The sequence below is a fragment of the Mirounga angustirostris genome, unplaced genomic scaffold, assembly GCF_029215605.1.
Source record: "Mirounga angustirostris isolate CCGP_5_RB_7025 unplaced genomic scaffold, mMirAng1.0.hap1 SCAF_4, whole genome shotgun sequence".
Lineage (NCBI taxonomy): Eukaryota > Metazoa > Chordata > Mammalia > Carnivora > Phocidae > Mirounga > Mirounga angustirostris.
Window position 1 is genome coordinate 90692643 of NW_026991712.1, and position 284356 is coordinate 90976998.

A 284356-nucleotide genomic window follows, 5' to 3' on the forward strand; every position below is an offset into this window, starting at 1 on the left:
TACCATTTATAGGCCTCAGCACAATCTTTTCATCGAGATGAAGAATCGGAGAGACATCTAACTTGTGGCCCACCTCAAAAGGTGATTTTAATTGTCATTTCCCATATGTTTTGTAGAGAGTTAAAATGATGAAAGACATTTCACATGGCAGTAACAATGGGCAGGTAACTTGGTATTCTGACAAACCCCATTTCAAACCCAATTTGACAGACTGTCACTTGGAACACATGGGGGTATTTTGTCCTATGTAGGTACCTCATAAATGTTTCTCAAAATAGTGTCCGAAAATGGACTAGAGGTTTCTATTAAAGTGTGGGTTGCTTGCTTTTTTCAGAAACCTTAGAGATGCTGATCCTCAAACACTAAATAACGCTATTGAGTTGTCACATGTATCGGGCACCCTACCGAATGTCTTAGAACCATATTTCCCACATGTGGTTCCCTGCCCTGCGGCATGAACACGACTGGGCAACTTCCCTGGCTCTACCCCAGACCTACTGAATCAGAAATGTGGGGGATGAACCCAGCAATCTGTGTTTTAACAACCTTCCAGGTGATTCGGATCATAATTAACTTCGAGAACCACTGCTTTATATGTATTCTCTCATTTAATTCTCAAAACCCAATCCTAGTATCAGTCTTGTATTACTAAGAACGAGACCGAGGCACGGGAGTGCTCAATACATGCTCACTAGCCTCAGGGACTAATGGCTAGCATGTTGGACAGCGTGGCTAGAGAATATTTCCATCATCACAGAAACGTCCATTGGACACTGCCGGGTGAAAACATTCAGCTTGCTGATTTTGCTTGTAGTAGCTCAAACACATATAGGTCAGATCCTACTCAGCACTTGCTCTCTGTGGGGCACTTTGTGTGTTTATATGTGCTATCTCATTTCATATTTCTGTCAGGCTATAACATAGGAACGATTAGTGCTGCTCTTTCAAGTAAATAAACAAGATTCGGCCACTTGCGTAAAGTCACACATTGATTATTCCTGTCTAGTATCTCCGAGTTAGGAACCCACTGATACCCCTTAACTGGTGTGCCCAAGGGAATGGTCTGCCCCTTCTTGACCAGTCTAGATTCTTCTCTCAGCACTTGTGAGCCTCTCCTGTGTGTCCCGTGACCTTAGCCTGTGGTGGCTCTTAGTCTCTTTCTCTTTAACATGACAATTCTGGGGCGCCTGGGTGGCTCAGTCGGTTAATCGTCTGCCTCCGGCTCAGGTCATGATCCCAGGATCCTGGGATGGAGCCCCGCATCCTGCTCCCTGCTCAGCGGGAAGCCTGCTTCTCCCTCTGCCTGCAGCTCCCCCCTACTTATGCTCTCTCTCTCTCTCTCTCTGACAAATAAATAAAATCTTTTTAAAAAAATGACAACTCTGTTCTCATTGACTCTGTGTTCTCCCTGTGTGATCAACATTCCCTTTTCACTGTCAACCTGAGGGGGTCTTTTGAAATTTCTTTGGCTGGGAAGAGACCATTCCTCCCTGAAATTGAGCTTGAAAACAGAATGCCCCTGACTCTCATGTCATTTTTCCAAGTACCTCCATTGGCCGAATGACCTGGAGGCTTTACTGTTAATCATTTTAAGTTCTCAGATGTTCATTTCCAGTAATTCTGTTCCATTGGCTAGGCAGGGATTCTGTTCTTTCTCCAGGAAGGAAACTGGTTCAGCGGGCTGGTGACTTATCCTCAGATACGTAATTCAGCATTGTGACAAATGTCTATATAGGGCCTCCTTTGTGGAAGGTACAGGGGAAAGACGATATGCCAGTAGGTTAGAGGAGGACACACAGAGGTACTAGGTGGCACATGCTGAGTGAGCATGGCAACAAAAGATCATCCAAGATGTTTAGGGAAGGAATAAAATAGATACATGATGGGAGAAAGGACTTGCCAGTAAGAAACTAGGACACAGGGGCATGAAAGCATTTAGGGAAGAGCCAATCCACACAGTGTGTGGCAAAATGAGAATGGAAATACTAGGTTGAAATTGTCAATACTTGATTGTTATTTTTTTGGAAAAAAAATAACTTCCTGGTAGTTCAGTGTGGATTAACCTGATCTATCCAACGAACAAGCGTTTTGTCAAGCTCTTGTCTTACAGGTACCATCAAAACACCAAGAATTAGAAATGAGACACAGTCTCAAGAGATGTCTGTTGGAGATGCACATGGAAAGCCAGTGAGAGGTAGAATAGGAACTAGAAGCAAAGTCTTCTGGGTCTTGTACCTCTCTCGGATACATGCCATTGACTATGGCATTAGCTCTTGTTTATTTGAAATATGGCTTCTGAATGTCCCACTTGCTTAGTGGCTCTGAAAGGAACAGAATAATTAGTATTTGATATAGCCATGTTGGCTCTATGGAATGCAAATTCTTTTTTTTTTTTTTTATGCCCCCTCCCCATCCCTACCCACACAGACACATGGTAAACCAGGCTGATAGTCATCATTTCCTAAAGTTTCTGAAAAGCACATGATGTGACTTTAAATGACTCTATTTAGAATAAACTGATGTGATTTTACATAGTCACTGTCTTATCATAGTCACCTTAATCCCTTTTTCATTTTTTTATTATGTTATGTTAATCACCATACATTACATCATTAGTTTTTGATGTAGTGTTCCATGATTCATTGTTTGCGTATAACACCCAGTGCTCCATGCAGAGTGTGCCCTCCTCAATACCCATCACCGGGCTAACCCATCCCCCCACCCCCTTCCCTCTAGAACCCTCAGTTTGTTTTTCAGAGTCCATTGTCTCTCATGGTTCGTCTCCCCCTCCGATTTCCCCCCTTCATTCTTCCCCTCCTGCTATGTTCTTCTTCTTCTTCTTCTTCTTTTTTTAACATATAATGTATTATTTGTTTCAGAGGTACAGGTCTGTGATTCAACAGTCTTGCACATTTCACAGCGCTCACCAGCCACCCCATCCCTCCTACTCCACACCACTCCAGCAACTCTCACTTTGTTTCCTGAGATTAAGAATTCTTCATATCAGTGAGGTCATATGATACCTGTCTTTCTCTGATTGACTTATTTCGCTCAGCATAACACCCTCCAGTTCCATCCACTTAATCCCTTTTTCAAATAAGATTTTACAATACAGGCTTCCTGAGAAGGAAGCCACATCCCCTCTTTTATCTGTGAATGCAGGATGAAGAAGTATGTGTGCCTGGCATTTACCACCAGATCACCCCATGCTAGCCTGTCCACAGAGAATCCCACTGCGAGCAACTGTCAGTTCAAATAAATAGATTATCCGGAGAGTTCCCTCAGTTTGTAGCAGCCTTCCCACCTCCCCCCCCAAAAAAGAACTCCTATAATAATTCTTTTAAAGATTTTATTTATTCATTTGAGAGAGAAAGTGAGCGAGAGAGAGAGCACAAGCCAGGGGTGGGGGGGCAGAAGGAGAAGCAGACTCCCCACTGAGCGGGAAGCCAGATGTGGGACTGGATCCCAGGACCCCAGGATCATGACCAGAGCCAAAGGCAGACACTTAACCAACTGAGCCACCCAGGCACCCCTCCTATAATAATTTTTTAAAAAACCAAACATTGTGTGGCTAGTTCAGACACGACCACAGAAACCAGACCTGGGGAGAGGTGTTCCCACCTAGAGCCAGAGAGCCAGTGAGCAAGAAGGGTGTTATTCCTTAGCAGGAGTCCAGAAGAAAGTTCTTATACTAGAAGGAGAGATGAGACCTCATGGGAATTCAGAGCCACAGAATTGTTTTATGATGGATTCTCCTCCTGGGAATTAACAAATAATGGACTTCCTGAAGTTCTGGTTCTTACATTGTCCTCTGGTTCTTGCAAGTTGCTGGTTCTTGCATTGTCCTTCCTACATCAGCCACATCACTTCCATGCCATTCTCACGCCCTCTATGGCTTCATGTTCTTTTGAGGAGAGCACATTCTGATGCCCCTTTGATGTCCTGGCATGTGAACATGTCAAGGTATACAGAAGAGTTTTTGCCTCTTGATCCATCTAAATCCCAAAGTAACAACCTCTGTATTAAGCATAAATGCTTCCCCACCTCCCATCCCCACCCCCAGAAAACAATATGTATAGATACACAAAGAACCCTTACTGTACTTGTGGTTCAGATTTTACATCACTTGCCATCAAGCTGCTGTGGCAGAGACTCCTCACCATGCCCCAGTATGGTGTCTCTCCTTCCTTTTTAGTGATGGAATCCTCTTCCTTAGTTTTAGCAGAGAACATAGTGCCAGGTAGGGACCACATTTGCAAGCCTACCCTTCAGCAACGGATGGTTCTGTGAATTTGTTCTAGCCAATGGGATATGGGCAAAAGTGATATGTGATTTCCAAGACACATCCTTTTAAAGGAAGTTGCTTACACACACACACACACACACACACACACACACACACACCCTTACTGGAACAGCCTGTTGGGCCCATTGATGGAAGCCACAAGAGAAAGATGGGGGCACTCAACCCCTCAGCCTGGGTCCCCTGGGCTCAGTAAGCAATGCTATCTTTTTGCCCTGGATTGCCCTACTTAACTCCAGACTGTTCTGTGAAAAATAAACTTTTATTATATTTAAGCCACTTTATCTTGAGATCTCTTTGTTACAGTACCTTAGCTATTATCCCAACCAATACACAAATCTTACTAGACTCTTTGTCTGATGTCTTCCTTCCAGTTGGGTTATTTCAGTTCAATCCAACCAACATTTTGTGAGAACCTTCTATGTGGTGAGGCATTGTTTTTCAAATTATGGGTCCCAGACCAGGGGCATCATCCTCACCTGGGGACTTGTTAGGTATGAAAATCCACAAACTGTCTACCCCAGACTTACTGAATGAGAAACTCTGGGGTAGAGCTCAGCAGTTGGGTTTAACAAGCCCTTCAGGTGATCTGGATGAATGTTAATGCTTTAGAGCCACTGTACTGGGGGATAAAAAAAGGAATAAAAACGGGCCTCTATCAAGGAATTTACATTTGAGGGAAAAGGGTGCAAATAGGTAATCAGTCATAAAAACATAATTATTGCCTTGACTGTCTATTTTCCTGTCTGCTTCTCTTTTTTCGTCAGATTAACTCAAAAGAATATAGCTTAGATTGTTTTTGTTTACAAATGTGATTGTTTAAAGACAACCTAAAAATTTAGGTCATGTGGGTCTATGCAAATCCTAAAGGGGGAAATAACTAAAGCTACATTTGTAATAGGATAAACAGATTTGATCATCAATATTAGAATTGATGAGCATCTCCTGAAGCCAAAAAAGACAAATAAGCAGAGGGAGTTATTTTATACCGTGGGTAGTAAAAGTACAGTACTTATTACCCTATAAAGGATTATATGGTCTAGAAATAAAAACAGTTGAGCATGGATTAAAGTCATGGGTGAGAAAGTCATAAAATTACATTAAACACAAGTTAGGAATGTTCAAGTTATTCTGAAAGTATCTGACATCAGTATCATAAAAGGTAAGTATCGTCCTTGCTGTCACCACCCTTATTATCATAATCTTCAGTGTTCAGAATTCTAGGCTAGACTGGGCTAGACCAATGTGGTATCGGTGATGGGCTAGAAAGGAGAATGCCCGAGAATAAAGACTCTTGGACTTAGTGTGTTTTGTATAAAACCTGTATACCCTTCAGATTTAATGGGCTTAAGTAAAGGTAGAGGAAATAAAGGAGACAATGGATGCAATTTGTAAAAGAATTTGTTATTTCAGATTAAAATCAGTTTGCCATTCTTCTTCTTAATAAGAGAAGAGATGATTCAGATCATTGAAATCTGTAGAAAATCTAAAAGCTACATAAAATATTATTACTAAACATAGCAAACTGTTCTTATGCCTTTGGCATCAGAGCTAAACACTTTAGATAGTGCTAACATATAAAATAAGTGTTAGGGGTGCCTGGCTGGCTCAGTCAGTTAAGCGTCTGCCTTCGGCTCAGGTCACGATCCCAGGGTCCTGGGACTGAGCCCCACATCGAGCCCCACATCAGGCTCCCTGATCATCTTGGAGTCTGCTTCTCCCTCTCCCTCTGCCTCTTGCTTGCTTGCTCTCTCTACCTCAAATAAATAAATACAGTCTTTTTTAAAAAATTTAAAATAAGTGTTAGTACACTTAGCCAAACTTAGGAATGCTAGACTCTTTGTGATGATGAAGAGGTAGCAGTCAGTGTTGCTCAAAGCTCTGAGCATCTTTAGAAGAAAGGGTTTAATTTCCCCACCCCACTGTTAGGAACAAAGTCATTTGCTGCTAGAAATCACTTCAGCCCTGGCTTACATGTTTTTAAAATCTTGCAGGGTCTTGAAACTATCGTCCAGCTTGGTAAGATACAACCAATTTCTTTCCTTCTTTCCCTCATTTTCCCTTTAAGGATATTTCATCCATCGTCTTCCCCAAAATACTCTCAGTCAGCATTTCTATTCCAAATAATTTGGAATCAAAAGCATTCAACAGTCTGGAGGCAAGTGAGCTTTTTATTGCATTTTTATTGGGAGCAAATTGAACTGTGTGGGCAGGCTAGAGAGGGACCCCTCTGTGAGGCTCCAGCATGCCCCACCATTGCACCCCAGCAAGGATTCATGTTACAAGGATTACATCATTGTGATCTGCTTATGTTGGCTGACCAGGCCTAACAGGCCCCTGGGTGTTCCAGGCAGGTTAACTCCTGTCAATCTTCAAGAACCTTCCATGAGAGAGCTTATCTGGCCCCCAGAAGTCTCTGTCTTTCTTCTTGTGACTTTCTAATCTTTTCCTAATTTAACACACGGAGAAATATTTGGCAAACAATAACCATGTTACATCTTCACAAACCCGTATAGAGCATAGGAATTGTTATCCCCATTTTACAGTTAAGTATTCCATGTGTACTTTGGCACTCATTAACCTATTTACTGCCCTTGAAATTTGCACCATAAATTACTATTCATTTATTGTGTGTGTACGTGTTTGTAAGTGCCTTTGAGGGCATTGCAAATTCAAATGGCTTCACAAGACAGGTAACTATGTGAATTCATTAAATAACTTCACAGATATTTATTCAGCACATATTATGTGCCAGGCACTGCTCTAGACACCAGGGATACTGTGGTGAACAAAACAGACAAGGGCACCTGGGTGGCTTGGTCGTTGAGCATCTGCCTTCGGCTCAGGTCATGATCCCAGGGTCCTGGGATCAAGCCCCGCATCGGGCTTCCTGCTCAGCGGGAAGCCTGCTTCTCCCTCTCCCACTCCCCCTGCTTGTGTTCCCTCTCTCGCTGTGTCTCTCTCTGTCAAATAAATAAATAAAATCTTAAAAAAAAAAAAAGACAAAAATCCCCGCCCTCTTTGAATTGATATTGTAGTGGAGAGAGACAGACAATAAATGAACTAGGAAAGTAAATGGTTAGGCATAAGGTGATGAGTGATGTAGAAATACAAAGAAAATGGGATAGAGTGTGCTGTGAACTGAATTGTGGTTCCTCCCACCCCCGAAAATTCATATGTTGAGCCCCCAACCCCCAGCACCCTGGGAATGTGCCTTTATTGGGAGACAGGGCCTTTAAAAGGGTAATTAACTTAAAATGAGCAGCTAGAGTGGGCCCTAGTGCAATCTGACTGGTATCTTTATAAGAAGAGATTAGGACATCCAGAAAGACATCAGAGGTGCTCTTGCCAGAGAAAGGACCGTGTGAAGACATAACAAGAAGGTGGCCATCTGCAGGCCAAGGAGAGAGGCCTCAGAAGAAACCAAAGAGGCTGACATCTTGATCTAGGACTTCCAACCTCCACACATTTTCCTGTTTAATAGTTGGCAGCATCTTGTTATGGAAGCCCTACCCAACTCATACAGAGTGCTTGTTTTAAATAGGCTTATAAAGGATGGTTTTGCTGAGGTTAAATTTAAGCAGAAAACTGAATGAGGTGAGGAAGACAGCAAGGTAACATCTGGGGTGAGACCAGTCCAGAGAAGACATCAAATGCAAAAGCAGGAGTGTACATGACTTGTTGAAAGAGCAGCAAGAAAACCTTTGGGGGTAGAGTTGGGTGAATGAGAAGGGAAGTGTAAGATGAGGATGGAAATCTAGTGCAGCCAGGGCCTGACAGGTCATTGTAGGATACTGGCTTTTACTTTAGGGCAATGGAACTGGAAGGCCATTGTAGGCTTAAGTTAGACAAGGTTCATGCTGGCTATTATGTTGGGAAATAGATTATAGAGGTCAGACATGGACGTGGGAAAACTAGTTAGGGGATTATTTTAATCATCCATAGAAGAGGGAAGCCTTGGAGTAGGATCACAGTGATGGAAGTGGTAAGACGTGGTCAAATTTGGGATACATTTGTGAAAGGAGAGCTAATGGGGTTTGCTGATAGATTGGTTGTGATATTTGAGAGAAAAAAAGTAGTCAAGGTTCTATCTTCAAGGTTTTTGACCTGAGAAATTAGAAGCATGGAGTAGCTGTTTACTGAAATGGGAAAGACTGTAGGGGAAGTAAATCTGGAAAGTGCGCGAGTTTGGTTTTGACATGTGGAGATGTTTAGCGGGCAGTTGGATATTTAAAATTAGAGGTCAGGGAGAGGTCCAGGCTAGAGATATTAATTTGGGAGTCATCAAGATAGAGACAGCACTTACAGCCAGGAGTCTTGAAGAAATCTCTGCATGTATGAGTGTGGACAGAGAAAAGAGGAGGTCCAAGGACTGATCCTATTTCAAGGTAGAAGGAAATGAGAAAATATGCAGCAAGGAGCCTGAGAAAGAAAGGCCAATATGACAGAAGAAAAACCAGAAGAGAGTGTTACCCTGGAAGACATGAAAAAGCTGTTTCCCAGAAAAGGACAAATCTGTGTCAAGTAAAGTGAAGGCTGAAAAGGACCATTGGATTTAGCGACGTGGGGGTCATTGGTGACCTTGATCAAAGCAGTTCGGGTGGATGGAAGGGTCAAAAGTTGAATACGTTTAAGAGGAAATGGGAAAAGGGAAATGAAAGACAGTGACCTTGACAACCCTTGCAGGAGTAATGCTGTAAAGAGAAGCAGAGAAATGGGACAGGAGTATAGTGATATGGAATCAAGAGGGGGGGGATGGATAATTGCATGTTTGTATGCTGATGAGAATAATCCTGTAGAGAATGAAAATGTGGTGATGCAGGAGAGAGAGAGAGGACAATTGCTGAAGGAACGTTCTTGAGTAAGAAGGGATAGGATCCAGAGCACCTGCGAACAGGGTGGCGTTAGATGGGAGAGCACAGAAGAGGAGGAAGAGTCGATGGACGCAGATGCAGATGGATTTTTACATGTGGTAGAAAAGCAAGTGGTAGAAAGTCTCTTCGTTGCCTTAATTTTCCTAGTGAAATAGGAATCAAAGTCCACGGCAGAGAATTAAGACAAGGAAGGACATGGAGGTTTGAGGAGGAGGGGACAGTCGTGGGGAAAAGGAAAGGGAATGTACCAGGGAAATGAAATGGTACTGACAGGCAGCATTTACGGGCTCTCTTGAGGCTACAGAACATGAATTTATGAGGGCAATCAAGGCAGTTGATTATTTTGCCCAGCCACATTGCACTGTGTTGAGTGTAGGCACAAGTACAGGAAAAGTTGGATTTTCTTTTTAAAATTTTTTATTTAAATTCAATTTAATTAATATACTGTATTATTAGTTTTAGAGGGAGAATTCAGTGATTCATCAGTTGCATACAACGCCCAGTGCTCATTATATCAAGTGCCCTCCTTCATGCCCATCCCTCTATCCCCTCACCTCCCTCCCCTCCAGCAACCCTCAGTTTGTTCCTGTAGTTAAGAGTTGGATTTAACCTAGAGCTGGCTTTACTGGGTAATTGCAACAAAAGGTCAAAGTGGGCAAAGGATCTAAGTGGGTTTAACAATGGGCCATGGCATCCAAACCAGGCGAGGGGGGAAGTGAGGCTCTGAGGGGTGGGGAAACAGTGAAGGATGGCAAGATCAGTTGATTGAAGGTCCCAGGGGTGTCCAAGAATTGAAGGAGATGTCAATCTGAGAATTCAAGCTTATGGGCAGGTAATGCTCGGTACTGATAATCAAGTGTGAGGGATGGCCTGAGGAATGATTGGATATATGGGTTGGAAAGGATGATCTCAGGAGAAGAGAAAGTCGAAGGAGCTAGGGTATTGTAAAGATCATTGACTTCAATGTGCAACCACAAAGACTTTGCCCAGAGAGGCGCTGGAGACAATGAGAGAGGGCCAGGAAGAAAATCTTCAAGAAATGAAGGGGAGTGGTCTTGGGAGGCTGTAGGCTGATGGCCCAAGTTCCCAAGCCAGGGGTTTTAGGGAGGAATGAGGGATAATGATCTGGAAATAACAATGAGGAGCAAAGGGGACACATCCTCCACCTCCAGCTGCCAGTATTATGTATAGGCTGGAGCATGAGATCCCCCACATTTCCAGCATCCCCTGGTAGCAGGCTTAGGCTGGGTAGTGACCATGGGTAGTGAGCAAGGTAGTTTTTCTTTGGTCTGCACTTTGGAAGATTACAGGGTGGGGAGGGCATGAGAAACATGAGGTTGGCCATTGGGTTGTTATTTCTTAACCTATAGATGATCCATCATCAGTTAAGCCATTGGCAAACTTTTATAATTTCACTGTTTGGCCCTGCTAGTCTGACTCTTAGTCTAAAGCACTTGTTTTTATTGTTTTGTTTATTTTGTTTAGAGGGGTTAGGAAGATGAGGGGCCTGGCAGCTAAATTATCCAATTCCTCTGAGACCTTTCTTTTCTTTTCCTTCTCTCTCTCTCTTTTTTTTTTTTTAAATGGGGAGAGAAAGGCAAGTGTGGGATGGGGGGAGACAGAGATGGAGAGAGAGAATCTTAAGCAGGCTCCACGCCCAGTGCAGAGCCCTACACGGCACTCGATCTCACAACAGTGAGATCATGACTTGAGCTGCTTCACCAACTGAGCCACCCAGGCACCCCTCCTCTGAGACTGTTTTACAATATCTCAGACACTTCCACATAGGGAGACTTTCCTGGAACAAGCCCTCTCTCGAATAAAGAGACTCAGAATACCCGGGGCTCTCCAGGCAGGCACACCCTCTCTAGAAATCTGCTCTGATTACCTGGGGCTGCTTTGTTCTGGAGCTCTGGAGCCCCTGGATGAAGGTGGGACTGACGCACGGTTGTTCTAGGGCACTGCATTGGTTGCTAAGTGTTCCGTCACAGGGACACCATTGAGGTGACATACTTTCTCTGGGCAAAGATGTTGCTTTGCACCTGACACTCCTAGTTTTTAGAGTTACTGCCTCAGTATGAACAGCTTTGATTTCTAGACGTGTACCCATATTAGCTGGCTAAGAGGAAAAGAATGCTGGAGTCAGTGATGATGCAGTCTTTCATGTGGCTGGTAAGCTATTCTTAAAGACATTTCCAAAAGAAGCATTCCAAAAATGTTTTGAACAAGCATTTGAACAAGATAGAGAATCCCAGGGTATCTTCTTTGAAGGACAACTCCAATTTGAATAAATAAATTCTGGTGTTTAAAAATATCTATCAGCTCCATTGCTTTCTAGTCAGCTTTCCATCCTTTAATCCTTTTTAAAAAATTTAACTGATCAAAGGAAAGAGTCCTTAGTGACAGTTGCTCTTCACCATCATAACAGGCAGGATGTGTGGCTGAGATAGAAAATACTTCTGATTTGGTGGAGTTAGGATCAAACTCAACACTGTTCACTTTCTAATTTAGCCAACATCCAATTCAAATATTTGAGACTTTTGAACATGCTAAGGCAGAAACATAGTGAGGAATCAAAGAAGGAGCTATTCATTATTAGGAAGGCCCTCTGTGCCTTATGCTTTACATCTAGGTACAGGGTATTAATGAGATGACTCCTTAAGAAAGCAGAAAGTCTTTCTATTTGGAAAGCCACAAGGAATGACCAACAATTTGACCTTGAGTGCCTATGTTTGCCATAGGGAAATTTTAAATGAAAAATACAAAAAGAGGTGGAAAACAGAAAGCTCCTTGAAAGTGGGTTTTACATCTTTTTTTATTACATAGTCTGACACAGCACATAAGCCTATGTGATAAGTTGGCTCCCTTGGTAAATCCAATTGATTGGTATACCTTTTCCAAAAATATAACCTCCCTTGAGGATATATTAAGCGTGGCTCTTTCCCAGTTCCCTTTAGCCAGACAGCACACATTTACAGAAAAGGCTATCAAGGACATACTTGGGGGGCACCTGGGTGGCTCAGATGGTTAAGCGTCTGCCTTTGGCTCAGGTCGTGATCCCAGGGTCCTGGATCGAGCCCCACATAGGGCTCTTTTTTTTTTTTAAAGATTTTATTTATTTATTTGGCAGAGAGAGACACAGCAAGAGAGGGAACACAAGCAGGGGGAGTGGGAGAGGGAGAAGCAGGCTCCCCGCGGAGCAGGGAGCCCGATGCGGGGCTCGATCCCAGGACCCTGGGACCATGACCTGAGCCAAAGGCAGACGCTTAACGACTGAGCCACCCAGGCGCCCCCCACGTGCCCCCCACATAGGGCTCTTGGCTCAGCGGGAAACCTGCTTCTCCCTCTCCCTCTGTCTCTCCCCCTGCTCATGCTCTCTCTCGATCTTTGTGCCTCAAATGAATAAATAAAATCTTAAAAAAAAAAAAAGGACATACTTGGAATAGGACCAAATCAACTAATGCCCAAGTGGATGGAACCTTTGGGATGACCTCATTAGTACCCACACAACCACTAACCAGTCATCACAGCGTACAATGGTGGAACCAAAAAAAAGTTATGGCTGGGCGATTGGAGGAAATAACACAGAAGAGTCATCTTCAGCTTAACTCATCCCCTTCTCTGTGTTTTATAGCCTAATGTGGGAAGATAAGGGAGGAGAGGATGTTGGTTCTGGAGAGAACTGGGGCAGGAAGAGATCTGACCCAATTAAAGGAGAAATCTGAATAGAAACTTCAATACCCCTGGACTACTGTATATTGGTATATTGTCCCTCAGGATACCTGGCACTGCCTAAAGGGATGTCTGAACATTAAATGTCTCTTAACATTTTCCATCTTAAATAACTGAGTCTTCCTCCTTCACCTTACTCTAAGATAATTAACCAGTATACCCAGCAAGATATAAGACATTGTATTTAATCAAAGTATTAACTTTGAGTCTCTCATCTCAGTATGTTACAGTCTGGCAGACCAAAAAAAAAGTAAACCCATTAAACATGGTCAGTCCCTGACAATCTAGCAAAATTGGTTTTGCTTTGTATGACACAAGTAATGTGTCTTGGAGGAGTTTTTAACCGAATGTAGTTAAATATCTAATCCTTTTTGTTTTATACTTCTCAGTTTGTCCATTCATTCAACAAATACTTATTGAATGCCTCCTGTTATGAGCAAGGCACTATGCTGGGCACAGAGAAAACCTTGATAACGTATCAAGGATATTAACACTGATCAATAAAACCCCCTAAAAATGATTCACTGTGAAGCACTCTAAACAAATGATTTTTTAAAATGTGGTTCTTATCAGGGCACCTGGTGGCTCAGTCAGTTAAGCGCCTTCGGCTCAGGTTGTGATCCCAGGGTCCTGGGATCCAGCCCCCGCTTCCTGGCCCCCTGTGCAACGGGGAGCCTGCTTCTCCCTCTCCCTCTGCAGCTCCCCCTACTTGTGCTCTCTCTAGCGTGTGTTCTTCCTCTCTCTCTCATAAATAAATAAAAAATCTTTAAAAAAAATAAATACAATTTGGTTATTATCTTCCCTTGCCCCTCCCGATGTACCCTTTCAATCCTACTATAAAAGTACTGAAAATATTTTGGTGCAGTGAAGTACGAAAAAAAACAAGTTTGCGGTGTAAAAGAATAAATGAAACTGGCACTCCCTTTTGCTCTTAGAAACATGAGGACTTTGCCTGCTCTGGGGGTTCCTGTTCTTTTGGAAGCCCTCAGCTGGTCTTTAGCAGCAATGATGACATAAAGGAAAATTACATTCTGATGCAGAATTCAGCCCCTTCATCTTTCTCCTTTCTCTACAGCATGAAGCTAGGGGCCCATAGAGGATCTAATATCAAAAGGAAGAGGGTAATACCACTACATGGAGAAAAAAAATAATTACCAAATTTCCTGAATAGTAAACAGCTTAAAAAAAGAAGAAGCTGAACCCTTTGATAGCTTGGCCCTTGGTCTGCCCGTGAATGCCTTAAGGATTATATCATCAGACTGACTCCAGCAGCCTGGAGGACTATTGTTTCAGAAAGAGAAAACAAGGAGGAAGGGGAGGGAGAAAAGGGGATGGGTGGGAGCAGGTCTGCCCCTCCAGGAGGGGAGAGTTTGATTTTGAAGGTGCCCTCATCAAATGTTAATGTAGTGAGGCTAGAAAGACAAATTGAACAATTTCTCAGCGTCTGTGGAAAGGAGGTTTCTCAAGGCCATTTCTCCTTTTCTTGGGGGATTAACGTAAACGTTTGGATTCAGTAACTTTTCTACCACAGATGACATTAGTTCAAAAGAGAGATAAAGCGACCTGAAGTTACCCAGAAAAGTTATTGCTGTAAACCATCACCGGGGGGCAGTCTTGTGACTGTTAAGTTTCCTCGGCCTCGTTCTCGCACGGATTTCACTACATTTTTCTCGATGGGCTCAGCTTCTTTATCTGAGGTTGAGGAGTGAGGAAAAAAAAAGGGGGGGCAAAGGGGAAGGACGCTCAGGAACTAAGCCTCACGCCCTTCTCAGTCCGGCGGGAGGCGATAGCACGGGACTGTGCCAGAGGTTGTGAACAGCCACAAAGGTTTTCCTTTGGGTCTTTGAAATGGAAAGCCTCAGAAGCCGAGGAGGCGGCGGGGTGGGGGCCCGCAGACAGCGGGTCCTGGGATACTAACGACCTCGGCGCGGATGGCAAGAGCCAGAGGCCCGGGATTCCCGAGATTCCGGGAATTTACGGAGACCCCCAACCCCGACCCGGACACACACACACACACACACACACACGCACACACACACACACACGTCCCCGCCTCCCTACCCCACCGCGCCGGGCCTGCCCCGCGGGTTCGGAGACGCCCTGGCTCCAGCCCACGACCGCGCGGGGACTAGTTAGCAAAGGGAGGAGGGGGCGTGGACCCCGCGGGGTGCTCACTGGCCAACGTGGACACTCTGGCGGCGGCAGCCAGGCCTGCCCCTATCTGGCGGCCGCCGCAAGCGTTACAATCCCTCTCTCACAAGCTAGTGCGCTCCTCGGTCCGCTCCGCAGGAGCTTCCCGGCCCGCGCCCGGGCACCCACAGCCCACCCCCAGGGCGCAGAGCTGCCCAGGCCGCCCGCCTCCCCCCACGGCCGGCCGGGGAGACGCGTTGCAGCGAGGCGCGATTGGGGCTTACTGGCCGCACCCTTGGCAGTCAGGGCGCGAGACTGTCCGAGCCCTGCGTGCTGTTTCCGACGGGGATCACGTCTTGGCATTAATTAAGAGCTCCTAAGGCCTTCCTGTGCTAGAAGCTAAAGTCGGTGCAAGGGAAGCGGACCGCAGCCTCAGCCAGCCGGCCGGCGGGAGCCCGGGGCCTAGACGGTTCTGTCCCTCGGCGTGCATGTGTTGGTGCGGCCCGGGAGGCGGCTGAGCGCCCGTGCAGTCGGGCGTGCGAGCCGTGAGAGTGTAGAGCAAAACCTAAGAGCCCCGAGCCCGAAACAAAGCCAGATCCTCGCTCCACAAAACAGCGGCGGGGAGCCTGGGTTTATGAGGGAGGACTTCCTCAAGGCTTTACCTCTCCCCACGGGCCCACCGTGCAGGCAGAAGAAGGGGGCACCCGCTAAAGTCAGGAAGAGGGGAAGCTTCCTGGAGGACTTGGCCTCCGCTTTAACCTGGGGCCAGCTCCGGAGGCCTCCTCGGGCCCAGGACCACACGCCGGTTTGCGCGGCGCGAGGGGGCGATCCGAGCCCCAGGGCACAGCCCGCAGGCTCCACGGAGCTCGCGGCGCGGACCCATTTCTCCGGAAGTTGTGCCCAGAGGGGTAGGCCCTTAGTGGCAAGGAAGGCGAGGCCGTAGCTTTTCAAAATCTAAAAAAAAAAAAAAAAAAGTGAAAACTCAAGACGGCTCCCCCCCCCCAAAAGACATGGAAGAGGTATCTCTGGGTTAGGGTGAACAAGGCGCCTCAGTCCTTCTTCATCTCGAGCCCTTAGAAATAAGGCGAGGGCGCCTTTTTGCCCCCTCGCCGCTGCCGTAGCCGCCCGCGCGGCCCACCCACGTGGGGCATTAGCGCTGTGGGTTGCGTGGGAAAGAGCCTCTGCTCGGAAACCTCGCGAGGGAGCACGGGGCGCCGGGGAGCCGGGGTCGAAGGCTCTTGGGTGTCCCTGTGGGTGTGAAATCCGCGTATTTGGACGCAGAGCTGGCTTCCTAGAGGGCCCTGGCCAGGCGCTCGGCCGCGCCGCTCCCGGCTCCCCCACCCTTTTCCTTTTTTGCCTCTTGCAGCCCCACCCGAGCTCCGCACGGCGCTTCCCGCCTGGGACAAAGGCAGGCGTAGCGGCCAGGTCTCCGTCTGAATATCGCGGACGTGCCCGAGTCGCACAAGGAGCTCCTGCGCTGCGCAGGTTGGGGACCGAGCCTGACCTAGAAGCCTCTGCTCTCCTCCCCGATGAGTGGAAAGCGCGGAGGTGCGAAGGGTGCGTTTGGCACCGTCCGCTTCCTGCGCTGGAGCGGCCGGCGGCCGGACTCCCTTTTGCAGCCAAGCTGCAGCGCCGGTGGGCGGCTGGGGTCCTCAAGCAGCCTCGCTGCCTCTCCCACCGGCCCGCACCAGTATGGGCCCTGCCGAAGAACCCGGGCCGGGGAGGGAAGTTCGCGGCCACCCCTGGGTGGTAGCCGCCTGGCTTTGTAATTTAGCGATCCAACGCCGCAGGGGTGTGAGCGTCTCTGACCTGTGCAGGTGCAGTGAAAATGACTGCGCGCGTTTAAGTCCGAGGCTACATTTCCAAAAACTAGTTGCAGAAATAAGAGCGATGTTCAGAAAAGGAAAAGCCGTTTGCTTCACTTGTTTAAGGTGAAAGTGAAAATGTTTGCAGCTTGATACAGCTGGATGATTTTCTCTGTTGTCTGCTTCACTAGATATAGCTAAGGCGAATGGGCAATTAGGGAGGTCGCGTGAAATTTACACTTCCTCTGAATCCGTACAAGGAAAGGCTCCCCGTTCGCAGTGCCCTCTCGTCACTGCCTTCGCGTTGAGAGAATTGTACCCGCCTCGGCCGTTGGCGCAGGGTGTGCTTGAGCACAGCCACATCTGGACGAGTTTGGCTGACGTTCAACCCCCACCCCTGCCTTTGCCCCCCGTCACTCCAGCGGCATTATTTTCTGTGACATTTTGTGGTCGCTTTTCTGTCTTTTGGGACGTTTTACCTTCCTCCCTACTCCTTTGTCACACCCTACCCTAGTTGACCAAAAACAAAGGAGGGGGCACTTCCAGACCGAATGCCCATATTAGTACCTCTTTGCTTGGCCTAAATTGTAGAATTCGAAGTCACTACCCAGGAATATGCTTGTACATGCAAATGCCTACCCCAAGCCTGCTGAGCCTTGTTCAGGCTCTCATACGTCTCAGAGGGTCTGAGCATTCAACACCAGGGAGTGCAGATTGGATTTTAACCGAAGCCACGGGCCATTGGTTCATTTGCTGCTTCAGGTCCAGGATAGGTCACGCACTGATAAAGCAGATAAGTTAGTAAAGATGCAAGAAAATGATTGCAAAAAAACCCAAAACAACAACAACAAAAAACAACTAAGTGGTATTTTGAGCTTACTTGCAGAGCTTCTGAATTTGGAAAGTAGGAAAAACTCTTCTCCCATTCTGCTTTTGTTGTAGGTGTGATTACACTGTGTGCCAATGACACTGTATAGTAATGTTACAATGTATGTATTTGTGTGCACATATGTTTGTGTGTGAGAGGGTGATATTGAAGTGTGCACCTATGGAAATTGCCCTAAACCTGTCTCTCCTTCTCTCTGGCATATACATTGAAAAGAAATTCTTTGGTTGCAGGCTTTATGGTTCCCAACCTCCTTAGACTGCTCCTGGAAGGGGAACAGGCTTTAGGAATGGAAAGCATTATTTAAAAGGGATTTAGCACACTCTGCTTCTCAGCATTTCCCCCCACTTCTCAGAAGTGGAAGTTGGAGCTCAAGGCTTTCCCTCCCCCACTTCCACAATGGCACAGGAGGAAAAGTGTGAACTCCTAGGGCTCCAGCAGACTCGTTACCACCTCTGGCAATGACCCAAAGTGTGTGTGTATCTGAGCCCCATCGCTCTGATGGTTCAGAGCTGCAAGTCTCACAAACCTGCCATGAAGCCAAATCAGAGCTTGCTGGATGAATTTGTACTCAGACACGCACACACACATTTTTACAAAGGAGAGCTTAGTAAAATGCCCTACACGTGGTAGACATTCAATAAATGATTATTTGTTGAGTGAATGAATGAACTCATGTATATTTATTCTTTCCAAGGCAATTTTTAAACTAAATAAGCTTGCATATGCATATGTAACATCTATGTAACAAAGAATTGTGTGCCCAGAATATAGGGGAATTTTTGTATCTGTCCCTTTTTGCTTTCCAGCCCCCACCCCCCAGCAATCCCCTCCCCTAAATCCCTGCCAGAGGCACAGGTCTCTGCAACTAGTTGGTAAACTTATCCGTCCCCCACCAAAGGCTGTCAGTCAGCCAGTAAAAGCAAATGCATTGCTTTGGTCACGTCCTTACTTCCCTCACAGATCACACTCATGTTTCTATAAAGGTTCTTCGGCTAATTTCATCCTGCACACCCCCACATTCCTTCATACTCTCTATAGGTGGTATAGTGCTTGGGTTTCACAGGCCTGGGAACAGGCAGGTCGCCTCTGTTAACAGACCCAGCCTCAGTCAGCATTTTCATAGAGTGGCCAAAGTTCCCAGGAAGCTTTGGGTCTTAATATGGGAAAGGATTGCCAGTTCCGGGAAGGATAGAAGCCATGGTTCCCAATCTGGCTGAGACTAGTCTCATGCTTTAGGTTGTATTACAAACCTAGATTTGTATTACAAAAATGTGCATTTAATCACAATTCTGTGTGTAGAAATTACAAACCTGGTGCTTCAGAGAGTGCAGTGCCAGGACCTTTGAGCCCAGTGGGTCTCACTACTACTATCCGGTAGACCCCAAGTCATCATTCCTCTGAGGGAGTGGGAAGATCCTCTTCTGTGCCCCAGCCATCCTGCTGCCACCTAGAGGATGAGGTACCTTCTTCCTCCTGTTGCCTCCATACCCTTTCCGAAGAGGAGCAAGCTGGGAAGGAGCAGCCAAACCAGTGTCCTAGTCACCAGAGGGCAGGAGCCCGGCTAATTTCTGTTCTCTCTGAACAGAGTCTGCCTGAGTTTGAGAGACCCAGGAAAACAAGGGCAAAGACTCTTCCCTTTCGAAACCCTCTGCTCTCCCCTTCCTCACCTCTCATCTCTTCCCTCATAGGCCCCCTAGCATTTGGAAGTCCAGGAGGTCCAGGAGGGGAGCTGTCTCCAAAGGCTCTGCCCCCAGGGTTGCTGCCTCCTTCATCAGGGAGGAGAGTGGGGGCAGGGGCAAGAAGGGAGCATGTGAAAACTCCACTAAAGCCAAATGGAAAAAAATAACAAAACACACAAACAAACAAACAAAAAACCAGTGGCAGCTCTTTGGAGGACAACCTAGAATGTTTCAGACGGCACCGCCAGCCCCACAGGAAGGATAATATCTCCTCTTTAAATGAGATGAGCAGCGATCAGGACTCAGGGGTTGGGGAAAAGGGGTCTCGCCGGCAAACAGGTGGAGGGGAGTGCAACTTGTTTCTAACTGGAACAGCTAGAAAAATGTCAAGCCGTGGTTGCCTCTGGAGCTGCCCGGTGGTGAGCAGGTTCCAGAAACAGGCCTGACCCAGAGCATAGTTCTCCCAGAGAGGCTTTGGATTTGGGTCAGGACACTTGTGATCCTCTGTTTCCTCACCTGTCTGCCCCACCCACGTCAGAGGCTAAGGCCCAGAGGGGCTTTGCGATTTGCTAGCGCTTTACAGTTTATAAAGAATGAGAGTGGTGACAACCCAAAAGGCTAGTCTAGCTCAAGGACCTGGGCAGCTTGCCGCCTGCTGCCTTCTTGAAGTTCTCCGGGGGCCGCTTTCTGAGTCGCCTTTAAAAAACGAAATCAAATCCAACTCAACAGTGTTGAATCAGCTGCTCGCTCTACCTGACCCGCCCCCGATGGGATCTACAGCCGCGATCGCTAATGGTCACCAAGGGACAAATTAAAGAATTTGAAAATGCTGAGCTTGAGAAGCCGAATTCCTTACACTATCTGGGGTCGTTAATCACCCAGCAGAAACCAGCCCAGCAAGCAGGAAAAGTGGCTAGAGGGACAGAAAGACAGTGCAGGTCTGTGCACTGGTGTTTGAGGGTCTCAGGTGGAGGGATTCCAATGTAGTTGTGCACACGTGTCCGATGTGCTTGGAATCCGTGCCACAGTTGACGGTCCCCAGGAACCGAAAAGCCCGTTTCGGCTGCTTTAATCGCCCTGATTTGACAAATAAATGTGAGCTTGGTGATCAAGAGACTTGTGCAAGGTTAGTTCGCGACTCGGTGGCCCAGGGAGTCGGGTCCACGCCCACACGCATCTACTTCCCAAGAAAGGGCAGCCGATCTCTTTTACCCCATGCAGTGAGAAGAACTGGGGATTGACGTTCAGAGAGTCCCTGGGCCTCCTGGGAATCCACCTCTGAGGGCGGGGTGGGGTTGAGGGTAGTGCACGTAGCAGGAAGGCGCGTGCATTGCAGAGACAGGAAGGCAATGTCTGGGGGTGGAGGGGTGTAACTTCTGTGCAGACAAGGAAGCGGGAGCTTCACCACCCGCCACCATCTAGGGTGGGGATCTCTACAAATTCAATATCCGGGAAACCTGGCCCTTGGGCTCGGTATTATGGCACCAGGTCTTCCAAGGAACAAGCACTCTCCCAGGAGCCAGCCCCTTGCCCATCCGGAACCCAGGAGTCCAGGCCTGGACACCCCTTCCTCCTGGGGCCTAGACGCCCGCAGCGCAGCTCCCAGACTGAGGCGCCGGGAAGCACAGGCGCTGTGCTCTTCCCTCCTCGCGGTGCCCGGGCGGTTGAGGGCTTCCGGTGGTCACACTCCCCGGCGGGCAGGCTGCGGGCACGGGGCTCCTCCCTGGCCTGCCCGGGCCGGCTCTTCAACTCGATCCCCCAATTAGCCGCTCGCCTAAGTACCTCCAGAGCTACAGAGACAATTTGTTCAGTGAAGCTCCTAAGACAATGGAAAGTTACGAGGTTTCCTGGATGTTCTGTTCGGGAGGCGGGGCCGGGACCCGCTGACGGCGGTTTCCCCAGCCCCGTTCCCCCCCGCCCCCCCCACCTCCCGCCCTGCCCCCTCAGCCACCGGGCAGCAGAAGGAGGCGGCCAGCCTTCTCCTGCCCTTCGGCCGGACGACCCACGGCTGCCGCGCCCGCCACCTCTGCACCTGCCTGGCTGAGGTGAGATGCCCGGCGCGCGCGTTGAGGGCGGTGCGCACAGGCCCGCGCCCAGCTGCCCGAGCGGCCGCGGCGACGTCCTCGAGTGATGGGCGGGAGAAGGGAGTGCGAAGCGGGGGGAATCACCCCTCAGGGAGTGGGAAGAATAAGAGTTTTTAGGCGACTTGGGTGAAAGGTCCTACGTAATTTTGCCTCACAATAATTTCGGAGCAGTCAACGAAGTTTTAGGGACCTTATCTAGAATCTCTTATCTAGAGATTCTAGTTCTCTTATCTAGAATCGAGAATAACAGCATGCTGTCCCCACGCCCCAGGGGAGTGACAGCTCTCTGGTCCGAGATGCAGTCCCCAAGGCGGCTGGGGAGAAGCGGAACCCAGGGCAGGAAAAAAAGCAGCCGCGCTCTCCATGGTTTTAACCCATTCTGCTCTGGCAGGAAAATCTGAAATTTAAAACATCAGAAACGGCCACGCAGGGATAACGCAGATCAAGTACAATCGAGGTGCTATTGCGCACTTGGTCTTTCGAGGAAAGGAAAGACCGCCGCGGTTTGGGAACAGCCGAGTCTTCCGGCTTGCCCCCGGGCCGGCCCCGAAGGGCTTGGGGAGCCCAGTGGGGACATGGTGGTCCTCCTCCGCGCCTTGCTCGGGAGGTGGGTTCAGCAGACGCGCGAGAAAAAGCCCTCATCTCTGCCGCCTGGCTCCGCGATAACCTGGCGGCGAACGCCAAGAGGCGGCCGGCCCCTCCCCGGGATTCAACCCAACCTGGATTCAGCCTCTTTGGCCGCAAAAATTCCCAAGCCCTGCGAACTCGCCGCGCACCTCTCGCGGCTTCCGCCGCTGGCACCCCGACCACCCTTGCGAGATTTTGGCGTGGCAGATGCCAAGCCCTGCGCTTGGAAAGCGGGAGGGGGCTCAGGGGAGCTCTGGTCTAATTGACCAGGCCTGAATAGTCGCCCTGTCTGAATAGTTGACCTGTCATGTAGAAACAAGTCCACAATTAAGATCTTCGCTACCTTCTGCCTGGAAAGCCTGGGACTGGCCCGAGTCCCCCCGAATAATTCGAATCCTAACCTAGTTCTCCCCAGTTCTTCCGGCAGAGCAAAAGTGACTTGCCTGCCGGAGCGCAGAGGAGGCTGACAAGGATCCCCTGGCAGTTACCTGGTAGGAACTTGGCGATTTGGTGGCGTCTCCGCGGTTTATTTGGGTATTTGGTGACCCCATGGTCCGCGATTAGCCACCCTCGCCCTCCAGCTCACCACGCCCCTGCGCAGTCCCGGAGTCAGTGTTTTGGGCTGGAGCCTCAGGGCTCTGAATCTAGTGCGAGTGGAGTTGGTGCAGGCAGTTTCTCCACGCGCCCAGAACCAGCGCAGTTACGCGCTTCCCCGCTGCGCACCCGGCGAAGTTGGAGGAGAAAGAAAATTTAAAATACACTAGCCAAAATTAATTCTTGAGAACACTTTGAAGCTGGGTAACTAGGACTGCGCCACTCTGCCCCACTCCCTCCCCCATCTCCCCCATCTCCCCGCTCAGCCAGATGCACCAGAAAGCGGCACTTTGATCTTGCAAAACAGTAATTTCTATTTCTTAAAAAAAATTTTTTTCTGTAAAAAGATGATTGGGCCGGGGAGAACATAATGCAATTCCATGGGCGCGGGTCTGAGGAGCGGCTTTCTGGGCCGGACCAGGACTGGGCCCGGGATGCCAGGCACATCTGTTCGGCCCCGGTTTGCAGCGCATTCCTCTTCGCCAGGGTTTTTTCTTCTTCCTTCCCAGCGGACCGGACCGCGTGATTCACCCCAGGCAGGAAGCTGTGCTTTATTTGTCTTTGACTTAGAGATGCTAGGAGAGTTGTGGAGAGGTTGGCCAGGGCGGGACCCGGGGGGTGGGGCGGAGGGGAAGGTGCGGTAGGAAGAGCTCCGACTCTGGCTTCATGTTTTGTGAATTGAATTGGAAGAGAGGGGTGGAGGAGCTCAGAGAGTAAAAGACCCTCCCGCCTTCCTGCGACAAACTCGGTACCCGCCACCGTATTCCTCGCCGGGAATGGGGCAGCTGCAGATTCGGTGGGTGGAGGTCCAGTATCAACCTGTTCTATCGGTCTTTCCCGCCAAAGGGATTTACTGAAATAAAACCCACGTGCAACCTTTTCTGGCACTTTGCCTAATAGCCTCAAATTGGATTAGGTTCTCGAGAATATTAAACTCCGTACAGCTCCAAACACCGATGTCTCCCACCCGCACACCCAGCGGAGAGGCCCTCCCTTTTCTGAGGAGGCCGACCCCGCGGAACTCCCACTGTTCCAGAGCCCGCTTGGAGTCTTGGATTCCCTGGGGTCTTCAGCCCGCCAGCCCTTTCGCCCCATTAACTTTCTATTGTCTAATTCAAATCTCCTCTCTCTGAGACCTGGGGACTGTGTATCCAGCAAGTCACAGCTTGAGGAAGCCATGCTGGAGCCTCGCCCATCTTCAGTCTGCAGGCGGGTCTTAACTAGGCCACTGGGGTCTCTGTAGGAGTCTGGTTTGTACTAAGAACCCTAGGCTAGGCGGTTGGCTACAGGGGCTCTCTCTGCTCTGCCTGACGAAGACCCATTCCAGGCCCGGTCCCCAATCCTCTGTCCTGACTCACCCTAAATCCTACTTTGGGAAGATGGATCAGAGTGGGGGACCCTGATTTTATGCCCAGGCCAGGGTTAAGGTTTTAGGAGGTGAAGCAGTCCTGTCTTCTTTCCTTCGATTTTTCTTTTTCTTTTTTCCTCTTCTTTCCTTTCCTTTTCTTTCTTTCTTCCTTAAGTTTTGTCTTATCCTTGGATCCTTCCTTTCCCTCTTAGGTTTCTCTGGCTTTTATTTTCTGTAGCCTCAGCCCTAAAAGTCCCAATCATGTTTCTCAGGCTCTGAGGAGGCCACTGTCACTGCCCATCGGCACTACTAGATCTGAGATAGAACCTATGGGAAGCCTGGGGAACTGGCAGCAAAACAGAAGCTGACCGTCTTAGAGTGGTCAAGGGCCTCTCAGGGCCTGAGGTGAAGGCCCAGGACAGGGACTGGCTCCCCCTGCACATTCTTTTCCTCTCCTTAGCCCTAACACCCTCACTCACCTCGCTCTCCACCCCACAGGACACGTGTGAGCTCCGCTTCCAGTTTCAATGTAAAAATTCAGGAAAAATAGATGGAAAGGAGACAAGTGGGAGTCCCGGGCAGGTAGAAAAGTGGACTGGGTCAGCTGGTTGGGTGGAAAAATGCATCTGTGGCACTGAGGGAAGCTCCCTGGCCCGAGAGACAGGGGCAGATATTACCAGTGAGAGCACAAGGGAGGCTGGAGAGCAGCATGGAGCTCCTGCCTGGGGAAACAGCCACCCCAAGGACTCTGGCACATCACTACATGGCCTCGACAGGAGTTTTCACGCAGTGTTTGCTCAGAGCAAGTCAGCCAGGGAGACTGGATTTGCCATCAGGCAGAGAGAAAAAATAGCCCAAGAAGAGAGGCTGCCAACATTCCACCAAGAAACCAAAGTCGGGAAAAGGGAAAAAAGAGAAGGGATGGTCTGCTTGAGTTTCACCCTCTTCCCTCTTTCTGGATCCTGCAGGAAGTGGCTGGCTGGGGCCAGTGCCCGGGGCCATCCCAGGGACTGTTCTCCATCTGAAAAGCTCCCTTCACACCCACAGCCCCAACTCCCCACGCCTGCCCACCTTCACTGGGTGTAGGAGGAAAGAACTAGGTCTGTGACTTGGGTGAAGGGAGGAGGCTGCAGTCCCCTGGGCATGCAACATGACTGGACTCTGTTTGAGTCCCACAGAGCCTGAAGGTTTCCTGGGACTTCGGGGCATCCCTGCTGAAGTGCACCTTTGAGGGATGAGGACTCCGATGATGAGTCTGTCTCTTGCCCAAGCCTGGCAGGTCTGTGGCTCCACAGTGAGACCTCCTTGGGCACCAGGGACCACTGCTTTTCTCTCCTTTCCCACCAAATTAAACCAAAAAGCTATTCCTCCCAAGACAAGGTATTTCTTCCAAACTCCAAAGTTCTCCCTTATGCTGGGCCCCAAAGCCCTAGGAGTTTTCCCTCTTTGTTCCTTTTTATGCGACAAATCTGGTATCTGGGGCCTCAGCTATTTTGAGGAATAAACCGCTGATACCAATCAGTGCTGGGGCCACAAGACCTGTTCCTTATTTGCATTTCAAACAGATCTGAGCTGGAGGAATGAGGACTAAAATATACTATGGACCTCAAAGTTGAGCCCTGTGAATATGTGTACAGTTGGGAGGGGGAAGGAGGTGGGAGGAAAAAGGAGGCAGGAGGAGAACTCACTTTAAAAACATTTGAGGGTCCACCATAGGGAGCAGCATCTCCCTAGTGACCTTGGAGTTATGGCTCCAATGCTAGATCAACAGGCTCTGTTCTCAGGAAACTCCCAATCTGAGGGCAGAGGTGGTGGTCTGCCTCCCACTGGCTACCATCCACCACGGGGTGGACAAATGCCACTGGGGCTGGACAGGTGCTTTGAACTGAGTTGGGGTGGGGTGGGGCTCAGCTGCCTCCTAATTGCTCAGTTACCAGCCTGGAAGTGTTTTGGGGAAGATCTGTGCCTGGGGGAGGGGATGGGTGATGTAGTACAGACAAGAAGCCTCAGGGAATAGGTGGTTTTGGGGTTGACTCAATAAAGATCTGAGCCATGTAAAGCCCATGCTTCTGATGCAGAGCAGCCCTGGCCCCCTGGACCGCTGGGCCAGGAAGAAAGATCCTGGGCTGGCAAGTCTGCGGGTAGAGGCCAGCTTGAGGCCAGTACCGGGGAAGAGCCATGGGAAACAACCAGAGCTTAGCAGCTTGATCTCAGTTGACTGAGCCCCGCCAGAGATGGCAGTCCCCCCTCCACCCTCGGTTCCCTTCCCCTGTGGCTGGTGGTGGTCTATCTTTTCTGTTCAGCACCTGTGGGGCTCCACCCTGAGGAAAGATGGGAAGGAGCTCCTGCCCTTTTATCTCCTCCCTCACTCAGGGAAGACCTTCGGGGTGTATTTCAGATGGGGTGGGCTTTTTTCAGCCTGTGTGAGACAATTCCATCAGTTCCTCCCCAGCCCGCCCGCTTTGCTGGAATCACTTAAAGGCAGAGACAACCTAGGTGTGTAAATTACATGTTAGTGCATTTGCACGCAGAGAGGCTGCGGGTATGGGGAATAAGAATTCTGGTTGTAGAGCTATAATGCCTGCACTAAAAGCTTTGAGACCCATGCCAAGTTACATAACCCCTTGGTACTTCAGTTATCTCCTCTGTAAAATGGGGCTGGTAGCACTGGTTCTTGGTTCACAGACCTTGAAGTGGGTGGATGAGTCAGTTTACACAAAGCACTTAGTACAGGGCCTGGCACAAAGTAAAAGGCTGAATGAATATGAGCTCTTCATTAGTGGTGCAGACTAGAAAGAGAGGAGATCTGGAATGAGATTTGGCCGCATGAGAGACAGGCTGTGGAAAAACATGCTTCTTAACTTTCCTCTCTGATTTTCCTTGAAGCGGGGCCTCTGGGTGGTAATGCCTCTGCTCTTTTTCCGAGCTGGGTCAGAAATCCTCATTTCCCATGAAAGCAGTCAAGGAGAGCAATACTGGGGGCAGGAGTTGGTGGTGAAGTGGCCCACCCTGGTGCCATTGCTCTTGGCCCACAGAATTCTCAAGCATCCTGGGCCTCTGGGGCTTCAGACGCCATTGAGGATTGGGAGACTATGGACGCATTGATTGTTCTGCCCTGGGAATGCCTTCATTTGCCTGGATTTGTTGACTGGCCTATGAAGTCTCTGGAAAGTATGTAAAGTTAAGTGAATACTTCTCTTGCTTAGGGACAGATAGCTTTCTTTGCCCCTGGCTTCCTGGGGTACTTGGGGTACGTGCAATGCCCCCCTCCCCACTGCTGTTTGAGCCCCACCAGCGTGGGACTGCCACCCCCATTCCCAGCGGCAGGCCCTGTAACTCTGGCAACGTCAGCCTCTTCACCAACACCCACCGTGTTGGAAAACAACTACAGATATGCATATATATGTAATTGGTTTTATATTATAGGTGTATGTTTTATGTGTATAATAATGTTTTATATATATAAACATTTCGAGGGCTCATTTGCCAGGACGGCAAGGGTCCCTCTGTGGTAATATCCCTATGCCCGTTAATTTCCTTGTCACCGGGGATGTGATGCCTATCACCGGAGAGTTCTGGATATTTTCCCACCCCTACTGATTTGATTTCGCTCAAGAAGGGTGGAAGAAGTGGCTTATGAATTATGGACCAAAGTTGACGAAAAGCCTTCTGTGACCTAGCTCGCACGCCTCTTCCCAGCTCCTCCTTCCCCAGGTGGAGGGCAGAAGCAAGCACAGGTCTGCCCCCTCTAGCTATCTCTCCCCTCCGAACACCCGAACCCCCGAGGATTTAATTCCCCAGCCCCTACTTGGAGCTGTGCAGTCAGAGAGCTGTTTTTCCACTCTCTTTGTATAATGGACAATTCGTTCTTCACTCCTGAAGAGGGAGAGATTGATCCATAAGGAGACTGTAAAATTCTACTTGGTCGGCTTTTGCCAGTGGCCGGCTCAGGCCCAGCCAGCTTTCCTAGTTCTACCGAGGACATTTTGCTCTTGGGTGGCCGATTTTTATTAGTGACAAGTGAAATCCAAATATTCTGGCAAAAAAGCCATCACATCAAGGCCCTAATGCGCCAAATCATTTGCTTTTAGCTGCTGGTCTTTGCGGGCGGCCCCATTTCGGTGCCCCAGGTACCCTCTTCCCCTGCCTCACTGCTGCCAGCCTCAGTCTCCCATCCAAGCCCCAGGAACCCCTGAGTATCCTCTTTAGGTCCCAGGACTTTGGCCCATTGTGTTAGACTGTGGAGCCTGGGACTTCTCCCCTTCTTCACCCCCATTAGCTTTAGATAATCCTTCCTCTCAGTGGAAAAACCAAAGGGAACTCTTAACCTCGCTTAACCAAGCACCTGCAAAAACCAGCAGGAAAAGAGATGGAGTCACATTTAGGGGCAAACCTGGAAGAGCTGTGTGAGTCCGCGGGGCAGAAAGAACTCAAAAGAATGCTCTGCTCTGTCTGGCTCCTGGAGTTTGGCATTCTGGCCCAAGGCAGGCTGGCCAGAGGGTGGAAGGGGCTGCATGCGATTAAAAACTGAACAGGACAAAACCCTGCTGCTCCCGCTTGGTGTCATTTCTTACTGCCCAGTCTTTCAGTCCCTGCTGGGTCTCCAGGGCTTTGGAGAATGCCCTGGTCTCACCCAGGCACGGTAGCTCTCCCAAGGGACAAAGCCTCGAGGGTTGGTGCTCTTCATTTTCCCCTTCTTTTGTCACCTAAGAGACCTTGCCCACGGATGAAGCTCCACGCAGATGAAGGAGGAGGTCGTGGGACAGCCACATGGATTAAGCTTCTGGAGGCCAGGGAGAGCCCAAGAGAACTGTGGAGTTGGGGGAGAGATGCAACATGCGGAATTCCGGTAGATTTCTGCAGACTTTGGGGCTATCTGAGTGTGCCACGGGAATGCTTCCCCCATATGGCTGTGCTTGATGCTTTGTACCCAACCCTGGGTTGTTTCTACACGCATGTTTGATTCTAGAAAGGCATGTGCATACACGCATGTAGCTGCACTTGGTGTGTGCATGCATCTGTATACTGCCAGACAGATACAACCATGGCTTTGTATAGTCATGCAAAATAGGTGCATGAACCTTTTACTTACAAGCTGCCTATACAAGTACATAGTAGTTACTGATGTAGCCACGTTTATTTGGGGGTGCACGCTGGTGTCCTCAGAATCTGCTGACTTTGGGTTGGGTTGCCTAGGGTTGCCCAGCAACCCTGAGCTCAGGAAGGTGCCGGAATTTTACCTTCCAGCGCAGGCCAAGCAAGGCGAAGGAAAGGGGCTGGAGGGCCTTGCAGAAAGCCCCCTAGCCCGACGCCCTCGTGCCCGCCTTTCCTAGCTCCTGGGTATGCAGAGGCAGGCTCCTCCCTCCCCCTCCCTCCGTGGGCTCCGCGCAGGCTCGAGGTTTCGCTTCCTGCGAAAGCTGGCAGGGTAGGAACTGGCGGCGTGCACGGCGGGCGCAAACTGAAGGCCAAGGTCCGGCTGCCGGCTTGCACGATACGCTCAGGGAAAAGAGGCGCTGGGCCTGGGGGGACAGGATTTCCTCGTCTCCTGGGCGCGGCCGCTCCGGGCATGGCCGCACAAGGCCCCCTTTGTGGAGGGGCCCAGCTCCCGCGCAGAACGAGGGCAGCGAACAATAGCGCAATGTTGCCGCCCGCCGGGCCAGGCTCTCCGGGTTACACCCGGCCGCCGAAGGCGAAGCAACCGGGTGGCGCTTTTTTATAGTCACAAATATAAAATCAGGGCTTTCTCCCCTTTCGCTCGCCCCCTACCCCAACGCCGATAGAAAGCAGATAAATTTATGAAGGGCGAGCTAAGAGAATAATTACAGGGTGAAGGCCGTTAAATTTTATTTCCAGTCCCAAAGGCAAAACCTGCGATTTTATTGCAAACATCTGGAAGGACCAAGAGGTGGGCACGCTGCTGGTTTAAAATAAAAACAAAAGATTTTATTTCGCGAAAACAAAAAAACATCATTAAAGACCCTTTTGCCCCCACGGACATTTATTTTAAAAAGTGTGAGGGGGTGGTTGAACAGTCAACGACGCACGCCATCGCGAAGCGCCCGGCAACCTGAACCAACCCGGAGACTCGAGATGCGGGCTGCCAGAGTGGGCCTGCGCAGTCTCCGCGGGGCTGGCATCGGGCGGGCGTTTCCAGAAATCGGCTCCCTCCCACGCCCACCCGAGGGCTCCAGGCCAGTTTTGCCACCCCATAACTGGGCGCCAATGTGGAAGAAGAAGTGAAAAGTGGGTACCCTGGCCTCATATTCCCAGAAGATTCGATCACAGCAACAATAAAGCCTAAGGTCTGTTCCGCCTCCGACCCATTATCTTGCCTGCTTTGCTTAGTTGTAAAGTATTTAGGGCTCCTTCGCTCTGCCGGAGGAGACTGAGGCACAGGCCACGCACTGACTTGCCTAAGGTCACACAGTTAAATGCTGAAGGGGACCTGTTCGCTAGGCTTCACCTGCCTTGGAGTCCAGAGGGTTACCTCCCACCCCATAGTCGCCTCATAATGTTTTATATCTAATGCCTAGACAGGCTGAATTCGTTGTAATTGCCTCACCCCCACCTGGTGTCCTGCCCACGTGTTTAAGGGCAGACTAACGTGTCCTGCTGGCAACGATTTTTAACTTTGTTTTCAATTACTCAAAACTGCAAAGTCCCAGCATCTGGTAGATCACCTTGTATTGAGGCATTAGCAGTGGTGGTGGTATTTAGTGTGGAGAAACAGAAGGAAGACTGGTATGTGGGGGATGTAGGGGCTTGTGTTTCCAGGACTTTCGTCCTTACGCTGCAGAACTCTGTTGTTCCTTTGAAAAATCAAAATATTTGGACATGGCCAGTTTTAGGTGAGTAGTCATTATGCTGCTCTTTGCTTCTGGGCGTTCCTCCTGTCAAGGTTAGGACTGGTCATCCATTTTCCATAGGTCCCTACAGGTAGTCAGTGGGGTCCTCTCTTCCACTTTCCCCTGATCCCTTCTGACTTCTCAGGTGCTTAATAACCTTCTCTTCCTTTCTGGGACCCTGCAGGGGGGCATGGCAGGATGTGGGGGGAGGTCTGGCTCCAGCTTGTTCCTTTCCCATCAGTGTCAGGCCTGAGGTGGAGTCAGGCCTTAGACTCCACCCAAGACCTAAGGTTGGTGGCTGGGAGATCTGGGGATTGCCTCAGGAATTAGCTTCATGCATTGGGCATCCCACTTTTATTCCTAAAGGTGAAAGGAAAGAGAAACTGGGTCATGAGATTTTGAAAACTCTTTGATATGAGTGGAGGAAAATGCATAGCACACTCCCAGATTTCTACATTGAATCCCCCAGTCCCATTTTTCTTCTTCTCCCAATCACATAGAATTATACACTTAAGTCACAGCCATTAAACCATCCTGCTTAATCTTTCTCCAGACCTCCCTTCCCATCAGTATAGGGTCACAAACCAAGGAATGCAGGCCCCTGGGGGTGGGGGAAATTTAGATTGACCCCTACAGTCACAAAAAGAAAATATCCCTGGCCCTCCCATTTACCTAGAGGAAAACTCCTATTTTCATGACTGATCCAAAGCAACCTGGCTTCATGACCCTCTGATTTGTTTAATGGCCTAATCCACAATTCTAAGATATATGTGTATATGGGATGGAGGTGGGGGCAACTTATGTGTGAACTGAAGGAAGGGTGTAGGAGCTCCTCTGAGAACTCTATGCAGTGTGTATGTTTGGGGGTGAGGTGAAGATGCATGCTGTTGAAGGCAGGGCTATCTTTTCTATGCATGTCTCTCCAACCTGTGTGTATGGTCACCTACATTGTGCGGGCTTTCTGGACCTGCATCTTGGTATGTGGGTAAACCAAAAGTTCTCTTTTTGAGAAACTTTTGCAGCCCTAGGGAGGGTGTATGTCCTATGATGCATCTACTTGCAATCCCAACTAGGTCTGTGAAGGAAGGCCAAGGCAAGAGGCTGCCAGAGGGAGATGGGAGATACAGGCAATGGGGAGGAGGAAAATGTTGGTAAGGAAGGGAGGCTGGCCCCATCACTGTTATCCCACTTGGTCTGGTCCCAACAGGCCCCAGTTCTGGGCAGTGACACCAGAATCAGGAGCCAAAAGAGATCTAAGCCGCAGGAGAAGGTGACTGGGTGCTCCTGGCCTGCCCTTGTCTCCAACTCTTTTGCTGAGGCCCCATTGTGGTGATTGCGCTGTCACTTTCTGCCGTGGCTCCTGGCAGCCACGCCAAGCGGTGACTGAGGTGGGAAACCGTGCGCCTTGCCACCCAGGCTCCTGGAGTTTGCCCTGCAGCCAGGCGGGAGACACAGAGGGGCTTTGTTGCCGACTTCTAGGTCCCAGGGTGCTTGGAGTGCTGTTCCAGGATTTCCAAGCCTGAGAGAGGCCTGGCTGCCTCGCACTCAACCGGTGGCTTCCATCACTCTTTCTGCATTTGCTGCGCCACTAGCTTCCTCCTGTCTGGCTGATGCCCAATGTGAGGGGGCTCCAGAAGTGTTCTTTTTTGCTTGCTTCCGAAGAGGCCCTAGGTGCATTCATGACACTTAGCCGCTGCCTCCAGCACCGGACAACTTCCAACTATAATATCAAGGACTAGATTTACCCTGCGGTTGGGAGGCGAATGTGGCCTTTCAGAGGCCGGATAGGGTGGAAGGGCAGATGGGCGCTTGTTCTTGGGGGGCCTGTGACTGGCCGTGGGCCCCTCTGCCCTAGGCTTACTGACCCTGTTCAGGGCCTGGCTGTCGGCGAGACGTGTCTGCCGAGCTTCTCTGTCTGTCCGTGGCACCCGGGGAGCTGGCTCTTTCCTGCCTCTTCGCGCGGGGATGGAAGAGTGTCGACCAGGGCTTTGGGATGGGAAGATCAGGTTGTGGTTAGGCCGTCGTCCGCGAAATCCGGGACCTTTTTTTTCCTGCTTCGCAGGATCAACTTCTCGGCCCCTCTGAACTGGCTCTCTGCGTTGGGCTGCGGTCGCGGTCTCCTGCAGCCCATGACCAGTAGCGTGACCCAGGAGGGGGTGTGGGAAATGAGCATGTCCAGAGTGCGGGATTGTAAGTTCCAGAGAAATCCCTGACGACCGCTCTGTCCTAAAAGATTTTTTTTTTTTTTTTTTTTTTTTTTAAGAGTGGAAGGAGGATCAGTGAGTGGGGAGAGCCGGGTTCCCGAGGTGATCAGATTTGAAGGGCATTCTGAAAAAGTTCTTCCGCTGTCAGAGTTACTGGCTGCCCTTGCCCACCCCTTCTCTGTGGGTTCTCCAGAACAGGCGCCCCGAGCAGGCAACGCTCAGATCAGCATCCACGCGGAAGGGAAGGCGAGCGTTTGCTGCGTGCGGGCGCAGACGGAACAAGTTTGCCGAGCGCGCGGTAAGCCGCGCGCCCCACCGCCGGCCTCTTGCTTTGAGGGAGCCGAGCCTGCGTCTCCTCCACCAGGTAGAACTGGAAGGAGGAAGCGATCATTAGATTTACAATTACAAGACCCTGGATAGTAACCGGGCGTCTTTGTTTATTTCTTTCGTTTAGCCTTAGCCAGAGTTGCTTAGACATCGTACCACAGGAAAGTAACCTGTGTGGCGAAATCCCGGCGGAACCAGAAGAGCGAATAGCGTCTGGGGGCAGGCGCGAGATTATCGGAGTCGTTTTCGGGCGTTTTTGGAGAGGTTGGGAGCCCCCAGACTCCAGATCGGTAATTAAAATGACTGGGCTTGCTGCGTCTATGAGACTTAGCAGATTTGGAAGGGAAAGGTACGGATTTGGGACCGGCAGGAGTTTGGAACGGCGAAGATCAGACCTCGACTTTCGGCCCTCCTCCCTCCCCTATGAAGAACCCGTGGGGAACCGGGAAGCCAGGGGTTAAAGTCGGCCCAGGAGCATCTCCCGGACTACCCGCGCGGAGCCTTGGCCCGAGCCTCGGTCTCTCCCCTCCTCTCATTGGCCCGCGCTCTCAGGGTTTCTCCTGTTCCCTCCTCGCCATTGGTCGGGGGCTGGCTTTTTTCCCCCTCAGTCTTTCTCTTCCTCCCCCTCCCTCTCCCTCACCCCACGGACAGGAGCGCACCGCCTGCCCCCAGCTCCTCGGGAAGGGAGGAATTTAGAAAAAAAGTTTCCCAGAAGTTTGGATCAGAGGAAGGACGGGAAGACCAAGAGAGGAAGAGGGAGAGGGAGGAGAGAAAGGGAGAGGGAGGAGAGAGAATAAAAAAAAGATGAAGTCCAGTCTGCACAGCCTGTGAGCGCCTGCCCCGGTGGGTGGGAAGCAGGACTCGGGCGCTCATGCAGCGAGCGGGCGGCGCTCCGGGCGCTCGTTCCTAGCGGCTGGGGCAGCTAGGGGCGCCGGTCGGAGCCGGCTGCGGAGGGCGGGGGAGGACGCAGGGGGAGGGTGCAGAGGACCCGCAGCGCCGCCGCCTCTCCCGGGCCCGGCCCGGAGGGCGCTCCGAGCGTGAGGGCGCGGGCTGCTCCCTCAGTAGCGGGGGCGAGCGGAGGCCGGGGTGCGGGCGGCTAAGATGAGTGAAAGGAGAAGATCTGCAGTCGCCCTGAGCTCGCGAGCACATGCCTTCTCCGTTGAAGCCTTGATCGGCTCAAATAAAAAGCGGAAACTGCGAGACTGGGAGGAGAAGGGGTTGGACCTGTCCATGGAGGCGCTGAGCCCCGCGGGCCCACTCGGAGACACGGAGGACGCGGCCGCACAGGGCCTGGAGCCTCACCCGGGTGAGTGCGCAGGATCAGACCGAGGGAGGCGGGCGGAGAGGGGACACCGGGCGGCCAGCCCGCGGGCGGAGTGGTGTGGAAGGAGGCCCTGCTCGCTGACTCCCTGCCTTGCTCCAACGCGGGTTTCCTTTTCTTGGCGCAAATATCTTGAGCCTTCCCCAAATTCGCGGCAAACAATTTGAGGGGAACTGAGCCTTGCATTTTCGTCGCCAACCTCAGGCAAGGAGGCCTCGCTTGCATCCCTTTTTCTTCTGGGAGCGGAGCGCACTGTTCTGGTGTCCACAGCTGTGCGGCCGCAGGCCCCTGGGGTGAAGGAGGGGCGCAGATCGAAGGCGACCGCAGGAGCGGAGAGGGGCTGGGATTCGCTTCTGAGAGCTCCAGAGGACTGGCGCTGAATTCTCGGGCTCGACACCCAGTCTCGGGAAATGCCCAGTTTGTCCCATTTAGCCTTCGACCTCGGTCCTCGCCCTTCCCCCACCAACTTTTCTGGGACTCAAGTTCTTGTGTTTCCCCTACTCCGGGGACGACGGAGCATAATTATATTTCTACTTCGTTGGCGTTTATGGAAAAAAGTTGTATGTTAGACCCCTTACCCTGCGCCCTGGGTCACTCTTCAGGGCCCACATCTCTGTGTACTGGAGGGGAGCGGAGCGATTAATTTGTGTCTCAGATCTATGCACATTATATGCACACAACACGTAAAACACAGAGCGGATGTTGGTGTCTGTATTTTAGCAGAAACCTGGGAGGGTAGTTGAAGGGGGGGGGGACAACTTAACGTTTTATATTAAGTGCCAAGATTTCAACTGTGCAAAACAGCCCGGGGGAACAGCTGTTGTCGGAAGAATCTTGCGCGCGCGCGGGCGCGCGCGTACACACACACACACACACGCACGCACGCACGGTCGCGGCTTGGTTTAGAGGTTTCAGAAACTTTCCAGCCAGGACTTCTGCTGCCATTCTGGAGGTGCTCCTGCTGACCAGCTAGGGTTAGGGAGTAAACCTGGGTCAGCGCGCCAGGAGCGGAAAGCCAGGGTGGTGGCGGCGGCCCGCAAAGGGATGGGGGCGGCCACGGGCCGAAGAACTTGGGGACTGAGCTTGGGGCCCAGGGGCTTGGGGGCTGGAGAACTGGCCGACCCAGGGAGGGACAGCTGTCGCTTACATTTTCTCTTTCGGCAGTGACAGTTCAATTTCCATGCTCCTGAGGCTAATAATAACGCGATTAGCGGGTGACTTGCAGAGACAGAGTTTTATGAATTCTCCGTGTTCTTGTGGCCCGTTACGGTATTTGAGTTTAGTGCTGGGGAATTATTTTTATTAGTCGATGAAAAGAAAATTAAAAGGAGATTTATTTCGTCCGCTCAAATCTTTCCCTGTATTTGGATGCGGGTGCCTGTCCACGCGGACCCCTGTGTGGGCAATCCAGAAAGGAACGCGTGGCTAATGTGTGTTTCCCATCTCTGGCCAGATCCTGTTTCCTCACCGCATTTATATGTTGTGGAAATCTCACTTGTGCCTTCACACGGTTTAGTGGGAGTTCTTTCAGGCCTCATGACAACTCATGGTTTGGGAGGTTATTTTACTTTCCCGACAGTGGAAAAGACAGAAGTTGCTTAACTGCGCGTGGCAGACATCCTGTCCGCGGGTACTTTTCTCTAGGGAGGGGTCCAGGTCCGCCGGAGCTGGTCTAGGGTCGCTTGTTCAAAAGGACCAATACGTGGGGTCATGATCATGAGACTCAGCTTGCAGTTTTCTATTTCCGGCGTTTACATCAGCCATAGTGAGGAGAGAAATGGTTGGGGCAAGAAGAGACCATTCCAGAGACAGAAACGCGAGGACCTGTTGTCCAAAATGCTGTTCTCTTGCTCCCACAGTATGGGGGTAGGAGGTGAGGACCTAACATAGGACTTTATGTCACACAGAGTTCAGTTGACCCCTTCCTATTTCATCATTTTTAATTTTTTTTTTTTTTAAGAAAAAGATGGGCGTTTGGATTGGAGAAAACGAAGTATGTTTGTGGGGTTGAGGCCGGGAGGAGGAAGAAGCTGAAAGCCGAGAGTACTTGCGGGCCATCTGCGGGGCCGGACTAGCAGCCCGGCCTGGCTGCGTCGTGCACCGAGGGGATCTCCAAGTTGGAGCCCCCGCAGTGGCCAAAGCTTTCTTACGAACCGGACATAGAAAGAGAAAAGAGCTTTCAGAAAAACTGCTTGGTGGCGTGGAGCCTCCGCAGTCCCCAGAGTGGAGGAGGCGGAGCTGCCGGCTCTGCGGTAGGCGAGTCCAGGGATTGGGGTTCCCTGTAGGCCTTTCTTTTTCCTCTAATTCGGCGCCCTAATGAACACACATCTTTAAAGGTGTGTATATGGTGGTGGAGGTCGGGGAGGGGCACGGGCGACTCCATTGTGCCCGGGGCCAGGTCTCTGCCGTCCTTGGCCTCAAATTGTTTAAACTCTCTTCCCGGATTAGGATCGAGAGCAGGCTGGACCCGTCGCGTGGCTCGCCTGCTCTAGGCCGATGATAAGAAGTCAGGAATGGGGGGGGGGGGGGAGGGACGACAACAGAAACAAAATTGCCACGGAGCTTGGGGAAGGATTAAACAAACACGCAAACAGACACAGGACACCCGCGTAAAGCAACTGTGTTTATCATTTTCACCATTCCCTCCCTGACTGGTACCTCCGTTTCCAGCCCTCCCTGTCCGTGCCTTAAAATCCCAGGATTCTGAGACAACCCAGGGGTTAGATTTTAATGTTTAACTTTTATTCAAAGACGTGGCCTTTTGCTTTTTCACAGTCCGTTTTTCTTTCCGCGTCCGGACAGAGCTGGCTTTAGTTGGCGCCGGGCGCCCGCAGCCTGGGGCGTCAACCTGCAGCAGCGGGGGACCAGCCCAGCCTGCGCGCTGTAGGAACTCACACATCAGAGGACACACAGTATGTATTTCAAAATTTTCCACCGAGCCTGCTGGTCCCGAAAAACCCCGAGGCCCAAAGGGCCTTGGAGAAGGGCCTGTGAGGTGCCCTCATTATTGCCAGAACTCCGCGTCTTTTGGAGAAGCCGCCAGGACGCAGCCGCCGCGGGCTTGAGAGGGTCTCCGAGGAGCCTGACTCTCGGGCCTGCTTGCCCCCGCCTCTCACCAAGCAGCAACAGGAACACTTTTGAGCCAAGATCGCCCGGAACAGTTGCTCCGGCTGCGGCCTTGGAAGTGTATTTCAGGCACGCGGCGGCGCCATCTGCGCTCGGACCCCAGCCCCGGCTCCACCCGGCTTCCCCAGCTCGGGTTTGGAGTTTGGGCCTTTCCCGCCCAAATCCACAGCCGAGTGCGGCCGAGGTCCGGTCTCCCGCGGAGCGAAATAATTCAAACCTTCTGCGAAAGGATTTCCCCCTCCAGGGCCTGCGGCCCTGAGGCTTGCAGCCGCGGCGCTCAGAGGCCTAAGAAGGTGGCGGCGTACGCGGGTGGGCACACAAAGCAGGCACACTCACGAACATGCGGGCAGATCTGTACTCCGCGCACACGTGCACATATGTCAGGCTCGCGCGTCCCGTGCACCTATCTGCGCAATCCCTAGTTAAATGAGACAGGCAAAGCCCGTGCAGTGCCCCCAGGGCACTTTCTTCTCCCGAATTACCGAGATCAACTGTTCACGCGAATTAATCTGCCAGTTTATGGCTTGTGTGCTCAGGATAAGACTCCCAAAATTTTAATCCTGACATCACCCCTCCACCCACCTCCAATCCCCAATAGGGAAACACAGGGTCAAAACGGAGGAAGTGACTCTTCACTGACAAACGTTTAAGTAATGGAGAAAAAGCGATGAGTTTGAAGCCAGTGGGGAGACTGTGCTTGCGCGGGGCAAGAACCAGCCAGGGCGCAGGCCGGAGCTTGGACTGCCCGGCAAGGGTGTGGGGAGCGCTGGGCGAGAAGCCAAAGTGTATGCCTGAGGTAGAGTCCGGGGCGAGGAACACCGTTCCTCAGTGGTACGTGCGCCCCTTCGCCAGCGCAGGCCTCGAAGGTGCCAGGCCGGGACCCCGAGGATGAGCCAAGTGTGGTGCCTGCTGGACATGCGCAACGCTCTCGCCTGCCAAGTCAAAACGACTTTCCGCGGTGGCCGCGTCTTTGGTGAGTGACCTTGTGTGAAGGGGAGTGAGGGGGTAGGCTAGATCTGAATTCGTCATAGGCTGGCGAGGATGGTTGTCCTGGCTGCCAAAAGCCCTTTTGTCGCTCAGGTCGGACGGTGGCTAAATCGGACGCCCTGCGGATGCGCGGGGCTGGGAGAGCGCGTGGCAGTGGCTCCCGGGAGGTGGGCAGGGTTATGAAGATGTTCTGTGTTTTACGCTGGCCCTGGCGCGGTGGCACAATAGAAGCCCCCAGGAAAAAGGAAACAATTCTAACCCCCTCCATCCCGTAGATGGAGCGAACTGCTGAAGGCAGTGAGGAGGACAGGGAATTGGGAAAACCCTAATGCCCAGCGTTTGGAATGTGATGGAAGGGAGGCGGAGTGTGCTGTGTTTTGCACCGTCATCCACCGTCCCCCGAGCGCTTCACAGGCCCTTGTGAGGCGTGGAGAAGGCGCTGGAGTAACAGGCGAGCGTGCGGGTTCTCTCCCTTCGCGGCTGGGCGGTGCAAGGCCCCTCGCCCGGCTCCGCCGCTCGCCTCTGCCCCTCCGAGACTGGTCCGCCGCGCCGGGAGAAGCCTTTCCTGGACAGATCAGCTCACAGCCTAGGCGCGCAGCGCTTCTGAATTCGCGTCTTCCACGCCCCACCCAACACCATTTCTTATTGAACACTTTATTTATTTGGGTTCAGAGCTAGCCACCTTAGGCTTCCTGATTTTATAGGTTAAACTCCCAGGAAGAAAAGTTCGCGGGGTGACGTTCATGCAGGGGGAAGGGGGAATTAAATTTTTAATAGTGGATTTCGTACTGAAATTATATTGACCTATACCCGCTGCCGGTTTCCTTCCCCCCCATTACTTCAAATGGTATCATGAGCATCTTTTAAATATTAAAGAAAATTAGTTTAAAATCTGATTAATACACCCAGCACGCGAGGAGCGACTGCAGAATGGTGTGAAACGCCTAACCTGGGGGCCAAACCTAAGATGATCGGGTATTGGTGGTTTGCGTTCCCCCATTTATTTGTATAATTTCCTTTGTGTGTGCAGACAGGAGTTTAATGGAAGCAAGTCCCTCACCATGAATCCTTCATGTTGGGCCACAAGGGGAGAGGGACAAATACGTTTTGGCTCAGAAGACCCGAAACATTTTGTTCATCCAAGCTTCTCGAGGGCACTGCTAGTACCAGAGTGAAATATTCCGGGTCTGTCACAATGGTTCTCTGTATTGCCAAAAATATATTAATAAGATGAGGGGATGTTTTTGAGATCCCTATTATGGACTGGGTTAGAAGTTTATTTCTCACATCCAGGAGTAAAATGATTACTTCTTAAATCTGTCCGTTCCTTCTCTAGGTGACTGTAGAGTTAAAAACAAAAACAAGACAGAAGTGAGCAGATTCCACAGGGATAAAGAGCAGAGAGCAGATTGGCATTTCACTTTCCTTTCTGGAAATGCAGAAATCCATCTAATGATTATTATGGGGGGGTGTAGCTGGTTATTGCTTTCTTACTCCCAAAAGATAAAGACAAAGTATTGCAGCAGGAGAGAATATCTAAGTGGTTTTCTAGTTTTGACCTTTTGGGATATTTTTCCACAGGGAAAAGTAGGGAACTGGTGGAATGTGGACTCTTTCCCCCTTCTTTCTCTCCTCCATGTGGTTTATTTTTGCCTTGCCTTTTCTGGTTTCCAGTGAGCCCTGCACTTTATATGTGTATGACTGAGATACAGGGGCCTGCACTGGGAACAGCAATTAGCCAATTTGTAAATTAGGGTCCGTTCACATGTCTTTGGGTGAGGATAATCATTACTTAATTTAAGTGAGGCCCTTGTTCCAAGTGTCAGGATGGAAAATGAGACTCAGTAGGGAGGACAGGAGGTGAAATGGGAAGAGGTAGGGAATTAAGCCTCTGGTGAGGACAAATCAACATTTATGCAGTTCCACTTTGAGGCAGGACATTCTGCTGACTACAAACTGATGATGAGCTTTTGATACCAGAAGTGAAAATAGGCCTTGCATTTGATACTCGATTCTGTACTCTTTTTACCAGCCAGTGTTCAGCTATGCCCTTTAGATATAAGTGTGTAAAATGTATTAAAGAGTATATAAACAACTGTGTTTACACACAAATTTATGTGTGAACTCTACCGCTCTGAATGAGACATAGATAATATCTCAGGAAATATCAGAAAAATATTAGAGAAAATAAACTGCCCCCCTTATTTGTGGAGCCAGTTAACACACGGGGAACACCTACAATATGCGGGCGGGGCAGAAATTTTGTCATCTCTAGGTATCACTTGACAATTCAAGGGAATCCCAAATTGAAACTTCTAGGTATTGGCATTTTCAGTTAAGTGTCAAATTAATTGAAGATTTTGACCAAAGCCTAAGAGAAAACACCAGAAAACGAGACTGTACAGATGCAATTTAAAAGAGCAGGAAGAGTGGAATTTTTTTCTAACTAAATTTGGCATTTGATTTTGTGAATAATGCCACCTTCATTTCGGATGGGCAGAATGCTGGCTTGTATTGAAGAAGAATTTCATATTCTTCCATGCAGAGAGTTAACGGGATCACTAAGGGAAATCTGTTAATAGGAATAACGAGAGAAACTGTGATTTGGGGATAATAATTTAACAACATAGAAATCTGTGCAAAAATCTTCTCCCTATTTGTCTTCTTGTATTTTCTTCAGTATAGTTGCGGAGGCTAAATGAGCTGTTTCCAAATTGCCACACACTTTAGAAGATTAACAGCAACAACCCCCCCCCCAAGTCTGGATTGCAAGCGTAATATCCTAATACAGCCTTATTTTAAAAACCGGAATACTAGAGATATCAGTAGATCCCTTGAAAGGGATCATTAGGGGTCATTATTATGTACCTAGTCGGGAGCCTTGGAGTTTTAGCGCCTAGTTCTCAGCGGGGTGAACCGAAATTCTTACTCCCAACACCCGTTGCCTTCTCTGCTCTCCCACGGCCCCGAAAGTCTCGTCGAACCCCCAGACGCGGGCTCGGAAAGCAGTAAGCCCACCTTACGCTCCCTCCCCTCCTTCACCTCCCCCCACATCCTGTTCCCCTCCCCCCACTTCCTATACGCACGGTGAAACGCCCATATTTTTCCTCTCTCTCTCAAAAAAAAAAGAAAAAATCAGATGAAGTTTCACCGGGGAAGGGTTTGGGATTGCATCTCTTCCCGTGAAACAGGACGGCTCGAGTGACCTTCCCAAGTTAGAGACTTGGGCCGCAGCCGCGTCTGCCCTCCTCCGGCCGCTCGCCCGGGCCTCGGCGGCGCCTTGGGGCCGGAGCGGCAGCCGGGTCAGGAGCGCCCGGGCCGGGTCGCGGGTGCGCCACGGCCCGGGCTCCTGCTCTGGCGCTCGGGGCTCGGTCGCCGCCGGCGGGTCCGCGCCGCTGCGGGAAACCAGGGAGTGAGCAATCCCGAAGGATGGTCGGTGCCCTTCTCAGCTCCCGTTACAGCCTGGAGAAATGCGGGCAGTCAGCGGTAATCGGGAAGGCCTTGGTAAAAGACCGCCCCCTTCTCCCCGCAAAAAGTCAAGGAAAAAAATCCAAACAAACAAAAAACCCAAAACAACAACAACAAAACCCCAAACCCAAACAAAAACAAGCAACCCTCCCCCAAAACCCCCCAAACGGAACCCGAGGATCTTACACCTCGCGCCCTGAGGGGAGTTTGAGCTTTTGCTTTCATCAGGCTGAACAAATATCCAAGGAGTCAAACTGACTTCAAACATTAGCAATTAGAAACCAAGAATCCTTTGCCCTAAGAACTTTTAATCCCTAACCATTTCCAAATGGGTAATTCTAGGGTCAGTAAATATCCTAGCCAGTCTGTTAAAAAGGAAAGTCGTTCTGTGGTTCTTCGAGAAGCAGAGGATTCCGGGTGCCTCAGAGGGTTCATGACGGTAGAGCTGCCCCCTGCCTTCTTAGAATCCCGGCATTGCTCAACCGAGACAAAGGGACAGCAAGCAATTGGCCTTCACGCTGTTCTTGGAGATTAAAAGCAGTGAAATAATTCTTCTCCTAAAAAAAAAAAAAAGAAACCACCCATAGCATAGAATTGACTACTAGTGATTGACTACTACATTTTGTAACAGGCAGGAATGGGTTCCCTGCTAAGCTCCACATTAGCTCAGAGGGGACTCTTCACACCAGGCCTCAGGGCCCAGAATTGTAACCTAGGGCTTAGGGAACTTAGGTGGTGCCGGGCTTGTGTTCTTGCTCCTGAAAAATATATACTTGATTTTCACCGTAGGGAGGGGCAGGTGTTAGTGCCAGTAAGTGATTGTGAGCACAGCAGTGCTTTCCCTGGGTTTGAGAAAGCTTCCTGCATTTAGTAGCCTTATACATTGATTGATTGATTGATTTGCAGCAGAGCTGGGGGAGGGGTTATATACCTATGCACTATTTAGGCAAAAAGAGGGTTTATGAGAAAATTAATCCTATGAGCAAGCTTGCAGAAGAATACTGAATTGTAAAAACACTTCAGGAAACTTAATTGCTTATGTGGACGTTTTTGAGTCTTCATTATACTACAAAGCTTTCAACACAGGTCCTCATATTCTAGATTATATCCAGGTATTATAGAGGGCTCAAGGAAGAGGGCTTGACTAGCTTAAACTAGATTTAGAGTCTAGCGCTAGATTTATCATTAATTTTGGAACCAGGGATATTTGTTCTAAAGGCAGATATATAAACGTTGAAAAAAATGTTTTAAAGTTGTTTCATAGCCTCAGTTGCTGGTTTGTGAAATGAGGGAGAGAGATTCAAATGACACCTGAGGCCTCTCTAGCTATAGGATTCTGTGATCTTGTTAACTTTTTAAAAAATATTACATTTTCTCCTAAGGTACCTTGGCCATCACTTGACTCATCCCTTTGTTGGAACAAGGGGAGTTTTAACTGCAATTGTAGATAGTAACAGTAATAGCAATTCAAGGTAAAAAAAACCCAAAAAAGAAAAAAAAGATTTTTTACTGCTAGAATTAAGAGCTTCCATAAAGCTCTTGAAAAGTTTTTAGATTAATATCACATGTTCAGAAATTCTGGATCTAGTCCTTTCTGTTTGATGTAACCTATTGTTGCTTGTGTGACTGCCCAGGACCCTCCTGCTGGGAGAATTCTATGGCATTAGTGAATTTAAAGGAAATACAAGTTATCTATGCTTTGGACATTTTCTGTGCCATTCTCAGACATATCTGGAAAAACTATGCATTTGAAAAATGAAGACTGAGAAAAACAACTTCCATCATTAGTAAATTGAATTGATGGGACCTCCCTTCCCCCCAAGAAAATCAGTTGCCCCTCATTACTCTCTGAGCCTGATGGAAAGCACTAGTAACTATTTTCCATGTCTAGTCTGCTAAGCCGAGGTCTTGATCTGGCAGAGATGTGAGAATGCTAAAAGGATGACTTAGTAACAGGCAAAACGCTTGTCAACAAGATAGATCAGAAGACAGCTTAGCATTCAAGACCTCTATTCATAGCTGCTGAACTTGAGGGCAGGGTCAGACAAAAAACTGGGCCCAGCACACACCTAGGAAGGGTTCTCATGTTTCTATCTCTCCTTACAGACTTATACAGCTGGGCCAGTGACAACTCCCCACTTGTATTGGATGCCCCCATTCTCTACAGCCCCAGCCCCTGTGTAGATTTGTGTCTTCAAGGAGCTTATGGATTTACTGTCATCCTCTTTCACTACCACCCTATAAACTGGTATAGGGCAGGGACCTTGTATTCACTGCTTTTGTATTTCCAGGGCCTAGCACAAGTGGCTGGCACAGATTAACACTTAATATATAATGATAATAAATAGCAACATTTGTTGAACACTATGTACCAGCCACTGTGCTAAGTTGTGTATTATGTATCACAGTGACATAATATAATATAATATGTAGTTGTATATAATACATATTAAAGTATATAGTATAATTATGTTATGTTATTATATAATATATAATATAATATATGTATTCCAAATCACAGTATGATAATCATGTATATTACAAATAATATACAACTGTATATATGGAACATATATGTGTGTGTATGTGTGTGCATATAAAATATACATAGTATACACACACACACATTCCAAAGCATTGGTATGAAATAGTAATACTCTTACTATTATCTTATCATTTGTATTTGGTGCAATGAATGAATGAGTGATACAATATAGTGGTTAAAAGCTCAGGTTTTGAGCTTAGACTGCTTGTTTCTGAGCCCTGGTTCCAACACTTGCTAGTTGTATGACCTTGGGCAAGTTCCTTAATCTCTCCCAACCCCAGTTTCTGCACCTAGGAAATTGTAATTATAAACATATTCATCAAAAGGTGGTTGTGAGGATTAAATTAGTGCCCATAGAGGAACAAAGGATTTAGCCGTGTCTGTGATTCCTGTCAATTGAATTGATAGTGATTATTCACTTCGGTGACCAGCTTGATAAGAAATTGTTGCGAATTGTAAATCTGGCAGGCACCACTGCTGCCCGCTCCCCCCCCCCCCCCCGTCTTTTGTGTTAAATGGGATGTTTGGGACTTGGAGGGCTATCAGTCGGTACTTGGTATATAGCCTATGGTTAGAAACAGAGTAGAGAATCTGAGTACGGATGGCTGGCTAAGGACGTCAAATAGGACTTGGCGGGCTGTTGCTATTCAGGGTTCCGCTGAGGCAGAAAGCCGGCCTCCGAGTAAGCATCTGAGGGAGGGAGAGAGGCTTCAGTGGTGAGGACCAGCTGTCTGGCATGCAGTATGAAGAGAGGGTGGGTGGAGGGTGGGGCAGGGAGCCTCAGCTTTACCAGCTCCCCAGGAACTAGGCTCTGGCGGAGGACAGAGGCCCTTTCCAGATGTGGGAAAGTGGAAGAACACAAGCATGTTTCTCTGGTTCGTTTCTGATATTTCGACCTGGAGCCCAGAAATCCCCACATGGTCAGGTTTTATCCTGTGGGCAATAAGGAAGATTCATTTTCATAAGGTCTTTGTTTGTAAACCTGTGCTTTGACGGCCCCCAAGGTTGGGCAAAATGAACCAGTTGCATCCATTTATTGAAGCCTCAGTAAAGGATTTGTAGGTGTTGCTTAGTTGAGTTAAAAAAAAAAAAGAGTAAAGGGACTAAGTTTAAGGAAAATCGATAACTAAGTTGACTGTCAGGAAGAAGAGACTGGGAAGTCTTTTTTTAGGGAAAGCAGCAGAGGCCCCGGCCGTTGCGTTAGAACTTACATCTGGCTGCACAATTTTGCAGTTTTCTTCCTTCCAGCAAACAGAAGCCTGAATTTGATCATTTACTATTTTGTTTTTTTTCAAAACTAGTTACACCCCAAACTTTGTTTATATTGTTTCCTGGTAGCAGAGGGGGAAAATGCATTCCCAGGGGAAGAGGAACAGAGACGATCCCTCCCAAGACCTCCTTCATGGAGCCCAGCACCCTTCAGCAGCCGTACGCAGGCCCTGCCTGACCATCCGGAGGAGGGAGCTGCCCTTCCCTGGCTGGAATTCAGGGTTTGGTCTTCCAAACAGATCCGTGCACCACATTTTATCTCCAAGACAGCTGCTTCTTTACTTCCCCAATCTTACAAACATCCTCTTCTCTCAAAGTGCCCACGGTGCTGACCACTAAGACCTCTTCTGGATTGAGGGCACACTCTGTACCAGGCACTCTGCTCATGGTTTCATTCTCATTGTCTCATTGCATTCACCCAATAGTCTTTAGTGCTCTAGAGAGAACTTTGAATTTTGTAGATGGAAATCTGTGCTTGCTGCCTGTGCTGTTCTCCCAAATAGAAATTATTAAATCATAAATGAGAGAGAGCTCATTTACAGTTTCGGGGTCTCTGTCTTAAGGTGCCTTCTCCCTACAGGCTGGAGGAAGTCTCTGTGTGACAGTGATACAGGGCGGAGTTTCTGAGCCTCGGTCTTTGGAAGAGGGCATGTACAGTAGTGCCAGCCTGACTTGCTTTTCTTTGACTTTCGTGCACAGAAATCTCAGTGTCTGAAACGTGGGGGCTACATATTGAATTTGATCAAAAACCTCCTCAAGCTAAATCCCCTCATGCACTGAAATTCAGGGGAAACTTTAACTGCCCTGTTTTACCCATTCCCTTCTCCATTCACAACGGGATGGATGGAATCATATTGGTAATTGATTCAAAATGGAACAGCTTAGAAACGTATCAGTTGCAGTGAGGAGCAATTTGTGCATTTCTAAGTACTGTTGATTTTTTCAAACTCAGCAATCGCAGCTGAAATCCCTTTGCCATGGATTGAATTTACAAAGGAAAAGATTCTGATTTCCACAGTGGCTTCTTTTTAATGCCCGAGGATTAGGTAACCGCCTTGAGGACCCACAGCAAGTACACCCGCTCTCAGAGTCGCGGCTTTAACTTTAACCTCTGAGTGACTGCTCTGATTCATTTATTTTGTAACAGCTCTATTTAGAGCAGCCTCGTTTGGTATGGGATCAGTTATTTGCAGAGATCTCTCATCCCTAGACTCACTTACACCCTGTGCTCCTTCATTCTTCTAGCATGTTCTACGTGGATGTGCCCCCAGCAGTGAGTTTCAGGGAGCTTAGTAATGGGCTTCAGGGTTTCTGGTCCACCTGTTCGCTGTCTTTCCACCACTTTTCTCCCCCTCCAAGTAACCTTCCTCTCTTAGGAAGTCTGATGTCTCTAACAGGGATTTGGAGAAAAACTACACCCCCTGATTTCAGTGTGTGGACTGTACATTAATGTGTTTCTTGGCCGTGTAACTGTAAGGTCTATCAAATTCCTGTTTGTGGTGCCCAGTGTTAGAAAAGTGGCTTTTAGAAACTAAAGAGAGGAAGATGTAAAGTCTGTCTGTTTTAAAGCTTTGCTTTTTCCGACAGCCCACCCCACTCCGTGCAGGCAACGATTGATGGGATTCAATATGCTCTTGCATCAACAGAAGCATATGAATCTCTGGGCCCATTTCCTTTCCCAAGGAACCAATGTGGAGCCAGACTCTTGAAATATAGAGTGTGGTAGAGGAGGGGATGAATGCTGCAATCTTGGATGGTGTGCTGGAGCTCACTCAAGAGATCTGTTCAATTAGAAAGGTAGATACCGCAAGATCTGAAACCAGCCAGGCCTTGGCCATTTCGTTTTTCCTCCAGCATCCAGAGCCCCGGTTGCATGGCCAGTGTTAATCCTGGGAACGTTAGATCCCATTTGGTGCATTACCCAGATTAGACTGTGACATCACAGAGATTTAAGGCATCTCTGTGATATTCTGACTGGGTGGTAGGTACTGCAGGAGGCGCTCCCTACAGACACAGGACAATTTGACAGCTGTAGGAATGAGCAAACAGTGAACGAAGCCCTGGCGAGAGTGTGCATGCGTGCGTGTGTGTGTGTGTGTGTGTAGGGGAGGGTTGGCAGGGGTGCCGAGGGGTGTTATGGAGAGCTGGGAGGAACGGTTCCCCCAGCCTGTGTGGGTGAATTGGTTCCGGATGTTAACATTTTTTTCCTTGGGGCTTGCCTACATTTTTCTTTTTCTTTGCCTGTCTGTTTTCCTGCCCAAGCTGTTAGGCCTCCGCAGCTGTGTGGCTCATTGCTGGTGATTGTTTAGAAGGACAGATCTGACTTTATTGCAAGGGCAATTTGGGGGCATGTGTATAGGTAAACTTGTCCAGCATCTTTCATAAATTTTGAGGGACTTTTTGGGGGGGGCATCATCTTGTCAGCTTAGTACCAATCCTGTATTGCATTGGATGACCTCTCTTGGAGATCAGTTATGAAATGTTTTGGAAAGCAGATGGTCCTTCATATCCCAGAAGCAGAAGGAACTGGCTGGTGTGGGAGACAGTAGATGGAGGCCAAGGAGGCAGCAGAACACAGCCGAGAGCTTGGGGTGTGGGTCCGTCAGGGCGCATGGTTCTGGCCGTGTGGCTTTGGGCAAGTGACTTCACTCTGCCTCAGTTGAGTACATGGACACCGAGGGTACCATTACCTGCTGCAGGGCTGCTGTGGGAAATCAGTGAGACAGCAAATGCCAGGCACTTGGCACAGTGCCAGGCGCATAGAAAGTACCCAGTATTAGCATCTTTCTCCCTTGATCATACTTATCCTTTTAGTAAATTGAGAAAACGCAGAAGCTCTTCAGTATTCTTATGAGAAACTTTTTGGTGAGTGTCAGACACAGGATTGTCCCAAACTACTCTTCTTAGCTGATTTCCACTGCTGCTCCATTCAGAGCACAACCCTTCATATAGGCTGACTAATATTTTCAGTGGACACATAATTGACATATACATTGTATATACATTATATACATATACATTGCAATATGATTACCACCCTTTGTGGTGCAGAAATTTAAGATGTAGTCTCTTAGCAACTTTCAAGTATATAATACAGTGTTGTCAATCACAGGGCTTTGCATTAGATCTTTAGTATTTATCTTCTCACTGCAAGTTTTGTTTTCTTTGACTGATATCTCCTTGATTCCCCCTCCCCCTCCCCCCTCCCAGCCCCTGGTAACCACCATTCTACTCTGTTTCTATGAATGCAGCTTTTTTAGATTCCACATAGAAGTGAGATCATACAGGATTTGTCTTTGTCTGACTTACTTCATTCAGCATAATGCGCTCGACGTCCATTCATACTGTGGCAAATGGGAGGATTTCCTTCTTTCTCTGAGTAATACTCCACTCTATCTGTCTGTCTGTCTAACATCTTCTTTATTCACCCATTGGATGGACGCCTGTTTTCATATTTAGCTATTGTGAATAATGCTACAGCGAACATAGAAGTGCACATATCTTTTTTTGAGATCCTGCTTTCATTTCCTTTGTACACAGCCTTTTTCATTATCCTCCATGAGTTTCTCCTGCTCCTCCTTCTGTTTGGAACACTGTCTTCCTTCTCCTCTCCTAAAATTCCTTCTGAAGAGAGCTTATCCTGCTTTCAAGATCCATCTTAAGCACTTAGTATGACGGAAATATTCCCAGATGAAAAAGGGCAATTTGATACAAATGTGAATTGACATGATGCACAGATTCAAACATGCAGAGCTCACATACGATTTGGGTATTGTGCTAATGGAAGAAAGTTCTGGAATGCCACTAGCTTTATTTCCACTTGGAGTCTGCTCTAGAGAGCTCCCCTTTCAGGGGTCTCTTTATGGTTTCCTCTCAAAATGGCGCCAGTGCCTTTCTTTCATTTTATAGTCACAAAGGAGTCTCAGTTAGATGATATTTGGCTCTCAAAGGAGTAGCCAAGATGGTAAACATACAGGGGTCCCTTGTTGGCTGCCATAGTCAGCAAGCTCCTCTTGAGAGGAGGTCTTCACCAAGTAATCTGATTAGACCATTTCTGAGCAAGGCTTCTGTCCTGCTTTTGGCTTCGTAGAATGGAAGGCTGCAGGCTTACCAACAGGCCAGTAGTTTGAATTTAGTCTTTCTTTCCTTGGCAGGATATATGCCTGTTATCTTCTTATTGTCCTTGTAGATTGGTACGTACTTTTCGATTCTTTTTTTTTTTTTTTTAAGATTTTATTCATTTATTTGAGAGAGAGAGACACAGAGAGAGAGGGAACACAAGCAGGGGGAGTGGGAGAGGGAGAAGCAGGCTCCCCGCAGAGCAGGGAGCCCGATGCGGGACTACTTTTCGATTCTTGAGCAACTGATACCCATAGCCAAGGAGACAGTGCCTAACCATCTCTCTTTGTTCTGTGGCTATCTTTGCATATATGTGCGTGCACGCACACACTCACATAGTGCTTTCGCTTGTGCTTTTCTACATTTTAAAACTGGTCACTGAAGAAGGGGTAAAGTAGAAGCCTATAAAACTTAATGCTTTGTACTTTTCTTATGACACTTAACACATTTTGCCTTGAATGATAACTTTTTGGAGAGCATATTTGTTTTATAAATGGACTAGAGTGGAAAACCCTGGGACCACTGTGTCTTACTCATCTCTGAATCCCTGTTAGCTCTCTGTGAACATTTGTAAAATGGAATCGGTAGTTGTCAGACTTTAGTGATGGATTTTGTAACTGTTATAGCCACTTTGCAGATGACTTGGCTTCATGATGGTCCTAGACGCCCAGCATGAGGTGTCTGCCAGTCGCCTGTAGGTGTGATCTTGGACGTGTCAATTGATGTCTCTATATTCTGGAGTCTCTCTATCTCTAATGGAGATAAGGCCACTGGATTTTAGTAAGAAGGAGAGGATATCTCATTGTACTATTAACAAGGCATTTTTGTAGCTGATTGCTGAATGCTTTCTGCATGGAGCCTATTTTGGAAGCTCTGTCCTGGTGAGGCATTAGCATTTCGAAGCACAATTAGTTTGTGGGAGTACCTCTGCCCCATCCTACCCTGTTTTTTTCAGGCCTTATGTCCATGGCGGCCTCTGTTTTCTGCCCAGCACGGGAGAAAAAGAAATGGAATAAAAGGCAATCTGAAAATCCCCAGTGCTAAACTGAAGTGCAAAAATATCTCCAAATGAAAGACAGATTGCATGAGGTTGCCCAACAAAGCAGCATAGAGTTACATTGAGCTGAAGCAGAATGACAGAAATTCTTTTGGTGGTTCCTTCCCACGAGCAGTAGGAAGATGTGAGTGAACTGACAGGAGGTCCCAGCTCAGGGCTTGGACCCAGGATGTGGGAAAAGGCAAATTGTCAGGAGGAGAAAGGAGAAAATCCTCTGAACCTTAAGGTAAGTTTTGAGCAGGGCAGGGGCCTAAGGGGTGTAAGGGAGATCTGTGAGAATGCATTTTGGAACCAGCACGCTCATAAAGAATAGTCAGGGACCGAGACGTACAAAGTGCCAAGTACTTTTGGGGACCTGTCAATTACATAGAAGATCCTTAGTACTGTCCTGGGTCTGACTCAGATCATCATGGGGAAAAACAACCTCAGTTTGCTATTTCCCTTCCACCTGTATGCCTCAGCTGGAACCTGCTTTAGAGGAAAAGGCTCTCCAGACTTGTCTTTCTTTGGGCTCTCAGCTATCGTGCCCGCAGTGGCGGCCGATCATTGGGACCAACCTGGTGTCATTATGGGTTTCCCAGGGCTCATGGCTTTCAAGCCATTATTACATTCTGAATACAGCAAAGTGGAGGCAAACTTCCATGGAAGTCAACAGACCTGGAGCTCCAAGTTGTGGGTAAAGAGAGCTTCTCTGCACTTTATATGTAAGCAAATGGGATCATTCTGAGTCTGTCTTTCTCTGTTTGAATATCTTTGATCCTGAATCATGAGGATACTTCTTCAAGATGAGCCTGTGGGCCCCTAAATGTTAATTGCCAACAGACTCTGGGAATTGTTCAATGTCTTGGTGTCTTCCGGGAGTTCAGCATTCCAACATAGTGCTTATTCTAGATCCTCTTTAGAAAGAGAATATGTTTCAGAAACTCAAACTTGGGAATGGGGCACGTGACAACACACCAAGATCTATTGTAGGTCATGAAGGACCCTATTGGCACACCTCTGAAGGACAACAGGGCTCTTCAGGTGTTGTAGTGCATCCTGTGGAGTATATATTGTCCATAAGAGGTTTAAAAGTTCATTATTCATGGGGCGCCTGAGTGGCTCAGTCTGTTGGGCATCTGCCCTCACCTTGGGTCATGATCCCGGGGTCCTGGGATGGAGTCCCGCATTGGGCTCCCTGCTCAGCGGGGAGTCTGCTTCTCCTTCTTCCTCTGCTGCTCCCCCTGCTTGTGCTCTCTCTCTCTCTTTCTGTCAAATAAATAAATAAAATAAAAAAAAATAGAAGTTCATTATTCATGCACTGGCATCCTGATTCTTTTTTTAAAAATTCAATTAGCCAACATATAGTACATCATTGGTTTTTGATTAAATGTTCAATGATACACTAGTTGCATGTAACACCCAGTGCTCATCACAACACGTGCCCTCCTTAATGGCATCCTGATTCTTTTTATTTTTTTAAGATTTATTTATTTATTTGACAGAGAGAGAGCGAGAGAGGGAACATAAGCAGGGGGAGTGGGAGAGGGAGAAGCAGGCTTCCCGCTGAGCAGGGAGCCTGATGTGGGGCTCGATCCCAGGACCCTGGGATCATGACCTGAGCCGAAGGCAGATGCTTAATGACTGAGCCATCCAGGCACTCCTGGCATCCTGATTCTTAACTAAACCTTAAGCTCTCTCATGGTCTAGACGATCAGGAGCAATTAACCACAGATAGTAACTCCAGAAGGTCACTGCCTTGTAGTCCTTGTGATAATCACACAGATTGATCTCCTTTCTTTTCTATTTCACCAAGATGTGGGGTGGAGGAGAGGATGATAGGATCTTGAGCTGTAAGATGAGGAGAAAGACCTCTCCTTCGAGAGGGAGTGAGCACCTTTGTCCAGGATGCTAAAGAACTTAGTACAGATACCCTGGGGAAAGAGACGCTCTGACCATTGTGCCAGTTGCCTTTCATGACTTGCAAAGCTTCTCTTTAACCCAGATCTTGTTAACAGTCCCTGGTAGGTGATGCAGTGGTTATTATACCTGGGCTATTCTGTCTTAGGGAAATTCTGTCTTTATATGTAAAACAAACCAACCAACCAACCCTGAAGTGCCTGGTACTCAAGATAGAGTTTGAGGCCCGGTATCTTTGTCTGGAAGGGGCTCTGGACAAACAGAGAAGCTCCCTGTGCCTGACTCAGGGGCTGTGTTCATTGCAAACCTGAATCCAACATCCACATCATACATTCTCTTTAGATGGGAAGTGTGGCCCCAACACCCTTTTTCAGAAGCCCAAACCAGAGCCACCAGCCCCTCAAACTAGTTGCTGTGCTTAGAGCTTCTGGGTCTTTCCTTCCTCATGTAGCAGCGTCAGCAAAACAGCCTGTTTACCTATGAGTGCAAAATAGTATCACACCAGTTCTTCTGATATCTGAGTAAACCCTGTAAATAAATTTCTACTTAACTTTAACCAGTGGGATTTATAATTAGGTGCTGCTATACCTTACTCTGCAGTATGTGAATTTTTGCCAAGTGGGTAATAGAATTTCTGGATGATAAACTTACTTTTCAAGGTACAAAGGTTGTTTGCTCTTTTTAGTATTCTAGAGTGAAACGCTATGCAGAACAACAACAAAAAAATCCATTGATAAAGTGAAGGCAGGGCGCCTGGGTGGCTCAGTTGGTTAAGCGACTGCTTTCGGCTCAGGTCATGATCCTGGAGTCCCGGGATCGAGTCCCGCATCAGGCTCCCTGCTCGGTGGGGAGTCTGCTTCTCCCTCTGACCCTCCCCCCTCTCATGCTATCTCTATGTCATTCTCTCTCTCAAATAAATAAATAAAATCTTAAAAAAAAAAAAGTGAAGGCAAATTCCTATCACGTCAGTAATACCAGGTTTTCATGTATCACATTTGTTAAAAGTAAGTCTTATCTTCCTGTAACAGATTCTATATTTTTGTTGGGGCTGGAAAATGGACCCATTTTGTATATTTGATGACTTGGATTTCACCTCCTGCATTGGCCAAGCTCACAGATTCCATGTATTACTGCTTGAAAATGAAAAGGTCCTGTTTCAGGGGATTTCTTTTTTTTTTTTTTTTTAAGATTTTATTTATTTATTTGAGAGAGAGAGAGTGAGAGAGAGTATGAGAGGGGAGAGGGTCAGAGGGAGAAGCAGACTCCCCACTGAGCGGGGAGCCCGATGTGGCACTAGATCCTGGGACTCTAGGATCATGACCTGAGCTGAAGGCAGTGGCTTAACCAACTGAGCCACCCAGGCGCCTTCAGGGAATTTCTTAAAGAAAAATTCAAAATACTTCACAAGGGTGAATTTCAAAAACATTGCTTACGTTATGCTTAGGGAATGGGCCCTAATTCCATTTTCGGGTTAGAATACTGAATGGAGTCTTTTTTTAAACATTTAAATTCAATTAGCCAACATATAGAACGTCATTATTTTCAGAGGTAGAGTTCAGTGCTTCATTAGTTGCATATAACACCCGGTGCTCATCACATCACGTGCCTTCCTTCATGTCCATCCCCCAGTGACCCCATCCCTCCACTCCCGACCCCTCCAGCAACCCTCAATTTCAGAAAGTCTTCTTACAAGGGAAAAATGTCAGGCACCTCCTAGTGGCGGGCAACTGGCAGTCCAGGTAAATCATCTGCCCTCTCCATACCCTTACTTCTCCCCGCAAATGGGGGAGAAGACGGCGTGGCACCCAGCTGTCTTTCAGAGGTAGTGGAAAATAGCTTCATCTGGCAGAAACAGGCTCTGGTTACTATTATCATTCTCTTTCAGACAACTAAACATTTTATTAGGAAACTTTCTCAACATGGAGTCCTCCCGAGCCCTCCTTCACCTTGATCACTGTTCTTGCTGTACTTGTCCACTATCTCTTTTCTCTTTTTTGCTGGAGCATTTTATTTAATTTATTCATTCATTCATTAAAAGATTTTATTTATTTATTAGAGAGAGAGAGCGAGCGAGAGAGAACAAGCACAAGCAGGGCGAGAGGCAGAGGGAGAGAGAAAGGGAGAAGCCGACTCTCCACTGAGCAGGGAGACCGATGCGGGGCTCAATCTCATGACCCTGGGATCATGACCTGAGCCGAAGGCAGATGTTTCACCAACTGAGCCACCCCCAGGTGCCCCTGGGTGGAGCATTTAAAAGCAAACCTCAGGCTTTCTGGCATTTTACCAAAGTACTTCAGTACTTGAGTAGACCTGCAAAAAGGGTCATCTGCTGACCTAGATAAAATGACATCATCACATAATACGATCAATACTGATTCCTTGATATCATCTTAGTCAATCCACTCAAATTTCCTTGATTTGTTCAAAAACTGTTAAGCCCTCAGGGCCAACTTTTCTCCCCTGATTTTGCCCACCTGTTTTGCTTTTTTTCTAAGGATGCCACACACCAAACAAAAGTCTGTACTAGGCTGACTGCCCGATATATCTGAAGGGTGCATTTCTAGGACGGATTCTGAGGCCCCAGCATGGCTGACTTTTTTTTTTTTTTAAGTTTTTTTTTTTTTTTTTTTTTTTATTCATGAAAGACAGAGCGAGAGAGAAAGGCAGAGGGAGAAACAGGCTCCCAAGGAGCAGGAAGCCCGATGCGGGACTCGATCCCAGGACCCTGAGATCATGACTTGAGCCGAAGGCAGATGCTTAACCATCTGAGCCACCCAGGCGCCCTGACTTTTTTTTTTTTTTTTTAACATATAATGTATTATTTGTTTCAGAGGTACAGGTCTGTGATTCAACAGTCCTACACAATTCACAGCGCTCACCATAGCACATACCCTCCCTAATGTCCATCACACAGCCACCCCATCCCTCTCACCCCCTCCAATCCAGCAACCCTCAGTTTGTTTCCTGAGATAAAGAGTCTCTTATGGTTTGTCTCCCTCTCTGGTTTTGTCTTGTTTCATTTTTCCCTCCCTTCCCCTATGATCCTGTCTTGTTTCTCAGATTGCATGGTTGACTTCTTTTAGGCGATCTGAACCAGGAGGAGGTGGTGAAGTCTGTGTTTTGGAAAAGTCTTCAGATGATTTTGATGGGCAACCAGGTTTGGAAACCACTGTTCTCTACCACTATGTTTTCCTTAGGAATGCCCAGGAGATGATGGACTGGTCAGTGCACATTTGACATATGACAAGAATTTTCTGGAATCTATATTTTTAAGACTATTGTTCTACTAGCACCCAAATAAATGTCATATCTGAGAACACCTGTTATTGTAATAACATCAGAAAATCACTTTTTGTTTTAATAGGAGTGACGAGTGGCTATTGAAATAATATGGACCTGTAAGTAATATCTGATTACAGGCTCCCTAGGCAAATAAGGCTCAGGATGTTTTTCTGGTTGTGGCAAATACAACTTGTTGTTTTATAGAGGTCATGGAAAATGAAACTCCTTCAGGGTTTTCATATTGGCAATAGAGTATCATTCTGAAAGGGAATTAAATTAGAATTAAATTTAATTTTATGCAGGTTAATTCAGGGAGCTCAGCCCAACATTTGCAACTCTTAGAATGAAATTTAGTCCCGAATGGAACACCAGGTTGAATAAAACACAAGTTTAAAAGTGAAACATTTGGTTAACCTTTCCTTTTGTCTACACGGCTCTAGAAAACTGCTTGGTGTGTTTTATCTTCTACTTCTCAGTCTGCTTCTCTTAACTGATGCATGGGATCCACCGAGTTAGCAGGAGGATTATAGCTATGTTTTTCAGGCACATGGAGAACATAAAACCTGAACTTGGTGGTGAACTTATTATTTGAAGTTATCTTGATTAAAATATTGCCTAGTAATGCTGCTCCTTGCAGTCATTTCTTTCTTTTTTAAAAAAGATTTTATTTATTTGAGAGAGAGAGAGCTCGGGAGCATGGGGGGGGGCGCAGAGGGAGAGGAAGAAGCAGGCTCCCCGCTGAGCAGGGAGCCTGACGTGGGGCTCCATCCCAGGACCCTGGGATCATGACCCGAGCCAAAGTCAGACGCTTAACTGACTGAGCCACTCAGGTGTCCCCATTTTTTAAATTTTTACCCAGTGTTCCTATGACTGTGAAATCTGAAATGACCACCTGTGATAGGGTCATTTTTGGTCCTTTAGTTTTGTGATTGTTCGAGGAGAGCCTTGACTAAATCAGAATGATACTAAAGAAATATGTTGGTTAATATTCTGTTACAAAGATTATTGCTAATCTCTATTGGGTTCCTTACCAAATACATGTGCAGTGTAGTGAGTAGTTGTCATTAGTCCATATACCTTGGTATTTGGTTTGTCTGTATTTGAAGGTTGATATTGGGAGTATCACAAGGTCAACCTTTTTGTTTTTCTCCTGTGGCACTGTGCTTGTACCTCTAATAAAATATAGTAGTGATGATATGGGGGTACAATCATTTGTTCATGTATTTCCTTGACTAATTTTGGTATCGTCTGTAAGTCAGGAGTCTGGCCTCTCTGGCTCTGTAGATCCAGTCCTCACACCACCCTGCCTTTCAATAAGTGCTCAATTTATGTGTGTGGCAATTAATGAATGAAATCATTCATTTTGTGGGTTTTGTGAGTATGACAGACTGCTTTGACTGAACCAACAGACTGCACAATGTAGTCAAATTGCTGGCTTTTCACCAAAAACATCACTTGTGGAACACTGCTAATATTTTACATGTGTATAGAAGTTTATTTTCTCAAAGCATTGTCCGTCCTAGTATGAAAATTCATGATAATCTCTTGATTCTCTCAAAACCACACAGAATGGAGCCACCAGTTATCTTCTTTTAGGGGTGGGAAAGCAGATGAAGACACGTTGCCCCAAATCATAGCCAAGGATGAGTAGAGCTCCGGGATAGGCCTCTGGATTTCCTGTGAACATTGTCCCCCACCAGCCTCAGTCCACCGTGCTTCCCTTATGCCAGAGAGGGTGTTCTGGAGGCAGGCAGAATATTGTTTTACACTGTGAGGGCCTCTGAGTGTGCAGCGGGGTTTCCTCTAGTTCTGTAGGCAGCTGGCTGAGGGCAGGTGGTAGTGATGTGGAGGGTTTCCTTCCCTCTTTTTGAGGAGCCAGTGTTTCTGGACCAAAATGTCTACCTGTATGTTTCCTCAGCTGCTGCCCTGTAGGCCCAGGAGCACCTGCACTATTTGTTAAATCCCTGCTGAAGGACGGAGATCATCAGGTACCTCCTTCTGGGGTTGGGCCTCTGGTTACCTCTAGACATGTTGACTCTCTGTCTGCTTTGCAAGTGTGTTTGCACTTGCACCGAAAGACTTGAAATCAAAGTCTGAGAATCACGGGATAGGTTCTATTCTTCTATTCTTCTTTTCCCCTTAAAGTACCAGTATCTGGGTCTGATCATGCTGACCTGCAAGATTCCATTCTCTAATAGGCTGTGACAGTTGTGACTTACTCTCCTCTTTTATTTATAAGTTAAAAAAAAATGCTCAGATAATTTGTACATACATAGCACAAAAAGTAATTACTGAAAAGCATAAAGTGAAAAGTAATCTCCCATCCCTGGTCCCCTAGTTTATGATCCCAGGATCTGTCGCCATTACCAGTGTCTTTTGCATCATTTCAGATAGATGCAGGATGCAAACAAGTCATTTTATGAATGATATGTATAAATCATTATATATAAGTACGTACATATGCAAATATGCAAACCTTTAAAATTAAAACACTAATTGTGGCATAATGCACATAACTTTGGACTTTATGACTTTAGTTTTGAATTGTTATACTAGTGAGCATTAAATGGGCATACTTAGGAGTTCCCCTCCCTGCTGTTTAAAGGACACATAGTATTCCACTCTGTGGGTCTATCATAGGTTTTATTGAACTTATGTTAGTGGACTTTTAGGTTGTTTTCAGTCATTTGCTTCTATAAATATAGCTCCATAATTATTTTGGGTCACCCTTGCAATAGCATTTATAGAATAAATTCTAGAAGTAGAGTTGTATAGTTGAAGTTACAGCATTTAACATTTTGATAGGTGTTCCAAAATTGCCCTCCCCAAAAGGTGCAATTTACGCTTCCACCCACTGGGTATGACAGCCTATTTTCCCACCCGCTTGCCAACAATATATTAGAAAATGTTTCCATCTTCACTAACTAATATCCTTGTCTTTGAAAAATGTTTGCAAATTGATATTGTCATAAATTCTCTTCAGCTCTGCCCACCGCCCCCCCCCCCGACTTCCCAATTTTTTCCAGGTACAGAGCTTAAGTTTATAGGTCTATAGGGCAATTCCTTCTTCCCTTTAAACAGGCATAGGGTTTTGTTTAATCTCTCAGGCTTCCCTGCTCCTCCATTTACTACCAATCATTACTTTAACTTATTCTTTTAGGATCCTGGGGTGCAAGTCGTCAGTGCCGGAGGCTTTCAAGGTGTTGAGTAAATAAGAAATGGCAGCAAACATTTCTTGTTAGTGAGGGAGAGAATAAAAGGCATGTCACTCAGGGTTTCTGGGTGCAACTTTGGTTCAATTATCTTCAGATGTTTAAAATCAAGGCTGTTTCCAGACCATTTCAAAGAACAGCAGGGCAGCCTGCTGAGAACTGTGTGAAATGAACACCCTGTTACAACTAATTAGTGTTACTGTTTTCCTTGCAGTTGGGAGTGAGAGGAAATATATGAAGGGTGTTTATCCCTTCCTGTGGTAGGAAAGAATTGGGACCCCTGGAAAAGCCTGGAGGGGGACCAAGGGCAAGATTCCTACACGACTATCCCCCTTTGCCCAAAGAATGGCTGCGAGCAGTCATGATCCATGGTGCTTATTCAATCCCTGTGCTGTGCTTTCTTTGACCCATGCACTAGCTCTTCAGGTTGTTTTTACAAGAGCCCTAAGACAAATAGTCCATTCAACTAAATTTAACAAGTATTTATTGAACACTTACAGCGTGCAGATGAGTAAGGAACAGTCCCTGCCCTAAGGACTTTAAAATTTAGGCACAAGGAATAAATGAGTAGGTATTTGGAATTCCTGCAAGATTTTTGAGGAGCACAGTGATGAGCTTAGACTGGGTTTCAGTTGTGACTCTGTCTTTTACTGGCTCTGCACACTCCAGGCAGGTGGCTTAACTTCTTCTTACTTCAATGTCCTTACTTATAAAGGTTTTATAAAGAATTACGTAAAGTCGTCCGTAGTTAGTGATCAGTTCATGTTAGCACGTCATCAGGACTGTGCCTTAGGAAGATTCATGTGACTGTAGCAAATAAGATGATAAAGTGTGGGCTGGGGAAAGAGAAGGATGGGGAGATCGGAGTTGAGTCAGGACAGGTCAGTCTGCGCGGCAGTGACAGACAAACCCTGAGTCACGCTCCTTTGTCCTAGCAAACGTGGCTGCCTCGTCCCAACTCGTGCAAACGTCCGGACTGCTCTACAGCACAAAAGCACCCCCCCCAAGGTCAGCAGAGGGGATGGATCACACTCTTGTCATAGCGGTAGTTCATTCACTCAAGCATGAACCTCGCAGACCGGCTACTAGGTGCTGGGAGGCAGAAAGGCGGATAAACACAGTGCCTGCTCTCAAGAAGACAGATGCGTCAACAGAGAAATGTAACACAGGTGACGAGTACTCCCATGGAGCGTGTGCAGAGTCTGTGGGAGCACGGAGCAAGGGCACCTGACTCCCTGGGCTGGGAGGGAGCCGAGAGGTTGTTCGTAGTTTCTCGATTCCCTCCAGGTGTCCCAGAAGCAGAGCCTGGATGAAGGATGCGTGAATTCCCTGTGCTTGTGGAGCTACCCCTCTCCCGAGCTGCCCGCCCAGTCCACGCCACTGCCACCCCACTTCTTCTGCTCTAGCCTCTGCGGGGACTGCTGCCTGCAGGTCTCTGGCTAAGGCTGCCCAGTGCCCATGACAGCAGCGGTAACAAATTGTTCCTCCCTCACCCTGACAGGATAGGTTGGCCCAAGCCCAGGATGATTAAATTGCCCTTCGAGCCCCTGCTGTGTGGACCAGACCTCGGTTCCAGCCGGCCCTCTCCCCTTCAAAGCCATGAGTAGCAAACATTTGATTGAGTCAGGGTGGCCACTTGTCCCTGTTTCCTCACACCTGCCCAGCTTTGGAACACAAAGGCCTGATCCTGAGGGAAATTGCCGGCTCACACGCTAGCCTGCTTGGGAGGCTGTGTCACGTCCCGTAAATTACGAGCCTGTGCGTCCTGCCCTGGCCTGCGTTCCCGCGGTCCTTGCCTTCATTCTCCAGTTTGGGCTCCTGGTCATCTGGTGCTGTTGTGCAAACTTTGTTGTTTTTTGGATCTGGCTCCCTCTTTTGGGGGTCCTGGGGTGCTGGTGGCTGCGGACACCAAAGCCTGGAGGAGCGCCGTCACTGCATCTGGTCACCCACGTCGGTCACCTCGAAGGCTGGATGAGGGAGCTGGCTGGTGGCAAGTGTGGTGAGGAGCTACAGATGTTCTCTGCATCTGATTTGCATCGTTGTTTCCATCCAGTTGCAAAAATGCACTGGGCTCCGGAAACCAGAGTTTCCTGGTGTGAATCAGATGGAACCAGGACTGTGTGGAAGGTGGTAGGTTTTCCAGTGCAGGCCTATGGAGTGTACTTGGGTGGAGAATCACGTCAGGCCCATCAATGGCAAGATGGAGAGGCCGCCAAAAGCAGAGGCCGAAATAGCGGAGGGGGTCCCCCCATCCCGCCTTACTCAAACCCACCAGCTCCTGCCAGACCTTTCCCTCCCTCGCTCTGCCTCTCCTCTTTCTCTTCTTTGTTTTTCTTTCTCTCTCCAAGTTTTGTTTTGCTCCAGGGACTCCTCAGCTGGCTTGCAGGGCTGCAGTTGGCTTGATAATCTTGGAGTTGCTGGGTCTTTTTTTGGAGTGCGGGAGAGTTGCAGAGAAAGCTGGTCTCCTCCAAGGATTTTTCCTCTCTGGGAAGCCACAGGAAACATGCCTCTCTGTTCCACCCCGAGGCAATATAATCCAGGTGTTTCTTCTACAAGGAGGAGAAATTGGCTCCTAACTCAAGTTTTATTCAGGGTGTTTTTGGAAATGTTGAATTTGTTGCAGATATTTGTGCTTATTCCGGTTTTGAAGTCAGATTTCATCTCTTTCTCACTTGGGCTGTAGGTAGCTCTCGTCGCACACTGAACGGAGTTCATTCTCTACTGGAGAATGATGAATTGGGAGCCTGGCGATGGACTGACACCGTTCTGCAGAGCACAGCTCGGCCTTTTGCTGGTGCTCAGAGTGGCAGGGCGATTTTAGGAGATGGCTAAAGCACATAGCAATGGAAACAGGTGCTGCTGCCACCGTAACTCCAGGAAGGGCTCGGCCCCGCTTGGCAGCGATGGCGTGTCTTTTCCAGCTCCAGAGACTGGAGCCCCCGTGGTGCTGGCAGAGGTCAGGTTCTGGAAATATCAAGGACCGTGATCTCTTAGGCACCAGCCCGAGACACCTCATACATTTCATGTTCGGATGCAGGAGCACACGTGGCAGACCACAGCTTTCTGCCTTCCAGCAGGGAGAGCTGATGGTTTCTTGCACGGATGTTCTATAAATACTCGCTCTTATGTGCCTGAAAGCCTTCTGGCAGCCAGGAGAGTGATACCTTCCCGGCCCAGCACTCCGAGGCGGGAGGACTCAGCAAGGTAAATATGGGAAGCCCCTAGCCCAGCTCCTGGTGGGGAGCAGACGTGCTTCATCATCAGCCTTCCTTCCTCCGTTCCAACCAGCTCCTCTTCATTCGTACCTTACCTCCTCCAGGGAAGTTACCAGAACCTGCATTTACTTTCCCATTATGTGTATATGTAGAAGGGAAGACGTTCTACTCTTTGATGACTGGTAGGACTTCTCCTCTCTGAGGGAGCTTCCCTGTTAAGTCGTATAAGTAATACCGGGGCCACTAATCCTTGTCTTCCACTCCCCCTCCCCCACATCAACTTGCCATCTCACTTACTGTTCCAACCTCTGTCTTGGGGCGAGACATCTGTTTAATATTTTCCTTCTTTGGAACCAGACGAGGCAGGGCTGGCCAGGTGGAGTTGGCAGGGAGTTGGTGAGCACCTCAACATTGCCTAACAAGGCAAGACATTGGCAGAACCCAGGCCAGGAACCACAGGCGTTTGGCTACTTTGCTTCGGGAGGGCAGGCTGCTGGTGAAAGGTGAGGATGTTGTGGGGGGAGCAGGGTTCAGCCCTAGACTGTGTTTCCCAGGGCAGGGCCAGCCCTCGGGTGAGGCAACGCTTACGTCGCTATCAAGGTAAGTAATGTTTTAGTGCAGTATTAAACTAATCAAATTTAATATGAAAAAAAATCCACAGTGAGCTAAGTATCAAAATATTGAGGAGACAGTAATACTGATCTTGTCTGTCTTAGTCAACTTGGGCCGCCACAACAGAGTACAGATTGGGCGGCTTAAACAACAGACATTTATTTCTGTCAGCTCGGGAGGCTGGAAGTCCAATATTAAGGTCCAGCGGAGTCAGTTTCTGGTGAGAGCTCTTTTCCTGGCTTGCAGATAGCTGCCCTCTCCCTGTGTCTGCATATGGTGGAAAAAGAGGGAGAGAGACAGAGACAGAGAGCATGCACACCAGTGAGAGAGTGCACTCTGGTGTCCCTTCCTAAAAGGGCACTAATCCCATTATGAGGGCCCCATCCTCATGGCCTCCTTTAGCTCTAATTATTTCTCCAAGTCCCATTTCCAAATACCATCACGTTGGGGGTTAAAGCTTTAGCATACAAATTGTAGGGGGACACAAACATTCAGTCCGTAACACTGTCTTTATTTAATAGTTTGGTATTTTGTTCATCACTGAGTTTTGTATTAATTTTTATTTTTAAAAATATTGCATTAAAATATTGTGTATTTTGATTACTGAAGTTTTCGGTGCTGCCTTCAATGTTGCCTTACTCACCTCATCCTTGTCCTGGCCCTGCTCTAGGGAAACTCCCAACTCCTGGATTGGGGAAGGGGCACTGAGTCAAGGCATCACCCTGAGCTAAAGGTCGATCACTCATTGGATTGGTCCAATGCTGACCAAATTCTTCATTTCCTTTTTCTTCCTTGATTAGTGCCAAGGGGAGGGTTGCATTTTCAACACTTAATTATTTCTATTGTTCCACAGGACTTTGCATTTCATCCAATACTGCAATAATTAGTTAAATATAATGTTCCATAATCAAATCTAATTTTTTAAAGATTTTATTTATTTATTTGAGAGAAAGAGAGCATGAGTGGGGGTTGTAGAGGGAGAGGGACAAGCAGACTCCCTGCTGATCAGGGAGCCCAATGCAGAGCTGGATCCCAGGACCCCGAGTTCAGGACCTGAGCCAAAGGCAGAGGCTTAACCAACTGAGCCACCCAGGTGCCCCAGTCAAATCTAATTTTAAAAATTTCTCATATGAATGGAGGTAGTGAGGAACCAGAGAACCCATTCTTGAATCTTCAGCTTTATTAGGCAAACCTTTGCTGTAACTTCTGTAATTTTGGTATGTCTGCAGCTTTAATCTAATTTTAAAGACTATAAGTGTCTTTTTAGCTCTCAGATAATGTGACTTTTTCCAAAGTCTTTTTTTTTTTTTAAGATTTTATTTATTTGACAGAGAAAGACGCAGCGAGAGAGGGAACACAAGCAGGGGAATTGGGAGAGGGAGAAGCAGGCTTCCTGCGGAGCAGGGAGCCCGATGCGGGGCTCGATCCCAGGACCCTGGGACCATGACCTGAGCCGAAGGCAGAGACTTAACGACTGAGCCACCCAGGCGCCCCTCCAAAGTCTTTTTGATCGTTTCTCCAAATTAAATATTTTTTAACTTTTGATTTTGATACAATATCAAATTTACAGGAATGTTATAGGAACTATACAAAAGATTTCTGTCCGTATACCCTTTACTCAGTTTCACTGATTGTTTATATTTTGCCTCATTTGTTTTCTCTTTCTCTCTTTGTGTATACATGCACACACATATATGTATGAACACACATTTATATATGAACACATAATACATACAAGCACATGCATGCACATACATGTACGTATGTATATATATACGCAATGCATACATATAAATATATAATTGTTTTCTGAAACACTTGTTAGTAAATTGGAGACCTCGTCGTTGATATAATCTGTTATATAACCCACAGTCCATATTCAATTTTCACCATTTGTCCTAATGTTCGTTACAGCTATTCCTTTTTCCTTGGATCTAATCCAAGATCATGCATCACATTTGGTTGTCAAATTCCTTTAATCTCTTTTAATCTGGAACGGTTCCTCAGCCTTTCCTTGTCTTTCTTGACCTTGTTAGTTTTTGAAGAGCACAGTTATTTTGTAGCCTGTTCCTAATTTGGTTTGTCTGATGTTTTCTCATGTTTAGATTCAGATTATGCATCTTTGGCAGGAATACCACAGGGTGATGTATCCTCGGTTTACCATCTCAAAAGCCCATGATAGTGGTTTATCCCAATTTTGGTGATGTTGACTTCCTTTTTTTTTTTTTTTTTGAGAAGACATCACCCAGCTGCTTTTTTTTCTCTCCTGTTTTTTTTTCTCCCACTTGTATTGAGATTTCATTGACATATAACATTGTGTACATTTTAGGTGTACAATGTGATAATTTGATATATGACTATATTGTGAAATAATTGCCACAATAGGGTTAGTTGCACCATCTTGGTGATAGTCCCTTCGGTCACTTGGTTAAGGTAGCACCAGACAGTTCTCTCCACCGTAAAGTTAGTTTGTTCTCCTTTGAAATTAATAATTTATAGAGAGTTATTTTGAGACTGTGTGTTTTGTTCCTAATCAAACTTTCACCCACTTGTTTAAGCATCCATTGATGATTGTTTTCCCTTTTCATTTAGTTCACAGTATTAAAAAAATTCTCCTGAGATCTCTTCTTTGATTTATGTGCTGTTTGGAAGTGTGTTGTTTACTTCCCAAGGATTTGGGGATTTTTCAGCTCTCTGTTATTGATTTTTAGTTTAGTCCCATTGTGGTGTGTGAGCAGACACTGTCAGGGGAGGGGAGTATTCTGGAGTGCCCTGTGATGGGGGCACAGGTGAGCCTGTGTTCTTGGAACATGAACTTCACTGGTTCCTCTCGGGTTCCTCCTCCCTCCCACATGGTTGGGACAGGATGGCTGGAGTGGGGCCAGAGCTGGGTAGTTCCCTTCCCCAGGTAGGTTAGGCTCTGGAAAATAGTTTCTTCTGAGGGCGGGCCTTGTTGAGAAGAGAATGTTGTGGCATATTTCAGAATGGTTCCTTGTTTGCTCCCCAGACTGGAAACACGAGGGGATTTTTTTCTGCTAGTTGCTATGAAGAGCTCCTTGTAGAGCTCCTGGAGGTAAAAGTCACCCAAGTGTGGGAGCCCCCTAGGACCGAGTCCCCCTGGAGTTTCTAACTCTCATACTTGTCCAGATTGAGCCTCTAGCAATTTGTCAATTATAATCAGGTTTTCTGACCCTGGCGCCATTCCTGCAGGGGTTTGTGCTCATGGGTTTCTGCTCCAGTAAGTTATGTGTCTCAGTATCTGCCTGTCTCTTCAGTTCTGGGGAGGGGGAGTAGTTTACCCTGTGACCTCATTTCTCTGACACATCCAAGTTTGTTCAGGTTTTTAGTTGTTGTTAAGATGGAGTGATGACTTCTAAGCTCCTTACATGCTGGAACCAGAAACGGGAAGTCCATTGATGATGATATATATATATATATATATATATATTTTTTTTTTAAAGATTTATTTATTTATTTATTTGACAGAGACAGAGTGCACAGACAGGCAGAGTGGCAGGCAGAGGGAGAGGGAGAAGCAGGCTCCCCTCTGAGCAGGGAGCCCAACGTGGGGCTCGATCCCAGGACCCTGAGATCATGACCTGAGCCAAAGGCAGCCGCTTAACCGACTGAGCCACCCAGGCGCCCCGAAGATGATGATATTTTTATCTCTATCATTCCTTCTGCATTTATTAGTTGACCTTCTAGTGCGAGGAAGAGCTTTTCTTTTTTATTAGTTAATTAAGTAAAATATTTATGTATTTATGCATTTATTTAAATGGACTCATGGACTTACATACAGGTTCCTATATCATTTAATGGATTATAACCTGTTCTTATTTATTTTGATACTCAGATCACTCCTGACTTGGCCAGTGGAAGTCTTTTCCAATTAGCTCTTGTATGCTTTGACATGTTCCCATTTTTCTCTGAGCACTTTCTTACTTTCTGATGCAACAAGATGTTCCAGGCTTGTCTTGCACTTTTCCTGCCCCAGCCCTAGAACAATATAATTAAATTGTAATACATTAACTACTTTCTTTTTTGGAGAGGTTATTCTAGCTGAAGATAGAGTTTGGATTCCATGTTATTTGTTATGTTCATTGTACTACACACCATATTGTGTATGTGACGTCATCAACATTTCCAATGAAAAGGTGTGATCAGTTAGTCTTTGAATCCATTGTTCTGCTTTGGTTTAGCATTTCAGGTCTGGGTATAATTTGCACAGGTGCATTGATGTATCATTTTGATTTAGGTAATTGCTTTATTTGAGTGTGTTTGTTAAGAACTGCGATTAAAACCCCCCAGTTAACTCAATGTATCTAGTGACGGTTGGTTCTGTGCTTAGTCCTTGTTAGATTCTCTAGAGCATAAAATATGGTTCTTGCTCCCAAATAGTTTATATTCTAGTAGGGAAGGGAAGAAGAACCTACATTAAGCCATGGCAAATGCCACATGAAGGTGTATAAATCATCACTGCATTATCTGGGTGGCAACAGTAAGTCTGTACCAACTCTTATGGATGAGATTGGAGAAGGCAAGCAAGACCCCACAGCTCATAACCATTAGGACAGGAAGTCTTTGCAGACGTAGGATGAACTCTGCACATTTGCCTTGCCTAGAAAGATGAACTGTTTCATAGATGACCTTTTAAACCTGGGCTATAAATCTCAGTGGGACGCACATAGGGAAGAGTGGGCTGCTGTAACTAAGTCTTGGGTCTCACTGAATTTCCACACAGAAGCATTCCTTGGAACCTAGAGCAGGGTAATGGAGTTAAAGTAGGAAAGCACGACCTTATGACATTCTCTGCCTTTATTCAACTCCCGATTATCCTAGAGCAGGGAGCTCTGAGTCTTTGTAAAATTGCTCTTGTGAGTGATGTTGCTAGACTCTTGCAGAAAGGATATTACCTAGCAGAAAAGCATGCCAAGGTATTTTTCAGGCCCAGTAATTTCATATCTCCATTCTGTCTATACTCTAGGTTGTAAATGCCTTGCAGGCAGGGCCCTGCATTATCTGTATTGGCATCTCCCATTGTATGTGCATAGGAGTTATTCATTGATTGACTGTTTTTCTGAAACAACTGCAACTGCCTTGGGATGTGTGACATGGGAGATACAGAGATGAGATTTGTTGAGTTGTGTAAATTTAAAGCTTTTTAGTGTGTGTGTGTTAGGTTAGCCTTGTGGCCCTGGAGTGGCTCTAGGCTTTCCCTTGTAGAAGCAAAATCACTATAGCAGTTCCAGACTTCACTTCTCCTAAAAAAAAATTTTTTTTTTTTTTTACCACATCGTTCCTTATTTAAAAAGCAGATGGCCTTTTAAAAGAAAGGGGCTCCTATACATTGAAAAGTCTCTTTTAAATAAAAATAAAACTATGACCTTGATGATCTTCAGTGTTGAACTATAGGCGAACTTAGAACAAGAGGGGCCTTCCTGGCAATCCTAAGATGAAAGCATGTAGATGACTCCTTTGCTACCATGAAGATGGATCCTGGAGAGATGATTTACATTCTTTATGCTCCCTTCTTGGGCCTTACTCTTGGGTCCAGTGAAGCCTGAAGCTTGGTATCTTATAATTCTTCCAGCCAAGGAGGCACTTGGGATTCTGCCTTCTAAGGGGTAGGGGTAGGTTCTGGCAGAACTCCAAGGCTCTACTGAATAAGGAACTATCAAATCATGCAGCACTCACAGCTGGGATGCCCATGTGCATCAACTTTGGAAACCAGCAGTTGGATAAAGGAAATCCCCCAACCTGAAATGAATATCGGCTTGAGTTATTAAGCCCAGAAATATTTCCTGTCTTTGAGATTTGCTGGTAGGCCATGCTTGCCTTAAGTGAAAGGGTTAGATTTTCCCGTAAGCACTTGAGCTCTCTTGCTATTTTGGGTAATCACCTCTCCACACACATATGCTTAATCAGGAGCTGGAGCATAGGGAGTTTCACCGACTTTGTCCTATGCTGCATTAGGATCCCTTCCTTGGCCAAGTGAGGGCTCTTGATGAGTTCGCCCCCTTCTGTGATCATGTTGTAGGGCTTTTGATTAGACATTGTTGTTTGTAATACATCCCCATGTTAACAGGCATTCCTCCAAGTGACGACAAGATCTGGCTTGCAGTGGATGATGGCTCTCCCCTGGGATCTCCTGGGGACAGGCTGGTGCTTTTAGAACTGCCATGTGCCTTGATCTTAATTTATCTGTTGTATTCAATATCATTGGAAGCTGGGAAAAGGCCAAATACCTGACCTCTGTTCCAGGGCTGTGGTATTGCACCCACTCCAAGCTTCCTTTGATCCTGGCTTTGGCAAGCCAAGTAGGGGAACGTCTTGGTCCCCAAAGGTTCATCTGACTTTGTCCATTTGTGACATTTAGTCTTCAAGTTACAGTTTGATTTGATTGCAGGTTGGAGAAAAAGAAGGCTTTGACAGTCTGCTAGAAAGTAGCTGATTAGACTGAGGCTTTTCCAAGTGTCCACATGAAGATCAGTATTCCCCCCAGTCATTGCCTAGCTGTCATCATGTGACAACTCTTGAGGGATAAGATATTGGGCTTTGTTTGGGCTTCCTGGTTATGAGACTTGGAAAGATGGGCAAAGCCGTTATAGCCTACTGTGTTCATATTAGGGCCACTCCCAGTCCAAATACAGACCACTCCTTGGCCTTTTTAATTTTAGAGTGTTTGCTTAGAATGAATTCAAATTTGCTAAAATAATGTCTTCCTTTGTAGGGGGCAAGAAAATATTCACCAATTTTTATTGAAAAAATTTCATGGAGACAATTGTTGACTTACTTGAGCATGAAGGCCAGTAGGAAAGAAAAAAAGAAAGAACAACTTGAAACAGCCTGGTGTGTAAAATATTAGTGCTGAGTTAGGAAGACATGGGTTTCAGGCAATTCCCATATGTGTAACATCATACATATTACGGGCACACGGCTTTTCTCATGCATCTTCTGTTCCCATCTGAAGTCTTATTGTGTGAACTAGGAAATAATGAAACTGCATTTTAAAATGTGTTTTATAATTAGAAGCAGGGGGCTTGATGAATTTTGTCACAAAATCAAGTCTTCAAGAGAACATTCTCAGTCTTAAAGAGAACAAGCTGGAAACCAGTCACTGGCAATGTGGAAAAATGTCAGGACTGGGTCTATAAACTTAAAAAAAAAAAAAAAAAAGAGATGCCTCCTTTTCTTCCAACCTCCTTTTGGTGCTGCTTTCTCTGTTTCTCTACTGCTCTAAGATGCTTGAGCTGAGGGTGGATCTAAATAGCTGGGGGTTGTACCATTCCTTAAATTGCTAAGAGCCTTTTCCTGGTGGTGTCCTGTGCTTGGTGTTCTGAGACAAAGAATTTCAGGTAAAGAAAGTTCTTGATTTCTGTTTTCTGTGGGCTCTAGAGCAGGTTCTTGGGCAAGAAAAAAGTCTTTGTCAGCCTTCCCAGAGCCAAACAGTAACTATGATCCTGTCTATGGAGCCTCTTTTGGCTAGCCCAGCTGGGAAGTTCAGCCATACTTCATGTGGGCACCCAGTCTGGACATTTGTAGGTGTTCAGGGCTATGTTCAGGGCTGCCAGGGAGACAGAGGGGTTCAACAGCTGGCACTGCTGGTTGGCTCCAGGATTGTAACAAGGCTTATAAAAAGAGAGTGCCGAACAAGTTTGCCTCTCCGTAAGGGCCCATCTGAGATCTGAGAGTCTTCGTTTCAGCCAGAAGACCTGGTTGGTTTTAAGCACAGAGGAACTGTGCTCCCTGTAGTACACTTACATGATCTGTCACCGCAGCCCTACGTTCCTAGGAGCTGAAGGCACTGCTCGAGAGTCCCATTCAGATATCTGACACTGCTGGGGACGGGCTCCTCTCCCATGTGCGGCAGGGATGGCCCTAGTAGGGGCTGTAGGTCTGGAGAAGCAGCAAGGCCCATGTAGGGATAGGAAGCATTGACATCAAGCTGGTGACCTTTGGAGTGTGTGGTGCAAATTGGCAGGGACGGGAGCAGGAAGCGGTTTTGGCCCAGGCCAGTGGTGACCTTCAGGCTCCCCCCCTGGGATCAGGAACAATGGGGTGTTGCAACCAAGGCCATGAGGTGGAGCAGAGAATGGCACCTGTGGTTGCAGCAGGTGAATTTTAATGACTGCCAAGGAGAGCTCAAGAGCCATTTGGAGACCCTGCCAGCCAAAGGGGGAGGACCAGGGCCTGGGATTCCACAGATCTCCTGCCCCAGGCTTGGAGCCAATGACTGGTATTCTTGTTACTCAAAACCCCTCCAGTGGCCTTTCTCCAGCTGGGAGAAGGAGGAGTGGCCCAGGTTACTCCTATTTCTTAGCAGAGAGACCTCCCTGATTCTTATTCTGGGGGACTGCATGTGAGCAGTGTGTGGGACTCCACTAAAGGCAATGTAGGGGTCTATAAAGAACTTAGAATGCCAAGTCAAGCAGGGACAGCATCTCCTACAGTGGAGACATAAACTCCCTCCCCATGATTTTGTTATCCTCTGACAGCTGGAATTTGGACTTTTCTAGCCTTTGGGTGAGAAGATTCATTTCTCCACTGTCAAGGAAATTTATTCCAAGCTAGGTGTTTTATGACATTAGGGATATAGTTTTTTTTCCTAGTCATTTGCTTTCTGGAATATTCCAATTCTTATCGTATATAGCTAGATGACATCTGAACAGTGTAATGATTTTATCTGTTCTTAAAAATTTACATTTGCTGTAGTATGAACATTGCTCACGGGTGCTACTTTTTTGGGTGGCATAAATGTTCTCACTCATTCAGAGCGCCCCTGTGACATGCTGGGCTTTCCTGTTTTGACTGCCTCACTTGGCAAAGACCCAAGGTCACACATGCTGATGTTGAGAATGACCCACCTGGTCCTCCAGTGAGAAATATGGAATACACCGTGCTTTCATACCAGCAAGCGTGGAGAAATTGAAGCTGTCCTTTCTTACTCTTCTTGGTGTTAAATAGTGTTTGAACTCCGTGTGGTATTCTGATTAAAGCTTACCTGTCAGAGGGTGAAGGGCAGGCTCGTAGTTATCAAGATATGATTATCAGATATTCTTCTAAAAAACAAAACAGTAGGAGCAAAACCACAGCAGAGGCTGTGTGGCTCAGGCCCAGGCCACTTAAACAGGCTTCTCTGGGGAGGCCTCAGGCCTGGCTCTATATGTGGAGTTTGCTTTGAGGGAAGGTGCTTATGTATCTTCTGCAGAAACTGGCAGATTCTTCAATGGTCCAACACGGCTCTGGCTGGCCTCCTTAAACTCTATTTAAGGCAAATATAAGAATAAAAAAATTAAAAAAAAAACAAACCAAAAACTCTGTTTAAGGCCAAAAACGAGACCACGTCATGTGGGCTTCTGCCCCCAGGATGCATGCAGTGAGAGGTTCTCTGCATGCTACTGTGTCTTGGCTCTGCATTGGGCAGCTTCGTCTTGGGTCCTTTATCCTCAATCCTTTTTTGTCGCCTCCCAGTGGAGAACAAGTCAGGTGTGGTCTTGCCTGAAGGAGCTGCAGAGGAATCTGTCCTTCCCCAGCCCCGTATGCCCAGTCCCCAAGGCTGTGTGACTGTTACAGCCGGGGGGTAGGTACTTTCTGTTTCTGTCCTTTAAAGTTTTTTTTGACGTTGTGCCACTTTTTCCTTTACCCTCCTTACCGACTCCTGACAGTTGGACCATTTGGCCAGAATGTGCCAAATTAAAAGTTAAGTATTTTATTGTGTACTTATGCTAAAGGATGGTTTTTCAAGCCAGATATTAGGATGTTATCTTTTATCTGTATATTTTAAATGGAAATGTATTTCAAGAGCCACAGAATGGAATATTTGAAATTAGGACTGTCTTAGAGAATCTGGGCTGGGGGTTGCTACAACCATAGGGCATAGAAAAGAAGTTTAAGATTTTGCCTTGAGGTTGTTTGGAGATTTTGTGAAACTCACTGTGATATACGGAGAGGCCTGAACTGTTTCAGTTTCAAAGCATCTGTGTGTTCCTTCTATGTGCTCCTAGCGCTCGGGGTCCTGGCAATCTAGACCACCTTGCCCCGCTGAACCAGTGCTCCCTGAGAGGCAGAAAAAGTAGCAGCTGCTTCTGTTGCCTTCAGCCTCAAAGGCCGAGGCCAAGGACCTCGCTGCTAGGTGCCTGCCAAGGCCTTTTGGCTTTCTTGAATGACTTGATCACACACTGATGTTTCCAGGCTGGGTGCTCCCCCGCTGGAGCCCTGAGAAATGCTTGCGTGGCATCCCTAGAGAAGGAAACTTAACTTGAAAGAAGCTCCCACAAAGTAAATCACCAGGACCGAATGGTTTTCATCCAAGAGCTGGGGAAGGAAATGAAGTGTGAAATAGCACAGATACTGATGAAGACATTAGTTCTCCATTAAAACCACAACTGTGTCAGAGCAGAGCAAGTTTGCTAACATGAGGACCTTATCACTAGAGGAGAGAGATTCGTGGCCTATCTGCTGCCTTCAGAAAACCTGGTCCACTTGGAAATAGTGGCACAAAATACGAATAATAGCACGTTCACCTTTATTCCCGTAAAGCAGGTAAGAGGGACAGTGTGCTGATGTGTGCATGATAGCATTTTAGTAGAAGCCTTGGAACAAATATAATAGTGAATATGTCACACGTAGACTGCTATCCCCTACTTCTGTGTCCTTGGCAGCCATCGCTCATCAATCTGGTGCTCTTCCCTTTGAGCTTGGATTGGGCCTCATACGCCTCAGTTTTGTGCTCCTGACTGCCACCATCAAATGACCAGAGTTGACATATGTGTTAAAACTCATATTCTCTCCTCGCTTAAGGGGATGTATTTTTCGTGGACCACAATGGTTTGTAATTAAATTATAAATAATGACGAGAAGGAAGTCTTTCACAGGTAGTTTAGTTTAAGATAAGAGCATGACGGAGCGCCTGGGTGGCTCAGTCGTTAAGCGTCTGCCTTCGGGTCAGGTCATGATCCCAGGGTCCTGGGATCGAGCCCCGCATCGGGCTCCCTGCTCGGCGGGAAGCCTGCTTCTCCCTCTCCCACTCCCCCTGCTTGTGTTCCCTCTCTCGCTGTGTCTGTCAAATAAATAAATAAAATCTTTAGAAAAAAAAAAAGATAAGAGCATGACAAGAAACATGTCACATTCTTTCTTCTAAAGGCTGAGTTAGCGGAACATCCATCTCCACAGATAAATAGTATTGTGAGAACTGAATCCAGTTGCATAATCCCAACTCGAATCATAGGAGGGTCTTTCTGGAGGGAAGAGATGTCACTTCCTCTCTGGCAACAAGCAGCATGCTCTGGAAAGTTCTTTTGAGGAATGAGAATCAACAGCAGCCTCTTTCGTTACGCATTTCTTCGCAGAGTTTGTAAGCATTGTTGAATCCTGCCACAATAGTGAGTCAGTGGGGCAAAGAAGTGAGGCACACTTTAAGAGAAGAACTACACTGAAGTCCAGAGAGAAGAGAGACAGGAATGTTAGACCCTGGAGAAGCTGAGTAACTTTATGGAAAAGTTGCAGTTTCACTGGGACTGGCTTTCATTTCACACTAAGGGAGCAGAAGGCCAGTTCTGCTGCAGGTCTGCGAATCCTATGGGCCTATCCACAAAACATTTTGCCATTGGAATGAACAAAGCCTCCTGTCACTGACAATGACAAAGCAGTTTGGCTATAATAACTGTCCTACAGCCTAGGGATCTCCATATGAAGGGGTTTGTGATGGAACAGATCTCCTGGAGTATATAATGTAATCTGATCATTTAAAGACAACTACCTGCCTGTCCCCATTAGGGGATGGGCTATTTTTCTTGACCAGTGAAGAGACGCTACCCACTTTGGTTAACAGAGAATCAGAATATAGTAAAAGGCACACATAGCATGGGAGAGCCTCTAATCCTGATAGTTCAGGATCTTGTCATGCTGCAGGGTCATCACGGGGGCGATGGCCAGGTGTTGTAGCTCAGGGGCCCTAGCGGCAATGATATGGTGGGATCCATTGGTCAGTAGACCTGGGCGCTAGTCCCCACCCAGCAATTAGGTACCCTGAGACCTTGCTCAGATCTAGCAGAACCATAGGTCATGGGATGAGATGCTGGGGAGGGCACTGTGTCTAGATCTTTGCCTCAAGGAGCTAGGGATTTTGAAGCGAGGCAGTAGTTGCTCAGCAAGAAAAGTCAAGTGCACAATGTGGGGGAGTGAGAAGAGAGAGTGCGGGCTCCCAGCCAGCAGACCTCACGTCACCACTTTGCTTCTGAGCCTCAGTTTCCTGTCTTTAATGGGCGTGGACCCATCAGGGTGAGTTTAGCACGGTGTTCCGAGCACAGGGAGAAATCTCTGCGGGTTAAACGATGAAATGTAGTGCTGATGACTTATATTTTGAAGGCACATTGTAGTTGATAAAGTGCTTTCATCGGCATGATTTCACCCTGCCGAGGACTCATTGAGTGGGGTAAGCCGTGGGATTCCTTATCCACTTTCTACAGATGCCTCAGCTGACACTCAGCGGGATGCAGTGGCTTCCTCGAGGTCATATCAAGGTCAGAACCAGGGCTCAAACTCCTGCCTTCTGGTTCTAAACCCAGGGTTCCTTTCACCACAGAACGATAGATAATGGAGAGTTTATTCTATTTATCATTCACTTTTGTGACAGTGGAGTCTTCTGCGTCACAGCACGGTAAAAATAGACTGTGAGGGCAAGGAGGTTCTCAGTAGCAAACAAACTGAGCTCACCAAAATGTTCTCGTGGGCAGGCTCGATTGCCGTGGCCTTTAGGAAAGCCTTGGCAGTCCTGCAGCGGGCAATGTCACCTACTGGCTGTGCCCAGCCTTCCCTGAGGAGCTGCCTCTTGCAGGCACTGCCCTGGAGGACACAGGGCGGGGGTGGGGTTGGGGGGTAGGGCCTGAGAGGAGGGTTTCTTCTGAGGTATGGGAACCACCAACCTGGAGCCCGTCCCTGGTGAGGGGGCCAGACTGTTTGTCCCACAGTAGCAAGCTTACTGTGGTTTTGGCACACAGAAGGAGAAACGTCCTGGTGAGCCTGGGCTTCCTTTGCCAACTGAGGATTTTCTGAGAGGCATGGGTAAGGAGAGCGACGGAGTATGAATGAGTAAAAGCAGCAAGGCTGAAGAAAAAGCCCCATTTTCGTTCACTTAAAGATAGTTTTTAATTCCCCCTACCTCTCCAAACGATTAAAAAAAACATTTATACATGCATGTATATGTGGTTAAAATACAGATAAATGAGGAATTAGGGACCATACAGAGAAAGTTTAACACTGGCAGAGAAACACAACCACTTTGACTTTATAAGGGAGACAATGCATTTTTGTAAAGATGCACCACGAGTATTCTGTGTCGTATTTTGAATATTTTTCCTGTTGAAAATATCTGGCGAAGGGAAAATGCTTTACATTACAGCAGAAGAACTTAGAAATTAGACATTTTCCCCACTTGGAGGAAGTCTTTCAAACCAGTAGTCCTCATCCTTTTAAAGTCATGGATTGCTTTGAGAATCCCATAAATACCATACATTCTCTTCCCCGAGAAATGCAAGCCCTTACAAATTTAACTTATGACTTTAGGTCATATAAACCCCCAAAGCCCATCCACTGACGTTAGGTTAATAACCTCTTCATTGAAAAAATTCAAAATTAATATTTTATGAAACAGTTTTTCCCTTACAAAAAGATTGACTGCATGCAATTGAGATGGTTATAATTAAAATGTAGGTATACATCCAGCGTCACACAAAATATTCTGATTTCTGTGAAGTGCCGTAGCCTATAACATTTGTATTTTACATCACTAGTCACTGCACATTCACTTATATGTATATATTTTTTTAAGTAAGCTCTTCGCTCAACGTGGGGCTCGAACTCACGACCCTGAGATCAAGAGTCACGTGCTCCACCGACTGAGCCAGCCAGGGGCCCCCACATTCACTTATAATTTTATCTTACCTTTTTATTGGTTCTTTTAAAGATGCTGTGTAGTGTCTACTCCATTGTAATTTCTATCTGATAACGTGATATTTGGCATAATAAGGAAAATCAGCCTTCACTGTTAAATCAGTTTTGATTACACATAGAATATGGTAAAATAAAATAATATTTTAATATATACAACAGCCCACATGCCATCAATAAGATCTCATCCTTCAGACTTGTGAATTCTGGGAAAAAATTACTTCCACATGTTCCTAAAACTACTTAAGATTTTTGACTGGTTGGTGGTCTATTGATTCTAAATATCTGACCTGTCAAAACGCCATCTTTAAATTCCAGTGATGCATAGAGGCTCGGAATTAGCCAGGGCTGAATTTATTACAGAACAAAGGGAGGTGATGATTAACACACCCATCTGAGCAATAGGGGGGGCAAATAATCCTTGAATGGATTAGATGCCATGATCCTAAAACCACATTCTCTGAGTGTTGAGTCCTTGCCCAGAAATGGGGAGAGACCAAACACTGATGCCTTTTAAATGACAGGCTATCTCCATGGGACTCTGGTTAGGGACACTGGTTGAGGGTCAATGGGGAAGAAGCCTTTCTTTCCCTTATGCTCTAGCAGAGTTGAGGACTAGACCCACTCCATGTGCAGTAACCCTCAAAACAGACAGCCCACCCAATTAGTGTTATACAATTATCAGTCTGCCTGTCTGGGTGGAGATTACATTCAAGTGTAAATAAAAAAGGTTTTTTCTTTTTTTGTTTTTTGTTTTTTTTTTAAACCAGTAACCAGGAATAACTCACTTTTTTTTTTTTTTTTGGACTCCGGTAAGCTACTTTCAAGATGGGCATAGAGTCTGCCAAGAAGATGAAGTGAAATATTATGTACTGTCCCCCAAGAAGTTAAGAGTCCTAGGCAGGCTCTCTCTGTTCACTGGCAATATCTGGTAGATTCTGTCCACTGCCAGGATATAATTCTAGGGAAATTTATGTTTGTAAGAATAGTCCATGGACAGACCATTAAACCCATTTTCTGATAGATTTTCCCATGATTCTCTCTTTCCTCTAACATGTCTTGTAAGCTTTATAAAAAGTCTGGATTTTTACAATAGCTTGATATGATAGCATTGATGGAGATTGAGTCTTCGAGAGAGGCCTGTAGCAGATGGGGACCCCCCTGAGAAGGAAACATAAAGTCCTTTTGACCCCCCCATTCTCTGGAGTGAATCACAAGCCCAGGTGCTCAGGAAATCTCCTGTCACCCTGAGATGGGTCAGGACACCGTGCCATGTCCGAAGCTTCTAAATACAGTTCAGGCTGGGTCATCATGACAGATGCCGAACTGGCACCATGATGGGGACTGAAGTGGGAACTCTGACAGTATTAAATGCCACGGCCCCTGGCCTCCAAGTCTTCCTGGGCCAGGCCAGGGAGAGGCAGTGCAGAGCCTTATGGGGAGGAGGGGAGGAGCAACTTTGGCAAGGAAATCCTGCTGCCTCAGTGACACCACCACTCCTTTGGAGAGCAACAGACACCCAGCAACAACCCACCAGCTATTTTAGAAGCTGTCAGGGTCTGAATTGCTGACACACTTGGAGGACACTGTCTCTTCAAGAGTCATTCTGACTAAGGTAGGTAGGCTTGGGGGAAAACAGAGGCATGCTGTAGCCAAGGTGTTGGCAGAGGAACGAGTGGAGTTAAGTGATCTAGGCAGTATTACTCAGGGAGGCAGGAATGGAGTTAGGAATATCATGTTGACTTTGGGATTCCCAAGTCAGCCTTTACGCAGAGGACAGTGTTAGGTAATCCTTTGCCTTGCCCCACCCTCTTCTTGGCCATCACCAAAAATCTGCCCTAAGGTGAGCATCCTTTGACAACTCATTCTCTTCTGGGGAGGGCTTTAGAGGGAAGAAAGAAGACCAGAGAAGACAGGAGGTGGGCTTTTCCTGGAGGGTTCTGGGGACTTGGGATGTGAGGATGGGATTCCAAGTTCGGTAAGCATGTCCAGCTGGGGTCAGTGACCTGTAAATTTAAAGACACTGCCATGAATATGATTAATCCAGGGTGTGCATTTCACTCTCAATGCTTGCCCTATACCCCAAACCTGGATTCTGTTCCCTTATCAAAGCGTTTGGCTTTAGGATTTCTGAAGGAAGTATGGCACAGTGGATGAATTCAAGCTTCGGAGCAAGACCCAGGTCCTTTGCTTCTCTGTGGTACTTCTGGGTGGGTGGCACTGGGCAGATCACCTTGGCTAAGTCTCAGCGATAGGGTTATAATGAACAACTCTCAGACCTCATCCCCATTCTCCCTGGGAGACTCCCTTAAGCTCTAGATCTTTCCTGCCTCCTCAGTGTGTATTTTCCTTAGTCTAAGCCAGAGGGTGAGTGCTTTGACAAGGGTGTCAATTTGGAGTCAGGCTGCGGCCTCCCGACTCTTTCCTGTGTCCCCCTTTTTCATGGAACAGAGTGCCCTTGGACTGCTTCTCCAGCCAAGGCTGACCAAAGTCAAGGTTCGACTTTGTTTCCCCAGCCCCATTTCCTTACTGAAGGTCCAACATACATCTTTGCCCAGTGGTATTCCCTGTTGTCTCTTCTTTCAGATTCTAGTCATTTGCCTTCTCAATAGTGTGGCAGCCATTGTCGACTAGGGGAGCATCATGTAGGCAGGCCCACACAAAAGGAGGCTTTCTTAGCTGACATTTTCACTATTTCTTTGCTTTCCTTCCTTCTACCTTTCCACCATTTCTTCTAACACCATTCAGTTTTGATGATTTCTGCTCCAGGTCCTGAATTATTTTCTCACCATGTGATCTTTTCCTGTTTTACATTTTACATTTTCTTTATTAGGATTTTCTTTATTAGGAATTCTTTACATCTTCTTTTCTCTATTTGAAAGAACACAAACCTTCTTTCTCTCTCTCAGATATGCACAGGGAAGTGATTGGGAAAAGATCTAACCCTTGTGGTCACTCCCCTTTCTACATGATGGAAGGAACTAACATTTAATATACTCCTGCTGTGTGCCAGGGGCTTTACTGAGAGTTATTGGCATCTCTATTTTAGATGAGGAAATTGGCCTAGAAAGGTTAAGTTGCTTGCTCAAAGTCATACCTCTGGGTCTGTGTGATTCTAAAGAAGGACTGTGCATTATCCCCTTCCTGGATGCATCTCTGAAAACCCTGCTTTACTGTAGACAGCACAGACCTTGCTGAATGGGGATGTGGAGGGGGGCAGGAATCACTCTGTTTCTGAAGGAGAGGGCTTGCGTGCCCTCCTTCTTCTCCCTCAGCATCACTAGCTCTAGCGCTTGAAGACCTTACTCTTTCCCCCTTTTTTATCCTCATGACCACTGGCACCTTCTCCTCTTGAGCTGCCGTGGAAGAGAAATAATATCTGAGAATTTTCCAGATGCTTGCCTGGGAGTGCTACTCACAGAAGTGATTGAATTCACTGAACTCATTTGGAGCCTGTGAAAAACTTCAGGTCAGACCTTGCCAATCAGCTTAACACAGTTCAGAGTCGTGGAAGGGAAAGTGGGTGGGATTCCAATAATTTAGGTTATATGTGGAGGTGACCCTCTTGGGATTTCACTGGGAACATGGCATTCAATGAAGATACCTCATTACCAGAGGTATATTGGTCTCTGGAAGAAGATCAGAAGGTGAATAGCATTCAAGATTCTTCATCTGGCTTTAGTCTACACTCCCCCGGCTTCAGTCTACACTCATCTGGCTTCAGTCTACACTTTGGTCACATCTCTTCTCCTTCCTTGCTAAACAGACAACATTTCATTCATTCATTTATTCATCAAAACCAACATTTAATTGAGTGCATAGTAGGTGCCAGGCACTGTCCCAGGTGCTGAGGATATAAGAGGACTAATGCAGATGTGTTTCTGAATTACTTGCTGTTCTCTAAACCTGTCTGGTAGACTTTACTGCCATGCCTCTGCCATAAAGTTCCCCTTTCCTGGAAGATCCTTCTCCTCCTTTCCCCCATTTCTGCCTTTTTATTGCAGACATCTCTTCACTAGGCCCAGAAAAGCCCACTGGGCTGGAAGAGATTCTTCTTCTTCTTTTTTTTTTTTTAAAGATTTTATTTATTTATTTGACAGAGAGAGAGATAGCGAGAGCAGGAACACAAGCAGGGGGAGTGGGAGAGGGAGAAGCAGGCTTCCCGCCAAGCAGGGAGCCCGATGCGGGGCTTGATCCCAGGACCCTGGGATCGTGACCTGAGCCGAAGGCAGACGCTTAACAACTGAGCCACCCAGGCGCCCCTGGAAGAGATTCTTCTTATCTCTAAACTTCCATAGCATTTTGTTGATATTTCTCTTAGAAGAACATGAAAATTAGCGTTTATCTAACCCTTTTACTGTTTTACTGTTGATAAGGTATTCACATAAACATACATACATGCTGTGTTAGTGATTCACACAGTAGGTACTAATGATATCCTCATTTTACAAATGATAAAACTAAGGCTTCAAGAGGTTAAGTGACTTGTTCAAGATTAGACAGTTGGAAAGGAACTTGGTCTTTTGAATTCCAAATTCCAGTCCCCAGTGTGCTATGTGCCATGTTGGATTTTGACTATTCTATTTTTATTAGATTATTTATTGACCTATCCTGTCTCCTAAGTGATTTTGTAAGTTCCTGAGAGCATAGATCATATCTTATTCAGTGTTGTGCCCCTCATAGTCCCTAGCACATTGCTAGGTCTAAGTGAGTTCATCAGTAATTATTTGCTGAATAAATAAATGATTTATCAAATGAATGGATTTAGATTATTGGAGAGGTTGTTACATAGTTGCCAGCCATGTAGCTCTCTTATAGTCCTTAAACAGGATGGCTGTCTAAGTTCGGCATGATACATTGGGTTTTAAACTTAGTGTAGCTGGTGGTCTCTTGCATATAATTTGAAGGGAATTTCATGTTCCTGGTTTTACTCAAATGTCTATTCTACTTACATGTTTGAGACTGCCATCTCCAAGGGCACTGTCTCTGGAAGTTAAATTATACTTATTGCTTGAAAATTGGCTGTTTACTTCTTCCCCTTTAGTGTATTAGCATGAATTTGTTTATTTATTGGTGCTCAGTGAGAATATCCTAACAAGGTATAAGGCAAGTTCTTCTAGGGCCTATGGGAGAAGGGCTCCTTCTCACTTCATGGAAATTAAAGACCACTACGGCAGATGACTGATGGTGCTATAACAGTGGCCAGAGTGGTAGTGGGAGGTTAGAAGTCGTTGTGGTTGCAAAGAGCAAACAAGCACTGGCTTGGGGATGAACTAATGTGTCACTTTACCCAGAAAATATGCCAAGAGCCTCAAGGAGGGGCCTGTGTTGACAGCTGCTGGCTTTAAGACTGACTGGTAAATCTTGAAGACCACCCAGTCAATTAGGATCAACTTTTGGAGGACCTCTGGCGTAAGAGGTATTTAAATCGAATATTGCCATGTGGCTTGTGGCCAAATTTTATGATTCTATTTATGCATTTTCTGTGCTTTCCATCAGGAATATTTTCTGAACTGAAAGTCAATCTCAAAAATTTTAATTTTATAGGAAGAATGAAATAAAATATTTGGAATTAGGACTGTTCTAGGAAACCCAAGACCCATATTTGTCTTTATTTTTTCTTGGTCTTCCTGATTAACTTTATCACTGGCATGTAATCTTACATGTTAATTTGATATTTTACTGTTTATAAATGTTTTCACATACATTGTTGTCAGATGAATTCTCCTCAAATATAGATATCCATTTAAGACTATCAAAAACTCTTGGGCCATGAACTGTGACCTGAGTTAAGCCTAAATAAGCCAAATTCTCTGTAAGTAGGAACTACCTCAGCTGCCTTTTCTTATCTTTCAATGGTGTCATTACACATTTCTCAAAGTCCAAACATTTTCTGAGTACCTTCTAATGTTGTTTTGCTTATGGTCTAGGCTAGAGTGAAAGAGTGGCTTGACATTGACGGTGATCTTCAGTGACCTGTCACCTTTAGATGTTTTACCCCAGGGGGACTGGGGACAGGAAGTGAAATAGTACAAAAGGTGTTTTTTGTTTTTTGTTTTTTTTTGGTACTTGTGCTTACTTATTAAATAATACTAAGTTGCTGAAGATATCTCAAATATTCCTGAACACAACTGCCCTGCTACTGAGAAAGTAAAATTCCTGTCTGACTTTGGCTTGAATTTTCTCCTCTCCCCAAAAAACTGACAATGTCTTAGTCTCCATAGAGCTGTCTTCTGCCTGAACTGCCTGAATGTTAGCTCTGCATTTCCAAGTTCACTGTGGGAAGCACCCAGCTCTGCAGGTCTCGTTCTGAAAATGGGGAAAGAGTGTATAGTGGAAAGAACATCAACTCTAGTGTCAGGAGGACTCAAATCCCACTATGACTAGTTATATAATGTGAGGAAGCCTCTCAGTCTCACCAAGCCCCAGTTTCCTCCTTTATAAAATGGCAACAGTAGTGCCTACTTCATAGGGTTTTCTGTGAAAAATGCATGAGATAATGTATATGGAATATCTAATGTAGTGCTCATAACTTCTCTTCCTTTTTGCTTCCACTTGCAAAGTATGCTGGAGCGTTAGAGGCTGAACCTTTCATGACACTGAGCCTTTGTTTGATCAACAAGAAGTATATATAAAAATTACTGCTGCCACTTCTTTGCAAAGCCTCTTTAAAAGACTGAGTTCTCAGGGATGACTTTGGGTCCTTGCATCTGGTTCTGTGTATCACTGAGAGAGATGCTGGTTGTCAGATGGAGAGTGCTTTAGGCAGCTGAGAGATACGTGCTTTTGGTCTCCTTAATTGGCTTATTGGCATGGGAATTGCAGGCTTCAGGTTACCTCCCCCCTTTTCCCAAATAGAACTTGGAGGGCATGGAGAGCTCAGAGACCTCATTCCATCACTAAAGTCATCTAACAGGCTTGTTTGAGTGTTTGCTATCATCATAATTTTACTTTAATCCAACCTGGGTTATAGTTCATTCCCTTGAAGCTCTGGACTGGGTATCAAATTTGGGCTCAGTCCGTCCTCAGGTCAGTGCCAAGTGCTCTGCTTCTGCCATATTTAGAATTAGTCTATGAAAAGTTTCATCACCAGATTTTGCTAAGCTACCTGATAAAATCTGACATCCCAGAACCAATTTCCATTGCAGAAATCCCGTAGAAATAGGAGTTTACTTGAGCTTGGTACAGAGAGTGCTGCCTGGGTTATAAGCTTCTGATGTCTGCCCTGGTGTGTTGGGAGCACTTAGATGGCTGTGGGAGTCTTGGTTTTGGAGACTTCAGAACTTAAGAAATAGACCACGGAGTAGCTGCCCCACTCATATCAGATAGGAAGTACCACTCAATATAGTTATGTTCCAGTTATTGGTAGAAAAAAAGGATTGTTTGATTATCATCTGGGTTGTGTCTTTCGCCTTTGTTTCAAACTGTTTTCTGCCTTAGAGTAAAATATGATAGCTGAAGTCCAGGCTTATGGAAGTGGCACTGTACATCTAATCTCAGAAAATCCTGTATCTCTTATCTGACTATAGTAGTCTTCTGTGACTCATCTCCCACAATGAAACCAGGCTATTGTACATCATTCATATAGAAGATGTGACAAAGCATTAGATTCAGCTTGTGGAATTCATAGTTTAGAAGGGAAGACAGAACTATCATCACTTCCACTTAAAAAAAAACCTTTGGTATAAAGAAAACCAAGTGTAAACTCCATATTATGACAGCCAAGTTCCTCCTGGAATATAAACTCCATGTGGCCAGAAACTTTTTTTCCCCTGATGTCTCAAGGATCTAGAAGAGTGACTGGCATGTAGTAAATGTTAAATAAATAGTCATTTAGTTGAGTTTGAGTTGAACCTGACTTTCCACCTTTATCTCTTATCTCACCTCCCCGTTCCCTTATGTATTTTAAGCTATGGCCATATCAGTGTGCTTGTAATTCTCTAAAAATGGCAAGTCCTTACTGACGCTATTCCCACTACCTTTAGTTCCATTCCCATAAATTCTTTGTTTGCTCATATTGAACTTGTATTTCAAGTCCATCCTCAAATGTCACCTTGTGAAGTCTTCTTGATCCCAAATCACTGACTTGCTTGTTCTTCAAAGCTCCTTAATACTTTGCTCCCATATCTATTGGAACATCTATCATAGCCAGTCTTCTTTAATAGTTTGTGTGTCCTCTCCCATGAAATTGGATTGTGAGCTCCTTTGGAGCAAGAACCTATTTTATCTGTCTTGGTCTATTACTATATAACCTGATCTATACAAAGCAGAAATGTTTGGTGAAATAGAAGTGGAATTAAATATAGTCTCACATGCCTGCTGTCCTCAGGAGGTAGAGCTGATGTAATCTGAATTTTGGTGTCAATGATATATAAGATGGAGGTAATAATGATAGCTCTTAGATTTGTTTTATTAAATAATGTTATATATATATAACATTTATATATATATAAGGTCTTAGCAGAGCATCAGATACTTAGTAGGTGTTCAATAGATGTTGACCATTAACCCTTTGGTTGGGATAGTTCTTGTGGGCTTATATTCATCTCACAGTCCAAAGTCACTAGCATTGTTATCAATAGAATCATTAATTTCTATTTTATCATAAAGCTATAAATACAATTTTCTGTGCAAGAAGGTATCTTCCCCCAGTCCCTAATAGTAAAGATAAGGAAATAGTAATAGATATGCTAAGGAAATAGTTAAGATATGGAAACTGAGGCTCTGTGAAATGAAGTGACTCTCCAACACCTCACTCATGGTGAAGAGCAGAGCCCCAGGCGTAAATGTTCTCTGTTCACTGTAGTAATGAATTACTCCTCAAAATTATTAGTTAAGTGGAGATGAAAATTGCCTGGAAGACTGTGAAATCTGTTTTAACAGTGTCTGGTTTTGATATTAAGTCAAAATACATATAAATTAGGCATTTTCTGTGCATGCCAACCAACTCAACTTATCATGGTTGAGTTGCTGTTAGAATTGGTGGTCTTTAAGCTGCACTACTAATCCATCCAGTAAACATTAGACTTAAAGGGACTTTAGAGCACCTCTAATTAAATGTGCATATGCTGTGCTAAAATGATTAAGGAAAATGAGGGCCAGAATAGTTATGTGACTTGGCCAGGACCAAACATATTAAGCCATTTCATTTGTAAGGATGGTTACAATAGTTGAGAGTTACTTCAGATTGCTGGCTCTTTTGGCCGGGGTTGAACCTGATATGATCTTGGGAGAGACCTGATCATTGGGTCAGGAGACAGAAGACCTACCTTCTAGGCCATGTTGTTTTTAATTTCTTAGTCTCAATTTCCTCATCTATATAATGGACCTAAAAATATGCTGCTTCTACCTCATCAAATGGAAAGATAAATTAAATAGTGTGTAAAATGTAAAAGAAGAAACTATTTTCTTATTGCTATTATTTTGCATAAATTGAGAATTGAACTTGCTGTTAAGCTAAACTCAACTTTCTATGGGAACTTAGTGTTACTGTGTCCATTTTATCAACACGAAGTAGGTCAGAGATAGAAAACAAGTAACACTATGAGCTGATGGTTAGAATCTCTTGTTGGGATTTTTTTGGATGGTAATAGATATGTTGGTTTGACTATATGAGTCAGACGATGTTCTCCAGTGACTTGTAACTGGATCCATGCAAGTTCGCAAAGTTTTCTTTAACTTCCTTAGTTATATATAACTTTATCATTTATGTTCCTGATTTGCTAAAATTTCCCTTGTTCAAATGCTGTCCACAAGAGACATCTGACAGCCAAGAAGTCTTTCTAGGTCATTCAAATGAGTTCCTAACGGTTAGTTTTTTGAAGGCAGGAAGTCACAAATTGCCAAGAAAAAAAAAAACTTGAAAACACAGAGGTGTTTTCTGATATTCAAGGGACTGGTTGTATTTCTGAATGGATGGCCCCATTTGATTGAAATAACCTGTTCTGCATTTCTTATATTAATGACATAGTTAACTGGATTATGCATTCTGATTAATAGCTAAAATAAATGATCTGGTTAACCTAAATATTTTATCTAACTATGATTTAGAAACGCATTTTACAAAGGATTCAATTTTATTTTTACCTAAGGTGTTGATCTTAACCCTATTTTAAGGATATTATAAGGTAGCTTAATTTATGTTATTGAAAATGTGAGCTGGTGCCTGTATTCTTTATGTAGAAGTCACTGGGACTCTATTTTGTGAGGGAGTGAGAATCCAGGAGCAGAGAGTACTTCCAGGGGAACAAATAACTGTGTCTGAAAATCCTCTTCATGGACAAATGCTGCCTATATCTCTACATCTTGTACGCTTCTTTTCTAGTAAGCATGAGTTCGCCAGGACTGTTCCAGTCCTCTCAGATCCCTCTCTTTGCTGGATTCCTGTGAGACATGCAAAGGCAATATGTAATGGTGTGGGAAACTGTGTGGTAGCATTTGTCTTGGTCTCTATTTGTGAATGCACTCAGCTTCCATTTGTATTGTAAATTCCTTTAGGTGGAGCCTCGCTCTGTACTTCGGTATTTCTCAGCATCTAGCACAGTGCTGGGCACATAGTAAGCACCCAATAAACACATAATTAATCAGCACTAACTGGGAAACTTCTCAAGGTCTGGGATTCTGTTTCAAATTATCTACAATGGTACCTCATATAGGGCCACATGCTGACAGGTGCTTATTGATTGATTTGATTGAAACTATAAACAGAATACCCACTGATTTCTTTAACTTCTATGATAACGTGAATCTGAACCCCCAGTCTTTTTCCTCATTTAACTTGTCTTGCCCAAGCAGTTTTAATTTGATGCTTCTAATTGAGGTTACCTGGGTTATCACTGAAAGTTTCATTAGGAAGTATGCATCGACACTCTTCAAGTCCTTAGAGGTGGAAGAGATTATAAAAGTTTTCAGCTCAATCCTTCTAAATGCATGATAAGGAAATAGGTCCATTATAGTTAAGTGACCTGTCCAAGTGATTCATTATTAAATGGACTAATAGTCCATTTAACGTCACACTTTGAGCTCCCATTTTATTTCAGATGACACGGTGAGTTAAGAGTAGAGTCTCTGGTTTCCTAATTCTCCAGCCATAGTCACCATTCTAATCCCAACCCAGTTTGGCCACCATTAAAAAGTTATCACTTAGCATAGTGATATCTTTCCCTCCCCTCCCTCTTCCTAAACACTCATTGGAGAAATCATATGTCCCAAATTTCCAACTTTTTCACAACTATGGCACATTATGGTAAGTGGATTTCACATCACTTTGCTCCCAAAGGTAGGACAAGACTATTTTTTTAAAACTCTTGCTTTGAGAAGTTTTCAGAAAGTTCACAATACTTGTGATAAGTGAGGAGCTCTTGGCATATCACAGAAACAATGGGATTTGGGAATCATGCCTCAGGGGATCAGAATTACTGTGTTTGGCAGAGTATGTGATGGTGATATAATGGCCCCTGCAGCAGAAAGGCGTATAGAATCAGGCCAGGATGGAGATTTGTCACTCAGAAGCATCAGCTCTCATCTTAGATAAGCAGCTCCACTTTCCTGTGCTTGAAGGAGACCAGAGTTAGTCCCTGTTTAGCTCCAAGTCCAAATTTACATGGTTAGACATGTAAAACCTACATGTCTACATATATGTGTGTGTGTGTGTGTGTGTGTGTGTGTGTGTGAAGATGGTGACTGGACTAGTGATTGTGGATAAACTAGATTTGGGGCAGAGACTTGCCTGTCATTTCGGAGCTTGGTTCAGTTCTGCAGTACCCTGAATATCTTCAGAGTGAAGGGTGGGGAACTGGGGAGGAGAGAAATGTCACTGTGATCCCTGTGGGCACTGGCAGCGTTGTGGAAGACTTGCCGGCAATGCTGCCTGGGTTTGAGAGAGGAACACATCAGGGCTAGAAGGAAGGAAAGGGAAGGTCTTGTGGGATGGGTTTTCACAGGCCTAGAAACCGGCTGCAGTTAAGTGAGCATGGCAGCAATACATATTCGTCGATGTATTTATTTAACAGGGGAAGCAATCAGAATCCTAGATGTCAGGGGAGGGTTGCAGAAATAGGTTCTCAGGCTTAGCTTGCAGTGTCATTTGACCTAAGGAGATTGTATCAGCTAATCTGAGTTTGGAAAATCTTAGGAGATAAGATTCTTGGCATTGGGCCTCTAAGAGTAAAAAGCTTTAAAAATTACAGTAAATTCCCTGGTAAATCTGACTCCAGCCTTCTCTATCACTCTGCATGCGCCTCCCCCCCAAAACCCCTTCATGAGTACAGAAGACACAGGAAGAAAGGACCATCTGGCACAGCACGCCAGCTTTTTATTTGGTTGCTCTCAATCCTACCTTCCTGTTTGGATCACCCCTCCCCTCTGCTCATACTTCAGAAACCAATCAAGGTGTCTCCTGAACTCATTTATTCCCTTTGTTTCAACCGCCTTCTTGGGTAACTTTTTCCATATGCTTACATCCTTGCCTTACAACAGACATTTTTTTTTTCTTTTTTTCATCCAAAATGGTCTGATTGGACTCTTAGGAAAAGCCATTTACTCAAATACATGACAAAGTGCTTCTAAAGATCCCAAACAACTTTTCATTACTTTTGATGACCAAGATATATAAATAGAGGAAAAATTGCTTTGTTTAAAAATTACTGGCTGATGGGCAATGATGCTGAGTAGTAGGACATTAAAGAATATATTATTATTAGCATTGAACCCCCCCAACACCCAGCCCCCAGTGAAATTGTCTAGATTTGGAGCTGTGGTCTGTAATTATTATTATTTTTAAAAATTTGGCACTTACTTTATTGTTCCTGTTTGGCTTCTTCCCTTCACCGTGGTGACATTAGTACTCCTAATATTGCCTGTTGTGGACCAGTTTTCTTCAGCTGTTGCTAAAATGCCAGATGTCATGTTGGAAATGCAAAACCTGAAAGATGGTCGTAAATCACAAAAACAAACCATAAAAAAAAAATAATAAAATACCCTGAATGCTGTGCTCTGGAGCTTCCCAGCTTTAAGTCTCCTTTTGTTCACCACTCTCCCTACTCCACCATGCCCCTCACCCAGCCTCCCATCTTTTAGGGCAGTGAGGGGTGGGGGCAGTTCAGCAGTTTCTCACCTAAGACTTGATTGTTTATTTTGCAGATTCTGAGCAAAGCACGGGTTCAGACTCTGAGGTGCTCACTGAGCGGACTTCCTGCTCCTTTGACACTCACGCTGACCTGGGCCCTGGTGCTGCAGGCCCTGTGCCTGCTGCCATGTCTTCCATGGAAGAGATTCAGGTAGAGCTGCAATGTGCTGACCTCTGGAAGAGGTTCCATGACATTGGAACTGAGATGATCATCACCAAAGCAGGCAGGTAAGGACAGGTTCCTTTGAATGGCCAGATTCCAAGAATGGAGAACAAAAGTAGGAGCTATTACATACATTTTTTTCACTTACTTGTGGTAGGTAGCATTGGTTATGCCAAAGCAGCCTGTGTTCACAAAAGCATGAGGTCAAAATGAACCTGAAATCTTATTCATTTTATTTCTCCTTTGGAACCTTCTTCCTTCTCGAAGTTTTGGTGGTGAATAAGATCATTAAAAGGCTTCTTAGGAGGAGCAACTCTGAAGGGGAATTATTTCCAATACCATCTCTTTTTTGTTGCTTGGGTTTCAGTCGACTTCTGTTCTACATTTTGAGATGTCATGGCTTAGAAGGAAACAGCAATTCAAGGAAAATGTTTTTATCCAGTTTCTTATTTTGGGTTTTCACTCAGTACTGTGGATTTTGTGCATTCCGGTCATTTTCATCTCCGATATCATTCCGTCGTTCCCTGCACTTCAGTGAATTCAGTTCACCCAAACACCTTTTTCACAGCTCTCCTGTGACCTCATTTCATGATTTGTTCTGCAGTGTTTTAATTTCCACATCTCTGCCTTCACAAATTCATTTGATACCTGGATATACCCAGATATTCCCAGTACAAACATATACAGTTTGTTCTTTAGTCATATCCCTTTGTTTAGGTTAAGATCCATTATTCATTGTTTCTTTATTGGATTGCCTCAGCCTTTGCTGTTGTTCCATGTAACTCTTCAAGTAATTCTGGAACAACTCAAAAACATACAAAGAAAGCTTTCTCTGCTCTGACTTTTCTTCACCTCCTCCCGATTCCCCAAGTCTGTTTCTTCCTTTTCACTTCATTTTCCTTCCTTTGTAGTGTCCTTTCCAATTTTAACCTCAATTTTCATTTTCTCAGTTACATTAGTTTTGTATGACTCTCTGTTCCTTTTTCCTGCTCAGATTTTAGTCACCATCTACTTCTTCTCCCTCCCCAAACTGTAATCCTGTTGATTCAGAACTACTGCAGTCTGCAGAGCCCTCAATCTTTGAATGTACAAACTATCTGTAGAATCAGCACCATGGACAGAGGTACTTGTAGGGATTAATGGGTTTGGAAGACACAAGAATTGGCCTAAATTTAACCATAAAATTAAAACCAAACGCATCTCACTTTGTGAATATGAAAGATTAATTTTTCCCTAGGGTGTTATGACTTCACTTGATATTCTGTGCTAAAATACTGGCAAAAAGAAAAAGCAACTTTTGGTAAGTTTTTAAGAAGACAATTCAAATGTAGTCATAGAATTTTATTTTTTATTTATTTATATATATTTTTAAAGATTTTGTTTATTTATTTGACAGAGAGAGACACAGTGAGAGAGGGAACACAAGCAGGGGGAGTGGGAAAGGGAGAAGCAGGCTTCCTGCGGAGTAGGGAGCCTGATGGGGGCTCAATCCCGGGGCCCTGGGATCATGACCTGAGCTGAAGGCAGACGCTTAATGACTGAGCCACCCAGGCACCCCAGTCATGGAATTTTAAAGCAGGAGGGCACTTTAAAGATTATATAGTCCCTTTTCTTTGTTTTATAGGTGATAAGGTTAAATAACTTTTCCAAAGTCACACATCTCATTCATTTAGAACTTGGATATAGGTAAGAAACTGCTAGCTTCTCCACTCAAGGTCATATGAGTGTGCTAGACAAAACAGGTATTGAATTTAAAAACATCTAACTCTTTTTCTTGGAGTCATAAAGAGAAGACATTAATCTCTTGCAGTGTAACACAGCCTCTATAGATGGCTGAGAGGAACCACATTATCTTACCTCAGATAGCAAGTGAGAGGACTTTCTCTCCATCCCTGGCAAGGTCTTCTCCAACCATTTATAAATACAAGGCAATCATAAGTCATTGTTATTAAGAAGGTAATTACTGGTTTAAATGTAAATGTATATAGATCAACTTTCCCAAGTTTTTGGAGAGAATTAGTGTGGATCAAAGTGCCTAACCTATAGTTAATGCTAGATTTAGTCATTATGAGAAGTCCACCACTGGGTTTCATTAGCTCACCATAAGACCAAAATATAAGGCTTTCTAATTAAACTTGTGAGGCTAGAGGTAGTAAATCCAGAACAATGTATCAATAGAAGCTTCTGAAGAGTCATAAAGTAGGAAAGAAGGAATGGTTGTGTATTATTCTTTGTAAATATTTAAGAATTACCCATCATTCCTATTATAGGTCTGTGGTCCCTCTTATGCCTTCTCCCAAATATGATTATGATGTCATTGACCTACTACCACAGGACATTTGCATTTTGAGTTGCTTCTGGTGAGCAGTGCAGTGTGTGACTAGAACAGAAAGCCCCTCATGTAAACAACTAGGGCACGTAAGCAAGATGGCTGTCTGGGGTCAGGGTATGGTCTATGGCCATGAAATGGAGCAAAGCCAATTAGGCTGTATGCGGATCAAGCCTGTGACCTTGACCTCATTAGCACCGTGCTCTGCCCAGCTCAACTAACTGGCCCCAGATGGTTAAGCTTAATGCAGCATTTTGTGTACAAGTACCCTAGAGCACATTCAGGCAATCCAAATTTTTGAACTGAGCACTTTTTATGTCTGACTCCTAAGTAAATGACATACAAAAGAGTTTGATGTTTTTCTTCTTTCTTATGGTTAAAGAAGAATGGAGAATTTTATTCTAGACCCTTGAAACTCAATACTCTTCTGGGCTGCTCCCTCTCCTCCTCTTCAATTATGAGAGTAGTTGTAAAGTGCCATATCCTGACCTCGCTTGCTTTGGCAAGTTTAACAAGCCATTGTGGTAGAAACAAGGTATTGCCCAGAGGCCACTAGAATTCATTTGGTATTTGCTCCAGATTCCACAGGGTCCTCCTTCTGACACACATGTTGACAGCCTGAGAACTTGCAGAAATTTTTCTACAGTTTTATGCATTAAAAAACCCTCAGCTTTGTTGGCCCTTTGTTTGGGGACTGGTAGCCTCTTCCTTTTTTCTTCTTTTTTTAGGGATTACTTTTAAATAGACTCAATCAATCACAAAATATTTCATTATCACCTACAATCAACTGTGATAAGCTACTTGAGTAATAAAAGCATTAAGTTATTCAAGTATGTTAAGTGTAAGTATTTTCAAGAATGTTATAGTCTGATAGGAAATGTATGTGTGGATACATACACATTATCTATCTGCTTATCTATCTAATCACATTATATATTAATAATAGAAATCAGGGTATGGTATGAACTCTTGGAGTGTATGAGTCATCAAATAGGTCAATCTAAGTTAAGAAATGGTGCTATTTCAGCAATGAGTCCTCAGCGTATTTTATAGTAATAATTTCCAAAGTGTAAAAAAAGCAGCCAATTTGGGAATTAGAGGAATTGGACTTTGGTGTGTTTAGCGTTCTTCATAAGAGGAGACTCTCTAAGCTTTTATTCCTGCTACTTCTCCCCCTCTGACTGTTGAGCTTACTGCCTATTCCCCTTTATAGGAGGATGTTTCCTGCCATGAGAGTGAAAATCACTGGCCTGGACCCACACCAGCAGTATTACATAGCAATGGACATTGTGCCTGTGGACAATAAAAGATACAGGTAATGATGACTCTGGGGTGTGGAATTGTGGACATCACCAGCATTCCAAGACAGTTCTTTAAATCATTAGATGAAGCATTTTCACAGTGCACTGTACAATGCACTATAGGGAACAAGAATGGAGGATATGCCAATAACCTGTAGCAAAGCACCATGCAGGAAGTAGTCACTCGTGGTTGGAAATCAGGACTTAGTAATGATTTTGTCTGGAATCCTCCCTGTGTCTCTGGAGAGAGCGGGACTGTATAGTGTCTGCCAGGGTTACAAAAATCAAATGAATATTAAGTCTAAAATTAATTCAGTTAACATTGAAAGTGATTAACATATTGAATGATTTGGTTTATGAAATACTAAATGAGTTGAGATGATTTATTTTGGAGAGGTGGAGGAGAAGTGGACCAGTGCAGTATATTCAATCATATGTCTGATGGATTATCCTGTGGATGATGGAGGGGAAGAAGAGGAGAATTGGGTAAGATTTCAAGAACAACATTTAGTAAAGGAGAATTATTGTTTATCAATATGGGTTGTGAGCGAGTTTGTTAAGTAACTTTCCTTCAAAGTCATTACAGTCCAACACGATGTCTTTGTTTCTTGGATGGCTTACACATAGTTCTTGCCAGACACAAACTGTGCCTTAATCAATCTCTTGAGATGTCAATCAGGTCAGTGAATCATGGCTCATTTTTGAAATGTTTGAGAACTTGGCTCCAAACCTATGAAGTAGGAGGGGAGAGATGAATGAATAGGAAAGACCAGCCTAGTATGGTAGAGGGAGAGAGCTGCCCAAGAGAGAAGTTATCTGGATGCAGGACTTAGCACAGGAGATGTTTCCAATCTGTTTTAGAGGATCTTGTGATTTGGACTGAGTGCCTCTGTTTGCTAGCATCCAGGTCCTGTGTGGTCCTTTATAAGTGAGAAGCAGGGAGGTGCCAAATCTGTAGAGAACTCTCTTCAGAAGTACAGGGCAATTGGCAAACTGGAAAACTGACCTCCTTTGCTACTGAACAACATCTCACTTCCAGTGCCTTTGTGGGTAAATAATATGGATGATGATGATATTCAAAACTGGATTCATCAAAGAAACACTAAAACACTAACTGGGAAGACTTGGTGGTGTTTCTGGGAATGGTTGCACTGAGGCAAAAACCCTCCATTTTCATAGAAATGCCTCAAAATTCAGATTCTCAGCAAAGAAATGGTTAATAAGTAAGAGGCTTGGAGGGTCTCTGCACATGGCTGTGTTTTATAGGACAATATGGAAGATGTTTTTAATAAGGAACCAAATCCTGAACAAGTGGCCAACGGATTATATGGTTTGAATTTGAAAGGTGAAAGGTTGCAGTAAAATACCTTTTCCATAGCTAGACACATGGGCTCAGGATGCCTGTGTGCACACAGGGGTGGAAGGCAAGGAGAGGGAAAAGAAAGAAAAAGGACTGTGAGAATGTTTTCCTTGTGAGGGCTGTAGCTTTGATCATTAACCACAACCCTTTGCTGCCCTCCCCCAACCCACCTCTTTCTCCATTTTCATCTCTATCTGATTGTCCCTGGTTCTCTACCCTACTCCTTTTCTCTGTTGTATTCTCTGTTTAATCCCTACTATTTTCCATCTTGTCATCTCTCTGTCTCTCCCGTCTCCTGTCTCTACTGGCTTTCTTGGGCCTCTCTTCCCTCTCTGTATCTGTCTCTGATTTCGCCTCTCTCCCTCTCCACCTCAGATATGTGTACCACAGCTCCAAGTGGATGGTGGCTGGCAACGCGGACTCCCCTGTGCCCCCAAGAGTTTATATACACCCTGATTCTCTAGCTTCTGGAGATACTTGGATGAGACAGGTGGTCAGTTTCGACAAACTCAAGCTGACCAACAATGAGTTGGATGATCAAGGACATGTGAGTCAAAGAATCCCATCCATCTCCCTCTTCCTCCCTTTTGGCTCTAGAGCTGATTAGCCCTAGGCTTTTTCAAACAGGTAAAATAAGAAGCTCTATGCCATTTGGCGTCATTTTAAGTAACTAGGCATACAAGTTCCTTTTTTTCTTCCCATGAAATTTCATTTATTACAAATCTAACATTTAGCAAACGTCTCCTGTGCATCAGATTGTGTTTATCAGACAAGAGTTCTCATGTTCTGGGAACCCACAGTCTAGTCAGGGGTTAGTTTGAAGACAGAAACACAGGACAAGTTTAAAAATGGTGAAAGAAGTCACAAAAGTCAGTGGAATAACTCACAGGGCAATAAACTCAGAGAAACAATTAAGTGACAGTTTGGGCTGATTTGTTGAGAAATTCATGCATTTTTAAGAGAAGAATAGGTTTTAAGACTTTCCAGGTATAATTAGAGCACTTGATGTTATTAATTTATCTTTAGTGGCAAGACATACATAGAACTTTCACTGAATGCGAGGGTCCAGATTGGGTGCTATAGGAAGATTAAAGAACTAAAACCATGGGTCTTATCTTTAAGGGAATGACATTTTTCGAAGGAAGGGAGAATGCACATATACATTCACTCTCATAGTGAGTGGTCATAAATTTGGTAACAAAGTGCAAATGACAGCTTATAGAATTTAAAGACAGCATGAGCCCGTGATGAAACTTTGAAGCAGGAGGGAGCAACTGTCCCATAGCAGAGGTTCTGAGACATTTCAGCGGAGTGTTGTTTTCTGGTGTTGGGACAGTTGTTCAGTATTGTTCAGTTAAGGCAAGCATACTGCATCCACCACCCATGATTGGGATACTCTGCTGTATGGGTCCATGTAATGCTATCCAGTCACTTAGTCCTTCCTGCCATAGGCAAGTACACTGGCTTCCAGTTTCTTATACATCTCCCCCAACCCAACCCCCATCTGTGTTTTTCCTATAATGCTTCTATCCTGTGGTTATATTTGCATGAGAGCTTGAAAAGATGTAAGGACCTTTGAGCCACTCTGGCATAATGTGGCCCCTTCTCATTTCAGATCATTCTGCACTCTATGCACAAATACCAGCCTCGAGTTCACGTGATCCGCAAGGATTTCAGCAGTGACCTTTCGCCCACCAAACCTGTCCCTGTTGGGGATGGAGTGAAAACATTCAACTTCCCTGAGACTGTGTTTACCACAGTCACAGCCTACCAGAACCAGCAGGTAAGAGGCTGCCTTTGAGAGGCTCCTGCTGTATATGCTGTTCAAGGAGCTTATTCATGCCTTTGGTAAGAAATACTTAGTCCTTCTACATGACACCAAAGAACTGGAATGAGAGATGCCAGGCTTGCTGTGCAAACACCATGTTGGTGATGACAAGGCCGTGATGCCTAGTAGCAGCTGGTATAATCTAGATTTAGATCAAAGACAAAATCTTTGACCAGGAGGACCGAATCTCCTAGGTCATTTTCATGTCTCTCTGTACTTGTACCCGTGTTCATGGTCTCTCCTGCATCTTGGCAAATGTTCCTCATCATTTGCAATTCCTTTGCAAGTACCAAGGTTTGATTCATTCCTTCCCTCTTCTCTGCAATTTTCCGTGTATCCCTGCAGCGGCTACATCAAAGTCATCAAGCCTCTCAAACCCCGTTGAAGACCCACTGCTTCCATTTACACTATCAGACTAAATTTACCTCTGTGTGATCACCAGCCACACCCTAACATCTGTGTTTTTATGTCAGCAATATGTTCATTTATTCCATAAATGTTTGAGATCTTGAGAACTTACAATAGTCTAAGCTTAGTAGAGAAATTGAGCAGATTAGGACTTATTTCTCCATAAGCAAAGAAGAGTTTTAGGCGAGTGAAAGACATGTAAATACATAATGATAAAGCAGTGAAATAATTTAATGACAGAGATGTGGACAGGGTGTTCTTGCGTCTGGGGAATGAGGGAAGTTTTCCTGGAGGAGCTAATGCTTTCTCTGATGATGAGACACACATAAGAATTGGCCAGATTGGGGCACCTGGGTGGCTCAGTCAGTTAAGCATCTGCCTTCGGCTCAGGTCGTGATCTCGGGGTCCTGGGATCAAGCCCCACGTTGGGCTCCCTGCTCAGTGGGGAGTCTGCTTCTTCCTCTGCCCACCTCTGCTTGTGTGCGCATGCTCTCTCTCTCTCTCTCAAAAAATAGTCTTTAAAAAAAAAAAGAATTGGCCAGACTAATGGGGGAAGTATGGCAGGGGAGTGTTGTATGGGGAGAGGGAGAGAGACGCCAAGTCTGGAACTGTGGGCATTCTAGACAATGTTCTTTTTTTGAGGAGGGTGAGTAGATGGATTTATAAGTGATCTCACTTTATGCAATTCCCTGAAAATTGCATGAGAGTCTCATTTTTTGCAAATTAGACTGTATTTCATCTTTTGACAATTTGTTTAATTAATAGGATCCTGAGGTGAATCCTTTTCTGAAAATAAGAGTTTCTGCTTGTTTATTTTGCTTGAAAGTCTGTGTACTTTTATTTTGGACCTGCTTGGAGCAAAATGAACTTATACCACAATACTCAATACCTTTTGTGTTGGATGCTATGCTTAGTGCTCTGACAAAGAAAGAAATAGAGGAAAAATACTCATTTATTAAGTATTTATTGAGTGCTTACTATGTGCCAGGCAAGTGAAGGTGAGTGATATAATCTTTGGTTTATATAGAAAGAGTATTTTGGTCTTAGTGCATTTGCCTAAGACTCCTTAGATATTCTTTGCCTACAGAGGAATTTGATATACAACAACCCTTCAGTCTGGTAGACAAGTACTAAACGCTTGTTGGGCTTTCTCAGCAGCTGTAAAGCATTCCCAACTTCAGATTTTCCTTGTGGTTGCCACATTTGATCTATAGTAGAGGAAGAGTTTTAGTTTGCTTTGGATGTTATTAAAAAACTCTTGAACCCTTTCAAACTCCTTAGGTAGTAAACAGAAGCCATGGAGGGTCCTTACAGGAATCTTTAATATCAAGATTTTTCAAGCTCTGAAACAAGATAGTGCAGCAATATAGATAATGCCCTTTGGAGTGATTGGAACCTTGGGATTAATTGTGGTTCAGGAGAGGAGGGGAGCACAAGTCTAAATTCTTTGAATAACTGATGGGACTTTTTCCCAAGACAGCCAGCCACCATTTTAATCATTAGTTTCTCATGAAGGCAGAGATGTGGCAACAAATATTACAACTTTAGAATTTAGCTTGTTGGGCAAACCAGAGCACTGGTGAATGAATATTCTGCTGCCTCACCGTGATCAGTTATAGAGGCCATGAGGATCAGTACTGTCACCCAAGCTGAAATTAAAAAGCCACAACTCACCGTGACAGTGTCAATGAAAGAAGACCAAACATGGCTGCCTGCAATCCCTCTCACTTCTACCTTCTCTCACAGCATTCCTGTGTCTGAGGACATTCTACTCATATGAATATTTTGTCTTCATCTGGACTGGGGTGGGAGCAGTGGTGGTTTGTTGGGGGTGGGGCACCATGATTAAGGTCATGGGATTTGGTAGCAGCCATACCTCGTTTGATTTCTGACCTTTCCACGGTTGGATGGTATGACCTTGAGCAAGTTTCTTAACTCCCTTCATCAGTATTTCCTGGCCTGAAAATGTCCTGGCCTCATCGAATTAGTGATGAGGACTAGATGAGGGAACACGCGTAAAGCCACTAGTAGAAGCCTACATTGGTCAACGGCTGGGGCTGCACAAGCATGAAGGGGAGTGGGGAGTAGAGGCAATTATACAGCATAAATTGCTTATTAAGGAGAAAGTGGATCGTTGGGAATTAGAGGACCTGCATTGGCTCTTGAAGGTGTTCTAACCAATAGGTAACCAGTTTGATCTTTCTGTTGTAATGTCATGTTGGTGAATTCATGATGTGCTGACATTCAAAATAGATGAGTCACGCACACTCACTTCTGCCCGATTTGAAATGAAGGTAACAGCTTTTGCCCGTTTAACAAGGCTTCATTCCCCAGATACATCAACAAACACAATTATTTAACATTCTTTTTGGCTGTGTAGATATGATTTCATATAACACAGTGTCTTCTAGTAAAGCAAACTAACCTCGGGTCTTTCCCCCAGGAATCTGGAGGTCTGCATCCTGTTACCTAGCAATCATTTTCACACTTGTCGCAGAGATGCCGGGTAGCATAAACCATTCTCTTCTGTGAGCTAGATCACCTACTACTGTGTTTTTATTTTCCTCAACTGTCTTGAATGAGAAAGATTACTATTTTATGACAAAATTATTTACTTCATGTATTTCTTTTTAAAGGAATGGCTAGGAGGCATGAGAGAGTAAAGAGGAAAAGTCAGTGGAGGGGGGGAGTCCTCATTGTTCTCAGGAACACAATGAAGGAAGGACAGTGTGAGGAATGGAATTGAAGTGAAATGTTATCCAGTCTTCCTAAGGAAAGGCAGTGGGCTAGTAGATTGGAGACCTGGGTTTTCATCCTAAATGAACTACTAGCTACCTATGTCATTCTGAGCAAGGTATTTTCTTCTGGGGTTTTGATTTCTTCTTCAAGAAAATGACCAGTTGGCCTCTGTTTTCTAAGTTCTCTATTAGCTCTGAAATCATAATTTCTCCCTCTTTTTTTTCTGCATGTTTTTAGTTGAGGGTGGGGAACAATTTATTGTTTTCAAGCAGAGGCAGTCAACACACACAAGTATTGAAAATTATTCGAATGTTCATGTGTGTCAACTCTTTTTTAACCCCCACAACAGGTGAGACCAATAGAGTTGTAGCAAGTCCGCACTTGAAAGGTGGGAAGGGTGTTTTGTTGCTCGTAAACAAAATATTCCAAGGTATACTATGCCTTTGTCACCCCTGCCAGTCCTCTCCATTGTTAAAGCCTGTATTTCCTGTTGGCTTCCATCTTGCCACTGAGGCTGATGGGACACCTGACTCTCCACACATCCAGTCTGCCACTAAACTATGTTGCTTCTACTGATGGAATATTTTCTTCTTTCTCATCTTACTGCTTCTACACTTGTTCTGGACCTGCCCTCCTTCCACCTTAGGCTGTTGTGACAGCTTCCAGCCGAGTCACCTGGACTGCATGGTTAATGTCTCATGAGCCATCACATATATTCACTGAGGGATGGGTCTTCCTAAAACATAGCTCAGATTGCGTCATTTCTCTGTCAAAAACTGTTGACTCCTCAGTGCCAGAAGGGAGTGTATATAGTCCGAGATCCCAAGTCTTTCCATTAAGGTCCTCTGTAGCTAGTTACCAGCTACATTTCTAGGCTCATTTCCCACTAATCATCATCATGCATCCACAGGAGTTCAGCAATCTAGTTGGAGTTTTACTGTTGCTTGCACTTGGTAGCAGCTTTGCTTTTGCTTGTGCTGTTGTCTTTCCAGGAATGACCTTTATCTGTCTAGCTTCCTTCTACTCTTCGAACATTTTCCCCTACAACGTTCCTTACATTTTTCGGCTTCGAATGAGCTTTCCCCCATCGCACTGTTAGTGCACCGTACCTCTCTCATGACCCTGTCACATTCTAAGCTGTGCGTGTGACCAGTCTTCCTCTCAATATTTTGAGCTTTGAGAACCAAACATCGTGCCTCTACAAAACCTGGTGTAGAAAACAGCAGGTCGGGAGTTAGGGGACTCAGGTTCTAGACTCAACTCTGCAGCTGACAGACTCTACTGCTTCTGACAAATTGCTTCACCTCCGAATCCTCATTTGCAAATCGGTGGTTTGCTTCTCAGCTACCAGTCTGTGGAGACGTTTTTTATAGTCCACCGAAAGATGAGAAAAATAAAGGCAGGATAGGGGCAGTTTATACCTGTAAACGTTCATTTAAATAGGCTGTATTTTATTTTGTCCTTTTAACCTTTTTTGATACTAGAATGTCACTTAATTTATGAAATAATGATGGCAGGAGATCGTGGATTGATGTAATTCTTTTAGTTTGACAGAATAAATATGGAATATCAATGTTGACCCCCTAAATGTTGGAGGGAGAGAATTAGAATTGTCCTGAAGCCCAGAAACCACTAATTAAGAAGAAGGACCCTTCCATCTGCGTAACTCTAAGGCATTTGTGTCTGTCCGGTGGTGCACAGCACTGAATATGTGCTTGGAAAAGGACTGAATGAATAATTAGCCAACACACCTCCACTACCAGTTTCCTTACATAGCTGTGGTCCTGCTTTTTTGGGTATAAGTAGTCGTGAAATGTGAAGAAAGAGTTTCTATTTTCATGAAATATTTTATGCTTTTCTTTCCCCCCTTCCCATTCCTTCCTCCCACCCTTGCTGAATGACCCAAAGACTCCCAGGGCCTCTAGCATACTGAAGTTATTATTACTATTATTTGCTCTTGGAGTGCCAACTTGGCAGGCCTAAGGCAGAGAGGAAGGTACACCATGCCCAGAATCTCATCGTGGAGAATAAAGTGGTAGAAGTGGGAATAAAGGTGACTCTACACTGAACGCTTTTTCTTGGAAGAAGCTGACGCCAACACGTCCTCATGGAATTAGCAGGAAGTTTCCGTTGCAGAGTCTTTGTCTTCTCTAAGGGGAAAAGATGGCTGAACCTTGATTTTTTTTCCCCCCCCAAACAGGAAACTAGATTTCAAAAAGACACAGCCCTGTTCTCCTCAGGTAACACAGTCTTATTTCTTGATGAGAATTGGCTACATGAACCAGATAGGAAGTCTGGAACCACAGCCAGGTTTGCGTAAGCAAATCCAATAGGAGCTCCGAGCCACTCATTATATCCTAAACTATCGAGCCCGTTGTGGTCTAACTTTCCAATCAAATCAGTGCAGAGGTTTTTTATTTTTTATTTTTCATATGGGCTGAGTTTTTTTTTTTTTTCTTCCCTGATGAACACCTTTCAAAGCAATATGGTAGAAAAAAAAAAAAAAAGAATAACTAAGAGAGTGTTAATAAGGGAAGGCCTTTTCAGCCTTGGTATTGTAAAATCATACTCAGGATATTGAAGTTTCATTTTCTTTGTAGGTTGTGCGATTTATGTCTGCGCCTTGCACTGTGAGGTGTACCTCATTTATTAACTGCCTGGACGTTTCTAGGCAAAAAGTCAGTGAAAATGATTAAAACCAAAGGTGGTAAGCCAGCAACCACCTCTTCCTGTGCTATGGTCTTCGATGACGCAGACTGTAAAATCAGAATAATGGAAATCAAATCGGGGAAGAAAAATGCTTCCCCAATCTCTGACTTTCCATGTCTCCGCATTATCACTTTGAGCAGGTTTGAACATGACTGCTGCAGAATAGTTTTAGCTGCGCAGACAGTTACTAATAGACCTCATTCTGCCCAGGAGGACATTTGAGACTTCCGTTTGTGGTGCTCCAGTGAAAGCAGATAGGATCGAGGGAGTTGTCTGGTCTGTATTCTCTAAGGCTTGTTATGGCTTTGGGGCTGGTAATCCCTCTTTCCCACATTATTCATTCATGCGCTCACTCACTCATTCACTCACTGAACAAATATTCATTGAGCCCAAAGAGCATGTCATGTTAGGTTCTTAATAAAATGGTGTAGAAAATAGGCATCGTTCTTACCTGAAAGCATCCTATTTTGGAGGGATGATCAAGGACCATCTCTCTCAGGAGGTAACATTTACACTGAGACTTAGGATGAGGCATCAGCTATGTGAAGAGCACAGAAAAGAACATTTTTTTGACTGGAGGTAGAGTGAGTGTGAGGGGCCTGAGCAGGGAAAGAGCTTGACACACTCAGCACTGAGAGCAGCTGAGTTTGGCGGGAGCCTGTGGCCCAGGTGTAGTGGAGCATGGGTGGGGATGGAGAGCTAGGCAGGGGCCCTGCAAGGCCAGCCAAGGAGTTTGGGTTGAGTTTTGAGTAGAGTGGTAGCCACTGATGAGAAAGACGTGGTTCACGTATCTGTTAACAAAGATCACTTTGGTTGCTTTGTAGAGAAGAGACCGGACAGGGACGAGGGTGGAAGAAGAGAGATTAGTCCCAAGGTTATATAGAGTAGTTTAATGAAAAGATGACTGTGTTCTGGTTGAAGGTGGGGAGATGGAGACTGACAGCCATATTTGGGTCTAATTGATAAACGTAACTTTGGAGTAGGGTTGAAAATTAACTATTCAAATGAGTCTCCCACACTACTCCAGATGACCTCTAGATGTGTGGTGTGTGCTCAGGGCAGAGGGCCTCACTGGCCTCTCTTGGTGACCATCATGTCTAGTCTGGGCCTTGGGTCCCTTGTGTGGACATGCTCTACTGATAGGAGACTGCTGAGCTTGTGCTGTCATGTTTTTGCTTCAGTTGGACCTCCTGGGCCTCCCTGGCTGGCTCAGCCTCACCTCAGGGCTCATCTGGGTCCTCCACTGGGCTCCTGCCTAGGCTATGGCACCTCTGTGTTAGGGTCACCCTCCCTTCCCTGTCATGGCATGTGAGAACCTCTAAGTCCCTGACTCACCATGGAAAGGGCGATAGGAGGTGTGGAGATGCTGACTTGTCCTCTTCCTGATTCTTTAGACTGGGAGGCATTTTTACTTTGATGCAGCCGGCCCTGTGTGTGTGTGTGTGTGGAGGTTGCCCTACCAGTTTTCCTCTGAAGCTCCCCACCCGCACCCCTGGATTTTGGTTTGAGTAGGGAGCTAAGACACATGTAACTCCACCTACTTGCTTCTCTTTCGTCTGTTTCCTCTTTTTTCATATTCCCCTGAGGTGGGAGCAGAAGATCTCTTACTTCTTTCCCCCCTTGATAAGAATTCACCTGATGTCACATCCTTGTCTTCCACAGGACAGTGGGCTTTGTGGCCCAGCTGTCATTTGCATCCCCTTTCTATGCTATATAAGATACTCGAAGGCGCAGATGCCAGCAGGCTGGCTCTTCATATGGGAACCACGGGACTATGGATTATTGAGATTGAGAATACATTGGTTTATTCCTCCAAATTATTGTCCTTGTTACCCTGAGGATTAGTAGACATCGCCAGAGTTGTCAGCACGAGCATCAACTGGGGTCATAGTTCGGTTTATATTGCTAAAGTTGCTCTCTTCTGCCTAGAGGGTATGTAGGTGCCTAAGCAGGGCGATAAAGCATTCCTTGATATGGCCTCAGGGCAGCCTCTCATGCTGTCTCTCGCTGCCCGTCTTCCCATAGGCTGTGCTCTGGCCAAATTGGACTTCTCGGTGCTTCTCGCGTGCGCTTCATTTTTTCATGTTTTTCTACTTCAGGGCTCTGGCTTCCATAGTCCATGTCTTATGCAATGCTTCCCTTGTTCCTTTCTCCTCTTTTTGCACTTTTCATTAAAGTCCTACACATCCTTCGAGGCCTGGCTCATGTGCTGTGTCTGAGGTTTCACCTTCAACTTGGGACTCTCGCTACTCCCTCTGAGGCTCTCATTTGCCTTCGTTGCAAACCTTACCCATTCCCATGTTGTGTTAGTGTCTATGTGTTAGTGTATATGTTTGCTTTTTTCTTCTAGATTATAAGCTTCTGGGCCGGGGGGCACCAGACAATACGCAGCCATATATGGACTGTATATCACTGTCACCTGTGCCTCCTGTCATCTTGCTTTGCACACAAAGGTACTTGACAAATAAATAATGAGTACGCAACCACACTACATAAAGCTCTCTAAATCTCACATTAAAAGCTTCCAAACATGTAGAGAGGTGCTGTTTTTCCTAACATTTGGTGGCACTTTTCTGTTAAATATCCACGCAGACCTCTTGGCCTGAGATAGAATGAGCTGTGGGAAGCGGCTTTTCAACCTTTTCTCCCAGGCCCATGAAATAGAATGTCATTTTATTTACAGGAGTCTGTGGAGGCCCCCCAAACATGGCAGCACAATCATATATCAGAAACCCCTATCATAAATGAGCCGGATAGGATAAGCCAACTTGAAAGAGAAAATAAAATATTATAACCCCAACTTGAAAAGAAAATATGGTGTGCGGTTTATTGCTGTGGATTACGAAGGAAGAAAGAATGGATTTTAAGTCAAAAACAGAAAAGCAGTGACAGTCTTTAAACTCAATACAATATTCACAGGGCAGACACTCGACTTTAGAGAGCCAAAGCTTCAGGCTCCTGCTCTGGTCTATAAAAATAGATGTAAAATTGCTTTTGCTACATTATTAGTGCTGCATTATTAGTGTGCCATTCTCAAGGCAAGGAATGTTTTAGGGAAAAACATTAACTTTGGTACTTTCAAGTCAGAGTCTGTTGGTCAGAATCTCACATTGCATTTTAAAGACCTTTAAAGATTGCAGCTTTGGGAAATTCCACTCTGACAAAGTAAGATGGAAGAGGGACTTGGAAAAGATTTTCAACGTAAGAAAATCTTTAGCCATCCTGGTAATAAGTTCTGCAATGATCAGAAAGGGGAAGGTGGTCTTCAATGAGATTCCTTTCTTTCTACAGTCACCTTCCATTGAAAGCACCTTGCCTCCTTTCCTGAGCTTCCTCACCCCCACCCCAAAGTCTCTGTTGCTTGAAGATAGTGAGTCATTGACATCTGGTTTAGACACAAAAATATCAAAAATGCCTCCCATGACCAAGGCTGAAAGTGGAAACGTAAGAACACATGTGGAATTTGTTGGTCAGGCTTGGTCTAGTCTGGGGGCATGGGGGTGGTGTGTACAACCCTAGCTGAGTTTGAAGGGGCTAAGGTAAGATGTGATAGAGAGGGCCTTATGCTCTGAGTAGAGGTTGAACCAGATGGCTCCTAAGGACCCATCCAACCTGGGTCACACAGTCGTTCATGTCTTCTGATTTGCTTGTGAGCCTTGGAGACTGGATGTAGCCTGCCCCACTGGGTCCCTCATTTATAGATTTTCCTTTGAATGCAACCTTGATAAAAGTGTAGCTACTTTTTATGTCTTTTACAAGACCATTTTAGGTCATTAAATGAACCATCTCAAGGGGCAAGGAAGGGACAACTAAAGTGAAATGGCAAATGCAGTCAATTATATGGACTTTTCAGGCTGAGGCGGGTTGTCTGGGGGTCCGATTCCATTGGATTGGATTGACTGAATCCATTTGTCCATCATTCACTCACTTGCTCGCTCATTCATTCACTCAACAAACGCTGTTCAAGTACTTCCTGTGTGTCATGTACCACGGACTTGACCATTGACCAGTTTTCTATTTCCATGCCTTTGTGTGTCTAGGCAAGTGATTTATCACCTATTCTGGGGCAAGAAAGGTGAGCAGAAGAGAGTTTATAGTCACATACTGGGAAGACCTCAGTTTTTAGGGAGAAGTGGGTCAGGTGGGTCAGACATCTGGGTGCCAGGCCCATGTCCTATATCAACTTCCATTTAAATCTCAGACTTAAAGGAAACTAAATAAAAACAATAGCTGTTACCAACAGAGTGATTTCTGTTAATTTTCCAGGAGCAACCAAAAAAGAAATCAGTTAATATAAATGCAATTTATGTTCTTTGTTTGTTTCCAGATCACCAGATTAAAAATTGATCGAAACCCTTTTGCTAAAGGATTCAGAGATTCTGGAAGAAACAGGTAAGAATAACTGGGAAAGACGCTCACCGACATTTCTTTTCTTCATGACATTATTCCCCTCCCCCACCCCATTGGTGGCTTTTGGCTCCTGCTTTTTGGGGAAAACTTGAACACTATGCCTCTGTGCTGACTCAGGCAAAGAGAGATGGATAGCTGATCTGAGAATCAAAAAGCTGTCCCCAAAAGGTTGAGTTTTCCAATTTTTGTTAACACTCTGTACAATACCAGATCAGATCCCTCATTGTGTTTTTCTCCCTACATCATGCTTGATAATCCAGTCATTTAAACCAAATTTTATGGTGATTTATTATCATCAAAAGATTGCTCCTTTTTCTGCTAAGTACTCTAGGTAGCTAGTACCTACAGTGACACCTCATTTACTTTGTATTATCAAACAAGGAATTGTGGACAAATAAAAATGATCAGAAAATTATCACCTTTAAGATTAGCTAAAAACTGTTAAAAAATTAGCCATTTTTCTCTTAAGAAATATTCCCCAAATATATTAGATGTTGCATGCCTTAAAGACAGTTTCTAGAACATGACCTTTCTTGATGCCTCAGCATCATCATTAGGACTAGGTTATCATGTAGGGAAACTCTTTAAGAGCTGCTGACATTCGAACCATGAGAGACGATGGACTCTGAAAAACAAACTGAGGGTTCTAGAGGGGAGGGGGGTGGGAGGATGGGTTAGCCTGGTGGTGGGTATTGAGGAGGGCACATTCTGCATGGAGCACTGGGTGTTGTGCACAAACAATGAATCATGGAACACTTCATCTAAAACTAATGATGTAATGTATGGGGATTAACATAAGAATAAAAAAAAGAAAAAAAAAAGAGCTGCTGACATTTACAGGACTATTTGCTCTTGTTGTAAGTGGTCTTAGTGGCTGTGGCATTTTTCTGGTTAATTCTGCTTCTCTCTAAACCCTTTCTTTCCCACCCTTCCTATATAAAATTAAAATCTGTTATCCAGAGAGCTAGGGGAGAACTGAAGTTGCTAGGGAACACAGATCTATCTAAGGTTATTCAGTCAGAAAAGCTCACTTTATATAAACCATACTGAAACCACAAATGTGACACGTGTGTCTTGTAAAGTGTGTAGGCTTTGCAATAACCCTTTATGTAGTGTTCAGACATTTTCCTCATTTGGGGGCATTTCTTTACATCTGAATGACACAGACCGTCAGGAGTTACCTTTGCTATTTTCTCTGCAAGAGTTTTCAGATAAACTATCTAGTATTATATTTAGATCACTTCATGAACTATATAATAGCACATTCTACTAGAAGCCAGATTTATGCTAAAAATCATCTGTGGTGATCATTTCCTTTACAAAATTATTTACGGAGGCACTTCTTTTTTTTTTTTTTTAAAGATTTACTTACTTATTTGAGAGAGAGAGAGGAAGAGAGAGTGAAGATAGGGAGGGGCAGAGGGAGAGGGAGAGAGAAATTTTAGCAGACTCCTTGCTGAGCTCAGAGCCCGATGTGGGGTTCAGTCTCACCACCCTGAGATCATGACCTGAGCTGAAACCAAGAGTCAGGTGCTTAACTGACTGCACCACCCAGGACCCCCGAAGCACTTCTTTTTTTAAAAAAAAATATTTGTTTTTTAAATTCCATTATGGTTAGCATACAGTGTTATATTAGTTGCAGGTGTACAATATAGTGATTCAACAATTCTGTATATTACTCAGCGCTCATCACAATAAGTGTACCCTTAATCCCCTATCGAAGCACTTCTTTGTGAAACTCTTATTTTATATTTAAAATACATTTAGATTGCTATAAAATTTTATTTACCTCAGAATTTCTTAGTGTTGTATCTACTGAAGAAAAATTCACTTAAACTTCTAGTTTGAAGATGGTGAAATTGTGTAATGTGTCCTAGATCAAGCAAGCAGTTAGTGGTGTGGCCATAGGCACAAGAACTCCAGGCCAAATGCTTTCCTGTTCAGCGAAGACCTTTGTCTTCAAAATTTAGCCAATGAGGAATGCATACTTATTCCTTCCATTTGAGACAGTCCTCTTCCCGCCAGTTAGTTTCTATTCCATGTTCAGGTCGTAGAACTTGCCTGTGAACTGTTTCCTGTTGTTTCCTTTTCGGGGCTCTGCATTCTAGGCTTATTGAGGACCTTGCTAGTGATGATGTACTCAGAATAGAAGCTGGCCTTTCATAAAGAAGCCGCAAGGGTATTTACGATCGTTAGCTTGGAGTCCATGGATGGATTTCCAGGGTTCTGTGAGTTCCCAGGTATTGTAAGGAAAATTGGTGTGTGGATGAGCAGGTGTGCATTTTTCTGGGGAGAGATCTATGGCTTTCTTCAGATTTTCAAAAAGTTCCATGACCAAGAGTTAAGAATTTCTGCCCTAGACACCGTGAGGGGTCAACCCTATGACTTTAGTTACTTAACTACCTTCTCTTTCTTTCCTTCTGTATCTCCAGTGACATTTAGTACTTGCTTATTTTCTTCTTGGAACTTGGAAGATTGTTTTGATTTTTTCTTTTTTTTTTTAAAGATTTATTTATTTATTTGAGAGAGAGAGTGAGAGAGAGAGAGCACCAGAGGGGGGAGCGGGAGAGGGAGAAGCAGACTCCCCGCTGAGCAGGGAGCCCGACGCAGGACTCGATCCCGGGACTCCAGGATCATGACCTGAGCCGAAGGCAGTCGCTTAACCAGCTGAGCCACCCAGGCGCCCTGTTTTGATTTTTTTCTTTGCAGTTTTTCTTCCACTGGAGTCCTTGTTTTTCAGAGGCATGACCTAGAACAGAACATTGGAATAGAGAGGCTATACTGAGCAGCATCAGAATTCTGCTCTGAGAACTGGAACCACGCTTTAATCTGGGGAATAAGACCATGTATCTTGAAGCATTTGCCTCTGGTTAGGAAGTTGTGATGACATCTTGGTGCAAGTCCTGGGGTTCTCCTGTCCCCTCACTGGGCTAGAAGGGACCTTGATGCATCATTTGGCCCTGGCCTGGCCCAGCTCTGGGGCTGATGAATGTCTTCCTGCTCAGGACAGTTATTTGTTTGTCCTGCCTCATGGGTTACTCTTCTTTGTAAGGACTCCACGAAAGCAGAACTATGGATCCTCATTGGCCCATTTCAGTGCCTTATTTGTTATTTTTCTGGTAGCATGGTGATTCTTTGTGACGTATGCCCCATTTAAAGCTGTAGGCTACTTTAAGTAACATTAGTAATTACTGAAATTATCTGTGATTGAACACTTACTGTGTTCAGGCCTTTTACTTAGGGTTTTTTCCTTCTCATCTTTAAAATGTTTTAAAATATTTTACAAATGAAGAAACTGACCCTCAGAGAGCTTAAGCAGCCTCCCTAGTGTCACAGAGCAAAGCTGGAGCATGGAATAACTCCCGGTTCGCCTGACTTCAAAGCCTGTGAACTTTGTGCTCTATCATGCTAACAGTTTAAACTTGACTTATTTTGTCTTCAACGGATATGAAGACTAGATCTCCTCCTCTGAAAACCCTTCATTTACTTAAAGATACTAAAGTACCCAGAATCTTCTCTTTTCCAAATAAAACAACCTATATATTCTCCACCTGTCTTTGTAGCCTTCCCCATGGCTTTATCATCTACTTTCTATACTCCCCGTAAACAAGGGGCTCCCTAGTAGAGGACAGGAAATCAGGCTGAACTTCCCTAGCAGGTGAAACCATGACATAATGGCCTTGAAGTCCCCTGTCTCATGAGAGGGCAAAGATGAATCATTGAATATAGAAGCCATTTTTGTCCTCCAGCACTCTGGGAAGCTAGATTAATATAGACCCATGGGGGGCAGGTATAGGGACCCTTGTATTTTGTCTTTAAAAAGCTCAAAATGACCTGACAATCAGACTTGAAATCTCACTCCCTGCCTGCAGGATCTGATGAGGGCAAGAATTATTAATGTCATTTTGCAGATGGGAAAGATTGATGGATGAGGATATAGGGGATTATTTGTAAATCTTCTGGGATCTGGTGGTTCTGTGCCAACACCAGAATCCAGTTCCTTACCTTCCAACCAGTGCGTCACCTGTTGCCCTTCTTGTGCTAACAGAGTTCTTATATATCTATGATCATCCCCATGCATCTTAGACGTCAAATGACTCATGGGAACGAGCATGGTTTGATGAGTTGCATATAAATGTACCCAAAACATACGGATTACATTTCCTTTAAAAACACATGGGCTTAAAAATTAGTGGAGGGGGGGAGTGCTTGGCCAATATTTTTTGGTTTTGCAGAACACAAAACATTTGTGGAATACTTTGGAGTTACGGAATTTGCCAAACCTCAAACCAAAACACGTTTAGGTTTGTCGATCTCAATCTATCCCAGTGCAATCCAAAGGCTCAGGAAGGGAGGGGTGTGGAGGGAAGATGGGGAGGACACAGCACCCACTGCGCTCTCTTCCCATGCCTCTCCTGAGTCTCTCCCATCCTACCAGCCTCTCAGCGAGGTGTCCTCTGAGGGGGGCCAGCCAGGCGACAGCCGTGTCCTGGGCAAAGAGAAGAACTCGGCGGGGGGGCTGGGGTGAGGATACTTATTTCCACTCCTCATATTTCCGTGTAAAGAGATAGCCATGGAGAATACTCCTGGCGTCTAGCCCTCTCGCTGTCTCCATCCCCTCACTGGGCACCAGAGTGACCCATCTGATTGCTGAGTCTGGGAGAAGGAACTCTTGAGGACCTGCTTGCCTGCACATAGTGTACATTCTGGGCTCTTGCCACTGTGTGGTGAGTCCAGCAGAGGAGGCCTGCCATTCTGGGGGGTTGGCCTGTTTCAGGGGAGCTCTGACCCACTCGCTCAGCCTCCACACCTGTGCCATGGTATCCATTCACCTTTATCAATAACGAAACTGGTGTTTCGGTCTCCGTGGCTTCGGGCTCCTACAGCTTTCTCGGATTCTATTCTGACTTCAAATGAGGACAAGAAGTGACATTCATTGGGCCTTTCAGAACCCCTGCAGAAGCCCCAGTGAGTCCACAGTGTCAGCCCTGTGGTGTCACCGTCACCAGACCTTGTCACAGTCTTCCCCGCTTCCTTAGGAGGTGCCATTCACATGCTTCAGTGTGAGAAGGTCACCACTCTCCAAACTGTACTTAGGGAGTTGTTACTTTGTCTTCCTATGTAATTGTGTCCCTGATGAGAAGTGTCCACCAGAAGTGTGTGTGTGTGTGTGTGTGTGCATGTTGAGGGGAAGAGTGGTAGACAGCTGGTCCTTTTGGATGGAGACACGGTCAGATTTTGCTTCCAGCATTGTCTCTGCAATGGAAGGGCAATTGTGTTTACTTCTAAATTGTCCCTCCTTCTAGATTTCTCAGAAATTATGTGGCCCAAATCTGGCTTTGGGTAGACCTGTGTATGTTTACTTTTCATCAGGTCTAGCCCCAGCGCACGATATCCAGAGTGACCTCTGGGAGATTTCTCCTTCCAGGAGGAGACAGTAGCACCTTCCTATTCCTAGGGAAAACAGATCCCCTCAGCTCGATGAATTGATGTCTCAGTTGGTGTTCGTGGGCTCTGCCTGCTGCTAGAATGTTAAGTTCCTTGAAGACTGGGACTGTACCTTTTTCAGGCTTCTAGTCTTAGATTATTTCCTACAGTGCCAGGTACACAGAGTAAAATAATAATTGTTTACTTAGTTATAAAACAGCAAACAGAGTTGATGAGTGGCAGAGAAATTAAAAACCAGAACTCCGTTACCCCAACCAACGGTGAATCAGGTGTAGCAACAGCGGGGAGCTAGTTTTAGACACGAACCAAGAAGGGAAGAAAGAGTGAATCTATAAATAGGCTTAGTTTGAAGACTAAGGGCAATTTTGATTCAAATCTGGGATGGACTGATGCTATGGATACTGATTTAGCCTCATCCTAGATTAGGCATGCACACCCTTCAGGCCACTGGAGCTGTCTCTGAACAGTGGGCACACGTTTATAAAGCTGCCTGGAGAAAAGAGGACTCCCAGCAAGTTTCAGAGTCCATGAGCCTCAGGAAAGAAGGGGTCCCAGAGGCTGAGCCCAAGCAGAGTGAGGTTTAGTTGAGAAAGGTCACTCAGTGGGGAACGGAGAGGTAAAATTATATCGTTATGGGTGGCCACCCCAGTGGGCAGCACATTCCAAAGAGAAGACAAAGGTCATGGAGCTGGAGAGAAGCAAGAGTGTTTGCATTGAGTCCCACAGTCAAGAAGCAGCCTCGAGAGGTCTCTGTCCACATGCCTGGTGAGCACACTGTGCTCAGCTAGACAGAGCATTACAACTGCAAAGACCTTGCACTTTAAAGGGATAGCCAGAGGAGCAGAAGGAAAGAGGACGCTGTGTGTCTCAGTCCACATCTAACGTGAAAGCCTTGTCTCTGCTGGGAGTGGCTGCCAAGATTTTACAGAAGGCCCAAGTCGGCTTGGGAAATTTTATATAATTCCCAGGGACTTCCTCCAAAGCAAACACATACATAAAAAGGAGAGGATTAAAATTATGATCTGTCTGGGGAGTGAAGGTTCTATGTACTTGTTTTAAAGAGTACCATCGAATGCATGACTCTGGGTTCCCTCAGCACCCTTCATCCTGTCTTTGACCTTGGGCTTTACCCTTACTCCCAGCCTCCATTGCGTCTAAGGCAACTGCAAGGGGTACTATCCCATGTGACAGGGTTTCCTCCAGATGCACCTAGCTGGCATGGTGCCCCAGAAGCCCCTGCTTCTCCACAACAGGCCCGGGGTCGAGTGGCCCTTCTGCAGAGCTTTCTGGAAGGGGATCTTTTTCTCTGTGGAGGCCACTCTTGGAGGCTTAGCCATGATACTCAAGTTCCACCATTTCAGAGCTGACAGAAAGGAGCTGGTGGCAGGCCCTGTATCATGCGGCGGTTGGTTCACATGGGTAACTAGCTTTAATAGGTTGCCCCTCACTGAGAAAACAAGAGGGCCTGCAGGATGAGGTGTACGAGGCCATGTGAGTCTGAGCTAATTCTCCGCCAGCCCTGCTGTTTGCTGGGAATGTGGCTGGCGGCAGTCCTCCTTGGTACCTCGTGTCCCTTTACATGTTGCAGGGAAGAGTGATCTAAAAATGGAGCCATTAACTGCATTATGGGAATAAGATATATTTGCTTGCTGGAGGACGATGATTAATGAGGCTGATACTTAACCCAAAGGAAGGCATTTCCACTGATGCGGGGGAAAATATTTAGGGGGTCAAGGATTTTCCTGGGACCCCTTTGTAAGCAGCTGCTGTCCCAAGGCCATGTTCCTAGAGTGAAGACCCACCTCCTTGGACACAGACTGGAAACCCTGTCAAGGCCCAGCTCCTTCTCTCAAAACTCCGTGTGGAATCAGAGTGCCTCCAGTTAATGGAAGGGAGAAAGAAGAAAGAGAAGAGTCAGCTAGCCCCCAGCCCCAGGGCCAGGTCATCTGTGCTTAGATATGAAAGAAACCACTTTTCTTTGTAAGTTGGGGAAGAAATATGCAGGATGGGTCTCAGTTAAAGTCTGTTAGAAGGGTTCTCTGTTATAACCAAGTGTCTCAAATCTTGTCCACCCCCTTACCTACCTCCTAAGCTGAACATAGGAAATTACTAGATTTGTGGGTCCAAGAGGTAAAATATCAGCAATTTCATACAGTTCAACCTTGTATATTTGTTTCTAGGAGTTCAAATCCTAAGTGTACAATAATAATAGTAATAATCATTTCACACAGTATCTGCAGTCCAGGTTGTCCCTTTTTGTCTCCAAGCTGATTGGTATTGTTAGAGTGTTTCCCATTTTATGGGTGGTACAACTGAGTAGAGTGAGATACTAGCCTTCAGAATTTGCCAGTCCAGCCAATGGCAGCATCCAGAGGGTGATGTCACTCTCCCTCTGTGTGGCACAGCTTACCAGTCAGCCGACAGCCCTGCCCTCGTCCTTGTCCAGGTCCTCGTTGCTCCTGCAGTCTCATGTAGCAAGCCGAGAGCCAGTGAGCGAACCCCTTGCCTTCTTTCAACCAGCATGACTTCTAAGTGTCTCCCTCACTTTCAATTTTCATATTTTTATTTGTTCTCCCTTGAGCCACTGACTGTGTTTTTCCAGCCAATCTCATCCTGCTTGTTCCTGGCAATCCTACTAGCCCCTGTAGATTTTGCATACTCTTATGTTATCCCTGGCACGGGGGGGCCGTTGAGCAGAGCGAAAGTAAGTCATCAGCGCCGGGCTCCCTCTCAGGAACCGCTGCATCTACAGTTCGAGGTAGCTGGCCCCGTACTAGACTCCGGTGGCAGCATCCCTGCCAGATTACCCCTCTTTTTCCAGGCTATGGCTGTGTATCACATCCCCTGGCTTATGGTCTTCCAACTGATATTTGACATTTTTCTCTGCCTTGTTATTTCTTCTCCCTCCTCAGTCCTGAACCTTTTCCACCATTGTCCTCTTGGCTGTGTGGAATTTGCCAGGGAAAAGTTGGCAGTTGTTTTATTATCAATGGCTCTTGCCCAGGGATGGTGTCATCTAACAGAGTGACGTCTTTTTAATGGCTAACATATTGGAGCCTGGAATATCTGCAAGATAATGAGGCCTACAGAGGCTTGAGGGACACATGTTTGGTTCTTTGAGGAGAGAATGAGAAATGGAATTAAGTAACATGCGGGTCCCTCCACATTCAGTCTGGAGCTGGAGGGCTGACATAGGTTTGGATTCCAGGGAAGTAAGAATGTTTTCTCCTGTTACAGGTCACAGCCTGGGCAAACGGTGGTGGCGTTTCTTTTGCTTGAGGTAGACCAGTGGTCCTCAAGCTTTCATTGTTTTTTTTCTCTTTGATATATTTTATCTTTAATCAGTCTGCATTTACTGTAACAACTGAGGGAGTAGTGTTATCTCCGTTTTATAGGTAGGGAGACTTAGGCATGAGAAGGTGATACAGCCTGGCTGAGATTACGTTGAGGGACAGCAGGATTGCACTATGAGCCCAGGCGTTCCGGCTCCGGAACTCTTGCTCTTCTTCACCACTGTGCTAATCTGCCCCTTGTGCGATTTGGTATTTCCTGATTAAAGTCAGATCATTCCAGTCAAGTGCAAAGAAACCTAATCTCTTAGTTAGCCTGCATTGTGTTGTCAGTGATTTTTCTCGAGGCAATGAAAACTCCTTGGGGACTGCCATTGCTACCTGTTCAGACTCCATGTGGGGACAGGGTCCCCAAGTTGGGAGTCACTGGGTGAGGAACAATTTTGACTCAGCTCCAAGCATCTGTCCATTGGACACCTGTTCTTCCAAACCAGTGTAAGGCACATCAGTGACAGTCAATTCATCATGCAGATATACTTACTGTACCATCTATAGCCAAGTTTTGAATGATGGCTTTTTTTTTTTTCCCATTTGCAGACCTCTGTTGGGAGGTCCTGTAGAATATATCTGGATAACCAACATATAGGACACAATTCCAGATCCAGGGAAGGAGAAGGATGTGTGGAAGAGTTGACCTCACCTCGGTGAATGAAGGACAGTCTAAGAAAAAGGATTAGGAAGTTGAGATATAGTAATTAGATCTGAAAGAACAGTATATTCTGGTTCTGTGTCTTTTCAAATGCTGGAACAGGAAGAGAAAGGAAAGAAGATCAGAGGTACAGGACTGCCCATGGGATAAAATCCAGGCCCCTAACATGGAATAAATATCTCTGGTATCCGCCCCACCGTCTCATCTTGCACCTGGAGCTCCAGCCGCCCTGAACTATTTTCAGTTCCCAGAACGTGCCTTCTCTTCCATACCTCCATGTCTTTGTATATACTGTGAACTCTCCTGGGAAAGTTCTTTCTGCCTCTTGTCCATATGGAAAACTGCTGAGTACCCTTTAATATTCAGCGGAAATAACTGGCCTTTTATGGAGTGTTCCTGGAGCTTTCCAGGTGTATTAAGTACTTCTTGCTCAGTGCTCCGTGACCTCTTCTATGTATCTTTGGTGTAACATTCATCACACTGTTCAGGAATTAGTCATTTACATTGCTGTCCTCTTGTTGAACAAGACACTCCTAAATTAGGATAAAGACCCTGTGTCCTTTTTTGTCTCTATATCTCCTGGACCTAGCACATTTACTGGCTGGAAAACTTCTTTATGATTTCAAAACCCCATCTCTGTAGCCCTTGACTGTCTTCTGTTGACAGATGACCAATGGCCTCACCAATCCCTAGTGTATGTTCCTTTTGTTACCAGAATCACCGGCCAATAGCTTGGGGAAGAGTTAAAAGTCAGAACTACAGAGAAAATAAATGGGAGAAACATAAAAAGCAATTCTCTATCTCAACACAAATAAAACACAGAAAGTATGCAGCAGTGTGCTATCTAATAGGTTCATGAAGGTAGTCATAATTGTTATTATTATAAAATATTTGCTGAACTTCAAAGGGGTTAGTCCCACTTTTTTTTTTTTTTAATGAGAAATTTGGAAGAAAAATTCCTTACAGTCTGGCTATTTTTCCAAATCAGTTGATCTTGACGTATCATCAATTGGCAAAAGAGATCTTTGGCTCGCTTCCTCTCCTTCCTTGTCTCCCTCCTCTTCAACACGTTCTGTTGGTTTGGCCAGTGAGCAGACTGAAAAGTCTAAAGAGAAGAGGCTTGAAATCAGGAGGTAATTCTAGCCAAAGGACTGAACAAAGAGGGTTTGGATATGGCCTCTGTTGTCACTGGAGCAAACAGGGAAAAGTAAGCAAGAGAGGAGACACTTGCCAATATGATCATCTCTGATTGGAAACCTCAGATATCGGGTCTCTGGTGTGCAGCAGACCTGGAGAGGCCCACCATGTGGAACACGTTAATGACATGAGGTTACCTAAGACTGCTTTTTTTAAATCTGTTAGACAATGAATTCATTTTTAAGAACCTTACGATAAAATTTTACAAAGCTAGGGTAGCATGATGATAAATAAGCAATGTATTGCTCACAATAAACTTTGAATAGACATCCAAGTGGCTGAAGGTGTTAATGGGTAGTTGGCAGAGACTCTTGTAAGAGAAGGTGAGGGTAGAAATGACTGGCCCCTGAGAAGGGAACTCAGACTGTTGCAGGTCAGAAATTCCGTGACCGGAACAGAAGAAACCAAAGGAAAACTGAAACCCCTCTGAGACCTGAGTCAAGAAAGGCACAAGCAGCTATAGAAACAATTCCCAATTCTCCAGTACTAAAGGATTCCTTTTGTCTGCAGTCTTGATTTTACATCAAGTTGCTTTTCTCAGTTTTAGGCTGGCTAGAATTCATGAAATAATGGTGCAGTAATAAAACATAGGGCAAAAATTTACTCCTTTATTTATTCATTCAGTGCATACAAATTGAGATCTGACTATGCAACAGGCAACAGACCTTAAGCACCAGGACACAGAGAAACATGGGATCCAAAGTAGACACACCAGTGGCAAAGAGAGTCATGGCACGCCACCAAATCCTGATATCTAGCACTAGTACTTTCTAACAATTAGATCTGTCTGATGAAGCTTAATGGAGTTTGAGGACAAATAAGATGTGGCATAGAGTAAACAAAAAGGATTAATTTTTCTAAAAAGAGATATGCTTTGAATATATAAATAGATTCGGGAAGTAGCTGGGATAAATCTATGAGAGGTGGATCCACAGCAAAACGTGGTGAGGGATGTGTGGTCTCAGTGATTATTTTTCAGTTGTCATGGCCCCTCCCCCACAACTCCACCACCAAAATGAACCTTCTGACAGACCCCTGGACTGAATGGACAGTAGCTGTGTCATATGTGGTGTCTTGTACAGGACGTTCTTAACAGCTAAGGAAAGTCTTCCTGATGAGGATGTGGAAAGTGTCTGTCACTGTCAGCATTTATTCACTGGTGATGGAACCAGAGAGTACAAGTTTCATCAGAGATTTCAGCCCAAGGTCAGAAAGAACTTCCTAACATCTATTAGAAAACTGAGTGTTTTCCTTGGGAAATACCCCAGCAGGGGCTGGATAACCATCCAAGATGGCATCCCAGGAAGAGGAAGTAGGTGGTACCCAAGAACTGTCCCAATTTTTAAATCTATGATTCTACAACTCAGTCTTCCAGTTGGATTTTAGATTTGGACAGATGCGTAAATGGTCACTGTCCTATATAGCATTGGCGGCTTAAATGAAATTATGAATACCTTTGCCACAGTCTTTTTGCCTGTTAGGAAAATGAAATCAAAGTTTTTCTATTTCCTGTATAAATATGACATGGGCAGTATATCAGTGTGTAACTGTTACTTCACAGTCATCTGTCACTTTATTGTGAAATGAGAAGGGACTGTTCTTTGTCCTTGAGCTAATATTTTGTCCCTCATTGGTACAATGTTCCTGCGAAGAATGGAATAGAAGGTGAAACCACAAAGGCCTTGCCATCTGTAGTGAGCCTCCCGTGCCATTACAGGGAATCCTAAGATGTTCTGATGGGTGGCCAACATTCCAGAACAAGGCAGTGAGATCCATACCTGACCTATCTCTTTCTTACATGCATCAAAGCTCGGCATGGCTTTATCTGCCTATCCTCTTATTATTCTGAACTCCCTAATTGCCTGGACTCTTTCTCTCCACAAATAGTTCCATGTACTGTATTCAGCATTAATGTAGGTGACTATGTGGACATGTCTTCTATTCCTACTTTTAACAGATTAACAGCTAATAAACACCATGCAACACCCTCTCTTCTCAACCTCTTCTAAAAATACAGAGTTTGATTTGCCAACATTGGTGTATTTAAAGCCTCCAAGATTCCAGGGAAGACTTTAGAAAGTTAACTGTGCAAGTAAAGCCTGTTCAGAGAGGAAATTTTCCAACACAAAGAGCAGCAGCTCATCTGAGAAGAACCTCAAGGTATCTTCTAGTCATTTGTAAGGAAAAGATATTTGTTCTCACTTAAAATACAGCTTCTCACTTTATTCTTGGTCTGCAGGAGTGAAGAGAACTCTGGAAATATATTGCCTAGGGAGGAAGACAGGCAGCATAAGTTTCATCTCAAGAGGGAATGCTTGTCTTTTGCAGGAAGGGACGCCATGTTACCTTCTAGTGACTTTGCAATGAAAGGACAATGCCACCTACTCGTCTCTACCCTCCTTGTCCATAGTCCCTGCACTTCTGCTCCTTCCACTTAGATAGAAGTGAAGCAGTTAGTTTTAAAGAAAAGTCAATAATCAGAAGCTTTAACAAAGTTAAAAGTTCAAAGCTTTAAACGAAGCCCCAACCAATACTCTGTTTTGAGGACATGGAATATCAGCAAGAATATGACCGAGATAACCTGGATAGTTATGTTGAATTGATGTCCATCGGTACCTCATATATATGATAGAGAGAATTTATTGAAGGGTAAGGTAGGCAGTGTGTGCATATTTTAATTAATGGAACCTCCAGTATCAATGAAACAGAAGCCTTAATGTATTTGTAAAATACTGGATGAAAGTTTCCTGAGGTCCAACGGTCTCATGTATGTGACCCTCAAACACCAGCTTGGTTATTAGATTATAAAATACAGATCAGTATTTAGAGAAATGTATTGGCCTTTTTGCGTGAGGTATAATTTCTGGGACAAAACCCTTTCTTTGCCTTCAGGTGGGCATTTTTTGTTGTGGCAGAAACTCAAGTGTATTTGCTTGCTTACTTCTCCTTTTGTTTATATTGCCCTGCTTGTCTCTGTTGATTTAAGCGATTTGACAGTTCCCTGGACTCCACATCCCCACTGGTGGAGTTGACTCTGGGGCAGGCTGTGTCCATGTACTGTGGTAATGATGATGATATTGTCCTGTGCTCGAGAAATAGTCAGTGCCACCCTCGGCTCGACTCTGGTCATGATATTAGTGACCTTGACCTTTAAAAATGCATAGTTTTTTTTCTGACTTTTCATGCAGACCAGACCTCCTTTGAAGAAAGCTCAGAGTAAAATTCCATCATAGTTATCACTTGCTTGCACATAATCTGAATTGGGTTAATTTCTTCTTCCTTATGCATTTCAGTGTCATCTGTTCCTTGTGCTCTTCTAGACTTAATTTCCCGGGCGGTGAGGGGGGTGATGTCTCTCAATCCTACGTATATACCACTTGTCAGACAAACCACCGCAGGATCTTTAAAAAGTCAGTGCGTTTCTTGGCATGATTTATAATTTCCTTCGTTGGCTTTTCTCTCCGCAGAACCGGACTGGAAGCCATCATGGAGACTTATGCGTTCTGGAGACCCCCTGTGCGCACACTCACCTTTGAGGATTTCACCACCATGCAAAAGCAGCAAGGTAACATCCTGGGCCATGGCTTCTTCTTAGTGATAGTGCCGGGGAGAGAGTGGGAGCGGAACTGAATACAGCACATCTGGCCCCAAGCCAAGCCATGGGTTACACCAGTTCTTCTCGAACGAAGAGTACTTGGTAGCTCTGTAAATAACCAAAGCATAACCACTTGTGCAAACAAGCTGGCTCCAGATGCAGCATCCTCTCCCCCTTCCAAAAAGCAGGGTTATGTTCATGATTATGATGGGGGTGAAATTATTATTTCTATGCCTAAGCATTCACATAGCCCTTGGTATTCGAAGAACTACTTCATGATAATTTCATTTATTCCTTATGGCAGCCTTATCAGTTTTCTTATTCTGGTTTTGTAGAGGAGAAAAAACTCAGTCCGAACAATGGGAATGAATTGCTTAGATCTGACAGTGAGGAGGGACCGCTGCAAGCCCATCTGAATTTTGCAACTTGGGCTCCCTCCTTTTTGGCTGAACACCTGGACAGACACAACACCTATCTCAAGTTGATGCGCCGGGTGAACATTTTCCTTGCACTGCTTTGTGCTTTACTTCCAGTTTCTCCCTTCTCTGGCAGCTCAGGGTGGGAAGCCTGTGGCCTTAGCACAGATGGCTTGTGGGCCAACCTCAACTCTTTTCCTCTGTCAGTGGCTCTTCCCAGGGCAGGACCCCTTTGCCTCGGGAAGCTTCCCAGAGTGTCAGACACTTTATGAGTCTCTCTCTCCAACCTCCTCCCGCCCCAAAGTGACACTGGTCAAAATTACAGACAGAGCTTACTCTGTTCTGTCACACAGCTGCCATTAATGGAACCCTAAGTTTTGAAATTGTGGCTCTGCCATATGGGAAACCCTTCTAGGACTTGATAATACATTATATTACATTCCCCTCCCAGAGGAGCTTCCAGCAGTTTGCACACTAAATTAGGTTTTGTAATCTAAATTATTGAAGTCTCTCAGGTTTTAAGATGAAGAAGGCGATTAAAAGGATAGGGGCTGGGGGCAGACCACTTGGGTTAGGCTCTTATCACTGCTCCTTCCTAGCTTTGTGACCTTGGCCAAGTCTCCCATCCTTTCTGACACTTAGTCTTCTCATCTGCAGAATGGAAGAATATAGTAGAATTCTTGTGAGGATTAAATGAGACAATGCATTTAAAAACAGAGTAGGCATGCACTACATGCTAGCAATCGTGGTGGCGGTGATGATCATTGTCATCACCATCATGACCACCACCATCTCCATTCCCTCATGTCCCTGTACATGGATACCTGAGAGGAAGATGCCTCAGGGACAAGAGATACTGCCTTTCTGATGATTAACTATTTAAAGCATGATTAGACCATTCATCTTCACAGGGATCTGGTGAGACAAGTGATGCAGAATTTCCTTCTGTTTTTTCTCAATAAATGGCCGAGAAATGGAAGCCCTCTGTATGAAGCCAACTTTCTCCTCATAATTCTGTGAGAGAAGCAGGCTCAGTACATATTCAGGGTGCTGCTTTTGCTCTGAGGCCCTCATGGCCCTTAAGAGGCAGAGGTGTTATGACAGTTGGGAGATCTGGGCCTTCATCTTTGATGGCCACTAACTCTCTCTATAACCTTGGCTTCTAGTGAGTCTGTTTCCTCACCTACCAAAGAAGGGTAACTTTTCGTGCAGTCATGTATATAAACATGCTTCATAAATGAAAATGGGTCATTTTCATGCAAAGACACTTGATCCTGTTTATTTCTGAGGTGGCTTCTTGCTTCTCTGCCCTTGCTTTACTCACTGACTGTCCAAGCTCGAGCTAAGCAGGCGTTTTGTATCATGGAGGCTGGTGTGAGAAGGTTTTGGCAGAGATATTGCCAGTTCCTGAGAGCAGGCATTGGTGGAGACATTGTGTTCACTGCTGTGCTCTCGAGAACTGTCCCTGGGCCTGGCAGCCAGGAAGTACCTAATGAAAGGAGGTAGGCAGGGTCACTGACACACGGGCCTGGAGCACAACCACCTGGTATGTGTGTGGATATGGATGTGGAGTGATGATTGGGGTTGACAGTCTGCATTTCACCAGCATGTGGGGTGGTTGAGCCAGTGTTGACTCTTAGAAAACAGTGGTTTAAGAGAAACTGAGCTTTCTTTTTTAAATTTTTTATTTCTTTTCTTGTATTTTTAAAATTATTTCTTTTTTTATTTTTGTTTTTAATTTTTTAAAAGATTTTATTTGTTTATTTAGAGAGAGAGAAAGAGAGCACGAGCAGGGGAGGGGCAGAGAGAGGGGGAGAGGGAGAAGCAGACTCCCTGTTGAGAGAGGAGCTCAACGAGGGGCTTTCTGGGATCATGACCTGAGCTGAAGGCAGATGCTTAACTGACTGACTGAGCCACCAAGCACCCCTATTTTTAATTTTTTTTAATTTAAATTTTAGTTAGTGAGCATACCGCGCAATATTGGTTTCTGGGGGTAGAATTCAATGATTCACCATTTATATACAACACCCTGTGCTCATCATAACAAATGCCCTCCTTAATACCCATCACCTACCTAGCCCTTCACCCCACCCATCTCCCTCCATCGACCCTCAGTTTATTCTCTATTGGTAAGAGTCTCTAATGGTTTGTTTCCCTCTCTCCTTTTTTTTTTTTTTTGCTTTTTCTGCTTTCCATATGTTCATCTGTTTTCTTTCTTAAATTCCACATATGAGTGAGATCATATGGTATTTGTCTTTTTTTCTGACTGACTTATTTCACTTAGTATAATACTTTCTAGCTCCATCCACATCATTGCAAATGGCAAGATTTCATTCTTTTTGATGGCTGAGTAATATTCCTGTGTGTGTGTGTGTGTGTGTGTGTGTGTGTGTGTGTGTGTATACAGTATCTTCTTTATCCAGTCATCAGTCGATGGACATTTGGACTCTCCATAGTTTGGTTATTGTTGATAATGCTGCTATAAACTTTGGGGTGCATGTACATCTTCAAATCTATATTTTTGCATCCTCTGGGTAAATGCCTAGTAGTGCATTTGCTGGGTCTTAGGATAGTTCTATTTGTAACATTTTGGGGAACCTCCAAACTGTTCCCCAGAGTAGCTGCACCAGTTTGCATTCCCACCAACAGTGCAGGAGGGTTCTGCTTTCTCTGCATCCTCACCAACACTTGTTGTTTCTTGTGTTGTTGATTTTAACCATTCTGACAGGTATGAGGTGGTATCTCATCATGGTTTTGATTTGTTATTTCCCTGATGATGAGTGATGTTCAGCATCTTTTCATGTGTCTGTTGACCGTCTGGATGTCTTCTTTGGAAAACTGTCTATTCATGACTTCTGCCCATTTCTTAACTGCATTATTTGTTTTTTGGGGTGTTGAGTTTGGTAAGTTCTTTATGGATTTTGGATACTAACCCTTTATCAGATATGTCATTTGCCAAGTATCTTCTCCCATTCAATAGGCTGGCTTTTAGTTTTGTTGATTGGAGAAACTGAACTTTTGAAGCAAAATGTCACACTTGTTTAGTGACTCCAGTTTAGTGTGTGGGGGGGGATGAACTTGGAATTACTGGATACATATGGTAGTGGGATTGGGGCTAGAGGAAAAGCCAAAATTCTATTAAATTGTTTAATTGGAATACATTTTTGAACTATATACTGAACTTGATCCAGATTCTCATTATTAAAAAATACGTGGCTTGGTTTCTTGACGTTAACAAAGGATGTAAAAGAAACAACATCCACCCCCCCTTCCCTTAAGAACTGAGAGTTCCAGTAACTCTGGACACTATCACTCATAAAATGAAGAAGAGAGACAGAGCCATCTCTGTTTTGTGTCTTAGAAGAAGTAGAGAGTGTTGAACTTCTAGTGGAAACTTCAGTGGCTGACTGAGTTTTGTAGTAATTCCCTTTTGGTGAAGAGAGTATTGGGAGCATTGGCACTAAACTTAAGCTCCACATGATTGACTCACCCAGGATCCATATAACCTCACCGCTTCAAACACATGAATATCTGGCATGTCACATCTGCAGCCCTGGGCCAGTTTTGTCCTCCTGCTGGAGGCTGGATCCACTCTTATGTCTGAGTGAGGTTAGGATGCTGCTTTTTTCACCCTGCCCTTGCTGTCATTTTTATTTCTCTTTCATGAAGACCCATTTGTTGATAAAATTTCAAGGAAATTCTTAGTTGAATTAGCCACTGTTTTGCCAAACCCCAGATCTTTCTATTTTAGAAATTATATTGAATGGGTAGTCTGTATGGTTGTTTTCTCCAATGGAGAAGATTGCATCATCCTCTGCCTTTACACAAGAATAAACCAAGGTACAGAGCGGTCTACTCACATGTCTGCAGCTAAGCAGTGGCAGAAGTGAGTTGAGGATTCCCAAATGGATCTCCATCTTGACGGGGCACTTGCCTTTCCACCCAGACCACATTTGCTTTCTTCATTCCTACTTACTAGAGCTTTAATTCGCCACAACATTTTTTTTTTTTAAGTTTACTCTTACACTTGATATTTTCTTGTCAACAACTTGAGCATTAACTCTAAATAGGTCAGTATCTTATTTTTATCAAGTCAAGTGTCTGGTCTTACCCTCAGAACTCTTCACTGAGAATCGGCAAGGGAGTTTATACGTTTGGAGAGTCTGGAGATAGGGATTATGTTTCCGGAGTGGCTTCTGCCTGAACACTGCTAGTGGCGGGGACAAAACGAACTAACCACGTAAGTGCTGCTTGGGGGATGTTGACTGAGGCAACACAGATGGAGAAGAAAAAAGAAATAAGAGCCCAGGCCAGTTATGGCCAAGTGCGGTTCTGTTGTTCTGATGGTATATATTGTAGAGCTACTTGTTTGGCCCAAACTCAGGGAGCTTCTGTGAGCACCATCCGTCTCCACAGGGTCTGACAATGGTTGTACTATAAGGAACCATCCTGGACCAGCGACACCAGAGCTGGCAGGAAATTTCCATCTACAGAAGTAAGGAGACCTGTCATTTACAGAAACCCTCCCTTCTCCTCAACTGGTAGCAGCCAAAACTAGAGGGATTTCAACACCACTGGGGCTTTTTAATGTTTGTCAGGCAGTTAAAAGGATGATGAACGTCTCTGTCAGTGTTGGGCCTTTTATAGGTTTGATTTGTAATAATTACAAATTATAATTTACAAGGTTGGCCCTTGAAAGGGATTAGATGCTGAGAAATTCATACCAGTAAAAGATAGAGAAGGAGGACAGTTCAATGGACAGCATGTCTTTGAACTACTGTTCACTATTGATCACTCAAACAATTCAGAGATAGCCACTTAAGCAGATCTCATTTATCACTGAGATCTGAAATGATGCCCGTGAGCAGCTCATGACAGGGACTGGAAGGCATCTCAATTCAGTCCACTAAAACAAACAGTTATTGATGACATATTCTATGTTGTCCCAAAGTCCCTTATGCTCAGTGTGTCCAAAGTTGAGTCCATGATTTACCTCACAGACTTGGCGCCCTTTCCTGGGGGAAGGACACCACTATCCACTCACCATCCTAGGTGTTTCCTTCCCTCTCTACCCACCATAGCCAACCAAGTTCTGGAATCCATCCACACCTCTAGTCTCCCTTGCCACAACCCTGCTCCAGGCTCCCACTTGACTTCATTCTCAGGCCCCACCCCCAGCCCGCATGGTGGTAACATAGCTGTCAACAGCCCTAGACCTCCATCTTCTTAAGTTTAAATCTGATGGGAAGGGTCATGTGCACCTCTTAAGTTTTCTAGCAAAATCTCCCTGAGTCTCATTGACTCTAACTGTGTTACCAATTAATGCTTGGACCATTCAGCCCTTAGTCACCTGCCTTCCCTGGTGGTAGGGGCGAAGGCCTGAGAGTGGGGAGGGGGTTTCTCAGTGGGAAGTTGGGTACTGTGGCCAGGAGAGAGGTAGATCAGCCCTAAATGGCAATCACAACCGATGTGTACAGGACAGCAAGGGCAGGCAGTAAAGCAAGTAGCAGAGAAAACAACCCAGTTAATGAAAGGGGAAAAGATGGGGCTAGCCCACCTGGGGCAGTGTGGCAGGTGTGAAACAGGGCCATCCAGGAAGCACAGAGGCTCAGAACCCCAGAGGACCAATGTGAAAAATGAGAATTGGGTGAATATATTAAAAGCTATTTTATTTTTATTTATTTATTTTTATTTTTTTTATTCTTATGTTAATCCCCATACATTACATCATTAGTTTTAGATGTAGTGTTCCATGATTCATTGTTTGTGCATAACACCCAGTGCTCCATGCAGAATGTGCCCTCCTCAATACCCACCACCAGGCTAACCCATCCTCCCACCCCCCTCCCCTCTAGAACCCTCAGTTTGTTTTTCAGAGTCCATCGTCTCTCATGGTTCGTCTACCCCTCCGATTTCCCCCGCTTCATTCTTCCCCTCCCGCTACCTTCTTCTTCTTCTTCTTTTTTTTTTTCTTAACATATATTGCATTATTTGTTTCAGAGGTACAGATCTGAGATTCAACAGTCTTAAAAGCTATTTTAAAAGGATCCATGTATATCTTTAAACTTCATGGAGAAGGATGCATTAGGAGTCTTTCTAAGATTGAAACCACACAATTCTTATTAGCACTGCAATGTTACACATCTGCATTTTGATAAGGGTACTCATTTCAACTAAGGGTAATTCCTTAGTGGGGATGGACAGGGCTGTGATCATGACCATTGATGTTATGGCCTCTGGGTTTGTTCCCTGGGTTGAGTCCATAGGGTGCTGACATTTTACTTCTTATCTGTTTGAAAGCCTCAAAGAAGGCTGCTCAGGGACACAGTGATTCCATATTCTTCAGGGACACATGCCACCAAGTTATATGAGAGAAGAGTCTGGCTGATGGAACCAAGTAATTACATGGAAATTTATTCTTTACTAGCCCAAATGGGGTATTGTTTTTTACTGTTTTTCAATTTTGAGGGGGAGGGGAATAGAGCACAACAAAATAAACCCAAAAGGAAACTGTATGTGAAAGCCTTCATATTACAGTCTGGAAGTGATCAATTTAAAGATGCAGAAGTCAGCAGGTTTGGTATTCAGGATTTTCATGGCCACATTTAACTTGTCTTCATGGTATACAAGTATATTCTAGGTTATTGTCCTCATATGGAAGCACTGCTAAACATGTATTCTTTTTGGTTAGTTTGGCCGTGAGCCTTGAATATTGGAACAGGCTAATGTTGAATATGAATTTCAATGAGTACCTCCTCACTTGGGTCCATGGGTAAAACAGGATACAGGGAGGTGGGGTGGACAGGGAATTGGTCCTGGAATACCAGAGAGTTTTCAGCCACTTAGGGCATTACATTTTAACTCACCTCTCAGAAGTGGATTAAGACCTCTGAGGACAGTGGGAAAGACACCAACCTGCCTATTTGTGTTCAATTCCACTTGCTTGGTCTGAGAAGAGATAGAGACATGGGGCATTGAATTTCCATTCTGGGCAAGGGTGAGAGGAGAGGGAAAGATAGTCCAGAGAGGAAATAGAGTTGGCTTAGCTTTTGGGAAGATGGGCTTAATGGGCCCATAAGTGGTCAAGGGCCCAGCGCTCTATCATTCACAGCCATGGAGGCTCCTCCAGCCTGTTACATCCAGGCATCTAGCTGTGACATATGCTCACCAGTGCGCGGGGAGGCCAAGATGCTCAGCTCCATGGACAGAAGCCAACACCTGAGAGCCTCTCCATCAGAACCCTAATGCCCTAGGATTCCTTTCTCCTTCCTTCCCTCCTTCTCCACTTATAGAAGGGAAGAGAAGAGGAAACAATATTTACAATGTATTTAACATTGACAAATATTTAATGCCTATGTGCACTTTGTATTATATGTTATTTCATCTGTTTCTCAAAATCCCTACGAAGGTAGACACTCAAAATTCTACTTACATAGAGAGGCCTCACTTGCAAGATCCTATACTCAGTAAGAGAGCCGGGGAATCCAAAACTCTACAGTCCTTGCTCATCTATCTAAGGTTTAAATCAAGACCCTGAGAGCATTCAGAACTTGGCAGTACAGAAGGGATGAGGTGAGAATGTTATGCAAAAAAGGGAGGTAGGCTTTTCCTTTGAGAGGCAGCTCAGACCCCTCTGTAGCACTGTGGCCAGGCCTCCCACTCTGCCCTAGCTCTTCTGTGATGTGAGGCCTCAAGGCAGCCCAGTGTTGAAAAGCACAGGGAGGGCAGCCTGCCTCCTTAGGCTTATTTAGCACTTGGTTGGTACTCCCATTCTTGTTTAACAGCCGCCAAGCTGAGAGATCATAAGAGAGTAACGACTTCTCAGTATCTTGGTTTGCTTCTCTGCAAAATGCGTACCATAGTCTTCTCTTTTTATGTGGACCTTGAAAAATAGCTATTATTTGAATCAAGTGCTTAAAGTGCATAAGAGCATTTCTTCAAACGCTAGTTCATGTGGGGGCTCCCACCCCCTGAAACGCAGCAGGCCACCAAGTCTCATTTCCAGTGAGTGTCATTTAAAAGCCAAAGCAAGCTGACTACACACTTTTTAACATGGGACCTCTCTCATCTGCTCAACAGAAATCCCTGTAACTTGTTAATAGTTCCCTTCTTATTTTTTTGTAGTGAAACCAATTGCGGCCTTAAATCAGTACCATTCGTTCCATCTTGGGCCATCTGAGAAAACCATTTAGAGTTGTAAAAAGTCATCTGCTCCATCATGCACTTCCTGCTGCAAGGCTGGGGCCAGGGCTGAGGGAGCCTCCCTAGAACAGGACAGTGCAGTGTGCTGAACCGGGGGGGGAGTCTCTTTGGGGACCACATAAACACCAGATCTGGGGGGGGAGGAGCAAGGGCGGACTTTCAAAGAGAGGAGATCAGATACATCTCCCATAAAACACAGATCTCTTTACAGCTGGAGTCGGGTTTCTCCATTTGTGCCATAGCACTTATTTCCCCGAAGCTCATAGTGTTGAGGGTGCAAGAGGAGGGAAATGTGTAGAGTGCCAGTTGCAGAGCATGAATCTCTGAATTTCCTGGAAGGCTCTGCAGTCTAGGCCACTCGGGAGTCCAGAAACAAGTAGTGGGAGATATTCTTCCTCATCCTTCTCAGCCGTGCCCTTCCAGACTCCTTCTTTATATTAAAATGGCTCCTTGAAAAGTCCTTGCTATTGGCCATTCACACTTTAGCATAAATTTAATCCTCAGACGCCAATAGAATTCTGAGAAGGACAGAAACAGAAGCCTGTCATTCGAGACCCTCTTTCACAGAGGAGGAGAATGAAGAGGTAGCCCACATTACCTGTGATCATGAGCTGGATGGAGGCCAGTGGACCTAGAATTAGTCTAGGTGCTCTTCCTACCACGGTCAGCTGCTAGCTTACTTCTCTCGGTGGTGTGTATGATATTGGCCTTATCTCAACTTGTGGGATAGAAATCTTTTTACCTCTCTTAAAGGAATTTAAGGCATGAAGAAGAAACAGGAAGGAGAATTTCCTGAAATGACTCTAAAATCAGCAACTGTTTATTGTTCTATTTTGGAAGTTCATTGGGGAAATTCTTTTGACCAAGCAAGAGATGATATTAGCTGGGTTTTATAAAAACTCAACTCCGAAGAAACTATTAACGAGCTAAATTTGAAATTCCACAGTCAGTACCACTACCATATTTGTGGATGTAGGCTGAGGCAAAAAATGAACTTTGGGTTTCTCTTTGAGTTATCTGCCTCTCAATTTGCACATTTGGACCCTCCTCCCTGGCACCCTGTGGGTGGTTTTTCTGTATCCCAACATCTCTGGAAGCCTGCCAGTTTTCTTCACATTTCTCTCACTGATAAAAACCTTATTCCTGCTCCTTTCCACTTAAAATGTCCTTATCCTTTTATGGCAGCTCAGGTTCTAAGAATCCTTACAAGAGTTGTGGATGACCTAAGGGTACCATGCTCCTTGGGGGAATCAGGGCTCTCATCAACAACGCTGGGAAGCTCCCAACCTTGCCCCAAAGGAGGAATTCCATCATGGGAGAGTCCCTGTGGAAGACAGAGCAGCCTCCCATTCTGGAATTCAAATGAAAGGCCCGGCAGCCCAAGCACTCACCACTGCCTTTAACTGCCAGTGGGCGAGGCAAAAAGTGGGTCCTGCCCAGCTCCTTCGTAGCCCTGGGAAAGGAGAGGCTTGGAAGGGTCATTTTTGTCTTCTGAAACTATCTGAGAACACATGTGAAGTAGGTTGAGTTGAACTGGCCCCTCATCTGTTGGTGCATCAGCCCCCAATCCAGTTCTAATATCTGCACGTCAGAGGAGCAACTCTGTCAAATGCAGTTTCAGGAACTTGAGGAGATGAAAGGCACCTGGAGGTCCTCTCACCCCAAGTGTGGTCTCCAGACCATCAAGCAGCATCAGTCTCAGAAATGCAAACTCTCGGGCCCTGCCCCAGATGTGTAGAATCAGAAATTCTGGGGGTAGAGTCAGCAATCTGTTTTAACAAGCTCTCCAGGTGATCCTCATGTACCCTAAAGTTTAAGAAGTGATTCTTCTTAAACTGCTGGGTGCTTTGAAATAAGGAATTTGGGTGGTATCACTGGTTTTCAACCCTGGCTGCACATTAGAATCCTTTGATTCTCATTTAGTTGGTCTGAGGTGGGATCCTGGAACTTAAAAGCTTGTAGCTTCTCCTAGCTTGAGAGCTACTGATCCAATTCAATTTCTCATCTTCTGGATAAAGAAACAAACCCAGAAAAGATAAGTGATGTGCCCAGGACCACATGGGGGGTTTGTGTGGCAGAGCTGTGAGAACCGAGATCTCCTGCCTTTGTGACCTGTCTGGACTCTTGCCCTCACAAGTATCCCAAATCTGCAGACTACATTTACAGTCTTTGTTCCAATCTCTGAGACAGAGAACAGGCTTTTCTAGAGGGAGATTAGCAGAGCCTCTGAATTATAATGATTTAGTTACAGGTTAGCTTTGCTTTATGCTAACCTAGCTCGTCTGGTTGTGCTCATAATATCTTTCATATGACAGAACTTCAGTCCCATAACTGACCCCCTACTACCTGGGCCCCCCTGCTCAGCCTTCCCAGGCCTTAACCTTGATTTGGCACCTTGCCCCAGTACCCCATTTCCTCTGCAGGTGAGGGCCTGAGATTTGGTATGCTGTGTTTTTAGCTGGAGGGCTAAATATGGCAAGGTCAGCCATAGTCCCAGGTGACAGCACGTAGCTGATGCATTTCCACGGACAATGGGGGCAAGTTGAGCTGGTGGATTTTAAATCTGATTATCAGAGGTCTTACTGGAAAGTGAATTTGATGGTGAGAAATGGCAAAGTGAATACTGGAGGGCTTATTTTTTCTTTTTAAACAGGACTCTGAAGACACACACAGAAACAAGAGTTTAGTGTTCTTTTGTGTCACCTCTTTGTCTTCTCTTTTGGTGTGTGTGTGTGTGTGTGTGTGTGTGCGCGCGCGTGCGCACAGGTAGAATCACTTAACATGAGTCTGCTGAGTTAAGAGAAGGCGATGGTTCTGTACAACTCAGCCCGTCTTGGACATTTGAGGGCACCTCCTGCCTGGCTTGCATCTGGCCTGCACAGACTTCTCTTAAAAGGTCTCTTTTGGTATTCACCTTTTATTTTTCAGGGGGCAGCACAGGCACTTCCCCGACCACCTCCAGCACTGGGACACCATCCCCTTCAGCTTCTTCTCACCTTCTATCTCCATCCTGTTCTCCTCCAACATTTCATCTGGCGCCCAACACTTTCAATGTGGGCTGTCGAGAGAGCCAGCTGTGCAATCTAAACCTCTCCGATTATCCACCCTGTGCCCGAAGCAACATGGCGGCCTTGCAGAGCTACCCAGGGCTGAGTGACAGTGGCTACAACAGGCTCCAGAGCGGCACTGCTTCAGCCACTCAGCCCTCGGAAGCCTTCCTGCCTCAGAGGACTCCACCCCTGATCTCAGGAATACCGACGCCTCCCTCGTTGCCTAGCAACAGCAAGATGGAAGCCTACGGTGGCCAGCTGGGGTCCTTCCCCACTTCCCAGTTCCAGTATGTCATGCAGGCAGGCAATGCGGCCTCCAGCTCCTCATCACCACATATGTTTGGGGGCAGCCACATGCAGCAGAGCTCCTACAACGCCTTCTCTCTCCACAACCCTTACAATCTCTATGGATACAATTTCCCCACTTCTCCCCGGCTAGCTGCAAGCCCAGAAAAACTGAGCGCCTCTCAAAGCACTTTACTCTGTTCTTCTCCTTCCAATGGGGCCTTTGGAGAGAGGCAGTACCTGCCCACGGGGATGGAGCACAGCATGCACATGATTAGCCCTTCGCCCAATAACCAGCAGGCGACTAACACCTGTGACGGTCGGCAGTATGGGGCGGTCCCAGGCTCCTCCTCCCAGATGTCCGTGCACATGGTTTAATGGCCGGTCCGAACACCACGGAGCCTACTGCCCTCCACCCACAGGGCCCCAGCGCCTCCATGGGCAGATCCTCCTTTTTGGGAGCCCAAGCCTTTGAGAAATGGGAACTGTGTATTTTTTTTTTTTTTTCTGGAGGAGGAAAGCACATACCCAAGAACAACAAAAGACATTTAAGCCACTGAAGGATACTTGTGGTAGAATCATCTCCGACTCAGTGGCCATTCTCCTGCCTTCCCAAACCTTAGTTTTATAAAGCATTGTCTACTCCAGAGTGGCCTTTGAAGAAACTGAATAATCATTTTATAATAATGTTAAGGGAGATGCTAGCATGTAGCAGCCATGAAAAGTTACCCCCCACACGAATACAGACCTACTTATACATGCATACCTACATACATACATACGTGCATGCATGCATACACACATATGTATTCACACACAAACTCTTACACACACCGACATACATGCACACTGACTTGGAAGTGGGTGAACTCTGTGGAGGGGGGCCCCGGTGGGGGCTTTCACCAAGAATGGGTCTATGTACAACACTAGATGGACTGGGCCAGCAGTGGCGGTCAACATTTCTCCCCTGCAGCCTACCCTGTTTCTGGAATGAACCGTGTATCCTGGAGCCCCTTCCGGTCCATGAAGGTAGACAAACATCAGCACTACAACCGGACTTGGCTTCCTGAGAACGATTGCTTTTGAACTTTGGCTCTCCTCACTCGGTGTGCTATCGCTGATGTTCCCGGGGGTGCCTGTGAAAAGGGAGTAAGAGCAGCCGAAGGAGAAAGGAAGAGAAGCAGTAATGAGCAAGAGAGAGGCGGAGAGCGAGACTGAGAAAGGAAGTGTGAGCAATGGTGAGAGTTGTAATGCACCGAGGAAATTGGTTTGTTTTGGTTCTCCACCCCCACCCCCCTACAGGTTCTAGAAAGAATCGTGGCATCACCGAGGAGGAAACCTCTCTGGGACACTGTGCAGAGTCAGGGCACTGGTGACAGGGACCCGGGCAAGGGATGCACTTCGATCCCACGGCTCTGACCACCGTGCTCCAGAAGAGGGGTGCCCTGTGTACGCAGTGCCGATTTCAGAGCATGCAGCCTGGCAGGGGAGGGGGACCAGAAGGAGTGTGAAGAAGGAAGGGTGTTTTAATCCCGACAGATGATACCAAGAGCAGAGGCGACAAATAGAGGCTTGGCCTTCCACATGCCAGACCCAGACACCTGACCTGGATCACCTGCCCCTTAGCCCCTGTGGCATGAGAAATCCGGGCACGTCCCAGGGAATTGCAGATGGGCCTTCTCCATCCTTCCACCTGCCCTTAGATCTCCATTTTTATCAAATAGTTTATTGCATTTTAAAGTTTTGGGTTTTTTCCTTCATCTCTCCTTTCCCCTTCAAGTCCTTTAATGTTAAGAAAACAAGTGAAGTTTGGTGCAAGCTAAACTTTTTAAGTGGTGTGGAAATGCAAATAATACCAAGTAAAATAATACAGATATTATTAAGATTTTTGGTTTTGAGGTGTTGTAGATAATGTATTTATGTGCCTAGTGGGGAATCCAATATTATGAATATTAAAAAAGGGGGCAATAAAAAGGGTATGTAAAATATGTATGAAGTAAAGGTGTATAAAAAATTTGCCCTTATGCACGGAACTCTAAGTGCCAAGCACAGAAAGCCGCTAAATAAAATCTTTGCAATTGTATTACAGCGTGTTTGTACGGAAAACGTAAATAGCAGTGTATGCATTTGCATTGTGCTCTACAATGAGCACAGCGCTCTGGTCTATGCTGCTTGGCATGATCTTTATGTAGACCTCGTGAAGGAGATTTCTCCATCCTCATTTTGATTAGTAATTGAGCTCCAGAGAGGTTGAGTGGATTCTCTGGGATCGAAGAGCTGGTCAGAGAGGGAACGAGGACTTGAAATCAGGTCTGACTCTAGTGGGATGTTCGCTTTCATGCTAGCTGCAGAATCCAGCGAGTCCAACAGCGATCCCCATCCCGGCCCCGTGCCCAGCGCCTTATACCATTCTTTATATGCGTATCTCATCTCAGCCCCCCACGATTCTGTGAGATGGGTGTTATTTTGATCGTTTCAGAGATCTGGAAACAAGCTTTAAAAAGAAGTAAGTACGTGATGCAGGCCCTCAGGTAGCAAGGGATTGAGCTGGCCATTTGAGCTCCGGGTCTGTGCAGTTACATCGGCTCCCGTTGCCGGAGCGCCCACAGTCCCCGCAGTCCCGTGAGGCACTCGGACAATCAGGAAGAAGTTATATCCTAAGGGATTGAGGTGAGCACACCTCTGAGGCTGTTTGATCAGACATTTATACCCTCCCCTTTAAATGCGCCTCCACAGCCCCGGAGGAGTGATTTTGAATTGCCGTGTACCAAATGACAACTTAGACGAATAAAGTGCCTCAGGCTGTTCCACTTAGAAGCACTTTCTCATATTCTTTCTTGTTTCCTCCCATATTTGCTCATTTGAGCCTCACAGTAACCACTGAGGGATGGACAGGGTAGGAAGTATTGGTTTGCAAATGGGAGAGGAGGACTCTAAAGGCTGTGACCTGCCTGTACTTCAGAGTGGCTGGGAAGAAGCAGAGCCAGAACTTGAAATCTCCCGCTCGACCTCTATCCTGGACTGTTTCCCGGTAGGCAGTGACACTGGGAGCCCGCTGACTCACTTCACGTGGGCTTGATTTGGGGGGTCAGGTTGTCCACTACCACACTCATTCACTGGAAATGGAGCTTGGTTTGGAGGAGCAAAGACTTTAATCATTGCATTGATTTTATAGATAACTTCAAAGACTGAAATGCTGCTAATTCCATCAGCTATCACATGGTTGCTGAAATAGCTGGGACGACAGCTGATGAGAATCTCCATGGACTGTAGGTGTGACATGTCTCAAGACTTAAAAAGGCACTATTTATGTGGAAATCTTGCAGTCAACCTTTGGCTTCATAACGGCAGACTGAAAACAACTACATATAAAGCTTATAGTTATTTCTTTCTGATTCAGCCGCATACCAAATATTATGCACTGGCCTGATAGTGTTTGAGGTTTTAGGTAACAGATAATCATCATATGCCAGGGAGCAAACTTTACATAGAAATTTCCATATTTTCACTTAACAGGATAAGAATTTCAATAATCATTCATGAGTGGTAAGTACAGAAAATTTCTGTTATTTGGGTTAATTAGAGCAGTCCAAGTCAATTACATCTCAATTATGGCATGTGTCTTTATCTATAAATGAGAAAGGAATAAAAATATTTATTTTAACAAACTGGATAAAAAATTTTCAAGAATACGCTCTACCTAATTTTCTTTAATGGAATGGTGAAAATTCTTCATAATTGGCACACTGACTACATACAAAGAGCTATGAGAAAGCTATTCTGCCCTTACTCATGTTCTTGGAGGAAAGTCTATCTTATTCCTCTTTGCATCCTTGGAAAGTTTGTGGCCTAGTACAGAATCTCAATACATAGTCATTCTTACTGCTGAATTTGTCGACCAAGCCCATTTTCCAAGGATAGCGCAAAATGGTTGCATGGCTGAATTATCATTCACTCCAAATTCATGGGCCCAAATGAACAAAGATTATCCTTCATATGGTATTCCGTGGCAGATTCATGTAAATTTAATTTACATACTAGCTTGCCAGGATCCCCTAATACATAATGGAGGGTTAAAAAAAAATGCGTGTGATAGTTTCTCTCTTGAAAGGTTTACTTTTCAGGCAGTCATGCACCTGTGGGGCTAATGACATAAAAGACTGAAAATTCAGAGGAGATGCTCAGTGTAAGAAGGTGAGGTTGGAACTGTTTTCACTGGGGGGTAGAACTTGATTTAGTTTGAATGATGCTCAGAATTTTTATAGAAGGAATGGTGGGTTAAGAATGAAATAACAACTTAAAAGTCAATCAATAAATAAGTTTTTGAGGAAAATGATAGCATCTCAATTCACGCGTAGTCATTTAATAAAACAAGAGTTCGGGACCTTCTTGTAGCCTATAGACTAATATCCTTTTCTATGAAATAGTTTATCATTAGTGAGTGTTCAGAGGGTAGAGATGGAAGGGCAGAGCTTCTTGGCTGATGCCAAATGTTTGATTCATTGCTCAGTACTTGGAGGATTTCAGAGAAGCTCTGCTGTATGAATTTGCATGCAATAAACTGAAGGAGAGTTGTCCTCCTAAGGAAACCCAGCCACAAAGATAAATTTTCACAAAGCGATGGTGTTTATGGTTGTCGGTCAGAGATCTGGTTTCCAGAGAGGGCCATACCTGTGACCGGCTTCATTCATTCATCTCGTTCAATATCAATAAATGTGTTTCTCATGCCTACTCTGGGTCAAGCACTGCCCTTGGCATGAGGACATAGAGGTGAACAATTAGACACGTTCCTGTCTCTGAGGAGTTCATGGTCTGGTGAGAGACTGCTACAGGATACCCTAGCAAACAAATGAATAATGTAACTTCAGATTGCAAGAATCATCTCGAGGGAATTGCGAGTAATAGAATGATAGAGAGTGATTGGAGAATGAGAATGAGAACTCATTTCAGTAGGGTTTTCTAAGAGGGCTGCTCTAAGGAGATGACACTTGAGCAAGGACACATGCGGACATCATCTCAGAATTTGCTTACTCCAACTTACACGGAGGGCAGCCATATCCTCACCGGAGGATGTGCTCTGTTGGTCTTGCATCAGCTGGGGCCAGGTATTTTTGTTCTTCCAAGGGCTTTGTAGCATTGATCCTTATTTGCTGAAACCTGGCTGCTGGCCTTCTGGGACTGGGGCCATTTAGAGACTCCTCAAATCTGAATCTGTCTTCTCTGTGGCCCCAATAAAGTCCTATTTTCATGACTTCCTTGGTCGAGGATGAGAGTCATCCATCCCTTCTATCTGACTTTGTTAAAAGGTTAACACTAAGGATCAAACAATTAATTAATAGCAATCAGATAAATTATGAACAACAATTAATTAAAAAAGTACTGAATATGTCTTGGTATTCTATAATTTTCTCAGAACTGTTCTATGTAATATGGAGATGTAGAAAATTTCCTACCATCAAGAAGATGTCAGCTTAAGGGCGCCTGGGTGACTCGGTTAAGTGTCTGCCTTCAGCTTGGGCCATGATCCCAGAGTCCTGGGATAGAGTCCTGCATTGGGCTCCCTGCTCAGCGGGGAGCCTGCTTCTCCCTCTCCCTCTGCCTGCCACTCTCCCTGCTTGTGCTCTCCCTCTCTGTCAAATAAATAAATAAATAAAATCTTTAAAAAAAAAGAAGATTTCAGCTTGGTTGAGAAGTCAAGATATGTGCATATGAAACAGTGAACAGTAAAAAGTATTACATTTGTGGTAATGAGCATATATTCTGTAAAATGTTAGAAGGAAACATTTTTATTGAGTTTTTATTATATGTTACACATTATGCAAGTTCATCCTTTAATCCTTGCAACTACCCTACAGAATTTGTATTTTAATCCCTATTTTATAGATGGGGAAATAGAAACTCATAGAGATGAGCAACGTGCACAAAATCACAGAGCTTATAAGTAACAAAGACAGGGCTCCAGCCCAGGTCTTTCCACGATTATGTTTTTCTAAAAATGAGATTCAAAAGGACTATAATAGAGAAGTGTTCATGGAGGAGGTCGAATTTGAATTGTTTGAAGAACTCCTGGAAACCACATAAAATGAAGGGAGAGGCATCTGGGTGTGAGTGTGGGAAGCAGCGCAGTAAAGACAAATATTTTCTATATGGGGCAATGAGTTATGGCAGCGGGCAGTGGGGGGAGTATGTTCACGTTCTTAAGTCAAATCTCAAATCTCTTAAGTCAAATGTTCTCCCTCCTGCTCCTGGTACCATGACTCTGGATTTCATTTTCATACGTGAGATGTCCTAGCTCTGTGACTTGGGCAATTCAGGATTTCCTCCAGTGTCTCAGTGGGAGCCTTCATCCAGGCACGGGCCGGTGGGGGCTGGGAGGTGATGGAGGAGTTGACTCCATCCCCCCAAACCCACCGGGGCCCCTAGGCACGGACTCACTGCCACAGTCCCTGAGTCAGGCTCTGCACAGAGCCCCTTGCTTCTCCAGCTCAGGCGTGCAGTGCCACGTGGGACTGTGAAAGGGGATCTTGCTGTTTAAGGCCGAGAAAACATTCATCATGTTTTCCTTCTTAGCTCATTTTACTGCTCATAGCACTCCTCTTTTATGGGCCAGCCTAACGGCATTTCCCACTTCAGATGCTTCCTACTCACACTTTCAGCTTTTATGAGACTTTACTGTGGGCCCTGCAGAGGCACAGAAAACCAAAGGTTTTGAATCCTTTTTGGCATTTTCACCCAGGGAAGCTGAAGCAGACAAAGGGGACTGCCGAGGACGGCCAGGTCAACCCTCCAGCAGTTCTCATTCTAGAAGTTTCTGGACTCCACAAGGAGGATTTGTGGAGTTTCCCCTTCCTGCCACACTGCACATCCTTCCTCCACCCATGGGCAGGGAAAGCCCCTCCTAAGTTGTCTCTGGATAATGTAAGAGAGAAACCTTCAAATAGTAACATGTTACTGTTAATTTCTCACTCACTTGCAATCCGACCTAGGCTTCCTGGTTAGGTGGCTGTCCTCCAAGCAGTGATCCCAGGCTCCTTTTAGGTTCTGCTATCTTCAACACATAACGTTTGGTACTTCTCCGTTCAGGTAGCAGATGGAGAAAGGTGGAAACTTGAACTTGGGAGATAAATCAGGCCTGGAACTGGTTACATGACTTCCTCCTGCTTTTGTAGTTTGAACTCCTATGGCCACACCTACCTGCAGGAGAAGCTGGGAAATATACAGTCTAGGTGAGTGCCCAGGAAGAGAAGGAGACAGATTGGGTAGGCATCAGGGAGTCCCTGCAAGCCCCACAACCAGTCTACACTTACTTTCTAAGATCTGTCTTTCCTGTAAACCCAGCTGGTAAAGGGAGGGCTAACTTCCAGTCCCAGCTTTTCGAATGTTTGGCAAAACTATCTGGAGCAGTTGAATTTACCCCACTAGAGGTCAGTTCCTCAGTAAGATGTATCTTTCAGTAGGAGTTCCTTCCCATTCTCCTAAAACATCTCGAGGATTTAACTACAAAACAAGAAGTGTTTATCAAGTGCTTGTTACATGCCAGCAATATTATTATGGCCATATCGTAGGTAAGAGAAAAATTACAAAGGCCAACAATCTTGCACAAGGTCACACTCAGGCAGTCCCATTCAGAGTTTGCACTATTCATTAATATAAGTTAGTTAATTAGAGCTGGTTTCTTGTTTTTATATATATTTCCTTGGGCAAAATGCTGAGAATGCTATTGATAAATCATTGTCCTTGAACCAAGAAAGCTTATAGTATAGAAGGAATCAGTTCTTAATTGGGTTTCATCCAGAAAGATCCCAAACATGACACTGTAGTGTTAAGTGCCTAACAATTAGTTTTTTTTAATTGTAATATAAGTGCCCAACGGTAAGCTTTTGATTGCTGTTTTTCAAAGACATCCATCTCCAAACATATTGCCCATTACACAACTAAATAAAGACCACCCTGCCCATGAAGTCCCCTGTTTTAGAAAAGCCCACTTGAGTGACCCTGCTCTCCTTTTCCAGTGCACTAATTACTGCTCTTATGTTTTAAATTCACCAATAAAGAGTGAACCCGAGAAACCTGAGGTGCCCCACCTGCAGCCCCAGCTAGGCAGAGCCCCAGGTCAGCTCCATGTCTCTCGTGACCTCATTGTGTGGCTCTGGGGATGGCATGTACTCTCCAGGACCTGTGAAAAAACCTTGTTTTTTCAAAGTTCCCTGATGGTTGTTTCTGAGGTGCACCTTGCAATCATAGTAAGAACCACAAGGGCTGGTCCAGCCACAAAATTGGCTCCAGTCAATCAGGGAGACGTCTGTGGGGGGTGGCCAAGAGGGGTAGGGGCTCAGGTGAGTGCTCCAGTCATTCCTAGCATTACTATCAATAGTCTGAGACCAACACAAAGTGAACATGGATATATAAGCCATCTCTCTAGAGTGTCAGGATCACATTCTACTCAGCTTGTAGTTTTGCAGGTCTTCATACCCCAAAGTAGGAGCATGGAATGCCTTGTCATGTAACGTTCTGTGGTATTCCCAGAGACCCAGTAAAATCTTCCCACATGGTTTCCAAACTAGGCTTCTGGAACTATTCTTTGTTTAACCCCGTGACAGCACCAGATTTTGGCCTCAGAAGGCTACTGGTGATGCTTCTCAGAAAGGACGCTCACAAAGTGAAGCACCCAGTACCACAAGCCAACAAGCATCTCATGTTCCTTCCCCAGTCAGCTTTCTTTGCAGAGGAGAACTAGTTTAGCAATCCCATTATCCAGAAATGATTCCCAGAAACACCTAGGCAAATGGTCACAGGTTCCATATCCATAATCAGAGTATGCTGGTGTGCAGAGGATTTAATGTTTCATCAATAAAGTCTTTTTCTTACATGTTGGTTTTGTTTCTTTGCCATATGGACTTACATACATCTTATTAAGCTCTCCACACCCTGCCCTAACTTGGGCTCATTCTCCCGAAACGTGACCAGGGAAAGGCTTCTTTAACCATTCAGAATTGGAGGAGATTGAAGCTGTAGTAAAATAATCAGGGCAAAAGCCAGAGGATTCAGAATTGGAAAGACTCATTCTTCTACTCAAAGCATCAGGATGTAAGACTCCTTGAGACTTAAACACTTAGTGACATCCTTTATTATGTAGCTGAACAGAGATATCCTCAAGCAAACTGAAGTTGTTGAGATTGGCAAAGATTCTCTCTGGGGCTCCCAGTCTGTATCTAAGACAGCAGCATGCTTTTGTGGTGGCAGTGTGGCTGGGAAGTTGATACAGAGGGTTAAGGGTCCATAAGTCACATCAGACATTTTGGTTTGACAATGTCTATGAAGATCAACAGAGCCTTTTGGGAAGATTTAAGGAAGATACTGTCAGAGATTATTGAACTATAGACCAAACTAAAGGACAATCCAGAGTGGCTGCTAAATTCCTTGTCTCTTATAAGGTGAAAGCATGGGGAAATTCAGCCATCTCCCTCAACATGGCCCTCCACAAGACCTGATAAATCATATTACCCTTTGAGTGTTAAACTAGTTTTTCTATAGTGACAACTTCAGTTGGATGTGTGTCCTTTTATTTGAATGTCAACACAAGCCATACTTAATGTATCATGACAAAGCAATACAACAAAAAGAGTTTCTGAAGTAGAATTAATTCATAGGCCTGGAAATAACCTTCACCCAAACTCATTCAATCAAACCTTCGACAATGGTTCATCAACATGAACAACTATTTTGTGCAGGACAGAGTGCTAGGTGTTTGTAACGTATAGATAAATAAGAGCTAGTCCATACAATTTAGGAGCTCACAGCCCAGTGTGGAGACAGACCATAAACAGAAACAATTGTTGTAGTGAGGAAATGCTATGATAGAGATAAACATGGATGCTACAGGGGCACAGAAGAGAAGCAGTTGGGTCAATCCAGAGTTTGAGGAAGACTTCTTGGAGATGACAATGGATGGTTAAAAGGAAGACTGCTTAGCACATAGGATAAGTGGAGGACTGATGATTGTAATCAGGGTGGCCTATAGTAATGTTCTAAGGAAATGCAGGTGCCCAGTGCTGCATGATACAGTATACATGTGGGATTCTGGGAAATTTCATATCAGAGGAAATGGCTCTGGAATGGTAGAAAATGACAACACATGGTCTAAGATTTGGAGTCCAAGGGAGTAGGCACCACTGGATATGTAGAAGCTCAGTTTGATGAAAAGCACTGGGTAGCTCAAAGAGCTACAAGAGGCAGTGTCATGGAGAAAAAGTAGGGCATACATCCTCTAACCATATCCTTTTTATCCATAATTATCCCAGAAAAAATTGTAGGAACCAAAGCAGAACTTCAACCCTTCTTGCATATCTGGAGAGCAATACCACGTCATCTTCACACCACAAACCTGATGACGTGAACGTGTGCAGACACTTAACCCACCATAGAAAAGCCAAGCACAGAATAAAAAGGTCACTTGTGGGAAGGTGTGAGATGTGTGGGGAAAGCCAAATCATAGAAGAGTTACCCATGTGAGGGCCAAGTCAAGCAAGATTCAACAGGGGCCGTCTTGCCTGTTCAGGCATTTCATAAGCCCACAGTCAAGAGTGCTAGCACGACCCAGAGATCCAAAATTATGAGTTATTTAACTTGGCCTCTAACATGACTAGCTCTTTTGTGACTTGGCTGTTCTTGGGGATGTCACACCTTGATTCTGTCGCACTTTACTGAAGAATATTTTTTTAGGTGCATTTTATACTTTCAATGACATAGTCCTTTCTTTTTAGGGAAATAATTAAAGAAGAACCAGCAGTAGGGGATTTATTCATTCCAGCTCATTATCTCAGAAAATGCTGCTTTGCAAAGAGTTGTACTGTAGGAGCATGAGCTTTAATGGGGTCGCTGGTGCACACAAAACCATCCTTTTTCTCCCACTGCATTACGCAGTAGATCTGATCAGAACTAGGAGACATTAAGGAGGACATGGGAGGGTGGTAGAGTAACACTTAGACTTAAGTGAGGTGCATCAATTTTTGTTTTCAGCTCTCTCCAGTGGCCACCTCAAGAAACTCAGAGGATGGGATTTATAGGATTTTTAAGCCTGAGACCTTTCATCGGCTCCAAGGGAGTACAGATTTCACAGACTGTCCAAGCACAGAATGGAGTGCTGCTGTGATTAGAGGAGAGCAGGAAGCTGGCCTGAAGACAAGATCCAGAAATCTGGAACATTGAGAAATGAGCAGAGACTCTTGTAGAGCCTGGAGGCAGTGACTCTCCAGGAGTCTAGTCTTCTAACTCACTTTTATAGGTCAGGAGATGACAGAATGAAATGCACTCTTATTTGATTTTCATTGACTCCCCCCCGGAAGCAGAGATTTTATTAGTGTGTTTTGCTTCTAAAGAAGCTACAGTCTTTGGGCCATATCCAGTAGTTTCTTTTCTTTTCTTTTCTTTTTTTTCCTGCTACATGGAAGGCAGCACACAGGGAACATGTCCTAGGCATATTTTTAAAAGTCCTTGATTTGAGCCTTTGGTTTTATCATTTAGTAGCTGTAAAATGGAGATCATAATCTATGTCCTAGGTTGTTAAGAGATAATATACTCAAACACCCTACTCTCAGTGAGGGCTATCTAACAGGCACTTGGTATATGCTAGTTGTGCTGGTGTTTGTCCATCTGTCTTCCTGATAGAAAATAACAGCATAGCAAAAATTGTCTCAAGAAAGACATGATTAGAGGAGAATGACTGCTTGCTCCATCAAGGCTGATTTGGGGAACTTTGAACCAACGTCAGACTTCAATTGGTGGGAGCACCTACCTCATCAACTGGGACAGCTAGGAGTGCTAGTTTGATGTGTCACTGGGTCATTCATGAGGATGAGCACAGTGTGAATGTGCTGAAAAGACCATAGATTCAAGTCCTAGTCCTGCCACTGGTCAACTACATGACAGTTTTCAGGCCTTTCTGTGCCTCAGTTTCCTGTCTTAAAAATAGAGTTGTGACAAGAGGTGGTTTTTAGGGTCTCTTCCATCTCTGATGCTCCTTGAAACATATCTGGGTCTTGTCTATGATTTTTGGTCAATCTTTGCAGTAGATTCTGTTTAAAGAAGTAGGTGAAAAGCAAGATCAGCAATAAGCTGACAGATTTCACTTGTGTAGAAAGTCAGACTTGAGAACTCGGGTATCTCCTCTTCACCAAGCACTTCTAAATGCTTCTTGATGAATTTTTACTGAAATATCTTTTCTTCTTTACAAAGAAGACATTTACCTTTAAGTGTTTAGTAGTGAAGATCCCTGGGTTTAGAGCCAGAACCCATTTCCCTCCCTTGCTGGCACTGAGCTTCCCTGAACCTCAGTTTCTTTCCTTTATGAAATAGGAATAATGATGGCTCTTTTATGTATGAAATGGGAAGGACTCAATTACTTGGGTTTGAGTAGTGTTTATATATATATATATATATATATATATATATATATATATATATATATATATATATATATAGATGATAGATAGATGATAGATATAATAGATAGGCTCTCCTAGTAAGTTATAATATTCAAGGATAGGAGGAGCTTTTCTTTTATATTCTTGATGGCACATAGCACAGTATTGGAGTCACATTAGGTGCTATATTAATTATGAATTGACTTCATGAGAATTAAATATATTCTTTACATAGTCACCTTTTTAACTTACAAAATTATTCTTGCTTGCTATAACAAAGTAAAATGCAACAGCATATTCAATAATTCATTTTTCCTGGCCTACTGTTGTTAATTGTTTGCTATGTATCTTTCTAAATTCTTTTCCTAAGACTCTTCAACCCACACACTCATATGTCCGCTCATACTAACACATACATTCACCTGGTTTTTATTTCCTTCTTTTCTTTTCTTCATCTGTTTTTAACACAATAGTGGTAAGACCATACATATTATTCTATAGACAGCTCTTTAAAACTAATTTATCCCATAACTGGCTGTATATTATTTCATTGGATGAAGGTACTGTAACTTATATCCAATTCTTTCCAGATAAACATTTAGTTTGCTTCTATTTTATTTATTTAATTATTTTGCCAACACAAAAAATGCCAAAATAAAAATTTTAAATATATATTTTGGCCACTTGTAGGCATTAAATCTTAGCTAATCCCAGTTCTAGCATTTACGGGTTGAATCTGCTGGAAAATTAGGTTGGATTCCAAAGATAGACCTGGCTCTTAGCGACTTATCAAGGCTTCTTCAACTCTCTCATAATCCTCAAATGAGTAAGGCTTACTCAACAGCTGTCACCAGCCCCAGTTTCCTCATATGGCTCATCTTCGGGCTTCAGCAGACCTGACCATGAACACACTGAGTGCTGGCTCCAATAACCTCCCCCTCTTTTGCACAGATGCTCAGGCCCAGGGCAGGGCTCTGTCACTAACCATACATAGACAATTTTAGCAACAGCTTGTCTGGCATCTGTTTCACCAGGTTCTTAATCTCAGCACCATTAGTAATTGACACCATAAATAAGATCACCGGTGAGTGCCTGGAATCTTGGGATGGGCCAGGAATTTGACCTGGAGATTCTGGGGGATATGACAAGAGCCTTCTTGTGGTAAATTAATATCTGTGGCAAAAAAAGGGTGACTCTAGCACATAGCTGAGTGGACACGCAGGTTTCCCATCCTGGAGGTACTCCATAAATAAGATAAAGTTTCCTGACCTATCTCTGGGATTATTTGTAGTCATGGTTTCAGCATGTGGTAGCTACAAGTTCTTTCTGTGACTAGGGGTGTGGGACTTCAGACTTCAGGCTTTAGGCCAGAGATTGCAAACTGCTGGTATTTTGTTCTTAAACATGTAAAATGCTAAATATTTAAAAAGTAATTTGCCAATATTTAAAAATCGGGAGATTTTACATAAAAGTCTAGATTTTTGCTATCTCTTGGGAAAAAAGCAAAGGAAGATTTGGTAACATTGAGGTAGGAAGTAGGTGGGTATGCAGTAGGTCCGCCCTCTTCAGAAGGGTCATAAGCAAGTTCTTTATCTGGTCTGCTATACTGGTTTTGAGTCTATAACTTCTGGCCTCTGGCTTGGATGTGATGACATTTACAGCTCAGAAATTCTGTTGCTACCTATTGCTAAGAAGAAGAGCTAACAACTCACACAGTATAAATTTAGTGGCAAATGTCAAAGCTCCCGACTCTCAAATATTTCTTTTTTCATTTACCTAGAGGGCAAAAATGCCAACATTAAAATTCACCTGTTGATAATTAACAACTAACATTTATCCTTACAGAACCATTATCCCCATCCTAGAGGTAAACAGGTCTGGAGAGGTTAAGTAAATGCCAAGGTAAAAGAGGTAGTAGGTGGTAAAGTCAGTATTTGAACCCAGGCAGTCAGTCTCCAGAAGTTGTGCTGGGAATCCCTATACCTCACTTCATCAGTCCCTTCAAAAGATGAAAATACCTCCAGTTAAAGGGAGATTTGGAGTGCTCATCAGCGGATACCAAAGGATAGTTAGTTGACAACCATGTTTTTAGCTTATAAGTCCATGAGGGCATAGAATGGGCCTGAAGGAAGGTGGATGAGACAGTGAGAAGAATCTTCCATTTGCAGATTGGTCCTGTACAGAAAGAAGGGCATGGGAAGAGCCTTGATATTAGGAGGATGAGATTCCAGGAAAAATGTTGATATGAGAAAAAAGGACTTCTGATAAAGAGCAGAATACAAAAAAGAGGAAGAAGAAGAAGATAGCAGGAGGAGAAGAATGAAGGGGGGGAAATCGGAGGGAGAGATGAACCATGAGAGACAATGGACTCTGAAAAACAAACTGAAGGTTCTAGAGGGGAGGGGGGTGGGAGGGTGGGTTAGCCTGGTGATGGGTATTAAAGAGGGCACGTTCTGCATGGAGCGCTGGGTGTTATTTACAAACAATGATTCATGGAACACTACATCAAAAACTAATGATCTAATTTATGGTGATTAACATAACATAACAATAAAAAATTAAAAAAAAAAAGAGCAGAATACATATCCTGAGGACCCAGAGGAACCAACATGATCCTCACCAACATGATCAAGGGAATTTTAGGTGAAATATGGGGGTGAGTTTGTGGTCAACATAAAGGTGGAAGTTGAAGCTGTGAAAAATGATAAAGCTCTTTTTGCTAGAACATTCTCAATTATTTGATGAATGCTTAAAAGGTAAGTACAGACAGAGGGAGGAAAGCATATCGGTTTCTGACAAGTTCCCATTTTCCTCACCAAGGAGAGCTGTCTGAATATTGTGAAGTGCAGAAGAGTATAATTAAAAGGGAACTGAAGGCCAAGTGAGGAAGGAAGACAGAATGAGAGTCCCAGTGAGAAGGTAGGTATGGCTCAGTGGGAAGAACCTGAGCTGGGAATTAGACAGACTTGGGTTTGGCTCCTGACTCGGCCTGAATCTGGTTGTGTAACCTTGGTCAACTTTCTTCTCTGAACTTCTGTTTTCATGGTTGGGATTAAATGAGGTATGTGTGTTAAATGCCTGGCACATGGCAGACCCTCAGCACATAGCTGAATGGATACGCAGGTTTCCTAGACTGGAGGTGCTCCATAAGTAAGATAAAATTTCCTGACCTGTCTCTGGGATTATTTGCAGTCATGGTTACAGTATTTGGTAGCTGTAAGAACTTTCTGAGACTAGGGAGGTGGGGCTTCAGACTTTGGTAAGTTCAATTCTTTAGATCCAGATGAATCACACACCCTGGTACTGGAAGAATTTACAGATGAGATGAAGCAACTGTCAATGGTAATGGTTAAGAAATCACAGATATTGAGATAAATCCTAGAAAAATTGGAGAAGGGCAAATGTCATTATTTTGAAAGGGGAGTTGGAAGAAAGAGGGTTTCAATGGTATACACTTGCTGTCTAACCCATGCAAAATTTTGTCATATGTTAATAAGAAGATGGTTTGATAGAAAAGCAACAAGTGGTTTAGAAAAGACAACAGATGGTAGAAAAGACAGCAATGATTACCAGGAGTTAGCCAGGATTGTTAAGAAAAACATTATTCCGAATAAATACCATTTTAACTTTTTATCAAAATTACTAAACTGATTAGGAGAATGCTATGGATTAGATAATCACACTATTGATGTAATTTTTGACAAAGATTTCAAGATATTTTGTGCACAAGATGGTGCGACTTGGATTGAATGACAATACAGTCCAAGTGTGTAGAACTCAAACACTGTGAATAAATTGATTGCTCTCCGTTCTTGAGGGAATCCCCAGGGCCACACCACAGGGCTCTCTAGTTGGCCTTCTCCTCACTGACATCTTCATCAGCAGTTTGGATGAAAATAGTTTGCATGTCAGAAAAATTTGTAGTTCATATAAAAACTGAGGGAGGAAAATAATACAATGAATGAGAGAATCAAGATTCAAAAATAATTGCCAATCTTCAAAATGGGCCAATAATGAAAATCTGGAATTAAAATAAAAAACGTAAAGAAATAAAAATAAACACTATATATAGATAGCCGGTCTTCAAAATGGACCAATAATGAAAATCAGCAAACTCATCAGAAGTGCTTATTTATTTTTACTTTTAAATTCCCAAATTTTCAGTTCTTCAAAGTACAAGATGAGGGAAAACTATGTTGAAAGAAGCAACATGCAAAAAAACCCCCCAAAAACAAAACACATTTGTTTTTCTTCTCAGAGTTGTTGACTGGAATTTCAACGTAAGTCGAAGTATGTTGTGACTCCTCAAGTAGTAGATTCAATTTCAGGCTGACGTGACTAGATCAAGGGAGATAAGATGTTGGACTCCAGTCAGGCTATGTCTGCGGCAGGAGTAATTACAGAAGTAGTAGTGATGGAGGAATTGCTAGTGGTGATGGTAGCTAATACTTTCTCTATATCTGGCACTGTGATTTTTGCATGAATGGATTAACCTAATATACATAGCAGTATTAGGCAAATGGCCAAAATAACTCTGAAATCTTAGTGACTTAATATAATAAAACTTTATTCTTGCCTATGTTTCACAGGGACAAGGGGAGGGAAGGGGGTGAGGGGATGCAGTCATTCAGAGATTCAAGTTCTTTCTATCTTATGGCCTCCCATCCTCTTAGTCCTTGCAATTACCCTCATTCAGGAGGCAGATGGAAAAAGCAAAGGAAGAAAAAGCACACACAAGAAATTTTTTTGTGGGGGGAAGAGAATATCTAAAAGTGATATGTATCACTTCTGCCCATTTTCCATTGCCTGGAACTCAGTCACATGGCCTCGCCTAACTGCAAGGAAGACTGGAACATGTACTCTAGCTCTGTGCCCAGGAGGATGAACAGAGCACAGATACTGGCAAGCACTAACAGTCTGGATTATTTCTTTAAATATTCGACACACCTATGAAGTAGATACTACTATTAACCTCATTTTAATTTAATTTAATTTTTTAAAAAGATTTTACTTATTTATTTGACAGAGAGAGCGAGAGAGCACAAGCAGGGGGAGCAGCAGAGAGAGAGGGAGAAGCAGGCTCCCTGCTGAGCAGGGAGCCTGAAGCGGGACTCGATCCCAGGACCCTGAGATCATGATCTGAGCCGAAGGCAGATGCTCAACCGACTGAGCCACCCAATCGCCCCTAACTTCATTTTAAAGAAGAAACAGATTCAGTGGTGGCACCGGTCAGATCTGTGTATTATTCTTAAAGAAGAAAAATGGCAAGTTACATATTTCAAAAAAATGGGACCAACCTCTTTTTTTTTGATTTTTTAAATTATGTTATGTTAATCACCATACATTACATCCTTAGTTTTTGATGTAGTGTTCCATGATTCATTATTTTCGTATAACACCCAGTGCTCCATGCAGAACGTGCCCTCTTTAGTACCCATCACCAGGCTAACCCATCCTCCCACCCCCCTCCCCTCTAGAACCCTCAGTTTGTTTCTCAGAGTCCATCAGGACCAACCTCTTTATAGATGTCATGTGAGTTTGACAGAATTGTTTATGTATAATTTGGAAAGGAGAGGGCAAATGGATACTAGGATAAATATCTTCAAATAGCTGAAGAGTTAATTTGGACTTGAAGTAGAATAAATGATTTTTTAGAAGTTGGACTCATTCTATAAAGCCATGATTCCTGACATTATGAAGAGCTCTCTGTCCCTGGAGAGTTCCCGTGGAGGCAGAAGGTATAACTTTGAAGAATATTGTTGAAGTGACTCCCAGATTGGGTAGACACTTTGGTTCTTATGATTTTGTGGGGGAAAAAAGAACATTATGCTTATTTAAAATTTTTGCCGTGGGCCTCCACTTTCTCACATGGCATCATGGATGCAAACAGGCTCCTACAAATTTACCAAGCAAACACAGTAAAATTTCTTTAATTTTGTTAACCGAGGAGGGTGTGTAGGTGTGAAGTTCTGGGGGTGGTGGTGAAGAGGAAGTAGGATATAAGAGCGCTGGTCTGAATTAGGTATTAAGAGTGAATAAAATAGCATTTAAAACAATTTGGTTTTATTCTATTATTTTCAACCTGATTAAATCTTACCTCATTGCATATCTGTTTTTGGTGAATAAGTTTAACTTAGTCTATGTGCTTCTTTTTTGACAAATAAATCAATTCTTCTAAATGAGTAAATGGTTTTTATTTTTCATTCAACTGGGTTAATAACAAATTCCCTCATATTCTTGGTTTCCCCCCCACTAATTGGTTTAGACCATCTTTCTTAATATGTACTAGAAATGCAAACTAAGTTTCAGGCCCTGTTCTAAACATTAAAATCTCTGAATTAGGAACATTTGAGTGAATGAGAAACATATATTACAATTAATTTTTTTTTCCTTAAGGTAAATCTTTAAAGAATTTCTACTAAAACCTCATTTAGGTGAGAACAACAAAGTAAAACAGAATTTATTTGAAAACATTACTTTAGGGGCGCCTGGGTGGCTCAGTCGTTAAGCATCTGCCTTCGGCTCAGGTCCTGATACCAGGATCCTGGGATCAAGCCCCCCATCGGACTTCCTGCTCAGCGGGAAGCCTGCTTCTCCCTCTCCCACTCCCCCTGCTCGTGTTCCCTCTCTCGCTGTGTCTCTCTCTGTCAAATAAAATAAATAAATAAATAAAAATCTTAAAAAAAAAAAGAAAACATTACTTTATTTGGATTCATGTCTCGTTAGGGCTAGAGCTCTTGTTCTCTCCTTCCTTCCTCTTCTTCTCTGCCCCACTGTTGCTTGTTTAACTGTTTGTGTGTGTGTGTGTTTTGCCTTCTCCTTCACATGAATGGGAGCAGTGACTATATATTTTGGGCTCTAGAGCCTAAGAAAGGTTGAGAGGGAGTGTATAGAGCTGGGAGAGGGCATCAAATGGCTAGAATAATGATTTGCTGAAGACTAACATTTTCTATGAATCATTGGAAGGACTTTATTGGTGTTTGTTGGTGATCCAGTCTTATTGGGGGAGAGCAGAAGGCATGGGCTGAAGTTCCAGCTGGCCTTTCATGAGCTATGGAAATCTGAGCAAGTGGTTTAATCTTTGTGAATATCAATATTCACATTTTAAAAATGGGAATAATAAGATCACCTGACTTATCTTCACCCACTTGTTAGAGTAATGGGTCAACACTGTTAACACATGTGAACATTCTTTGTAAGTAAGAAGTTGCTTTCGTCCTCCCTCATCCTCATATCTTTCTTTCTTTCTTTCTTTCTTTCTTTCTTTCTTTCTTTCTTTCTTTCTTTCTTTCTTTCTTTCTTTCTTTTCTTCTTTCTTTCTTTTTCTTCCTTTCTTTCTTCTTTCTTTCTTTTCTTTCTTTCTCTTTCTTTCTTTCTTTCTTTCTTTCTTTCTTTCTTTCTTTCTTTCTTTCTTTCTTTCTTTCTTCTTTCTTTCTTTCTTTCTTTCTTCCTCCCCTTCTTATATTTAAAAATTATTTTATGGACAAATGATATTTAACTTTTGTGCATTTTTTTCCTGGGTGATCCTTAATGTGTGGAAGGAGTTATGTCTCCATGGATGAGTGAGTCTTCTCTCCCGGGTTCAGGAGTTGAGTTGAGCAGCAACCGAGGAATTCTATGGAAATGTTTTGCTTCCTCAGAGACAGGACAAAGGCATCTTCAAGCAGATAGATCCTCTATACAGGCAGAGTTGCAAATTCTACCAGAAAGCTGTCCTGATCTTTGAGAAAGCAATGGCTCAAGAATAACTTCTTTCACATTCCGGGAAGATATTGGGCTAATTGAATTCCTTAATTTTGAATTCCTCACAGGGTGGATCTGGCTTTGGCACCAACTAAACATGAAGTTTGATGTGGTGACCATAAAAATGTGCCTCACAACCCTTCAAATACAGGGAGAATAATTGACCAAGGGCCTAAATGCTGCACCCTGAAATCTACCGCCTTGTTCACATTGATGCCACACCTCCCATAAGCTGCTGCCACCAGTGACTGAGCGTGGCTAGGATACTAAGGCAAGCCCATTCCTGGGAGATGTGGGACTCTGCTGACAAATGACTCTGGCTGGCTCAAGGACTCCCCAGTGGTTTTATAGGATCTTCCTTAGGAGTCTAGGACACTCCCACCCAACTTTTTCTCACTCTCCTTTTCACTCAGAATTAGATTTGCTTCCTGGTCTGAGGGCTTCTTGGTCTGACAGATCTTCCATCTTTTTTTTCTGACTCCCTTTCCATTTCACTTACACAAGCGTTTTCTCTAATAAAATCTATGAACATTTAGTTCTGAGCCAAAGGGATTCAGTAGTGTTAATGACAACATATGGGCCAGAGGGTAGGATGTGCCTTGGTGATTCCTTGCCAGCTCCAGTGTTTCTGGTGCTGGTTGCCTAGGCTTCTTCTGAAGACATCCAGGGGCTTCCACTCCAAGCCTTAGCTCCTGAAAAAACATAGGCCCGGCCACCTCCCCCACTGAGCTATATAAAACCATGCCTGTTAAATGAGTTCTGGGTTAGGTTTTGGGGGGTAGTCTGCTTTCTTGAGGGCAGAGCTGCTTTCTTCAAGTGTGGGGCAAGTCCCAGTTCTGGTCCAGCAGAAACTCACACCCACTTTGCTTAACCAAATCGGTGGCACCATGGTTCTGCGGAGACTTTAGATTCAAACAGCCTCATTAAGGAAGGCTGGAGGTAGTATGATTATGAAACTTTAAGGTAAGCAAAAACCAGCATGATTTCTCCTGTGCCTGGGGGCATCGTTGGTTTGGTCGAATATCTATTATCAGGGAAAACCTACATGAGCCTCTTCATAAAGCAGTATGAAGTATATATACACTTTATCCTGGCCCTTGGTGCAGTTAGTTTCCAGTGAACATACGGATCCTCTTAAACTGGGCAGGGAAATCCATCAGCATTGTCCTCATTCCTGCTTGAGTCTGACCTTCCACTTTGAGCTTTTGACATGGTTAATAAGAGCTACTCTATCATTTCATGGCATAAAAGCTGGTGACAGCCTGGGGAAAAACAGCCATGAATCTTTAGAGTTATTGAATGGTGGGGACCTTAGTTGTCCACCCCTGTGCCTTTGGGCAATCTAGCACCAGCCTCTTCTCTCACCACCTCCCCATTTGTTCTTTGTGCTATTGCCATACTGTTTTACTCTTGTTTACTTTTGTGGAGTTCATTTAATTGAGCTGGAATGCCCTTGTTTGCTTTGTCCACGAGAAGAACTCCTACTTCTTTAAGATGTTGCTCAAAATCTCAATTGCTTACTCCATCCTGTGGGCTTCCATTCCCTTCTCTTAGGACTAACTGACATTTGGTCACCATTCAATTGCATGTTGCCTTCCCAATGAGTTGGTGTATCTCTAAAGAACTGGAATTTTTCTTCTTGGTCTCTATTAGCTTGAGGACTACAGTGTCCAAACCATAGTAAAATTTCACTAAGTGATTGATGAACAAGATGTAAAGGAGTGAATTATCCCATATCCAGGGTGTCTTTCCCAGCATTCTGCCACAGAACCAGATTGCTTCTTACTCCAACTTTCTCTTACTTTGGTTTCAGTGGAAATGTAGACATCATTTCTATATAACAAATTGTAGACCATCTTCAGCCTTCACCTTTCACAGAGAAACAATCCTTGTCTCTTTAATAAAGTCAGGGGAGCCTTAATTTTTTAACCACTCAGTTACATCCAATGCTTTTCCCACAAACTTCTACAAGATGGAGTCATACCAATAACAGGGTTCTTTCTTCCAGTTTAGTCCTCAATATTCAGGAGGCCAGGATGCAGTCAGCATGGCTTGACAGGGCTCTATAAATTCTCCTGGGTATTATGTAATTTAGTGTTCATTTTGGCTGAGAAAAAAAAATTCCCCCCCAAATCAAAGGGGATCCATGTCTTGAAACCTAGGATAAGGTGAATCAGTGTTATCAAATACTATAACAGAGTATGATAGTCTAAAATAGTTATGATTATAACTATTACAATAGTTATAAGAGTTACTATAATAGTTTATGGATTATCACAGTTATAGATTATAATAGTTTATTATAATAATGTCTATTATTATAATAGACTATAATCATTTATAATAGATTATAAATATGTTGTAATAGTTTATGGATTGCCAGAGCCTACCTCCAGATTACAGTACTTATATCATCTACTATTTAAACCCAGAAATGTTCATAGTCCATTCTATCTCACTCTCTGTGCTCAGGATCAGGGGGAAGTCATTTTATAAGAGGTGGATGCTGGCACATCACCTATGTATAATTTAAGATTCCAGGGGAATTTTAAAGATGATACGTAAAACTATGACCAAGCCTGTAACAAATGCAAAAAAGTTTTCGAAGTCAGAAGCATATTATTAGCATGGATATTTTAAGTGGAGAAATAGAAGATTATGATGGAAAAAAGAAGAAAAAAACCCCTAAATTTGTGACTAAGGAAACATAGATGTCCACTTCTCCAGGCTGTCAGTGTCTTCAGCTTGTAATATTTGCAGATGCCTCCTATGTCCTGGGTATTGCACAATGGGATAAGGCTTTAGCTCTTTTAGATACTGATTTGTCAGTATAGCAGGCTTTGGTTGGTTCCCATGGCAATGATTATTGGATGAGTGAGCAAGATCGAGTTATTTATCTTACCCCATGATCAGAAAGGAGGCTGCTATGACCCCATGGAGGGAAGCCTCTGCAGGGATGTGTGAGTTTCCTTCATGCCTGAGTAGTTGGCCTCTTAGTGGGTGATGTCTGCGCAGTATAGCAAGCAAGGCTCTGGGAGAGAGCAACAGTATCTCAGTGTTCCCCTGGGAGAATTTCAAAGATAAGCTGGGGCATATCAGTGGTACCAGTCACACAACTTTCTGGTGAGAGGCTGAAAATCTGTCCTGCGGCTCACCTGAGGGAGAATGGAGGCAGGACTGTATATAGAAGACTCAGATTTGTTTAGGTCTGTCCTGACTTTAAATCTCTTGTCTCATTTTTAGACTATGTGTCAGATTACATTGTCAGATTTTTTAGCTCAAAAAATATGGTTATGACCAACATGGATAATTGCAAAGGGCACCTCAAATGATTGTGTGCTTCTCCCTGAGAGCCATCAGTTGAAATTTGGTATCTGAGAGGAGTAGTACCTTAGGTCTCTAACACCTCAGAGAAGCATTTCCAAACTCCTTCCCAAGAAACTATTAATAAGTGCTTTTTTAAAAAATCAGAGTGTGGTTTAATAAATATTGGGAACATCTTTACTCAGGGACTTCTCAGAGCCTAACATGAGCTGTAACTAAGACAAGGTATATCATATTTTCCAAACTTATTGCTCTGGACATCTGCTGGTACAGTCATTCAAGAGAACACTCTTTAGAAAACATAGTCTGGAAACAGATTGTTCTTATAATTTGTCATCCAAGCAAGTGTAAACTAGAACTCTCTGAAGTAAGCCTCTTGCAGAATAGGCTGACGGGGATGGCTCTCGAGCCTTGGCATTTTCTTAGGGAGGAGGTGGTATTGATAGAGACAGTTGCCGGTGATGCAGGAGGCATCAACAGCAAATTCATGGTTGACTTAGAGGTTCTCAGTGCATAGTGAGGGAGGAGGACTTTGGGAGGTTCCTTGGCAGAGCTGTGAACAATAGCCATTGGTAGTGGAGGTGGGAAATGCATTGCCATCCTTGGGCCAGGACTTTCTGCCACTCAGCTGACCCTACCCGAGCCCTGCCTTTCAGTGGAGTAATGTGCTCACCAGTGGCATCAGGTCTCTGCCTAAGTGCCCATGACTCCTACTTGTAAAATGGCCAATTGCAAAAACAAACAAGCAGCTTCAAGGACCCTGGGAAAAGAGGATACCATTTCAACCAGGATCTGCCAAATAAAACAGTCTGGGAAAAACAAAATAAATAACTTTCTTAGGCCTAATGAGAAACAGCAAGTGTTTCTAATTCAAGCTTCCTTTGGGCCTCCTCTTTCTGATGTGCCATTGGAATCTGGTCTTGCAGAAGTTGCTGTTCTTTGCCCAACCAACTGGGCCTCCTTCACAGTTGGCTTGGTTGTCCTGGGTTTCCTCTGAATAGCTGCATGCATTCCATGTAGCATAGTGCCTGTTTCCTTCTTCTGACATCAGACAATTTTTCAAATCTTTCATCAGTTATGATCTTCTATTTATTTTGCCTGACTCTAATCCTGGAGCCTCAACCAGGGGAAGATTAGCAGAAGACCATCTCAGCCTCCCTCTCTCCCTGGATCAGAAGTAGGCAAGCTCTGTGTCATTCATTAATTCATTATTTAAATAAACACACACACACACATTATTTAAAAAAACACACACACTCCCTTAAAGCAGGGAGTGACATGATTAAATTTTCTAAAAAATTTTCTGAATAACCCTCAAGTTGTAGTGGAAAGACTGGACTGAATATGTTTGGAGGTAACGAATTCTGGGGCAGGGAGTTCAGCAGTGAGAATTTTGCAGGAGTCCATCTCCAAATGTGCTAGAGGCAGAGAGATCCCACATCCTCTAGTATTCCGAGTGATTCTCCTGTTTCTCTCAAAGCTGGAGAGAAAGAACCAGAATTGGCATCCTGTAACAAAGGCTTACATTTGCATATAGATTAAAAACACTTTCACAATTATCCAATGTGATGCTCACAGTTATCTCACGAATTTGGAAGTGTAGGGGACCGTAATTCCACTGGAGAAATAGGAAACGCTCCTAATGGCTGATGATAGAGCCAGGGCTAGAATCTAGGACTCCTCATTTCCAGCACTGAGTGTGTTTTGCCTCAGCAAGCTCCTCATTAGGCAGCAGTCATTTTTGTGTTCATGGTATGAGTTTGGAAGGGGACATGGCAGGCGTACCTCACCACTCCATGATGAGAAAATGTGTGTTCTCCGTGGCAGGGAGGCACGGGCTGCTGATGCCTTGAAATGACTAGTTTAGCCATTATATTGGGTTGAATAGTGTCCCACAAATTCATGTCATTCTTGGAACCTTAGCATGTAAACTTGTATGGAAATAGAGTCTTTGCAGATGTAATTAGTAGGTTAAGATGAGGCCATACTGGAGTAGGGCAGATCCTAAATATGACTAGTGTTCTCATGAGAAGAAGAGAAAAGACACAGATACAGAGACACACCAAGAAGAAGGCCACATGACAATGGAGGTAGAGATGGGAGCGATGTATCTACAAGTCAAGAAATGCCAAGGATCACTGACAGCCACTGAAAGCAAGGAGTGAGGCATGGAACAGACTCTCCCTCAGAGCCCTCTAGAAGGAAACAACATGGCTGATATCTTGATTTTGGACCACTGTCTTCCAGAGTTGTGAGAAAATAAATTTCTGTTGTGTCAGGCCACCTTGTTTGTGGTACTTTGTTACAGCAGCCTTAGGAAACTAATATAGCTGTGCTCTAGAAAAGTGTTGTCCAATAGAAATATGTGACTCACACGTGCAATTTTAAATATTTTAGTAGCTGCATAGAAAGTTTAAGGTATAAGTTAATTTCAACAGTATATTTTATTTTATTTTATTTTTACAGAGAGAGAGAGCAAGTAGGAGTGGGGGGGCAGAGGGAGAGGGAGAGAAAGAATCTTAGGCAGGCTCCACACCCAGCACGGAGCCCAACACGGGGCTTGCTCTCACTACCCTGAGATCAGGACCCGAACTGAAATCAAGAGTCAGACACTCAACCGACTGAGCCACCCAGGTGCCCCTCAAAAATGTATTTTATTTAACCCAAGTTTGAACTATGCAAGATGAGTAAGTTCTAGAGATTGGCTGTACAGCACTGTGCCTATAGGTGTCAATGCTGCAGTACATATTTACAATTTTTATTAAGAGGGTAGATCTCACGTTAGGTGTTTTATCATGAAGAGAAAAAATAACAGCAAAACAACAAAAGGGCATGAGGAAAATTTTGGAGGTAATGAATATGTTTGTTACATTGATTGTGGTGAGGATTACATAGATGTTTGCCTATGCCCAAACTCATCAAATTGTACACTTAAATATATGCAGTTTTTGTATATCAATTATAGCTTAATAAAGTTGTAAAAAAAAAAAACCAAGCTAAGAAAATGAAAACAAAATTATTTAAACATGTAATCAATATAAAATTATTAAATCTATTATTTTATAACATTTTTCCCCACATGAAGTTTTTGACTTTGACGTGTATTTTACATGTACAGCACATCTCAAATTCAGACTAGCCATTTCAAGTCTTTGAGTGTCACACAGAAGCAGCGGCTTCCGTCTTGGGTAGCACAGTGCTCTCCTTGTGTCAAGTCAGTGTGCATTGTACTGCATTGCTTCAGTGAAGGCAGGAGAGGGAGCAAGACAGGAAGGCCTTTGCCCTTTGCACTGTGCTTTCCATGCTCTCTCAGTTCTTACTGATTTGTCCTTAGCACCCATTCCTGCAAGTGCCCACTGCTTCTCTACTGGGGAGCATCAGGTCCAGCCTTGCCCCTGGTGCCACTAATACATCTGGGGCAGATGGACTGGGGCAGAATTCCTTTCCAGACATGCTGCTTCCTCACTATTGTTCCAGACATGCCCTAGGACCTTTGTGGCCTGGCTGAATCTTGTCCAGCTTTCTGCTTTCTCCTGGGGACAAGGAATTCTTAGGCTTCTGGCTTCTTCCTGGAGCCCCAAATATCTGTCATCTTGAAGCATCTACTGTATTTAAGTAGACGTTCTTCCTTCCTTCTCTTACACTGTTGCCTGGAAGTGAGGCAGCAGGCGCAAGTCTGAATCTGACACTGACGGATTCTCATGCTGATTCCAAATAGATGCCCAAACCAAATGTTACAAAGACAAACCATATGGGAACCCCAGCACTCTGGGCCATTAATAGGAATTTTTAAATGACTGTGATTGATGGTGTGGCTCTTACAAGTCCAAGATCAATGAAAATGCATCTTGATCTTTTGAACTCCCTCGTTTTTCCTTGGATCCTTTTCCTGTACAATGAGGCCCATTTCTGTGATGCCTGAAGGCATCTGGAGACCCTTCCAGTGGATTTGCCATCCATGCCTTTGCCAGCCAGCCTGTTGTTGGAATGGTGGAGGGTAAGGTGAAGGCCTTAGAAACCAGAATTTTCATCCTGAGGTTAAATGCCAAACCAAGCCTTTCAAAGTAGAATTCCACATCTTGCCTAGGAAGAGACTCTGGGCCAAATGAGGAACATCACTCACCTTGCTACAGATCAGGGAGATAATATTAAAATAAGCATTTCTGTTCTTGAATTTGTTTTCTGCATACTTACCTACCTGGGCATAAAAAGAACTCCCCTTCCCTTTGCCCTCCACCTTGAACTAAGATATTAAAGAGGGCTTGAGAATTTGTCTTACTTTGGAGACTTAAATTGTTCCTCAAATCTTAGGATCTCTCTTCTTAGAATATATACATGAACACAATTTTGCATGCAATTTCAGGGTGTTCATAAACCTCCTGTAACCAATCCATGGATTCCACATTAATGAAAAATGGTGCAGAGTAACTATAATGGGATGGAAGTGAGAGAGTCAGATTGAGGTAAAGTACTATGAAAAGGCAGGAAACCATACCTTTTTCTTATTTTATGCATTTCTCAGAAAGCCGTAACTATGCTTTATAAAAATAGGTTCCTTAGTAAAATTATTTTGGGAAACACTGTACCTAATTCTCTCTCCACTCCTACTTTGGAAATTCACAATGCAAAATAACATATTACATGCTCTAAGAAATCTTGGAGAAATCCCAAGTTAATTTGACAGGAGAATCTTAAAGTTTTAATACCTCAAGCATCCCACAGAATATAGTGTGGAAAACATTGGCCTACATTATTAAATCTGGACCAATGTGTAGACCACTCTACATCTTGGTTTCTCCCATGGAAATTCCTGGGTCTTATTTTTCTCTCCACCTCAAACTATAATGTGTCTCCTGCCCCTGCTGTGTCCTGGGCACCATGGCCATCATGGTGCCCAGGACTGCCTTTTTTTACATACCCCAGGAGGCATCATGCAATTGTACTTTGCTATAGAAGGTGTCATTTTCATAGAATACAATGTTAACAGTGTCCCTTGGAGTTGTGCTGTGGGGTAGTGCTGAAGTGCACACTTAGTTCTCAGAGGTGCTCACTTGCCTTTGGTCTTTCTCTGGTTTGTGGACAACTAGGATTTCTCTTTGGTGGCAGCTGCCTGGAGCCACCCAAAGGAATCACACTTGTCAGGCTATGTGGGAGATCTAGTTGAAAAAAGGTCAAAGAAAATGTCTTCAGGAAGTTGGCATTGGAGGTACACCTTGAGAGATATGAAGGCTTAATTTAACAGTGAGGGGCCTCTTTGGCAGAGAGGATGGCATGAGCAAGGCATAGAGGTTTGTATCTCAGGGAGCCAGTGGTCTGTGAAACACATACTGGGAAATGGATCTACATGACTAAGGGGGCATCTGACTGTATCTTTCATGGTTCATATTTTGGAGAAGGCTGCAGCTGTATACCAACTCAACTTCATTTGAGGCTCCATAGTTAGTGTGGTAGAAAATAAAGGACCTGATAAAGCTAGGTGTTGGCAGGAGGATCCCAAATCCTCCTTCAAGGGTTATGACTTGGACAATTGCCGAACATTGTTTCCCTTCTTCCTTTTTAAAACTTTTTCTTTTCGTTGTTAATTGTTAAGCCCTGGGTATTCTGTGGGAAACTTAATCCATCTGTTTCTGATTCTTTCACACTTGACTTATTGAAACGTTATTTTGTAAGAACTTTTGGATAGCCAAGCATCTTTCAGACCCATTTCCATAAGCCTTTTAAACCTATTTACTTTGAAGCAGGAAGTTGCTATTTTGCCAAGAGAACATGGATATTGGGCCTGAGAGCCCTACTGCAGGACATTCTGCCAGCCTCACTGGGTTCCCCACCTGGCCAAAGTGTCTGCCCATTCTGGACATGAGGCTGCAGGGTTTCCCCCAGTTCTGTGACTTTATAGGCAGAATGGATCCAATATTTTCCGTGTTTGCTGTGGAGGTCATTGCACCTATGAGATTGATTGGTTCCTTGGCACCTTCAGCTTGCTTGAAGTACCAAAGGAAGTGAGCTCAGCATGCAGTTTTCAAATGCTCCTTCCAAATTAGATTTCTTCAAACAAGGTAACTCATAGCATGATGTGGATACCCATTTAGAGGGCAGCTGCCTCTCCAATTTCCTTTGGCCATGATGTCAGGAACCACTTCTTACTTATCTTTGAATCTCCAGTATTTATCGCAGGGCTCAGCATAAGTGTTCAGGAAATGTGTGCTGACTAACTGCTGGCTGAGGAGTCATTGTGTGGAAACACAAATCACGGAAGTTCTCTTTGACTAAACTTAAAGTAAACTAAACTTTCTTCTTCTTCCTCTTCCTCTTCTTCCCCTTCCTCCCCTTCTCCTCCTTCCTCTCTCCTCCTCTTCCTCCCGCTTTTCCTTCTTCTTCTTCATTCTCAAGGGATCTTTTTCTGTATATATATATTAAAGTGTATATCAGTTCTTGGAGGCAAACTTTACCTCTGCTATATAAAGAAAATAATCAGTTCTCAGTGAAAAGAATATATGCTTCCCAGAAGCCCAGGGGGGTTAATTTCTATAAAGGAAGATAGAAGGACTTGGAAAATCTAACTTTCGTCTCCTATGGAAAGTGAAAAAGTTGTTAGACTGTATTGGTTCATGGCCACCAGTCTCAAGGCTTTTGTCATAATGGTTTTGGTTGGCCTACTCAGAATTGGAGACTTTGAAACGTAAATGCTTCTGATCTGAGGAGGTAACACACTGAGCAAAGTAAAATCAGACAGGAGTTAGGGACAGAGGCAGCAGATAGAGGTGTTGGCACCATAAGACTGAGTTTGATGATTATGGCAAACTCTTAGTAAGCAATCCTAGCTGCCAGACACAGTCCTAAGTGTCTAATTTGTAATATTTGATTTAATCCTGACAAGGACCCTGCAAGGCAGGAACCATTGCTTTCTCCACTTACCAATGAGGAAACCAAGGCAAAGAGATGTCATTTGCTTGGGGTCACACAGCAGAGGCAGAATTTGATCACAAGTAGTGGAACTCCAGACTGTGCTCACAACCCCTGATGAGTTGCCTGCACTGCTTCTCAGCTATGCGATGTCGAGGAGACATTTTGAACCTTCTGACCCTCAGTACTTAGGGTTATGATGGGAATGATAATAATAATGATTTGCTCTATCTATGTCTATGTCATAGGACAATTCTCTCAACTGTTTCAGGTAATGGATATGAGAACATCTGTAATAAACACTGAGACATAGGTGTCTGACTCAGAGTAATGGGTCAAATAAGTATTTTTTTTTTAGTAATAAATTGAGGAAGAATAGACATAATAAGTGACTTTTCTCCCCAAATCTACTGTGGTATCTAGTCACACCAGGTCTCTTAACAGATTTAACACACAGTAACTGCATAACAGTAGTTAGTGGTACGCTGCCTGAGCACTGTGTGGGATGAGTGCTGTCCGGGGAGGCATTCATCCCAGTCTGCTGTCCCTGGTGGCCTTCCTACTCAGCCACAGGGAACTGTTTTTCTCTTTATGAATTTTCGGACTTTCTTGTGCACCCAGAGTTCTCTTTCAGCAACCGAGAGCTGAGTGTTTAGTGACTGGTGAAATGAGCTTGAATAAAAAATCAAGATATGTATATCATACTTGATATGTATACATCCATGTATACAACACACACAAATACATGGGTTTGAACTGAACTAAATCAGGAACTCCTGGCAGACTTACTGAACTTAAACAGAAACCACCTATGGATCTCTTTCTGAGCCTTGAACTGAATTGAAATTTCTCCTACAATAATAATGATTAAAAAACCCTCAAAACACACACATGCATACCAAATAAATAAGAATAATCCTAATGAGACAGTTTGAACTAGAACTGACTCTTGTATTTATAAAAAACCGTTGAGCCCCTAGATCAAAATATTACCCAAACAGAACATTAACCAATGTTATTTAAATTCTTTTAAATACAGCTACACTATATTTTATGTGAAAGGTATATTCAGTGAAAGGTGGATGGATCTAGTTTTTGTGAATCAAGCATATTATTTTTTCTGAATCAAGCATATTTTTAACAGTAGTAGAGAATGGGAAATACTAAAAAATCCCCCCCTATTCTGAACAGTTTTATAAAGAAAGATTCCATTTGTAACAAGAAGAATTGGTTGCTGGTTTATATTTTAAATCAATTTAGACTTCCATATCTTGGCTTTTCATAAAGTGACACCACCAGCATACACATGAGGTTACATTTCAACATCCTGCATCAGGCTGAGTCTTGGTTTACATCGTTCTTTGCAGGCTCCTTTGTCATTGAACTCCTGCTTAGACATACTTTACAAAGCCAAGTCCAAAGAGTTTCCACTATTATGGCTTCCTGTCCAGGTTTCTGGTCAAGGTGTGGGGACAGCACAGCTACCTGAGTCTTGGACCATGATATCACTGTTCCCAAGATGTTGAGTCAAAAATGTTCAAATACCATAGTGGCGATATTGCCTCCAGCCCTGATCCAAAGGTTGCTGGTGCCAGACTGGATGAGGGCAGCGTTCAGACTCATCCCAGGACACCCCAGAGATTGGTCGTAGTACTACATCACACACAGAGTTGACTTCTGGCCTGAGGTCAGCCTTCAGTGATGCACATACAAGCGAGTAGATGATGTGACTGCCCCACTGTGAAATGTCTGTTCATAGATCTCTGGGACAATGAAATTGTGAAATATAAACCTTTTCTATATTCACATTGTTCAATCACTGAAATTCACCATCCTGATTCCCTCCCTTTTAAAAACTAGGTATTTATTTATTTATTTATTTATTTATTTATTTATTTATTTATTTATTTATTTATTTATTTAGAGTCTCAAGCCAACTCTGTGCTGAGCGTAGAGCCTGACATGGGGCCCAATCTCACAACCCCAAATTCACAACCTGAGCCAAAATCAAGAGTCTGGAGCTCAAATGACTGTGCCGCCCAGGCACCCCATGATTCCTTCCTTTCTTAAGACTTCCACACAAACACTATTTTCTAAACTTTGTGAGTTGTTGTTATATGCTATCTGTCAACTGTGATTTCATGAGGTTAATATATTTTTCACTCAGCACTATCTAGACATTTTCCCCACCAATAATAGTTTTCAAATTGAATTTTCTTTTTGATCTGTTTTGTGATTGTCAATCCTAAAAACAAAACTGTTAGTTATTCTATCAGCAAACATGGGTTTAATTGGGAATAACAGTGAACTGCCATCCACAACAGGCAAACTATAGCAAAACCATAGGCAAGTCCTGAAAACAGAGGAGAGGAATCCTCTTTTTTAGAGAAAAAGGGGGAGTTAGGAGGGGCTGTTATAAGCAAAAGGTCTACTGGAATAAACTAGGAGTTTGAAGTGTAGTGGCTTTTTATTGGCTGAATTGGGACATTCTTATTGGCTGGGCTGTTGCCAGGTGAGGAGAAAATCTTTCTTCCGCCTGTTGCGGTAGTAAAATAGGCTTCTTCCATTGGGAATACGAATCATTCTCTTCTTATTAGGGTCTGCAATTGACTGTTAGTGGTAGAGAATGAACATGCCTCCTTCTGTTCTCCTGACTCCATCTTGGTGAGATTTCCTTTTATTAATTTTCACCTGATCATTACATTTTTTTAAAACAGTTTCCATTAAAGTGTATGTCCTCAATTCATCTGTAAAAATTCACTCTGGGGATTCCATTGAACCTACCTCTTTGCTGTATCCCAATGCCCAAGTTCTTAGTTTCCAATAAGATTTCCCCAAGAATTTTATCTGGGTCTATACTAGAGAATCACAGTAAATGAGTTGTATATAATTTTCAACTTTCAGGTAATCTTAATGTTTAGTGCTTATTTCTACTGTGCTGAAAGCATTGATTCTGGAATTTTTCTCTCCATGGTTTTCTTAGAAATTAAAAATAACTGTACACTTAAAATATAAAAATAGGGGCATCTGGGTGGCTCAGTCGTTAAGCGTCTGCCTTCAGCTCAGGTCATGATCCCGGGGTCCTGGGATTGAGGCCTGCATCGGGCTCCCTCCTCCGTGGGAAGCCTGCTTCTCCCTCTCCCACTCCCCCCTGCTTGTGTTCCCTCTCTCGCTGTGTCTCTCTCTGTCAAATAAATAAATAAAATCTTAAAAAAAAATAAAATATAAAAATATTCTTGCTGTAAAAATTCAATCTGTATCTTCAATAAAAAGTTATAATTTCCTTCTTTCTTCAATTCCTTCTCAAGAAAGATGCTTTTAGTGGCCTTTGTGCCTAAATAGCTAATTTGTTTGACTTGTTGGAGTTTATGTATTTCCAATCAGGAACTCTTGACTACTCATCAGTTCTCTGCAATAATTATGGATCTTTTAGCTGAAGTAAATGATCATCAGTAATAGAACCATCTTCTACCATTTAATGAGTGTCTATCATCTGCTCAACACCATTTTCTTTAAACATTATTTTTAACTGAGTGTTTATTTGCATTATCCATGTTTAAAAGATGAGGAATGTGAGGTTTTGAGAGGCTAAGCAATATATCCAAGGTCACATAGCTGGTAAGGGGCAGACCAGCATTGTTTGACTCCTAAAACCTATGGGTATCAGTGGTATGATGAAGCCAGCTTAAACTAGTTTGTGACCATGGATTCTGGTTACCTCTTCCCAACTCTGCCTTCAATGATATCACATTGGTAGTTTGGAATCCTGTATTTATGCTGTAGACAATCTGCAAAATCTACAAACTGACGCTTTTGCTCCCTTTAGAGACCCTGGTTTACCACATTCTATGTTGTACTTTGCCAAACTACTCCTTTGAAGAGAAAGACCATAGAATCAAGCCATGGGAGTTATGAAGGGAAATAATTTCCAGAAACTTTTGCCCAAATATGTCATGCTATTTTTTTTTTGACTGAGTGAGCTATAAAAAGTTCCACAGCTAGAGAGCTCCCAATGACATGCACTCAATTATTTATCCTTGGTCCCCCACAAAGCACTTCTTATGGAAGTTGTGTCAATGTTTGCACACTCTTAACAAGGCAGTGTCTCAACTCCTGGGACTTTGCCATCTCCTCTGAATTTCTCACACACTCTTGGGTGGAAAGGGAATTCTGCAAATCTATTTAAACCAAATCTTTAGGGACTGATTATATAGGTCTTGGATAATCCAGCCTCTCTTATCCCCTTCTCCTCCTCACCTTCTGACCTTTTTACTGCTCATTAGCACCTTGGCCAGAGACCTGGGCTGGGGAAAGAGTAAATGGGTGTGGAACTCTCATCAGCCCATCTGGCTCCCTGCCAACAACTCTTATGTGGATTTCCTTGGGAGGAGTAATTTAGAGACAAGGTAACAAATCCCTAGCATATGAGGATTTTATTCAACTGACTTCCCACCTTGGTCTCACCCACTTCCAACACTCCCTACACTGATGCCACTCAGCATTAAGTGTTGGTTGCATTAGCTGTTGTCCTGCTCTGTGCTCTGTGGCTCTTTTATGCGTTTCAATACATTTCACAGGTGGCCAATTTAGTTAATTCCATTAACTGGGTCTGGCCAACAATTGTGCAGGGTCAGAGTGAAGATTCAAATTAAATAATGTTCACAGGGTTGGCCTTAGTATAAGTAAAAGGCAACTACGGCAAGATTTCAGGGACATCACATTAGCTGCTGCCCCTTAATGCTTTTGGAAATTGTACTATAAGGATAAAATATTTTTATTATATAGCACCCCCCACTTATATCATTATAAAATAAAAACTTGTCCATTAGTCAAATCTTTGAGTATGGCTATTTACTTGGCTGTGAATTTACCTCTTTCATTAGTATATTTACTCACCAAGAATATTTGAGTATCTATATAAACCAGATACAGTGCTGGGGATGTATTGCTGAATAAAACAGACATGGTCTCTGCTCTCACATTGCTTAGAGTCTTCTTGCGAAGATAATCAACAAAGAAGCTAGATAAGGGTAATTATAAGTTGTGCTAAGCAGTACGAAGCTAATAAATATGGTGCAGCTATATAGAATAATGAAGGCTTCTTTGTGAAGAGACATTTAAACTGAGACCCCAGGAATGAGACGAGACCAGCTATGTGAAAACCTGGGGAAGAGCAGGAAGACTGAGGGAACAGCAAGCCCAGAGATTCTTGGGTGAGTTTTACATGCTGAGGAGCTTAAAGAAGGCCAGTGTGTATGAGGAAGGGGGAGTAGCAAGCAAGTCTAATGGAGAAGTAAATGGGGGCAAGAGTGAGATGGGGGCAGATTCTGCAGGGCCTCATAGGCCATGGTAAGGAATTTAGACTTCATATTCCACATGCAATGGGAAGGCATTGAAGAGTTTTAAGCAGAGGAGTGACACGAGGTATATTTTTTAAAAAGCCCACTCTGGCTGCTGTATGGAGAATGCCTTGTAGGGACCAGGAGTAGAGATAAGATGATCAGTTAGGGAGCTGTTGTGAGCTTCTGGATGAGAGAGGGTGGTGAGATGTGTCATGGTGATAGCAGTGAGGGTGAAGAGAGGTGGATAGATTCAAGATACCTTTTGGAGGTAGAATTTATGTGACTTATTTGATGAATTGCCTGTGACTGTGTGGGGATTAGAGCTCAGGACAATCCCCAGGTTTCTGCGTAAATGGTGGTACTGTTTCTGAGATGGGGGAAGGCTGTGGTAGAGTTAGCTTAGGTGGCACAAGGGAGAATTGAGTGCTGCTTCGAATATGTTCATCTTGAGATACCTCTTACCTGATCTCCAAACTCATTATGCCCATAAAAATATGAGGACAGACTTCCTGGAATAAAAATAAAAGAACAGCTGTTAAAGACAATTGATAGGTCTGAATTGAAGTATACACATTATGTATTGTCAGTGAACTTAGACTGGCTTCTAGTGACTTTTTTTTTTTTTTTACCTGAGTACTCATAGTAATCTAATGCATACATCTGCTTTAGAATTTTGTTTCTAACATTGTTTTGCTCTCTTTGAAGATTAGTTAGTATGATTATCTTTACTCTTCTGCCACTTTTCTTCTACTGTAAATGCATATAGAATCTCACCATACAGACTCTCACCTGCCAGTTCTTTCAACATTAATAAGAGCAGTTCACATGCACTGAGCTTACCATGTGGCATGCACTTTTCTAAGAGCATGACATGTGTTTGCTCACAGGCCTACATTGGAGATATTGTGGGTTTGGTTCTAGATCATTGCAATAAAGTAAATACTGCAATAAAGCAGTCATGAATTTTTTGGTTTTCCACTGCATATAAAAGTTATGTTTATACTATATTGTAGTCTATTAAGTGTGCACATAATTAAGTCTAAAAAAACCAATACATACCTTAATTGAAAAATACTTCACAGCTAAAAAATGTTAAACATCATCTGAGTTTTCAGCAAGTCATAATCACTGATCACAGATCACCATAACAAATGTAATAATAATTAAAAAGTTGAAAATATTGTGAAAATTACCAAAATGTGACACTGAAACATGGAGTGAGCAAATGCTGTTGGAAAAAATGGCACCTATAGACTTGCTCAATGCGAGTCTTGCCTCAAACTTTCAATTTGTAAAAAATGCCAATTTGCAAAGCAAAATAAAGCAAAGCATAATAAAATGAAGTATGCCTGTATTTCAATCTTACAACAACTCTGGTAAGTTACTATTATTATCCCCATATTTAGATGGTGAAATTGAGAAACAGAGAAATTTATTTACTTTTCCAAGTTCATGTAGCTAGCAAGTTACAGAGCCAGAATTCTATCCTGGATTGTTAGGATCTGTTATATCCTAAGAGATCCCAATCTCTTAACCATCAAGTTCTAGTGCCTCTTGAGAAGATGTTTGGAGAATAATCCACATGAATTTGCCATTAGAAACCATTTTAATTGTCTAAGTCAGTGATTCCAAAACTAGCTGCTCATCAGAATCACCTAGAGAGCTTTTTAAAATAAGATTCCCTGGTCCACCCAGACCCAAATCACTGTTAAAATTGGGGCTTGGAATCTGTGTTTTTAACAAGTTTTCCAAGTGATTTTATTGTAGCCAATCTATGGAGCAACATTTGAGAATGAGAGATGTAAGTTATCTTTTATTGCCTTCTCTCCTGAGAACAGATTTCCTTCTTAATGTTCTATTATTCTCAGTTTTCAGACCACTCTCCTTGATTATAAGATAGGAGCTCAATAGGAACTGGTAATTTTGCTTTCTGCATTCAGTTCAGATTGTTCTTCAACCTCTCCATTTATTCAAGGTACACTTTGCAATTGAGGAATTGTATTTTTTACTTTCTGCTACTCATGAAACAGAAAGTCAAGATTTCTATAAGATATTTTCAATAGCTCCAATATTTCACCACAGATGGCTAGTTGTTTCCCATTTGAAACAACTAAAATGAAGAATAAAGTCTTCATTTTATGTTTTCTTGTCAGGAGCATCCTAATTTATCCAGAATAAGGAGCAATTTTGGATATTGCTCCCATTTGGTAATTTTCATACTTTTTAGTCCCAAGGAATGTAACAGTTAAAGCTCTTCTTCAGTCAAGACCTGGGCCTCAGAAAAATGGTGAAAGAGTAAAAGACTCTTAACATTATTTCAGTTAGGTTTTCAGTGCCATTCCCTAGTCCTTTCCCTCAGTGGTGGGTCAGGGCTTGACTTGGTGTGCTCTGAAAGGATGACCAAACTTGCCTTACCTGGGACCAGGGGGTTTCCTGGGATGTGGGATTTTCAGTGCTAAAATGAGGTCAGTCCCAGCACTGGGGCAGTTAGTCACTCTACCTGCAAGAGGACCACCAGAAGGAAGGATTACTATTCTCTTCCATGTCCCTGAGGTGCTATCAGCAGGTATTCCAGAATAAGAATAAGCTTACCTTCTAAGTCTGAAAAGCAACAATTGTTAAATTTATGCTTGGGCAAACCACTTTGGGTGGGCCTGCTTGGGCAAGAGGCAGTTGAGAACTGAAGAAATTATCCTGAAAGGACCCTCTTTTTTTCTTCTACTGAGAAATAAAATGCAGTTTCTTGGTGTGTATCCATATGAAGGGTCTGGTCAAACCTTTTCTGTTTTCAACTTCAGGGCGTTCCCATAGTTCCTTAAGCATTTTTTTTTTTTCTTAAGGTAAGTTCTACACCCAGTGTGGGGCTTGAACTCATGATCCTGAGATTAAGAGTCACATGCTCTTCTGACTTAGTCAGCCAGGCGCCCTGGTTCTTTGAACATTTTAACTACATGCTCTTCTGACTTAGCCAGCCAGGCGCCCTGGTTTTTTTAAGCATTTTAACTGCTGATCCTTTCACAGAAGCTGGGCCAATTTTTCGTAGGGGGTCTGATCTCTCCCCTGCTTAATCTTGATAGTCTGGGTCTAGATTTCTATTCTTTGCTGCCTGTATTTTCATAGCAAGAATTTGACGGGTAATAACTGAGTCCTTTCATAAGGACACAAGATTTTATGTCCTTCTTACTCAATGCCAGAAGAATTGACAGGGTGTCATACATAAGTGCTCAACAAATTCTTCTTTTACAAACAAGTCAAACATGGACTCATTCATAAGCAGGCTTCCTCCTGGAATGAAAAGTGCAGTGCATCTTGGGAGAGTTCTTGGGAAAGTTCATCTCCTTGGGTGCTTTGGGGAAAATGTTTTGACCCATATATAGATTCTACCCCAGGGACTTAAAGGGTGGATGCTTAATGCATGACTGGCTATGCTCTAAAGCATGGCTTTTGGCTTTACAGTGATGGTTTTCTCAACCATTCTTCTGTATATTCTTCTATATATGCTTTAAAGAGGTGATGAATGTGAGAGTAATGTTTAAATGGTAAGGGGCTGAAAGTGAGTTGGGAGACGGGGCTGGGAAATTGTCTGAGAAGCTAAATGTGGCATCTGAGGTAAATTTAGACCTCTCCCTCGAAGAGGGTTGGAAACCCTTACTGGCTTTTCTTATGTCACCCATCAGTCACCCTCTCTCACTGCAGGGCAATCTCTTTCTGTAGAGTGTGTATCACAGATTGAAAGTATGTATTTATTTGTGTGTCCATCTGTTTAATATTCAACCTTCATTTAGTCCCCTCGGATCCTATCCCAGATCCTGTCCCACACACTTTAAAATGTTGGCTATCCTCCTCTAGTTTGTTAGTTACTTAGTTTCTTCCTGTTTGTGGGACCATATACTAAGCCCCTCAAAATGGGAGTTTGAGTTTATTTAAGAAGTGGAGTTTATTAAGCCCCTTAGAGTTTATTGTGTGAGTGTGTTGAGGGAGTGGGATGGCATGGGCAGGGTGTTAACTCCTTTTGGGCAAGAGTTAGACATAAAATAAATTAAAGCTCTTCTGGAACTGGCAGAGATCTTAGATGTCACCTTTTTAAACATCCCTTCCCCAATTATTCGATAGATAAATAACTTTTCTTGTCATTTTCCTTTTCTTTTCTTTGCATTAACTTTTCTACTTCTTCCTCTTCTCTGCCTCTACCAAGTATGGCAGAGAGGGGGAATTGTTGGGCCTTGCAGCAGAGAAGGGGCTGGGCCCAATACACTGAATATCAATCTCAGTTCATCCTTCCTCCGTCCACCTCCCATATCCCCTCTCAGTGGCTCTGCCTCTAACTAATTTCCACTGCTCCAATTCCATCCCTTGTTCAATGCACATCCAAATGTTACCTTTTCATTGGAGCCTTCAAATTAGAAACCACAGCTATCACATTTATTTTCCATAGCACTTCATTGTTGCTGATCACATTCTAACTTACCCTGTGCCCATTTGCCAGCACATGTCACCTTAACTCTTTTGTGAGAGTCTTCAGGCCTGGGACCTTGTCCTTCCTTCTTTGCTTCTCCATCTGCACTTAGCACAAGTCCTGGCACAGAGGGGCTCTAGTAAGTGCTAGTCTCAAACATTATAATTTCCTTTAATATACTCTAAGATAGGCTGGTCTTTCATGGGTTTTTCCCACTCATTTTTGCAGCCATTTATAGTTTCTCAGCTTACATCACTTCTTGGGAGTAATGAGTTCCATAATCATAAAATCTGTCATGGAAAATGACATTTTTATTTATTCCCTCTAGGTTTGCCTCTTTCCAGCTCAAGTCAGTGGTCTCCTAATGAAAGAGTGTGTTCACTGGATGGGCAGGCTTGTGATTCAGTAGACTCTAGTATGTTCCCCTTCAGTCTCACTCAAAAGTCTTAAGTCATCTGATTATCTGCCCCACAGTTCCTTCAATCATTTCAATTGCTCTTCCCCAGTTCTGCAGCTTCATGTTTGTTTCATCTTGTGGGTAGAGCCTTATACCAGCAATGGCACAGAAATGGGATGGGAAGAGGTGAAGATACAGAAGAGATGGAAGTTGAGATGGCATGTCCTCAAGGAGTTTGCAGGATTGTGGGGACACTGTATATTTGAGCTGTAGGTGCCTCTTCTCTTTTCTGGGCATGAGGTGGTAGGAGCAGAGTAAAAGTGGAACTCGGAGCATTTTGGAGTATAAGCCATACACAGGTGCCCACTGTTAAAAAAGATACAAGCCCAAAATGGAGTCATTTGCCCCTACAACAGCAAACCAGGACTTACAGTGTCAGCCTACCCTGAGAATGCAACTTTTTAACAGTCAATCTGAAATTTCCTGATTGGCACCAGTGAGGTGGTCTCTGTGATAAAAACCCTGCCGGTCCTTTCCCCCACAAAAGCTGTCCTGGCTTAAGATAAGCCTTTCTTTTCTTTTGCTGTCAACTTCCTTGACCCACCCTCCTTTCTATGAAAATTTTCCACTAGGTACAACTCCTCAGAGGATCTACTTGCTAGATGGGATGCTCCCAGATTCATGAATTGCTTAATAAAACCAATTAGATCTTCAAAGTTATTCAGTTGAATTTTTTTTTAACATCACCAACATGTGAAGGTGAGTCTATCTGTATAATGTACTATCTGACCACATGTGTAATTGTACCATTTTAGATAAAGACAACACCTACAGTAGCAGTCATTCACAAGTCATTGATTTTGTATCAGGTAGGTACTATGTACTTCTTTCAATTTGTTTCATTTAATTTTCCACAACAACACTGAAAGATTAATATTATGCTCTTCATTTTACAATAAAGATTAGCAATCCTCAGAAAAGTTCATTAACCAGGCTAACTTAGTACATGAGACAAATGGCAGGTGAAGTCATGATTTGAACTCAGATTTGTTTTAAATTCAAAGTCCACGATCTTTCTAATATACAATAGAGCACTTTCCCTTCAGAAACTTAAAGGAGAAAGCTGCAGTTGAGGACTTTTCCAAAAGAGATAAGGCTTTGAAGGGACTGTTTTTCCTGAAAAATCTTTCCTAGGTGGGCAGGACATCTGATAAGTTTTCAAGACTGAAAGGACATTCACCCAGCCAGCTTAGTGGTAACTATTTGGCCCTGCATATTCTTTAAAAATAAATTAGACTCTTTGATTGAAATACATTTATTCTTTCAGGTCACTAGAGTACATTTAGATACTATAAGAAACCAAATATTATGAAATCAACGTGTGGATCAAAATATATTAAGTAACATTGTAACCTGGAGGATACAATGAAGTTTAGCAGGATCATGTTCAGCTGGGACACACTAGGATGGCTGAGGTCCCCTCTCACTGGTTAGTGTCTCTATTGTACTAGCTGTTAAACGTTTTGAATATTACCCCTAGGTGTTAAACATAATTCTCATCCTTAAGGGAATTATAATCCAATTGGGGAAATGAGATATTAATATATAAAACTTTAAATAGTGACAGCAGAATTAGATAAAAGCAGAAACAACACTCTGTCCACCTCAATTTGTTTTATTTTTCTCCTGAATCTGTAACCACCACTGAAAAAGTTTTACATTTGCTTATTTTATTGTTCACTGCTGTACCTTTAGCACCTACAGCACTGCTTGGTCCTGTTGAACAAATGAATGAATATGATAAGTTTTTAAAGCAGAAAGTATGGCCAGAGTGGTCAGGAAAAGTGTCATGGGGAAGTAGAAACAGGAGCAGAGTCTGGAAGGAAGAGGCAGTTTTGGAGAGAAGAGGTCATGGACAATAGTGTGGAGTTTAGATAATATATGTCATGATAGGATTTGTGAAGAAACTACTTTGGCTGGAACAAAGAGGGCCTTTGAAGTGGCCAGTTTACATCCAAAGATGTGAGGCACAATCTATAAGAACTCTTTGGAGCATTTAATTTGAGGAATGACTATAAAGCATTATGGAGGTGAAACCTGTAATGGTTAACACTGGAACTCCCTCCCTCCTTATCCCCTTGCATAAAGAAATAGTGTGGATTAAAACATCATTTATAGGAAACAACAAATGGAGGCTACAGATCTTTCTGAGCCGATACTTAGAAAAGAATGTCACCCCCAAGAAATGTGCAAATGGGTAGTACTGATGGAGATTTTAGGGATGTTGCATGAGATTCTCACTTTTTAGATTGAGGTTCTGTTTTCTCTTGGTGTCCCTCTTGTTGCTTCATGACTTTTCCATTTAAAATTGAGCAATTTCAAATCAATTTAAAGACAGACACATGCACACATAATTGTGCATTTCCACAAGCATGAGTGCATGTGTGCACACAGCATGTGCACACGCACACACTCACACATTTTCACACACACATGCTCATGCTCCCAGGCACAGTTTCCTTCAGCGTAGCTTCTATTTCCTCTCATCTGGCAGCTTTCAGAATAATCTCGCCCACCTGTTAAATCAGAGAATGTCAAGTTTAATTTATAACAGTGAGTAGAAACAGGATGCTACAGAAAGCATTTTAATTAAAATCCTTTAATTGGATACATGCTTCTTGTGAAAAGGGAGCTGTGGAGAGGGCCTCTTTGTCGGCACCTTTCACTCCAGTTGCCAGAGATTGTTGCAGGAATGGCCTTGCAATTGGAACCAGTCCTCTGGAGCCATGGGGGTGGGGTAGGGGCGTGAAGGCCAAGAGAGGGAAATTGGGAGCAATAAGAGAAAAAACAAAGGGGTGAATTGCCACGGATTTTGTGCAGAAGCACAGCCTTGGTGTTTTCCAGAGGCAGTTCTGCCGAAACCTATTGGTATTGTTTCAAGTTTGTTTCTCCTTAATCCTTTCATCATCCTTAGGATGGGATAGTTTCCAAGGAGAACCCACAAAATACCCCTGACTTCAGGCAATGGCTTAGGAAATATTGACAGTGTAGGTCAATTGGTTATTGTGGGAGGTGGACAGATGACAGTACGGGGTTGGGGGAGGCCCAGCCTTTGCACCTGGGGTTCCTTAAGTGACAGCACTTACCACTATCCAGCCCACACTGAAGGAAAGAAAATGTTGGACTCAATTAGAGGCCAGTTTAAGGAAGGGACTCTGTGCTAAAGTGGGGGGCCCAGCCTGGAAACCATCCCAAGAGCTCATGTGGGGTGACAGCAATAGAGTTTGCCAAGAGAGCAGAAAGGCATGGAAGTATTTTACTGGGAACACTCAAAGTAGCTGAGAAAAGTGGGAACTGGAAGTAGTTTTAGTGTCAGGTGTGTTGCCAAGGAAACAGAAGAGCCCAAACTGAGCTCATTAAAGATAAGGGAGGGTGAATGGGTTTTTACGTTCTTGGTTTTGCTTCAACTTGCTGAGCCAGAAGGTGATTCAAGAGGGTCTAATGACACTGATTCTTTCTTGTGAGCTAAGAAAACCAGTACTGTGACCTCTTGGTAGAGTGAAGAGACACACCTTGAAAGATTTTTCAATGTTATACATCCATCGCTACTGTTGGACTCCTAGTGGCCCTGGTTGCTAAAGAAACAATGGTAGACCATTCTATTTGTTTAAAATTGCTGCTAATGGCATGCTGGTAAGTGTTTAACAACTGGCTCCTGGGTGGGGAGAAAAGTCTGATTTGTGGCATTTTCCAACACCCATGCTATAAATATTTCCACCAGGGCTGATTTCAAGATACTGATGGTTTAACAAGCAGTTGGGCAAATTCCTGAAATTAAAAAATTGGCTGTTACAAGCCAGTATGAGCTGGATCCAACACACTGTTGGTTCTTTCCTGCCCTGATAAGCTTTCTTGTAAAAGGTGGTTAGTTTCCTCTTCCACTGTCTTTGTGATTCCCCTTATGGCTTACTTTGGCCAATGAAATATAAGTGGATAACACAAGCCATATCCAAGCAAAGGTTTAAATGTGCTTATATGGTTTGGCCCTGCTACCTCCACCCCTTCTGAGCTTCTGTCCTCTACTTTGAGAATAACATGTCCCAGTTAGTGGCTGATCCTTCAGCCTGGGTCCTAGCTTGAAAAGACACATGGAGGCTCCTAAGTTGAGCTGTTCTCAGTATAGTCTCGCAGAGCCAGAGCCAAGCTGCAACCCTTGTGTAATGTGAGCAAAGAAATGAATGTTTATTGCTATAAGGCACTAAGATTTGGGAGTCTGATCTTCACCTAATCAATAAACATTGAACAACTGTTGGCACATAGCAAATACTATGGAATTATATCTAGGTTATGTAAAGGGATTAGAGGTTTTCAGTTCTGAGAGAAACCTCAAAGCACAATCATTTCAATAATCGTATGATGTTTGAATGCTCTCTAAAACATCCCTGCCAAATGTTTGTCTGTTTTAATTGTCCTCTTTATATATGAAAATCTCTCCAATAATGGGGATCTTGGTACCTCTTAAACATGTTCATGGTATCTTTGACAGCTCTGAATGTTGGAAGATTCTTCCCTATGTGAACTAGAAGCCTTTTCCTTTTTTCAGGCATCTAGTATCCTTTGTCCTACTGCAAGGTGACATGGAAAGTATAATTATTCTACAGGAAAACTCTTCAGATATTTGAAGCAATCTATATTATCCACATTTAGTCTTCTCTGCATGTCAAACTCCTCAAAATTCTGAGGAGGGAAAATGTAAACCTAGAATTCTTTACTCAGTGAAAGTATTATCAGTTCAAGAATGGGAATGAAATAAAGATTTTTCCAGACCAAAAACAAACAAAAACAACCCCCTAAAACCCTCCACTGGACTTGATTTTGAGGCCTGTCATCATCCTGGCTCATCCTTTCTGAGCATCTCTACCTTGTATATATTGACATGAATGACTTACTGAAGTACAGAGGACTATCAGACTCAGAAATAGGCCCAAGAGGGGCACCTGGGTGGCTCAGTTGTTAAGCATCTGCCTTTGGCTCAAGTCATGATCCTAGGGTCCTGGGATCGAGCCCCACATCAGGCTCCCTGCTCAGCAGGAAGCCTGCTTCTCCCTCTCTCCCTCCCCCTGCTTGTGTTCCCTCTCTCACTGTGTCTCTCTCTGTCAAATAAATAAAATTAAAAAAAAAAAAGAAAGAAATCGGCTCAAGAAATGAGAAGCTGAAATGTTGATACACTTCAGGAAATATGAGACAAAGCTATAGACCCATGAAACGGAACAGCTGAAAAGCAAACCCCTGTGTAAGGCTAGTATCTGGAAGAGTAGAGATGAGAAGATCGCCCAGAATGTAGCACAGGTATATGAAAGGATAAAAAATATGAACAGGAGATTAAGAAACATGATGGTTAGAATTAAAAGAATATAGATCTAATAGGAGTTCAAAAGAGAGAAAATGGAGAGACTAGGGAAATTTACTTTTATTCAAAGATAAATAATAGCTAAAATATTTTCAGAATAAAAATTCCATATGTGAACACTTGTTTGAAGAAGCACAATGAGACCTCAGCAAGATCAAGAAAAATATGTTCATACCTTACAAGTTTTACATATAGTAAAACCATATTACAAAGAGTAAAAGAAATGGTTAATTGTAACCAGAGACTGAAGAAGTGGCCTAAAAGAAAAATTGGACAAAGAGGTTAATAGATTAAAACCCTTAAAGAGCTAGGGGAAAAAAAAAAAAAACAACAACCCAGAAATTGTTTCAGCCTAGAATTCTAAAGTCTTATTTAAGAGTGAGTATTGACGGGGTGCCCGGGTGGCCCAGTTGTTAGGCGTCTGCCTTCGGCTGGGGTCATGGTCCCAGGGTCTTGGGATCAAGCCCCACGTTGGGCTCTCTGCTTGGCAGGAAGCCTGCTTCTCCCTCTCCCACTCCCCCTGCTTGTGTTCCCTCTCTTGCTGTCTCTCTCTGTCAAATGAATAAATAAAATCTTAAAAAAAAAAAAAAAGAGTGAGTACTGACCATTCATAGAAGACTGTTTTTCAGAAAGAAGAAACTCAAAAGGAAGGGAAAGCTGTAAGAAGAATATAAGGCAAATGAATTAGTAAACTTGCAAAATATGGGAGGTAGGTATCACAGTTAAGGCACTTAGGGTCCTGCGTTTTTCTGAAGGACACAAATACTAACTTTAAACTTTATGTCAAATATATATGTTAAAAATGGAAGGTACCCACAAAAAGAATAGTGATAAAAGGTGTAACATCCATACCAGTAGAGAAATAAAAAAATGGAAACCCAAATCACTGTATTTTTGGCAAAAGTCTAAAAACATTGAGAAAACGAGCACATACCAACTCTAGGTTATTGGTTATTTCCTAGAAGGAAGGGAAAGGAATGACATGTAGTGAGGTAGGAGGGAAATTCATCAAACATATTTGCAACATTTTATTTATTTAAAAAAATCTGAAGCAAATCATGCCAAATGTTAACATATTGAGTCTGGAGAGTGTGTATTTTGGTGTCTGCAACATTAATTTTTTTTTTTTTTACTTTTCTCATGCTTCCACTTTTCACAATTAAAAATTCTAATAACTAAGAGTAAATCCAAATGGCTAAAATTATTACAAAAATGTTAAAATTCACTACTAGTCAGAAAAATACAAATTCAACTAATGATGAAATATTAAATTGAGACCACCCACCAGATAGGCAAAATTTTTAGAGCTCTGGTAAGAACTGCTGAAAGAAATGCATGGAAAAAGATAGTCTTTTCTAGTGGAAGTATTATGACTTTATTGGAAATTAAAATAAAGATAACCTCCTTTAGCAATTTTAGTTCTGATCTATCCTCATCAAAATAAAGGATATTTATTTCTTATATTTATGTTAGTATGAGCAAAATATGGAAACAAAGCAAATAACCATCCTTATGGTATGATTAACTAAGTTGTATATTCACATTATTATGCAATACATTAAAAAATTGAATTAAAGGTATATCAACTGAATGTTTTTCATAAAGAATTGTTGTGTGGGAAGGAACAAAATATAGGGAAAAATGTATATAGTATGATCCCGTTTTGTAAAAAAAATCAAAAGATTCCTTGTGTGTGCACATATATGCATATATCCATATATGCTTTATATGATTACATGAAGCTATGAAAAAAGAATACAAAGTATGATAACCTTGGGCTTCTTTGGTGTGAGTGAAGATAATCTGGATGCAGATGGACAGAGAAGGGTGAAGGAAAGACAACCAAAATAAAGAAAGAGAGAGAGAGAAAGAAAGAAAGAGAGAAAGAAAGCGAGCAAAAACCCCTTAAAAGTAGCCAGTGAGGCTTAGTTGGAAGAACATGAGACTTCTTGGTCTCGGAGTCATGAATTCGAGCCCCACATTGGGTAGAGATTACTTAAATAAGTAAGTAAATAAATAAATAAATAAGCTTAAAAAAATAGCCAGTGTGCACGATAATCACATTTATGTAAAAAAATATATTCATACATACAGAATTCATACATACAATTATAAAGTTAAAAGCAAAGAACTAAATGATGAAAAGATTAAAACAGTCTTTACATAACTTGTTTGGCAGGTATTTTTCTTCTTGTACTTCAGTGATCACTATGAACTGACTTTTTATTTTTAGTCTCTTATCTTGTCACCTTATGCTTCATGTTAGAGCCACTCAACAGTTCTCTTCTCCCACTCTGAGCACTGTTGCTCTTTTATCTGGAATATCTTCCTTACCAAGTTGAATCAATGTACCTATTTACATGGGAATGAACTGAATTAAATTAATAAAATTTGCAATGTAGTTGAGAAACTGAATTTAGAGATGCAATTGAGACCAAAGTCAACAATGAAGCCACCAAAAAGGAATAGGTCATGTGATTTGTGGCCAATGGAAGAAGTCTCGGGGCTAGTGAGAAGTACAGTCAGATAAATTGGGTGAGATTGATTATAAAGTGTCTGGAAAGGAGTGTTTACCAGAGAGTTGTTTTTTGTTTTCAAGCAGTGGAACAATAGCATCAAAAGAAGAATTTCAGGAAGACTTGTCATCAGTGGTATTCAAGACAGGGAAGAAACTGAGTAGTGTTGGTAATTCAGATACTGACTAATGAAAAACTGGCATAGAGGAAGGAGAGGAAGGACAATGTGAGCGGCAGTAAAGGGATAACTGGTGAGACTCCATGATTGTCTGGATATCATGCATGGAGGTCAGGAACAAGTTCAACATGACTTTATTTGACTTGAGTAAATAGGAAATGTTGGTGTCACTGGTTTAGAATGCTTAGGTATGTAAATACAAATGCACACTGGTTAATTATAAATAACACAGTTATTGTGTGTGTGACATTGATATGATAATTCAATTCACACTCACAGAACTATCTTTGATCTCTCTAACCAGCGGCGGGTAGTGTGGACTATATACTAGGTTCCTACATTCACATGCTGATTTCATATAATCTAATGATGTGCTTTCATGCTTTATTCTAGTTCACATTGATCTCTGCCCTATGTGAGCCTAATTTTTGTACTACAGCTGAAGTACTAATCAGGGTCATTTATAAATCCTTCTTTTCTTCAAGATTGTGCAAAGATCAGTTTTTCAAAGGCAGGATTTTCAATCAAAGCATCATGAATTTCATGAATTGTACTTCCATGCTCCAGTTATTTATTTTCCTACTAGTTGCTGTACTAATTTACACATATTCAGAAATACTGGCAAGGGGTTTCCTTCAATGTGGAACTGTTTTGTTAGTTCAAATGTTATTTTCTATAGGAGTGGGAGGGTTTTATACCCATGCCTGGTTAAGTGCTGTCTGGCATGCTCTGTGCTAATAATTAGGAACTCTTTCTTTATGGTACAGTCCTTTCAGATGTCCTCCTGGCTGTGGTAGCAGAAATAAAAGTTATTCAGTTAGTGTTTTGCTCAGAGCTTTCTGTAAATGATTTAATTTTCACCTAAATGTGGTTTACATCTATCTAGTGGAAATTTATGTAATTTATACAGGAATATGAGCAATGTTGATGGCCTACCTAACAGTGTAGACCAGAAATCCATCTGGAGGTAGAATTAACCCTAATTGCTCTTACTGTTGGATCCTCTTCTTTTTACCATGGAGAGGCAGCTTTCAGTTGAAATACAATCTGGGGGAAATTCTATGAATAAAATTATAAAACTCAAATAATATTTGCAGAAGTGGGTGCCTCATCTGGACATTTTACAACTTCTGGAGAAGTCTTTTTTCCACTTGAGCTTCCTTTATGGAGAAAGAGTAGTTATTTCTACTGACACACGCCTTTATGATCTAATAAATACTTGAAGCTGGAACCCTTAGGAAGAGATAATTTAAGGGAAAAATTGCAGGATTTAGCCTTATGATAAAATATTTTTTTTTTTTAAATAAAAGGTTGATATTTACTCCAGCCCTGAACAGTCATGCAACAGGTACTTTTACCCTTCCAGGTGTTGAGTTGGGTTATTCCTTTCAAATGCAGGGATGGATGTCCACATAATCAAAATGTGTAACTTGGGACCAGAGGGCCATTTTTTTCCCCCCTGAATCATGCATTAGAGGTAGAACACTCACACTCTGTGTATAAACATTTTGTCTCTACATGAATGCTTAGGTCTGTCTGATTAAAGTGAGGTGACCATGTGAGGTCATAAACAAGATGATGTCCAGCATAGACTTCTGTTTTCTAGGTTTTTCATTCTGTATGCCCTCCCTTAGATCTATGATTCTTGTAGTTTATCTTAGAGGCTTCTAGATAGCCTAGAGATTGGTGTCAGGTAGCATTTATATTTTTTATAATATAACATTTGATGCTACTATCCTGAATTGGAGATTTACTTCTGATGTTTAATGAAATCTAAACATCTTATTTGAGTCATGTCAAAGATAGCACTCTACATTTTATTGGGATTTTTCTCACAGTATAGGATACCCAGCAGGTTTTTTTTTTTTTTTTTTAATTTTTTTATTCTTATGTTAATCCCCTTACATTACAACATTAGTTTTAGATGAAGTGTTCCATGATTCATTGTTTGTGCACAACACCCAGTGCTCCATGCAGAATGTGCCCTCCTAAATACCCACCACCAGGCTAACCCATCCTCCCACCCCCCTCCCCTCTAGAACCCTGTTTGTTTTTCAGAGTCCATCGTCTCTCATGGTTCGTCTACCCCTCCGATTTCCCCCGCTTCATTCTTCCCCTCCCGCTACCTTCTTCTTCTTCTTCTTCTTTTTTTTTTTCTTAACATATATTGCATTATTTGTTTCAGAGGTACAGATCTGAGATTCAACAGTCTTGCACAATTCACAGCGCTTACCAGAGCACATACACTCCCCAGTGTCTATCACCCAGTCCCCCCATCCCTCCCACCCCACCCCCCACTCCAACAACACTCAGTTTGTTTCCAGCAGGTTTTTAATCCTGCTGTGGTCCACAGGCTTAATGACCAGAATTCCTGAGCCAGACTAAGATGTACCTTTTATGGCATCTAAATTTAAAAGTTAGTTTTAGTTTTCATAGGCTTATTGACTAATGTACATAGTAATTTCTAAGATATCTCAGTATTCTGAGATATTTTGAAAATCATAGTGTGTACTTTGGACAAAAATTGAAGGTATTATGGAGAGCTATCCCACCTATTCTTATCCATTCCACAATGCCCAACATAGATACAAACAAAGAGAAGATAATTTTACTTCCAAGAGTTCTCCCTATAAATATTATTCACTCTTTGGCTCCCCTGTAGCAACACTGCTGTGTCACCCACATCACTTTTTTTTTTTTAACATTTTTTTATTCTTATGTTAATCCCCAATACATTACATCATTAGTTTTAGATGTAGTGTTCCATGATTCATTGTTTGTGCATAACACCCAGTGCTCCATGCAGAGTGTGCCCTCCTCAATACCCACCACCAGGCTAACCCATCCTCCCACCCCCCTCCCCTCTAGAACCCTCAGTTTGTTTTTCAGAGTCCATCGTCTCTCATGGTTCGTCTACCCCTCCGATTTCCCCCGCTTCATTCTTCCCCTCCTGCTACCTTCTTCTTCTTCTTCTTCTTTTTTTTTTCATCCACATCACTTTATCATGTCCTAAGGACCTTAGCCAACTTCAGAGAAAGTTAATTCCTAATTTCTACCACAATAGATATGTCTAGGCAACATCAAAGCAAATTGATTAAAAAGTTAAAAACGTCAATCAACTGAATAAGTCTTTTTGAAATCCAGGGCTTTGCTGCATCTGTTCCTTTCACTTTCCTTCTCTCCACCTCATTTAACTGGTAGGTATGGCCATTAAGGAGAATGTTTAAGTTTCAAATCTAACAAAGCCTATCTCTTTTAATTAGGGGCTACAAAAATAGTGATTCAAAGGCGCACATGCGCCCCAATGTTTGTAGCAGCAATGTCTACAATAACCAAAATATGGAAAGAGCCCAGATGTCCATCAACAGATGAATGGTTAAAGAGGAATATATTTATATATATATATAAAATGGAATATTACTCAACCATCAAAAAGAATGAAATCTTGCCATTTGCAACGACATGGATAGAATTAGAGTATATTATGCTAAGTGAAATAAGTCAGTCAGAGAAAGACAAATGCCATCTGATGTCACTCATATGTGAAATTTAAGAAACAAAACAGATGAACATAGGGGAAGGGAAGGAAAAATAAAATAAGATAAAAACAGAGGGAGGCAAACCATAAGAGACTCTTAACTCTAGGAAATAAACTGAGGATTGCTGGAGGGGAGGTGGGTGGGGGAATGGGATAACTGGGTGATGGATATGAAGGAGGGCACTTGATATAAAGAGCACTGGGTGTTATATGCAACTGATGAATCACTAAATTCTACCCCTGAAACTAATAATATATGTTAACTAAATTGAATTTAAATAAAAAATTTAAAATAGGAGCTATTAATAGCCACATATTTCCCCCCTGGAATATCTCAAATCACTTTAAAATTTTCACTGTGATCAAATGCAAACTCTCATTATTAGAATCAGAATCATTTCACCGTCCACTACATATTTCTATATTAGAGGTGGAAAGTGGCAGCTTAACCCTGAGAGGCTTCCCAGCACTTGAAGACAGTGAATGAAAAATTCTGTATCTTATTCTCTATATGGTTTCAAGAAACAGAGCTGGAATATGTTGTTGCCAGATTGGGATCTGCCTAGCCTTCTAAACTAGTATTTCCCAAACAGTAAGAGTTGAATCAAATAATCAAGGTCATGCATTTAGAGCCTTGTGGCATACGTTTGCAAGGAGAAGTAGGGGTTCTAGCTACTTACAATCACCCTCAGGAAGTATGTAGGTCCAGAATCAATTCAGAAGCAGAGGTCATGCAGTCATACATAGAGGAGGGCTGATTGGTGAGAAGTGATGGAAAGAGTTCAGAGCTCTGGAAAGGAAAGAGAGTTCAGAGCTCTGGATAGAAAGACTTGGGAGTCCTTCATCATGTGTGAAGACAAAGTGTTGTAGATGAACTCCAGGAAATTGAGTCTTATACATATAGATGAAGAAAACCCAACTAAATGGGAACTCTGGGACCTGGGATCTTTCCTTAAATTTCATTTGGGTCTATTCTGTTTTTGTTTGTTTGTTTGTTTTTCCATGATGTTCCTTTAATTGAAAGTGATACATTATTCTAGTAAAAAAAATTGAAAATATTAAAAACAAATAATTCTTTATCCCACTATTTGAAGTTAACTGTTACAAATATTTGGATAAATTTCTTTGTAGGGTTTTACATGCATGTGAAGAAAAGAAGGAAGGCAGAAGTCCTCTGTATTTGTGATCTGTCCAGGCATAAGGAGGTAGAAGGTGATTGGGGTTGTGAAACTCTTCATCATCATCCAAATATAATATTTTCTTTAATAGGATGGGAATTTGGGAGCTAGAACATATATTTTTTTAAGATTTTATTTATTTATTTGACAGAGAGACAGTGAGAGAAGGAACACAAGCAGGGGGAGTGGGAGAGGGAGAAGCAGGCTTCCTGCTAGGCAGGGAGCCCGATGTGGGGCTCGATCCCAGGACCCTGGGATCATGACTTGAGCTGAAGGCAGACGCTTAATGACTGAGCCACCCAGGCATCCCTGGGAGCTAGAACATATTGATGACAGTAATCTACAATGAATTACCTGGAGAATTTTCTCAGTTCTTCAGTCCCCTATAATAAACCTGCTTTGTGATTTTGTAAGTATTTGTATATCAGGGCTTGATCAGAGTAAAAACAAGACAGGAATAGTTTGAAGCTCTGAAATAATGGGGACATTATGATTTTATTTATTTGAAGAATTGGTAAATTTTTTAAAGATTTTAGTTATTTATTTGAGAGAGAGCATGCATGCACAAGTGTGGTGGGGAGGGAGAGAGAGAAGCAGACTCCCCACTGAGGAGGGAGACTGACATGGGGCATGATTTTATTTAGTGTAGGTAAACATCTGTATAATTATATAACCTTCTGACATACCACTCTTTTATCCTTATTTTCTTATTTCCTTTCTGTGCTTTTGGAAGGGAAGGTGGTGAATAGAAGTTTTTGTGAAATAGTACCACTTTAGAGGGGCTCCAATTTAAAATTAAACCATATCTGCCTCTTACATTTAGCATTTAGACTTTATGTGTCCTTTTCAGTTCTGTTCATCTGTCTAAAAGGAATACTTGATAGATACTTCTATTTTTACCATTTTACCCATAGTGAATTTGGCTGTAACAATCATAATTAATCAGGAAGACAACAGAGATAATGTGCTGATGATAACTTAAGCTAATTATAAAACCTCAGAGATGCCCCTAAGGGTCTTATTTTTATCAGATTCTTATTATGCTAAACTGAATCAAGATGTTCACTCATCATTTCAGGTGCAGGGTAAATGTGCTAAATGGTGTGGAATTTTATGACTACAAAAGGTCAGGTTTCAAGAGTTTTCTTTTTAAAGGAAATTTCATGGAATTTAAAATGTGAAGTCCAATCATACTGAATTCATTGGCAACCAAACCTGCTTAAAAGTGAAACCTCATTTCCCCAGGGGTTTCAAGTCAGAGAGGAGAAAGTCCCCTCAGTTTGCTCCCCCTTCTGCCAGGTTTCAGTTATAACAGAGATTCTTTTCACGAAATATAGTCAATTTATACTTCAGGAATTTAAAACATATTTCATTGGCTCATCTGGACAGTGGAAAATCTTATATTCTTTCCCGAGTGATTTGGCACATTAGTTTGGCACAAACTGAGAACTCACACACCTGGCAAGCCACCTCGACTTTCCTGACACTCAGAAGGAGGTCTCCAAACCTATAAGCATTTTGGATGATAAACTGTGTTCAATGTGCCCAAATCCAAGAAGCACAAAAACAACCATTCACATTGAGAGATGAGGAGATGGGGGGCTGAAGACATGGGGAGAAGAAAGACAGAGGTTCAAATAAGAAGAGAAAAAGAGATATGGAAATACTCATTCGGTCAAGGTTTAATAAGGTCAAAGGCTTATCCTAGTGAGTTTATTCTTGATTTCATTAATGTTTATTCTCAGATACTCAGTCATCTCTTGTGGCTAACTTGAAGTCAGATTTCTTGTAAAGCCTGGGAATAATGCTGGACTAATTTCTAACATTAAATAATATGAAACCAAAGTTTACTCTGGTGGGGCCACGATTCTGCAAACACAGGCAAGATCTATGACTTGATAGTTATGGTTGTTTCTATTAGCTGTGACTCAGTTGGCTTCACAACAGCTAGGGGACTCTGAAAGTTTGGGGAGCTAGAGGACTCTCTTGGACTTATAGACCCAATGTAATAAAAGTATCTAAGGATGTTGTCCATGCTCCATAGTAATGTTTCTTTATGACATATGGAAAGTGTGCAATACAGTGCCTGGCACATAGTAAAAACTCAGTAATGTTGGTTCTCCTATAATCATCATCACTGAAAATGGGATTCAGCACTAAGAGTAACTTGGAACTTTAGCACTAGGAATAAATTCTTTCTTGTCAGATTTTGATTACTGAACTGTAACTCTTGGAGGTTCTATAGTGGATGTGTCTTTGAATCAATATGGATAATAGCATAATAGCACAGAAGTCACTCAATTATTTGTTGAAAGAATGAATGAACGAATACATGGATGTATGAATGACTGAAACCAGGGCTTCAGTGGGGGCACAGTAAGGCAAGAAGTTATTTTTTTTTCTAGGCTCTAGTTTCTCTTGGACGTGTTTTAAGTTTGTTCTGCATTTGGAAATAGAAAAATGTCTGTCTTGTCTGTGGGGATCAGTAGGGACTAGAAAGAGGTTGGGAAGAGAGAAGGGAGGTGTCTGAGTGGAAATCAGGGCCAGTTAGGAAAGATATCAGAAAAAGGGCTTGGAATCTAGATGAATCTTGGGTATAGAGCTAGATTTTAGGGTTTGGAAAGTAGGTTTTTCATAGAATTTGTGGGATAGCAGGTCACAGTTAAGGGGAAGAGTCACATTGTATTAACCCATTGTTTCATTTATTATTTATCCACCTTTATTCATTTTGTAAATATTGTTGAGTATCATATGTTAGGTGTTTCATTACTAAGCCACAACAGTGAACAATACATGGTCCTTTAAAGTCTAGTAGGGACACCGTTTTAAATTCTTTTGTTCCTCCATTAAGTTCTGCATTCCTGGAGGAGAGCAAGATGGTGGAGGAGTAGGAGACCTAAATTTCGTCTGGTCCCAGGAATTCAGCTAGGTAGGGATCAAACCATTCTGAACACCTATGAGCTCAACAGGAGATTAAAGAAAAGAATAGCAGCAACTCTATGAACAGAAAAGCGACCACTTTCTGGAAGGTAGGACGTACAGAGAAGTGAATCCGAGGTGATATTTGGGAAGATAGATGACAGGGGAGGGGGCCTCCATCAGCCGCTTCTGGCAAGTGATAGAGCCTCAGAGGACAAAATTGGAACTTATAGAAGTTTGCTCTGCTGAGGGACTGTCGTCACTCCAGTGGCTAAGTGGGGGGTAGAAACCTAACTGGGACAGTGTGGTTTCAGGACCCTCGGGGTCACAGAAAGACCAGGGGTGCCTGAGTGTGGCAGAGCTCCCAGGTATCAGAGCAGGAAAGCCGGCTGCAGAGACAGAGCCGAGGTGCAGGCTCTCAGCTTGGGGTTGCCATAAACAGTAATCCCTGGCACAGTCGGGCCACTGCTCCTCCAGCAGGGACCCAACAAGTGGCAGATCCGGGGAGACTCCCCTTCCTCCCTCAGGAGGAGTGGAGTGGGAGTGCACCACAGGGATCTGCTGGGTTTAGAGACTCCACAGGGGGTTGTGTGCCAGGGATAGAAATGCTGGGGCACAGACTGGGTGAGCACAGAGTGTGGCCAGAGACCAGGGAGATGGGAGTGTTTGACAGCTTTTCTCTGGGAGCTCACTGAGGAGTGGGGCCCTGAGTTCTTGCCTCCTCCGGGGCAGAGATTGGGAGGCCGCCATTTTCACTCTCATCCTCCAAAGCTGTATGGAAAGCTTGCAGGGAACAAAAGCTCCCAAGAGCAAACCTGAGCACCCTGGCAAGGGTGGGGTAATTCCGCCTCCGGCAAAGACATTTGAGAACCACTGCAACTGGCCCCTCCCACAGAAGATCAGCAAGCACAGCCAGCCAAGACCAAGTTTACCCATCAATGAGAATGGCAGAACTCCAGCACTAGGGGAATACAGTACATAGAATTCATGGTTTTTTCCCCCATGATTCTTTAGTCTTTAAAAGTTAATTTTTTTTAATTTTCTTTTTTTCTTTTTCTATTTTTTTGAATTTTTCTTTCTCCCTTTTTCAACCACCATCTTATCAATCCCTTTTTTAAAAAAGCTTTCTTACTTTTCATTTTTAAAGTCATATTCTATCCCTTCATTGTAGTTAACCTTATTTTTGGTGTATATATAAGTTGTTCTCTCTTTAAAATTTTGGGACACAGTTTCTTCTAACAGACCAAAATATACCCTAAATCTCTAGTGTATGGTTTTGTTCTAGTCTCCTGCCTGATCACATTCTCCCCCCTCCTTTTTTTAAAATTTCTCTTCTTTCTTTTTTCAGCCAACTTCTTATCAATTCCTTTTATAAAATCTTTTATAATTTTCATCTTTACAGTCATATTTCATCCCTTCATTGTATTTACCATATATAAGTTTTTCTTTCTTTAAAATTTTGGGAGGCAGTTTCTTCTAACAGACCAAAATATGTCTAAAATCTAGTGTGTGACACTGATCTATGCACCAGCCTGATCATAGTTGATCATATTCTTTTTTTTTTCTTTCTTTCTCTTTCTTTTCCCCTGGATTTGGGTCTCTTCTGATTTGTTTAGTGTATATTTTTCTGGGGTCGTTTTTACCCTGTTAGTATTTTGTTCTCTCATTCATCTATTCTCCTCTGGACAAAATGACAAGATGGAAAAAAACACCTCAACAAAAAGAACAAGAGGCAGTACCGACTGCTAGGGACCTAATCAATACGGACATTAGTAAGATGTTGGAACTAGAGTTCAGAATGACGATTTTAAAGATACTAGCTGGGCTTGAAAAAAGCATGGAAGTTATTAGAGAAACCCTTTCTGGAGAAGTAAAAGAACTAAAATCTAACCAAGTCAAAATCAAAAAGGCTATTAATGAGGTGCAATAAAAAATGGAGGCTCTAACTGCTAGGATAAATGAGGCAGGAGAGAGAATTAGTGATATAGAAGACCAAATGATGGAAAATAAAGAATCTGAGAAAAAGGAGATAAACAATTATGGATCACGAGGGCAGAATTCGAGAGATAAGCGATACCAAAAGATGAAACAACATTAGAATAATTGGGATCCCAGAAGAAGAAAAAAGAGAGACAAGGGCAGAAGGTATATTGGAGCAAATTATAGCAGAGAATTTCCCTAATTTGGGGAAGGAAACAGGCATCAAAATCCAGGAGGCACAGAGAACCCCCCTCAAAATCAATAAAAATAGGTCAACACCCCAACATCTAATAGTAAAACTTAAAAATCTCAGAGACAAAGAGAAAATCCTGAAAGCAGCTCAGGAGAAGAGGTCTGTAACCTACAATGGTAGAAACATTAGATTGGCAAGAGACCTATCCACAGAGACCTGGCAGGCCAGAAAGGACAGGCATGATATATTCAGAGCACTAAATGAGAAAAATATGTAGCCAAGAATACTATATCCAGCTAGGCTGTCCTTGAAAATAGAAGGAGAGATAAAAAGCTTCCAGGACAAACAAAAATTAAAAGAATTTGCAACTACAAAACCAGCCCTACAAGAAATATTGAAAGGGGTCCTCTAAGCAAAGAGAGAGCCTAAAAGCAACATAGAACAGAAAGGAACACAGACAATATATGGTAACAATCATCTTACAGGCAATACAATGGCACTAAATTCCTATCTTTCCATAGTTACCCTGAATGTAAATGGGCTAAATGCCCCAATCAAAAGACACAAGCCCTCAGATTGGATAAAAAAAACAAGACCCATCAATATGCTGTCTGCAAGAGACTCATTTTAGACCCAAAGACACCAGATTGAAGGTGAGGGAGTGGAAAACCATTTACCATGCTAATGGGCACCAAAAGAAAGCTGGGGTGGCAATCCTTATATCAGACAAATTAGATTTCAAACCAAAGACTATAATAAGAGATGAGGAAGGACACTATATCCTACTTAAAGGGTCTATCCAACAAGCAGACCTAACAATTGTAAATATCTATGCCCCTAACATGGGAGCAGCCAATTATATAAGCCAATTCATAACAAAAGCAAAGAAACACATCGACAACAATACAATAATAGTAGGGGACTTGACACCTCCCTCACAGAAATAGAAAGATCATCTAAGAAAAAGATCAACAAGGAAATAAAGACTTTAAATAACACATTGGACCAAATGGACTTCATAGATATATTCAGAACATTCCATCCCAAAGCAACAGAATGCACATTCTTCTCTAGTGCCCATGGAACATTCTCCAGAATAGATCACATCCTAGGTCACAAATCAGTTCTCAACCCCTACCAAAAGGTTGGGATCATTCCCTGCCTATTTTCAGACCACAATGCTTTGAAACTAGAACTCAATCACAAGAGGAAAGTCGGAAAGAACTCAAATACATGGAGGCTAAAGAGCATCCTACTAAAGAATGAATGGGTCAACCAGGAAATTAAAGAAGAATTTAAAAATACATGGAAACCAATGAAAATGAAAACACAACTGTTCAAAATCTTTGGGATGCAGCAAAGGCAGTCCTAAGAGGAAAGTATATAGCAATACAAGCCTTTCTCAAGAAACAAGAAAGGTCTCAAATACACAACCTAACCCTACACATGAAAGAGCTGGAGAAAGAACAGGAAATAAGGCCTAAACCCAGCAGGAGAAGAGAAATAATAAAGATCAGAGCAGAAATCAATGAAATAGAAACCAAAAGAACAGTAGAACAGATCAACGAAACTAGGAGCTGGTTCTTTGAACGAATTAACAAGATTGATAAACCCCTGGCCAGGCTTATCAAAAAGAAAAGAGAAATGACCCAAATTAACAAAATCATGGATGAAAGAGGAGAGATCACAACCAATACCAAAGAAATACAAACAATTATGAGAACATATTATGAGCAACTATATGCCAGCAAATTAGATAATGTGGAAGAAATGGATGCATTCCTAGAGATGTATCAACTACCAAAACTGAACCAGGAAGAAATAGAAACCTGAACAGACCCATAACCATGAAGGAAATTGAAGCAGTAATCAAAAATCTCCCAAAAAACAAGAGTCCAGGGGAATTCTACCAAACATTTAAAGAAGAATTAATACCTATTCTTCTGAAACTGTTCCAAAAATAGAAATGGAAGGAAAACTTCCAAACTCATTTTATGAGGCTGGCATTACCTTGACCCCAAAATCAGATAAAGACCTCATCAAAAAGGAGAATTACAGACCAATATCCCTGATGAACATGGATGCAAAAATTCTCACCAAAATACTAGCCAATAGGATCCAACAGTACATTAAAAGGATTATTCACCACAACCAAATGGGATTTATTCCTGGGCTGCAAGGTTGGTTCAACATCTGCAAATCAATCAATGTGATACAATACACGAATAAAAGAAAGAAGAAGAACCATATGATCCTCTCAATAAATGCAGAAAAAGCATTTGACAAAGTACAGCATCCTTTCTTGATTAAAACTCTTCAGAGTGTAGGGATCGAGGGTACGTACCTCAATATCATAAAAGCCATCTATGAAACACCTACAGCGAATATCATTCTCAATGGGGAAAAACTGAGAGCTTTCCCCCTAAGGTCAGGAATGCGGCAGGGATGTCCACCATCACCACTGCTATTCAACATATAAGTCCTAGCCACAACAATTCGACAACAAAAAGAAATAAAAGGCATCCAAATCGGCAAAGAAGAAGTCAAACTCTCACTCTTTGCAGATGATATGATACTTTATGTGGAAAACCCAAAAGACTCCACCCCAAAACTCATACAGGAATTCAGTAAAGTGGCAGGATATAAATTCAATGCACAGAAGTCAGTGGCATTCCTATACACCAACAACAAGACAGAAGAAAGAGAAATTAAGGAGTCGATCCCAATTACAATTGCACCCAAAACCATAAGATACCTAGGAATAGATCTAACCAAAGAGGCAAAGGATCTGTACTCAGAAAACTATAAAATACTCATGAAAGAAATTGAGGAAGACACAAAGAAATGGAAAACGTTCCATGCTCATGGATTGGAAGAACAAATATTGTGAAGATGTCAATGCTACCTAGAGCAATCTACACATTCAATGCAATCCCCATCAAAATACCATCCACTTTTTTCAAAGAAATGGAACAAATAATCCTAAAATTTGTATGGAACCAGAAAAGACCCCGAATAGCCAGAGGAATGTTGAAAAAGAAAAGCAAAGCTGGCGGAATCACAATTCCAGCCTTCAAGCTCTATTACAAAGCTGTAATCATCAAGACAGTATGGTACTGGCAGAAAAACAGACAGATAGATCAATGGGACAGAATAGAGAGCCCAGAAATGGACCCTATACTCTATGGTCAACTAATCTTTGACAAAGCAGGAAAGAATGTCCAATTGAAAAAAGACAGTGTCTTCAACAAATGGTGCTGGGAAGATTGGACAGCCATATGCAGAAGAATGAAACTGGACCATTTCCTTACACCACACACAAAAATAGACTCAAAATGGATGAAAGGCCTAAATGTGAGACAGAAGTCCATCAAAATCCTAGAGGACAACACAGGCAGCAACCTCTTTGACCACAGCCACAGCAACTTCTTCCTAGAAACATTGCCAAAGGCAAGGGAAACAAGGGCAAAAATGAACTATTGGGACTTCAGCAAGATAAAAAGCTTTTGCACAGCAAAGGAAACAGTCAACAAAACCAAAAGACAACGGACAGAATGGGAGAAGATATTTGCAAATGACATATCAGATAAAGGGCTAGTATCCAAAATCTATAAAGAACTCATCAAATGCAACACCCAAAGAACAAATAATCCAATCAAGAAATGGGCAGAAGACACGAACAGACATTTTTCCAAAGAAGACATCCAAATGGCCAACAGACACATGAAAAAGTGCTCAGTATCGCTTGGCATCAGGGAAATCCAAATCAAAACCTCAATGAGATATCACCTCACACCAGTCAGAATGGCTAAAATTAACACGTTAGGATACAACAGATGTTGGCGAGGATATGAAGAAAGGGGAACACTCCTACACTGTTGGTGGGAATGCAAGGTGGTGCAGCCACTCTGGAAAACAGTATGGAGGTTCCTCAAAAAGTTGAAAATAGAGCTACCATACAATCCAGCAATTGCACTACTGGGTATTTACCCCAAAGATACAAATGTAGTGATCCAAAGGGCTACATGCACCCCAATGTTTGTAGCAGCAATGTCCACAATAGCCAAACTGTGGAAAGAGTCAAGATGTCCATCAACAGATGAATGGATAAAGAAGAATTGGTATATATACACACACACACACACACACACACACACACACACACACACACTGGAATATTATGCAGCCATCAAAAGGAATGAAGGCTTGCCATTTGCAACAACATGGATGGAACTGGAGGGTATCATTGTGAGTGAAATAAGTCAATCAGAGAAAGACATTTATCATATGATTTCACTGATATGAGGATTTCTTAATCTCAGGAAACAAACTAAGGGTTGCTGCAGTGGTGGGGGGTGGGAGGGATGGGCTGATTGGGTGATAGACATTGGGGAGGGTATGTGCCATGGTGAGTGCTGTGAATTGTGTAAGACTGATGAATCACAGACCTGTACCTCTGAAACAAATAACACATTATATGTTAAAAAAAATTAAGAAGATAGTAGGAAGGGAAAATGAAGGGGGGGATCGGATGGGGAGACAAACCATGAGAGACTACGGACTCTGAGAAACAAACGAGGGTTCTGGAGGAGAGGGGGGTGGGAAGGTGGGTTAGCCGGTGATGGGTTTTAAAGAGGGCATGTATTGAATGGAGCACTAGGTGTTATATGCAAACAATGAATCATGGAATACTACATCAAAAACTAATGATGTAATGTATGGTGATTAACATAACATAATAAAATAAAATTAAAAAAAAAAAAGTTCTGCATTCCCTAGTTTCTTGCCAGAGACAAATATTTCACAAGTAGTGTCTCCTTTGTGAAGGGCTCCACTGAGGAAATCACTCTTATCTAGCTTAGCACTCCAATTAAGAACTTTTCTTTTTCTTTGCATGTGTGTAAGTTCCTAACTGTATAAATGGATTTTACGCTAAAGCCAAAATATAAAACATTTGGTTGCATGGTGTAGTTTGTGGGCAAAATGGCCCACAGGAACACTCACTGGTAATGACAAAAATGATATCTTGTGGCCATGGCTGACAAGGAGAAAAGAGATGGAAGCAGTTTTTTGTAGCAGAGAGTATGTGGTAGCATAATTAGTTCTGGCAGGGAAAAGAGAGACATGGCAAAGGAATTAAGTATTACAATATCCACACTTAAAAAAATTATAGTCTATGAGCTATACATCTTAAGTCATAATTAATTCAAGTAAGGATTATTTACTTGGAATGTTTTTTAGGTATCTAGGAGTGATCTTGAGCAATATTTGGTACAACCAAATTACAGAACCTTGGAAATATTCAGACATCACTCCATGCTTCTTGAAACTCATTAATTTATTTTTGGTCCAAGTGTGGTTTTAAAAATGCATCTCCACAGACTCCACACCATCTCCTCTATCTCTGTCCTCCTCTTGATACTGCCTTATGTAAGAACTAATTAAAGTTTTAACACAGCAGAGCAGCATGCATGGGGAGACCATTCATCAAAATGCAAAAATAACATAGTCCCTAAAAATGTACATTTCTTTCAATTACTAGTTCCTAACTACACTTTATTTTAGGACCCGTTACTGTTCTTTGGTTACTATATCTTACTTTCTGTAATTCTCTCTTTGAACTGCAGTAGGATAAGTGTGGGTCCTGGAAAAATGGTGATGTCAATGATTTGACTTCTACTTCCCTGGAAGCCTCTCCCATATTTTTTTTGTAGAGTCTTTCCATTTCTATTTGCACCCAACCTCTACGAAAGTTTCTTCTCAGGAAAAAAATCTGTCACCAATCATTCACACCTTGATGCAAATTTAGACCAGTATGTTACCTTTCCCTGGGGCATATGCACTTTAAGATTTTCTTCTAAATATATAACAACATTTTGCCTGTTTCTAGAGGAATTTAAGCTGTATTCCATCAAGCAGTGGGATTGGTATTTTATTAGGTAAGAGCCTTCCTTGATGTCCCTGATATTCTACCAGGCAGCTCTTATGTATAAGGCTGCTTCTTCCCATAAACTATACTTCAGTTCCCAACTTGGATACAGATTAAAGGCCTGAACTCTCCCTGACCAAGGTGCAGTGGTGCAGCCACTGTGAAAAACAGTATGCAGTTTTCTCCAAAAATTAAAAATAGAACTATCCTATGATCCAGTAATCACACTACTGGGTATTTACCCCCAAAATACAAAAACACTAATTCAAAGGGATACTTGCAACCCTGTTTATTGTAGCTTTATTTACAATAGCCAAATTATGGAAGCAGCCCAAGTGTCCTCTGATAGATGAATGGATAAAGAAGAAGTGGTATATATACATAATGGAAAATTGTTCAGCCAGAAAAAAGAATGGAATTTTGCCATTTACGAGGATGTGGATGGATCTAGAGAGTATTATGCTAAGTGAAATAAGTCAGAGAAAGACAAATACCATATGATTTCACTCATATGTGGAATTTAAGAAACAAAACTAATAAGCAAAGGAAAAAAAAGAGACAAACCAAGAAACAGACTCTTAACTATAGAGAACAAATTGATAGTTACCCTAGGGGATGTAAATAGAGAGATGGGTCAAATAAGGGAGAAGAAGGAAAAAAAAAGACTGTGGATTCCATTTTGGGAATACTTTTTCGCTATCTTTCAGATTGCTCATCCTGGAAAAAGTCAGGTGTCATGTTATGAGGCACCCTTGTGAAGAAACCTTAATATAAAGATCATGTAAGAAGTGGGTTGGGACTGGAGAGAAGACTGAGGAGTTGGACCACTAATTGTTTTTCTGTTTAAATAATAACAAACTCCCCAAACCATGAGGCCAGGTCTTCCTGAGGTCAGGTGGACAGCCTTGTTATTCTCACTGAGTTAGCAGACATTTGGCCTAGTAGAATTCTTGGTGTGAGGGATTGAGAACTGCCAACAATCATATGAATGAGTTTGGAAGTGGATCCCCTACAGCCAAGCCTTCAGATGAGACCACAGCCCTGGCCTGTGACTGCAACTTCATGAGAAAGTTTGAGCCAGATGTACACATCTAAGACAGGCCTAGGTTTATGACCCAATGAACCTGTGAAATAATGAATGTTTGTTTTTTTTAGCTTCTAATTTTTAGAGTAATTTGCTGCACAGTACTAGAATATGAATACAGGGTACAAGAGAGTTGAATTCCCAATAGTGTCCTAAAAGGTGGATTTACATTCTCTTCTTTATACTTTCTGTAAAGTCAAGATTTACTCATGACCTTGTCTGATAATTCAGCAAATTGGCTTGCTGTGGTTCATTACCAATTCTTCCCTCTTCCTTCCTATTCCTTCCTTGAGCTAGTCATACCCTAACATAACATGTTTTTTGTTAGAAACCCACCTTCTTTCCCTCCCCCCGCTTGTTTTTATTCAGAGTAAAGGAGGGATAAAATAATTTGAGTTAAAGTGAGACATTAATGCCCCTGAAAATAGATGTACTTGGGAGTGATGTGATGGAATGTCCAGGAGAATGCGCTAGAGCCCTTGGAGTCTGGGACAAAATGTGGCTGATGATCACCCAAGATGGCATGCAGAAGTTAGGGGGTAGGGGTGAGGAACCCAGGTGACAGGTGTTGTTTTTATGGCTGGTTTTATTGACAATCTGGGAAGGATCTGTTCTGCTGGGTTTTGGGGGATCGGTGGGGGGACAAGATTGAGGTTTGTTCTTAGAATATAGAATCTTTATGATTAGGAGTAAAAGCTGAGTTGAGACTGGTTCTATTTCCAGCATCACCTCTGTTCCTCTTTTCTTGGGTCAAGGGCAGGAGTGGTTGTTAAGTGAACAACATTTGTGTTTCCACTGAACAAATTTTGAAGGAGAGGAAATTGCCTACTCAGGCAACACACCCTGAGTTCCTTTGCAAGCTTCAGAACATATGTCTTAAGAAAAATACTTTCATTTGAAGCTACTGAAAAGTAAAAGAGAGATTCAACAATAGTTGACAATGACATTCAAAAGACAGTTACAAGGCAGAGACTCAGAAGGGCAGAGTTTACCAGTGACATTGATACTCCCTGGAGGAAAGTAAACCTCTAATCCACGACCTTACCACAGAGAGGCTCCTATTAAGGGATTACAACAAGGATCAATGAGAGGGAAATCAATAAAAGTAAAAAGGTGAACCACTGATCAGGTATTTCTAACTGGGCTTGAGTTCTCAGGACACTGCATACAGAAGTAATCTCCTTAAGAAGGTGGCTTTTTTTACTTTCTCTGAATGCAGGTTTGGTTGGAACACTTTTGACTATATCATAGGATAGTGATGTTGCAGGGCTGGCTGTATGGGGTCAATTTCTTCCCCCATCTTTTGCTGCACAGTATCTTGCCTTTTACATTCAGTTGCTAATCAGATTCTGTCTGATTGAAAGACTCTTTCCTATTGGCAAGAGCAGGCAAGTGATCTGTCTTGGCACACAAGATAGTTTCTGATTTTGGCTCCCCCAATAGATATGCTTCCTTTCTATCACCCAACCTATAATGACAATCTTTCAGAACACAGTAAGATGGGAGAGTGAAGCCAGAATAAAAGAGAGTAAGAAGCCAAGAAAAAGGACGCAAGACATGACAACAGTAGCAGAAGATTGCATTTTCTTCTGCTTTTCTCCTCTCTTTCCGTCTAGGGTAACTTTTGCCTTTAGATTTCCCTCTGAATTCACAGCATAATAAAAGACACTTATTCTAAGTCCCATGAGTTCTTTCCTATTTCAATTCCTAGCAAATAGGTACTTGATAAAAAGTTGATATAAAAAGCAGATTGTGACTGGAAAGAAGACTGAAGAGTTGGACCAGCAATTGTTTTTTGTTTGTTTGTTTGAATAACAACAAAATCACCAAATCATGAGGCCAGGTCTTCCAGAGGACAGATGGAGAGCTATAGCATTTGCTGGATCCTGTCCTGCACAGGAGTTCTTACTGAGTTAGCAGATACTGGGCTTACCAGAATCCTTACTGAGACTGGCAGTAGGTATGGATTAAGACATGGAGCTTATGCTCTACGGCCACCTGTATCTCAGCTAGGGAAAACTAGAGGGACATAAGGAGTACATGTGAAAGATTATTTCTGTGTAGAAGAGCATTTTCATATTTGGAGTAAAGCAGAATGATTAGATCATTTACTTAAATTTCTTTTGATTTAAGGTTGACAAAAGTGATGAGGTCCTGAGTAGGCTGTTAGTGCTTAAGAAAGTAATCAAGCAAACAAATAAATGTACAAACTAACAAAGCAAATGGAGTAGTATTGTGGCATGGAAAACAGCTTTCATAATGGTGAGAGGCCTATCTGCTAGATCAGCATTGTACAACAGAAGTATATTCTGAGGCACAAATGTATTTTGAAATTTCTAGCAACTCCATTAAAAAATAGATGAACAGGGTGCCTGGGTGGCTCAGTCGTTAAGCGTCTGCCTTCGGCTCAGGTCATGATCCCAGGGTCCTGGGATCAAGCCCCACATCAGGCTCCCTGCTCAGTGGGGGGCCTGCTCCTCCCTCTCCCACTCCCCCTGCTTGTGTTCCCTCTCTCACTGTGTCTCTCTATCAAATAAATAAATAAAATCTTTTAAAAAAATAGATGAACAAGTTAATTTTAATAATTTATTTTATTTAAACTAACAATAAAAATATAAAATTTCAGCATGTTATCAAAGCCAAAAATTGAGATATTTTATATTCTTTTTACACTAAGTCTTTGAAACTCTGTGTGTATTTTACACTATGGTACATCTCAGTTCAGACTAGTCACATTCCAAGTGCTTAATACAACATATAGCTAGTGGCTACCATATTGGGCAGTAAGATTCTACATCATCTTGGCCACTCACTTTCTCCTTGGCTAAGCCATTTTCTCTTATATGGCTCATTTTTTCATATCCATAAAAAAGAGGACTAGTCTACAGCACTCATTTTCAATGTTTAGCCCAGTCTCTCTTACAGTTAGTTGGCCATGTGACTAGTATAGTCTATGGATTGTGAGAAGTGATGCTTGTCACTTCAGGGCTGACATGGTGAGTACCTGGTATGTTTGTCTATACTGTTTCCTTACATCTAAACATTAAACCATGTGTGGGCCACAAAAGGGAGACAACTTGGATCCCTGAGCTATGCTTAAAAGAGAGCCACCCAACCTGCATTGAGTAAGAAATAAGCCGTATTTGTGGTAAGCCACTGGGAGTTGGGGGTTTGTTACAGTTGCTGGTGTATAACCCTGATGGATACAGTGGCCCATGACTGGTAAGCTTGTTCCTTTCTAAGGGAGATGTTGTGTTTGGGTGACGACCTGAGAATGACCACAGATGCCAGGGCTATTTATTTCCGCCACATTGAATTTTTTTTTTTTTAGTTTTTGATATAATGTTTAATGATTTATTAGTTGAGTATATCACCCAGTGCTCAGCATATCATGTGCTATCTTTATCACCCAGTTACCCCATCCCCCCCCCCACCTCCCTTATTGCAAAACTCAGTTTCCCGGAGTCAAGAGTTTCATATGGTTTGTCTCCTCTGATTTCTTCCCATTCAGGTTTCCTCCCCTCTGCACTATTCCTTATGTTCCACATATGAGTGAAACCATATGATAATTGTATTTCTCTTATTGACTTATTTCACTTAGCATAATCCCCTCCAGTTCCATCCATGTCGATGTGAATGGTGGGTATTCATCCTTTCTGATGGCTGAATAATATTCCATTGTATATATGGACCACATCTTCTTTATCCATTCATCTGCTGAAGGACATCTCAGGTCTTTCCACAATTTGGCTATTGTGGACATTGCTGCCATGAACATTGGGGCGCATGTGCTCCTTCTTTTCACTACATCTCTGTCTTTGGGGTAAATACCCAGTAGTGCAATTGCTGGGTAATAGGGTAGCTCTATTTTTAACATCCTGAGGAACTTCCATACTATTTTCCAGAGTGGCTGTACCAGCTTGCATTCCCACCAACAGTGTAAGAGGGTTCCCCTTTCTCCATATCCTCACCAACATTTGTTTTTCCCTGTTTTGTTAATTTTAGCCATTCTGACTGGTGTAAGGTGGTATCTCGTGGTTTTGATTTGGATTTCCCTGATGGCAAGTGATGTGGAGCATTTTTTCATGTGTCTCTTGGCCATTTGTATGTCTTCTTTGGAGAAGTGTCTGTTCATGTCTTCTGCTCATTTCCTGACTGGATTATTTGTTTTTGCGTGTTGAGTTTGGTAAGTTCTTTATAGATCTTATATACCAGCCCTTTATCTGTAATGTCATTTGCAAATATCTTCTCCCATTTGGTATTTTGAATGAATCCTGACCAATACCCAGAGCTGAAGTTTTCTATATTGCTGAGCATGCTTCCTAGTCTTTCTTAATGAAGAGGAGAGCTGTGTTCAGAGGCAGACAATCCCTGAGCCAGAATCCATATTCAGGGGAGACTCATATCAACAAAGAAAATGTGGTTTTTTTATTGGACCATATTAAGGGAATTTTTTAAAGAAAGCACAAATTACACCTTACATTTTTATTGTTCAAAGTGTATTCTTATCTACCATCTGAAGTGACTTTCACCAGTATCTGTGAGATAAATAGGACAGGTACGATCAGTTTTAACAGATGGAGGCATTGAAGCTTGAAGAAGCCAAGTGACTTTTTCAAGATCATACTGGGGTTGGGATAGCTGAAATTAGAATTCTGTCTGAAGTGCTACTGTGCCCCTTATCTTCAAGCAGTGTTTTATTTTGCTAATTTGAGATTTTTCAGCAGTATATATAAAATTATGTACCAACAATACCATTTAAGCTTCAAATACAAGTTATTTGTATGTTAACTTATATCCTATATCTACTAATGAAAGCTTACACCTTATTTACCCAGTAAATTAGTTTTCCACAGAACTTTCATATTTGTTGTCTTGTTTAATCCCTATAAAAACTCTGCAAGGAAGGCAGCAAAGGTACCATACCCACTTTATAACTGAGGAAACTGAGGCCAGAGAAGTTAAGGACAAGGTGGGCAGACCCAGGACTGAAATCCATGTCTTTTAATTCTAAACCTAAAGCATTTTCCCTTCTGACATGCCGCTTTAAGAAATATGAGAACATCTGCTCTACAAAGTAATAAAATACCTAATGAAATGAAATTAACTCCCTCAGCAAACTTTTTAAACTATCTCCTAAATCCCTGGTATGTTCCAGGCCTTCTTTGATCCCAAGTGCCTGCTATTGCTGAGTGTGGCCTGTCTTGTACCATTTGCCAGTTTCTGGCAGATTGATTCTGTTTTAGATGGTGCTGGCTTTCCTTGAGGAGGTAATGCAAAGCCCATTTAGCCCCACACATCTTCCCTCAAAGTATTGAAACCTGCATCTCCTCATGAGGATGCAGAAGGACCTATGCTTTCATTTGGGAAAGAACAGGAGACATGCTTAGGGAACACTTTCATTAAGAGCCCTTCTTCAAGTTGTGGGCAGTGGGTAGGAGCTACCTTTGTGATTATAAGCCCCCCCGGTTGCCCACATAGGGATGATAGCACATATATTCCCCAAGAATGTTGCAGCCAGGTGACTATGGGCTTCCTTCAGATTGTACCTGTCTCCAGAGATAGATGTAGTACTGCTCTAAGACTGTTCCTTCATCTTAAAATTTGCCTATCTTACTTCATATTCCAAAATGACTGAATAAACAAGGTTCAGTCACTCATGAAATACTAAATATATGCCATGCTGTGCTAACATATATAGGTATGCAAATAAGCTAGTATTTATGGGATTTTTGGTGGGAACTTTCTAGAAACACTTGTAGTAACACATTCACCACAGGAAATACTCCAATATCAGGAATATGACATTTGAATTATTCATTCATTCAATGATTATTTTAATGTGTGCTGACCATGTGGCAAGTATTTAGCTGACCACTGGGCACAGAGTTGGGAACAAATGTAGAGGTGCTTTCTGAAGTGTGGTTCATATTTTGGGAGTAGCACGCCTTTTTGCAATTTATGAATCATATAATATAAGAAGTTATCCATATTGTCTTGTTGCAGGGCAGTTCTGCATATAAGGGTGTGAATTAGTGGCTTAAAAACCTGTTTTGCCTTCACATTGTTTCTCAGAACACAATAAATGTTTGCTGATTGACTGACCAAAGCCTCATAATAAGTCATGTGAAGCCACCCTAGTGTCATATTTTTTGTTTCATTTCTAGACAGTACTAGATAAGTAAAGATGGGGAGAATAAGTTTAGAACAATTGAGACAATAAGGCATGGTTGTAAAGGATACCTCAAGTGAGTAGAGTCTTATCCAACTTTGTCCCCTTTTCCTATATCAACTGGATAATTTTCTTATCCTTCTCAAAGACCCAGATTTCCGAGATGATGAGGTTGAATGTGGGTCTGCTCTTCATACTCTTGTTGGTTATGTTCTGCAGGGAAGGGGGCAGTCACTTGCCAGCAGCAATTTTTCATCATTTCCTCCCGGTGTGCAGTTCCAAGGCCTGTAGAAAGCTGTGCGTGACCCAGGCCTTGCTGTAAGTCAGCTAATGATCGCCCAATCCACTGGAGAAAATTGATTGTGTCAAAGCTCATGAAGAGCTGCAGGCTGATCAATGTCTCAGTGAAGTCAAGTTTCACACAGAACTGCCCAAAGCTGGAATTAAATGTCAGGTGCAATTTAGCACTGATGCCCTAGTGGTGTCTTTGGAGAGGGAGCCTCGCAGCTCATTCTGCACGTCAGATTAACTCCCCCATGGCGGGCTGCCCTGGCTAAGTGATCAGGGTCTGGCAGCTTGCCACACCGCAAGTTTCTCTGTAAGATCTGCAAAAGTGGGAACTTGGTACTCAGGCTGCTCTGTAGCCGTGCATCCTGTCAAGGCTAGAAGGGAAATGTCTTGGGGAAGAAAGGAGAGAGGTGTTGGGTGTCAGGCCTTATTTAAATAAGGCCATGGCATTAAGTGGGGAACCATGAATGGGAACTTTCTGGAAAGCATTCTGTCAGAAAGAAGTCTAAAAGGGGAGGTGGAGGAGGGCTGCTTTGTGCCATGTTGTGACTAGGCTTCAGGACCTTTGTGAGTTAGTTCAGCTTAGCTTCTTGCACTAATGCCCTGCTAATGTTCTTCACATGCCTTCCAATCAAGGGGAAAAGCTAGTTTGATGTACAAAAGCCATGTCTCCCCTATATCTTTGCTTTCTTTTTGCTTTTTCCTCCCTCCTCCATATATCAAATCCTACCATTCTTCAATACCCAGGTCAAATGCCCATTTCTTCATAAATCTTCCATTGGTTCCTCCAGCTTTAAGGATTTTCTCATCTTCTGAAATCCTACAGAACCTAACTCTATCATCTTTTATGCCATTTTAAGTTTCCATTTTGCATTTTGGTTATTTTTGTTTTTTTCTTCTTTATTAGGTTATAGATGATTTGAGGACAAGATCTAGGTCTGATTTATTTCACTGTACCCAAATTTCTACACAGTATTTTCATTACTTCTAAAATGTATATCATACTCTCTTATAATGGATTTATGATATTGACTTTCTAAATATTTCTTTTATAATTCGTTAGTAGGGGCTATCAGTTAGTTTAGGCTGTTATAGTACCACAGATAGGGTGGCTTATAAACAACAGAACTTCATTTTTCATTGCACTGGAGGCTGGAAATCCAAGATCATGATGCCAGTATGGTCAGGTTCTGGTCAGAGTCTTCTTCAGGATTGCAGATGGCTGACTTCTTGTTGTATCCTCACATGGTGGAAAGAGTGAGCTAGCTCTCTGGCCTCTTCTTATAAGGGCACTAATCTCACTCATGAAGGCTCTACCCTCAGACCTAATCACCTCCTGAAGTTTCCACCTCCAAACATCATAACACCAGAATTAGGATTTCAATATGCAAGTTTAGGGGAAATACATTTGGTATGCTGTAGAACCAAAGTCCTGAGTTGCCCAGTTGGGAACTTCTGTCCTGTAATTCTGATTAAGTTTCTTCTCCATATTCATGGCCAATATCTGATTTGTAAATGAGAGACTTTGTTCTTTTTGATTACTTGTGGATGAGGTGAGACTGCCCATCACCATATGGCTTATTTTAGAATCAATCTTGTATTTCTAATAAATTCAGAATACACCTTTCAGCTTCTTCTAGGGTCATGTTCAGTTTCTGTGCCAGCATATTTAATACTGATACACTGCTAGATGCAACCAAAGCTCTCAAATATGAAAAGAGCAGCATTTTCAAGGAAATCCTCAAGCCCAGCCACCAAGAAGTCCATAAGCACCTACTCACATCTCCTCATTCAACAAACTGAAATAGTCTTTATATGTGAAAAACTCTTACTGAACAACTTTGAAGGGTTTTTAGCACCTGCTTGCATTTTCCAACATGTTTGTTATGACTGATGTAGCCAAATAGTGGAGAATGTGGGCACACATGGTCTGAATTATTTCAAGATATTGTGGCTGATAAAAGAAGAGACTAATAATATTATTAACTGCTTTGGGGCTAATTGAAGAACACAGAGACCAGTGAATGAGCCATGTTCACTGATGATGAGACAAGAGTAAAAGAATGACAGAATCTATGTTTCCTCTTCATCATGTGAGGCCTTCTATGGCTGCATTAGGATTTCGGAGGACTCTTTTCCTCAGAGTAAACTCAAAACAGTTCTATCCATTACTGAAACAAACTCTAAAAAAAAGGTAAAGATATCCTGCTGTTCCTGAATAATTACTACATTCATATTGGAATTTTGCATACCTGAGAGCCTGTCTAAAATATTGTTACTTAAAATCCTGTTCATCAGCTAGGTTGTCAAACAGCATCTGTCTGTCTCTGGTTGACTGCATTTACCTTGTTGTTTTTTTTGATCTTCAAACATCTTTATAATAGTTCCATTTCTGCTTGAAGTTGTTTCAGTTGTGCAACAATTGTGGGTTTTTTTTTTCTATCAAAGCATAAAGTTATCAAAATAAAGGTTTTGTGAACTCCACAGCAGAGTTTACCACATTAGCATCACTAAAAATATCTGATTTCCCTTATAATACTTATTTTTCATTATATATTTTCCTTGTTAAAAGGAAACAGAAAATTTAGATTCCCATCCAAATGATGTATGATGTGAGAAGTCAGGTCCTACTCCACCATCTTGCTTAAAAAAAAAAAAAAGATCTGCTTCATTTTTATGTTTAGTACTTCATACAACCCCTTCCTCAAAAGTGGTGTTCAATCAGTGTTCAATTGATGCTTGAATGTTGAGTGGTTATAAATTCTCAAAGTTCTCTTTCTAATATGTGAAATCAGTAGAGCTGAATTGAGTCTAGATTGGCCCAAACATGTAGTTGAAGGCAGAGGAAAGGCACCTCCTCACACCCTACACAAGCACCTCATTTGTTAGTATCTATCAAAGCAAGAAAGAAGTCCCCACTGGGGGAATGAGCAGTTACAGTAGCACAGATTATGTTTATACTTATTCAAACTTTGTTTAGCAGTTCACCTACCAACAGCATGAACAATTCAAGACAAGTTGATTTTGCTTCCATTAATCAGTATCAACTATAAACTATTTGATCTTAGGAAAAGAGAATGTCTAACTTGTATGGAGGAGCCCAGTGAAGGATTTTCATTGCACACAATAGCAATAAACATTTATTTTGCACTTACTATTTCCAGGGATAGGTCTAAGTATCTACATACGTTACCTTATTTAATCCTTTACTCTGACACCGAGAGGTAGGTCCTATTAACTAATCCAATCTTCCAGCTAAAAAAAACCAGTTTAGAAAGATTATGTTACTTGTCTGGAATCAGCAAGTAGGTCTGGAAAGGGGATACAAAGATCTCTAACCCCAAAGCTGGATCTCTTGTAAAAGAAACTCAGTGTATACTTTCTAAGCTTAAAATTAAGACTCTTTACATTTACACATTGTTTAGCAGTTTACAAAGTGATTTCATACAATTCTTACTTGGTCCTTCTAGCAACCATTTTAGAGAGTTAGCCAACTCTTAAGGATCAATCAGTCATTCAGGAATTAAGACCTAGAGATACTGAGCCCTGTTCAGGTAGCATAGCTGGGAAGCAGCAGACCCGAACTCAAACTCTGAACTTCTAACTCCAACTCTGGGGCTCATTTTATTATCCCATAGCTGTTCATGGGCTTTAGAACATGCACCTAACTTGGAATTGATTTTAGAGTCTGAAGCATAGTCTTCAATTAATGTTAAGGGAACAAAAGATTCTTCTGTGGGAAGCACTGCTATTCTTCATAATGTCAGTGAATCCGGTACTAATCAAAATGAACAATCTTGGTTTAGTAAAATTGGAGGTGTGACTCTAAAGTCAAGAGGTTGGCTTTGCACATTTGTATGTATGTATGACTTACAAAAAGAGGTTTACAAAATGCCTTGGGAAACAGCAGGTTTTGGGGGTTGATCAAGGCTTCTGGCTGAGAAGTCAATATGTCCCAAGGTAGTTATTCAAAGTGGACCATACTCTTTCAGGAGTGACCTTATGTATTTTTTTTAAAAGATTTTATTTATTTATTTGACAGAGAGAAGGAGGGAGAGAGAGAGCACAAACAGGGGGAGCAGCAGAGGCAGAGGGAGAAGCAGGCTCCCCGCTGAGCGGGGAGCCCCATGAGGGGCTTGAACCCAGGGTCCCCCTGGGATCATGACCTGAGAGGAAGGCAGACCTTTTACCAACTGAGCCCCCCAGGCCCCCCAGGAGTGACCTTATGTATTCATCAAGTAATCTATCCCATTATTGGACAGACACAGTATATTTTTACTTGAAAGCTATCTGAGATGTGAAAGAAAGATTTCAAAGAGTAGAATAAAGCAGAAGACAGACTTTGCCCTTGAGTAGTTTACAAGGTGGGAAAAAAAGACCGGGAAAGACAAGAGTACAAAATTTGATCATTCCACTCGGATTCTCTAGGATAGTCCTTTTGCTCATTCTCTCCCATGATCCTGTATCATGGGTTCTGATCATTGGCCACTGAAGTACTAAACTTCTGTTCCTTGCTTGCTGTTTCAGGTTTGGGATTATGGTGGACAGGTGTGGAGAGATTTTAGCTCTGGGAAGGAGCTCTCTGCACTGGATCCTAATCACCATGAACAATTGCCGTGAATGAACACTTTCTTCTTTTCCTGCTGGCACCTGTGGGAGAGCCTGCTTCCTGAAGCCCACCTATGCTGGACCACACGCTGGCAAAGAACCTACATGAACTCATTGTAAAAAAATGCAGTTGTTACTTCTTTAGTTTAAGATTTTTATTGCTTAGAAGTTTTCATTGTGAATAAATTATGATATGAAATTATGATATATGTACCATTTAGAGAATAATGCTAAAACATCTTGCAATCACCTTTCAATTTAGAAACGAGAACATTATCAGTGACTAAAAAGCCTTTTCTGTGCCCCTTCCTGATCACACTCCAGAAATAGTCACTATCTTGAATTTTGTGTCAATATTCTTGCTTTTACATGATTTTATCACCTATATATGAATTGTATGAGACAGATTCTTTAGTTTTGCCTGTTTTGAAGTTTTATATGAACTGTATCCTATTGTGTGTATTCCTTGTTACTTGCTTCTCTCTCTGAAACTTGCTTTTGAGATTTATCCATGTTAATGCTGTGGATAATTTATTTCAGCTATTATATAGAGCTCCATCTTATGAACATACTGCAATTTATTTATCCATTCTATTATTTATAGATATTTGTTTTTTTCCTTTTTGTTACTATAAGCAATGTTTTGGACATTTGTACATGTCTCTTCATAAACACATGTATGAAAATTTCTCTCTAGGGTGTGTACATAGATAAGACTTGAATTTCTAGTCAAAGTATAAGCATGTTTAAATTCACTAGGTAATGTCAAACTTTTTCAAAATGATTTTAACAATTTATACTCCCTCTGCTAATAAGTAAGAAAAGCTTTTATTCTTGCTGCCTCTTGGTGCTTTTGACTTTTCAAATTTTTGTTAATCTATAAACAAAATTTGATATCACTGTGGTGTTTTAATTTACATCTTTTTCTGATGGTTAATGAGGTTGAATATCTTTTCATACATTTTTTAAAAGATTTTTAAAAATTTATTTATTTGACAGAGAGAAAGAGCACAAGTAGGCAGAGCCACAGGCAGAGGAGAGGAAGAAGCAGGCTTCCCGTGGAGCAGGGAGCCCAATGCAGGCCTGATCCCAGGACCCTGAGATCATGACCTGAGCCGAAGGCAGATGCTTAACTGAGCCACCCAGGTGTCCCTCTTTTCATACATTTAAGGACAATTTGTGTTTTCTAATCTGTGAAATTCTGGTCCATGTTCTTTTACTCATTTTTTGATGGGTTGATCATCTTTTTCTTTTAGTTCCTCAAATATTCTGATTACTAATATTTCATCCACTTTATGTGCTGCAAATATTGTTTTCCAGCAAAAAGATACTAGTTTTCAGCTGAACTATCTCCCAACACCTAAACCACTCACTATCGTTTTCTTACCTTTATATGCTGTGACTGCAACTTGCTTTTTCCGATCTACCACCTGAAGTACATGGCCATGCTATTCAGTAGGGACCTTCCAATTCCCTTTTTTATTGCACGGGTTCTGGCACTTCAGAAATGGTGTGAGCTACCAACAGAACCTGGATCCTGGATAGGTTTGTATTCAGAGTCTACCATTAATTACTTGTTCTTGGACGTCGGGCAAGTCCTTATTTTGTACCTAATGTGCCAATAAATCTACTTTAAAGGGATATTGTGTCCTAGTGCTATATTTTGTAGTTGGTGAAACTGATAGGTGCTCAAACAAAATTTGGTGTTTAGATTTACCTCAAATTCATTTGCACAGGCAAATGTGATACCTACAAGTAAATGGAAGAATCCTTAACTGCTTAGTGTATTTGGCTGATGAAAATAGTAACCTCTATGACACTTTTGTAATTGAGGATTTTCAGGCCCACTGGAATAAAATTCATGAATGAGGTACCATGAGGAATCCCAAATGAATAGGGCATAGTCATCTCCATTAAGGTATGAATATTTTAAACAGGATATTTGGAGAAATAGAAGGTTAATTTTTAGATATGTAAGCCTTTTATCATCCTCTGCGTAATTGGATTCAGAAAATTACTTTGAAGCAGAGGCTCTGGGTTGAAGAAGTCACTGAAATTGCTCCTCTTAATTACAAAACTTTATTGCTGATATGTGCCTGTTACTTTTTTTTTTATATTATTTCCTGTGTAGCAAATGTTACCCTCCCCACACCGAAGACAGAGCTCTGGGAGAGGGTGGCTTTGAGAGTCATCCTCCACTTCTCGTTTTCTTTATCCTCGCATATCTGGACTCTGACCAAATCCTCTCTGCTCTCCTTTCACCATTCCTCAATTAGTTCCCTCCACTGTATGCCTGCTGCCCCTGCTTTAGTCCTGCCTTTCTCAGCTCACTGGAAAACTGGAATAGAATCCTAACAGGTCTCCCTTCCTCCATCATCACGCCCCCTCCAATTCATCCTTTATCTTGCTGCCAGAGAATGTTTTAAAATTGGAATCTCATTATATGACCTACTTGTTTAAAGCTTTTTATGGCTCCTGTGGCCCCTAGAAAAAGGCCTTGTGTTCTTAGTATGGCACATGAGACCAGCCCTCCCTGTTTCTTCCTCACGTTCCATGCCAAACCCGTCTACTGATGGTCTCTGGGGCTGCCATATGGTTTCATGCCCTGTTCTTTGGTTTATGCTGTCCTCACCACCTTGTGTGCTATTTACCACCTTGCTTGCCTAGTAGATGCCTGCTTATTCAACACTTAGCCCAAGTGCCAACTCTTCTTTGAAACTGCTCCTGGATCCTCTAGATCACATTGGCAATTCCTAATTGGTCCATTTCCCCGTGTATTTATTTATTTATTTTTAATTTATTTTTTAAAAGATTTTATTTATTTATTTGAGACACAGAGAGAATGAGTGGTGGGGAGGGGCAGAGGGAGAGAGAGAGAGAAGCAGACTCCCTGCTGAGCAGGAAGCCCGACGCAGGGCTTGATCCCAGCACCCAGAGATCATGACCTGAGCCGAAAGCAGACACTTAACAGACTGAGCCACCCAGGCACCCCCCCATGTAGATATTTTTATTCAAACCAGTCTTACTTGAGTAAATTTTGTCTCCCCCTCACTAGGCTCTGAGCTTCTTAAGTGGGGAAGTCTTACTTTCTCATTAGTTTGTGTATCCTTGTCCTTAGTGTGGTACCCAGAACATGGGAAATGCTCAACATATATTTGTTGGTGGACTGGGTGGATGGGATGAATGTAGGTTTGAAAGGGAAAGTGGTTTTTGAGTTGATCTTTAAGGATACATAGTATTTCAATGGCTAGAGGGATTTCAAATGGAGTGTGGAAATCCCCAGCAGCAATGCAATTCAGCGTCCATGTGAGTTATGTAGTAAACCTATAAAGAGAAATAAGAGCTGTGAATTTAGGTTAGGTGCTGGAGGACTGTAAATGACAAGTTTGTAAGTTTGAACTTTATTTGGGAAGGAAAAGCCTTTACAAAAGATTTTTGAGGGGAAAACAACATGATCCAAATTTTACACTCTCAAAAGAGTTATCTGGAGCTTTGTATAAATTGACGTAGACAGGTAAGAGAGAGGAGGCAGGGAGATAAGTAATGGTGCTGTTGCTAGAGCCCAACCAAGAGGTAACGAGGTACAAACTTTGTGTCTTTATATCTGATACAGGGCTTAGCAGAGCTCCTTGCTCATGGAAAGTGCCAATAAAATGTTTTGACCAAATAAAAGAATGAAAAATGAATCAAAGCAATGTGACAGAGTTGATGTTTAGATGTGAGGCAGTCCAATAATGGCCTGTTTTCATTCACATTGCTAAAGAGAGAGACTGGCTGAGGGACCAAAGGGTTTCCTGTGGCACAGATAGATTAGAAAATCCTGCCTTCCTTGTTGTTAAGTTTGTCTGACTCCATGAAAATACATCAGCATCTCCTATTTCCAACCAGTTAATCCACTACAAAGATGCACTGGGCCGAGCTGGAGGAGGGCACCAACTTTGTTTTATGACTAGTCAAGTCAGAACCAATCATAGCCAGCATTTATTGAGCACTTAATATGCCAGGAATAGTTTTGTGAATTTTAATGTTTTGTCTCTTTTAATCCTCACTACAATACTCTGAGGATTATACAATTACTTTCCTCATTTAACAAATGAAGAAACCAAGACACATAAAGGTCATTTTGCCTAAGGTTACAGACTTGAGATTTGTATTAGGTAGTCTAACTTCAGTCCAACTCTTAACTTTAATGCTAAAAGAGAGTTGGTGAAATTGTGGTTGAAGCCTTCATAGCTTGATACTAAGAAGCTTTGGAAATATTAACCATTTCCCTTTTGTACTTATTCTCTAGCCCAGCCAGTCACCCTATCATTTCCTGTTCTTTTCTACCTCTGGGCTTTCCTGAATTTTGTTTTGATGGATTATGAGTTCTCTGCTGTTTCCTTCTGGTTATTTCATGCTTGAGTTCTCCAAGAAGCCTCTTCAGACTAACACCTCACCATTCTGGTCCTTAACTCGTTCTTTCCATGAGGTTCATAGAAAGCAGGGTGGTATGAGCACTAAAGTAACTTGATTTTAGTGCCAGACAGAGCTATGTTTAGATCACACTTGCCATTTATTAACTGTGTGACAATAAGCAAAATATTTAACCTCTACACATCAGTTTCATAACTTTAAAGTGGAAATAATACTCACCTTGAAGTTTTTTTTTGTGTGAATTTAAACGAGATGATATATATTTAGTGCCCAGTACAGAGTGGGAGCTAACCCCCCTGGCTCATATACTCACTTCGTTGGTTCAAAAAGTGTTTCTTGTGGACCTACTATGTGAGAATAATACTAGGCATAAAATGGGGATAATATTGGTCACAGGAGGGCTATGTCTTTCACAGATTGGGGTAACTCCTTCCTAGATACTGCTTAGATAAAGCTGTAAAGAATTTTCTTTCTTGAACCTCTTTTCTGATTTCACGAAGGGAAAAAAAAGACCAGGTATTTTGTTGAAGAGAGGTTTTTGTTTGTTTTAATCAAATGAAACACCAAATACAAAAAATAGCAGTCCCTTTCCCCATTCTTATGTCTAAATTCCAATCACTTTCAGTTCTTTTAGTTGTTTGTATTGTTACCTACCTCTATATTTGAAAATAACATCTGTACACTGCTATTTCTTAGTTTATTCATATTTTACATTACCTATTGATTCCCTCTGATAAATGAGACTGAAGTCTCTTTCACACACCTCCTCTATTTTCTTCCCTCCCATTCTTCCATCATAGTGATGTTGTAATTTTTGGTTAAATCAGTATTTGGAATTATTTTATTGTGACAATATAAGTATTATTTACTGTAGAGCCAGGTGGTATACTGAATTATATTTTCTTTTTATACAAATGTTTGATTTACTGGAGTTAACTGGTGCTTTATGAAAAATAAACTTTTAATTTTGGAATAATTTTAGATTTCCAGAAAAGTTGCAAAGATAGTAAAGACTGTTTCTATACACCTTTCAACTAGTTTCCACTAATATCTTACACTATCACGGTATACCGTCCATACTAAAAAACCAACATTGGTACATTGCTAATAACCCCAAACTTTGTTAGGGTTTCAATCATTTTTCCACTAGCATCTTTTTTCAGTTCCAGAATTCCACCTGAGGTGTCACATTGCATTTGGTTGTCCTGTCTCTTGAGTCCCATCTGGTCTGTTACAGTTTCTCAGTCTTTCTTTGCTTTTCATGACCTTGACAGTTTTGAGGAGTATTGGGCAGATGTTTTGTAAAATGTTCTCCAATAAGGGTTTGTTTAAATTTTAAAGATTGGGATTATGGGTTTTCGGGAAGAACAGACTCAGAGAGAGAGAGAGTGCCCTTTTCATCACATTAGTGGATATATAACATAATCATGAATTATCACTGGTCGTGCTAACCTTAATTGCTGGCCAAGGAAGTATTTACTAGTATTTTCCAGTGTGAAGTTACTATACTTGTTCTATATAATCCACTTTTTGGAGGTAAATCACAAGGTCTGGCTCACACTCACAGAAAGGCATAACTAGGCCTCATCTCCTGGAAGGGAGAGAGAGATCTACGTAAGTTTTTTTTTTTTTCCCCCTTAAATATTTGTCTCTTCTCTCTCATTTATTTATTTATTCAGTCATTTATTTATATCAGTATGAATTTATAGGTATTTATTTTATACTTTGGATTATGTCATATACTGGGTTATTTATTTTCTTGCTCAAATTGTTCCAGCTTTGGTCATTGGAAGTTCTTTCAGGTTGACTCCTGCATCCTTTTGATATGATCCCATGCTTATGCTTTTTGGGTACTTTCCTACTTTCTGACACTACAAAATGCTCCAGTTTCATCTTGTATGATTTTCCCTTCTTGGCCTTAGAATTAGCCATTTCTCTAAGAGTTTCAGTTCATTTTATTGGGAAATGGTATTTAGAAATCGTGACCAGAATGTGGGTTGTTTTAATTTTTATTGCTTGGTTTTCTACGTGTCTATTGCTAACTTTTCTTAAGTGTTCCAGTGGATCTGCCAACTGTTTTTAAATCTTATTTACAAAAGCTCAAACAATCATATAAGCTGTCAGTTCCATTTCCCCTCAGATATCAGTCTCTCAGAGTCATCTATCCTCTTGACTTACTTTTTATTCCAGGTCTGCTTCACTGCTGTCTTCCTAGACTTTCCTCCTCTGTTACATAGGACTTCTCTTTGTTATTAAATTATAATAGAACTTCTGTCTCCTCAATCCCAAATCTCACTTTGCTTTGGTTTTACTGGAGCATGCGTTCATGTGCTGGATAGCATCCCTGGTAGAGTTACCTAAAAAAGTATGAAGGAGATAAAATTTTTGACCTGTAGGTCTGAAAATGTGTTATTCTATCCTCATAGTAGATGGATAGATTGGTTGTGCATCTGAATGTTTAAGGCTATTATTTAAGTCTATAATTGCATTTTCTTCTATCTCCAGCAGTTGTTGAACTAAAGTCATTCTGATTTCTTATCGTATGCCGTGTGGGTTTTTCCCTTTTGCAATGCTTCTGAATTTTCCTGATTACATGGCTTTTTCATTCATAGTATTTTTTTTTCCACTTATGATAAAGCACAGGATGGAGTGTTCTAACCTGGAGGCTCATGTCTTTCAGTTTAAGGAGATGTATATTTTTGTTTGATAATTTTATTCCTCTCCTTTTCTGTCTCTGTCTCTTTGGAGCTATTATTTGTTGAATGTTATTCCTGAATTTGTTAATTTTCTTTTATCTTCTATTGTCTTTTCTTTTGACTTATGATTCCCCTATTTTCTAAGATATTGTCTTGACCTTATCTTCCAGTACTTATTTTTGAGTTATTCTAGTAAATCTCTTAAAAATTTCTTTCAAGAATTCTTTCTATCTCCCCTTTTTTCACTAAGTTCCTGTTTTCATCGCATCTTGTTTTTGTTTTACAGATACATTATCTTTTCTCTCTGAGGATACTGAGGGTAATGTATCATTCTTCCATCACTCTAGATTGTTTCTACACAGAATTCCATGTTGAAAATCACTTTCTCTCAACATTTTTAAAGCATTAGTCATTCTTTTATAGCTTTAGTGGTTATGTTGAGAAGTCTGATATTATTCTGATTTCCAATTCTTTGTAAATTATCTGGATTTCCCATTTCTACTAGACTCTCTTCTTTATCTCTGGTATTCTGAAATTTCATGATTCTATGCCCTTTTCTTGCATAGTACAAGGCACAGGTCGGTGCTTCAATCTGAATGTATATTCTGTCAGTGGAGGTTAATAATAATAATTTCTAACATTTATTGAGTGCCTATTATGAGCCAGACACTGTGTTAGGTGTATCATTTCACTGATACACACCCCAAACGATCCTACGAGATAGGTCTTTATTATTATTATCATTATCATTATCATTATTATTATTATTATTATTTTAAAGAGGAAGAACCTGAGGTACAAAAAGTTATGTAACATGTCAAGGGTAGGTAAGGGAGCAAGACAAGAACTTTCTGAGTGTAATGATGTAGTGCTCATAGCCTCTTATCTGGTTTAAAGTCTCATCATTATGGAAATGATCATCTCTTTCAAGATGACTTTTCAAATCCTCATTATGATATGTGAATTCTATAGTTTAATTATCAGATATTAATCTTAATGCTAATATTTTGGCAAGGGGTGTGTGTGAAGTGGGCAAGGGGACCACCTAAAAGGAAACTTTCAATTTGATGCAAATATTAATGAAAAATCACTACCTTTGGGGGAAAAATTAAAATGTGAATTTTCTGTTTAAAAAAAGATTATGCTCAAATACCTAAAACTGTCTGGTTCCAGGAAGCCTGCTGGTACAAAGAGCAGTAGCTGTGGTGGTGAGGGCAGTATGGACAGAGTTTCAGCCTTGTCTTGCTTCTTAAGTGAGCCCTCTATTGGAAGCACCTTAACATGGCTGTTCACAAAAGTTGTGTCAGCAACACAACAGCCAGTCAGAGAGTGATTCAGATATTTATTGAGACTTTTTTTCAGGGGTCCTGATTAAATAAATTAATTAATTTGTTAATCTCTGGGGAGACAATCTTTTTAGATGCTAAGGATTCTACAGAGAGGAGAGCCAGGAAGAAGATTGGAAAGCAAACCAGTTCAGTCAAGGGGTGACTGGCCTTCCTGAGTAAAGTTTTTTGAACATAAGTCAAAATTACTAGGGAGTTAATGGTACTTCTTTAGAATAACCTTTGGAATTATCCAAAATAATCATTTACACACAGGCACTTAATTCTGAGTAATTAATGTCTGTCTGTATAACCCAGCAACTTAATGAGCTGGGGTGTAGCAGGGGCACACTGAGTCACTGGAGAACCCCAGAGGACTGGCTGTGAAAAGAGCCCCTCAGCTTGCCAGGGTTTTTGGTAATAGCTGGAACATTTTTATAAGTGCATCATTATTGAGTTCTAGCCTAAAGGCGTATTGGCTTTAGGCAAGGTTCCATGTACCCTGTTATATTGCAGATACAAATGCATCTCTAGATTAATTGTGACAGTCAACTCCTTCATCTTCTATGGGCAAAAAGTTTGAAAGCATAATTCTCCGTAGTAAATTAGCCTTGAGCTGAGAGATAGATTTGGCCTAAAAAACAAAATCATCAAGTAGATAATCTTTGATGCCTCACTTTGTGAGCCTTTTCTCTCCCTTTTAAATCATCTTTTGGCAGACTCTCTAGCCCCCAGTATTTTCATCCCCATCTTGGTCTCTCTCAAGAGAAATGCTTTAATAGTTTACCAATGATAATTGCCCAAATAGTATTACATCATGATATTCTACCCAACAGTATTCACATTTAAGAAGAAGCTTTGTAGGAAAGGAATCCAAAGGAATGCTGTGTGGTAGAATCTCAGGCACTATTCTCATTCATGGAACATTAATTACTGTTCAAATGCTGGGAAAACAAAGATTAATAAGATGTGGCTCTAACCTTTGAGACTTTCACTGTCCGGTAGGGGAGACAGAAACATAAAAAACTAATTATATAATACAATATGATTAGTTTTAATCATGGAAACAAGATAATGGATTGATTTATTATATCTGGAGTGGGAGGCTGAATTGAGTAGAGGAAATCATGAGAGGCTTCATGTAGAAAAGTGACAGTTGAGATAAATAATCTTTGGTGATAAATAATGGGGGAATTTTAAGCACCCAATACATTTAAAGGGTGAAGCTGATTGTCTTCCAGGAGGGGAAAAATTTTGAGCCTCAGGACTCCCTTGGACCCTGTTGAATCATGTTGGGTAGAAGAATCCTTATTCTGCCTGCCCTGAAGCAGCACCAAGAGCGGCAAAATCTGAAACTGACAGCAGAGCCAGAAATGACAAAGAGCAGGAGGTGTTTTACTTAGCTCTCTCTAAGGGAAACAGCAATGTCCATAACATTAAAAAAATGCTGGGAAGGCTACTCTACGCCCTCATAAGTCCAGATTTATTAAGTGCACTAAAATGGTACTGCCAAAAGGAAATAACTGGAGAATTTTCTGGAGCCAAGGCGGGCAGAATATGCAGTGATGAGAAGTTGGAAAGCAGCATTATCATTTTCCAGACTAGATTCCACTTTGTTCCACTTCAACCAACGGCTACCTTGGTCCAACACAAAATTTAAAACAAGACCATAGCAAGCCTTTGTTCCAAATGAAAAGATGGAAAATAACACAAACAATAGAAGTAAGGAAATCCTTCTGCAAGCTTCCTTGGCAGGAAAAGGTGGTAGGGCAGGGCAGGGAAAAGGTGGAGGAATAAAGAAGGAAAAAGACTGGAACCAGTGGTTATTAACATTTTACACTGAGGCTTGGTGTGATGGTTTAGTACATTGTTGAAAAGCACAATGGTCAATTATTCCTTACATCAGAATTGACTGTTTACTTGGCTAATTATTTTAGTAATCTGAAGATCCCCTCCTGTGATTAAAGCAGCACTAAGTAGGAATGAAATGGTCATAATGGGTGCCAAAAGAAAGGTAAAACCTGTGGACTTGAGCTTCTCTGTTGGTGACATGTAGACTGTGTCTATAGGAAAGCAAATGTGGGATATAAAATGGTTTATCTACAGTTTTTGGCTATTATAACTACTAAACAGAGAGGCTGCACAGATGACCTGGCTGTTTGGACTGAAGTTGGTTGAAGAAGTTAAAGAAGTTTCTGAGGAAAAAAATTATTGCTCACAAATTTGGCTTATGTACCTATCTATGCTTGCCAAAGCCAAGCATAAATTATTTTCTATTAGCAATTGTTTTGTTCAATGCATTCCTTATGTTAAGTTCTCCAGGATGGCTTCATTCACTAAACAAATGTTTTTTTGAGCACCCACTATATTTGAGCATTATTTTTTTTATCGCATAAGATAGTACAAATATGAATTAGAGGTGGATTCTGTTTTCAAGGAGACTAGTGTCTAATAGGGGAAGTAAGTATAGAGCAAGATAGAAAGTGACAAGTGCCTTGAAAAGAGTATATAGTTACTATGCTACCAACATTTGGGTAAGTGTTGCTTTACCTATGATGTTCAGAAGAGATTTTGTGGGTAAAAAAAGGCTAAATTTGGCCTTGAAGGAGCCTGAATGCATATAGATAGAGCTGAATAGGAAGGTCATTTCAGTGGAGCATAGATGATATGAGTAAAGGCAAAGACACAGGAAAGCTCAAGGTGAGACAGAAATGATGAGTACATAGTGACTTCATGGGAGCAGTCATCCAGGGAAATAGTGGGAGCTAAGTAAGGTGAGGAATAGGCTTTGAACACTAGGTGAGAGAATTTATGTATTTATTTTTAAAAGATTCATCCATTCATTTGAAAGAGAAAGAGAGCGAGAGAGCATGAGGAGGGGGAGGGGCAGAGGGAGAGGGAGACAAGCAGACTCCCTGCTGAGCAGGGAGCCCAATCTGAGGCTTGATCTCAGGACCCCAAGATAATGACCCAAGCTGAAATCAAGAGCTGGACACTCATCTGACTGAGCCACCCAGGTGCCCCTAGGTGAAAGAATGTAAACTTTTTTTTTTCAAGTAAGTAGGAAGAAGTCAATGGATTTTTCTTTTTTTATGTTATCTTTTTTTTAAATTTAAATTCAGTTAGCCAACATATAGTACATCATTAGTTTTCAATGTAGTGTTCAATGATTCATTAGTTGCATATATACAATGGAGTATTATTCAGCTATCAGAAAGAAAGGATACCTACCATTTACATTGACATGGATGGAATTGAAGGGTATTATGCTAAGTGAAATAAGTCAATCAGAGAAAGACAATTATATGGTTTCACTCATATGTGGAATATAAGGAATAGTGAGAGGATCATAGGGGAAGTGAGGGAAAACTGAATGGATTTTTATTAATTTAAATTTATTTTATTGTGTTAAGAACACAACATGAGATTTACTCTCTTAATAACTTTTTTTTTAAAGATTTTATTTATTTATTTGACAGAGAGAGAGACAGCGAGAGAGGGAACACAAGCAGGGGGAGTGGGAGAGGGAGAAGCAGGCTTCCCGCCGAGCAGGGAGTCCGATGCAGGGCTCGATCCCAGGACACTGGGATCACGACCTGAGCCGAAGGCAGCCACTAATGACTGAGCCACCCAGGCGCCCCTCTTAATAACTTTTTAAGTGTATAGTACTGTATTGTTAACTATAGGCCTAATGTTGTACAGAAGATCTCTAGAACTTATTCATCTTGCATTTCTGAAAATTTATACCCATTGATTAGCACCTCTCCATTTCTCCATCCCCTTAGCGCCTGGAAACCACTATTCTATTTTCTCCATCTATAGAGAAGTCATATACGTGTAGAAGTGCAGTATTGTCTTGTGATCAACTTATTTCATTCAGCATAATTTCCTCCAGGTTCATGCAATTTGTCATATATTGCAGGATTTCCTTCTTTTAAAGGCTGAATAATATCCTGTTTATGTATATAGTACATTTTCTTTATCCATTCATCCATCAATGGACATTTGGATTGTTTTCACACCTTGACTTTTGTGAATAGTACCACAATAAACATGGGAGTGCTAATATCTGTTCAAATCCCGATTTATTTCTTTTGCATAAATACCCAGAAGTGAGATTGCTTATGGTAGTTTTCTCCCTCTCTCTTTCTCGCTCTCTCTCTATATATTTGAATTCTGCTACTATTGGGTTTCACTTATTTGTTGGGTCCAGTTGGTCTACACTGTTACTCAAATCTGCTGTTTTTTTTTTGTTGATTTTCTGTTTGGTTGTTTTATTCATTATTAAAGTGGGATACTGAAGTTGCCCTACTGTTATTGTATTGCTATTTATTTCTCCCTTCAGTTCTGTCAATGTTTGCTTTAAATCTTTAGGTGCTCTGATATTGGGTGCATATGTATTTATAATTTTTATATCTTCCTTATGAACTGACCCTTTTATCATTATGTAATGTCCTCTTTCTCTCTCTTGTGACAAGTTTTAGTGTATTGTGTCTATATAGTCACCTCTGTTCTCTTTTGGATACAATTTGCATGGAATATCTTTTTCTTATCCCTTCACTTTAAGCCTGTGTGTCCTTATTTATGTGTTTCAGATATAACTAAAATAAATACCTTGTAGACAACATATAGTTGTATCTTGTTTTTATAATGTGTTCAGCCACTTTATGTCTTTTGCTTTAAGACTTTAATTCATTTTCACTTAAAGTAATTATTGATAGGGAAGAATATACTATTGTCATTTTGTTAATTGTTTTCTGTTTGTCTTATAGTTCTACGTGTTTTGTTGATTTTTTTATATTTATATGCTTTGATTCCTCTCTTTTCTTTTTCTTTTGTGTAACATCTACAGGTATTTTCTTTGTGCTTACCATGGGGCTTACATAAAATATCTTATAACAGTCTATTTAAAGCTGATATCAACTTAACTTCAATCATATACCAAAATTCTGCACTTTACTAGTATCCTTCTTACACTTTGTTATTGATGTTACAATTTACATGTTTTGTACCATATATGTGATATATATGAAACATATATCATATGTTGTATATATTATGTATCCATTAATATATTTTTAGTCATAGTTTTTTAAGGATTTATTTACTTATTTTAGAGAGAAAGAGAGAGTGTGTGCAAGTGGGGGAAGGGGCAGAGGGAGAGGTACAATATTCTAGGTTGGCAGTTTCTTCCTTTCAGCACTTTGAATATATTATCCTGTTCACTCTGGCATGCAAAGTTTCTGCTGAAATACCCACTAATAATCTTATAGGATTTCCCTTGTGTGTAACAAGTTGTTTTTCTCTTGCTGCTTTCAAAATTTGCTTTTTGTCTTTATCTTTTGACAATTTGATTATAATATATCTCTGTGTGGATTTCTTTGGGTTCATTTTATTTGGGATCATTTGGGCTTCCTGAATCTGGATGTCCATTTCCTTCCCATATTTTCAGTGATTATTTCTTTGAATAATTTTTTATCCTTTTTTCCCCCTCTTTCTTCTCCTCCTGGGCTTTCCATAATATGCATATTGGTTTCCTTGATTGTGAACCATAAACCTCTTAAGTTTTCTGCATTCTTTTTCATTCTTTTTGCTGTCTGATTGGATACTTTCAAATGAACTGTCTTTGAATTTGTTGAGTTTTTTTGTTTGTTTTTTTTTTTTTTTGTCTTTCTGTGCTCTGGTGTGCTGTTAAACCTCTTCTTTGAATTTTCAGTTCAGTTATTTTATTCTTCAGCTTCATGATTTCTGTTTGGTCCTTTTTAATGTTTTCTTTTTGATCTCTTTGTTGAAATTTTCTTTTTTCTTTTTTAAAGATTTTATTTATTTATTTGAGACAGACAGAGAGAGATAGAGAGAGCACAAGCGGAGGATGATCAGAGAGAACGGGAGAGGCAGACTGCCTGCTGAGCAGAGAGCCCAACATGGGGCTTGATCCCAGGACCCTGAGATCATGACCTGAGCTGAAGGCAGAGGCTTAACCGACTGAACCACCCAGGTGCTCCTGTTGAAATTTTCACTTTGCTCATGTATTGTTCTCCTGCGCTTACTGAGCATTTTTATGATGGTTATTTTGAATTTTCTGTCAAGTATTTCATATATCTCTGTTTCACTGTGATCATTTTCTGGAATTTTATCTTATTGCCTTGTTTGAATTGTGTCTCCCAGTTGCTTTATTTTCCTTGATGCTGTATTGGTATCTACACATTAGAAAAATCTGCCACTTCTCCTAGCCATGTACAGAAGATCTTCACTAATCAACCTGGCCAGAGCTTGTGTGGGCCTCTAAAATCTTCGTGCTAGTCCAAACTGCCATCTTTGTTCTTAGTGGCCTCCAAACAGCTAGATTATACCTCTGATGGATTCTGTCAGTGCTCTACTTTGGGCTATAGCAGGAAGCTTTGAAGGGTGCTTGTATTTTAGTGCAAACTACCTTCTTTGCTCTCAGTGGATCCCAAGTATCTATTCTGGATCCTGTTAACATTCCAAGACAGAAACCATCCCTTGGGCAACCCCCAGAGGTTTAAATGTTTGATATGTCATCCAATTCTTTCCCTCCCCAGAGAGAAAGAATTTTCTTCCTCCACCTGCTTGCTCTGTACTGAACCAGGACTCCTCCTGTGGCAAGTGTCTGCTCCCTAGTTCAAATTACCATCTTTGTTCTCTGTAGCCCAGAAGAATCTAGTATACACATGGTCCCACCAGTGCTCTCAGACAGGCGAGATAAAAGCCAGTCCCTAGGGAATCATCTAGAAAAGTTGAGATATTAGATATACAATCTAACTCTTTCTCTTCCCTGGAAGAAGCTGGGAGCTGGGGATTTCCTCCTGATTATGTGGCGTTGTGCTGGGTATGGGGATTATGGAGAGAGGGTTTCTTCATTTTCCTACCAGTTTGGATGTGGATCGTTTCACATTTGCCTGGGTTGTAGGAGCTTCTCAAATAGTTTCTTATTTCTCCCAAAGGGAATTGATTTATGTACTACTGTGGAATTGGTGTGTCCATGAGGGAAAGAAGAGTTCAGGGCTTCTTATTCTGCTATCTTGCTGAAGTCATTGTCAATGGGGTTTTTAATCAAGGAATTGATAGTATTAAAGAGATGATTTCTGAATATTTATCTGAAATGAGTTTTATGGGCTTACTAGCAAGCATATTGGTGCAGAAGCCACAGCTAGGTGTGTGCACAAGAAAGCTCAGTTCTTTTCAAAATAAGGTCATAGAAAGTACTCAGTTTCATTGGTCTTGATGTATACTAATCATTAGAGATGGTTTATACAATGTATTTTTACTTCTTCTTTCCTTCCTTCATCCATCCATCCAGTCAACATTATCTTAAAGAGATTAATACTTTTCTATGTGTCCAAAACTATATGTTCTCATTACCCCAATTCCTAAATCATGTAAAATGGGCATATGATTTCCAAGAATTTATAAACATAAGTAAATAATATCTGATTAATATGAGCAAGCTTGCAAGCAAAATCAGGTGTCCCTTAAATTAACCAGATAATGAATAGATAAATTCTTTGATTTTTGGCTATGAATACTCTAGGTTTATCCCACACAAAATGAAATGGACAATTAAAGCAATTCAGTCCCCAAATTCTCTTCTTAAGAGAAAAGCAGGATTAAAAAAATGTTTGAAGAGGTGAGGATTGTGGATTGACTAAACTTAGCTAAATTAGTAATATTTAATAATTATTTACAGAATAATTATTTGATTCCTATATCAGTTTTCCCTATGTGAGCATTACAAATAATAACATGCTTATTTAGAGAATTTAAGAACTTTTAACATGTCTGATTTTCTAACTGTGGAAATAGTCATGAGCCATACTGGTCATTTGATCTTTTATAGGTGAGTGGTCCCACAATGTCTCCTCATACCCATCTTCTAGCAAACTCCATCAATATGGCCAAGATTTGCATCTGAAGTGTCCTAGGATTAGGCCTTGGACATTTTCTCTTTTATAACAACATCTACCTCCAAGCGATTTTATCTAATTTCATAGTTTTAAACACCATATATATGCTAATGACTCCCAAATTTATATCTCCATCTAAACCTTTGTGAAATCCAGAGCTATAAATCCATTTGTCTACTTGATATCTCCACTTGGATGTCTAAAAGGCGTCTCAACTATAACAAGTTCAGCTGAGTTTTTTTCTTGAATCTTCCATTTTCATGTACTAAATATATTGTGCCTCCATTCATCCAACTGGTCAGGTCAAAAATGTAGTCATCCTTATTTCCTTTCTATCGCACTTTCAGTCCATTACCAGATTCTCTCAGTTCTACCTTTAGGTACTATCCAAAATTCTTATCACTGCTCCTACTGCTACTATCTTAGTTTAAGCATTATTACATCTTTCTTGCCTGCATTATTGCAATTCTGTCACTAACTGGTCTCTATGATTTTGCCCTGGACACCCAACAGTCTTTTTCAACTTAGTAGCTGGATTGATTTGCTCACATAGAATAGCTATAAGCATCTCATCTCGTTAATATAACTTTCTTGCTCTGCAGAGGCTACCTACCAAGCTCAGTTCTGGTTGACACATTAGTCTTGGATTGCTGTGGCTCTGTGCCCAGAGCAATCTGGTTTTATTCACTAACAGCAGTTTATAGTTTCATTTGTACCATTACAGAAAAATGTATGGAACTTCCCAAACAGCATAATGCTATAGCATATGAAAGGGCTGCAGAATTCCTTTCAGAGCCCTCCATATGTTACCAGCTAGAATTTAATGACTTTTGGTCCATTTCATTGAGGCTAAGCTATGAATTGGGTGGATAATTTCAAGAGGCCAAGTTTTGTTGCTTATTGACTCTGTTCACTTAGAATATATTTGAATACTGTAATTTTTATTAGCTGGTGTCTTACATCTGCAACATAGGATTATTAAATCTGTTTTTCTGACCAAAGTAACCTATGTCAGGAAGTTCTCTTGATATTTATTCCCAGAAAAGTTAATATTGCATTTGCTCCTCAACCATCTTAGTAAACTATATAAATGGCAATTGTGGTGTGCTGTCCCACTGTACACACCCAGTTTGTGTGGATGCGTGCCGTTAACTATGGGAATATATCTGCCTCCTTCATATTCAACATGAGTTTTCAGACTCCTTTGAGATGTGCTGTCAGTCATAAAACATGTAAGTCTGACAAGAGAGTGGGTATCAATCAATCAAGTATTTATTGAGTGCTTACTAAGTGAAAGGCACTGTGCTAAGCTGGGTTGAAGCAGAGTATTAAGAGGAGTTGGAGGAAAAGTGTTCTTTTTAAAAAAAAACTCTCAGAGGCTCAATGTCAGACAGAGGGGGATAGCTGTATAGAATAATACTTTTCCAGACTGTGCAAAATTGTGAATTAGGTGTTTTCACTTCCTTGTTTTTACTTATTTCTTTTTCTTATTTCTCTTCCCTCACATCTTTTCCTATTTACTTCGGTCCTTCATACTCTCTTCTCTTGCAAACACACTACCTAGTGACAGCATTATTTTCTTAAGCTGTACTTAGGCCTTTAGGGTAAGAGTGGGGAGCCCAATCACACTTATCTAAAGGTCTCATTTCTTCAATGTCATCCCATTGGGTTACAATCTGCTCCCCCCCGAGTCTTGTTAATATATTAATGATCAAAACCATTTAATTCATTTATTTAGAAAGGTCATTTACATTTTAATAGGTATCTTATACATGACAATATTTACTTTAAAAAAAACTCAAACCTCTAATGATGACATTAAAAACACTCTGGCAGATTAGAGGGGGGAGATTTATTTTTCAGGTAAGTGTGTATTTCTGGAATCCTTCAAATCACACTTCTGTTGGCAGCCACCTATTTTGTTCAGAGGTATAATTAACCGTATTCACTACTCATTTACTTTTTTTTTTTTTTGGATTCAATTTGAAAGAAACTTGCAACTGCTTAAATTACCTAATTTCCCTTTCACATTTTTGTTAGCAGGTTGTTGAAAAGAAAAAAAAAAAAAAACAACTTTGCATTTTAAAGCCCAAGAAACCTAGAATTCTTTTTATTATTCTTCATGTATTTGCAATGTATTTGCTGATGTACAGGTGATTATTTCTTTAGATTTTCAATAAATTGCATCTGCATTTCCTAAATCAAAAGAATTCTCACATGAAGTTCATGCTGAGTTTTTTCACAAGAAAAAGCAAGATAGTTTTAAACCCTATCTTAGAGTCTCATCAGTTTTTCAGCATGAACTTTATGTGAGAACTTTTTTGATTTAGGAAATGCAGATGCAATTTATTTAAATAAATTTATTGAAAATCTAAAGAAATAATCACCTGTACATCAACAAATACATTGCAAGTATATGAAGAATAAGAAACAGCGCAGAGGATCATAGGAGAAGGGAGGGAAAACTGAATGGGAAGTCAGAGAAGGAGACAAACCATGAGAGACTCTTAACTATAGGAAACAAACTGAGGGTTGCTGGAGGGGTGGTGGGTGGGGGGATGGGGTAACTGGGTGATGGGCATTAAGGAGGGCATATGATGTGATGAGCACTGGGTGTTATATGCAACTGATGAATTATTGAACTCTACATCTGAAACTAATGATGTACTGTATGTTGGCTAATTGAATTTAAATAAAAAATGAAAGAAAAGTTCATTTTTACTTTCTAAGGGAGCTGTAAGACTGTTTTCCAGAGTGGTTGTGCTATTTTACGTCCCTACTAGCAGTGTACGGGTGGTCCAGTTTTCTGTATTCTCACCAGTATTTAGGTATATGGTATCTCTCACTGTAGTTTTGATTTGCATTTATCTAATGTTTAATGATGTTGAGAATCATTTCATGTTTTTATATGACATTTATATAACTTCTTCAGTAAATTAAAAAAACTATCATGCTTTGCTCAAAAACTGATTAAATTTTAGAAAAAGAATAAAAGATGAAGTAAAATAAGTTAGCTACATGATGCACGAGAGTGAAGCGCCACATGGAAAGATGGCAGCCTGAGAATTCCTGGACTCTAGCAGTTCTTCAGTGAGGAAGCCCTGCTGTTGTGTGTGTTCAGGTCCATTTTCATTCAGATCTCTTGTGTGATTGATTGGAACTGTATAAGAAGTATGAATGGAAGAGGGATTGTGTTTTCCTGACTGTGAAGACAAATTCTGAATTGCAGAAGGAGGCAAGGACAGCCTGGCACACAGGAACAGATAAGGTCCTCTCTAAAGAAGTAAAGGAAGCAAAGCATTACAAGTTTTGATGAAGTCTTAAAATGTTGAACTTTCGTAGAAAGCTCTGAAGCCCAGAAACCTCAAAGAAATCCAGAAGCCAAAGACAAGCAATGCCAGGAATATAAGAAAAGGCTTCTCAGAGACAAGGCAAGGATAAGAGTTAAAAGTTAAAGATAAGAAATTGAGTAGAAAATATGAACATGACTAGATTGTACTATTTTCTTTCAGTCTTTCTTCCTTGTGGTCTTTTATGTATAATCTTTTAAAATCATTTGAGTAATAATCAGCAATTTTATAGAAGAAACACTACTAATTGGATTTTGTGCATTTTTTCCTTCTCTGGACCCTCCGTCGTGGCAATGTTGGACTAGACTCTCACCGACAGCAAAACATTTCCCCTTATGGTGGCCTCAGAACTAGAGAAATAGTAACATAAGAGCCAGCACAACACATATCTTTGTAGATCTAACTAATTAAGGATAGTAACCTAAAATCCCCAGAACACCACTACAGCTGGTATTGCTGGTTGGCACATTTCAGATATAAAACTGAAAACTTTAGAGCATCCTAGTTAGTCAGAAAAACATCCTGGCATCCTGGTGTTTGTGGGTTTGCAGATGCCTGGCACTGATAGTTTTTGTCCAATTGCAGGGTGGTCAGGGCTAATGTCATGCAGATTAACAAATGTGTTTTTCATTCCCCTCTAACAGTCTTCTTGAGACCACAGGCTTAGACCACAGGTCAGAAATCCAAGACAGGACTCAGAATGTGTGTGCAACTGGCTTAGAGGCATCCTGTATTGAGGAGCCGGCTGTTCTTGTGACTGAGCAATTAAAAGAACTTTCTCCCACATGGCAAAAGAGCCACTTCCACCAGATTGAAGGCTAAGTATGATAGTTCATGTCTTGGGTGCTCTTTGATTTTAATTGAGTGGATTCTTTTACTATTTTGTCAGAGATCTAAATATGTCCTCTAACCCTGTCTCTTAAATTCATTTTATCTATAGTGCTGCTTACAAATTCCTCAAGTTAATTATTTAGTTGAAGAGTCTGCTCATAAAGAAAGTGTAGGAAAAATGTGTCTCAAAATTCTTTGGATTTGTGAAAATGATAAAGTGAGCAATGGACCATACACAACTCTCTCAATACAGCAGTTACTCAATTTTGGAAAAAAATAGTTATTTTCCTACCCCCAACTCTTACCTTCCCCCCTTTCCCAAGATGATCCTTTTCTTTGAATTAGCTTTTCATATGTGAAATAAACACACCATTAGATAGCCTATTAAATTAAACAATCAACCAAAATGAATAAAAGTGTAGACTGGGATTTCTCTGTTTCATTACTGTTGACATTTGGGCTAGATAAAGGGTTGGGGGCTTTGTAGGGGGCTGTCTTGGATATTGTAGTATGTTCAGCAGCATCCCTGGCCTTTACCTACTAGATGCCCATGGCAACCCCATGGTTATGACATCCCAAAATATCTCCAGACACTGCCAAATGTCCTCTGGGGGGAACAAAATAGTCCTTGCTTAAGATACTGCTAAATATCAACTGGATTCATCACACCCATCCCTTTTTGCCTCTCTTCAGCTTTCCGCCTAATTGACTGAGCTACCCAGGCACCCCCATTCTTTTGCTTTTTGGAAAAAAAGGCAGGTGACAAAAGAAACAAACAAATGAACATCAGGCATTTGTTTAAAACAATACAAGTAACATTGCCAGAGAGTATTGTCTTTCCAGGGGATCCCATTCACGATAGGACTGGTACTCTGGAGCCCAGTTTTCAGTGTGAATGGTGTCTCCTGGGCATGGGCAATACTGGGACCCTCAGAGGATGACTTGAGACCAGGACACAGGAAACCCAGTTCTTTACACCTTCCTCTTAGAGGAAGAAACTGAGACATCATGTTTCCCAACAGCAAGAAAACTCCTTGATGTTCACCATCCTCTACAGAAAATCACAGGAAATCATTTCCAAAAATATAGATGAGAATTGCAAGGGTTCTCTGGATAATTTTCAGTTTACCAGTTAATATACTTTAAACAGAATGACTCATTCCCTGAATATTCCATTTATTTGAGAGAGTGGTTACTGTCTAATAATAATTGTTCTCCTATGATATTTTGGCAAACGATGGAAATAAATCCTGGTTTTGGAATGGGATAGTTCATTGATTGACATTTGTTCCAGGATAAATTACCATCTGATAAAATCCACAGTTTTAAATCCCACCAGTAGTTTCAGATACATCTGTTTGCAATTATCCTATCATTTGCTAGTTATTTCTTCTGATGGTTCACAGTTCTCTATATTCTCTGAGTGTGTTAAAAACCAATGGCTATCCCTTAGCTTGAATTTTCCTTCTTTTAACTAGTCCCATTCCTGGTACACACATAAGCTTCTTTAATATATCAAGCTGCTGAATCAGTGGTGTAATTAACATTCAAATTGCTCTCAGTTTTTTGTAATTTACAACTCCAAGGTCGTAGGGCATCTTCTTTTTGATATTGAATGTACTATCTATCTTACTGCTATTTCCCCAAGTATCTACAGATGCTGAGGTTATAAAAATTTCCAAAACTACACAGTATGATGCAAGATTATTATTATTGTTTTTTGTTATTCATTACTTAAAAATCCAGGTTTTGTTTTACACAATAGCACCCAGGTAAAGACCCAATGTCTTGATCTTACCTTCCCTGACAAATCCTTTCCCTCCATTTTTCACAGTGCTGTATGCAGAAAGCCTTTTAACCATATTCATATTGCCTTAATTCCCTGAGAATTTCTAGAGATTTATCCACTAGAGAATGATCAGTCATTTTACACTGGTGAAATCCAGGTGAGCTGGAAGATAACAGCAGCATGATGGGGAGGTTAGGTGCTACTGATGTATGTATGAATGTAAAGAGTAGAATTAGGTCTCATAGTAGATGCTGAGAGCCAGAATATGGTGGGAATTACTTAGAATGCGAGAGCAGGAGGGGCTGACTTCAAGGATGTGATGTTCAAGCTGAGTTGTGATATGGGTACAGCTCTCCTATTGGCTGTAACTGAGCCACTCCCCTTTGCATTTCTAAAGACCAATGAGTGTGTGTGTGTGTGTGTGTGTGTGTGTTTTAAATGTTTTCTGCTAAATGTTTATTCTTTAGTGGACTCCAAACACAATGAAAAGGAACAAACTGTCAAAGCTACTTCTCTGTTTGACACCAGAGCACATCATCCTTGCTTTTCTTTAAAATCATATTGCCATCACTGTCTTCACAAAGGGAGATATTTATTGCATGACTGCTGTTTGTGGGGCACTATCTTAGGCCTGGTGACTAGGACCCCTCATTGACTTGCCATTATGTGATGAGTCAAACATTTTAATACTTCATGCTCTTTTTTTCAAGGTACCATGTTAATATGCACCCATTTTTTTGTAATTTCCTATTCTCCCATCCTTTCTCTTAGCCAATTTTAGGCAAATCTCTTCAACACTTTCATTATCCTAATGAATATCCTAATCCTGCTTTTAGACTCTTTCATCCTTTAGCTTTGCCCATTGCCTGGAATGTTCCTTTTTCCTGTTTCTTTTCAAAGAATTCTTGATTTACATTCCACAAGGAGACTCTATGAGCCATAGATAAGAAGTTTATATAGGTGTCACCCTCCAAGGAGGGTGCAGAAGAATTGGGAGACTAGATGTTTCCATTCTTGAAGGTCTCATGTGACTTATAAGACTCAAAAGGGCAACATGCTACTGTTGCTGAACATTGTTATGGAGTGAGGGCATTTTAGAGATATGCAGCAAAGTGTCAGAGTTGACAGAGTATGTCAGTGACCAACTTGGTTTCAGTCTTAGCTTGTAGTAAGGAAATTACTCCTTCATTCTACTGGAAACAAAGTGCAGGCATAACATAAATATAATACATATTAACTATTTCCTCTTATATCCATTGTTTAATTTTCACAAGCAATACTGGTATTCATGCATTTTTTATTTTGTAAACTCCCCCAAAAAGAATAATTATGACTATTTACTTACTTTGTACTTTTCCCAAAATAGGATGATAGGTAGATAGATAGATAATGTGTTTTGTTGATGATGCTGTTTGATTGAATGATCCTTTCCTATTACTTTAGTGCTTATTGTCAGTGATCACTGTCCACCATCTTTTGCTCCTATTTCCATAAACACTTGACAAATTTACTTTATTCAACAAACATTTGGCCATGGGACTTAGAAATTCTGATTCCTGTGAGGTCTTTTAGGGAAATACACAGAAGACATGTGAAGGTACTTCTAAACCCATAAGGGTATAAACAGAGAACAGAGGTGCTAAATTTGGGTTTGTGATCCAGAAACCATGAATTCCATGGTGGCAATTCCAGCGTTCTTTTGTATGACAACCAAAAACAATTCAAGCTCTCTGTGAATCTACTTCTTGCCACTTACACCTACCCTTTCCCTATAAAGAGGAAAAGTATGAGGCAAATTCCTTAATCTTGGTTTCCTTATGTATAAAATGGAGATAAAACAGATAAAAACAGAACCCATCTCAAAGGGTCATTGTGAAAATTAGATGAGTTAATATATGTAAAGAGCTTAGAATAGTACATTGTATATAGGAAGTGTCAAATAAGTGTATGCTATTATTATTTGGACTACCTCTTAGTATGAGGTAAGTATTAGTCAAGGAAATATCTCTAATTGTCATTAAATATTTTTAAAATATTTTTTACCTTTGAAAAGAGGTCCCTGGCAATTGAATTGCAATGAGTTATGTTTCTCTAAAGAAAGTACCAATCCTGTAATGGTTTAGGATGAAAGTCCTTTTTACTTGTTATGACCAATATTACAGAAATGCTGGGAATATTTACTAGGAAGTTTTGCCTCATGAGTACAAATTGCAGTAAATGTAATAGAAGTTGAAAACATTTGCTATATTAATGATGCAGGAAACAATTTTTAAAAATAAGCCATGGGAAAATTATATTGCAATGATTTAAATACAGAAAGTCTCTGTATTTGTGTTGTATCACACACAGTAATTCTGTGGAGATATTTTTTGGAAAAACACAGTCATTACCATAAATCATTTAAAAATAATCAGTGGAAAGCTTATTTACTATAATATGAGGAAGGAACAGTATATAGTACTTTTAAGCCAGTGTTTGCAGAACAGTTTTCCTGAAGTAGAAGTATTTGGGGCTATAGCTACAAAATGGACTGTTGTCATCTTAGACTTTTTAACACTCTGTTTCACTTCGGTCTGGGGAGAGCTGGAAAATTATAACAAAAGATGGAAAAATGAATATTTAAAGGTGGAGACAAACAGTGTGGAATGCTAAATGAAGGGAAAGAAAAAGTCAGTAACAAACATGCCATAAGGCACAGCATGGTTACTGAATATGAACAGCAAATTTGCCTCTGAACTTCCTAATGGCCAAAATAAAAGGAGAAAGTATGAACTACAACATTCTTTCTGACCATATGATAAATAGACCACTGAGTTGGTAAGAGAAACAAAGAGCTTCCTGGTATTGAGGTCCAATAGAAATTTCTTCCATAGGTTTTCACAAAGGGGATACTGGATAATGTGGTGGATGTTGTTTTTGGTCACCTAGCTACCATAAACACAACAGTGTTACAACATTGTTTATTGTATCTTTTCCTAGAGGTCAATGGCAGAACACCAACTCACTTCAGTGGCAGCAACTCTGCAAAAGATCAAAGTAATGAGGTCTGGGTAGATATGATACCCTGACTGGGTAACCTTAGCTTACTTCTTGCAGTTGAATTTTAGGGAATCCCTGCAAACAGATGAAAAATGTCCTGAACTAGGAGTCAGAAGACATATACTTCTGTCCTGGTTCTGCCTCTGAGTAGAGGTGTAACCATGGGCACATCTACTCCTGCCCCAGGTGGATACCCCAGAAATAAACTCCTAGACTTGTATTTGGGTACAAGTGACCTATTATGAAGGTGATTTTGTAAAACAAAAACAAAAACAAAAACAAAAACAAAACAAAACCCCAAGCCCTGAACTTCACTCATGTGGAAATTAAGAAACAAAACAGATGAACATAAGGGAAGGGAAGGAAAAATAAAATGAGATGAAATCAGTGAGGTAGACAAACCATAAGAGCTTCTTAACTATTGGAAGCAATAGCCAAACTATGGAAAGAGCCCAGATGTCCATCAACAGATGAATGGATAAAGAAGATGTGGTATATACATACAATGGAGTACTACTCAGCCATCATAAAGGATGAAATCTTACCATTTACATCGATGTGGATGGAACTGGAGGGTATTATGCTGATAGAAATAAGTCAATCAGAGAAAGACAATTATCATATGGTTTCACTTATATGAGGAATATAAGAAACAGTGCAGAGGATCATAGAGGATTGGAGGGAAAAACAAATGGGAAGAAATCAGAGAGGGAGACAAACCATGAGAGACTCTTAACCATGGGAAAGAAACTGAGGGTTGCTGGAGGAGAGGTGGGTGGAGCGATGGGGTACCTGGGTGATGGGCATTAAGGAAGGCACTTGATGTAATGAGCACTGGGTGTTGTATGCAACTAAACTCTACCTCTGAAACTAATAATACTATATGTAAATTAACTGATTTTAAATTAAGAAAAGGATAACCACAATTAACTGTTTAAAAAAAGACTATGTCAAAATTTGTGGCATATAGCTAAAGTAATTTTTATAGGGAAATGTGTAACTTTAAAATATGTATTAGAGCACAAGAAATGTTGGAAACAAATGTACTAAGCTTTCAACTTAAAAATTTGGAAAGGGAGTGCCTGGGTGGTTCAGTCAGTTAAGCATCTGCCTTCAGCTCAGGTCATGATCCCAGGGTCCTGGGATCGAGTCCCACATGGGGGGGGTCCCTGCTCAGCGGGTAGCCTGTTTCTCCCTCTGCCCTTCCCCTGCTCATGCTTGCACGCTCTCTCTCGCTTGCAAAAATAAATAAATAAAAAAATCTTAAAAAAATAAAAATAAAATTTTAGAAAGAAAGTGCAAAGAGAAAATCCTGAGCACAGAAAGAAGAAAAAAATTCATATTTGATTGGAGAAGCATTGCAATTGAGTGACATGAAATAACTGTGGGAGAAACCAGGGATATAAAGGTCTAAAAGGGAAAGAATGAAGGATCAGAGAGAAGTCTAACCAGAGGTCACACAGAAGAGCTGGTGAAGTCTATGGAAGGCCGTTGCTTGCATCTAGTGGTGGGCATCGTTGTGAGGATTAAATGAATTGTGATAGTAAAAAGTGCTTTGGACAGGACCTGGCCCATAAAAAACATGTGATACTCTTATTCTACATATATAATAACAATAATCAATCAAAAACAGAGTTGGGAAAATATATTATTGTAACAACACCATTATAACCAAGGTTAGAAAATAGCTACAAATAAATTTAACAAGAAAGGTACTTATGAGTAAAACCATAGAATTTTACTCAAGCATATAAATTATAATCTAAACCAGGTATCTGCTAACTTTTCTGTAAAGGACCAAATAGTAAATATTTCCAGCTTTGTGGCTCGTATGGTCCCCATAGCAACTATTCAACTCTGCCACTGCTGAACTTCAGTTGTAGCATTATAGTGGTTATAGACAAGATATAATGATGGGCATGGCTAGATTTAGCCAATGGGCTATATATAGTTTGCTGACCCCTGACTTTAAAAAATGAAATTACATACCATATTCTTGGGTGAAAAAATTTAACAAGTACAAATGTCAATTTCTCCAAAATGATGAACAAAAGAGATATTCTGTAAAGATAATTGCATTAGTGCAACTAAAGAGAAAGCCCAGAAATAGTTTTCCTCTCTCTCCCTCCCCTGTCCTCTCTTATTCTCTCTCCCTACCCATTCAGCAGAAAAATGTCATATACATCTAGATTTGGGATGAGAACTTTTTTTTAAAGATTTTATTTATTTATTTGACAGAGAGAGACACAGCAAGAGAGGGAACACAAGCAAGGGGAGTGGGAGAGGGAGAAGCAGGCTTCCCACTGATCAGGGACCCCAATGTGGGGCTTGATCCCAGGACCCTGGGATCATGACCTGAGCCAAGGGCAGATGCTTAACGACTGAGCCACCCAGGCACCCCTGGGATGAGAACTTTTAAATCAAGATAGAAAACCTAGAAGCCATAAAAGAAAAGACTGATTTTTTTGATTACGTAAGAATTAAGAATGTTTGTATAGTAAGAGATACCATACGCAAAATACAAAGTAGACAGAATAGCTTCTCTGCAATGCGTGTGAAAAATAATATTTAAATATACAAAGTTTTTACATTGCTACTAAAAAGACAAAACACCATAAGAATGGGAAAAAACAATTCAAAGAAATGCAAATTCAAAGGATTCATTAAAATATAAACATATACTCTGCCTTAGTAGTAGGAACATCTCCATTAGATTGGTAACACGAGGATGTATATTGCAGCAGTCTTTGTGATAGAGGGAAAAGCAGAAACAGAGCAAATGCTTATCAATCCGAGAATGACTGAGTATACTCTAATACATCCAGACTATAAATATTACATGGAAATTAAAAAGAATGAGTTGGAGTTTCTAGTTTGAGGGATTTCTAAATGTACAGAGAAAATCAAGGTATCTGTATCTATATTATATCTATCTATCTATCTATCTATCTATCTATCTATCTATCTATCTATGGTCTCCTTTTTTAAATAAGTAATGAGCCCCCCCAAATCTTATGTGCATAAGTGTATACATCTATGTATAAATTATATGAGCACAAAAGAGTAGAAAATATTGATTGGGGATATGGAGGGGCTGGAAAGAAGCAAGGCACATGCACACACACAGTTTGTAAGGAAAAAAGTGCTCATAATTTTAAAAATCTCACTTATGTAAAATTGTATTTATATATCCAGAGGTGGCATTAAAAATATTTAACAACCGGTGTGGCAGAGGTACAGACCAATCAGAACAGATGCTGGCTGGTACATTGCACGGGCGTGTGCTCACTGAATATTGGCCCTGTTATTTCCCTACATACTCATGCCTTTATTTCTGTGGGATAGATTCCTAGGAGTTGGATTGCTGGGTCAAAGGGTATGTGTATTTCTAATTTTAAAAGAAATTGCCAGATTGCTGTCCAAAAAAGACTGTGGCGATTCACATTTCTTCTAAGGATTTATATAAGGGTGCTTTTTCCCCACATCCCAACAGCAGTAGAGAACATATCAATCACTGAGCAGGGAAATATTCTAAGATAGGCAAGTATTCTGTCTCTCAGCTGGAAGCCTCAGCTGTTGAAAAGAGTGAAAGGAGCTTGTGGTTTTAAAGAGGGTTTCTGACATGCTAATCTTAAACTCTGAATACTATGTGCTCAAGGTAGAATGTCTACCAGCTGCTCCTGCCTTCCCCCATGTTAATCCCCACCAACTCCAATTTAGGCCTGTCCCTTCTTCTTAACCTGAGGTGATAATTTTATTGCGGCGGATGTTCCTATCTTTGAGATATGTAGTACCATTTAAAGCTTTTATCGCTAAACCCAGAGGATTTGGTTCCCTCAGCAAATGGACACCATAATAACTAGCTACTATTTTTAATAAACCAAAGTTCAAACCAGAAAACTCAAATGACAAGGGCATTGCTGTAAGTAATGCAGACTCATGGTGTCTCATAAACTTGTGTGGAAAAGATAAAGAAGTGAATAGCTACTCCTTATGGGATATAAATATTATTCTTTGGCTAGGGTGTTTAGCCCACTGGGTGTGCAGAATGCTTAAAGGTAGAGAGAAACAGAAAGGAGGTAAATATGACTGAATTCTCAGCATGGTTGAGGGGATGGATGAATAACAATATTATTTATAAAGAAGTGCGTTATAAAGTGAAGCACAGTGAAGAAGTGCTTTAAAAAAAAGAAAAGGAAAATTAAATTGAGTTTTGAACATTGAATTTCACTTACTAGCATTTATTGAGAGCCTACCATATTTTAGGTGTTGGGTCCCAGAGATAAATGACACCCTAAGCCCTGAAGACACTCTATGTCTATCTAGATCCATAAATGAGCAATTAAAGTCTGTGGTGTATATTTTAGTTGGAGTAAAATTCTAAGATAATATAGAAGAAGAGAAAAAAGACACCTAGTCCTAACTAAGGGGTCCTGGGAGTCTTGCTGGTAATGGTGATACCCGAGGAGTTTATACTGGGAATAGTGTGAGTCCAGTGAGATGTAAAGGAAGGGCATTCCAGATGAAAAGAAAGCATTTACAAAGGCACAAAGGGAGGGTGAGTGGAACAGGTGTAGGAAAATACAAGTGGTTAGGTATAGCTGGAATGTGAGGGAACATAGGGCAGTGGCAAGAAACAAGCTGAGCAGTAGGATCATGAAAGGCCTTCTAATCCACGCTGAAGAATTGGGTTTTACCCTGTAGTTGACAGTGAGTGAATCATTAATAAAGGAGGTAAGAGATGACCAAATTTGTATTCGTAATTGATCACGGACCTCTGTAGAGACGGTGGATTTGAGGAGAGGTGGTGGGACTGGAGTCAGGAGACCCCATCAGGAGGGGCCACAAGCACCTTAGCAAGATCCTAAGGCCACAGGGACACTCCCTTATACCAGGTGTTGGTATGACACCTCTGGTTGTCCCAGATTACCCACCCCCCATTCTGCCTATCTCCTCTCATTTCCCATTCATATTTCTATCTAGCAAAGCCTATCTTTGTCAGATATTGGAGCAAGCAATCAATTTGATATCAAATGATGAATAAGTCATGGGCTTATTTTAGGAGAACCACTTTAATTCTAAATTGGTAGCATTTCAACTAAGGTTACTTAGTTAAAAGCATAATTTTTGGCTCTGTGAGAATGTCATTTACACTTCATAGCTGGCCACCTGCTCTGCCTGCTTATAAAACCAGCCTTGTGCAACATACATCATGGTCAGAGGTGAACAAGTGAGAATGTTTCCCTCCACCTTTGACAGGGTCTCTATCAATTTCTTTGGTTACAGAAACCAAAAGCAACCTGGCTAACTTAAGCAAAAGTTAAGTTGGGCATTAAAGAGGGCACGTGATATGATGAGCACTGGGTGATATACTCAACTAATGAATCATTGAACATTATATCAAAATTTAATGATGTACTATACCTTAGCTAATTGAATTAAAAAAAAAGTTAAGTTGGGGATAAAGCAGGGTGAATTTCTTGGAAGGATACGTGAGATTTCACAGAAACAAAGGAAGCAACCAGGTTGGGGAAATAAAGTGGTTCCAGGGATACTTGAGTCAAGAACTGATATGTCCTTTTGGGATACTGCCTTAGAGGGGACTTGGCTCCAATTTAGATTCCATAAAGCTCTTGACTGGCATAGTTTGCTTAATGTACTCATCCCCTAGTGAGGGCAGGATGAGGGCAAGGGGTGCCATGGTTCATTCCCAGGAAAAGTGGAGTCTGTCACCAGAAGAACAGGAAAGGGATGCTTGGCAGGCAAATACAACAGATATCCACTATAGCATTGTCTTGCTAATTTGTAAATTGAGTGGACTAGGAGATTCTAAACCTTCTTCTTCCTCTAAAGTTTGGACTTTACGAGTCAAATATGGCTAGGTACCCCTGTATGCTTTTATAAGTCTACAGATACCCCTTATCAGTTCTTTCCTTAGTCAGTGAGACAGTTTCAGTTTAAATGCTTGGCCAGATAGGGTCTGAATAGAACTACCAGTGTTTGCCTGCTGGATATTTCCAATTGGCTTATAGCAATGGAAAGACTAGTGTTTAAAAAATAAAGCTATGAAGGAAATCTTCATAAAGGTTATAAAAAGATACAAGTTTCATAGCTTCCCTGTAACAGAAGGCTATTCCAGGAAATTAGCTTTGTTTAAAATATGTGGAATCTTTTGTTTTAGGGACTATTAGCCTTTCCATTTTAAGACCAAGGATGTACACTTTTAAGATAGTTAAAAATACAGTTTTTACACCTTTGACGAGACAAAATGACCAAAAAGTTAATTACAGCAGAAGCTGCTTAATTAGTCCACGTGTTAGTGGTGTGGCAATTGCCCTAAAGACATTTCCAGAGACCCTCTAACAGTATTCTTCGTGGGCTCCAGGAAGCCTGGGTCTCTGGCTTGCAAGGCCCTGGCAGCAGCCTTCACTTGCCTTTTTACAGTAATAACAGATGGTTGGCACAAATTGATGTTTGCTACTATAAGTTTCTTTCTACCCCCACCATAACATGCTTTCTGGCTGCATTCTGGCTTCATTGTGGAACTTTTTCTCTTTCATTAAAGATGGGCAGAATCTTAGTGACTTGAGTTCTGGCTTTGATTTGGGAAGTAAATTTCGAGGAAGAATGGAGTGTGTGCCTTTGATTTCTAACCTTTCTTTTTACTTCTATGTGACTCAGACTGAAATTATAGTCTTCTATTATTTTCCCCTTGAATGATTTTTGACCTGCTTCTAACAAACAGGGAAAATAAACTAACCAGCATGAGAAAACCAGTGTCAGCATTAGAAAACCATGTGTAAGAACAAATGGAAAACCAACATCCACAACTCATAAAAATTAATGGCAGGGTGTGGCACACAGCTGCCCACTGATGAGAAGAAAGCTATATTGTGAATTGGTGGGGAATTAACTATTGTAAGAGGAGAAGCAGAGTAATAGTGATTTGAGCTGGTAACATCAGTGGGGAGGATGGCAGGGGAAGAAAAATAGTTAAGCATTTGCCTGAGAGTCAGTGATTTTTCCTGACACATAGATATTTTTCACCATGGAAATATTCATTCAGGGATGATTGCAGTGGTTATGACAATAGATGCCGGTGAGATAGGAAACTGGAGTGTTCTAAGGAAAAGAAGATTTAAATCTGAGATATCTTGAAGTGCTCTAAGAGGATCTCATTATAGACACTTGGACAGGAAATCAGAATTTTATTCAATTATGAATACTGGGCACACTTAAATGATGTAAGTCAAAGGTGAAAAAAAGTAACACAAGGAAAGGTGAAAGAAAGCTGTTTCTCAGACATAGCATATGTCACTTCTGCTCAGATTCATTGGCCAAATAAGTCATGTGGCCAAACAAATCATCAATGGGGAGGGAAATAAGCACTTCCTATGAGGAGGGCTTGGTAAAGAGATGCAGCAAGTATTTTGAACAAATAATTCAATCAATCATATTACTAACACAGTTTGTTTAGTTATTATAGATTTTCAGTTTATTTCCTATTTTTAATTTTTCCAGCTTTATTGAGATATACTTGACATATGACACTGTGTAAGTTTAAGGCCTACAATGCGATGATTTGATATATGTATAGATTGTAAAATGTTTATTACAGTAAGATTAGTTAACACATCCTTTTCCTCCAACGATTACTGTTTTGTTTTTTGTTTTAAGCTCTACTCTTACAGCAACTTTATACAAACAAATATAATTAACTACAGACACCATGTTGTACCTTAGATCTCTAAAACTTACTCATTTTAAAACTGAAAGTTTGTACTCTTTGATAAATATTTCCCTAATTCCCTTGCCCCTGGCAACCACCCCTCTACTCAATTTCTGAGTTCAGTGAACTCCACATATAAGTGAGATTATACAGTATTTCTCTTTCTGACTTATTCTAATTAAATAAATGAGGGATGGCTATCAAGATCCATCCATGTTGTTTCACGGCAGGATTTCCACTCTGTGTGGGAATATGTGTGTGTGTGTTTCACATCTTCTTTATCCATTTATCCACTGATGGACACTTAGGTTATTTTCATGTCTTGGCTATTGTGCATAATGCTTCAATGAACATGAAAGTATAGATATCTCTTTGAGATCTCATTTTCATTTCCTTTGGATATACTCAGAAGTGTGATTACTGGAACATATGGTAATTCTCTTTCTAATTTCTGGAGGAAACTTCATACTGTTTTCTTTTTTTTTTAAAGATTTTATTTATTTATTTGTGTGTGTGTGAGAGAGAGAGCGAGCGAAAACACAAGCAGGGAGAGGGGCAGAGGCAGAGGGAGAAGCAGGCTCCTGCTGAGCGAGGAGCCTGACTCGGGACTTGATCCCAGGACCTCGGGATCATGACCTGCTCTGAAGGCAGATGCTTAACCGAATGAGCCACCCAGGTGTCCCATTCATACTGTTTTCCATAGGGGCTGTATCAATTTACATTCTGACCAACTCTAGAGTACTTAAGTTCTCTTCTCTCCACATCTTAACAGGTTTTTTGTTTGCTTGTTTGTTTTTTGATGGAATCCTTAGGATTTGGTATATACAAGGTCATGTCGTAAACAGAGACAATTTTACTTCTTCCTTTCGGACTTGGATGCCTTTTATTCCTTTTATCTTCCCTAACTGCTCTAGCTAGGACTTACAGTGCTATGTTGAATAGGAATGGTGAGAGTGAGCACTCTTGTCTTTGTTCCTGATCTAAAAGGGAAAGCTTTCAAACTTTCATCATAAGCACAATGTTACTGTGGACTTGTCACATATGGCCCTTAGTATGTCGAGGTATATTCCATCTATACCCTATTTCTTGAGAGTTTTTATCATGAAAGGATTTTTAATTTTGTCAAGTTACTTTTCTACATCTATTAAGAATATCATGACACTTTCTTTCATTCTATTAATGTACTGTATCACATTTATTGATTTCCATATATTGAACCATTCTTGAATCCCAAGGATAAATCCCACCTGATCATGATAAATGATCCTTTTAATGTGCTGTTGAATTCAGTTTGTTGGTATTTTGTTGACAATTTTTGCATCTATTTTTGACAGAGATATTGTCCTACAGTTTTCTTTTCTGGTAGTATCCATATCTGGCATTGGTATCTGGATAATTCTGGATTGTAAAGTGAGTTGGGGAGTCTTCCCTCTTCTTCAAGTTTTGGGAAGATTTTGAAAAGAATTGGCATTGATTTTTTTTTTTTTCAGTGTGTGTAGAATTCGTCTGTGAAGTCATCTGGTCCTGGGCCTTTCCTTGTTTGGAGCTTTTGATTACTCTCTTTACTCATTATTAGTCTGTTCAGATTTTCTATTTCTTCATGATTCAGCCTGGCTATGGTGTATGTTTCTAGGAATTTATCTTCATGTCAAATTGTTGATCTTTGTGGGGGGATAAAGGCTAGGTTCTCCTACTTCACCATCTTGGCTATGTCTAGCAAACTCTTCACCTCATCCAAGTTTTCAAATTTATTAAAATAAAGACTTTCACACCATTCCCTTATTTTCTCTAAAATTTTGACTGCATATCTACTATGTTCCCCCTACTATTTGATTTGTACCTTCTGTTTTTTCTATGATTAATTTTTCCAGAATTATACCTACTGGCTTTTCAAACTAAATGACTTTATGATTCCTCTATGATACTTCTGATTTTTATTGTACACGTATTTGCCCTTATCCTTATTGTTTCTGCCTAGTCTACTTGGACTTACTATATTTTTTCTAATTCCTTAAGTCAATATGTAGCTATTCAATTTTCACTTTCCCCTATATAATATTTAGCATTATATTTCCCTTATTTCCTGCCTCTAACAAATTTCTGGATGTAGTAGTTTCAGGATTATTCAGTTCTAAATGTTTTATAATTTCCATTTTGACTTCTTTTATCTTTGATCTTGAAAATATATTTTTTAAAATTTCTGAGCAGATTATCACTTTTGTTGTTTTCTAACTTTATTAATTTCTAATTTAAATTTATTTAATTTGATTATTATATTATGATACTCAATATTTTGATATGTATGGACTCTTGCTTTATGGCCTGATACAAGGTCAATTTTTGGTCAGAAAAGTGGACATTCTATAATTGCTAAGTTTGGTATTTTAAATATGTGCCTTTATTCAACATTGTTATTGTGTTCTTTACATATCCTATACTCTTAATTATTTTTTTGTCTGGTTAATCTATCATTTCTGATAGAAATATATTCAAATCACTCACTGTGAATCTGGATTTGTGATTTTCTCCTTGTAATTGTCATTTTTAAAAATATATTTTGCATCTATGTTATAACATATAAAACTTAGAATTGTTATAGCTCCTTGGTGAACTGTACTTTTTGTCATTAGGTAGTGACTCTTTCCTCTGATAATGTTCTTTGACTTAAAATATATTTTACCTAATGTTAATATAGCTACTCTAATGTTATTTTACTTAACACCCTGTGGTATATATTTTTTCATTGTTTTCTTTCCAATTTTTTGTGTTTTTTTTATGTTTTAGATATTTTTTCTTATAGCTGGGTTTTGTTTTTGTATTCAACTGAAAATGCCTTTTAGTTCAATTGATTTAGTCTATTTACGTTTATTGTAACTGTTGACACATTTGAATTTTTTTTCAGCCACTTCATTTTGTACTATCTTGTTTATTTCTTGGTTTATTGGAGGTAAATTAAAATCCAAATCTTCATGAAGGTAAGTTGATGATTATGAGAACAGCAGCTAGGCTAAAGCATATAGTCTTTCTTTTCATCCCTCTTTGTCAGTGAGCAGATTTTTCTTCCAATCTAATCCTTTCATTAAGGGTGTACCCTTTTAGGAACATAAGCATTATGTATGTTATTTAGTTCTTGTTTTCTCAGTTTGGCCCAAGGTCTTCTTTTCTGTCCCTGTATGGCTGCTAAATCCAAATCCCTATGTGTTTGGTAAATGCCTCCAGGATTACAAGGCCAGTTCTAATTTTCAGCTTTCTCTTTGTTTTTTGGCCCCTGGACATTTTCTTATTGTTAAGTTCGGCTGCCAATTTAAAGGAGGATATGTGATAGATTTTATCCATCACTTTTCTGGGTGTTTTGAGGTAGAAAGTTTTTCTTTAGGATACCTTATCTGCCTATATTGCTGAAAATGGAACTGGTACCAGTTTCTTTTTTTTTTAATGGGTGCTTCTCAACTTTATGCTACCCTTTTCTTGGATATATACATCCTTTAAGTTCTTCTACTCCAGCTGCAGCTGCTAGATCCTTGAGAAACAGACTTGGCACCTCATACCAACATTTCTCATGCATTTAACCAAACAAAAGTATGTATACATACTTGTTCAATTATGAAAAGATATTTACGTATTTCTAATGTTGGTGTGAATTTATATTTTAGTACCACCACTTAAGCTGTAATATAAACTTTATTTTTCCAAATGAGTAATACTGGAATGTTACCAAAGTCTGAACTGCAAAATTCTAAAAACAAAGACATTTTTATAAATTAAGTCATGTATGCTCTTCTTTTCCAGTTTGCCAGAATTTAAATTTGATTAGAAATCTGGAGGATTTGTGGTTCCTGTTCTTGAAAGATGACTGGTTACAACTATTCTAGTTTGTATGCATAGTGGTATAAGCTACTTTTTTGCAATTTGCAAAGCCTAGCAATAATTTCTCAAGGCTCAACTTTACATGAAGCTTTTCTTTCTAAATTTTTATTTGTGAATTTTATTTTTTAATTAATTTATTTTTTATTATTATGTTCAGTTAGCCAATATATAGTACATCATTAGTTTTTGATGTAGTGTTCAACTATTCATTAGTTGTGTATAATACCCAGTGCTCATCACAGGCCAAACTAAAAGATGTTATGAATGAGATGCAGTCTAAACTGGATACTCTAACAGCTAGGGTAAATGAGGCAGAAGAGAGAATTAGTGATCTAGAAGATAAGCTGATGGAAAGGAAGGAAGTTGAGGAAAACAGAGATAGGCTGCTAGTAGTACATGAAAAAAGGATTGGAGAGATTAATGATGGCATGAAACATTCCAATGTCAGAAATACTGGGATCCCCAAGGGGGTGGAGAGAGAAAGAGGGCTAGAAGGTATATTTGAGCAAATCATTGTTGAGAACTTCCCTAATCTGGGGAAGGAAACAAGCATTTGAGTCCAAGAGGCAGAGAGGACCCCTCCCAAAATCAATAAAAGTAGATTAACACCCCAACATATAATAGTGAAGCTTGCAAATTTTACAGCCAATGAAAAAACTATCCTGAGAATAGCCAGGGAGAGGAGGTTCCTTACATATGGAGGGAGGAACATCAGAATAACATCAGACCTGTCCACAGAAAGCTGGCAAGCCAGAAAGGGCTGGCAAGACATATACAGGGTACTAAATGAAAAGAACATGCAGCTAAGAATACTTTATCCAACAAGGCTGTCATTCAGAATGGATGAAGAGAAAAAGAGTTTTCAGGACAGGCAGAAACTGAAAGAATATGTGACCACCAAGCCAGCCCTGCAAGAAATATTAAGGGGGATTTTGAAAGCAAAGAGAGACCCCAAGAGTCACATACATGAAGCTTTAAGATGCAATTTGAATGATGTGAACACCAAGTATAGAAATTCATATTGACAAGGAAGTCTAGAATCAAATGAATATGCTGACTTTATCAGTAAGTGATTAAATGAAGGTCTGTAACCACAAAATTTTCTAGCCTTCTTTGTGACTTTACAATATCAAGTTTGACCTTTACCAGTTACATCATAGTATAAGCTTTATAAAAAAATCAAGCTTTAGCAGGTACAGCAACATGTGGAAGGCCAAATACAGATTTTGACCACAGAATAGTAACAATAAGTATGATATTAATTATCAATTATTGAGTGGATGCTTTGTGCCAATAACTCAACATATGGTATTGCTTATCCTTTTTGTAAGTCTGCAGATAAGGAAAGAATCTCAGGAAGGGTTAGTAATGTGCTACCTCTCCTGCAGAACTTCTTTTCCTAAAATTAAATGGCTAAAATTTTGGGAGATAAAACCATTTAACAGAGTTTAATCAAGGTACTGTTAATGTAATTTCTAACTCTGCAGAGTTGAATGGATTACTGTAAACTTTGCAGGAACCTGATTGGCTAAGAGATGATGAAATAACTTTGGAAGTTTATATAACTACATAACTTATAAATAGTGGAAACTGATCAGATAATAGTGTTACCATGGCCATGATTAAATGTTCACTCAAGTTCATCTACTATTTTCCTTTAAAATTCATAATATGATTGGAATCTCACTGTCTATATGCCAAATCCGTACTAAAAAAGGAGAAATTAGAGATTTTATGATTGCTGCATACCATAGATAATGTTAGGATTATCTCAGTAGATTAAAATATGGGTAAATACATTTCTTCCTTAGACACTGTCAATGTTTGTTTGTTTAGATACATATTTACACAAGTCCCACAGATAATTTTGATGCTGGTGGTCAGATGTGGGTGGTTTGATACAACTGACTTAGATCATCTAGCATACATGATTTCATGCTTTTATGACAAGGTAGGTTACCAGACAGGATTTTGTCATTGTCTACATTAGGTGTAGGAAGAAAACAAAATTCCGAGAATTCAAAGATGTCAGAGCAGTAGGGGACCCTATTCCAAACGGTCCCCTGAATTGAGCTGGATATCTACCAGACCACTCTGAACACCCACAAAATCAGCCCGAGATGTAAGAAGATATATCTGGACCTCTAGAAACAGAATATGGCAGGCGGTTGGTTTTGAGGTTGGTTTCAAGGTATTAAGCAGGGAGCTGTGATTCTGTGGTCAGATATTGGAAGATAAACGGAAGGGGGAGGGAGCCATGGGGATCCTGCACCACCAGTGAGTGAAAGCCTCCTGAGCTGGGGACAGGGCACAAACTCACAGACTGGTAGTGGTGGGGAAACAACTTTAGGGTAGCCACCCCGGACTGAAACCTGGAGTGGCAGGGCCATGCATGTGCACTGGGGGTGGCTGGTGGATTTAGAAGCACAAAAGGCAGAGACATGCCCCAGGCCCTGACCTGGAGGTGAAAACTTGGAGCCCTGCTAAGGGGTGCACAACCCAGGATGCTGCAGTTTATAGCAGCACAGACAGAAATGGAGAGAGTGTGGCATGGAGAGCTCACTGAAGAGCAGACTGAGATCTCTCTGCTCTGAGGCAGAGGGTTGGAAACGATCTCTTCCGGACTCTCGCAAGAGATGTGGAAAGCCACCAGGGAAAGCAGCCAGAGAACAAAAGCCCCATAACCCCCAACAGGGGGCAGGGCAACTTTGCCCAAACAGATTTGCCTGAGTAACAGCGGGGCAGGCCCCTCCCCCAGATGAGAGGCTGGGAGAACAAGAGGCGGACAACCCTAAGGTCCCTATAAAACAGGTGCATCTTGCTTGGGTTGTGATCAATAATTTGGACTCTATACATTCCCTCAACCACCCCTCAACAGAATGACTAGGAGGAGGAACCCCCAAAATAGGAAAGACTCAGGGACTGTGGCTTCTGCCACAGATTTACAAATGGATACAGATATAACCAAGATGTTGGAAATGGACTTCAAGGTAACAGTTATGAAGATGATAGCTAGAATGGAGAAATCGATTAATGGCAACATAGAGTCAGAAATGAAAGGGCAGAAATGAAAGCTGAACTGGCAGAATTTAAAAATGCTATCAGTGAGATCCAATCTAATCTAGATAATCTAACAGCTAGGGTAAGTGAGGCAGAAGAACGAATTAGTGATCTAGAAGACCAATGACAGAAAAGAAGGATAAAGAGGAGGCCAGGGAGAAACAACTCAAAATCTATGAAAACAGAATCAGAGAAATAAATGATACCATGAAACGTTCCAATGTTAGAATTGTTGGGATCCCTGAGGGGGTGGAGAGAGAGAGAGGACTAGAAAATATATTTGAGCAAACTGTAGCTGAGAACTTCCTTAATCTGGGGAATGAAACAAACATTCATGTCCTAGAGGCAGAGAGGACCCCTCCCAAGATCAAGGAAAACAGGCCAACACCCCGGCATGTAATAGTAAAACTCGCAAATCTTAAAACCAAGGAAACCATCTTGAGGGCAGTTAGGAGGAAGATATTCCTTACGTACAGAGGGAGGAACATCAGAATAATGTCAGACCTATCCACAGAGACCTGGCAAGCCAGAAAGGGCTGGTAAGACATATTCAGGGTACTAAATGAGAAGAACATGCAGCCAAGAATACTTTATCTGGAAAGGCTGTCATTTAGAATGGATGGAGAGATGTCGAGCTTCCAAGACTGGCAGAAACTGAAAGAATGTGTGACCACTAAGCCAGCCCTGAAAGAACTATTAAAGCGGGTTCTATAAAAGGAGAAAGATCCCAAGAGTGATATACAGCAGGGATTTACAGGGACAATCCATAAGAACAACGTCTTCACAGGCAACATGATGACAATTAATTAATATCTTTCAATAATCACTTTCAACGTGAATGGCCTAAATGACCCCATAAAATGGCACAGGGTTGCAGATTGGATAAAAAGACAGGACCTATACATATGCTGCCTACAAGAGGCTCATTCTGAACCTAAAGATACATCCAGACTGAAAGTGAAGGGATGGAGATCCATCTTCCATGCCAGCGGACCTCAAAAGAAAGCTGGGATAGCAATTCTTATATCAGACAAATTAGATTTTAAGCTAAAGACTGTAGTTAGAGGCACAGAAGGACACTATATCATTCTTAAAGGGTCTATCCAACAAGGAGATCTAACAATTGTAAATTTCTACGTCCCCAACATGGGAGCATCCATCTACATAGCCAACTGTTAACCAAAATAAAGAGTCATATTGATAACAATACATTAATTGTAGGAGACCTCAATACTCCACTCTCAGCAACAGACAGATCATCTAAGAAGCAAATCAACAAAGAAACAAGAGTTTTGATTGACACACTGGACCAGATGGACCTCATAGATATATACAGAACATTCCACCCTAAAACAACAGAATACTCATTCTTCTCGAGCGCATATGGAACTTTCTCCAGAATAGACTACATACTGTGTCACAAATCAGGTCTCAACCGATACCAAAAGACTGAGAATATTACCTGCATATTCCCAGACCATAATGTTTTAAAACTGGAACTCAATCACAAGAAAAAATTTGGCAGAAATTCAAACACTGGGAAGCTAAATGTTTGCGTGAACCAGGAAATCAAAGAAGAACTTAAACAATTCATGGAAACCAATGAGAATGAAAACATGTCAGTCCAAAACCTATGGGATACAGCAAAGGCTGTCCTCAGGGGGAAATACATAGCCATCCAAGCGTCACTCAAATAAATAGAAAAATCTCAAATTCACCAACTAACTTTACACTTTAAAGAACTAGAGAACAAGCAACAAATGATGCCTAAGCCATGCATTAGAAGAGAAATAATTAAGATTAAAGCAGAGATCAATGAATTAGAAACCAGAAACACAGTAGATCAGATCAATGAAGCTAGCAGTTGGCTCTTTGAAAGGATTAATAAGATCAATAAACCACTGGCCAGACTTATCCAAAATAAAAGAGAAAGGACCCAAATTAATAAAATTATGAATGAAAGGGGAGAGATCACAATTAACACCAAGGAAATAGAAACAATTATTAGAAATTATTATCAACAACTATATGCTAATAAATTAAGCAACCTGGAAGAAATGGATGCCTTCCTCGAAACCTATAAACTACCAAGACTGAAACAGAAAGAAATTGACAATCTGAATAGGCCAATAACCAGAAACGAGATTGAAGCAGTGATCAAAAACCTCCCAAAAAACAAGAGTCCAGGGCCTGATGGATTCCCTGGGGAATTCTACCAAACATTCAAAGAAGAAAGAATACCTACTCTTCTGAAGCTGTTTCAAAAAATCAAAACAGAAGGAAAGCTTCCTGACTCATTCTATGAGGCCAGCATTACCTTAATCCCCAAACCAGGCAAAGACCCCATCAAAAAGGAGAATTTTAGACTGATATCCCTGATGAATATGGATTCCAAAATTCTCAACAAAATCCTAGCTAATAGGATCCAACAATACATTAAAAGAATCATCCACCATGACCAAGTGGGATTTATCCCCGGGATGCAAGGGTGGTTCAACATTTGCATGATAGAACACATTAATAAGAGGAGAGAGAAGAACCATATGGTCCTCTCAATTGATGCAGAAAAAGCATTTGACAAAATACAACATCCTTTCCTGATTAAAACTCTTCAGAGTATAGGGATAGAGGGAACATTCCTCAAGTTCATAAAATCCATCTATGAAAAACCCACAGCAAATATCATCCTCAATGGGGAAAAGCTAAAAGCTTTTCCCTTAACATCAGGAACACATCAAGGATACCCACTCTCACCACTATTGTTCAACATAGTACTAGAAGTCCTAGCAACAGCAATCAGACAACAAAAAGAAATAAAAGGTATTCAAATTGGCAAAGAAGAAGTCAAACTCTCTCACTTCACAGACTACATGATACTTTATGTGGAAAACCCAAAAGACTCCACCCCCAAATTACTAGAACTCATACAGCAATTCAGTAACGTGGCAGGATACAAAATCAATGCACAGAAATCAGTTGCTTTCTTATACACTAACAATGCAACTGTAGAAAGAGAAATTAGAGAAACAGTTCCATTTACAATAGCACCAAAAACCATAAGATACCTCGGAATAAACCTAACCAAAGAGATAAAGGATCTATACTCTAAGAACTACAGAACACTTATGAAAGAAATTGAAGAAGACACAAAAAGATGGAAAAATATTCCATGCTCATGGATTGGAAAAATAAACATTGTTAAAATGTCTATGCTACCCAGAGCAATCTATACCTTCAGTGCCATCCCGATCAAAATTCTAATGACATTTCTCAAAGTGCTGGAACAAATAATCCTAAAATTTGTATGGAATCAGAAAAGACCCCAAATCGCCAAGGAAATGTTGAAAAAGAAAAACAAAGCTGGGGACATCACGTTGCCCGATTTCAAGCTATATTACAAAGCTGTGATCACCAAGACAGCATGGTACTGGCACAAAAACAGACACATAGACCAATGGAGCAGAATAGAGAACCCAAATATGGACCCTCAACTCTATGGTCAAACACTTTTTGACAAAGCAGGAAAAAACATGCAATGAAAAAAAGACAGTCTCTTCAATAAATGGTGCTAGGAAAATTGAACAGCCACATGCAGAAGAATGAAACTCGATCATTCTCTAACACCATACACAAAGATAAACTCAAAATGGATGAAAGACCTCAATGTGAGACAGGAATCCATCAAAATCCTAGAGGAAAACATAGGCAGTAACCTCTTTGACATTGCGCACAGCAACTTCTTTCAAGATACATCTCCAAAAGCTAGTGAAACAAAAGCTAAAATGAACTTTTGGGACTTCATCAAGATAAAAAGCTTCTGTCAACAAAACAAAGAGGCAACCCACAGAATGGGAGAAGATATTTGCAAGTGACACTACAGATAAAGGGCTGGTATCCAAGATCTATAAGGATCTTCTCAAACTCAACACCCAAAAAACAAATAATCAGGTCAAAAAATGGGCAGAAGACATGAACAGACAATTCTCAAAAGAAGACATACAAACGGCTAACAGACACATGAAAAAATGTTCATCATCATTAGCCATCAGGGAAATTCAAATCAAAACCACACTGAGATACCACCTTACACTGGTTAGAATGGCAAAAATGGACAAGGCAAGAACCAACAAATGGAGAGGTTGTGGAGAAAGGCGAACCATTTTACACTGTTGGTGGGAATGCAAGTTGGTACAACCACTTTGGAAAACACTGTGGAGGTTCCTCAAAAATTTAAAAATAGAGCTACCCTATGACCCAGCAATTGCACTACTACAATCTGCACTACTGGGTATTTACCCAAAAGACACAGATGTAGTGAAAAGAAGGGCTATATGCACCCCAGTGTTCATAGCAGCAATGTCCACAATAGCCAAGCTGTGTAAAGAGCCAAGATGCCCTTCAACAGATGAATGGCTAAGGAAGATGTGGTCCATATATACAACGGAATATTACTCAGCCATCAGAAAGGATGAATACCCAACTTTTGCATCAACATGGATGGGACTGGAGGAGATTATGCTAATTGAAATAAGTCAATCAGAGAAACACAGTTATCATATGGTTTCACTTATTTGTGGAACATAAGGAATAGCATGGAGGACATTAGGAGAAGGAAGGGAAAAATGAAGGGGGGGATATCGGAGCAGGAGACGAACCATGAGAGACTATGGACTCTGAGAAACAAACTGAGGGTTTTAGAGGGGAGGGGGATGGAGGGATGGGTTAGCCCAATGATGGGTATTAAGGAGGGCACATACTGCGTGGAGCACTGGGTGTTTATACGAAAACAATGAGTCATGGAACACTACATCAAAAACTAACGATGTACTGTATGGTGACTAACATAACATAATAAAATTAAATTAAATTTAAAAAAAAGAAAACAAAATTCCACTTGGTTTTAATATGAAGTGGCATTTCATTGTCTGATCTAAAGAAGCCGAGCCTATGAAAAGTGATATTAATTCCTAGCCAATTAATGGTTCTGACTTCCCCTGCCATTTCAAAAATACATTATAGAAACTTATAAGCAAGTTTTATTTAAGATTTAAGAAAATATATATGTAATACTTTTTGTCAGTTAAATAAGGTGTGACCACAAGATAATGAGAAAGATGCCATAGCTATATTGAAAAAATGAAAATAAGATAATTTTGCTTTATAGGTGTATCCCACACATATGACACATGCCTTTTTATTCATGTCTTTTAGAAGTTATTTTGTGAAAGGTGACCTCAATGGCTGCCCTGAGAAAAGACATCATGGGATTTCCAGGTAGTTGATGTTAAGCTTCCTCCATTTCTAGGATATTTGCAGAAAGATAGGCCCATTACAATGTCAATATTTCATATTGCTGCATATCTCCGTCGGGTGTGCTTTTCTTGATGACAGTCATATTAAGTACTGATATATACTGACAGATCCTTTGAATACATATTTCATTCTTGCCACATGAGGTGCCTTCACTCTTCCAATATCATGCAAGCCTGATGGCATCAATGCTAAGTGTTATTGTTGCTTTCCATTCAAGTCTGAATTAGAGAACTGTGTTCTGTCATAATAGGGATGCTCCTAGCACTGACACATTGTATTCTTTGGCATGATTGGTCATCTGATGAACACTTTCTGTAATTAATGCCTGAAATACCACAGGTGAAAAACCTGTCTCCTTTATCATAGTAATCCTTAATCTGCCCATTCTTTGCTTTTTTTTTTTTTTTTTTTTTTTGAGAGAGAGAGACTGTGAGTTGGGGGGATGTGCAGAGGAAGAGGGAGAGAGAGAATCTCAAGCAGTTTCCATGCTCAGCACGGAACTGATGTGAGGCTCAATCTCACGACCCTCAGATTATGACCTGAGCCGAAATCGGACACTTCACCTACTGAGCCACCCAGGTGCCCCCCATTCTTTGCTTTTTGAGCAAAAATGTTTCTGCACTACTGAAGGTGAGAATTGCAAATACCATGTTAGCAATAGGAGTCATTAAACACAGGTTCCGTCTTGTACATATACATTTATTGGGCACTTTTATGAGATTTCTGTACAAAACTCCTCTAGATCATATTCATTTTTCTTGCAAATGTATTCAGCACGGAGAAAACTGCACTCCTTATAGTAAAGTCCCAAAGTATAATTTATATCATGTTTTCTTTTAAAGTCTGATAGTATGCATCTTCTGCACTTTCTTTTGTGGAGCCAGTCATGCTCCTCCCCCTTTTTCCCACCAATTTGTTACCACATTGCTCTTATATAGCACTGACCATGGGTATGTCACTGAAACATTCCAAACCACTGCATGCCCAGTCAAAATAGTCATCACAACAATCAGATGAGTCTGATCCACCTATAATATACTTCTCCAAATTACATGTATGGTATCATTTATTATGCCTCATACCAAGGGAATAACCTATTTCATGAACAACCAAACAGCCTCTATGACCAAATTCAGTACCCCCTGAGAAGTTGCAGTTGCTAAAAAAAGATTTCACCCTCAGAGTCCATATTGGCTAATCCCAGAGAATCCTCACAAACATGATATGCAAAAAATGTGCAAGGTCATAATTAATCTTAGGAAACCAGTGTTTTATTTGTCAGTCTTGGAATGCTGTGAAAATTAATTCTTTTGTGTCAACATTTATTGGATTTGATTTTGTCTGTATTTCCATAGAAGCCAATGGAAATAACGGCATTCAGTGGCTCATATAATGTATCCAAAAAGTTAGTAATAATCAATGTTTCTCTCACACTCTGATGCATTGTAAACTGTATTTGTACTTAACTGTTTATCCCCACCCCCAGTCTGAAATACTTTTTATAATATGCATGTTCTTAAAATCAGGAGCTGTGTCCTTAATCTCTTCAAAGAATTTTCAAGTCTAGCTGTCTACATCCTTATCAGTTAAGCCACTGGCATCATGCTAAGTTGGATCCCTTCTTGGGTCAAAGGCAGAATGGTGGGGAAAGCTGCCCCTGAGATCCTTCAAGCAGGTATGGAAAGCATCCACGGACTTCAGGATACTTGCCAGGAGAAAGCTGCTGACTTTTGAGGTGACCTTTGCCTGGATCAAAGAAGGTGCTCTGTGGTGGGTGGGGTGGAGGTAAGCAGCTGGGTGGGGTGGCCATGCAGGGTCTGCCCTCTTACAGGGACGGTAGTAAGACAGGCATTATTTTGGGCAGGGCCTAGGGAGATGCTTCAGCAGAAGGGTTGGAAAGGTGCCAGATTTCAGTTGCTACTCCCTCCCTGCAGTTACAGCTGAGAAGAAAGGCCACAGAGCCCATCTCTCATGGCACTCTCATTCTGCAGGAGGAGGGAGAGATTAACTATTTACAAAGTTATTTATTACAGTCAAGAAGAATCATGGGGTGCTGGAAACATGCACATGAGAGTGTTTAACACAGTGAGGAAAAGGCTGCATGGTAATTAGGGAGGCAGTCCTGAGGAGATAATGCTGGAGTTGAACTCTAAAGGATGTATAGGAATTAAGAGAGCAGAAAAAAACCTTCATGCTAATTAGTGAGAAGTTGGTCTACTTAATACACATATATAATTGTTTTGTCATTTTCAGAAGATTGATTGAAATAGCTCCTTTGCTACCTTCACTTCACTTTTGTTATTTTTTTTAATCATAATTGAGAATATTATGTAGCTTCTTTGGATCACATAGGATGGAACCTAAATAGTCATTTAAATTTAGATTTAAAATGTGAGTCTAAAACAATGTTTTTATGAACCCAGACAAAATATAAAGGAAAAATTTCTTATTAAGGATTCAGAACTGTCAAACCTCTTGACCATCTTTTGCATGGGTATGATTGGGTTTAGGCAGATACAATTTTTTAAAAACAATTATCCCCATATTCAAAAAAGTATTGTAAGAGAACTTTTAGAATTAAATTTTATGTATATTTTCCAGTATAATCAATGTTACAAGTCAAGCTAATAGAAAGGAATGGCAATATAAATTATGGGAAGGCAAAGAGCCTTCCTTCTGAATGCTTACTTAGGAGATGTCACCTTCTTTCTACTACTTTTCGTACTAAATTATCAAAATTACAGTCCTATACATGCTGGCTATTTGCAGCCTCATGTATAACCCTTCCAGGGAAACCCAGCTGGTGTCAGGCAATCATTTGTCATTTGAATCTAATACTTTTTCTTCATCTTGTCAAATCATTTTGATGTGTCCTACTTGGTGAAAGGAGAATTGTAAATACCTTTGCCATCCATCACTGCTGCAAATCACTGAAGCGGGATCCCTCTGCTTGTGTTTATCTAGCAACCAAAGTTGTGTTGCTGGGGTGAAGGTTGCCCTAGATGAACCTGTCAATCATCAGGCAGGACCTTACAGCCTCACCATTAGGACTGAGATGTAGTAAACATCCTAAACTCTCCCCTGGATCTATGAGAGTTCACATAAAAGAAAACAGAGAAGACAGTCCCCTGCCCCCCATAACTATATGAAAACCAAGCCCACCCCTACTCTGTTCATGTAGCAAGGGCAACAGATCTGTAAAAATATTTTGAAAAATTAAAAAAAATATGATACTGTTTACCAATATTATTTCATGATCATCTATATAATAATAAATATCAGGTATCCTCTAGATAGATTGCACTATCTACATTATGTTGATCTAAGATTAAATAATTTTAATTTTAATCTGTATCCTATTTCTTCTTGTAAGAGAGAACTTGTGCTTATCATTAACTATATTACATGCCTGCTCAAATGACATTTAAATCATGTTACTCTCTTACTTAAAATGGTTCAGGGGTTCTCATAACTTGTAGGATGCAGGATAAAATCTGAATTTCTTAGTATGGCATCAAGGGTCTTTATCTTACTTCTTTATGAATATTGCCTTTATGTTCTCCTTTTTAGGATACTCCTCTTTCCACTTTTTGTCTTTTCCACCCTCAGAAGCCTTCATACTTAACCTATTTATCACTTGTTTGTGGTAGTATACATCAGCTATTTATCACTTGTTATGAACTGCCCTGCATTTTTTTTTTAAATATGTGCATATCATGCCTGTAGAGAAGGCACCAACCATGTCAATGATTTTTGGTTTTCTTCACAGTACTTCACATACTCTAGGTATGTGGTGAGTAACCAGTGGTGATAATAAGGATCAGCATAGTGGTTAGTCATTTTGTATCCACTGTAGGAATGCTTATTAGTAGTAGGTCAACAACAGCCAACATTTCTTTTCCTTCTTTCTCTATTATTTGAGTGTTATACAGCAGTTATATTAATATGCACATGGTTATTCAGAAAACAATGTCTTACCCTTCAAATATTAATAGAACTTTAATGTATACATTTAAAATAACAAATGTGCTCAGTGTGGTACATATATTGGTGACATTGGTCACTAGATGGCACACCACAAGCTCCTGTGGGGCAGTTCCACAAGCTAAGCTATTTGAAAAAGGACTGCAAAGACTCAGAGCAATCTGCTTTGGGAAAAATGACAACAGAAGTGATATTCAGTAAGTTTGTTACAAAGTAAAAATTAGATTTAGATTGCATAAACTTATATGACAGATGTGAAGGTGAGCTATAAGGAATCATTCATTCAATAGGTAATTATTTTTTTTTTTAAAGAAACTAGGTACAAGGAAGAAGTTTTCTTATCAATAGCCTAAATTCCAGAGACCTGAAACTCAGTTTCCAGAAGCCCTAACATCACCCTCCCCTCCATAAAATTGAAGGAGAGTGAGGCAGAAGGAAATGTAAATAAAATTGAATTTCTTTTAAACCTGCAGTCCACTGATAAGGACGTGTGATAGGAGGAATGTAACATTCCACCAGGAAGCTCCCAACTATCTTTCTGTTAATGCCTTACTAGAGGTGTGAACAACTGTTAACTTGACAATGGCAAGGCCTCCAGTATCTTGTAGGTCCCCTTTAGCATATGAAAGTTCTTTCAAAACCTCCCTTTTTCCTTACCTCCCCCAACCCCGTAGTATATAATCAGCTACTCCTCACAGCCCCAATGCGGTTGCTTTTTCTGCCCATAGGTCCTGTCCCTGTGCTTTAATAAACCACCATTTTGCACCACAATAAAATAAAATAAAATAAGAAACTAGGTACTAGACACTGTCAGGCCCTGAGGAAGACAGCAAATGATAAAACCTGGACCTGGCTGAAGTTTTGCAGAGGAGCTAAAAGCATAAGCCTTCACTCTGCCTTGCAACTGGCGCTAAAAGAATAAACCTAACCAAAAAAAAAAAAAAAGTAGATTGTTTAACTCCTAAGGAAAAAAGTAGAAGAGATGAATGAAAAATTCAAGTGACCTGCAATGTATTTAAATGTTAGTGAAAGAGTTTTCTACACTCATGTACCCAAAGTCAGCATGCAATATCACTGAAGATTTATGTTGATATTAGAATGCAAGTAATAGGACTCCATAGTTCTCTGGGCAGAATTTTAATCACACAACCTTTATGTAATCTGTACACAGGACATAAACAACTTACAGGAAAGTAAATCTGAAATCAAATGTCCAAATGTACATTTTGATATTTGCTGTGGCTTCTGAGGTATGGTATGACTTTGGACACCTATCCAGAGGTAATATTTCATTCCTCTACTCAATACTACATTCACGGAGGTAAATGATCCCTATATCTTCCATCACCCAGTGGGTTATGTACCCTTAGCCTCATCCATGATGACCTCATACCAGGGCCACTCTTGCAATCAGCCCTCTACTCTTGTACAAATGCCAGGTCTTCATGCCTCTCAAGGCTCCAGTCTCCTTACGTGTTTAATTCTTGATGTTCCCTTGTTGTTCCTAGGTTAAAATGCCATTGTCTGTTGCTTTTATCTCCAAAAGCTACTTACTGTTTTCCCTCTTCTTTTTTTTTTAAGATTATTTATTTTAGAGAAAGAAAGAGAGAGTGCACACAAACCGGGGGAGGGGCAGAGAGAGAAATCCTTAAGCAGACTCACCACTGAGCACAGAGCCCCACTCTAGGCTTAATCCCAGGACCCTGAAATCATGACCTGAGCCAAAATCAAGAGTTGGAAGCTCAATTGACTGAGCCACCCAGGCACCCCCTGTTTTCCCTCTTTGCCACCTTCCCAGAGTATCTGATTTCCAGTTATTTCTGATAGTGATTTCCAGTTATTCCTAATAGTTTGGTAATTGACATAACACAGTCTTAAAGAAATTTAAAAAATCATTAAATTTTTCCATCATAGAAATGTGGAAATTTTTATAGAAATGTGGAATTTCAAATAGAAAAAAAATTAAATTGTCATTCTTTCATCCCATATTAGTATATTTCCTGCCAGTCATTTTTATATGCACATTTTTTTCAGTCATGATAGATCTTTGTATGCTAAATTTTTGTTAAAGATAACAAAAAAAATTGGGGGGTATTTTTATAAATTCCTGATAAAAACATGCATACATTGTCCAGTTTATGAACTCTATGTTACAGAGATATAGCTCTGTGTTCATGACACTGTTTTTGTCTTCCTGGCACATAACAAGATTACATATATAGTTTCCCTTTACAGTTAGGTGTGGCCTATGTGACTGAGTTAGAGTGGATGGGAAGCAGGCAAAGTGATAACAACCTCTGTTAGACCCTATACTCATATCCAGCATGATCCTTTAGCTTTCTTTTCTCTTGAAAGCCACATATTCCAAATATCATAGCTGCTAATTCATGACAGAAAGGGTCTGGAGTTCTGAATCACTGCTTACAGAAAAGCTGATCGGGGAGCCCTTAACCACATTGGACTGTGCCATTTGTTGAGTTAAGCCACTGAAATTTTTTTTTTTAAAGATTTTATTTATTTATTTGACAGAGAGAGACACAGTGAGAGAAGGAACACAAGCAGGGGGCATGGGAAAGGGAGATGCAGGCTTCCCGCGGAGCAGGGAGCCCGACGTGGGGCTCGATCCCAGGACCCTGGGATCATGACCCGAGCCAAAGGCAGACGCTCAATGACTGAGCCACCCAGGCGCCCCATAAGCCACTGAAATTTTAAGGTTATCTATGACTATGGCATAGCTAGGCCTATCCTGACTAATATGCATATGACTATCTGGGGTAATTGTTTTAAATATTATTGCTACTATAAATCATATGATGATTATCTTGTGCATTGGATTTTTTCCCCTTCTATTTCAGATTGTTCCCTTTAGATAGATTTCCAGAGGTAAAATTTTCTGATCAAAGGATATAAGCTTTAACACTTATTCGTAGTCTCTTTATATCATACTTGTCTCACATAATTACATATTATATTTACACAATAACTAATTATGAACATGTCTCTTACTCCTATGAGATTGCAAGTTCCTCAAAGGCAGAGTCAGTATTTTATCTAATTTTGTATCTTCTACTCCCTAGCACAGGTCTTTCACATAGTAGCGTGAAGGAAACATTTGCAGAATACATGAAGGAGTGGATATGGATTGTTAAGTGATAGCTATACCGCAGCCATTCTCACAATTTTGGCATTGGTAGGGAAAATTCTATCTCTAAAAGTTTACTATAGCACTTTTTTTCTTCCAAAAGCAGTCTAAGGCTAATGCTTTGACTACTGGGCATTCAGGGTTTGGGTGAAAGCATATTTAAAATTATAGATGGGACAGTTCATTCTTCCCATTGTTTTCATTCCTCTGAGTTTTAGCTATGTCATTTTTTATGTTCAATAAAGCTAAAGACTGCATCTATAGGATGTAATATAAAACGGAATGTGTTATGTCTTATGTTCTTTAGGCTATATAATAATATATGTGGCAAACATCAATCACATTTTTATTTACCCATATAGAGATTTACCTTGTTCATGAGAAGAAACACATCTTCTACACAGACGGAAGGGAAGGAAGAAGGGAGAGGTGTAGACAAAGATACATTTCTAAGTCTATTTGTGAGGGGACAGGAGGCAGACAGTGCGGATCTGATACCTTCTATGCTTTCTGTGTAGCAGGAGATAAGATCATTGCTGAGTGTTGGAGAAGCAGTGGCCATCCCACTTGCTATCCTATGATCCTCCTCCCACTCTACCTCTGCGTCTTGGCCTCTTTTTGTACTTGTATCTTCAATGCCTTTCTTCCTACCAGTTTCTTCCGTTCAGCCTGTAAACAAGCTCAAGATTCTTTCACTCCTCCCTCTAAAATTTCCCTTGACTCTCATCCTCTCATTCCTTCTTTCTCAAAATCCTCTCCTTCATGGCTTCTGGAACACCATATTTTCTTGATTTACCCTATCCTATTTGACCTCTTTTTTCTTTTTGAATTTTTCTCAGATATCACTCCCCAGATTCTATCCTTTTCTCCTCCCCATTCACTGTTGTAGTCAGCTTTTTTGAATATAGGTCTCTCAAATTTAGCTGTTGTCCTAAATAAGCTTTGAGCAGAATACCATGTACTGAGTATAAATAAAATACTCTCATCCTCTCAGAAACCTATGTTCAGAAGCCCCCTCCCATCCTTCCTCTGTGTGCATTATATTCAACCTTACAAAATAAAATTGATAGATTTGTACCCCACAAAAAATGTGTGCTATCCAAAATAAATCTTATTACATTGTATGATATACCAAAATACAACTAGGACCAGACAGATGAAAATATTTATCACATTATCTTTTACTGCATTTGGCACATGAGATTTAGAATACTTCACACTCAGGAGGAAGCCGTAAAAACAAACACAGGTCATCAGCTCCAACTTTTGTAAGGAAACTTTTTTCCCCTGAGACACTTAACACAGGCTTAAGACAGTATGAAACCTGAAAAAAAAAGTCAAGTAAGGAGAGATAGTTTTCATCATAGTGTGAAATGCAGTGGCATCTATCAGACTTGACTTTATGAAGTTTGCTCACAGGACAGATAAAGTTGCCTTGTCTCAGATGAGTGAATCCACTTCAAACTGATCAGAATCCTGGGATAAAAAATAAAAAGGAATGTGAAGATTCTTCAAATGCATGTCTGAGAAAACTCTGGGAACCTACCAGATTTTTAAATTTAGAAAGTAGAAGGTGTTGAAGTCTTGGACAATCTGTTTACTTGATAATGTTTGAGCTGTGAAAGTCATGATTAATTTCCTGACCTCACACAGTGCTGATGACATCATCCTCCTGTTTTCATTTCCACTCTTCAGTGATGATAATATAATAAGACTTTAATCACTTTGGCCTAAAACAATAACTCTTCTTTAATTCTTCTAATTGTCATGATTACTCAAAAGCTCTGCAGAAAATCTATTTTTTAAATATCCTAAAGATGAAAAACCTTGGTATAAAGTCATAGGGACTCTATTGATATTAGGAAGACTACATGATTCAATGCATTAATATTTGAGAAACTGTCCTAAAGAAATCAGGAAGAAGACTGTGGTGTTGATAGGTAAAATTATGAGACTGACGTGCTGCCCACTGCGCTAAGAAGGCACCTTATAGGTAAAATTAAACTTAATAATTTCTCTTTAGATTTTATTATTTGTATTAAGAGACCACCACAGTGGGATTCCTCTAAATGAAGCACATGAAATATTCAAATAGAAATAGTGAACAAGCCAGTGGTTCTTAACCACAGGTAGGCTATAGAGTCATCAGAGGAGTGTATGTCCCTGTGTTGGGCCACTTCTGGACATTCTAATTTAACAGATCTGGGGTAGGACCTGGAAGTCTATGTTTTAAAAAAAAGTTCCATAGGAGATTCTGATGGACATCCCTGCTCAGGAACAACTAGGCTTTGTTGGATATTTCCTGCATGCTGGGCCAGCACTAAAGATTAACAAGTGACAAAAATGTGAGAAGCAGAGTGCAATTTTCAGGTCAGAGCATAGAACACTGGCAAGTTTTCACTGTGGAATGTAAAGGTATATACAAGTATCGTGAACATGACAGCAATAAATGAATAGTCTACTGCATTGGTTCCTAAACTTTTTCATTCCACAATGTGTCTTTTTCTGATTTGTCTATACCCCAATTTGGTGCAAAAAAAAAAGCCCAATACTTACTGACAGACAAAATTGGGCCTGCGCCACCTAGCTATTAATGAGGCACATCGCCGCATCTGTCATTTAGGGTTCATAATTGCAAGCAAATAAACATACTCCAGCTGATTTAAGTAGAAAAGTAATTTATTGAAAACTCACTGGAATCTCTGGAAAGCTAGAGAATAAGACTGGGCAAATAAGCGGGAAATGGGGGAGGGCAAGCAGTCAAAGCCATGTCCAAAGATTGTTTATGGGGTCCCCTTTATCCCTGCTTCTCTGTGGCACCAGCACCCAGATCCAAAATCTGCGGCAATGACATCTGGCCACTAAATACAGATCAAGTGCCTCCATGCCAAATCAGAGGCTGGAAAATCAAGTATTTGTCTTTTCAGCCTCCATAAGTGGAAGGCGGTTCTGACTGCCTCCAAAATTCATATGGTATAAAATTCCTCAAACAGAAAGGGGGTTCACATATAAGGCAAAAAAAAGTATACTATTTTTATTGTTTGAGGAATATGATTTCTGGCTAGTGAGATTTTTCTGGTTAATTTGTAAGTTTGTATGGTAAATATTTCTGAAATACTAGTGCATTTTCTACTCCAGTAAGTATAGTAAGATAATTTAATGTTCAAAACTTAGCTCTACAGTTCATAAGTATGTGATCTTGAGCAACTTATGACCTCATTTGAGATTAACTTTTTTCATTTGTAAATGGTGATTTCAATAACTCATACCTCTCAGGATTGTAGCTCAAATAAATTGATGCATGCTAAGCAATTTGTATACTGAAAACACTAAATAATCATTAAACATTGTTACTATTCTTTTGGTGCTTAGGCTCATTATTTTTAACTTTACACCCTGTAGCTATTGATAAGAAGGCATGGGAGATTGTCCTGGAAATCAATCTCTTTCTCCTAAAATAGAGTGTTAAGAATTACTATAATTGAAAGATACAAGTATTTGAATCCTAAGTAAGGGGCAGTACTGTGGTGGTATTTTATTATTTAGATTAATCTGTGAAATTACTGATTGTTGGGAATTAAAGTTTCTGATGGTAAGGCACATAAGTTGCAGTTCGTTCATTCCCTTTATAAATAGTTAAAGCATTCTTACCATGTGCCAGGTAGTAGGGATTCATGATGACTTAAACAAGGTCCCTGCCTTCAAGGGATTCTCAGTCAAGTGGGAGACAGACAAATAGAGAATTGCAACCAATTGGTTTGCAATTCTCTAATACCAACCAAACTTATTTAATCATTCAAGAAAGAGTTTTATAAGTGGCTCAAGTAAAAAAATTTATAAATAAAATAAATTCTTATTTATTATATTGGCTAGAAGGAATTGAGTCTTAAATCACTTTTGATGCCATTTCACTAGAAATGTCTAATTCCAAAAGATGTCTAATTAGTATACTAAATTCACTCTAAGTGATCCAGATTAAAACATAAGATTTTAAACACCAATGTGTTTTATAAATGGCATGGGTCATGATGCCGAAGTTCTTTAATTTCATTAAACTGTTAAATTACTTATTAATTTTCCAAAGTAAGATTCCTTTTGACATATCAGATTGGTATTAATTTTGACCTTTAATTTGTAATCATAATATGATTTACACTGATAGTTATTCAGCTTTGTAACATGAAAATAGTATGCTTTGTAATGTCCATTAATCCTCTGTCCTTTTTTTTTCTGGTCTAATTTCCTATTAAATCCCTCAGTATACCCTTAAATTCAGTCACATTAGACTGTTATTTTCTAAACACATTACACTCCGGTGCCTTTGCCTATGCCTTTGCTTACTCTGGAATTCTCTTCTCTGTCTGTCAAACTCTTGCTTATTCTCCAAGAGCCAGCTCAAATACCACTCCTTTGTTTAGTTTTTTCCAGTTCTCGAAGCCAGAATTTAGAGCTTTCCCCCTTTGAATTCCCAAGAACTTTGTTTATACATTTACTATAGTATTCATTTTATTGTGCCTTAGATTATAGTTATCAACTTATAATCTAACTTATCCATCAATCCTCATGCCTTCTTGAAGGCCGGGACCATATCATTTTTGTCTCAGTATTCCCTCAAGTATAGTATTTTGCTTGCATTTAACAGGGGAAAGGATTTCAACTCTAAAGGCACTTGTTGAACTAGAGACAAAAACAGATGGTATTAAGAACAACCAAGGCAGGGCCCCATTTTACTCCCTGAGCAAAGGCGCAGGAATGTGGGGTAGGGGAGGGCACAGGGTGAGGCTCACTCATGTGACACACATGTCGAGGAGTCATCACTGGGAACACAGGTTCAGTTAAGCCGCTGCAGTTGTGACAGTCCTTTGGGCCATAGCGGATGACTAAATATTAAGGCTTACTAGAGAAGTGGGTGTGGGAGACACTGGTAAATTTCCTGCCTTAGTTAGGAATTGAGCTGATGGGAAAAGTAGAGTTCCATTTAAGTTACTGATGGGGTGAATCAATGGCTCTGCTTGTGGAGACAGGTATGTAGGACTTTAAGCAGGGGGCGGCATGTGATAATTACAGCAATGTTTTAAGGAGAGTGAGCTGGGGCAACGCAGAACAGTGAGAGCTTAGATGTAGGCTATTGGAATAGTCTGAGTATGTAATACAGCCCTGGATTAAAAAGAAGGCAGTGGAGGGACACCTGGATGGCTCAGTCGGTTAAGCGTCTGCCTTCAACTGAGGTCATGATCCCAGGGTCCTGGGATTGAGCCCCATATTGGGCTCTGCTCAGAGGAGAGCCTGCTTCTCCCTCTCCCTCTACTGCTCCCCCTGCTTGTGGGCTCTCAAATAAATAAAAACTCTTAAAAAAAAAAAAAGGCAGTGGAAATGGAAGAAAAGGACTGCAGTTTGAGACAAAATACATCTATCCTAAAGCCAGTTTTTTTCTTAAAAACATTCTTGAAAAAGGGTTGCTAAATACCAACCAAACTTATTTAATCATTCAAGAAAGAGTTTTATAAGTGGCTCAAGTAAAAAAATTTATAAATAAAATACATTCTTATTTATTATATTGGCTAGAAGGAATTGAGTCTTAAATCACTTTTGTCATACACCTTATTTAAGAACACACAATTATCTGACACAAAGCACTGGGAGGCAGAGCTTTGTTTCTGAGTCAACTGTCCAGATTTGTACCTCAGATCTGCTGCGGTCTGTCTGATCTTGGACAATTTATGTACGCTCCCTCAGTCTCAGTCATCACATTGTGTTGTTGAGCAGAATACACTGCTCTGGCTGTAGTAATCAGCTATGGTTGGGGGAATGGAGTAAAAAAGTTTAAACATGGCTGCGGAAAGCCCTCACATGGGTTAGGTGATGCTAGTTCACAGGAAAACAAGGAGGGAGGAGGGCCAGCTTCAGGGCTGTATGACTTGTGCAGTCATGCAGGGTCTTAAGCTCAGAAGGGCCCCACCCTTGGTTAAATGCTGTTACCATCTTAAATTTCTTAATAATTTTTGAGCAAAGGACCAGCTCAGCATTTCTATTGTGCACTGGGCCTTGCAAATTATGTATTAGGGTCTTGAAGGAGGGGGGGTTATTGTGAGCTGAGCAGATACATTCTAAAGTAGTGTTTTTTTCAGCACTGACTGAACATTAGAATACCTGAGGAGCTTCTAAAAAATAGATGACCAGACCAATTAATTCAGGATCTCTGGAGATGAGGTACAACCCTGGGCATTTTTGAGAAATGTTGTCTTAGACAGAAAAATTCCTATAATTCCATATACCGCTGCTCTCTCTATATCATTTCTTATTTTAAAACCTTCATTAGTTTTCCATGACTAATAAAGTATGAGCTTGGGATCCTTAGCCTGGTTGGTACTCATGGCTGTTTACAATCTGGCTCTATACTCCATTTCAGTTTCAGACCCTACACTTCTTTTGGGTACTCTATGCTGCACCCTAGTTAGACAGCTCACCATTATGTGAATATTGCCTTTGTTCATGCTGTGCCCCCAATTGGAATGTCCTCTGCTTCCAATTACCTACTCTGTAAAATATCCAAATGCAATCTTCTTAAAAGTTTCTCTTAAAAAAAAAAGGGACAAAAAAGTTTCTCTTAGATTTTTTCCTTTTCTGAATATTCACAGCTTCCTAGTAATTTTAAATAACACATATATTCTTTTTCGGTTTGTGTACATGTCTTACCTCTTCTGTATGTTCCTTCAGGGGTAGGTAATGTGTCTTATGAATTTTTATACCCTCACAATTCTAAGCATGGTTTTAGGGGCTCAATTGCTGTTTAAATATATATTTTAGTGCCTGAGTAAGTGAACCTTATTGCACTCATTGACCAAACCATACATTTTGTATAATACCAGCAGCTTTTAGTCATCTATTTGCCAATAAAGATCATCTGAGAATAGTGAAATCATGTAACTTTACCGAGGCTAAAATCAAACCTTTAAATGACCCCACTGGGTCTGAATTTGTTCCAGCAATCAGGGTATGAGATGTAGCCTTACAACCAAAATGCCATTGGGTAAGTAATTGAGTGAGAAATATTAAGCTTGACTGCATTATTTTTTTCTTTAATTTCAAAAAGTATATTAGTACTTAAAGATAATTAGAATAATTTCAGGGGCCATGGGACTACTTAAAATGTCTTCCCACATAATTTAAGAATATCTGAAATTTTACTCCGTTCCTTTGAGTGAAGGGATTATTAACTGTTAAAATGCAGAAATCCTTAGGAAGAGCCACCTCTCCTCGAGAAGACTATAGCTGTCTCCTAATATGTAAGTCAATGTCCAGTTTTGCCTCCTGACCTTTTTTACCAGAATGATTTATTGAAATGTAAATATGATCTCTACCACCCACCCCAATGAAAACATTTTATCATCTCCCTATTGCTCTGAAGACAAAGGCCACAGTATAAATACCACGAGGGAGTGGAAGGATGAAGAAAGGTGAGGAAACAAAACAGTAAAACCACTTAATGGTTTTGCTGAGTCTGAGCCCTTTGGTTCAATTATTTGTTCTCCATTTGCTCTTTTGAATCACATCAGCACAGCAAGGGGCCCTGAATGCAGGGATTCATACATGAATAGTGTAAAAAACAACAACAAACGTCTTCAAGGTATTCTACAGTGGCTCTAACATTCTGACAGAGAAAAATTAGATGGCAGAAGGACAGCTGTGAGATCCTGGGGTGCAAGGTCTAATTTCCAGCATATTATATGGCGAACCAAAAATTCTCTTTGCAATAACAAAGTCAAATAATTTCCCTTGCTTGTATGTTGTTTTTGTATTGCATCATCTGTGTGGGAACCCAGTGACCCACAGAAAAGTTCCCAACACATGCTGACTTCACCCAGGTGATGAAGCTAAGATGTAGTAAGAAAAATAACTGGGGTCTTAAAAAATATTCTTCTTAACAATTTCTTGGCTTCTGGCAAAAGTTGAAGTGGGACATTAAAAACACTATTCAGATAATTAATACTCTACTCTTATCCCTGCCATCGCCTAAGAATCCCTTTAATAATCTCTCTCTCTCTCTACATACACAACACAGACACACACACAAGCAATATATACATATTTAATTTTTAAAAATTTTAATTTTTTAAATCAGTAGATTTAATTTTTTAAGTGGAACTTTAGATTTATAAAACAAATTGCGCAGAAAGTACAGAGAATTCCTGTATATCCTTTTTTTTGTCCCTGCACACAGTTTCTCCCTATTTTATTAACATTTTGCATTAGTGTGGTACATCTGCTACAACTGATGAAACAATATTGATACATTATAATTGACTAAAGTCTATAGATTACATTAGGGTATACTCTAGGTTTATAGTTCTATGCATTTTGACAAACATATAATGTTATGGATCCCCCATTATAATAACATATAGAATAGTTTCACTGCCCTAATAGTCTTCCATGCTCCACCTACTCCCTCCATCTGAACCCCTGGCAAACAAAACAAAACAAAACAAAACCAAGAAACCACAAAACTGATCATTTATTGTCCTGATAGTTTTGCCTTTTCCAGATTGTCATATAGTACATTTTCTCTAAAGAACTTTGAGGGGCGCCTGGGTGGCTCAGTTGTTAAGCGTCTGCCTTTGGCTCAGGTCATGATCCCAGTGTCCTGGGATCGAGCCCCACATTGGGCTCCCTGCTCGGCAGGAAGCCTACTTCTCCCTCTCTCACTCCCCCTACTTGTGTTCCCTCTCTCACTGTGTCTCTCTGTCAAATAAATAAATAAAATCTTTAAAAAAAAAAAAAAAACTTCTTTGAACATTTTTGCCAATGCAGCTCTGCTGACAAGAGGGTCCCTCAATTTTTGTTTGTCTGAGAAAGTATTTCTCCTTCATTGTTGAAAGACAATTTTGCTGGATACCTAATTCTAGTTGGGTAGCTTTTTTTTTCACTTTCAACACTTTACATATTTCACCCCATTCCTTTCTTGCTTGCTTATTTCCTAAAGTGATGTCCAATATAATTCTTATTCTTGTTCCTCTATAAGTAAGGTGTTTTCTTTCTCTGGCTTCTTTTAAGATGTTTTTCTTTGTCTTTGATTTTCTGTCATTTGAATATGACATGCCTATTTATAGATTTTTAAGGTATTTATCCTAGTTGGTGTCCTCTAAGTTTTCTGCATCTGTGGTTTGGTGCGTATCATAAATTAAAAAAAATGTCTTAGCCATTCTTTAAATTTTTTTTTTTTTGCCTGTAGTTGATACACAATATTATATTAGTTTTGGGTGTACAACATAGCTATTCAATGGGTTTATACATTATGCTATGCTCCCTAGAGTATAGCTTCCATCTGTCACCAATGCTATTATAATATCATTGACTGTATTTCTTATGTTATGCCTTTTATTTCTGTGACTTATTCATTCCCTAATTGGAAGCCTGTGTCTCCTGCTCCTCCCCACTCATTTTGCCTATCCCCCATCCCCTTTCCTCTGGCAAACACTCTGTTCTCTGTATTTATACACCTGATTCTCCCTTTTGTTCGTTTAGCCATTGTTTTCTTAGATTCCACATATGAATGAAATCATATGGTATTTGTCTTTCTTAATCTTATTTCATTTAGCATAATACTGTCTAGGTCCATCCATGTTGTCTCAAATGGTACAATCTCATCCTTTTTATGGCTGCGTCTTATTCCATTTTGTGTGTGTATATATACCACTTTTATATATATAATATAGAATATATATATACTTCTCTCTCTCTCTCTCTCTATATATATATACCACTTCTATATATATGTTGTGTATATATACTTCCATATATATACATATATACACACTCATATATCATATATATATATATATATATACACACACAGACACACATACACACTCAGCCATATATATTTTATGGCTGAGTATTATTCCATTGTATATATATATATATATATATATATATATATACACACACCTCTTCTTCTTTATCCATTCATCTATTGATAGTTGCATCCATATCATGGCTATTATAAATAATGTTATAATAAACATAGGGGTGCACATACCTTTTTGAATTAGTGTTTTTGTTTTCTTTGGGTAAAATCTCAGTAGTAGAATTATTGGATCATATGGTACCCATATTTTTAATTTTGTGAGAATCCTCCATACTGTTTTCCAATTTACTTTCTCACCAGCAGTGTACAAGTGCTAGTTTTTGTTTCATATCTTTACTTGTACTTGTTATTCCTTGTCTTATTTTAGCCATTCTGACAGAAGTAAGGTGATATATCCCATTGTTGTTTTGATTTGCATTTCTCTGATGATTACTGATGTTGAAAATCTTCAAATGTTCTGTTGGCCATCCATATGTCTTCTTTGGAAAAATGTTTATTCAGGTCCTCTGCCCATTAAAAAGTCAGATTGTTTGTTTTTTTGGTGTTGAGTTGTGTAAGTTCTTTCTACATTTCAGATATTAACCCCTTATTGGATATATCATTTGCAAATATCTTCTGCCATTTAGTAGGTTGCCTTTATGTTTTATTAATGGTTTCTTTCACTGTTCAAAAGCCTCTCATTTCAATGAAGTCCCAATAGTTTATTTTTGCTTTTGTTTCCCTTGCCTTAGGAGATATATCTAGAAAAATGTTGCTATAGCTGATGTCAGAGAGATTACTGCCTGTGTTCTCCTCTAGGATTTTTATTTCAGGTCTCACATTTGGGACTTTAAATCCATTTCGAGTTTACTTTTGTGTATGGTGTGAGAAAGTGGCATAGTTTCACTCTTTTACATGTAGCTGTCCAGTTTTCCCACACCATTTATTGAAGAGACTGTCTTTTTCCCATTATATATTCTTGCCTCCTTTGTCATAGGTTAGTTGACCATATAATCATAGGTTTATTTCTGGGCTCTCTATTCTGTTCCACTAATCTATGTGTCTATTTTTGTGCCAATGCCATATTGTTTTGGTTACTACACGTTTGTAGTACATCTTGAAATCTGGAATTGTGATACCTACAACTATGTTTTTCTTTCTCAAGATGCTTTGGTTATTTGTGGTTCCATACAAATTTTAGTATTATTTATTCTAGTTTTGTGAAAAATGCTGTTGGTATGTTGATAGGGATTGCATTGAATCTGTAGATCATTTTGAGTAAGATGGACATTTTAACAATATTAGTTCTTTCAATTCATGAGCATGGAATATTTTTCCATTTTTTTGTGCCATCTTCAATTTCTTTCGTCAGTGTTTTACAGTTCTCAGAGTACCTGTCTTTCACCTCAGTGGTTAATTTTATTCCTAGGTATTTTACTCTTTTTGGTGCAATTGTAAATGGAGTTGTTTTCTTAATTTCTCTTTCTGCTACTTTGTTATTAGTGTATAGAAATGCTACCTACCAATTTCTGGGTATTAATTTTGTATGCTGAAAATTTATTGAAATCACTTATTACTTCTAGTAGTGTTTTGGTGGAGTCTTTGGGTTTTCTATGTATAGTGTCATGTCATCTGTAAGCAGTGACAGTTTAATTTCTTTTATTTATTTATTTATTTTATTATGTACTATACATTACATCATTAGTTTTTGATACAGATGCCTCTAATTTCTTTTTCTTGTCTGATTCTGTGGCTAGAACTTTCAGTACTATGTTGATAAAACCATTAAGAGTGGACATCCTTGTCTTGTTTCTGATCTTAGAGTAAAAGCTCTCAGTTTTTTACCATCAAGATATTAACTGTTGGTTTTTCATATATGGCCTTTATTTTACTATTTTTTATTATTATGTTATGTTAATCACCATACATTACATCATTAGTTTTTGATGTAGTGTTCCATGATTCATTGTTTGCGTATAACACCCAGTGCTCCATGCAGAACGTGCCCTCTTTAATACCCATCACCAGGCTAACCCATCCCCCCACCTGCTTCCCCTCTAGAACCCTGAGTTTGTTTTTCAGAGTCCATCATCTCTCATGGTTCGTCTCCCCCTCCGATTCCCTCCCTTCATTCTTCCCCTCCTGCTATCTTCTTCTTCTTCTTCTTCTACTTCTTCTTCTTCTTCTTCTTCTTCTTCTTCATCTTCTTTTTTCACTATTTCACAATGTTTTATTATATTCTCTCTTAATATTAAAATGTTTTGTTATGTTTATTTGTTCATGCTTTGAAGAATTGTACTTTAGGCAAATAATTGAAACAGAATGACTCCCAGCATCAGTGCATATATAAGACAAATTCAATAAACAGCTTTGGGGCAACTTGAAGGGAAGATAAATGTTACAGTCTCACCTTAAACAATAAACCAAAATACATCAAATATGGATGATTTAAATGTAAATAGGGAGCTGTAGTCGAATTTGAAAAGAAATGTAAGTTCATTAGCTTTCTTTTTTTTTAAATTTTATTATGTTATGTTAGTCACCATATAATACATCATTAGTTTTTGATGTAGTGATCCACGATCCATTGTTATCATATAACACCCAGTGCTCCATGCAATATGTGCCCTCCTTAATACCCATCACCAGGCTAACCCATCCCCCCACCCCCTCCCCTCTAAAACCCTGTTTGTTTCTCAGAGTCCATAGTCTCTCATGGTTCATCTATCCTTCTGATTTCCCTCCCTTCATTTTTCCCTTCCTTCTCCTAATGTCCTCCATGCTATTCCTTATGTTCCACAAATAAGTGAAACCATATGATAATTGACTTTCTCTGCTTGACTTATTTCACTTAGCATAACCTCCTCCAGTTCCATCCATGTTGATAAAAGTTGGGTATTCATCCTTTCTGATGGCTGAGTAATATTCCGTTGTATATATGGACCACATCTTCTTCATCCATGCATCTGTTGAAGGGCATCTTGGCTCTTTCCACAGTTTGGCTATTGCAGACATAGCCAATGCTAGGAACATTGGGGGTGCATATGGCCCTTCTTTTCACTACATCTGTGTCTTTGGGGTAAATACCCAGGAGTGCAGATTGCAGTAGTGCAATTGCTGGGTCATAGGGTAGCTCTATTTTTAAATTTTTGAGGAACCTCCACACTGTTTTCCAAAGTGGCTGTACCAACTTGCATTCCCACCAACAGTGTAAGAGGGTTCCCCTTTCTCCACAACCTCTCCAACATTTGTTGTTTCTTTCCCTGTCCATTTTTGCCATTCTAACTGGTGTAAGGTGGTATCTCAGTGTGGTTTTGATTTGAATTTCCCTGATGGCTAATGATGATGAACATTTTTTCATGTGTCTGTTACCCATTTGTATGTCTTCTTCAGAGAAGTGTCTTTTCATGTCTTCTCCCCATTTTTTGACCTGATTTTGTTTTCTGGGTGTTGAGTTTGAGAAGTTCTTTATAGATCTTGGATACCAGCCCTTTATCTGTGGTGTCATTTGCAAATATCTTCTCCCATTCTGTGGGTTGCCTCTTTGTTTTGTTGACAGTTTCCTTTGCTGTGCAGAAGCTTTTTATCTTGATGAAGTCCCAAAAGTTCATTTTTGCTTTTGTTTCACTAGCTTTTGGAGATGTATCTTGAAAGAAGTTGCTGTGGGCGATGTAAAAGAGGTTACTGCCTATGTTCTCCTCTAGGATTTTGATGGATTCCTGTCTCACATTGAGGTCTTTCATCCATTTTGAGTTTATCTTTGTGTATGGTGTTAGAGAATGGTCGAGTTTCATTCTTCTGCATGTGGCTGTTCAATTTTCCTAGCACCATTTATTGAAGAGACTATCTTTTTCCATTGCATTTTTTTTCCTGCTTTGTCAAAGATTATTTGACCATAGAGTTGAGGGTCCATATTTGGGTTCTCTATTCTGTTCCATTGGTCTATATGTCTGTTTTTGTGCCAGTACCATGCTGTCTTGGTGATCACAGCTTTGTAATATAGCTTGAAATCGGGCAATGTGATGCCCCCAGCTTTGCTTTTCTTTTTCAACATTTCCTTGGCAATTCGGGGTCTTTTCTGATTCCACACAAGTTTTAGGATTATTTGTTCCAGCACTTTGAGAAATGTCATTGGAATTTTGATCGGGATGGCACTGAAGGTATAGATTGCTCTGGGTAGCATAGACATTTTAACAATGTTTATTTTTCCATTCCATGAGCATGGAATATTTTTCCATCTTTTTGTGTCTTCTTCAATTTCTTTCATAAGTGTTCTGTAGTTCTTAGAGTATAGATCCTTTACCTCTTTGGTTAGGTTTATTTCAAGGTATCTTATGGTTTTTGGTGCTATTGTAAATGGAATCGTTTCTCTAATTTCTCTTTCTACAGTTGTGTTGTTAGTGTATAAGAAAGCAACTGATTTCTGTGCATTGATTTTGTATCCTGCCACGTTACTGAATTGCTGTATGAGTTCTAGTAATTTGGGGGTAGAGTCTTTTGGGTTTTCCACATAAATTACCATGTTGTCTGTGAAGTGAGAGAGTTTGACTTCTTCTTTGCCAATTTGAATACCTTTTATTTCTTTTTGTTTGATTGCTGTTGCTAGGACTTCTAGTACTATGTTGAACAATAGTGGTGAGAGTGGGCATCCTTGACGTGTTCCTGATCTTAAGGGAAAGGCTTTCAGCTTTTCCCTATTGAGGATGATATTCGCTGTGGGTTTTTCATAGTTGGATTTTATGAACTTGAGGAATGTTGCCTCTATATCTATACTCTGAAGAGTTTTAATCAGGAAAGGATGTTGTATTTTGTCAAATGCTTTTTCTGCATCAATTGAGAGGACCATGTGGTTCTTCTCCCTCCTCTTTTTAATGTGTTCTATAACATTGATTGATTTGCGATTGTTGAACCACCCTTGCATCCTGAGGATAAATCCCACTTGGTCATGGTGGATGGTTCTTTAATGTATTGTTGGATCCTATTAGCTAGGATTTTGTTGAGAATTTTGGAATCCATATTCATTAGGGATATCGGTCTGAAATTCTCCTTTTTGATGGGGTCTTTGCCTGGTTTGGGGATTAAGATAATGCTGGCTTCATAGAATGAGTTTGGAAGTTTTCCTTCTGTTTCTATTTTTTGAAACAGCTTCAGTAGAATAGGTATTCTTTCTTCTTTGAATGTTTGGAAGAATTCCCCAGGGAAATCATCAGGCCCTGGACTCTTGTTTTTTGGGAGGTTTTTGATCACTGCTTCAATCTCGTTACTGGTTATTGGCCTATTCAGGTTGTCAATTTCTTCCTGTTTCAGTCTTGGCAGCTTATAGGTTTCCAGGAAGGCCTCCATTTCATCCAGATTGCTCAGTTTATTGGCATATAGTTGTTGATAATAATTTTTTTTTTAAGATTTTATTTATTTATTTGAGACAGAATGAGAGACAGAGAGCATGAGAGGGAGGAGGGTCAGAGGGAGAAGCAGACTCCTCGCCGAGCAGGGAGCCCGATGCGGGACTCAATCCTGGGACTCCAGGATCATGACCTGAGCCGAAGGCAGTCGCTTAACCAACTGAGCCACCCAGGTGCCCCAATAATTTCTTATAATTGTTTCTATTTCTTTGGTGTTAGTCATGATCTCTCCCCTTTCATTCATAAGTTTATTAATTTGGGTCCTTTCTCTTTTCTTTTGGATAGGTCTGGCCAGTGGTTTATTGATCTTATTAATTCTTTCAAAGAACCAACTTCTAGTTTTGTTGATCTGATCTACTGTGTTTCTGGTTTCTAATTCATTGATCTCTGCTCTAATTTTAATTATTTCTCTTCTAATACGTGGCTTAGGAATCGTTTGTTGCTTTTTCTCTAGTTCTTTAAGGTGTAGAGTTAGTTGGTGAATTCAGGATTTTTCTGTTTTTTTGAGTGAGGCTTGGATGGCTATGTATTTCCCCCTTAGGACCACCTTTGCAGTATCCCATAGGTTTTGGACCGATGTGTTTTCATTCTCATTGATTTCCATGAATTGTTTAAGTTCTTCTTTGATTTCCTGGTTGACCCAAACATTCTTGAGCAGAGTGGTCTTTAGCTTCCAAGTGTTTGAATTTCTGCCAAATTTTTTCTTGTGATTGAGTTCCACTTTTAAAGCATTGTGGTCTGAGAATATGCAGGAAGTAATCTCAGTCTTTTGGTATCAGTTGAGACCTGATTTGTGACACAGTATGTAGTCTATTCTGGAGAAAGTTCCATATGCGCTCGAGAAGAATGAGTATTCTGTTGTTTTAGGGTGGAATGTTCTGTATATATCTATGAGGTCCATCTACTCCAGTGTATCATTCAAAGCTCTTGTTTCCTTGTTGATTTTCTGCTTAGATGATCTGTCCATTGCTGAGAGTGGAGTATTGAGGTCTCCTACAATTAACGTATTGTTATCAATATGACTCTTTATTTTGGTTAACAGTTGGCTTATGTAGATGGATGCTCCCATGTTGGGGGCATATATTTATAATTGTTAGATCTTGTTGCATAGACCCTTTAAGAATGATATAGTGTCCTTCTGTGCCTCTAATTACAGACTTTAGTTTAAAATCTAATTTGTCTGATATAAGAATTGCTACCGCAGCTTTCTTTTGAGGTCCGCTGGCATGGAAGATGGATCTCCATCCCTTCACTTTCAGTCTGGATGTACCTTTAGGTTCAAAATGAGTCTCTTGTAGGCAGCTTATGGATGGGTCCTGTCTTTTTATCCAATCCGCAGCCCTGTGCCATTTTATGAAGGCATTTAGGCCATTCATGTTGAGAGTGATTATTGAAAGATATTAATTAATTATCATCATGGTGCCTGTGAAGACGTTGTTTTTATAGATTGTCCCTGTAAATCCCTGCTGTATATCACTCTTGGGGTCTTTCTCCTTTTATAGAACCCCCCTTAATAGTTCTTGCAGGGCCGGCTTAGTGGTCACATATTCTTTCAGTTTCTGCCAGTCTTGGAAGCTCTGCATCTCTCCATCCATTCTAAATGACAGCCTTTCCAGATAAAGTATTCTTGGCTGCATGTTCTTCTCATTTAGTACCTGAATATGTCTTGCCAGGCTTTTCTGGCTTGCCAGGTCTCTGTGGATGGGTCTGACATTATTCTGATGTTCCTCCCTCTGTACGTAAGGAATCTCTTTCCCCTAACTGTCCTTAAGATGGTTTCCTTGGTTCTAAAATTTGCAAGTTTTACTATTACATGCCGGGGTGTTGGCCTATTTTCCTTGATCTTGGGAGGGGTCCTCTCTGCCTCTAGGACTCGAATGTTTGTTTCATTCCCCAGATTAGCGAAGTTCTCAGCTATGGTTTGCTCAAATACATTTTCTAGTCCTCTCTCTCTCTCCACTCCCTCTGGGATTCCAATTATTCTGACATTGGAATGCTTCATGGTGTCACTTATTTCTCTGATTCTATTTTCATAGATTCTGAGTTGTTTTTCCCTGGCCTCCTCTTTTCCCTTTTTATCCATTATTTTGTCTTCCAGGTCGCTTATTCATTCTTCTGCCTCACTTACCCTAGCTGTTAGATTATCTAGATTGGATTGGATCTCATTGATAGCATTTTTAAGTTCTGCAAATTCAGCTTTCATTTCTGCCCTTAGAGACTCTATGTTGCCATTAATCGATTTCTCCATTCTAGCTATTGTCTTCACAATTGCTAGCCTGATTTCCATCTCTGACATCTTGGTTATATCTGCATCCATTTGTAAATCTGCAGCATAAGTCATAATCTCTGAGTCTTTTCTATTTTGGGGGTTCCTCCTCCTAGTCATTCTGTTGATGGGTGGTTGAGGGAATGCAGAGTCCAAATTATTGACCAGAACTTTGAAGCAAGATGCACCTGTGTTCTAGGGACCTTAGGGTTGCTGGCCTCTTGTTTTCCTAGCCTGTCTTCTGGGGGAGGCAACCCTGTTTGGGCGGAGTTGCCCTGCCCCCCTGTGGCAGGGGATGAGCTCAGAGGGAATCAGTTTTGGGGGCTTTTGTTCTCTGGTGGCTTTTCCTGGAGGCTTTCTGTGTCTCTTCCACGAGTCAGAGCAGAAGAGACCCTTTCCAACCCTCTGCCTCAGAGCAGAGAGCTCACAGTCTGTTCTTCAGTGAGGTCTCCAGGCCACACTGTCTCCATTTCTGTCTGTGCAGCTATAAACTGCAGCATCCTGGGTTGTGAGCCCCTCTGCAGTGCTCCCAGTCCTGCTTCCAGGTCAGGGCACACTTTGTCCTTTGTGCTTTTTTTTTTTTAAAGTTTTATTTATTTATTTATTTATTTATTTATTTATTTATTTATTTATTTATTTGAGGGAGCGAGAACGAGAGAGAGAGTGTGTACATGAGAGGGGGGAGGGTCAGTGGGAGAAGCAGACTCCCCACTGAGCAGGGAGCCAGATGCGGGACTCGATCCCGGGACTCCAGGGTCATGACCTGAGCTGAAGGCAGTGGCTTAACAACTGAGCCACCCAGGCGCCCTGCCCTTTGTGCTTCTAAAACCGCCAGCTGCTCCCAGTTTGCACGAGCGACCCCGCTGCTCTGGGTTTTTGCCCCAGGGGCTGCCCTAAATACATTTCCCTGCCACTACCGGTCTGCGAGTCTGTGCCCCATCCCCAATGAATGAGGCTGTCACTCACCAGCAGTGTAGGATCCCCACAGCCAGGCACCCTCCTGCTGTTGTTTATCCTCTGATATCTGCCCGCAGAATCACGGCTCCCCACTTCATACCTCAAAACCAACCATCTGCGATATTCTGTTTGTAGAGATCCAGATCTTCTTACTCTCAGGCTGATTTCATGGGTGCTCAGAGTGGTCTGGTAGATATCCAGATCAACTCTGGGGACCAGTTGAAATAGGGTCCCCTACTCCTCCACCATCTTTCCTCTCCCCCTCCTTTTTTTTTTTTTAACATATAATGTATTATTTGTTTCAGAGGTACAGGTCTGTGATTCAACAGTCTCACACAATTCACAGCACTCACCATAGCACTAACCCTCCCCAATGTCTATCACCCAGCCACCCCATCCCTCCCAGCCCCCACCACTCCAGCAAACCTCAATATGTGTCCTGAGATTAAGAATTCCTCATATCAGTGAGGTCATATGATACATGTCTTTCTCTGATTCACCTATTTCACTCAGCATAATACTCTCCAGTTCCATCCATGTCATTGCAAATGGCAAGATTTCATTCCTATTGATGGCTGCATAATATTCCATCGTATATCTCTACAACATCTTCTTTATCCATTCATCTGTCGATGGGCATCTTGGCTCTTTCCACAGTTTGGCTATTGTGGACATTGCTGCTATAAACATTGGGGTGCCCATACCCCTTCGGATCCCTACATTTGTATCCAGGAGTGCAATTGCTGGATTGTATGGTAGCTCTATTTTCAACTTTTTGAAGAACCTCCATACTGTTTTCCAGAGTGGCTACACCAGCTTGCATTCCCACCAACAGTGTAGGAGGGTTCCCCTTTCTTCACATCCCCGCCAACATCTGTCGTTTCCTGACTTGTTAATTTTAGCCATTCTGACCTGTGTGAGGTGATATCTCATTGAGGTTTTGATTTGGATTTCCCTGATGCCAAGTGATGTTGAGCACTTTTTCATGTGTCTGTTGATCATTTGAATATCTTCTTTGGAAAAATGTCTGTTCATGTCTTCTGCCCATTTCTTGATTGGATCATTTGTTCTTTGGGTGTTGAGTTTAAGAAGTTCTTTATAGATTTTGGATACTAGCCCTTTATCTGATATGTCATTTGCAAATATCTTCTCCCATTCTGTTGGTTGTCTTTGGTTTTGTTGACTGTTTCCTTTGCTGTGCAAAAGCTTTTTATCTTGCTGAAGTCCCAATAGTTCATTTTTGCCCTTGCTTCCCTTGCCTTTGGTGATGTTTCTAGGAAGAAGTTGCTGTGGCTGAGGTCGAAGAGGTTGCTGCCTGTGTTCTCCTTTGGGATGTTGATGGACTCCTATCTCACATTGAGGTCTTTCAATCATTTTGAGTCTATTCTTGTGTGTGGTGTAAGGAAATCGTCCAGTTTCATTCTTCTGCATGTGGCTGTCCAATTTTCCCAATTTTCTCATTTGTTGAAGACACTGTCTTTTTTCAATTGGACATTCTTTCCTGCTTTGTCAAAGATTAGTTGACCATAGATTTGAGGGTCCATTTCTGGGCTCTCTATTCTGTTCCATTGATCTATGTGTCTGTTTTTGTGCCAATACCATACTGTCTTGATGATGACAGCTTTGTAATAGAGCTTGAAGTCCGGAATTGTAATGCCGCCAGCTTTGCTTTTCTTTTTCAACATTCCTCTGGCTATTCGGGGTCTTTTCTGGTTCCATACAAATTTTAGGATTATTTGTTCCATTTCTTTGAAAAAAGTGGATGGTATTTTGATAGGGATTGCATTGAATGTGTAGATTGCTCTAGGTAGCATTGACATCTTCACAATATTTGTTCTTCCAATCCATGAGCATGGGACGTTTTCCATTTCTTTGTGTCTTCCTCAATTTCTTCCATGAGTATTTTATAGTTTTCTGAGTACAGATTCCTTGCCTCTTTGATTACACTTATTCCTAGGTATTTATGGTTTTGGGTGCATTTGTAAATGGGATCGACTCCTTAATTTCTCTTTCTTCTGTCTTGTTGTTGGTGTATAGGAATGCCACTGATTTCTGTGCATTGATTTTATATCCTGCCACTTTATTGAATTCCTGTATGAGTTCTAGCAGTTTTGGGGTGGAGTCTTTTGGGTTTTCCACATAAAGTATCAGATCATCTGCAAAGAGTGTGAGTTTGACTTCTTTGCTGATTTGGATGCCTTTTATTTCTTTTTGTTGTCGAATTGTTGTGGCTAGGACTTCTAATGCTATGTTGATAGCAGTGGTGATAGTGGACATCCTTGCCGCATTCCTGACCTAAGTGGGAAAGCTCTCAGTTTTTCCCCAATGAGAATGATATTCACTGTGGGTTTTTTCATAGATGGCTTTTATGATATTGAGGTATGTACCCTCTATCCCTACAGTCTGAAGAGTTTTGATCAAAAAAGATTGCTGTACTTTGTCAAATGCTTTTTCTGCATCTATTGAGAGGATCATATGGTTCTTGTTCTTTCTTTTATTCATGTATTGTATCACATTGATTGATTTGCAGATGTTGAACCAACCTTTCAGCTGAGGGATAAATCCCACTTGGTTGTGGTAAATAATCCTTTTAATGTACTGTTGGATCCTATTGGCTAGTATTTTGGTGAGAATTTTTGCATCATGTTCATCAGGAATATTGGTCTGTAATTCTCCTTTTTGATGGGGTCTTTGTCTGGTTTGGGGATTAAGGTAATGGTGCTTCATAAAATGAGTTTGGAAATTTTCCTTACATTTCTGTTTTTTGGAACAG

General features: G+C 41.9%; 1 protein-coding gene and 1 pseudogene across 6 annotated transcripts; one reads left to right on the forward strand and one right to left on the reverse strand.

Annotated features, from left to right (window-relative positions):
* The first annotated feature begins 34046 nt into the window (after positions 1–34046).
* TBX15 (T-box transcription factor 15) lies at positions 34047–212286 on the forward strand. Of its 6 annotated transcripts, none has more exons than XR_010410756.1 (9): positions 34051–34747; positions 90641–90854; positions 94332–94433; positions 96155–96326; positions 97395–97562; positions 107791–107855; positions 121985–122082; positions 126646–126768; positions 133659–133798. XR_010410756.1 is itself a non-coding variant. In XM_045896852.3 (9 exons), exons 1-8 carry the CDS (start codon positions 34543–34545, stop codon positions 149370–149372), a joined length of 1089 nt encoding a protein of 362 aa, XP_045752808.1. In that variant the 5' UTR covers positions 34051–34542; the 3' UTR covers positions 149373–149406; positions 210565–212286. The 6 variants fall into 6 exon arrangements, 5 of the variants coding, with proteins under 5 accessions (XP_045752806.1, XP_045752801.1, XP_045752808.1 ...); XM_045896852.3 differs by lacking the exons at positions 126646–126768; positions 133659–133798 and adding exons at positions 149308–149406; positions 210565–212286; XM_045896846.3 differs by lacking the exons at positions 34051–34747; positions 126646–126768 and adding exons at positions 37272–37674; positions 38741–38861 and having other exon boundaries at positions 133659–136148.
* LOC123859207 (eukaryotic translation initiation factor 3 subunit E-like) lies at positions 207402–208676 on the reverse strand (annotated as a pseudogene).
* Positions 212287–284356: the final 72070 nt, after the last annotated feature.

Coding starts and splice junctions, on each gene's coding strand:
- TBX15 (XM_045896845.3), top strand. CDS start 34,543: ATGAGTGAAAGGAGAAGATCTGCAGTCGCCCTGAGCTCGCGAGCACAT. Junction 96,327..97,394: donor AGTTGGATGATCAAGGACAT/GTGAGTCAAAGA, acceptor TTCTCATTTCAG/ATCATTCTGCACTCTATGCA. Junction 122,083..133,658: donor CACCATGCAAAAGCAGCAAG/GTAACATCCTGG, acceptor TTTATTTTTCAG/GGGGCAGCACAGGCACTTCC.